The sequence below is a fragment of the Xiphophorus hellerii genome, chromosome 11 (assembly GCF_003331165.1).
Source record: "Xiphophorus hellerii strain 12219 chromosome 11, Xiphophorus_hellerii-4.1, whole genome shotgun sequence".
NCBI classification, from domain to species: Eukaryota; Metazoa; Chordata; class Actinopteri; order Cyprinodontiformes; family Poeciliidae; genus Xiphophorus; species Xiphophorus hellerii.
Window position 1 is genome coordinate 9,155,640 of NC_045682.1, and position 288,358 is coordinate 9,443,997.

General features: G+C 38.6%; 6 protein-coding genes and 1 long non-coding RNA gene across 16 annotated transcripts; 4 read left to right on the forward strand and 3 right to left on the reverse strand.

The window, feature by feature from the left end:
- The first annotated feature begins 18,427 nt into the window (after positions 1-18,427).
- LOC116728503 (vacuolar protein sorting-associated protein 26B-like) lies at positions 18,428-24,328 on the forward strand. The gene is made up of 6 exons (XM_032576662.1): positions 18,428-18,807; positions 20,147-20,303; positions 20,845-21,009; positions 21,115-21,290; positions 21,381-21,523; positions 22,438-24,328. The coding sequence occupies exons 1-6, from the start codon at positions 18,585-18,587 to the stop codon at positions 22,573-22,575; spliced, it is 1,002 nt and encodes a 333-aa protein (XP_032432553.1). The 5' UTR covers positions 18,428-18,584; the 3' UTR covers positions 22,576-24,328.
- A 3,881-nt stretch (positions 24,329-28,209) lies between these two features.
- On the forward strand, positions 28,210-119,053 carry arhgap32b (Rho GTPase activating protein 32b). 7 transcript variants are annotated; one of them, XM_032575798.1, is made up of 25 exons: positions 28,211-28,766; positions 53,526-53,843; positions 65,561-65,666; positions 70,013-70,107; positions 70,592-70,676; positions 85,493-85,579; positions 87,516-87,653; positions 88,602-88,694; positions 89,890-90,012; positions 90,619-90,696; positions 91,963-92,044; positions 93,827-93,877; positions 94,191-94,265; positions 104,858-105,007; positions 106,647-106,749; positions 108,078-108,222; positions 108,708-108,790; positions 109,099-109,206; positions 109,998-110,143; positions 110,230-110,431; positions 111,277-111,422; positions 111,507-111,581; positions 112,088-112,900; positions 113,711-114,360; positions 115,477-119,053. In XM_032575798.1, the coding sequence occupies exons 2-25, from the start codon at positions 53,749-53,751 to the stop codon at positions 117,643-117,645; spliced, it is 5,898 nt and encodes a 1,965-aa protein (XP_032431689.1). In that variant the 5' UTR covers positions 28,211-28,766; positions 53,526-53,748; the 3' UTR covers positions 117,646-119,053. The 7 variants fall into 7 exon arrangements, with proteins under 7 accessions (XP_032431693.1, XP_032431689.1, XP_032431691.1 ...); XM_032575800.1 differs by having other exon boundaries at positions 53,723-53,843; XM_032575799.1 differs by lacking the exon at positions 28,211-28,766 and adding an exon at positions 47,219-47,234.
- Positions 119,054-120,951: 1,898 nt separating this feature from the next.
- Positions 120,952-125,690, forward strand: LOC116728618 (histone H3.3A). The gene is made up of 4 exons (XM_032576861.1): positions 120,952-121,096; positions 123,302-123,445; positions 124,171-124,324; positions 124,405-125,690. Exons 2-4 carry the CDS (start codon positions 123,318-123,320, stop codon positions 124,531-124,533), a joined length of 411 nt encoding a protein of 136 aa, XP_032432752.1. The 5' UTR covers positions 120,952-121,096; positions 123,302-123,317; the 3' UTR covers positions 124,534-125,690.
- A 3,847-nt stretch (positions 125,691-129,537) lies between these two features.
- LOC116727975 (homeobox protein otx5-like) lies at positions 129,538-132,528 on the reverse strand. The gene is made up of 3 exons (XM_032575684.1): positions 131,922-132,528; positions 131,030-131,181; positions 129,538-130,903 (listed from the first exon to the last, which is right to left on the reverse strand). The coding sequence occupies exons 1-3, from the start codon at positions 132,016-132,018 to the stop codon at positions 130,265-130,267; spliced, it is 888 nt and encodes a 295-aa protein (XP_032431575.1). The 5' UTR covers positions 132,019-132,528; the 3' UTR covers positions 129,538-130,264.
- A 1,123-nt stretch (positions 132,529-133,651) lies between these two features.
- Positions 133,652-138,263, forward strand: LOC116728038 (uncharacterized). Its single transcript, XR_004340930.1, has 2 exons — positions 133,652-133,949; positions 137,852-138,263. It is a non-coding gene; the product is annotated as an uncharacterized LOC116728038 (long non-coding RNA).
- Positions 138,264-148,727: 10,464 nt separating this feature from the next.
- Positions 148,728-170,993, reverse strand: LOC116728451 (high affinity cationic amino acid transporter 1-like). Of its 4 annotated transcripts, none has more exons than XM_032576576.1 (13): positions 170,813-170,993; positions 163,727-163,987; positions 163,459-163,641; positions 162,790-162,948; positions 161,743-161,920; positions 161,514-161,647; positions 159,531-159,753; positions 157,085-157,221; positions 154,199-154,301; positions 153,234-153,439; positions 152,699-152,850; positions 151,828-151,936; positions 148,728-151,555 (listed from the first exon to the last, which is right to left on the reverse strand). In XM_032576576.1, exons 2-13 carry the CDS (start codon positions 163,911-163,913, stop codon positions 151,371-151,373), a joined length of 1,956 nt encoding a protein of 651 aa, XP_032432467.1. In that variant the 5' UTR covers positions 163,914-163,987; positions 170,813-170,993; the 3' UTR covers positions 148,728-151,370. The 4 variants fall into 4 exon arrangements, with proteins under 4 accessions (XP_032432467.1, XP_032432466.1, XP_032432468.1 ...); XM_032576575.1 differs by lacking the exon at positions 170,813-170,993 and adding an exon at positions 166,256-166,368; XM_032576577.1 differs by lacking the exon at positions 170,813-170,993 and adding an exon at positions 165,891-166,038.
- A 1,692-nt stretch (positions 170,994-172,685) lies between these two features.
- LOC116728349 (PAX3- and PAX7-binding protein 1-like) lies at positions 172,686-182,718 on the reverse strand. Its single transcript, XM_032576397.1, has 19 exons — positions 182,285-182,718; positions 181,998-182,120; positions 181,365-181,565; positions 180,909-181,130; positions 180,719-180,819; positions 179,580-179,803; positions 179,156-179,345; positions 177,601-177,724; positions 176,906-177,008; positions 176,112-176,227; positions 175,808-176,007; positions 175,570-175,717; positions 175,360-175,481; positions 175,171-175,247; positions 175,019-175,085; positions 174,298-174,444; positions 173,538-173,692; positions 173,167-173,385; positions 172,686-173,134 (listed from the first exon to the last, which is right to left on the reverse strand). The coding sequence occupies exons 1-18, from the start codon at positions 182,574-182,576 to the stop codon at positions 173,268-173,270; spliced, it is 2,730 nt and encodes a 909-aa protein (XP_032432288.1). The 5' UTR covers positions 182,577-182,718; the 3' UTR covers positions 172,686-173,134; positions 173,167-173,267.
- Between the last annotated feature and the right edge of the window lie 105,640 nt (positions 182,719-288,358).

Consider the following 288,358-nt stretch of genomic DNA (forward strand, 5'->3'; position numbering starts at 1 on the left):
TGTCAGTCATGGTAGAGACGATGTGCCCGACTATTTTACACCGTCACTTTGGTTCCTGCAGAGTCGAAAAACGTACGGCCAATTGCGCAACTTGAATTTATGAAAATAAAATGTCCCACTGTCACGTTTATTGCTACCAGACGAAGTTAAAAAATGCAGAAAATTTTTAAAAGTTGGCTCTGGGACTACTAGATTAAAAAAACATATGCAGGAACCCTGTGTCTAAGTGTACTCTTTTCCCAATAATAAGTGGGACAAATACGACGAATCAACGTTTTTCAGCATGTTGCTGAAATCCCCACTCTTCATTTCTAAAAAAAAAACAACAACAAAAAAACGCTCATTCCTCTTAAGTGCCTTCCGCCTTCAGACCCGTCCCGCGTCACCGGAGACGTCTCATGGCGCCGTCGGAGGTCCCCTCACCGTTTTACCCGCAAAAGCTTGAGAGGAATGATGCTACTGCAAACTCTGCTTTCCCTCTTTACATATCTGATCATTTGTAAATATTTTTTTTTCCATGGATTTGAAGATATAGACATGTTGAAGTAGAAATTAATAATTGTTAGTGCCTATATATATATATATATAACTATATATAGTGGGACAGATTTTCGGGGAGTGACGACTGCTACCCAAAGCACTCCGGCTTTACAACAGGTTTCCTTTCCACCCGCCGCCGCTGCGCTCACCCACATGATTTCATTTGCGAACCCGCCCCTGTTCTGCTGCTCGCCGAGGTAAACACCGCGCGCAGGGATAAAACCAGACTGTGTTCACTGATATGACAGGCAGGTGGAAATGAGGCAGAGTTCTTGCCTGCAGGTGGCTCTGAAGGAGTGTGTGTGGAGGCTGGGACGATGTGGGGTTTTTTATTTTCACGTCATGTACATGTGGAAGTGACGCCTGTCAAACACGACTCTGAGCCACCTGGGCAAAGAGGGGATCGTCTTTAAAGGAGCCTCTGGGTTGCTTTTGTTCATTTTAGAGCAAACTGTTTGTGATGAATAAAACTCACTCCTTGTTTTCCTGGAGAAACATATTTGTTTGGTTTTCTGTTCTTGTGCGTCAGTCCCCAAAGAGTCTGGTTGTTTCTGTTTAGAACTGCTTAATGTCTGTGAAAACCGTCAACTGGAGGTGTGCGATGCTGCGTTAAATTTAGGTAAAGCAGGCCCGTATCACCGATATCGATACGTTTACCGATATCAGTATCGAGACTTTTTATTATTTAGGCTTAGTATATCATCAAGCCTCTGACCCTCAGGTGTTTTTGTGGTTTTTCCTTTGAATTATTTTTTTTTTGAAACCTGGGACAGAATTAATATGACGAATAACAAACAATAGAAAAACTAACCAAATATGTGTGTGTGCATATTTTTCTAAAATTAGAGCAAAAATAAATGATCACTTGAGAGCTAATCGAAACAAAAATCATTTTTGAGCTAGATTTGAGGAACTAGAGTACAAAAAATGATCAAATTTCAAGACAGAATCAGAAACTAATGTGTCGACCTAACCCCAGTAGAATCGATCCAATACTGATACTGACTTGGTATCAATATTATCAATATTGGATTGGATTATCAAATTTGGATGAATCTGCTCATCCAAATCCAAGTGGCTCATCCGACAGCCACTTGTTGAACAAAGAAATCCATTCATAGAGAAAGCAAGCGAGTAAAGAGGCATTTAAAGTGCCTTGTATAAATATTGATTCCTGATATTTAGTCATGTTACAACAGCCAGTGTATCATTTAAATAGTGTAACAATAGGCACATAGTGCTATTTCATATCACAATCAAGTAACTATGTTTACGTCAGTGGTTATAAAAACGCTTTATACATCAAATATGAAAGAAATTTGACTTCATAATTTAACACCTTGAAATTGGGTGTTAATTGAGCTCAGCAGATGTACAAATACAGAAGAAGGATATTTTATTTGAGCCGAATCATGAGTGACGACCAAAGTGGGACATGGGAGCAAACAACAGAGAGGTGGCAGGAGGAAGAAATCTCGCTGCTATCGTTTCAAATATAAATATATATATGTATATTTATGCTGTTGCTTCCCACACAGTAGAATAACCTTGTTTGTTCCTCTTATTGCAGCCGTTCAGGCAGACAAAGTTCCACGTTTCTTATCCAGTTTTTGCTACATTTGCAAAGGTCTAAAAAAAAGCAATTCTATTCATTTCAGTCGTTTCTGTTGACGGGACGCATTTTTATTTGCAGAGAAGTTTTTATTATCTTGCAGACTGCATTGCGAAAACATTCATAACTCGGGAAGATTTTTTAACATTTAGCCTCGTTACAACAGCAAAACGTCAAAATTGATTTCAATTCTATTCAGACTTTATGTGACAGACCAACACAAAGTAGCGCACATGGTGAAGTGGAAGGAAAATATGTATTTGGTATTCAGCTTGCTTGTCTTTAATACTCCCAAATAAGTCCAGGTTATTGGCTTTCAAAGTATTCTCCTTCAATACGAAAATTCACAAAACATTTAAATGACAACGTAAAAAAAAAAAAAAGAAGAAGAATACACGTTGCTTTCCACAACTCCGTTTAAAAACGGCTCCTGTTGCTACACGCAGCAGCAGCTAGAGAAGCAATGTTTTATTGTTGAGTCCATTTTATGGATTCTCAGTCCTTTCACCAAACTTTACAATTAACTGCAACTGGATTACAGATCAGCTGTGTTTTTTTGTTGTTGTTTTTTTGTTTCACAGGCAGCCAAAACTTTTACTCAAGTAAGATTACCATTGCTATTCTTACTTAAGTAAAACTATCTGTCCAAGAAACCACTCAGATAAGTCTAAGACTGTAAAGCTTCGCAGCTACCGGCGAACTGATCAGGACATCTGATCTGATGTTTAGAAATTATGGAATCGGACGAAAACAATATGAAGTGTTTTGAAAACAAAATGGAAAAAGATACAAATAAATAACATATCTCCAAAATAACAAATTCAAACAGAAGAAATACTTTTCCCTACATGAAACTTATGAAATCAACAGAGTGGTTTTTTTAAACAAAAGTGAAACTTGAGTACAAACAGGAAGTTTCACTTTAGCACAAATCGTAGGAGTGAGTCTGCGTCTGGTGCATTTTTGGTTGAAACATGCTTGCTCTTCATCTAGAGAAGTTCTTCACAGAGGGAGGAGCAGCGCTTCATAATCATATCACTCAAAGTAAAAGTAAAAAGTGCAGTGCATTAAATCTACTTCTAAAAGTACATTGTTTCTGTAGGAGCCACTCACCCAGGATCCCAATCATGCAAAAAAAAAAAATCCCCATTGTTAAAATGTTTTTCTTAAAGTGACACTGAACAAAAGTAATTCAGCTGATTTGATACCTGAATAGTTTGTCTTTGTCACCGACAGAAGCGAGGCTAAAAAGTGAAGGTAGCTTGCAGAGAGCTGACTTTTCCATTTGTTGCTCTAAAGTTTTTTGGGGTTTTTTTTTTTTCCATGGAGTAATCCAAGACTGCTCCGTGTGTTTCATCCGTGTGTTTATAACATCTAAGGTACAGACACTCTGTACGTGTCTGGAAGTTTTCAGAGCAGAGAACTTGGAGCTGACATGCTTGCAGAACAGTCAAAGGAATGCAGATCGTGTCTGACGGTGAGATGTCTGTCGCCTGTTTCAAAACCATCACAGCACCACACGACAAACTGACGACAAAGATTTCAGCTGAAATAATTGTGTTTTTTTTAATTATTACTATTATCTGTTTTAGGACAGCTTAAAACTCCGCTTGGTCAAAGTCCTTCTGCCGCTGCCATAAATAGACCAGAGAGTCGAACAATTCCTGATGGGATTTCATTGAGGACTTTAATTTCTCTCCTGATTGTGTCTCACCGTCTGAGTCAGCTTGTATTAAAGAACGTCATTACGTCTGAGCTGCAGGGGAGCAATTTAACTGTTGTCAGGTTTGGATCACAAAGCTATTCACAGTAAGCGGATCATCGTAATCTTTTTTTCATAAGTCACCAGAACTAATTAGGTTGGTAAGAAAATCTGTTCCCGGCGGAGCGTCGTAATGAGATGAAGCAGCACAACGCCGTTTGGAACAACCGCTTCCTCACGTGTTCACACGCGACATGGGAAATACCGTCGCCAGCAGTGATGAGCCATGGCTCAGTTTTCATATTTAACTGCTTCCCGACTTAAAAGAACTGCACCGATTTTACAGTACCTGGCTAAACGCATCCAGTTTTCCACTTTCATTCACATCACGTTTAAATTTCTACCTATTTTGTTAGGATTTTTCGCAATGAAACACAAAGTTGTGCAGTAAATTGTTCTCTAAGAAACCTCAGAGGCCTTCGCACATTGCATCGTCTTTAAACATTGTCTTTAAGAATATTTTAGTTAATTAAATGCCGTTTTTAGTTAGACACAAATTATTTAGCTGTTTTGTTTTTGTTTTTTGTTTTTTTTGGAGCAGCAGGAAAACGATAAGTACCCTCCCAAATCCCCAAATCGTTGCTGGCTACGACCTCACCAGATTGGATGCACTATTTCTGAGCGTGGATAGTAAATATTTTACTACACTGGATGAAAACGGATGAGCAGGATGAAAGTGAGGCCTCCCAGTGAGGAGAAGTTTAGTCTTGGCTCAGCATTATGTGCTCTGGAAGGTCAGAGGTCGCAAAAGAAACTGTTTGGGTTGTTGTCAATTTCAAAGCACAAGTGCTGTGCTATCCTGTCTAAAATCAGAGTTAATTTGGAAAATTATTTTCATGCATATTCTACATTTTTTCCAGTGACAATCCGGGCTGAGTAATGTGATGATTTTTCAGTTTTAGCCAAATTCTTGCTTTCTAAAGACTCTAAACTCTTCCAAAATGGGGTCATTTACTTTTTTAAAAATTAAAATTTTTAGAAAAATCTTAAAAGTTTTAAAGGAAATTGCAACCAATGTGATTATCGACCACATCACTATTTTTAATCAGGTATTAGCCAGATTATAGGCTATAAGGATGTTCCATCATAAATAAAGAACATTTAGGTTTTTTCCCTTTCTTATGCGACAACATGGATGAACAGAGCTCAGGGTCTGCCTCTGAGCCTTTGGTCATACTTTACTAATGTGCTTAACATGTAAGCAAGGATTTATACAGCATGGATATTTTTATAGTGCAGAACGATGGTACAAAACATCCGGAGCTTAAATCCATAACCCATCTGAACTCAGTCAGAATGGAGGAGGGCACTCACGTCAATCCATGGACTCGTGTGGTGTCACTCTGCCCTCTGCTGGTCATTCTGACTGCTGCAGTCCCCGTAACCTGCTGTGAGCACAGTGCGGGTTTTGCTTAAATTATGCAAACATACAACCATTACTATCTTTTCACTTTCAATATAAAGACTTTTACATTTTGGGAAAGTCATTTTATAACTTCTTAAGGAACGTGTTAGACATAATGTCACTTCTGAACATTTCTAAAAGTCATCACTTGAATGCATCGAACATATTGTAGCACATGGAAAATGATCACATATTGTCACTTGGCGTTATTTTCTATTCACTAGCATCAGTTAAGCCACATATCAGTTACATATTGTATCATAATAAAACAAAAGATTTTTGTTGGAAAGTTAAAACAATTTACTCGATAGATGAATCCTGCACCTGAACTACAGCAAAAGAACTTTCTGTCAGAAAAAAAACAGCTAGACCCAAACAGGAAGTGCAGCATGTCACAAAACACACGAATAAGAAATATGCCTTTCTTCAAAATAAAAGCATACGTTGACTATTAAGTGTCACTATTGGACCAAGGAAAAAGCAGGAAAATACAGTAAAATACAGTATTCCTTTTCCGAATATCAATTTGGTAGCATAACTTATTTTATCACTCAATTTTAAACAGTTGTAGTAACCTAGGTTGCTACATGGGGGTAACTATGGCAACCAGTGACAGTTTAAAAGCCCACTGACTCTTTCTGCAGTCACGTTGCGCGCGCATCCGCCGTGTTAATAAAAAATCCATCAGACAAGCCCACTTTGAATATCGAAGGAAACTGTGACATCACAATGTGACATAACAATATAACTCCAAAGGCAGAATTCTGACATCACCAGCGATTATATAAACTCCTCACATCGATCTACTTTCATCACAGCCGTTTAGCAGCCGTTGTTGATACATTTCTCGTGAGAATTTATTTAGCAGTCCGCAGTAAGATTTCAGCTTTGTTTGGTTCACATTTCTTTGGAGATTGACAGCAAGTTTAACTTGAAATCTTTACTGAGTTTATAGACAAGTGATTTTAGCTTAGTACCTAAAACAACCAAAGGTTATAATGGAGTCCAGCCAAAGTAGAGTTGAAGAGGTTGCATTCAACAACATTGTTGACAGGGAAATACAGCCACCCAAGCGTAACAAGAAGAAGAAGGTGTCATTTGCAGTCTGGTTAGAGCAGTACGCACCTGAGGAGCTGAAGACTTCTGCTGAAAAGATCAAACAGCAGGACGCTTCAGTGGTGATCGAAAATGAATCCATCGCCAAAGCACAGGAGACAGTAGATCAAAAAGGGGACAGACCGACACCAGAGAGTGAGTCCAATGAGAAGAACCAGGTACCATTTAAAACCTGGTCGGAGGAACACGTCTCCGTTGACCAGGCGATTTCTGCAGGAAATATTGAAAAGCAGAACAATTCACTGGTCAGTGAAGAAGATTCCACCGCTGGAGTGCAGGAGAAAATAGATACAGCAGAGAAGGAACAGCCCTCTAAGTCTAAGGAACAGCCACCAAGGATAAGGCGCAAAAAGATTAAAATGATACCATTTCAAACCTGGTTAGAGAAACATGCCCCTGCTGATCTAAAGATTTCAGCTGAAAGTACTGGAATGGAAGATGTTTCACTGGATACCAAACAGGAATCGATCCCCGTACTGCAGGAGATTCCAGAGAAGGAACAGCCCTCTAAGTCTGGTGCTGAAAATGTTATAAAGCAGGACACTTCTCTGCCTAAAGAAGAAGGTGATCAGGAAGATTCCTTAAAGAAGGAGATGTGCGAAGAGGAACCTGTGATTTCTACAACACAGCTGGTCGGCGAAAACAAATCCATCTCCAAATCACAGGAGACAGTGGATCAAAAAGAGGACAGACCGACACCAGAGAGTGAGTCCAATGAGAAGAACCAGGTACCATTTAAAACCTGGGCAGAGGAACACGTCCCCGTTGACCAGGCGATTTCTGCAGGAAATATTGAAAAGCAGAACAATTCACTGGTCAGTGAAGAAGAGTCCACCGCTGGAGTGCAGGAGACAATAGATATAGCAGAGAAGGAACAGCCCTCTAAGTCTAAGGAACAGCCACCAAGGACAAGGCGCAACAGGAAGAAAATGATACCATTTCAAATCTGGTTAGAGAAACATGCCCCTGCTGATCTAAAGATTTCAGCTGAAAGTACTGGAATGGAAGATGTTTCACTGGATACCAAACAGGAATCAATCCCCGTACTGCAGGAGATTCCAGAGAAGGAACAGCCCTCTAAGTCTGGCGCTGAAAATGTTATAAAGCAGGACACTTCTCTGCCTAAAGAAGAAGATGATCAGGAAGATTCCTTAAAGAAGGAGATGTGCGAAGAGGAACCTGTGATTTCTACAACACAGCTGGTCGGCGAAAAGAAATCCATCTCCAAATCACAGGAGACAGTGGATCAAAAAGAGGACAGACCGACACCAGAAAGTGAGTCCAATGAGAAGAACCAGGTACCATTTAAAACCCGGTCGGAGGAACACGTCCCCGTTGACCAGGCGATTTCTGCAGAGAGTATTGAAAAGCAGAACAATTCACTGGTCAGTGAAGAAGAGTCCACCGCTGGAGTGCAGGAGACAATAGATATAGCAGAGAAGGAACAGCCCTCTAAGTCTAAGGAACAGCCACCAAGGACAAGGCGCAACAGGAAGAAAATGATACCGTTTCAAATCTGGTTAGAGAAACATGCCCCTGCTGATCTAAAGATTTCAGCTGAAAGTACTGGAATGGAAGATGTTTCACTGGATACCAAACAGGAATCGATCCCCGTACTGCAGGAGATTCCAGAGAAGGAACAGCCCTCTAAGTCTGGTGCTGAAAATGTTATAAAGCAGGACACTTCTCTGCCTAAAGAAGAAGGTGATCAGGAAGATTCCTTAAAGAAGGAGATTTGCGAAGAGGAACCTGTGATTTCTACAACACAGCTGGTCGGCGAAAAGAAATCCATCTCCAAATCCCAGAAGAAAGTGGATCAAAAAGAGAAGAAACAAACATCAAAGACGAAGCGCATCAAGAAGACTCCACTGTTATGGAAATCTTTCCCAGAGTCAGATGCTTGCATAGATCTTACATTTTTTACAGAAAACAATGACATCAATAATGGTCCTCTGCCGGAAAAACAAAATGATCAGGCAACTTTGCCCAGCACCGGAAATAAGACATTTTGGAAGATGCTCCCCAAGTCAGAACCTCTCATAGATGTAAGTTTTTTAGCTGAGAATATTGAAAAACAAAATGTTTCAATACCAGCACCAGAACATGATGAAGCAGCTTCCTTGAAAAAGGAAAGTTACTCCAAGAAGACAGTGATTTCTACAACACAGATAGCCACCAAAAAGGAATCCATCTTCACACCGCAGGAGACGCTCGATCAAAAAGGGGAGAAATATCCATCTACGGTTAAGCCCAAGGACAACATCCAAACAGAGAGTTTAACTGAGGTTCTTGATAATCTAACAGCAGAAAATCTTCAACTAGAGTGTTTACCTGAAATTCAGAATTTGACCCACTCTTCTGAAAACACAAGTCAGGCAAAGTGTACGTGTCTTGTCAAATCTAAGGAGTCTGAATTGGAATATATAGAAGTACAGAAATACTTAATGAATCAGCTTGAGGAGATGTTCAATATAAATCAGAAACTAAACGCTAAACTTAAACAGCAGAAAGATCTGATGAGGAAAAGACTCTCAGAAAGAAAACAAAGCAACAAATCAATGGTTTCTGTTCAAACTCAGACCGATTACCAAGACACCCCAAAGCAGAAAGCAGTCAGTTATCAATCTGCTTCACTTCAAACGGAGATGGATGTACAAGAAAACAGCTATCAATTAAAACCAGTCCGTCACACGATTTCAACTCAAACTGAGATGGATGTGTTGGAAACCAGATCTCAATTCAAACCAGATTATCAAACAATTTCAACGCAGACTGAGCTCTTTTTATTGCTAAGAAAACAGCCGTCTGAAACACAAATGAATGGGAATCAGGATCAGCAGACCAAGCTTTTCAAGAGATTTACAGGTAAGAACAGGAGAGAGTCACCAATGAAAGCTGCCTCTGAACAGGAGGCCCTCGGTAATGAAAAGGTTTCTGGAGCAAACAGTGAGAAACAAGACATTTCAGTACCAGAAGTAATTGGGGATCAGACAGCTACCAGCACAAATGATATTCACGCAAATGAAATTGGGAAACCACAGGAAGCGATCGAAGAAGAGACGGTCTCTAAAATTCAACAAAATGGGGACCATCAAGATGAGAAAAAGCCGTCAAAGAAATCTGACCGTAGGAACAAGAGAAAGTCAACAATGAGAGCAGCCTCTGAGCTGGAGACCCTCAATAATTATAAAGTATCTGGAGAAAACAATGAACAACTAGAAGTTTCTATACCAGAAACAGTTGAGGATCAGACAGGCACCATTAAAAACGAGATTCATACAGAAGAAACAGTGATCTCTAAAGTACAGCAGATCACTGAAAAAGAAATGGTCTCTGAGACCCAACAAAATGGGAACCAGCAAGATGAGAAAAAGAAGAAATCTAACCGTAAGAACAAGAGAAAGTCAGCAATGAGAGCAGCCTCTGATTTGAAAGCTATCACTAATGAAAACATTTCTGGAGAACAAAGGGAACAAGAAGTTTCGATACCAGAAATAGTTGGAGATCAGACAGCTACCATTGTAATAGAGATTGATAGAAATGAAGCAGTGACTGGTAAACCACAGCAAATCATTGAAGAAGAATCGGTCTCCACAGCACAAAAAAACTTTGACCAGCAAGATGAGAAAAAGCCATCAAAGCAACCTAAATGTAAGAACAAGAGAAAGTCAGCAATAAAAGCAGCCTCTGAGCCGGAGACCCTCAACACTGATAAAGAATCTGGAGAAAACAGTGAACAACTAGAAGTTTCCATACCAGGAACGGTTGCGGATCAGAAAGCTATACTCAAAAATGAGATTCATATGATTGAAACAGTCATTGCTAAACTTGAGCAGGCAATCAAAGAAGCAACGGTCTCTGAGACCCAACAAAATGGGGACCATCATGATGAGAAAAAGCCAATAAAGAAATCTAAACATAAGAACAAGAGAAAGGCTGCCTCTGAGCTGGAGACCCTCAATAAAGAAAACATTTCTGGAAAAAACATTGAACAAGAAGAAGTTTCTGTACCAGAAACTGTTGGGGATCAGACAGTTGCCATCATAAATGACATTGATATGATTGAAACAGTTATCTCTAGCCCCCAGCAAATCTCAGCAGAGCTAATCATCTCCGAAACACAGCAAAATGGGGATAATGAAGAGAAGAAAAGGTCATCAAAGAAATCAAAACGTAAGAACAAGAGAAAATTAGCAATGAAAGCTGATTCTGCATTGAAAGCTGTCAGTAATGAAAGAATTTCTGGAGAAAACACAGAACAAGTTTCAATACAGGAAGTAGTTGGGGATCAAACAGTTACCATCATAACTGAGATTCATACGAATGAAACAGTGATTGGTAAACAACAGCAGGTGACGGAAGACGAAACGGTCCCTGAAACTGAACTGGAAACCATTATAAAACCAACAGAGACAGTCCAAAACATTAAGACACCAAAAATTGATTTTGAAATAATACCAGAGATCCCCCAGACGGCTTTTGAGCAAATACAGACAAAACCTGGCAAGGTTTCAGGAGATGTAACAGGTAAGGTTCCCATAGTTTCCACAGAAGGGGAGAGTGGTCTAATGGAAAAACAGAGAACATCTAATCCACAGATAAAGGTTACAGTAAAAGAAGATGTAATCCAAGCAACATCTCAGGAATTAGACCCTCAAGTAGCAGAAGAGTCAGCTGAACAGAACGATATCGCTGAACAAGAAGAGAGCCCCAGAAAAAAGATTTCACTGTGGAAGCGTCTCAAAAAGGCTTTATCTCCAACATCTCTGCGCAAGTTCAAAGACAGATGTAAAGTCCATCCAGCATAGACATCACTTTACGTCTCTAGTATATTAGATTTGAAAGGGAGGTGGGGCCACGTGTGGGTTGGGTGATTGGCGATAATTGGAAAAAGAGCTACTGTTGTTATTAATTGGACATTTTAATATTAAAAAGCCAGGACTGCACGGGGGGAAACGTCTCCCCGTGTAGGTGTGGGTTCACTCCGGGTGCTCCGGCTTCCCCCACGTTCAACAACATCAGTACTCATGTTCATCCAGTGTAAGATTTTATTTCTAATTCTAAACAGAAAATAAGACAACCACATTTATTAATTAAAGGGAGATTTGGGAAAAAAAATGTAAACAATGTGCAACAGAAAGAGCCTATTAGAAGTCTAAACCTATACAAATTGGGAAAAATTTTAAAAACTATTTATCTTTCTGGGCAAGATATAAATATCTAAATCTAAATTTATCTATATAAATAGATAAAGATAGATAACTCTCTCTCTCTCTATATATATATATATATGTATATATATATATATATATATATATATATATATATATATATAAAGATAGATAGATATAGATATATATATATAGATAGATATAGATATATAGATATCTACATATGTAGATATATCTATATATATATATAGATATACATGTCTCTGTATAAAGAGTAGCGAGATATGTCTCTCTAAACATATATAAATCTCTCTCTCATATATACATATATATAGTATAGATATATATCTATATATAGTATAGATATATATCTATACTATATATATGTATATATATATATATATATGTCTCTCTGTCTATAAATATATATAAATCTATATATATCTACATATGATATCAATCTAAATATCTATAAATCTACCCCTCTCTATATTTATAGGGAGAGATGTAGATATATAGATGTTGATATGTAGACATGGATATAGATATCTCTCTCATATATATGGGCAAGATATAAATATCTAAATCTAAATTTATCTATATAAACAGATAAAGATAGATAAGATAGATATCTATATCTAAATTTATATATATATATATATATATATATATATATATATATATATATATATATATATATATATATATGGCTGGCTGGATAGCTCAATAGATAAGGCATCAGTATATCACCCGAGAGGGCAGGGTTCGAATCCAGTCTGGGTCCTTAGGCAAGACCCTTCAAGCTACTGCCTACCTCATACCATGAGAGACACAAAAATGCATAACATGCCGGCTCAGACGTCGCCCGGCCAAACAAGGTCTGCGTCAGGTGTTGGGGAACCAGAGCACCTTGATGACAAATGGGCTACTGGAACAAGACGGAAATGGGCGAGAGATGAAAATGTGGATCTGTTGGAATGCTACTACTCAAGTAACCCTAATCAGAGAGGTTACATGCAAAGACTGGTGAAGGGATGGTTACTTCGACATCCCCAGTCAACACTAAGCGCTAAACAACTAGTAGCTCAGTGTTCCAACATCCGCAAACGGCAACTGCTATCACAACTTGAGATTGACGAGATACAATACAAATGCTACGGCAAAAAGGAGGAACCTGGACTTAACTACAAGTCCCCACCCAGTCAGGGGATACACGGCCCCATTGAGCGAGACGGCTGCTGACCTGAGAGAGAAAATCATGACCCGAATGACAACCAGACCTCCTCGGCGCCAATTACAACGGCTGAGTGAAGTACCATCAGAGATCATTGAGAATGTGAATGCAGCATTGAGAACAATCCCTACCAACACCATAACAGAAACCAATGAGCTGATCTACAACTCAGCATCAGTGATCCTTGAGACACTTGGCTATAAGAGCAGCCATGACCCAATACCCACCATGGAAAAGACGGTTAGAGGCTAAAATCAAGGTATCAAGGAGGGAAGTGAGCCAACTGTCAGAGCTCCACAAGGGTACAATGAAAAGACCAGTACCCAGAAAGTACAGGCAGATGCCCATACCTGAAGCACTTGAAACTGCCAAACAGAGGCTCCAAGCCTTGGCCAGCCGCCTAAAGAGATACACAAGGGAGAATGAATCCAGAAGGATTAACCGGCTCTTCTCCACTCAACCAGCTAAGGTGTACTCTCAATGGCAGGGTAATAACAACAGAGTAGACCCACCAAGGCTGGAGACTGAACAATACTGGAAAGGCATATGGGAAAGGGAGGCGTCCCACAACAGCAATGCACAGTGGTTGATCTCTCTACGAGAGGACCATAATAACCTCCCTGAGCAAGCCTTGGTAACCATCACTGTGACAGATGTCCAAGAAAGAGTCTCAGGTATGAAAAACTGGACAGCACCAGGGCCTGACATGATCCATGCCTACTGGCTAAAGAAACTCACTGCCCTCCATGAGCGACTGGCAGACCAAATGAACCAGCTGCTACAAAGTGGGACTCACCCTGAATGGTTAACTGAAGGGCGGACAATCCTAATCCAGAAGGATCCATCAAAGGGTCCAGTCCCACCCAACTACCGACCAATAACCTGCCTCTCCACAACATGGAAGCTCATGTCAGGCATCATAGCGGCCAAGATAAGCAAACACATGGATAAACACATGAGCACGGCACAGAAAGGTATCGGTGTAAATAGCAGAGGAGCCAAACACCAACTCCTCGTAGACCGCACAGTTGCCCGAGACTGCAAAACCCGACACACCAACCTGTGCATGGCTTGGATTGATTACAAGAAAGCCTATGACTCAATGCCGCATACTTGGATCATTGAATGCTTAGAGATGTATAACATCAACAGGACTCTGAGAGCCTTCATTGCAAACTCGATGAAGCTGTGGAAAACCACCCTTGAAGCCAACTGCAAACCACTTGCACAAGTGTCCATCAAATGTGGCATATACCAAGGAGATGCTCTGTCCCCGCTACTGTTCTGCATAGGCCTGAACCCCCTCAGCCAAATTATCAACAAGACTGGCTACGGATACCGACTCAAAAATGGGGCCAACATCAGCCACCTTCTCTACATGGATGACATCAAGCTGTATGCCAAGAGTGAGCGAGACATCGACTCACTGATCCACACCACCAGGATCTACAGCACAGACATTGGGATGTCATTCGGACTAGAGAAGTGCGGTCGGCTGATCACAAAGAGGGGGAAGGTCATCCGCACAGAAGGGGTCTCACTCCCAGAAGGAACAATAGCAGACATAGAGGACAGTTACAAGTACCTAGGTATACCACAAGCAAATGGCAACCTCGATGAGGTCACAAGGAAAGGAGCCACAGCTAAATACCTCCAACGAATAAGGCAAGTCCTGAGAAGCCAGCTCAATGGCAAGAACAAAATCCGCGCAATAAACAGCTATGCCCTGCCAGTAATCAGATACCCTGCTGGAATAATTAGCTGGCCAAAGGAGGAGATAAAAGCCACTGATATTAAGACTAGAAAACTACTAACAATGCATGGAGGATTCCATCCCAAATCCAGCACCCTGAGACTGTACACGAGCCGCAAGGAAGGAGGCAGAGGACTAGTGAGTGTGAGAACCACAGTCCAGGACGAAACAACTAAGATCCATAAATACATCAGGGACAAAGCCTCAACAGACAATGTGCTCAGTGAATATCTCAGACAACAGGGAACGGAGGTTGAGGTGCCAGAGATACCATCATGGCAGGACAAGCCCCTACATGGGATGTACCACCAGCAAATAACCCAAGTGGCTGATATCAGTAAATCCTACCAATGGCTGGAAAAAGCTGGACTCAAGGACAGCACAGAGGCCCTCATCCTGGCCGCCCAGGAACAGGCCCTAAACACCAGAGCAATAGAGGCCCAGATATACCACACCAGACAAGACCCAAGGTGTAGGTTGTGCAAGGAGGCCCCTGAGACAGTCCAGCACATAACAGCAGGGTGCAAGATACTGGCAGGGAAAGCGTACATGGAACGACATAACCAAGTTGCAGGCATAGTGTACAGAAACATCTGTGCAGAATATGGACTGGAAACCCCGAGATCAAAGTGGGAAACACCCCCAAAGGTGGCGGAGAACGCCAGAGCTAAGATCCTGTGGGACTTCCAGATCCAGACAGACAAAATGGTAATGGCGAACCAACCAGACATTGTCGTAGTGGATAAACAACAGAGGAAAGCCGTTGTGATAGATGTAGCAATACCAAGCGACTGCAACATCAGGAAAAAGGAGCACGAGAAACTAGAGAAATACCAGGGCCTCAGAGAGGAACTGGAGAGGGCCTGGAAGGTGAAGACCACAGTGGTGCCTGTGGTCATCGGGGCCCTCGGGGCAGTCACCCCCAAACTGGACCAATGGCTACAACAGATCCCAGGAACAACATCAGACATCTCAGTCCAGAAGTGTGCAGTCCTTGGCACAGCCAAGATACTGCGCAGAACCCTCAAGCTCCCAGGCCTCTGGTAGAGGACCCGAGCTCAGAGGATAAGAACCACCCGCGGTGGGTGAGAAGGGAATTTTTTTTTTTTTTTTTTATATATATATATATATATATATATGTCTCTCTGTCTATAAATATATATAAATCTATATATATCTACATATGATATCAATCTAAATATCTATAAATCTACCCCTCTCTATATGTAGAGAGTTGTAGATATATACAGTAGATGTAGATATGTAGACATGTATATAGATATCTATATCTATCGATCGATCGATAGATAGATATGTATATATATATAGATATATAGATAAATATATGTCTATGTATAGAGAGTAGAGAGATATGTCTCTCTATACATATATAAATCTCTCATATATTTATACATATATAGTATAGATATATATCTATATAGATATATAGATCTCTCTATATATGTAAATAGATATAGATATCTATGTACATGTCTACATATCTACATCTATATATATATATATATATATATATATATATATATATATATATATATATATATATATATATATATATATATATAGACAGACAGACAGACAGACGGGTTTCCTGATTAAATCACATTTCATTGCTTAGAATCCTGTCATTTGACGCTTGTCCACTAGAGGTCATCAGTGACCTACTCTTAAAGTTTAATTGACCAGAGAAGAAGGTGAACGTCGCTGTTCACCTTCAGAATTAAGAAAGAAAACAAGGTCGGATTAAAAACATCTTTATTTTGCTGATGCGGGAGACATATTTACATGTTTAGAGTGAACAAAGTGTCTAAGCTTTTCACCTATATTCACTTGTTAAACTTTAAGAGTAGGTCACTGATGACCTCTCGTGGACAAGCTTCAAATGACAGGATTCTAAGCAATGAAATGTGATTTAATCAGGAAACCCATTTATATTATTAGTAACACCTTTAACAGATAATCAGTTTCAAATGAATAAAAAAAATAATAAACGCTCACAATAGCGTTTATCAACCAAATGGTTTCTGTCTTCCTGAAACTTACTAAGTTTCATTCTTGCATAATAGAAGCCATGTTGGTCTTTAGCAATGAACATTTAGCAATGGGTCATTTGAGATTTTTTGACAGCAAGATTTTCTTGAGGTAATTTATTCAAATATTGTTTAAATGTAATGCATTCTACTATCTTGTGCTAGCTAATTTACAAACCTCAGTATTCAGCATAATACAAAATAAGTGGACTATTTATTTATTTATTAAGTTAAGAAGCATTTTAGTACAACCTGTGAGTCAGTGTTTGAGGGTTGGGGTCCACCCACAAACAAAAAATAAATAAATGAAACAATTAAAGGAGATGATTTAATCATGGAATCAGAGGACAGACTCAAAGATCAATGAAAATGAGAGAGCTTAAATACAAAGGAGATGTGATCAGGGATATGGAAGCCAGGTAAGTCTAATCAGGAGAGTGTTGAGCAGCTGAGAGACAAATGAAGCTGAATCAAAGCACAGATTTAACATAAGAGAAAAACTAAGACGCACAACAGAACCCAAGAAATAAGTAAGAAGCTAAATATAAAGCAATAAATTAATGATAAGACATAAACAACAATTATGAACACAGAGAATAGCACTATATGTGGAATGGCATAAATAACAATAACTTAAACCCCAAAACGACTTGGAAACAAATGCAAACCAAAAACCCAGTCACCGAATGGATCATGACATTATGCAAATATACTGTGCAGAAGCTGGTCTCATATTAGTTATTATTGGAAAATGTATCCATGCTTCAACTGACCTTTTACACCTGAATTTCTTCAACGATAAAACAGGACATGGCACAAAAACATTTTTCTTATGTCTGCTATCTAAAAAATATCCTAACCACCAATATGACAAGATGGTAAGAAATCATAATTTCATTAGATTTCCAGTTTTATGTGACCATATGCATGTTGGTCGAATTTCAGACCAGGTTCTGAAATTGAGAACATTAGGATGCTTTGACAGCAGTGTGTATAGATGCAACGGCGCCCTCTAGAGTAAATATTTGGTGTAACATCTACAGTAATATGATGCTTTTAAACCTTATGGACTTTTAAAGTTCTCATTTAAAGCCCTCAGATATAATGCAAAACCTAAACGAAAGAAGCTGTGCTAAAAACCTAATGGTAGTCAATATACAGCATCAAAATAATAGGCAATGTCAGCTAAAGAGAGCGTGTTAAAAAGCAAATGGACCTAGAACTTATCCCGGGTTCATTAAAAAAGAGTGCTCTGTCTATTGTTAATAGCGATAGAGATAAATACTAGTTACCTCTATCAGGGTGGTTTGGAAATTTGGTTCGGTTTTTTTCCCCCCTTTCTTATTCTTCTTCTTTTTACTTGAAATAATTAAAACGTATCTTTGAGATCAATTTTAAACAACAGTACTAACAGTTGTCGGCTTTTAAGTATCAAAAAAGTTAAATGATGATATAAAACTGTCTTAAATAAATAAGGCCCCAAAACCGTCAAGGAGCCTGCAAGTCTTCACGGTGGGTAGAAATGAAGGATGCCTGAAAGTCTCTACTCTGGGTAACACTAGAGCCGCGCACCGACCACAGTTGATTCAGAGCGGAAACAAGCCGCGGATAGTTTTACTACAAACTGTACTTATTTTAACTCTTGTACTGGAATATACGTAATAAATTTCATTAGTTTAAGAAAGAGAATAAAGCCAAAGTCCAAAAGACGTTGAATAAAACACAGCAGAAAGAGTTTGATTTACAGCTTTCCTTCACATGACTTTCTACGCATGCGCACTCAGTCGGTAGTAACTAGGAATGTCCAATAATCTGGGAAGCTGCTCGCGCTCGACAGCTCACAGCAAAACGAGATCCGACCGTCGCGTGCTGTTCTTGACGGGAAGAAGCACGTCCATCTCCACGAGCCACGTTCAGGGAACTGAGGTAGCCCGCGAGCCGTAATGAACTTCTTCGGGTTCGGTCAGACTGCGGAGATCGATATAGTTCTGAATGACGCCGAGACGAGGAAGAAAGCAGAACACAACGGTGAAGACGGAAGGAAGGACAAATATTTCCGATTCTTCGACGGGGAGACGGTGTCGGGAAAAGTCAACGTCACGCTTAAGTACCCGGGGAAGAGGCTGGAGCACAATGGCATCAAAGTTGAGTTTGTCGGCCAGATAGGTGAGCAGCTAGTAGGCCTGCATTTCAGTGTCCACGGACAGAAGTCACCAAAGTATTGGGTGACACACAAAAAAAAAGGCTTTCAAACTGTCTAAACTCACAATGAATATATTCCGCGTACAGCAATGGACTAACTGTTTTCACTTCCTGTCAGCGCTCAACAAGTTAGTTATGAAAGTGGCAGTTAAAAAGTATCATGTCTCGTGATGTGACAACTAACTGTTATCAGCTGACGTTATCAGCCGTCGACGAGCTTCGTTTGCGACCTCTGCAGGCGTCAATCTGTTGTTGGAAACATTGTTCGGGTGCCATATGTTGGAGTAGCAAAGAATGCAGCTTTCATTTTGTAGTTAATTTCACAGTAGAGCCTCGGATTCAAATCAAATATGGTCAGCCGAGGTTTATCATAATCAACACGACTAAGGAATTTATGGATTTAGAGATACTTTTTCACACACCAGGCTTGGAATATTCTGTCCAAACTAGAAGCAAGTGTGGGTTGATTTATACTACAGTATTAGAGATGGCAGCTTCCTTCACTTATAGACACTTGAGCAGTTTTATGTGAATTAGGAAGCAGTAAACAGAATGAGGGAAATATTATTTCACAACTTCTCGTTTCCTGTTTTGTTTGTCCAAATTTGAAAGATATGAAAAAAAAAAACATGCATGCAGAAACGTCAAAAGTTGCCTTGTGGGAGGATAAACTTTACGCTTAACAACAAAATTGGGGTTTATTGAATAACATTAGGGACACTTTATAGGGCAGCATGGATGAGTAAGTCAGGAGAAACTGTTGAAAGTGGTTGCTTGGTAGTGTAACAAACCAGCGTATTACACAATAATTTTAAAGTTCTGTGGTAAGCCCAGGCAACAACTCATTTAAAACACCACAATTATGGGCACATCCAGGTTGATCCTGTTCTGAGCAGCATTGTTGGTCTGATATGCACTGGCAACATCTGTATCGCCAGAACAGCCAATATTATGTTAGCAAACCATGCATTGGTTATGCAGATATCACATTTTTACACATAACCAGCCTGTTTTACGTGAGAGGTTTCACTGTGCTAGCTGCCAAGCCAATTACTCTAAATTATCATATGCATGTGTGAGACAGCTTTTTCCAATTCTGGACAGCTTAAACTGAACCAGAAATTACTTAACTAAGACATAGTTCAAATAGTATGAGCCTTAAGTTTCCATACAAGTAAATATAGTCCTAAGCTAACAGTGAAACTGCATTTATTACACAGACCAAGGTCAGTTTTTTTTTTTTAACTCAAACAAAGGAAACGTCAATGATACTCTGTCCTCTCATATAAATATGTTTTTTCAGAGCTGTACTACGACAGAGGGAACCACCATGAGTTTGTGTCTTTAGTGAAAGACTTGGCTCGGCCAGGAGAGCTGACGCAGTCTCAGACATTTGACTTCGAGTTCACACATGTGGAAAAACCGTACGAGTCATACACTGGTCAGAACGTCAAGCTACGGTAAGTTATGTCCTCAGTCAGTTGTCCATCAACTGAACTAGTTGGTCATGGTAACAGTAGGAGTTATTGGAAGATGTTATCCTCAAACTGCTTGTTTGAATAATCCAGTGAAACCCGTGTGACCTCACAGATAGTAGTTGAGCAGAATCTGAAGCGGATAGAAGCGTGCAGAGGCTGACGGTGGTGACAAAACCATCCATCTTTCTGTTGATGGTTTTGTGTGTCAAAGCTATTTGACATGCTACAAGACTGTGATCATTTTCTCAACCTGTGCTTAAAACCTGAATAATCCAACTGTACTCTAAAAGAATCTTAGAAACGTCACCACTTTAAATATTTCTCCTTCCCCTCCATTACCTATGTGACCTGTGGTTTTCATGTCACATCAGCTCTTTTGCACTTTGAAGAGTTTATTCAGTCTGACATGCACAAACTGTTGAAGTAATAAGTTGCCTGTTTATTAGACTGCCTGTCAGTTGATTGTCTCCAAATCAATGGGGGGTTTTTTTCATCATGCTCTAAGGATTGTGTTTGCTTCCAGTTACTTCCTCAAGGTGACGATAAGCCGGAAGCTCAGCGACATCACCAAGGAGCTGGACATTGTGGTTCACACCCTGAGCACATACCCTGACCTCAACTCCTCCATCAAGATGGAAGTGGGGATCGAGGACTGTCTGCACATAGAATTTGAGTACAATAAATCCAAGTAGGAGTTTTATTTTTAAAAAGTTATTAAAATGCATGAGATAACTACACCTTCCAGTTAAGAGTAGCATGCTCACTGGAAGCTGAAGCTGTTTTCTGCTTGCAGGTATCACCTAAAAGATGTGATTGTTGGGAAGATTTACTTCCTCCTGGTGAGGATTAAGATCAGGCATATGGAGATCGACATCATCAGACGAGAGACCACCGGCACGGGACCCAGCGTTTACAACGAGAACGACACCATAGCCAAGTACGAGATTATGGACGGAGCTCCGGTCAGAGGTGATTTCTAAGTCCTGCCTTTCTCTTCCTGTCCAGACTATTATCGTTTCTGCAGACTCACTGCTCTGTTGTTGTTTTCTGGTGCAACAGGAGAATCCATCCCCATCCGGCTGTTTCTGGCAAGCTACGAGTTGACGCCCACCATGAAAGACGTCAACAAGAAGTTTTCAGTGCGATACTTCCTCAACTTGGTTCTCATAGACGAGGAGGACAGACGCTATTTCAAACAACAGGTGAGCAGAACGTTTTGGTCAGCAGTGTGCAAAGTAAGCGCGTTATATGACTGGAAAACATATTCAATTCCCTTTAGCTGTAGTAATTTGAAGTCGCTGTTTTCTACATCACCTTAACAGCCTACATATGAACTTTTGAAACTTCTACTTTTTCTTGTTCAGCTGGTTCGATTTAGATTTGCTGCTGTTACTGACAGAACTCAAATTTTACTAAGACTTGGGCAAAACAGGACAAATTATCAGATCAGATTTCACATTAAAATAACAACAAAATACGATTATTTAATAAATGAACATTTACTCAGTCAAGTATATTATTGTATTGATGGGTGGGAAAATGACTTGGTTTGTAAATTCCTTTGAATGGTAGGTAAAACTAGAGAACAGTTCTAAATGAGTATATACAGTAGATAAAAGTATGTTTTGATTTTAAAGAATTAACAATAACAGAAGTTGAGTAAAGTTTCCTCGAGCTTCATAACAGCTAATGAATGAAGTTGCAGGAAAATGAAGAAAATAAAGCTGATATTTTTGTTAGACAGTTATGTGTGGTTTTGGTTTCCCCCAAATTTAGTTTTGTTTTGAATGTTTTGCGACTACAATGAATCTTTGAAAAGATAAAATGATGAACTGGACTATGACGTGCAGCAACAGATCCTTATCTGAAGCAATTGTTGATGTCTTCTTCTCCTTGGCATTGCGTTAACACACACGTCAACGCTCCAGAGTGGCAAAGTGTCAGAGCCAGAGGTGGTCACATCCCTCCCAATCAGTTTGGTCAATTAAGTTGATCTGATGAGCACACCTTGGATGCTGCCTACTCTTTTTCATAGGAACACCTGTGAACATAATATTTTCAGCTTCAGGTAAAATTTCTCACTTTTAATGCGATTCCTGCCATCTCTTTGATGCAGGAAATCATTTTGTGGAGGAAAGGTGACATAGTGAAGAAGAGCATGTCTCACCAGGCCATCATGGCTGCACAGCGCTTCGAGGGCTCCTCCAATCCAGAGAAGTCCCACAGTCAGAGCGCTGAGGACGGCAAGAGCTAAACTCCAGCCAGTCGGGCACTTCCACTTCCTGCTGTGTCTGAGTGAACACAGCTCAGAGGTGTCAGTCCAAATGTTGAGTGAATGAGTGAGTGAGTGAGTGAATTCCAGTATGTGTGTGTGAAGGGAACAAACAGTGCCACTCTGGGCTGGAGTTGTGTTGATTTGGGTTTAAGCATCTCGAAGCACTATCTACATGGAGCAGGCCACACTCAGACTGATGAATTGGTACCAGCAAGTTTCTGTCTTAAACTGTTCCAAGTAATCAGTCTGGAAGTGGTCTGTCTGCTTTATCTCTGTGGCATCTACGACAGCAGTCGCTTAGGAGGACATCTTTCAAAGGTGCACTTCAACCTGTCACTCACAGGTGTGTTTGGGAGAGCGTTGAATGTTTATATGTGGCTAGAGTATTGCACTGTGAGGAAACTGTAGTCATACAGTAGCTTTCTAAAGAGTGGCTAAACAATAGCATTTATCACACATCTGTGTGACACTTCACAGGAACCTAACAGTGTGATAGGAACCCATTAATAGGATTATTTTGCTGCCATCTTCTGCTTTTTTCTGCAAACTTTGCCTGCATTTTGCAAACTTGGCTTGCTCCCAGAATCCCAAACAGGAAGTAGCACACTTCATTAACATGACAACCATTGATTATCATTTCTAAGAATATACATTTGGAAGATATTTTCATACATTCCAATGCTGTTGTGAGCATTAGGCATGATTGTAAGGTACTTTTTTTTAAACCAACCTCTTACTTGTAGTACACATTCACCAAACTGTTTTAATGGATTCTATAACAAATGGAGTTTTGGTATGTTTATAATTTGGTTGTTACAGTCACCAATGACTTGTTTCTGAGCCCAGCTTTCTTATTTTGCACTATCACATCCTTCTGTTTAGTTGTTTTCTGCTCTCTGTTCTGTTTGTGACAGATGCAGTGGCAGGAGTTTATGAGCACAATTAAAAATATAACTTCTAATTATCCTAACTAGAGATGCATCGATCAGATGTTTTCTGGCCATTAGTGGTTTTCTTTGAGGTCTGACCTGCTGTTTTCTTAAGGAGTATAACTTGGAATCTGACAGACATAAGAGTTTTAAAGTCAAATTGTCACTAACCTCCATCTGATTTTTATTCAGCTAAAAGTATGAAGTACAGGCGGTTGAGTTCTTAGTTTTGAAGTGTTTCATGAATTGAATTTGAACAGATTTTTTACGTCGACGCTCGTAAGCCAATCAAGGGAAAATTGTACTATTCCGAACAGGCGCCAATAGATTGGTGCATCTCTAATCAATGACATCTGGTCTCACTTCAATTTAATCACGCATAGACACTTGATTATGATACTTTTACTATAATATCAGCAGAGAATGAAAGTTAAACAAGTAACATTGGTCTCTCTTACTTAGGACTTCTGTTTTCTTGCTGTTTTTTAATCTCACAATGAACAGTTCACCAGTGGAACCTGAAGGTGAAATTTGCCTTCGGCGTTGATCCGTGTGTCTTGTGTGTGATGACTTTGAAGTGACCTCTGCCTGTTGATTGTTTGCAGGCTGAACTTTAGCCAGTTATGTCTCTGTGTAGTTTAGTGTCAATCATCCAGAACACTCCCCGAGGTTCTCCTGTACCTTTCTTGTACTTGTTAAGCTGCTTTGGATCATGGTTTTAAATGTAAAAGAGGGGTGGGGGAAAGGACAGCTCTATTTTAATGAGCTCTTAGATTCAATAAAAATTCCAAGAACTTTTTTCACTTTTTGTTTGTTGAACTTTTTTTCAGTGTTTGTTTGTTCTTACACACACACAAAGCGGAACTGTAAAATCTAGCAGACAGTAGGCACTACCCCTACTGGCCCTACTTCATGCTTACTTCATACAACAGGTAAGCCCAAAATTACTTACATCTTTAGCAGATTAGGGTTTAAATATCGATAAGTAATATTAATATTTCAGAGTTCCAGCTTGAATCTGATAGAAAGTCTGTTAAAGATCAGATGGATGGCAAAAAGGCCTTCTGATTTCAAATACTTGGAGCTCATCACCAAACAAAAGTTCCCAAAATGCCATTTTGAATATTCAATAAGCTGTGACTCCAATAAACAATTTTTTTACTGACTACTGAGATTATCTCTAATGTTTGGAAATATCTAAATGAAAAAAGGAAGTGGACATTTCAATAACAAGGCACACAAACAAGATGTGCCTAAAGGATGCTTCTGTAAATATTTAAAGATTACTAACTTTTTTGATAATATCTTATAGAAGAATAATGGCTTGTATGTTTTTCAGTTTATTTATAAAGTTCTAATTCATAAGGGTAATCTCAAGTCACTGTACAGGACAAAACAAGTCCAGTTCATAATATAGTATTATGTTACAGTCAAAACCTCCAAAGTGTATTATTTAAATGTTATATGAAAGATAAATACAAGGTGCTGTAGGTCATGATTGTGAAATGGAAGGAAAATTAAACTTCATTTTACATTTTATTACTAATAAAATAATTACACACATACCTGCCACAGTCTAAAAAGTGTGGCATGTATGTGTGTTGCTCCTCGCAGTCAATGTGTCACAAAACCACATTTTGCTGAAATCACTCCATATATCTACCATTCTTGGAAGATCTTCAAGATGAAAATGTTTGCATTTCCAAAATAACTCAAACTGGGATTAAATAAACGCATCTATGGAAAAATAGATGCGTAATTTCAAATCTTACCAAGTGTATTTCATAGTCGAACATTTCTTAAATTAAAATAACAGAGTCCATGAGACAAATCCTCAGATTTGTGTTAAACGAGCTGCTACTGATGATCCTGAAAGTGTTACACCATTTTCTTTATCTTAGTGTGATTTAAAACATGATGCATTTTTTTTCTGGACAGGTGCCGCCATCATTTTAGTGCAAAGCTAGTGTAGGTTGATTACTCTCAATAAACCTCATTAACGTAGAGTGTTGTACATGTTCCCACAAGAAGCACATACTACCCAAACCTTCTGCTCTACTTCTGTTAAGATTTGAAGAATGTGGGTGGGGAAACTTCTCTCAGGTCGTAAACCTGGTTAAATTCTGCTTAGCTGTGCTAAACTATCCACCTTTTGGGGTTCCATGTAACATCTGGGCTGCTCAGATTGGGTAAGAGCCGTCTCTTGGACCCTAATAAGCTTGTTAGAGCTCCAGCTTGTTACCAGCCCTTTGGAGCGGCCTGGGCTTCTCTAAGCCTCTGCCAAGCACTCAGAAAATTAAAAGAACTGATCCGAACGAACGAGGGGAGCAAAGCTTATTCCGGCAGCAGCTCCCTCAGCTCATAATGTCATTAAGAAGATGGCTGGTGAGGCTGTGGTCAAGCTTTCGGAGAGCTGCACTGCGATTGGTGCCTGAAGCAAGTCTGATGCAGTATGAATGGAACCTGTTGGACTGTTAAATTTTTTTAAAAAAAGTCCTAAATGGGAAGAAAAAACAATAAAAATATCTTATGTAGAGCAGTGATATATCTTCTAAAGAAAAAAATGATCATGTAATATTATAAACAAACTCTTTGCACACAGGTCAAGACAGCCCAAGATTCTTGTTTAACCAGAATTAAAGAAAAAAACAAAAAAACAAACAGAAGCTCAAAACCCCTCATAAAAACTGAGAACCCTGACTTTGACACATTTGCTGCTGTGTAAAGTGCTAACCCTCCATGACTCAGAGCTGACTGGGCAACTTTTCCAGAACCTGTGTGCCAGTGACGGAAGCAGGGAATTAGTTTGCCTTAAAACAATGTGCTTTTTTTTTTAATACTCTGCTATTTTATTTGGAAGCTACTCACTGAAGTCACTTCCTAATAATGACTTCAAATCAGCCGAATTCAATGTTTTAATTTAAACTGATCATGAAAGCTTTCACTGGACGGGACGAGCTGCATGGAAACCAAATCTGCCACTAGGGGGCAGGTTGGAATCAAATTCATTCGCCCTCTAACTTGAGGATTAAGAAATCTGCAGAGACCACATTGGTATTAATGGTACTGCCGTATGCTGTTTTATCTTTTGGCACTGTTTTTGACAGTTTCCCAACGCGATGACTGGAGCTCCTTCAGAGGAAACATTCACTGATCCAGATCCGAGTGTGTGAGGTGAACACTGAGAAACAGCGTGCAGGTGATTTAGAGCAGCAAGCAAGTCCAGAACCGCTGTCGCCAACAGGGACAATAGGAACCAAATATCACATGAAACTTCTCGCCTCATGGTATCCATTATAGTAGAATTCATGAAAAAGTGAAAACATAACCACTTTTTTTTGTGCTATGGGCCTGAAATACCAGGATGGATGGATATCAACAGAATAAATTAAATTCTTAACATTGTACACATTGAAATGACAGTCATAGGTTTTGCAGTGCAATACGGAACTTTCTCACTTGAACGGAATCTTCCATATCTGCAACATGTACGTATATGAATCATGCATTTCTTGCAACACAAACGCAGCATTTCATGCAGTACGGAAGTCGCACGTTGCCACGTTCAGAGGGTCACAGGCTCATCTGGGATTAAATATATTTTTAAAAATGGTTCAGTATTTCATATCCTAATTGCAACCATAACGTACAGATATAAACTGGCACTGTTAAACTCACGTTACAAAAGCAAACAACGCTCTCAGTGCCGTTTAGACTTAATTTTCAGTTTCCCCTCAAATAAGTAACGAAATGCAGGCGTGTATATAAAGAGGCTTTGTTTATTGTGATCAGGAATTTTCTTTTTTTTTTAAATGACAAAAACACCCTGCTTCTAAATGTAATGTCAGAGGGTTTGGTTACATGTTCTTTATTGATGCTTTTCTCTGCATATTTATCAAAGGAGCCATAGTGTGAACGATGGTCAAAATAGAAGATAAGAAAACTAAAGATGACTAAAAATTATAATAATAAATAATTTTTTCAGCATTAAATGACCTGCCTGCTTTGGAAACAGTGAAATATCAGCTTGGTGCTGATTGAAGAAGAAATTAAAAGGTGTCTTAACGAAGTAAAATCTATACTAGCCACAGTCATTGCTGATATTGATATTGGCTTTATGGACATTTTTTTTGCATTCCATCAGGGGAAGTAACAAAAGGTTGGTCGTAGATTTGCAGGTGAGGGAGACATTTTCCAGCATAACAAGGCTACTTGTGCCTGCGCAGAAATGTTAAAAATATCCATGGATGCTACTCAATCTGGATCTTAAACTGACAAATGGATTATGGCAGAACTCGTTTATAGCGGCTCACACAACAGAACCCCATCTTGAAAAAGCAACTTTTAAACTGAACTGGAATCTTGATTGAGCTCTGATTTCCTGTTCCAAAAGAACGGAATGGAATAAAGGGTTCCTAACTCGTTGAATTCAAGTGCAGTAGGTTTTGTGCCTACACAAATCTACTGTGTTTACCATCCAAGATGTATTTAATCTGTTTTTCCGCATATGTTATTCTGTTATGGAGTGCTTGTTTGTGTTCAGTGGCGCGTTCAATGAAACCTAGTTCATCTGAGCTACTTCAGCGATTTTCAGTTGAACGTCTGTGTGGTGGGTCGTTCCCCCCCCCATGTTTCAGACAGGCCGTGAACGCAGCGCAGAGATAGCGCCGCTGCTCCGGCTGCTCTGACTGTTCCAGTCCGTATCCACCCGGAGGTGTGCTCTCCCTTTCTCTCTCCGCTGGGCTGCACACGCCGGACTGGCTTTTTAACAAGTTTTAAACTGGAACAAGCTTCGGGAGGCACTGGGGAAAGGCAGGACATTGCTGCGAGTTAGTGAGTTTTGCTATGAATGGGATGAAACGAGGCGGAGGAGACGGCATTCCTGATTTCTTTCCTCCTCCGAACAGCGAGAGTAACTGACAGAAACCGCCGTTTGTCCGCCTTGTTGTCCCAGTTGAGCCTCTTCTCTCTTTTTTTTTTGTTGTTTAGGGTGAAACTAAACTCGCTGTGAATGCGAGCCGTGGCGCTCTTTTTTTTTTGCCCCCAGCCCGGAGACTTTCAGGGGAACATGCTCAGGCACTTTGCGCCTGTCGTGTTTGGACTGCGGCGGGCTAAGCCGTGATGAAGAGGGAATTAAACAGCGGCGAAACGCCAGACGGAGACAGCGAAAGCTAAAAAGCTCATCACCCCACCAGCAGCGGACGGTGGTGAGCGACCGCAGCCCGGAGCGGACAATTCAAGGTACTCTGACCACATTTCTCAACAGCAGCCTCCTGCCGTGTGTTTGTCGTTCCTCTGTGTGATAAAAATGATGGCGAATCAGAGAGGAATTAGCTAATAATACAGGGCACGTGCGTGTCAGGGAGGAACGACCGAAGCCAGACTGGCGCGAGGGCAGGGGGTGTGGGGGATCCCGTTTCCCCAGAAACCAGAGAGAACGGCACACCGGTCCTCCATTCAAAGGAGGATCGATTGAACGCTAATCGGCGCTTTTCTTTTAGCACAAGTTTATACATGTGATGGTTGCAGGCAATATTTAACCGTTTGACCAGCACAGAAAAGATTAGGTTGATATTTCACTCTAAAATCTTGACTAGTCGTTCCAAACTAGTGCCACTTACACAGGAGGTCGATTCTTGATGGGTTAATTATGTCTTCGATCGTTTTTCGTAACCGATTCTGATTAGGTTTTGAAGGCATTTAAAGAATGGGTGGGGTTGTTAATGTTTTAATATTTGACCTGGGAGAAAATCATGGGAAATCTGTGATTACCCACCTAGCCTAGCATCTCTAATCAACACTGCAGGAGTTCAGTGTGTCTACCTGTACAATCTCATTCAGTAAATTCGAATATTATCGAAAAGCACATTGATTTCAGGAACGTTTAATGAGTGAAACACAATCATATAGATTATACCCAGATGGATGTTTGAAGGCCTTAATGATTACAATTTTCTACTTTCAGCTAATAAGAACATAACACTTAAAATAATATATCAGACCAATAAAAAACACAACCTTGTGCTTAATGAAAAGTATGCTTAATACCCATTTAAAGGTTATTTTCAACATATACTTTTAATCTGACAAGACTCATCGGGGTGTATATTCAAATTTACTGTATGTGATTGTACACCTACCTAGAACAGCGGGGAATTTTGTAGTTTCCCAACCCTGGTCCTCAAGGCACACTGCCCCGCATGTTTTAGATGTTTTCCTGATCTCAACTGATGAGTGATTAACATGTTGAACTGCAATCAGGATCAGGTGTGTTACAGCAGGGAAATATCTGAAACATGCAGGGCGGTGTCCCTCAAGGACCAGTGTTGGGGAAACACGGGTGTGGAACTCACAGTGTTAATACAATACCAAGGAAGAAATGCAAAGGTTAAGATCTTAAAGGAGCAAGGTTTTCTAGTGAGGGATAATGGGCCATTTGTGAACTATTTGAAGGTCGTCATTCAAGGAGATTTCCTTTTCAGTTAAAAGAAAAATGGTGGCTAATCTTTCTAGAAGTGAACCTCGTAGCAAATTCATCCCAAGATCAAAGTGTGTAATGCTCCTAGAAATAATAATAATAGTAAAAAAAAACACCTCAGACTCTTCAGACCTCAGTTTGGATGTTAGATGTCAATTCATGTTGGGGCACTTACAGAAAGTCTGAAGGAGTTTGACTTATTACGGAGGGTTAAAAGGAAAGCATGTCCCCTTAAGAAGAGCCATTTTCAGCTGTTTCTGTCAAATGCGATGAATCATAGGATGTACTAAGTTCTTCTATTTTAGTTTCAAATTTCTTTACTAGATAATGACAGAGAATGTTTGGATATTTGAGGTTAGAATAACTGCAAAAGGGGTCAGACCATTTGCATAGCATCCACTTATAAAACCTATAAAGGGTGTACTTTCTTTCCTCCGTAGCTGTAAATAAAAACATTGTTTGGATTAACTGAGATTATTTACCTCCCGAGAGCTGGATCAGTCAGAAGTACCATGAGGCGCTGATCTACTGGATCAGTTTGTTGTTCTGTTTCAAATGATTGGCTGTAAAGTGTTGGATTCCAGATGAGGTTTCTGCCACATGGGCGTGTCTGAAACCTCTTCTCTTGTTATCTGAGCCACATTTCCCATGGTCTTTAAAAACCTACTCTCCCTATATTGGTTTACATTGTAACGACGCATGCATGGAAGGCTTAAATGCTTGTTTAACCACACAGTCCGGGAACTGACAGGAGAGAATATACACAACACAGGCTAGGTTTTAGGTCAATGAATGTTTATACTCAGGCTCAACTGAAAACACGTTAGGTCCAAAAAACACTTCTACTACTGTCATTTGTTTTACCAACTCTAAGCCAGAATGCTCCAAGTTTGACTGATTAATCAGCAGAGTTGTTGCAGGGTGGTCTAATGGCCCAGTCAAAGTCCAGTCCTCAACCTGGCAGGTGTTTTGGTGAATCTGAGGAGCTTTGGATAAGCATGTCAGCACTCAGCCCCAAGTTGCCTACTGAGCATCGGTTGCTGTGTTTCCATTTTGAGTGTGTGCAAATCTTTGTCTGTATTCTGCCAATGTTAAAAAAGACAATTTTGCATTTGTAGCGTTTCCATTAAATAAGAAACGCAATTAAAACCACACATGAATGAGCTTGCTCATGCGATAAGACACTAAACATGGCAGTGACTGATATAAACAGAACATATAATTCAGCCGTGGCGCTAGCACTTATTGTCTATCAGCCATCAGAGGAGTCTTATTCAGACGATTTAGTGACAAACTCCTTATACTTGGGAGCGGCTACGTATTCGCCGTTTTGGGGATTTTGTAGTCTGCAATTTTACAGAAGAGCTATGGATTCAACACTTTAGAATGACGCATTACTTTTTATGAACTGCAGTGCTGTGAGAGCTGAGGTGGAGACAGCTGCACATTGTCTGAAAAGAACAAAAACAAATCATCCTATTTACTAATTCTTCTTTGTTGTTCCTGCCAGTAGTAACGTTATCTAACTGTTGCCGTTGTGTGATGTGAAAAAAGTGTTTCTGTTGCAGTTCTGCGAAATACAACTATTTTTATGCCTCACCTGGTCCTAGCACAAAAACCCTTTATCAAAAAACTTGAGATTTTCTAAATTGAAGTGTTTCCATTAATACTGATTTTATTTTTGTCTGATAAGTCCCTATAAATTGTGAGAAAGTTGCAGCAGTGGTGTTGACTGATAACCGCGCAGGAGCAGACATGACCTGGTGAGCAGGCCTGTCAGTCAGCCCTCTCTCAGGGTAGAGATAAAGGGGACAGTGACTGATTCTCAGACCTTTGCAGAGGTAGATAAGATCGGTTTGTTGTGTATCGGCTGATCATCACCCATAAATCAGGGCCGATTAATCGGTGCACCCATAGAATGTTTACGTGTCTGTGAATGAGATTAGGTGAATGAGGCTCAAGTGTAAAGTGCCTTCAGTGCAAAGAATGACTATAAAAGTTCTATGCAGATTCAGTCCATTTGCCGTTCAGAACTCAATAAAATTTCAACAGAATTTCTTTGACCAGCCAAGAAATAGTTGTGGAAGAAACTCGTTTCTGAAGGCTGGATTACAAGTTAGAGTCCTACACTTCTTCTAATGTCATAACTACATGGTTTCCATCGGGGTCACAGTGGGAACCATGCACTTATTTCATCCGTCTTCCTGTAGTCGCTCAGAATGACTAGTTGGTTATTGTATAGACTCGTCTCTGGACCTGGAAACCTGACATTATAGGTTATCAGCTGTTCTTCCATCAGGGTCATAGGTCAGTTCTTGGTGGAACATCTGTCTGCATCAGGTTGTGTGTGTGTGTGCTTGTCTGGATTAGGAGAAACATCCCCAGCTTGCCTGCGTTTGTGCAACAGCCTCCACATTCCCAGCATGTTGTTGCTTGGTGTGTGTCTCTGATCCAGCACTCTGCTCTCCAGATGAAGAAATAATGCAGCTGTTTTCTGCTTTTATTCCTGCAACTTGTTCATTCATGATGCTCCACGGTAAACATTTACGGATCTCTGCAGGAACGCTGCAGGTTAAAGTGAAAAATAGTGCGGTGTGTATGGACTTATTCTCTGAAATGTGATTCTTTGTAGCATCACTCAAGAAATCTGATAATCCTGGGTAATTTGACCAGAGGGGCTTTGGAAATGCTGATTTTTCTGTTTTTATCTGATGACAGATTTGTCTGTGCTGTGGATTATTCCCTCTCTGTTCGCACACAGCAGAATAATCATGTCATGTAAATAGTTTTATTTGTGGACAGGTAAAGTTGCAGCACAGTGCATGGAGTTGACAGTGTCAGAAACATAATTGGCCTTCCTTGTTCTCGGATTATTCTGATTTGCGTCGGCTTGTTTATATTGGAGATAATCAAATGATACATCTTGAATTTTTTTGTCTCTAGGTGTCACATCATAACTACTTTGACATTTCAGTGTGTTTTAACATTGAAACTTGTGTTTTGACACTTGCTGGAGAGGTGGGGTGCACCGAAACATTGGCCCCGATTTCCTTCATTTTGGGGGCTTGACGATCGGTTGATACTTACATGAGAAACTGATGTTATCTGATGTAATCAGCCACTGGCCCTTTTACTGAGCTCAAAGTCAGAAACCGTGTTGTTAACATCTAGAGCTGAAAAAAAAAAATTGTTAGCTCGCAGGGTTTTTTTCTTGTTTTTCATTGAATAAAATAAAACCTAGTTTTTAGTTCCAGTGAGAGCTGAACAGGGAAGAGTCGACAGATTTGGATCTCTGCTGTGTCTCTGGAGTTTAGTTTGCCTAAAGTTAAACTTTATATAGATTTTATTAAATCCAAGGTATTTTTTTTCTCCCTACATTATATACATTTTTGGACTGTGGAAGGAATCTGGAGTGCCAGGAGAGAAAGCCACACATGCATGGAAAGAACATGCAGAGAGCTTACAGAAAAACCACTGGCTAGAAATGCACTGATCTGATACCAATATCTGTGTCTGTCTCAATATTGAAATTTTTTTAGACATCTGCATCGGAGGTGGAAAAAAGTGGATGTGTGCGTCTCGACACCTGGCTGGGGTTTGAACCCAGGACCTTCATGAACATATTTTCTCCTAAGAAAGGCAAAACTTCACCTCCACTTCCTCAAATGTTCAGTTCTTTTTTGTGGGTTAACTGAGAGAATAAAATGAGTCCTCTGCAGTACAACTAGCCTAATAACCACCCACAGTGTAAACAGAGAACAGTTGATCATGCAGTGTGACAGCTCACTTTGCCAGTCTAATTAATTTAGCATTCTGAATTTAAATCAGCGTATGGATACACCGTCTGTGTGCAGCCGTTTGCTCTCGTCTGTGCATAAAACATTGGTACACTCAACAGTCTTTTTGTCTGTGTGCGTTTGCCGGTGACAAAGCCAGACACGACCTCTGACCCCTGCATCAGAGACTGCCACATATATGTGAGGTTAACCAGCCATTGTTGTTTCTGCCTGTGTGTCCCTTAATTCTGCCTGACGGATATCCTGCTGCTGCCGACTCCAGAAGCGCCTCGCTCCAGTCCCACTGCGGAGTCGCGGAGATGCCGCCGCGGCATTCCCAGAAGAGATTCCATTCCTCCGTAAACAATCCTGGCATTGACACCGCCGCCGATTAGCTGGTTGCCAGGGTATTTCCACTCCAGTCTCAGATCAGATCTGAGAAACGGGAGTTCTGTTTCAGGGTTGGTCTGGTGGCGGCTTTGTGTGAAGTCATTCTGGCGGACGTCAGGGAAACCAACGCTGTTGAACGCTGAGCTTGCTGCGTGCCAAGACGAGTGGAAATTGAACTGGAGGTTTTCACCAGGCCGTGGAACTTCTGGAAACTGTCAGAATGGAGTGTAAATATTCCTCCCTCATGTTTTCATTCAGCAGTTTTACAGCGGTTGAAAAGTGTGTGTGCTGCCTCGGTTTTAGTTTTTCCCTTTTTATTAAATTGGATGAAAAATGTTAATGTCTCAATGCCTGGAGGGATCCTTCTTTCTTTGAATAATCAAGGGGGAAAAAATCAGAGCCAAGAAGAGCCATTTCTCAACTATTAGAATAAAAGACTTCAATAAAACCTAATGGATGGAAACGTTACGGACGGAGCGACGTTTAATCGGCTCATTTGCATTTTGCTAAAAGTTTTCAAAAGAAGAACTGAATGATTCTTCTGAATGCTGCCCCAGATTGAGTCGTCCGAACACACACGCCATGACACACAGTTCTGACCTGTGTGAATGTGTGAACACAGAAAATGGACCAGTGAAACCAGGTCACCATTTCTAATGATGCTGTGCCAGCACAGTGTCCTCCTTCTGATCAGCCGGTCTTCTACTCCCAACCTAAACCAGCCAGCTCCGTTCTTTGTTAGAGACACATTTCGTGTGTGTGTCCTCTGTGTCTACTGTATGTGCTGGCTTATTGAAAAACACATTGTTTGTGTCTAAAAGTAAAGAGATGCAATGGATTTAGTGGAACATGAACGCTGAAGAAGGTGTCACTTTTGTGCACTTCCTTTCTGAATAGTGACTGCACTGGGAACAGGGGTGTGCGTCATGGCGGGTGAAATATTTTTGTACTGCGACTTCATCTTGTTTCCTTTTTTAAACAAATATATTTTAAGAATCTGCTGATGGTGACATTTCAGCGATAAGTGCATAAAACATTCATATTTTGACGACAAAAAAATTCTGGGTTCTACTTAAGATAGAGGAAGAATGTGACAAATTATTTTTGATTGTTTTCTTGTCGATTCTAATGATTTTGTGATTAGCTGAAGTTGAAATACAAATTGTATTAAATACTTGAGAGTTCCCGATGAATCCAAGGTTTCCAAAGTGTGGCTGATTTTGTGCGGCCCCTGAATGATACCATTTTGTACCACCAATGCAGGTGGTCTACTCAGATGAAGACTTTTTTTATTTTGTTTATCACAAAAATATTACCCAAATGTTGTTTTTGTTTCATAAAAATATCAACTAATCAATCAAATATCAAAATAATTGAGGTTACTGGTTTCCTTTTAATTTCCAGGTACATAAGATCACAGCTCTCCACAGACAATAAATCAAAGCATGGTTCACCTGTATCTGCTTTGAATTACATTATTAAAACTTGGTAGCAAGTTTTGTTTTTTTTTTGTTCAGTGATCTAACTTATATTTTATTAAGAGAATAGACTTTTTTTTTTTCAGTTTTCTTCAAGCGAGCCCAAAGCAAATTAGTAAAGTAGCTGCCATTTTTGTCAAAGGAAATATGCAAAACCCTTTTGAAGTTTTCAAACTAAAAAGATTTGCATTCCTTTCCAGACTTTTTCATTTGTTTAGATTAAAATATTTCATGTCGAGTTTATTGTTGAACTGACCAAAAAAATAAGTAAAACTTTGTAATTGTTAATTGGTTTCTGGTTGTTTTGAAGAACTGGTTTGGGTTTCCACAGCTAGAAAAGCAGCTTGATGCCACATCTTCACTCTCATCCTGTAAATGTTTCAGATTCTGTTGGATTCTCCATTTTTTACAGGATCATAGTTCAGTAAAATGAATTAAACAGAGATAGCAGTAATTAGATGTTTATATCAGTAGGTTAGATTCTCCAGGCCTCAGCTATGTAACCAAAGGACAGAAACGATTGATCCGTCACCATCTCCTCTGTCTGGTGCAGGTACCGGTAACACGTTTCCCTCTCAACAAACATGTAGCCGTCTCAGTTTTAGAGGTCATCTAGTGATGACATCACTGCAGTCAATAATTGATACACTTGTAAAATGAGCATGTGTGCAGCTGGGATGTGCTGAACTCAGGCCGGCGCTGACCTTTGTTACACGATAGCCCCGCGGCCCTCCGTCCAGCAGACAGGAAGTAGGAGAGAAAATCGAAACACCAAAACGAGCTTTTTGGAGCTGGGATTTAAATTCTCACATGACACGCTTCACTAATCGCTGTTGCCTTTTTTTTTTTTTTTTTTTTTTAATCAGGTCTTCACCCAGCTGAAAAATGCTTTTTATCTTTAGCCAGTCATGGTGTGTTGTGCAGCCACGGTTTTAAATCCTAGCCATAACTCCCCTTAATAATACTTGGTACAGTTTTCAGTGCCATCATGGATTAGATATCAGTGCATGCAGCCTTGCTCCAGGGCCCAGGGGAGCCTGCTTAGTGGCCCTGTTTACAGCTGCAGGACTCTTAAGCCTCGGGGCTTTAAGCGGCCCCCAGCCTCAGGTTGTATGGCAGGGTCACACAAACCCACATTTCTTCACCTCCATGTTGTTAATTAGGTTGATGGATGCGATGTCTGTCTTCTTGCATTAAGGTCAGACATACCTGTCATGCCGTTGCTAAACTTCTGCCAGTCATTCTGTTTGTGCATAAAAAACTTTTTCTTGTTCTCACAGACCAATAGTCACAATCTTTAAGTCTCGTTGAGCACATTCGGACTGGAGGGACACCAGCCTATCAGTGACATGGCTTCATCAGTACAGCCAATCACAGATATGTTTAGCAGACTGACTCATCTGAGCAGCTGCTTAGCATTTATCTGCTCTATGTGCTCTTTGTGTGTTGATCTGAAGTAAATGTTTTCAACTTTAAGAGTATTTGAAGTGGTAAAGCATGTTTTTCTGATGCTGTAATCTTCAAGTTTGAAGTAGAAATCTTTCAGCCTCAGTAAAAATGCTATTACCTCGTGTTTAAAATCTTCCATACAGATTGCTTAGTTGAAGACAAATATACTATTTTAGTTATTTTTTTACTGGAGCACATTAGATTTGCAGCAAGTTTTTTTTTTTGGTAGATTTAATGTGTTCAGTTGTGCAGTTTTGTATAAACTGTGGACCGACTTTGTTTTCTGCTAAGGTATATTGGTAGTCGTGTCATGTTGTGGCTTAAAGGTGAGGGAAACGGCACTCATCACAATGACATTTTAAAAAATAGAAGTTGTTTTAAGAAGAGATGCACTCATGCGTCGGCGTGAGATTGAAATCAGAATGGTAATTAGCACGCCAAATGTTTTGTTTTTCCCTCATAATTAAATTAAATTAAATAATCCTATTAGCATTTTTCAGTTTTATAAAGATTAGGAACATGTACTTTGATGAGTTAATGGTGAGGGTCTTTAAATTTTTTTTTTTTTATGAATTCAATACTCCTGCTCTCATCAAATAAGCTCAAGTACATTTCTCTCTAATATGTTCGTATATATTTGAATATTCTAGTAGATGTATTGTCTATTGACACTGATCATGTGTATTGTGATATACTGTATATTGCTATTGATTTATTGTCAAGACCTTGGACTATTCCTTTGAAAGTTAATTCTCTCTAGAGAATAAAGTTCCACATCCTATAGTTTTGGCGCTGATACAATTTTATCATGTCGGCAGGATTTTTTCCAAAGTGCATGTTATCAATATAGTTGTTAAAACGCTTCAGTGAGCAACAAAGATTAAGTTACACTAAGAAACTCTCCAGTTTCTCAGTCAGAACTCGGTACCAAGAGCTTTCGCCTCTCACGCCTCTCACTGCTCTCTGGCCGGGCTGTATTCATATAATCAACAGAATTAACAAGGTCACTGCTGATGGCCGGTCCTCTGAGACTGGAGACAGGAGGCTTTGGAGAGGGCATCGAATGACTAGCATAATGAGGTAGATAAAAAACACAACACTGAAGGAGAATCATAATGCCTCTGTCTCACTTTGATTATAGTCTCGAGTGGAACCTGCGACATCTAAGTGGCTCCTACTGAAACCAGCCGGCATGGACAGACGTGAACTGGATTTAAACACGCCTTCTCCAATGACCTGGGACTTTTGTCCACTTGCGTTATGGTTGAGAAATTGCTAGTATGAGTAAAGTAGCCTTCAATTCAGTTGATGTCTAATAGTATATGACCTTTCCCTTGTACTCTGTTGGATTATACAACACAGCCCACATGATGTCAATGTCATTTAAAGGAGGCAGAACAAACTGCTTGGTCATGGCATAATTCTTTTTTTTTCTTCATCAGCTCCCAATGACTTTATTTTAAAAAAAGCCCAACTGAAGTTGCTGGGGGTAGTGATTGTACTTAAAGTCACTCCATGCAGGTTGGTTTACATTGGCAACAACTAGAAAGCTTCATGACATCATTAGAAGGTTTCCAGAATAAACACAGTAGGTGTTTGTAGGTTGTTCAGCAGGCAAAAAAGAAGACAAGTTGCTCTATCATTTTATTATTTGTTACAGGACATTTATGGAATAAATGGCAACAAGATGAAAACAAATATTGGTTGTTTATATCAACCTGGATTTATTTATTGAACCAAGGGCGTTATGTAAAATATGACTAATATCGGCCGCTGTCGATGTTGATTCATATATTTTGTGCATCAGTAGTCATGTTAGTTAAAGATGCATAGAAGAGACCCATCTCCAACGTCTCTCTGCCCGACTTTCTAACCATGTGGCCATACAGAGACTTAAAGACGAAACGTGGCAAATGAGGTGGATTATCAGGAAGATGCCATCCAGGTCATGTTCCAGTGGAATATCTCTGCTGCTCAGAAATTGAGTTGTTAGAATGACGTCATGGTCCTGAGAGCGTGATCCAGCAGCAATATTCAGTCAGAGGCTTCTTCAGGTTGATTGAAAGACTGACCTCTGTCAGAGATGCTTCTTGCCCACAGCATCACCATCCAACCTTGGCAAAAACCTTGACGGTTAGACATATTAAAGTAAAGTTACCCCATGGTGTTCTTTGAGCATCTGTCTGATTGAACGTACTGGGTGTGGAAATGATGGGAAACTTTTGGATATCTCAGAGATAGTGTTTCAGTTCTGTGGAGACTGATATTTAAAGTTGGTAGTGCTAATTCTGCTAAACCCTAAAGACGGTTAAAATTTCAAGTCTGTTTTAATTTTATTTTAAAAGGGTAAAACTGTGTTTCACATGGACTTTGCTCACACACATGGTGGGATGTTTCCTCTGCTCCGTATGAGTGGTCATAAGTAATGGCCACTCACAGCATGAAGACTTTAAAGAAATATTTTGCACAGTGTTAATTATAGTTCTAAAGAGAAACGTGAGTCAGCTTGGCAGGTCAAAGTTTTACTGCAGATTGTAACCGAGCCAAAAAATCTCTGGGTAAAATTAGAAATTTTGAGATCAGTTTCCTTAAGTTTAAGAATAAAATACAGTTAATTAGCTGTGTTACCTGAATGCAGTTAATCTCATTGAGGCTTCTCCTAAGGAGAAGTGTAATTGGCAACAACATGTAACTAGTAACTAGTTGACTGTTGGAAATTAAGCAACTGTTGACTGTTGGAAATTTGCTTAATTGCAAGCAGCAATTAAGCAAAATTAAGCATCAGTCATCATTTATTGGGCCTACAGCAGCACAAAGGTCTTTCTCTGGTCTTTCAAGTCTTGTGTGTCAAAACCTCTTTCTTGCTGTGCGTGACTTGGTAAGTGTTGAATGCATTCCACAGGAAAACATGTGGTTTTGGACAATGTTTCTGTAAAGGATAGTCATCAGTCTCAAAGTATTTCAGTGACAACGATCCAAGTTAAATCAAATTAATGAGTGCTGTGCCGAAAGAGAGCTTCACAAAGACCATCTTATGCCCAGCGTGGCAGACACAATAGCTTTTCAGTATCTATCCATCTGTTGTCCACAGTAAATGGAGTATAAAATGGATGGAAACCCACTTAAGTCATGGAATCTCAAAGATGGTTTGCTTGATTGATGAACAATCTTTTCTCTTGCTTTGCCTCCAGAAACTGAAGTTAACAAGCTAAAGGCCACAAGCCAGAGTTAAACTTTGGGGGCAAAAGTGGGTTAATAGGTATATCTCTTGGCCAGCATATCTCTTGTAGGATTGAGTCGATTCTCTGAGCATTTGGTCTGGCCAGTTTGAGATGATCTGAAAATGGAGAAACAGGGTTTACCTCAGAGCTAAAGCAGTTAAACGGGGGTCTTATCAACATCTGTGTTGTTTTTACATATACTATGTTCTATAGTTATAACATTCAGTGGTGTGAAAAGGTTTTTACCATTTTCCTGATTTCGTTTTTCTTTGCATGTTTATCACACTTAAGAGTTTCAGAACATCAAACCAATTTAGATATTACTCAAAAACAGCACAAGTTAACACAGAATACAAATTTTCAATGGTGTTTATGGCCCTGTGTTTTTTTTACTAAATGAAATCAATTGCTTACATGCCTCAAAACATAAATGAAGACAACTTTGTAAGTCCTCCATTTTCTGTTTGTATTCAAAGCTACTTAAAAGGAGAAGAGGAAAAAACAGAATCGGGTCAGATTTCAAAACTGGAGACCTACATTGGTCAGAAAAAGCTAGACTGAGAAATCTTTAGTTTTTACAGAAAAACGTTAAACTGAGGAACAATGTGCTTTTCCTCTGTCGAACTGGAACCTGTAGTTCATGAGAATAAAACACATTAACACCTAACGCAGGCCACCTTTCAGACTACAACATGTGCAATTTGAATAGCATGTTATTTATCTTGTTGAAGTAATTTTACAAAATGTGCTCCAGATTCATTCAGTCTATGTAGTTTCTTTTAGAACTTTGGGCAGGTTTGAACAAAACAATCAGGTTTTGCCAAACAAATACAGATGGATTAAGATTCACTTCATATTACGCAGAAGCTATAGTTGCGTGTTTAGAGGTATAAAGTGTTTGCTGTTTTCTACATAACAGTTGATTATCACAGTGTGTATTCAGTCTGGCTCTGTGTATGGAAGAGACTATTAAACTTTTAACACAACATCCATCTCATCTTGCCGATATTATTTACATCCGGACTGCACCACTAATAAATGTTTTTGTAATTGGCACTCCATTTCACTGTCGATGTGTGGTCAGCTTCATTTAAACTACAGGAAGTTGTGAAGGCTTGTGTAATGAGTTTCCTGTCGGGGTGACTCATGCTTTTGTTTGTTTAAACAGCTTTGGTGCACTCAATGATTTGCATGATGACCTAAGCTCTACCTGGATTTGTCCCGAAATCTTATTAAACAGATTAATACACGGTCGGCAGACGCTATATTTCTCTCAGTACTTATTTTTCAGGTTTTAAAAAGTTTGTGGAAATGAACCGCCTTAGGCTAACATACATATACATGGAAAATAGGCTATTTCCTTGTCCGTAGCTGACAGCCTGATGGTGTTGGACGTTTGCTGGCAGCATGCAGTCCTCGTCATTAATCAGAGCTGCAGGGGAAGTTAATGAAGCCGGTTTGTAGAGTGTCGGCATCCAGTCAGTGAACCATGAGTTGTTTCTTGCTTGTCTTTCAGTTTTAAATGCTGTCCAGGGTAACTGACAGGACAGATGCCTCATTTGGACAGAGGATTAGTTTCAGCTGAACCCACCCGCATTTTCAGCACAACTTTCTGGGAGATTTATGTCAAAGGTGCCCTGATAAATCACTTATTTATTAGTGTGTGTCAGTGTGAGTCAGCATGCTGTGCTGTGGGCCAGATGCAGTCGTGTCCTCTCCTCAGTGACACGGCGCTGGTGCCACGCCTCAGGAGAACACTTGTCACTCACCTGGAGTTATTCCCTGGCAGGCTGTTGCAGAAAGCGCCAACGGTCTTTTTTAGTGACAACTGAATGATTTAATTAAGGGAAAAATTCTCATTAAGAAAAATAAGTAGGTAAATATGTAGGAATAGCTTATAAGAATCAAGTTGTGCTGACAAAATTAACATTTTTAGTTCAATAAGATGGAGTTTTCTTTACATTTTTAGTAAAATGCATTTAATAAAGCTCAGTCTTTTTTCCTTTTTGTTGCTTATACATCACTGTGTGTTTAATTTTCAGGTGTCTGAACATGCTTTGCACAAAAACATACCTGGAGTTTTGCCTTGATTCTTGCATGTTTGAGAAATCCTGAATGCCCATCTGAATGGTATCCCAGGGCAACCATTCAGGTGGGCAAAACGCCTGGGTGGGCCGAGCGGCGCCTCAGAAGACAAAACTCCTCAGAGCTGGTAACTATAGAAAGTCTGCCTTTTATTTATTTTGGTTTCTGCTGTGAATATATGATATTTGTAATAAATTATTTTACCCTGCATGCTCGATTATCCATAAATCTGAAATGATTTTTCACTTGGTTCTTTTTTATATATATTTTACAGCATCTAGTTCAGTATTCATGAAACAGGAAAGCAGCTCTGCTCCTGGTAATGATGTCAACAACATGACTACTGCAGAGCCCTTTTCAGATCATACTTTGAACCTGTGATCCATATGTACACTGTAAACACTGCACTCTGTGATGTGTGCACTTCGTAGCATACAGAAATAAAAGTTCGGGTGTACAAGGACACAGTGGTTGAGTGTATAGAACATTCATCTGCGTCAGCTCATTGTTGACACTTTTTACCCGTCCTAAGCTTTGCCACAACTGAAGCAGCCAATACAGATTCATGTCTGACTTGACATTTCTCTTCTTTATTGATGGGTATTAGTTGTGCAGATTTGCTTTTCTTATAGGTTTGGGTCAGTATGAGATTCCACAATACCATAAGAGTAACAACAAATTTAAAGTAAAAGTTAATAACATGATATAAACAAATGGCTTGTCAAATCCAGTGTTCGAGCATCATTATCTAACTGAATGAATTAGTTCGCGTGTGAAACCTTTAGCCTTCAAACTGGAACTGTCTTTGCTGTTTGTGCTTCTTTCAACATTTCAAAGTGGCTAAATGGTTTCTACCTGCAAATATAAGAGAAAGTTAACAGGTTTGTAGCAGGAAGTGGACCAGCGGTGCAGTACTTCTAGATCCATACAGTAATAACTGAGTCGGGAGTCCATTCATGTGATGCTAGTCTATTTTAAAGGCAGGTTTTATTGTCCAGCATAACTCTTGTATCTTCATCAGCTCAGATAAAATGGCTTCACAGAAATGGTGTTTGTGCCCAGCAGTGATTTGGGGGTTTAGTGGTCACTGTTAATGCTTCACACAGTGGATTGCAGTTTTCTGGGCGATCAATAAAAAGCCTGGCCTGCCGTTTCTGATTATGGGTGGTACTGATTTTTTATTTATTTTTTTGTCTGAAATGTTGTTGGATATAGCAGGAAAGTCACTGAGTTGGGAACAGTGGAATGGCTATTAACTGCAAACATGCAGACATGATCTGGTGGGTGGGTTTGTCAGTCTGTCTCTCACGGCAGAGCAAAAGAGAGCAGTGGTTGATTTTTATTCACCTTGGCCGACCCCTGGGGGATTTGAATAAGATCTGCTTCAGCTGACCACCGATCTCCCAGAATTGAGGAGAGTTCTGTTTCAGTGGTCAAGCATGTGGTCGGTAGCTGGTAGCGTTAAATCATCATCATCTTGTTGAGGATATTCAGTCTTGTTCATAAAATTCTCAGCTTTATATTAAGAGACATGTACCAGCTCATAAAACCAGCTGTTGTGACTAAAGGGCCATTCACACCAAGAACAATGACTGTTACAATAAAATGATAATGATGGGAGCATTCAAACAGTTGAGTGCCAGCCTTTTGTAAGCAGTGATGGCAGCATCCTCTGCATGCTTCAGCTGTGCTGAGGCCTATAAAATGGGATTTAATGAGCATCTACGGCTGTTTGGTTGCACAGAGAAGGAGAAAAAAGTGGAGCAAGTCTCTTGAAAACTCATGCTGTGTAGGCTGACAGGAAATAGAAATTAAACCATTAGTGCCTCACATAGTACTTGGTGTTTTCACAAGCAGTAAATTGTTTTTAGGGTTTTACAAGAACTAGGATTATTATGCTCAAAAGTTTTTGTTATAGTCTTGCTATGGTGCAATAACTGATTGAAAAATTGGAGTGTTAGATTTGTCGTGTCCAGGGTTGGTAAGGCTGAAACTTGGTCAGTTTCAGTCACCAGCTGACTTTTCTATTCTGTGCATTTTTTCTATTCACATGTACAACTTCATCATCTTTGGCATTTTACTCTGTAAACCACTTCATTCTGATTCTCCAAAATCATTTTCTGCTGTTGGTGACACTGACTGGTTGGGTTGAGGTCACTGGGCCAGTCCACCAGCAGCCTGAGTTTTTGAGCAGACACAAAATGAATACATTTTGAGTGTGTGAGATGTAATTGCACATGAGGTTGGTTTCACTCCTCACCAGCCTCTAAAAGCGTGACTATAACTCAGCCTTTATAGTGGCGCTCTTAGAGGTTCGCATTGACTGCACACAAGCCCAGTTTTGTTAGGCAGTGAGAAACCCCATTTCTCTTTATGAGAACAAATCCCACATTTCTTTTTGTTTTATTTTTCTAGAATGACAGTTCTCATTGAATTGTTCACCTCTTCTTCTCTGGATGATTTAGTTTCCAGATGTCCCAGATAATTAGGAGGATTCATCAGGGAAAATAATTGTGCACCAGACTTCTGCTGTCCGTCCTCATACTTGATAACTTTTTTAATCTGTAGGCGAACTTTGTAATTTATGCGTTGCAAATTATGAGGGATTTGTGCATTTTGAAGAAGCATTCCAGTACAAGACTCATCTGCACAACAATGAAGCTGTTGGCAGATGAGTTCAAGGTTGCTACCAGTGTTGATGCTGTACAAAGTGGGGTTAGACATTACTAGAGGAATGTTGAGTAGCTCCAGCCTCATTAAACACAACTCAGGGTGTCATTGTAAATGTCAGGGTCTCACAGAGCCATGGTCGAGCTGCAAGTAAGAATAAATTCAGGTGATTCCCCCACAATAGCCACAGAGAACGGTTTCATCCAACTTAAACTGATAAATGTGCCTGCGAACATTTTTCTCAAAATGATTTATGAATAAGAATGAGGAGAAAATACTCTGACATGAGGAGCTATTACCAGCTATCCCTCCATTGTATTGCATACTGATCCAGGCAGGCTGCTCTCACAGCGCTCCAATAAAATATAATTGCCTGTCCGACTGGAATGATTGATGACTTAAAGGAGGGGATGGGAGGGTTGTTGGTCTATGGCAGATATTTAAAAAGTCTCTTTGGATTGCAAAGTATATCTAACTGCTCTGCACTGCCCATAAATGAATGAAAACAGAGATGAGATTGTAGTAGTATGAAAGCTGACACTAGAGGTACACCAATTGCAGTTTTCTAACCGATCTTAAAGAAGCCCGTCCTGCTGATTTTGATTTTGGCCAATACCGGCATTTTTGCCTGAAATGTTGAGAAATTTAGCATTAAAGTGACTAAGTTGGGAGCAGTGGGATGACTATTGCTGGTGTGACCCCTGGGGGATTTGACATTTAACTCAAAGTAGGATTTAACGTATTGATACTCGCGAATGAAAAATTGATACTTTATGAGGGAAAAAAAATATAGATAAATATCGTAGAATTGATAAAATTACACAGCCCTAGTATTTTTGCCATTTCACCAAAGAGCCTCTTTAAACTGTCATTGCTATTACTGGTACTGTTTATGTATAAAAAACCTATAATATATAAACAAACAATGCTGAGCCTGGAGGGGGCGCAAGCAAAGCCTGGTGGCCTGCCAGGCTTATGATGCACCGGGGAAACCCTGCATTTTTCAATATGTCATATAAGTTTTCTTTTCTAATGGCGTCTTAGATGTGTGCCTCCTCTGACTTTCTTGAAACACCTTGATAATAATAAAAATATTCAGTAAGAATATTTAATGCTTCTGATGCTTTGTTCATCTGATTTTTTTTTTTTTGCATTTCTAACCAGCCATTCACCAGCCAGGGCCAATCAGCATGAAATTGCCTACTAGCTATTTATCTTAAAGTTTCTACCAGCAGGAAAACTCAGAAACGAACCCAATGCTGATTGATTGTTTCTGCTCTCATTTTGTTCTCTGGGTTCAATTTCCAAAGTGAAAGAGTCATTATTGTAACATGCCATTAATTCTTATCTCTTTTATTATAGAGCCTCAACAGATGACTTTTAGGCAAGAATATCTTCATATTGACCGTTTTGATCCAAAACCAAGAATTCCCTAAACACACACACTCCCACCCTCTGTATCAAACCAATGGGAAGAGTCTGTTTCTGGTTATCAGTTTTGAGCTGGAATCCACTGTTCTGTTGCAATATGTTGCTTTATTTGCTGTAGAATGAACTTGTGCACAGAGTTGAGCTCACTGTCACATGTTGCCTCGTCATTATGAATCACTGACCTGGAAAATAAAGTTCAGCTTGTAGGCTTCTGTATGTCATTGTCAGGCTTTAGCCATAAAATCAACAAAACCCCTGCGTAGTTAGATCCTCACGACTTCACTTAAAGCTCTGGCTGCACATTTGAAAACAAGATAGCTTCATCAAATAAAGTGAATGTGGCAAAGAAAGCAACTGTATTTCGTTGAACACAGTGGGGAAGCGGCTATGTGGGTTAATGCCTTTCAGTTTGGGGTTCCGCTATCCATGGATACCCGAACTCTCGCTAAGACTTCCAGAAACAATGCAGAAAGAAGCGGGAGAGTGAATGCTGTTGCTAGGTCCTTCAGGAACTGCTTGACAAGTGCCCAGGTTGACGTCACCAGCTGATTTGCACATCAATATGTCGAGGCAGAGGCTGCTCTCAACACTTGTTTTTCAGTCGGATTGTTGGTGAGTTCAGTCCATAGATCTCTGACTTTGTTCCCACCAAGGATGAGTAGCAATGGCTGATCTAGCTGGTTAGATTACCCAAGTTGGACATGAGAGTTTGTGATGGATACATTCACGAGGTATTTGCTTGCTATGCCACACTGTGAGCAATGGATTGATAGGTTCTGTGTCTCTTTCTCCCATGCTATTTACAGAAAGCTGGAGTAACATTTTAAACAAACCTTAATTGGGTTTTCTGTGGGGGACAACCCCTAACTGCCACCCCCCTGGGCTTCAAGAACAGATTACTGTAATTATCACAATACAGGCGTGCTCCAAATTTAGCCACAGCTAACTTAACTAAGCAGATGTTGCATCTGATTACTCAGCTGCTGTCTATTCAATGAGTAGCAGGATAAACAAGGCATAGCCCTGGGATTGGGAGAGTTGCATCTAAGGCAGCCTGGTGTCTGATGTAATGACTGTAAGTGAAAATAGGTGTATAATTAAATAATGCAGTATTGTACAAAAGTCCTGCTCCTGTTGGTTTATATATTTTTTGCAAGGATATAAGTAACAGATGTTCTAAAAGTATAGAAATGGTACATATGGGTATCCATTCCTGCTTCAGTATTGCTGATTTTTCAAGAGGTTTTTATTATTCATGTAGTAGATTCAACCTATATATTTGGGTGGCATGTACAAAGACGCTAACTTTGGTTTTAGAGAATATACTTGTGACTCCTACTAAACAAAAATTCTTTAGGAAAGCCTGACTTTTATTGCTGTGTACTACTGCTGTTACTGTTGCGGCTGTAGACTGTACCAGCTTAGCTCTAAATCTGTCACTAGAATACTTCTGCTGTGTGCTTGTAGGGTTTTGAATTAATTGCTGAGCTTAAACATTCAACCATATGCTGTCATAGATTTAAAGAAAGTACTCGCTCAGTTCTGATGTTTTAATGGTCCGGTTCTCTGTGCCAGTTTCTGAACTTATTTTCTATCTAATCATGCATTCTTCAGGGTTCCCATCGAGGGGTTATGAGGAACCCCACCAGGCTAAAACTAGGTTTATAGTTTACGCATTGTACTGGGCGCGAATTCATATGCACCAGTAACACCATCCAGACCAGTGTGCATTGGCCTCTCACCTTCACATTTTTGCCAGTCAATTTTTTGGGGTGCACTGATTGCAGTTTTCTGGGGCTGATTACCAATCTTTAAAAAGCTTGACCTGCTGATTCAACTTTGGCCGATACCAACTTTTTTATTTATTTGTTTTTGTCTAAAAAGTCGCTAAATATAGTGATCAAGTCATAAAGTTCTCAACAGGGGGGAAACAATTATCGGTGCATGCTCTTTTTTTTTTTTACTGTGGTCCATCTTAAATGAACTCTGGGTCAAAGTATTACTATGCAATACAAGGGCTCAAGTTAATTAACTACATGCCCTCGTTGCTCTGTGCAATCATTGTTTATTAATCTATAATATCTTCCTTGACATGGCTGTTGTCCCCGATATGGCTAACTTGCTTGGAAATATTAAAACAAATCTCTTCCAGTGTTTTTTATTTCATTTTTTCGGCATCAATTATACAATTTTTTTCTCTCTCTGCTTTGCTCACATCAGAGCCCCAAAATTATTCTTAAACTCAGAGAATCATCTTAACTTTGAACAACTGTCACTTAAATGTGTGTTGTTGTTTTTTTAAAACTGACTGAAAATTAATGGGTTCTGTTAGCGTACATTTTACACCACTTACTTATTCAGAAATAAGCTTAGAACATAAAGTAGAAGAAACAGAGTTGTGTGCCGGCTTCTAGCAAACCCTAAAATTACAGCCTTGTCTCACTTAACACTGTTAAGTGAGACAAGGCTGTAAATATATCACCCCAGCGTCTCCTCCGCTGTACTGCCATTGTGATGACGGGGAGGATTTTTCCCTCGTGTGTCAAGACTTTTCAGTCCTGACTTTTAATCTCCTCTGAGATGAGCTGAGGCTGTGTCCTTTCACAAGGTCGGCCATTTTCTGTGTTTTCTGCTGCATCAGGTGATCGTGGGAAGCTCGGCCTGCTTTGTGCTGAGCACTTGACGCACGCGCAAACACACACCTTCTGTCCCGACTAATTCGCACACCTTATTCCCTGTTAACAAAAGGTGCGTGGATTTCCATGCGTCCTAATTATGCAGGCGGACACTGACTCGATAAAAACGTGGAGTTGTGTCAGTGTGAACTCGGTGTGTGTGTTGGTTTTCTCAGAATAGCAGTCCAGAGCTACTCTTAGCTCATGTTTCAAACCTTTATAAACAAATTAACTGTCATCTTGTGCAGGTTTGGTGGGACTGGAATTAATCACAGCAAAGATGATGCCTTCATTTGTGTAGAACTGCTTCCTGACTGCCCATATTTCTACAGTAAGTGAATGTGTTGGCTGCTTTTATAGCAGAGAACCCAGAGGATTATGTGTGCAGGAAGTCTGCCTCAGATGTAGAGGCAGCTGCTTTGGTGGGGCTTGTGAAGATCACCTCCCTTCTTTCTCTCCTTTTGGTGTCTCTCCTGTAGGATTACTTAATCTGCCTGGATGAACCCATTGTTGTTTTGGGTCATTTCTCCTGCGTTGCTGTTGACTATTTGACTTGGAGGAAGTCATGTTGTTTATGGTGTCGCAGCAAATATTCCAGGTAAGGTCTGAATCCAGGGATAAGGATGGTGAGAGAAAAGATGACTGCGTCCTCCTGTTTAAGCCAAGTGACTAGGACTTAATTGAGTTAATAATTGTGTGAAAATAGTGCTTACTTATGGTAAAAAAGAGTAAGGCTGCGGGTGAGCCCGAGTTTATTTGAGTTCCAGAAATGGACAGGTTTTTACAAGTTTTAAACACTTGAAGCATTGTAGTGTTTCTGACAAACAATATGCTACACATTAGAGTTCAGCGGTATACATTTTTTTTCTTGTTAGTTGCCGATATTTAAATTGGGGCTCCTATTGTTCCACACCAGATATATGTACTGAGTTCAACTGAAAAAAATTGTTCTCCTGCCTCCCAATTTCTTTAATAGCATATTTTTGTTTTTGTGAAGTTACAGTAAGTGCTTAATAATGGTTATAAAAATGCACTGATCACAGCATTTCGGGCAGATTTGTGGTGGATACTTAATTTGGGCAGTGTTTTAAGAAATATTGCTATATTATTTTTTCCCTTTGTTTTTAGCCTTCCTGTTTTGTTCTTAGTTATATGTCTAAGAATCAGATTGGATGTCTCAACCTAATTATGAGAACAAAATGTTTTACTAATATAAGAAAGGAAATTAACTCCTTTTCAGGCTTCTTGTCATCACTTCTAAATGCCTCTCACATACTGAAAATGTATATTTTTAGTATTCAACTTCCTTTTTTAAACACAGACATAAAGATACAGATACTACTGGTTCGATGCATCTCTACACATTTTTGAGCTGCTCTAAGAACTTAATGTGTCAACCAATAATATTTATTGTGGTTTAAAACTCTGGCAGGATGTTCCTGTCAGTTTTATAGGAGTGATTTTCAGCTCCTTTACTATGATTGCACCTGCTGTCAGAGTCAGTATTCGGATCCATGTGAACACTAAAGCAAATTTAGATCTGTTATCGCTTGTTACTGTTTAACAAACACCCTAAGCCTGGCAGTGCTTCTCTCATCTCCATCAGCCGGGAGCTAGCTAGGACAAACGTGGAACCTTCTTAATTGAAGAAAAGTCAGTCCAAACAGTGACTGCTTCATGGGATTGAATATGACATGGAATAAACTTCACATCTTTTGAAGCTCAAACAACTCTATTCTTTATTTTTTTTCAGAAAATCTGTCCGGCGATGACTCAGAAAGTTGCTGTGTGTCTTGTTTACAAAATTAAAACAATTTTGGGTCATTCATTCTTTCTTTCAGATAAATATCTGAAAACCTGGGGATCATCCTGGTCTGTTACTTTCTCAATGTTTGTAACAGCAAGTTGTCGAGCTCAACAACAAGCTCAACTTGATGTTGAGCTGAATCACTAAGTTGGACGTAACTTTGCTCCTTGAGCTGGGCGATGGTGTAGCAGAGAGTCCATTCGTTTATACTTCCAGTGACATTGTCACTACAAAAACTTTTACTCTGGGGTTTCTTTTTCTTTTCATGTGTAAAACCTTTGAAGTGTTCAGTTTTGGGAAACAAGTTTCATTGTGTCCTGAGAGGAAACTTGATCTTAAAGGTATAAATAAGTAAAGATGCACCGATACGGTTTCTCATTAGTGCTCATTAATTATTCACAGAAGAGAGGAGTAAACGCAGCATGTGTGAGGGCTTTTGCTATAAAACTATAAATGTCACTTCTACTAGTTTATAGCGAAGGCAAACTGATTTAAATTTGACTTTTTCTATAAAATATGTTTGAAATGAAAATTTTACATCCATAGGGCCATCCATAGTGTGAAAGACTATGAAGGATTTACTTCATGTTTTCCATGTTGGGGAGGATTTTTGACATTTTAACAGTTCTTTGGCTGACAGTGGCATGATCTGCTGTTTTTCTTGTGCCTCCAGGTGGAACAGTGTAATCATTTCTAGTGTCTGTCTTGTTTCAAAATATTTCAGCTCAGTTGTGTATGCTGCCTGTTTCTTGTCAGTCATTTTCTTTTTTAACGACTTTGTTTACCCTCATCTGTCCTGGTGCCCCAATTACAACCATCTGAGTTCTGCCTTCTGCATTCCTAAGAACAAGGTTATAAATAAACTCCAAGATAAGTTTTGACATTCATTAAACATTTAAAATCACTCATGTTGGCATTTCAAAGCCTCCAAAATTAGATTTAAAAGAATAAAGCCGAGCAACTTTGTTGGAATAGATTCTGACTTCCTGGTATCTGCTGAAAGTCTTGCTCTCGCTCTCTGTCTTGCAGTCAGAATTAAACATGTTGAAAATACTGTCCATTTAATAACTTCTCTGTGCTTCCTCCAACTTCATCTTTAAAAGCACCACACTGAAACTTAGAGTGGCCAACTCTGAGTATCAGTCTGTCTGTATCAACTTCGGCTCCAAAAACATTGTTGTCAGAGCAACCTGGCAGCCCTTAGTTATTTCACTGACAGGAAAAATATTGGATTTTCCTATTTTCTACCTTGTTTATCACCAGACATGGCCAGTCAAGCAGAAAATGTGCTTACCAAAGGATTCCCTCCTGCATCCCAAGTAATGTGTATTTCCTCCACAATTTTGCAATTGTTTGTGTGATTTTTTTTTTTTTCGCAACCAAAATCACTGATTTTGCGGTGGTGCTACTTTAGAAATTTTCACAAGGAAGTTTGCAATAATTTTTTCTCTTCAAGTCAGTTTATTGCAAGGCCTGTAAAATAATTTCCCCCTACTGTCATGGAGAACAGAGTGAAACCGCTTTTCTCGGTTCGGTTTTTTGTGCTTATTTATAACAGTGAATATGGCTTCACTCATCATATTGATCTGGAACTATAACTTCACATGAGGTAAGGCTGACGCAGAAAGAACAACTGCCACCTGCAGGTGTGAGTGGGCAGTCAGTTAAACCCAGGGGGTTTTGAGCAGTTTTATGGAAAATTTGCAGTAAACTCAATTAGTCATTGTACAGAAAAACTTTTCTGGGGATGTGGGTATCTTTGTGAATTTACGCAACTGCGGAAGGGCGAGAAACTCTTAACGGATGTGTCTAAGTATTGTATGTTTGACCTTAAACTTCAGTTTAATTCATATAAATTATTTTTGGGTGCAAGACTTATGATGCAACTTAAGTACATTTAAAAGCTTGTCGCAATAAGCAATTAATCACGTGATAAATTAAAATGAGCTCGATAATTTCTACTCTGATGATGAATAGTTTTCTAAGGGAAATTTTGTTTACACAGACTTAATCATCCATTTTATTTCCATTTTCTCTCTTGTTTTTGGTTGTTGTGTTTTAGTCTTGATATTTAAATTTCTTCCAGTTCCCGGGGAAATTTTCATTATTGTCCCATTATTTCACTTGAAAATGGTCTCAAAACGACAATATTATCGTTTATCACAATAACTTCTGGGACAATTTACCGTCCAGTAAAATTAGTTTTTGTGACAGGCTTCTGCATGTACGTAGATTCTGTAATTAATGCCAGCTGTCTGATGTAGTGCAGTTGTAGCTTTGTTGTTACCTTGATGGTGAAAAGCCTGATCATTCCAGTTTGGCCTGAGAAGGGAACTTGAGAGCAGAGGATGTCAGCGTGGCCCGTGTTGGTGTTCAACTGTTGATTCACACATGGTGTGTGTGCCAGAACCTCCATGTGTTTACACTGTGCCGAAATCCTGCTCATGATTTTCATGATTATTTCTCTCCCTTCTTCCCTCCCTTCCTCTCTCTTTTCATGTTCTCCTCATTTTTCTCTACAACACTCATCATTCCCTCAGCTCTGGGTCCCCTCTGATTCCTCCCACACTTTTCTCTCCTCTCCCCCACTCCTCAATCCCCTCGTCGTCATCTCTCTTGCCTCTACATGTGATTCCCTCTGTCTCATTTGTCTTTTGCCTTCCTGATCTACCTCTTCACATCTTCTCCCTCTCTCTCTCGCTCGTCCCTCACTCCCTCCCTCCCTCTCCTCTGGCAGGCTGCTCATTGCGGTGAGTCAGTATCATGGAGGCAGGCAGCGGGGCTGCCGCAGCGGTGGGGAGTGCAGCACTGGGACTGCTGGGAGCCACAGCTACGTCCAGCCATGACATCCTGGACAGGTAAGCAGCTGGCACACACCCCCACCCTCAACGTTAACTCTATGCATTGTGTGTGTGTGTGAGAGAGAGGTAAAGGACCACACCTCAGGTAGGGTTTTAGTGAGCATGCTAGTTTGTTTATAGTTATTGAAGAAGTGTGTGTTTGAGGATTTAATGTGTGTGTCCGTTTTTGTCATGATTCCATGTTCCTTGGGTAAATAGCCTGCTTTACGACAGTTAAAAGATTTGGTGTGTATGTTGGTGTGTGCGTGTGCGCACATGTATATGTTGATGGGTGAGTTCCTCAAGGAGAAATGACACCAAGGTATGCGCAAGCAGGGGAGAGAGAGGAAGGGGGGGAGGCATCGATGTTTAGCCGTGCCTCACTGCGAGAGCTGAGCTGATAGGGTGAGTTTGCACAGTCACCACCCCACCCTGTATAAAGTTTGCCCCCCCACCTCCCCACCCCATCCACGACTCTACTCCCAAACAGAGCCTATCAGCCCCCATAGCAACTGGAAGACGGCCGTCCCTAATGGTCTCTGCTGGAAGCCTCCATTCACATCTCCAGCAGCCCCAGTCATTCAGCACGACCGACACCATGCAGCTTTCAGCCAATTACGTCATCGTTCCAGCTGCACGCCCACACCAGCATGCTCGTGCAGTGTCATTACACATACGCACGCGCACACACACATCCTCAACCATGCGTTACACGCCAACAAACACACATATGGACCTGCATCTAAAAATCCCGCTTCTAATGCTGGAGGCTGTTTTACCATAAACACACACAACATTCCGGCGCATGGCGGCTTGTCTTAGCAGCCAGCAGGTGCTGCAGGGGATGTCACTTCTTTCCTCCACATCACAGTTGTTAATCTTTGTTGGGCTAATCTCAAGCACTTCCTGGGAATCTCTTCTGGCACGTTGGGCGATGAGACAGACATTAAGGCGATGACGTGTTCAGCTTCCTGTTTGCCTTTCTGCTGTGGTCACCGTCATTAAATGATTTGTATTCAAAAATATTCAAACCCTTGCACTTTAGCACATTGTGACATTACAGCCACAAACTACTGAGTATTTTTGTCTGATTTTATGTGACCAACTCAAAGTAGCACATAAATGTTAAGTTGAAGAAAAATTAGGCATGCTTTTCAGTTAAAGAAAAACAAATCTAATAACTGAGGATTTATTTGTTTTCAGCCCTGTTGAGTGAATATTTTGTAGAACCTTTTAGCTGTCTTCATAAAACACTGACATGTCAGTCAGATTGAATGGAAAGTATCTGTAAGCAGCAACTTTCAAGTTTGTCCACAGATCCTCAACTGTATTTAGGTCTGGACTTTGACTGGGCCGTTCCAATACACAAATTTGCTTTTAAGGGTGGTGGTCCTGCTGGAAGGTGAACCTCCGCCCCAGTCTCAAGCAGGGGTGCACTGATAAATCGGGCCCAATTTCCTTACTTTGGTCGGTACTTGAGTGAGAAACCGATCTTATCCACTGATCTTATCTGCCTCTGCAAAGATCTGAAAATCATCTACTGTCCCCTTTTGCTCTGCAGTGAGAGAGAGCTGATGGACAGACCCACCCACCAGCTCACGTCTACCAACTCAGCAACTTTGGACGATATGAACCTAAACTTTTACCAGGATATTTTGGGGTACTATTGTGATAATGAAAAAAGTGACAATCAGAACTATTTACTGCTCCTTTTTTAGGTGTGGCAATGACTGCATGACGCGGCAACCATAGCCCCACAAACACAAATAGTTGTATTTTAATCCATTTGTAATATGCTTCCTAAGGACACCGTTCACATAAAGTGTGATTTCTGACACTAAATTGCACACAATAAATGCATTTAGTCATGTTTTTTAATTGGCTGATGAGCATTGATGAACTTATTGAACGAACAGTGGAGAAAATACTAAAACTATCTATCCCAACAATAAAGGGTTTTCTTAAGCATTAATTGGAATTTATTGTGACAACGATAAAGCTATATTCATGATATCATGATTATCATAAGAATTTTATTTATTTATTTTTAAATGATAAATGGTATGATAAATGCCCACACATATTTGTCTCTTTAGGGACTTTTATGACCAAACAAAACTGTCAAAATCTGAATCGGCAGGTCAAACGGCACCTCTTTCTTGAAGTGCACCCAGTTTCCTATTGTAGCCTTTTCCTCCAGTCCTGCTAAGGGAGCTTAATGGTGTTTTTTTCTCTGCTGGATTAACATTATGTTACGCGTTTTTTTTTTTTTGTTTTGTTTTTTTTAGGGCTAGGGATAACCATTAAATCTACTCAGGCCCTCCACCTGCCCTCAGTCCATCTCCGCTCCTGAACTAGGTCTAAATCCTGCTCTGGGGTTACCATGGCAGCAGCAGCTTAGCATATATTAGACAGCGGTCCAACATGGCAACTGACAACAGTGTGGAGGGAAAAAAAAGAAAAAAAAGAATGAGAGGAAGAGAAAGGCAGGGCGTTTTGCCAAGGCTAGTGATTTATAAAATTTGTCTGAGAAATCCTGCTGGGTGAGGCTGGATCAGAGGATCAGCAGCTTGGGATCAGGAGGGGGGAGAGTAGAGGGGACGGGTTCCCCGAGATGACACCGAGAAATGGAGCTAAAAAGCTTTAGAGCTGCATTCTGTCTAGTGACTCTCTAATCCTGCTGGTTAGATGATTAATGCAGAAACAAATTCTGCATGAGGATATGTTAAAAACCACACTTTTCATTCCCTATTTATGTACATGCTCTGGCTGTTATATGTAATATGAGCATGTAATATTTTCAATGCGGTCTACATTAGCTATCCCCTTTTACACAGTGACGTACTCAAGTTCACGCACTGCAAACTTTAATGGACACAAAACGTACAAAGCAAATCGTTGCCTGATTCTTTGTTTCAAGGAAAGAAAAATGACTGTAGGCAAACACATTATTCATGTAGTGTAAATCTTCCCTGAACTTTGACTTTACTACAAAAAGTACAATTTACTCTTCCTAACTGTTGTCACAATACTGTCATAAAATATTTCATTAGTTGATCTCCTCTTCCGATGATCCCTAATCGAAATTTGATTAATCGGACATAAAGTTGAAATGGCAACCTTTTTTGTCTTCAAGCTACAGTACATAACTTTTACAAAATAAGTAATTCTACATATTTATTAAAACTGTCACCATGTCGTGTCAGTATAATATTAGACAGACAATCTGTGAAAAGGTTTATCTTCTCCATTAGCTACTACTGACATCTGAAAAAATACAGCGCTCTCGACCAACAGCAACCAGAGTCAAGAGGAGGGTCTTACTGCTCTCAATCATCCTCAGCTACTTGCTTGCTCAATGTGCTAATGGCGGAGAAACAGCTTGGCATTCCAGGTAAACAGTTTATCTGTCATCATTGGAGGCCATGTTAACTAGCCTGAGCATTGATGGCAGCCTCTGTTATGGTGAAAGCAGAGCTATGGGGAGGGTATGAGCAGTACATACACAAGCTGATTGACCGGGAGCGGCGCATTTGTTCAGATAACAGCAGGAACACAGGAAGAAGGCAGAGGAGTTCGACAGTTTTAATAAAATTGTGAAAAGCATATATTTTTTAATGAAAGTTATACATTGCTGCTTTAAAGCTAACGACTTAATTCTGTTGTAACAGGTATACCTTCACTTTCCTTCAACTAAACTTCACACGCACACCATCTATATACAGGCAGCGTAGAAGTTTATCAGTCATGAGAAGTGTTCCATCCGTGGATCAGAGTTCTCAGTTCTCAGGATGTTTGTAGCATCAGGTTGAAGACTTTTGTTTACTCTCTTAAGGTGTTGGAGTTTCTGCCAGGCCTGTGAGCAATGATGTCTGTTAATAATTCAGAACCATCGATCCAAAGGCAGGCGAAAGCACCTGAAAACAACCATCAATTCTGTGATTTCTATCAAAAGCATCTCATCCTAACTGGTTAACACAGGATCCCTAATGTCTCCTAAAGCTCCAGCATGCTGGTCACGCAGGGTGTGTTCCCACTAGACAATCCGGTACAATCCCAGTTTGAATGGGGACCAAATGCAACATTTCCTCCTTTGTCAGCTGGTGCAGTTTGCTTTCACACTCTGCTGTGTCAAACAAACCAAACCCAGTGAAAAACCGGTTTACTCACTCGCCTGTGGTGGCGCTGCACCAGGAATCACTGAAGAAAATTACATGAAAACCCCAAGAAGACATGAGCATAACTTCCTACTTTGAAAAATGTAAACAAAAATTGAGTTGTGTTAGATTTTAGCGGTTGTAGAATTTCTCCTTTGTCTTTGACAAAATACCACGAGCCATTTCGTTTTGGTTTTATTTACCCAGAATGCCCTGCGCTATATTCCGCTTCCTGCTTTTTGAGCAGACCAGGGTTCCCTTTTTTGTGTAAACATCAGAGTTTGATTGCGCATTCACACTTCCCCAAACAAACCGATCTTTCTGGGCAAATGTAATAGAAATTGATTAAAGCGGAGGGGAGGAAATAGACCAGAGGACAGACGAACAAAAGTAATGTTGTTGAGACCGGGATGATATGAAATTTATTGTGCGGTTCATCCGTAAAACTACACAAACACTAGCATCAACTACTCAGCCGCCCGCCGTGTTCAGTCTATCCACTTACCTGTATAAATAATCCCGCAGCGCTCTTCCCGCCGTTCGCTTTCAACCAGCAGCTCCGCATCGCCCCAGTCATTTTAAGGATTCTTACTGGTCCCCCGAAAACGATGAAAACCCGGGCATTATCATTAATCAATAAAATCCCCTCGGGCCGAACTTGAAAATTGGACGTTATGTTGCTATCACTTAGCTTTCGTCAACAACTCAGAGGCGGAAGTCAGAGCTCCGCGCAACGCAAGTAATGTCCCGGCCGGAGCACGGTGCGCTAAAGAACAAAACATAAATTAACGAAGCTTCGAGGCAGGTAAATCTTCCTCGAGGAATTTTAATAGTCGAGGTACTCAAATTATTCGACAAATCGTTTCAGCCCTAGTTGGCACACATTGAAACTGTGATCACAATTGTGATTCTAATGAAAATGTTTAATTACACACATGATGGGACTGTTTATGGTCTGAACCAGGATGGTTACTGAGCTGTAAAACACTCCAATGACTCAAACAGTACAGTGCGCCAGATCAGATGAGTTGGACAGAGTTTTTTTTTTCCCTCCTTCTTCTGGAGAGTTATGTGTATGGAGGTGTCGTCTGTGATGCCATATGTAGGACAGATAGTCCGCCTCAGTGGGATAGGAGCTAAACTCCTGGCCAACTGGAGCGATTTCCAGTCTGTGGAGAAGATCCAGATTGTGCATAAGGTGATAATTGCATGCGTTGCTCACTAATAGCTTCTGCTGATTCTTCCCTCTCTGTTCGTTGTTGGTTGTTTTGTTATTGTTTTTCTTTGGTACAGGAGAAGTTTTCTCTAGCTAGAACAAGGCGAATACTTCAAAGGTGCATCAGTGAGGATTTCTGACATGATTAAATGTGGAGGGAAAAAAACCAGCACAGATTTAAGAGCTTTTAAATGGATAGCGTACTTGGCACGGTTGAAATAAACGGATCCAAACGTCAGCTGTGACCTCAGGCTGGCCGTTCTGATGTGCGACTGTCTGAGCCAACCTGAACCTCTCACGCCGATGGGACAGACACGTTCTGAATCACATCCCTCAGTTCCAGCGAGAACACGGACACACTGATGTGTTGTGTATAAACTGGGAACATGGTGAGAATTCTCGGTGCCCAATGGAGCTGAAGCTGTCTTATTAATATCACAACCAACTGCTTTATTTTGAACAGAGAAATACACAGTGACAGGTCTGTTTTCATTCAGAGTTGAGGATAGTGCTTACTAAAACGTTTCTTTTCTGCAGCTAGTGGGAACTGCTGACTCTGTCTAAAAACTTGAAATGCAACTTTTGTGACAGTTGCTGGTGTAGATCTGTGAATCTTGGCTGAACTCAACAATGGGTTCAGTTACAATACTTTAGCTCGGTGTTTGATATGTGTTACATTACAGCAATGCTTATTGTATCTGGGGTTGGGACTTTAAAGTGTTGATGTCTATTAATTAATTACATAGATTTTCACACATTAAAGATTTTAACGCAGTTTTTACATTTTTTTAACATACAAAAGTCCTGAGCAAGAACCTTTGTATTCTCGTGTTTCTGTTTGCAGCAGTTATGCAATGAAAAGTAGGCTAACATCTGTGGGGGAAAACCAGGAGACGGAGTCGCTTCTTTCATTTTTGTCCCTTTTCTCAGACTCGCTGTGTTCTTTAATGTGCTGAATGTTTAAAGATGAAACTTGAACCCAGCATGATCAACTTCAGTATTAATATTAGAATGACATTGAGACAAACCTCATGGTATGTTACCATAGCAACATCACCTTTGGTTTTTAAACAGTCGTTGTATGTAGCTTTCCATGCTAACTGTTCAGCATGTATATATATTTTTTTGATGTAGTTTTCTGGTTTTGTTCTGCTGTGTGCTAGATCCGTACCTTTCAATTCAGAGAAACCTTTTCTTTTGCTTCTAAAAAAAAATTTGTCTAGAGCTGCGAAATAATATAGCTTATAAATATAAGCTAAATTAAATATTTGAAACCCGAGAAAATTAAATCTAATTGTATTTTTCTGATTTCGGAACAAAATGAATAATTTTACTTTTGCAAAAGGAATAAAGTGATTTATTTTGTATAATGAGGTCATTAGAAAATAAAGATGGGTTGCCCACATAACGATATAAAATGTATATATTAGAGCTAGAACTATTTACATTCTTTATATTTTAAAAGCCTTGTACCATTGGTGCCATTCTGTTGCAGATATTTTTTTGTAAATGTTGCATCAACATCATCCAGAAGTAGGACTGTCACCATAACACATATTCCTGGTTGATAAATTGTCCCGGACGTTATTGCGATAAACGTTAATATTGTTGTGTTGAGAGCATTTTCAAGTAATAATAATGTAAGAATAGTTTCTTACAGATCAATAAACTTTAAATTCTGATGAACATTTAATACTGGATCTGGAAGATATTTTAAATATCCCCAATAAAAAAGCAAAATGGAAGCAAAAAATAAAATGAATCATGACATCTCTGTAAACAACGGTCTCTTTCAAAATAAGGGCTACTTGAGACCAAATCACCAGACTGAAGACTTCTATCATCCAGTTTTTGGGAAAAAACTGGATGATACATTCAAGTGAAAATTATTGAGTTTGTTTTAATTTGTCATGTGATTAATTGATTTACGGATTATTGTGACAAGCCTGTCCAGAAGAACTGCTAACCCGCCTTTCTCCTACTGTAGTGTTTTCAGTTTTTGGCTGAATTTATTAAAATATGAATTAGAATCTTTGAGTGAAGTGGTTTATAATAAATTTTATAATTGCATAGCTCATAAAATTTTAATGCTCAGTTGCTGCGAATGTTATTTCGCCTATCAGTTTAAACCGACATGTGAAGCTGAGGCGCTCTATATTCGCTGTAGAGCTGAGCATGATGTCCAAGGAGCTCCCTGCAGCATTCCATCACCACTCATTGGCTTTCCTTTCATCAGCGCAGAACAGTAATGCTCTCTAGAGGGTTGTATTGGCAGTTCTAAAAGTGGCTTGTATCCACGTGTTTTCCGTTAAGGCTTCCGTTAAGAGTTGTGGATATAAACAGTGATCACATCCATCCAATCTGGCACACTTGTTGCTCCGACTCTACCGTGCTCGCGTTCCTCACGGGATCCCTTAACATATTTGTCATTGACAAATCAGATTTCATTCTGAGCCGTTTCTGACTTCTTCCTACGCAGATGCATATGAAGATATGATTACATGACGCCTTGAATCTTGTAGAATGTGATACAAACTAAGACGTTTTTTACACCAGTGGTCAAATGTTACTGAGATTCTTCTGTTTTGCTCAACATTTACTAGTGACATACATGATATCAGATTTACTCACACGCATCAGGACATTGCTCTCGAAGCTGCTTAAACTTTTACAATTTCAGGCTAGATGTTGAACGACACATCTCTAAGTTCACCTGGAAAAGTTATGCTGCATTTTGGGGCATCTTGAAATTTCACCCCAAAGCTGAATATCCCTAACTTTTTGAGGAGTTTATATTTAGGCTTATTTAGCCCTTTTGGTATTGTTAGACTTTTTTTTCCTTTGAATTGATTTTTGTTTATGCAGCTATCTACAGTATGTAGAGCTGGTTGATATATTAGATCATAGAATGTGTCGACAATCCGCCAAAGCAGAGAGATTGTGGGATCGTCTTTAGAGCACATTCCACGCATTGCAGTTCCCTGCTCTCCCCCAAACGCATCACTTTTGTTTTGTTCCTTTTCTTTAACCTTAATGAATAACTCTATGTTGCAGGGTTGATATGGTTGGTTGTCTTAATTACAATGGTATTGTATTTTGTTAGTATTCCTGTTAAAGGGGAGTTTTTCTCTCCACTGTCGCTGCATGCATGTTCAGTATCAGGGATTAGGAATGAACTGAACTTTGTCCTTGATTTTTTTTTTCTTCCTTCAAATGACTCTTTTTCATTCAAAACTATTATGTCAACGAATGACATGTTTGTTTTTAAATCGTAAATGATGGAAATAAACCAAAAATGTCTGAAATTTACTGAACTGTTAATAACAAGGATAAATTAGAATGTATGTCATTTACTGCACATCTGTTAAGTGCCTTAAGGTGATATTTGTTGTGAACTGACACTATTTAAACAAAATAAAATTGAAAAAATAAAAAAATTACATAATTTTTTAACATCTTTTAAAGTAGGTCTAGTTGACTGTATGTGTGAACATAACTTCCAGAAAAAATTTCCCTCCTGCTTTATGAATTTAGCGCCCAGTGCTCTAAGCAGCATTCTCTGCCTTTTTTGTCTTTCCCACACAGACAGCTGTTTGCTTTTTGAAAAAGAGCTGCAGCTGAACACATACACACACACACACACACACACAGGGGAAGCTGCAGCCTGCTGCCATCTGAATAGGGTTGTACTTTCACTAGTCTCTACTGTGAACGTCATTGTAAAACATCACAAATGCTTGATTGTTGGTGAAAACACAGACCTTTATATATATATATATATATAATAAATAATTGTTTCTTGAAGCTGTGAACATAAAAATAGGCCGCGATTTTTATATAACATGGCTGGCTGACTAACGGTATGATTCCAAGAAAAAGACGATGTTAGCAATATTGGTGAGAAGATTAATGAAAAACATATAATAGTATAAGCATTTTATATCAGTCTATCAAATTTAATTATTGATTAATTTTCGTTTTAAATATCCAATATACTGCCAAACTAATGAGCAGAACTTCATTTATCCGCCATTGGTAACTGAAGAGTGAGTGAGTTAGTTGATGCCACCAGCCTTTCTTAGCTCTGTCTTTCCTCTGCCTACATCCCCAGAATGCCATGCGGTTCTGGGTCAAAGTTCTGTGAAGTTATCAAAATTTTAAGCCATATTTTCTTTTGACATGGATCACGTGTCTAACACGATTGATATTATTGTTTTATCGCCCAGGTTAGAACAGATGTGTCGATGAGTATGACAACCTGACCAGTACACGTATTGCAGACAACAAGATTTAGCTTTTTTGAATCAGCTGTCTTTCTTCTTAATGTTGTTTTGTTCACAGCAGCTGCTCTCTCTCCAAGCTTGACTTTAAGTGATGATGGGAAAGTGCTGGATCAGCTCTAGCTTGAGCCAGAAAGATATCACTCGTAGAACTTCTCCCAGCAGACGGACTTCTACTTCTTAAAAAGTTAGAAAGAACAAGCTGCCTCTTGGTAGGAGATCTTTTTCAAACTCCAAGAGTTTTCTACATTAGGTCATTGAAAGAGGCAAATTGTCTGAGTGTTTCACATTTGCTGGCTAGCTTTCCCACTGGTTGATGATATAATGAAATGAAATGATTACCCCCTCCAACATATTTTCAGTCAGACATGCAGTGGCTCCAGTGGTGAGGAGCAGTGGTTGAACAGAAATGCTGGGAGAGATTCATGTCTTTCATTTCAGAGCAAAAATTGAGCCGTTGTTCTTGTTATTGACCAAAATTGAGGCAAATGGAAATGTGCAGTCAGGACTAAAACTTCTCACCATTTTAAATGTGTGATTTTGCTGGTTGTTTACTTACATAGTGGGATAGTGTACCAGTTTGAACTAAAGACTGTAGCATGAGAGACTCTAAGAGAAATCCTGTCACATTTTCCTCATGTTTGGCCTCAATGAATGTAGAAAGAGACGAGAAAAGGGGGATGGAAATGAGATTTTTGAGCCTTGCTGTGAAACTATGTGCTGCAGGGGCTGTAGGAGCACTTCCTGTTTGCTGACATGCCTCTTCATCAGGGAATGTTGAATTGTGGGACTGCAGTGCAGCTCTGAGCAGAGAGGCTGAGTAAGTTGTTGAAGCCGGTTCTCCTGCTAGGTGATCCTTAAAGCTTCTTGGTATTTTTGAGGTTTTTTTAAAAAGGGATACACAACTACTTGAACATGTTAACCTAAAGCTGTTGTGATTTTTCTATTAACTATATTAACACCTACAAAACGTCTGCATTGGGGCAAACTGCCTCAAAGTTTTCATGAACAACCCTGATCAGCTTGTGGCTTTCTGCTTGCTATATTAGCAGGAGCTAACGCCATTAGCAGGAATCAAATTATAACATATTTCTATGTAATGAATGGATGTTTAGTGAAAATTAAGCATCTTTAAATCTTTGTAACACAATATATTTGGGAAAATGATCCCGATGCTTACAGTAAGTAGCTAGAGTTAGAAACTGGAGCTCTTTGCTCTCCTTTCCAGTTAGCATTTCCAAGCACAGCTTTTTCAGCCAACTCTCTCCTCTTCATCCGTTTGGTTTCCCCTTCTTACTTCTACATTGCCTTCTTTTTCAACATGGTGCGGTTTAAAGTGAAGGGGCTCATCTTTCAATTTGCTAAAGTAGCTCTAAGTTACCTTAGCTAGCACCTCACATACTTCATCTACCCAGGATACTGCAGCATACACATGGCAATGACAATGTGACAATATTTTGTTTAAGTTTATATAAACTAAACAGCCGACAGTCTTTTTACTGTATTGTTTGTACATCTAAAGTAATTGTGTCTCACATAAAGTCTATTGTTACAACAAATTGTGGATCCCTTCAAAGGCTAAACATGACTCATTTACAGTTATATGAGCAGGATATTAGGGCAGAGGAGGCTTTATTTATGTTGGTGTTCTTTTTCAAACAGGGACAGGGAAAGTATAGATGGAAAATAACCCAACCAGCTTCTACATGGCGTGCAAAAACCGTGCAGCTTAATATTATTCCTCAACATACTTCTAGGGATTAAGTGCTGGAATTTCACATTTATATTAAAGACGGCTCAAAACATTTTTATAACTGACGGTGAACACTGTTGAAGCAAATGGGATGTTATGGTTCTGTTTAAATCAGACTGATGACAAATCACTAAAAGGGGGGAGAAATGAAACAAATTTTTTTATTTCATTTTAATTTTGTTTGGATTTTATCCCAAGTTTCAACATCAGAATGAAATGAAGACGTTTCATCTTTGCGACAAATATACAGTTATCAGTCTGACCTACCTTTCCGCTCTGTGTTGTCCAGTATATTTGACCATGCATGGTACTGTGTGTGTTGGCTGTAGGAGCCTGAGGCCGGGACGTCACATAGAACACGATAACATCGTGCCTGAACTCTCTCACATCCATCCCAGAGAGAGACCCGACTGGGAGGAGACCATCAGTGCCATGGTGAGACGCGCCATCATTCTCTACATACTCTCCTCCTCAAACAGCTCTGTTAATCAGTCATACACGCCTTACTTCATAAAAACCAAACAATAAAAAGTCATAAAACACATGTAAACATTGCAGTCCAAACATCATGTTTCAATGTTGAGCGTGGAAAAAAACCCAAGCTCAGTTCTAGAACACAAATAAAACTCTGTTATTTCACTGTTTTTAAAAATGCATCATTTCAACATCGATGTTCTCTAACAAGCCCCTGAGGCTTCACAGAACAGCTGGATTTATTCTCAGGTTAAATGGCACACAGCTGGACTCTAATTACTTATTAGGTGCCTGTGGTTGTTCTGGATTTTAATTTGGTGTGTCAGAATAAAAAGGGACAAATATGCCACACATATGCGTGAACCACAAATCAAGTCTCCTTTAATTTGCACGTCATATTTATGCACTTCTTTGCTTTGTCTGTCGAGTAAAATCTAAATTAATAGAAAATGGGGGAAAGTTTCAGCAGTTTGGAAATGTTGGCGAGGTATTGTAGTCATTAAAAGGTCAATTATTTCAAACCCATTTTTTATTCAGCTCAGTGCAGTTCATTGGGAATAGTTTTTCTATGTGAAACCCAAAATGAATCTCTGCCATTGTCTGGCTGTGTTTCCCTGTTCTGTCTCTGGCTCCCTTGCCGTCCCTTTTACTTGCTGCCAGTCATAACCTCCTCAGCATCTGTTTATAAAGCAGCAGGCCGACGAGTTTTAACTTCCATTCCTCTTCGTCTCCGCTCCTGAAACAGCGCCTTAGATTTCTGATCAACTCGACTCCGAACCGCTTCAGACTCTCTGCCATCTTCCTGCAGCCCAACTTCACCCCAACTCCGGTGCTGGTTTCATTCAGCACGCAGCATCATTCATTATTTCCTTTCCTCCCCTGGTTTTACTGCGGGCCTTGCATCTCGCATCAACAGCACAGTGAAAATGAGGCCGTCTCCATGGTAACACGCTGAGCCACCCGTGGTCGGCGCGTGGTAAGAGCTTTCTCGCAAGTGTTCGCTTCGATCCGGCAACAGACAGAGAGACCAACACCAACCTCACCAAGCTGATGAATATTGATCAGAGAGGCGGGGCTTTTAATTCTTCATGTTGGCTCATCTCTGGTCAACATTTGAGAGTAGAGCGGCTATGAATTGGGCTGGCATAAAATTCTGAATGTCTCCAGTGGCTCCAGGAGGTGATATTAAGCAACTTGGTGTAAGCTGTTACACCAACGCCCTGTTGCACTGGGGAGCAGAGAAATGGAGCAAAATGCTCCCAAGGCCCAGCGGGCTAATGGTGCAGAGCTTTACACCGAACATGGCACAGGATGTGGTACTTTGATCTGAGCTTCCTGACGGAACTGGAATCTGCAACTTTCAGGCAAGATGCAAATTTGAACTCTTGCTACTTGTTTTTATCAAAGAGGGAGCAGTTCAAAACTCAGACTGGCACAACTCGCACAGATGATTGATTAGAAACCCAAAACTAGATCATAATGACTCACTAGTGGAAGGGTGCCCAAAGTCGGTCCTCGAGGGCCGGCATCCTGCAGGGTTTAGTTCTCTCCCTGGAGGTAGTAACAACCTGTTCAGCATGTCAATGTTCTTCTTAGGCCTCTAACGATCCATCATTTGATCCAGGTGCATTAAACCAGGGAGAGAACTAAAGCATGCAGGATGCCGGCCCTCGAGTTCCTACTTTGGGCACCCCTGCACTAGTGTGAAGCTTAAAGGGGCAGTATTATGTATTTTCCAGGCACATTAAACAATCAAGTACTGTGTTTAGTTATTATACAAATGCTATGCATCAAACACAATTTAAAAAAAATTTGACTACATAACGTCTTGAAGTTGGGCCTCTGTTTCTTTGAGAACTCCTGGTCTTTCTGAAACTCGACCTTCAGGAAGTCATCACAACATCGCTCATTTTACCAACGTTTCCCTGAGAAGTAGCTCTTAAAAGCTCAGCAGACGCACAGTTCCACCAGTTGTTTGCGAATTGCTTCTTGCTAGTCTGAAGGAGCTGAGTGGGGGAGGAAGAGGGCGGGGTGCTTTGTGAGCTGGAGTTTAGAAGCTGCAGGTCCGAGGAGGATCTTTGTCTTAAGCTCAAATAAGCTCAAAAAAGTCAATTTTACACAAAAGTGTAAAATTGATCCACGTTTAAGGTAAAAGAGTGTCTAGCATGAGCTGATTAGCAAGATGGACAAAATTCTTAAATTAAGTAAATTTATAAATTTAGAAAGTAAATTTATTTTTTTAATAAATTTACAGAAAAATGAAGTACTTGGAGAAACAGATAGAAAAGAAACGATACTGCATGTGTTGTTTCATCATGTCACTGAACTGCAGCAGTTACTGTATTAGATCTGATAGATGTAAAAATCAACAGTACCCTTATTGTCATACGTTAGTATGACGTGTCACTGACTCGGCGCCAAATTTGACACCAAGTCCATCTCGAATACATCGTTGTTGCAATATCAGTGTTTACAATATTCATATCGCAAAGGGATGTTTGGATTACAATAATTGTATTCCAATATATATAGATTATACTTTGATGATGGAAAATGTTGAAAATGTACGTGGGCTTAGCTTATTGCTAAAGATTGTTTTGACCTTTTTAGGTCATTCTGATTACTGTTGTCGTAATCAGTAATGATTACTGATTACTGATTAGTAATCAGTAACTGATTACTTATCAGTAACTAATCAGTTACTGATTGGTGTCAGGCGCCTGGCACGCCTGACACCTGACGTGCCAGGCGTCAGGTGTTATTTTGTACCATCTAATATGGTCAAGAAAGAGAAATTAATAAGTGAATTGAGAAGAGTTTTCAGTTAAATGTTAAGGGAACTGCACAATTAACTCACAGATGTGAGAAACACCATGAAGGAGGACGCCAGGACAGATTACTGAACAGCAGGCTGGGATAATTTACAACAATTGGTTTGTTTGACAAAAACCTGATTGCACCGATGTCCATTGTCCTTAAAGGAACCTGGTTGTCCACTGAAGGACTTCAGCGTAATGTTATGTGTGGACAGAAGGACTAACTGCATGCTGAAAAGTTAACGCTGCAGTGCTTAAAACAGCCTGTTGGCTCTGTCAGCTTCATGCTGTGAAGACCTTGGGTAGAGGAGGTGCAGAAAGTTCCAGCTGACTTCATCTGCATACCACCTTCACTGTCACACCGTCTGGCTGTCGGGTCACAAGCTGCTTACAAGAAACTTTCCTAAATAACAATCTCTGCTTTCTTAAGAGCTCACATAACATCTACGGCTCAGTTTTCACTTTGTTTTTCAAAAACAAACCAAAAAAGAGAATTACTTCTGCTTTCATTTGTATTTCCTGTAGTTTTATTTTTGTCTGGCAATCAGCGACTAAAAATCAATCACTTTCACTTAAATTATAAAAATCTACGGCTATTTCTTGACTATGTATTTACAACACGTTATGAGAATCTGCTGCATAAATTGCACGCATTACACCCGATACAGCTAAGTATAAATCTGATTGGTATTGAATGAAGTTATTTAGGTTGAATTGGGCAGAATATTAATATCATGCAGTAGTTGATGTCTTTCTTTTTTCTATATCATTCATTCTGATTAGCCATGGTTTACGTATCTGTTTTTTGGACTAACTGGCAGATAAATTTGCTTCAGTGTCCTCATATGCAGCTTGTTTTACGTTTCAAATAGCAGTATGGACTGCAACAGAAGAGAGAGATGGTTCTACAAAGTACACTACAATTTTCAAATTTTATTTCTAAAACAATTATGTAAAGTTGTCGTACTAAAACATTTATATTAATAGACACTTAAAGCTAAATACCTAATGTTGTTTTGGGGGTATAAATACTTTTACAAGTCACTCTAAAACTTCCATGTTTTTTTTTTCTGGATGTGCTTCACTAAACACAGAAACAAGACATTCTGCAAAAAAAAAAAACAACTTTGTTCTTTCTCAGTCAGATGACATAACTGCTTATTCAAGCAGCTTTGACACAAGATCATGGGATGTATTTCTGCAGAGTTTACAGAAGTAACTTCCACAGCATCTACAACTGACCTCTTGACCTCCTCTGTTAACTGAGCGTACATATGGAGGTAGCGGGTGATCCGTACCAGCCGACTCCCTCACCAAATCATTGTTTCAATAATCTCATTTGATCTGAATCGGCAACTTGCACACAATTCACTAGAAAAGTGTTGACCGTGCCTCATAGCTGTAGTATGTCTGTACCAGATAAATGTTTATGCACACATATCGCTAATATTTGTGCTTCTGCTGGTTTGAATTTTTTATTTTCTTTTTCAGGCACGAAGTGCAGAGATTCCTGAGCTAAGGGCGGAGCCCCTCATTCGCTCCAGCAGCAGCAGTACGGCCAGCATGAAGGTCAAAAATGTCAAGAAGTGAGTAATCACACACCCCCACACACGGGCTGTATATTTTCCTGGATGTGTGCTCCATTATATCTTTGTCCACCATCTGGAAAGAACATATTTCTTACATTGCTTTTTCACAATAAATTAAAAGTATAACTCATTTTTAGAAAAGAACCAGTGTTTTAATTTGAGGGGTTTTTTTAAATCTCAAAGAAAAGTTGAGTTCTACCAAGTTATTTAAAGATAAAATCAAATCATCTTGTTTGGACATTATAGCATTTAAAACCACAAATTTCTTCCAGAGATTTCTGCCAGCTTAAAGTTGATAAAAATGGCTACTCTGGTTAAGTGATAGTAAATTTTGTCATCAACAGAGAGATGTAGAGCTGCACCAGTAACACTGACTTATAAAAGAACTAGTGCCCTGGTACAGAGGCTTGAGGAACACCTCATCCCTTGTTACCATGGCCGTTCTGTATCTAAACAATCTGTATTTCTGTTGTGTTTCCAGACTTTCCTTCACCAAGGGACATTTCCCAAAACTGGCCGAATGTGCCCACTTCCACTATGAAAATGTTGATTTTGGAACAATCCAGGTACAGTCCTGACACTTCCACTGGAATTTCTTCACCATGCTTGTGACTCTTCTGATTGCACACATCCTTACTGATGAATAGTGGGTGTGACACATGCCGGTTCTGTTTCGGTTTCTAGATTGTTGAGCGTTTCTGTCTGCTCTTTCATCTCAGATTCATTTGCTTCCTAAATCGGAAGTGAATCAAAAGGGATTTAAGTGTTTCTTATAACCTGGACATGAATGATATTGTGTCTGGAGGTATCTTTGTTTCTGGCCTTGGTTCTTCCAACAAATACGTTCATCTGTTTAGTTTAGATCATTCTTCAGCTTTTAATGTTTCCTTGTGTATTATGGGCTATTATTCCTTTTTATTTTCCTGTTGTTTTCCACTGTTTGTGCTCCTGCTCTGCTGTCATATTTAGTGCTGTAAGAGAACATCCGTGGTGCATTTGGAACGCTGCATGTAAAATAGGGCAGAATAGAATAACATCCGTTGTCGACTAATTCCATGTTAGCATTCAGGGGGTAAAAAAGGAACGGCTTAGTCTTTTAAAATTAGCTGTTGTTCTCCAGCCTTAACAAAATGCATCCTGGGATTGTTTCTTTTTCCAGCTTTGACGGAGAAAGCAAAAAAAATAAATAAAAAAACTGTGACGGAAATTGAGAGCATGTCCTATTTCTCTGTCCCAACACCGCTCCTCTCAGTGTGAAAGTGTTTTCTTTTTCTCCGAATCTATCAGCCATATACTGACTGATTACACCACTGAGATTCGTACCGTTTCCTGCTGTATTGTTATGATTTTAATGAACCAGTAGGGGTCAGCAGTGGGCTAGATTAATTGCAGTAAAGCAGGAGAGGTACAGTAAGTGGCTGCAGGTTATTCATTGCTGTCTCCTAACTGCACACATAGAGAAGATGTTAGAGCTGCAGGGTGCATCTAGGTGTTCCTGTTAGTGTCCCAGCTGTGGCTGCTGCTGGTGATTGGTCGCCTTCACACACTTTGGTGCAAAACTGCTGTCATGTATCTGTTCGTCTTTGCTTTACCACGTTGTCATTTTGCCTCCCTAATGAGCAAACAAAAGCTCGAAGTCTGTAAAAAGAGATTAAACACTCTGTCAAGTTGGTTAGTTTCTGTGTTTCATATTTAATATTTCTACAACCGAACACATTTGATTGGTAAAATGCCTGGTAACTGAAGCTGTGTATTTTTTGGAGTGATGACATGACACGAACAGCTCAACTCCTCTGCTGGCAAGAAACATGGCTGCTGATTAGCCTACATGACGCAGTGGTGAAGTTTGATTTTCAGGGTTCAGTTTCTCCCGCCAGTCATCAAATGCTGAACAACTAAAGGAAAATAAATCATCAGAAAAGGCCAGAGTGGACTTTGGATATACTTTCAACTGTAAAATCCACATTAGTATTTTCACTCTGAGTCAAGACTTTCAGACTTGATGTGAGATCTGTCCTGGACGGCGTTTAGACTTTACCTCAGCTTTGGGTTTTGGCCCCTTTGTTGGAAGATTTTTTTTTAATTATTATTTCTGTCTGAAAAAATAAGTAATCAGAAGAGCTATGAGTCAGAGCAATGCTTCCATGGAAAGCTCTTTTTACATTCAACTTAGAACTTTGTTTTGGTTGCAGTTAAAGTGGCTTCAAAAGTATTCAACTTTTCCACATTTGGTTTCAGGTTAAAACCAAAAACATTAATGTTGTTCATATTCTAGTACAAAATGGCTCATAACTGTGGAAGGAACAAGACAGTCGGGGTGAAGCGATTAATCAAATTGACTAAATTTGTAATTACTGGAGTATAAAGACTTTAAAAAAGTATATTTGCTGAAAAACAACACCCTCAAAGCAGTAATACAGCCAAAACTCAACAGAAATATATATATTTAGCATTTAAGATAATAAAAAAATATTGTCTGTAAATGTGTTCTACCCATATCTACTCATGGAACAGTTTTAACTTTGTCTGTTCTAATTGTGTAAAAAACATCTTAAGTACCTTTTGCTTTCCTATTATTAATTGGCTAATGCAAAAATTTATCTACAGATGACCAAGTGTACACTATGTCGTTGAATTTTTGGCAACAAAATCATCTTTTTGTTTAAAAAATGAACTGAATTATTATTCTTTTAACATATTTCTAATATTGTATAAAAAGGCTTAAATGGTTACATGAAAAATCTTCAATATGTTCCAATTTGTTTCTCCAATTAATCAATTAATCATCTGAATAATTGATGGATTGTTTATTGCAGATTTTTCAAAATCCAAATCTAAGGAAATCTGAGGTTTGTCTTTTAACAGAGTTTAATCCCCCTGAATCGATACGCCGTAAAACCTCCGCCTACTGCAGTTCCAGCTGCTGGTCTTGTTTTCTTGTTTCTGCAATACATGATGATTGCTTGTAGCTCATAATGCAGTTCTGTCATAAAATCCCAGTATAATAGAAAACGCCTGTGGTTGTAACATAAGCTAATGTGGAAAAGTTCAGAGTTGTGAATGCTTTTGCAGGTTTTTCTTGTATTACTAAATGCTAAGCAGTGTAGCATTTTGTGGTATTCCCTCCTTACCTGATCTACTGCTTTCAGCTTTGCTCAGTTTTTTCTAAAAATTCTATATTTTATTCTTCCTTTTGTGTAATCTTTTCTCCTGCTGCAGCAGTAATTGTGAAATCTTGAACTGATTGGAGCCGGTTTTCTCCAGTGTAATTTTTGCGTTTACCTGCAGCTGCACTCCTGGAGTAAATTGCACACTGCAGTCCTGTCATCTTGGCAGGGCCCGCTCCCAGTGTGGCCACCTTATTGAGTTGCAAACATGTTATTTCACATGTGGTTGGAGGTAAAGTGCACTCTCACTGTCAGTGCACATGTGCTTTGTATTGTGCAATTGTAAATGCTTATAGACCGACAGTACATTGATGCTGCAGCTTATTCTAGCAGCATGTCCGAGACCTAGTTAAAGTCTCCTAGCTTTTTTCTGAAAATAAATTGAACCCATTTATTTTCAGAATAATCTTTCATGGAGCTTCTTTGAAGAATCCTTCTTTAGAAATGCAGGTTGAATGCTAATATTAGTTAACGTTCAATCCAAATTAAACGTCTGTGCTGCTGCGTCGTGTTCAGCATCGAGACACTATTTTAGCTTTACTGATAGGCTAACTCCATTCAGCTTGACTTGAACACAGCAACAGTCTTTTCCAGCGTCCTATCAGATCATTTTTTTATCCCAAGAGAAGTAGCTTTGTGCAGCTTCTCTTAACAAGCAACTCTGTGTTGCATGTGCGTCAGATTCACGAGCGTACCACAAAGGTTCAGGCTGGAACATTTGGAGGTAAACAATAATAAAGGAGATTAATTGCGTTCAAACTTTTCATGCGGTAATATCTAAATCATTTACTACTGAAAAATTAACATGTTTAGCTGGAACACTAAATACAACAGTCATTTTCTCACTGGAAATTTTTTCTTCTTTAAGATTCTAAGAATATTATTCATAAACATGTCCTTTAGAGCTCCATAGGAATCCCTTCTCTTGTTCCTTCGACCTGGAGCAGTGACGGCACTCTGGCTAATCTCCTCCGCTTCCTGTCACTCTTCCAGGCCTGAGACTGCATTAAACCTGCTGATAGACCTCCTCACAATAACTTTATTGACTTCAGTAATATCTCTCCGTGCCAGTCGGCTTTGCTCTTCCACGCAGCAAATCTGCAGCCGGACATTTTCCCCGTCCTGTTGCCGATGGCACACAGAGCTCAAAGCTTTCAAACATTTTATTACTAATGGACACTATCATGTAAACTGGTGCTGTCATCCACTGTTTGCTCTGCCAAGCCAGCCTGTAGTCCTGACTTGTCCACAGATGAGAATATTGGGAGAATTTTGCTTTGCATCCTCATTTTTATAAGGTCCTTGGAGAAGAAACATGAACTACCTTACATTCACATTTTCTGAAATGAAATCAGTTCTGATAATTTGCAGTCCAACCCATCGGTCTTTTTCTGACTGATACTGATTACTGATTTTCTTCCTGGTCTTACTGGCCAATTTCAATTTTCTTAAGAGCCACAAAATATACCAACAAATTTGCTTAAAATTGCTTTAACTCCATAACTGAAGTTAACTGCAAAACAAAGGATAGGGTAAGTTCCTTGATGGAGCGAAATCCTGTTTAAATTCAATAGAAAATAAAGCAGATAAAAAACTTGCTTGACTCTCTAAAAAATGAACTAAGTTGTAAATAAAGACCCCAGTGTCATCAGAGGGAGATATTTTGACACTTATTTACATCCTCATGTGACTGCAAGAAAATAATTGGCTGAGATATTAAATCTGTAATGTGCGAGAACAAAAGGGTTGGAATTCGATCCGATAGAAAACAACAATCATGACTGAGCTAACAGCTGTGATGGAGTTTCCCCTCATGTTGACCGCAGTGCAGCAGTCAGAACGGGTGTCGGTCAGCCAGAGCAGCAGGTTGCGTGTATGAAAGCAGCCATCCATGTAATGAAGACTGGCACCCACAATCCCCTAACTCTCTTTTTAGTGTACAGCTAACATGTCTTCTACCTTCTGATTTGTTACATAACGTCCATTTTATACATCTTCAGCCATCATCTGCATTTGTGGAAGACCGTCCCACAGTGGGACCCCATTCATTATTTTTAATACCTCTTGATAGCGAACAGCTTTCAGCCTTCAGAAAAAGGGTCAAAAGCCAATAAAGAGAATCTGATTTTGTAACTCTAGATATTAATATCTGGAGTTATTGGTGAGATTTTGTCTCTTGAGAAGGTGAGAGCCTCGTTCTCTTATGTCAAACCCATGTGTCACATGTCCATCCAGAGGCCTGGGAGTGATGTAACTATTAGTCATTCTGCTCTCGGTGGGGGAAAACAAAAGCTTGGCCAGAGCTCGGTCTTTGTGCCTCGTGGTCATTGTTGAAAGGTTCTTAAAGCTCCACTGCGGACAAAGCAGCACAAAACCCAGCACTCATTAGGCACTGTTGTGGTCGATGAAAACGGGCTCAGCGTTGATGTTTTTCAGTTTATGACATTATCTGTTCTACGCAAACCTCCATTCCTGAGTTTTAGGAGTTTATTCCATGACAGAGCTTAGTCAATCAACAATAAGCATGACCTGCTCACACTGTCCCGTTTGCTCTGTCTTCTTGTAACGTTTGCAAACTGAGTAGACTGATTTATTACCACCAGCTCCGGTGGGAAACGTGCTTAAATGTTGGAATGTTTTAACTGCTGAGCCGGCTGCTTGGAGGAACTGCACTTCAGGGGGCTGATAAGTCATCTGGAAGACCGCTACTCTGCTTTACCTGACTCATCAACATTATTTGTGGGTCAAGAAAATTGCATTTTAAGTTGTTGTTTGGTTTTTTTTCATTGTGCTTTATCTGACACAACAGGATAATAATGGATGGTTGCCACCAGTGTGCAGAATGGCCTGAATTAGCACTATGCACATATCGACTGTATACTCTTTGCACTTAGCTTAGGTGGAAATCCATTTCAGCCCCACTTAGTTCCCTTTGCAACAAAGGTTAATCTGTGTTAGATTGTGCTCCAGCTATCCTTACGCAGAGCTGTGTATGCACACCTCAGTAATCAGATTTATTTGGTGTCCCTGCTCCAAGCTATGATCTCACCCCGCTTTCCAAAACCTCGCTCTGTTTAGATTCCATTGCACTCCTGAGCCCTATTCCCAATCCATTTTTATAGCTTAAGTAATGATTTTAGATATAGCCCCTTCACACTTCCTTCTGCAGCTCCCAGTCACTGCAGCAAAGGCCTGCAGGCGGCCTGATTCTACCTCCGCCTGCTCTGCTCCTCTGCAATCTGACAAACTGCCGCCGTTATTCTCCGTACTACAAACTGCCATCCACACGGCTTTAGACTCTAACCCCATGGTGTGTTCACGAGTCATTTTTCATAGAAAAGCTTTTCTAATTGACTTCTTCAAATCAAAGACAAACGTTTAATACACATGCAGAAAAGTAAGTTGCTTAAAGCTGACGTATGTAACATTTATAAAAAAATAATGTTTGACATATTTATTAAAACTGTCAGCATGTCGTAACAGTTTGCTATGAGACAGATGGTTTGTGACAAGATTGATTTTGTCTCTGAACTTCTACTGTTGTCTGAAGAAATGCACCACTGCTGAGTCGTCCCGGCCGAAATCAACCAATCAGAGCCAGGAGGACGGTCTTACCTCTCCCAATCATCCTCATGTACAGTACTTGCTGCTAAATGTGCCAATGATGGAGAAGCAACTTACTGTTGCAGAAAAGCAGTTTATCCACTGTCATCGGTGGCCATGCTAACTAGCCTGAGCAATTTGACAAGCTGTGCTAGCTACTGGTCCTGCTGTCTGCTGTTTGTCTGTGTCCAGTAACTTTACTTGTAGTGACTGCCAGACACTCCAGTAATTGTCTGTTAACCTGTTCCACTCGGAGAGCTACGGATGGAGAGAAGCTGATATAAAAATGCCCTTAATTGTTTTTTCTAGCCTTCCTGCTAAAAGGAGAGGTGACAACATATTTTTTGTGTGTGAGAAGCTGCTGTAGACTTAACTGTTTTAAAACAGAGAGAAGATTATGGATTTGAGACTTTACACTGCTTTTAGCATTTTAAATTAGCAGTATTTGGTGTTATAAACTGTAAAAATCCATCTCCCAGTGAATCTATTTGAGACTAGGTAGAACCTCTCCTTAACTGAGATCTCTAAAAAGATCTCCGGACTGCGTAGGAACCTTTTACTAAGAAAAAATGCATTCCAAATCCCAACTTGCACTGTACTCTTAAAGGGTTCTTGGCAAGTAAATTCCAAATCAGTACAAACATTTGAGTGTTTTTTTCTAGTAAAAGTTTAGACAATTAGATTTAGTTTTAAATGTGCATTCTTGTCTTTAGTTAAAACAGTTTTTGTACCCATAAGCAGCGTGGGTACACTTTATTAGGTTTCCTGGACATCATCAGAGCGATTCCTGTCCAACCTGTCTTTTGTGTTGCGCAGCAGTGGGCTGAGTAAACTGGGTCATCACTGGATTATCATTTGATTTTCATAAGCAGACGTATAGTAGTGAGATTCAAAGCTGTGCCGGGGCAGCTGGGGTGAGCAAAATCTCAGCTAATGGTAATGCACAGCTTGCTTTGGCCCGGCAGCGAGTGCTGTCACTACGCCTGTTTTCCACTGCACATGTTGAGTTGCAGGGGGAGATTTTGGGTTTCAGAGACTGAAGTTCAGGCCAGCTGGGATGGTGTGCTGGTTAAAATAAATTTTAGGAATAATGTATGGATCTTTTAAAATTCTTCTGGGGGGAGATGAACAGTTTTCTTAGCATTCAGGCAGTTTACACAACCCACTGTGCATAGATTGATGAGCATATAGCGAAAGGAATGTCAGGATTGGGGAAAAAGTGTAAAGCCTCTTGAGCTGCTGCCGTGGAGACAAGTTGGTGAGCGGTATGGTACTGTTAGGGTGGAGCAACTGGCGTCACACAATACAGTTTATGCATTGGAGGACAGTAAGCCATCACTGCTTGAAACAAGCATGAGACATACTACTGAGTCACTTTATCCTTGCTTTAGTATGATGCCACGTTAGGCGGTTGTGTTAAAAACCCGCCTGCCCAATGAGAGTCCAGCTGGCAGTGGAAAGGTTCTCCTGAATACACCGGACCATAAATTATGGTACAGAGATCAATGTTGTGCCATTCATTTTAAACAAGGCCAATATTGCTCACCTAACTTTTTTTTTTTTTTTTTTTGAAGAATGTTTTAAAAGTTTCTTATGACTAAGTTTTTACAAAATGTTTTATGAAGGTACAATTAATGGCACCAAGAATCAAAGCGAAAAGACATTTAAAAATGGTTTACCTGAAACTGTTTATTGGGAAATATGAACTAGATAAAAGCTCAGTTTATTTTTTTTCCGTTTCTTCCAAACAGTCATTAATCATCAGTTAAATGAACCTAATTCTCTATTAAACTCCAATGGAAACACTGGAGCACAAAAGTTTATGTGATCAACAACCAGATGTTACTACAGGTGGAAAAGATGAAGAGGGTGTCAGGAAGTTGTTGGAAGATGTATGTTGTACTGACTTGTTGCGTGAACAAAGATATTCATGTGTGATTTTAATCATAATCACATCCATTATTTAATGGAAACATCGCAATTGTGAAATTGTTTGTTTGGGGTTTTTTTTTTTTTACGAAATTGGAATATCAAATCTTTGCACACATTTGTCATGAAAACGCAGCATTTGTCCTGTATTGGACTTAAAACCTATTTGGTTGTCGAATCTCTCAACGTTCATCTTGATTAGTTGAATAATGAACTTTTGAATGAAGTCTTGTCTCAATGTTTCTCATTTTCCTGTTGGCTTTTAAATCGCTATCTGCAGAGTGAATGGCAGAAAGTGTTCTTCAAGACTTAGGATCACAAACTGTGTATGTATCCATATTAGTATACGGTTATGGTGATGGAGAAGAGTAGCCTCTGACAGTTTTAACATATAAACAGATTGTTTCTGAGAAATTAATTACATCTACAAGCTTAGATCCAAAAAATGGGAAACTGGTGGTGGGAATTTTTAGGCTCTTGGTGTGTTGGTTCGATTATGACTCAGAAGGTTAAGATGCGATTATAAATAAATTGTTGACACCTCCACCGTATGACTCAACATGCTTACTGAATATGTAAGGTTATGATGACATAAGAACTCGTGGGAATGGCTTTCCATGCATCCTATTTTAGAGCTATTTTATTTGCCTGTTACTTTGAGCTTTAGATTGGTTCTTTAATAACGTAGCTCTGAGGTGAAATGTTACATCTAGAGTTGGGATGCAACAATATGACAATTTGGGCCATTATCAATACCCGGTATTATCATCGCTGTTATGACTAACTGATATTTACCAATATTTTATATATATTTCACGAGCCTTTTGACATCTTGAAAAAGCTCCCCATAATTCTGTCCCGTATCACTGCCACATGCCACAAACAAATACCACATGACCAACCTCCTCCATTACCCCTCCAGAAACAAACAGCAACATGGAAATAAATATCGGTTGTTGATTTTGGTCCAGTTTTATCATTTTTTACTATGACCAATATCGGCTGATACCAATGTGTTATAATCGTGCATCCCTAATATGAGGAGCGCCATACAAAAGCCCTGATTCTCAACAACGTTTGGTGGCCATGTGTGACAGAATGGACACTGGAATTATTACACCCTCCCCTCCCTCTTTTTACTTTATTTAAAAGACTAGACTCTTAAGCTGCACGTCTCCTACTTGAACTGAGATGTATTAAACTGCAGTTACAGCAGTTCGCCACCAGTTGGCACATGGAGCACGGTGAGCGCTCCTGACTCAGCGGTAACGGCTGGTCAGCGGAGGCGCTCACTGTCGCTCTTGTCTGTGTTAACAGGTAATAATATCAATTAGCGCTGCTATTTATATAAATTGTCTTGTATAGGGGAAGTGAGCTAGAGTAAGGTAATTAGATATTTGTGTGTAAGTTTTGAATAAGCATTTTTTTAACCTATATTGTAAATATTTATTGACTAAGCGAGCCAACGGCAATTTAGTGCGGTAACGGCTGGTCAGCGGAGGCGCTCACTGTCGCTCTTGTCTGTGTTAACAGCGTTCAGGAAATAAAAGAACCTGCGAAAACCACACTGCTTAATCATTAAGTGTGCAACACGTGGATCCTTCACCGTAATTGCTGGCTGAACTTTGCAATCATCTTCACCTTTTCAGAGTTTGGTAGAATCTTTATCATCTAGCTTTACGTGCTTTCAATTCAAGATGGCCGATAACATCAGGTGTTTTATTCCTACCTCTTGTTTGCCCATGTCCCCATCTCTATGAATTACAAATAGATTTTATTCCCCCATCCTTGTATGAAACCTAATACTTTTAATGATGCATTATCTTTTTAACTATAGATATGCAATTTTGAACACTTTGTGCCTATTCTGTTGGCTCTTTGGTCCCAGACACCAGCTCTCAACTAGACTCATTGGGGCTAAACGGCAGCGCACTTTTATCATGTTTTACTATGACTAATATTGACTGATACCATAGAGCAAAAAGCACAGGTATCGTTTTGTATCATTTTGTCAAAACAAACCAACATAAACTTCCTTCAGTGGATGTATCTAACGATCCATTTAAGTAATCGTTTATTGTATCAATTACTCTGACAATCGATTAATCAAATCGGCCACTCAAGCCTCTCTTGTATTATACATTAAAAGATAAAAATAGACCAACAATTCAGTTCCTATTTTAAATAAGAAAAGGAACAATGTGTGAGTTTGATCCCAGCTCTCCTTCCTGTGTCCAGTAGTTCATGTTGTCCACAAATCTGCTGGTGAATGCTCGTCATTTTGCCTCGTTGCCCCTTGTGGCTTGAGTTGTTTTGTACTTTTATACCAGACAAAACATGCTATCCTGTGAACAATTAAAAATCCATATCAGCTCTGCAAAAATAGTTTTAGTAATCAATTATGCCATCTATTATTCTGATAATTAATTAGATAAAAACATTGGCACATTCTTCAGAACCTGGAGCTTTTTTAATACAATATTTGAAATACATTAAAAGATGCAAATAAACAAATAATCTGATTCCTTTTTTAGACAAGAACATAAACATTTATTGCTAAATGAAGTAACAGCTTTCCTTTAGTGAATGCTTCATCATTTGTAACAAAGGATGCGTGTGCAGCTAAAAAAATACTTTGACCGTTGGGAAAAGCTCAGGTCTTTCTGCTTGACTTAACGTCAGTACAACTGATCTGTTGATTATATTTTGTATTAATATTTGGAAAGCAAACGATCTGCTCAGAGTACCTTCTTTCTTTAAGCAAATGGCTTTTTTTTGAGTCTGTGTACTTCAGTTAATGACTAGTTGATTACTATATCAGTTGACGATTATTTCGATAATCAGTTATTGCGATTAATCGTTTCAGCCTTACTGTGTTTGTGCCGTTACTGCAAAGATTCAAGATGCTGGCTCAAATCCAACAATCTACTCCATATTACATCCAAGCAGTTCTTTGCTTACATTACATGCTCTGATATCATGATGCTGATTGTTCAGCTGCAGGTCTGGCAGTTGCTCTTTGTGATCTTGTTTGTAATTGGTTGAGATGTTGGGCTGTGACCGGAGCAAAGGGCTGCTGAGGTCATATATTCTGTGGATGTTTGTGGCCATGGTTATTTTTTGCAGTAGCCTGCTCTCTTGCAAAGGCAGCTGAAACTAAGGCTACGCAAAGTCTCAGTTATTAAAAAGGTAGTCCCTGGTCTGCACATGTGGAAGGACAGAAAGCACCCCCTCCCTTCATGTCCTCTTCTTCTTTTTGGAGTCTCTCTTTCTCTCTCCCTCCATCGTTCTTTGTCCTGCGAACACACAAACTGGAGAAGGGGTGAAGGGGGAGAAGTGGGAGGGGTTAGCCAGCATGTCAGAGACGTGGGGGGCGGGAGAAAAAGCGAGTGAATTGCATGTGGCAGAGGGACACAGAAAGCAGACGGTCAGGTCAGCCGGGAACAAAACTAAACAAAAACATCTTTTCTTTTTTTCTTCTTCTCTTGATTACGTGTAACCTCTTCTTCGCTGCTGCTGAGCAGATTGGGTGTCATACTGGTGCTGGGTGCGAGCCATCAGAGAGAGGACGCCAGCTAGAAGATGAACGTTTAAAGAAAAAAAATAAAAATGAGAATGGGATATCACAATGGTTGGATGGAGAAGAGGGAAAAATGGAGTAGATGAAAGCTGTACCCACTGAGGAGTCCAGCAAACATCTCCACCGCCGGTCGCCCTCCAACACCAGCTGCTGATGATATTATTGTCTCTGAATCGCACGCTAGGAGAGCTTGTGCTGTAACTGGAAAGAGAGCGCAGAGCTGACAGTCGGACCCTGCTGCGGGAAAACAAGGCCCCTTCATGTCCGTCCTCTCTGTAGAGAAAGACGCAGTGGGAATGGTGCTGGGGACAGGTGCTGGAGCGATTAGAGCGATGAAACAGAGTGTGAAAGTGTTGACTTTGAAGGGAATGAACACCCGCTAGGAGTGCAACCTGACTCGACCCGCAGTAAGTGTGGCAGATGTTTGTGTTTGTGGCTTTTGCCCTTTGGTACTTCACGCAGATTGCCGTCCTCCTGCAGAAAGTGGAGGAACCGCTTGCCTTTTTTTTTTTTTTTTTTTTTTTTGCTAAAGGTCACACCAGAAAAATCCAAATTCTTTTCTTATTACACATATCTGATGCAATTCAGTGGCCTCTCTCATTTGTGTGAATAAAAAAGTGTAAAATTGTGAGGTGGAGAAATATGGTGGCATTCTGCAGATCTTTGCTCAACAGAATAATAAACAAATATTTAGCTGTGTGTAGCTTTAAAACGACTTCATCAACACTTTGACCGGTCTGAGTTGTTCTTCATCACTATTTATGAACTTGGTTAAGATTTCTACCATACTTACCAATTTCTTCTAGAAATGTAAACATCGATGAAAAGATTTGAGGGTACTAGGCATTTTTTCTTTGTTACCAGAGAATATCCTGAGAAAGCAACAAGGATGTGACGTTTTTGTAAGTCCAAAGAGACTTGTGGTGATTTAATTCTGTTTCCAGATGTGCAACTTGAACTGCAGGAGTCCACAGAGGCCAACTCTGAGATGAGCTGAGCAAGCAATTAGCCTTTCTAAATGTTTCAGAAAGTGTATTAGTATAGTCGTTGGATATTCTAATTGTCTCTGAACAGTTATTTTTGAAAACCACATTTTCTATCTTTTATTTTGTATGCTGTTTTTCTTGTGCTAATTATGTTAGCATTCCGTAACTAAAGCTGCTCATTATTTATGTTCAGTTTTTGGAAACCTTTAACCTGCTGGTTTTCAGCTGATCCTTTAACAAATAAATAACATTGAAGTTATGTTTTTTACTTTACTTTCACTTATGTATGTAAAACCGAGATAATTGGCTCTTTGCTGTCATGCTATGTTGTCAGAAAGCAGAGAAACGACCACAGAAAGGACATTGTTGCTATGTGAAGGCTCTATTCACTGTATATCTACCATAGACAACTGCATCTGATTGAGGTTTGCTCAAATGGGAGCACAAACACACAGATGTCTTTTTCCTTCACTCGCTTTGGAACCCCTCCCGCTTCTACACCCAACACACACAAACACAGATTCACACAATGTTAATAGTAAATGGACTGCATTTAGTTGCAGCTCTTCCAGTCTTACTGACCACTCAGTGCTTTCATACTACCAGTCACATGTCGTTCACGCACACACACACGCAGACATGCAGAGGATCTGGGTCAGTTCAGCCCCTCACCAATATGTGCTTCCATTTTAAACATTCACATTTTTGTCCATTTCAGCCCCCCTGTACTTCAAGCACTTTGTGTTAATATCATGTAGTTTTCATATTTGAATAGATTTGTAATTAGTCACAGAAATTCTACAATTTCACAATTTTATTAAACTGTATTTTTTCTCTAAACTTTGTTTTAAACCCTATTTACATTCATTGTGAATGTGAGGTTGTTTTTTTTAAATACGACACCTTATGATGATACAGTTGCAGCTTAATTTACTCAATTTAAACGATCAGTTTTGTAAATCCTTGGAGTTGGTCTGAAACGTCCTGCAACAGATGGCTTTAGGATGTTTTGTCTGGTGTGAATGTACAAAATAATTCAAACTAGAAAGGGCAAAGAGGCAAAATGAGGAGCATCCACCAGCAGATTGGTGGACAACATGACGTTCAGTGTCCTGCCAATAAACTGCTGGACGCAGGACGGGTAAGTGGGATCAAACTCAGACTTGCTACTGACCGCACAGTTACCCTTCAAAGTTTTCTTGTTTAGAAAAATTGTCTGAAATTTGTGCTTCACTTACACATTACCAATTAGAATAGTTTAAAACATTATTTTAACATTTCCTACCCAACTCTTTTGGGCACAAAGTGGAGCCATCTGGCAGTATGATCTGTTACCACCATATCAACTGGTTTTAAGATTATTTTTATGTTTTGTCGTACCGATAAATCAACCCAGATTTTCTTAATTTGGGGAGATTGGCGTGGCTGAAATATTACAATATTTCATGTTTACATCCGTCGCTGCCATGGTTTTTAATGACTTAGCAAACTTATCATTCTTTGGTTTTAAGTGGATTTCTTATTTAATGGAAACACATCAATCAGGAAATTTAGTTTTTTCCACTTGGGCAGAATATTGAAAAAGTTTTGCCCACATTTCTGATAGAAACGCAGCTATTGTCCCTTTTTACCTGCAGTAAGAAAGAGCTGACCGACAGACGACCCCGATCAGATCTGAATGCGCGCGGTTAACAATAGTCACCCCACTGTTGCCACCTTACTGACTTTGTTTATATATTTAGCAACTTTTCAGACAAAAAAATCGGTATCAGCAAGAATCGGAAGGTCAGGCTTTTTAAAGATCAGAAAACTGATGACAAACTGAGACCAAACTGTTTAAGTACAGCCTAAAGATCAGTGTAGTCTTCAACCTGTAGTGGTGTATCCTGAGATCAGCAGGTACTTCTTACCAGATAAACTGAAATATTGTCACAGACACTGTAATAAGATCATTTACTGCATTCTGTACATCGGTTAAATCCGGGTTTGTAGTTTCAGATCTGTTGAACATTGTGTGGCTCTAAATGAAGCCAGTTCTTGTGATCTGAATCTTTATTGTTCAGATGGAGATGGAGACGTGTAACTGTTCCCACCTGTGTGCTTGTCTGATCTTTCAGCTGACCCTGGGAGATGAGCAGTGTGAAGTGACACGGAACAGTTATGAGTCCAAAGAGCTGGTGTACTTGGTTCATATCTACTGCCAGGTAAGACTGCAGACCTGACGCTAGCTGCGCTTCCATTGGATTGCACAATTTGACATTTCGAATAAATTCTCGGTCTTCGATAAAATGTTTTGCTGAAAACATTTTAGTGGCAAACTGTGAAGTAGTTTTACTTTGCAAAACTGCATCACACAAGTCGCATGATCAGCAACCGGATGTTGCCGCTGGTGAAAACCACAAAGAAGAAAACGACAGGAAGAAGTTGGAGGATTCTTTTTTTTTAAATGAACAAACTTATTAACTTGTAATTTTGATTGCGTTTCTTAAATGGAAGCACAGAAATGGCTAAGTAGTAATTTTGACAGCAGAATATTGGCCATGTTTTGCACACACATCCTACTAATTCAGACATACGCTGCTGTTTATTCAGCTACTGATTGTCATCACATTCTGTTCAGGTATCATACGTCGTTCCTTATTTATTCAACTCCTTGCAGCCGTTGGAAAACCTGTAAATCTGCCCCAGTTCTATTTGGAAAAGAGGAAAAATCCTCCTGCATAAACATTGCCTTGAGTCGAGCACTCTGAGCCCTCAATAGAGGAAGTAGCGCAGAGAGACGGGTCGAGTGCCACAAACCCAAAAAAGGAGGAGTAAGCAGGAGCGCCGTCTGAAAGTGGAGTAGAAAAGCCCACAGAGTCCTCCCTGTGGCGTCTCTCCCTGCCAACATTTTTAAAACAGCACCAGGATTAGTCGACTGAACTGCGTTCTGCAGCTCTAGTCCCACAAGTTCTGGCTTCACTTCAAATATATCCTTCTTTAGCAAATCAAAGTGGAGGACATTTTCTACCTCGAGTTTTCCTCCCTGGGGGCTTGGAGTTCTTTGACAGGATCAAACGGAACAAATCTCTGAAATCCTGGTTTTGTTTTGAATAGAAATAGGTTAAACTAAATGGAGGGGACCGGAGGAAGGAACTCTGGGTTTGCACTTGCTCTGAGCCACTGCTAATGTTCTTTATTTGTGAAGACAATTCCTGAATCCCAGTACAAACTTCCACTGGAGAGCCTGAGCTGTTTGAGATATGAAACCTCTGCAGCAGAAAAGGACTGAATGGTGACAACGGTGTGGCTCTGTGGAGAGCCTGCGTCATCTTCAGATCCTTCTGTGGCCAACTAGATCCTCCCAGATCCTCCACTCTAGGTGTTTTAGATCTACAGGGCCAAGTCCAACAGTTGTTTGACTAACTGTAGTAGAGGATGGATAGATAAACTATACACAGAAGATCAGCTGTTGCCGCATATTAACATCAACTTCGTGCTTTAATAAGTCATCCATTTGGCTACTTCCTGTATATTTTATAAAAATGGTTACCACTGCACAATGTAGATAAATTGTGTCTTCTCTGCAATATCAGTGTGAGCAGTATTGGTATCACAGGGTACTGCTTGGAATTTTAAAAAATTCTTTCTGTTTATTTAGGTAATTGTTATAGCTAATGAAAACCCACTTTTTGTTCAGTAAAAGTTCAATATTTCATAGGATCGAGTTAAAAATGTTTTTTTACAAGCATGTTAGTGGAAAATCAAGTGGAAGGAAAAAGTGTAGCGGCTAAAGGTGCACCAGCAACAACTATAACTGCAACCTTGACATGAGGTTGCAAAGTCGGTTCAAGAGTTTGGGGCAGAATCACAGCTGGAGTCAGGAGCCACTACACACACAGTGTGCAGCAATTTGAGACCAGAGGTCAAAGTTACAGTTATTGTGAACAGATTCTTTTTTATTTAGATCCTGAAACACAAAATATCGTTGAACCCAGGTTTTGCCTTGACTGTGTTTTTCCTGGCATCTTGTAATGGCAAGGATCATCGTCTTCATTAGCATAAGAACTGCAGGAGCAGTTAGCTCTGGAAGCAGCCAGTGGATCTGACTGCTGTGTGTGGGCGTGTGTGCGCGTGTGTGTGTGTGTTCTGTTCCTGAAGGGCCGGAGCTGGATTGTGAAGCGCAGCTATGAGGATTTCCGTGTTCTGGACAAACACCTGCATCTCTGCATCTACGACCGGCGCTTCTCCCAATTGCCTGAGCTGCCCCGATTGGACAGTCTGACTGACCAGTCAGAGGTGAGCTCGTCTGATCCATCTTTTTGTTTGGTGTTGTGATGTAGAAAAAGACAGGTGTTCAGGTTAGGAAATGAATGACTCGGAGCCCACTACCTCCAATTAAAATGAACCTTGAGGTGAAAGTTCAACTCTTAACTCTTTTATACCTGCATACTCTCACCAGTTCTTAATTTTTCTTCACGCATTTCAGCTCCACTTTGAGCCATATTAAAGCTTCATCGTTCGCTGACAATTATCTTTTAAGATTTAATTCAGCTGTAAAAACTGAAAAAGCTGCTCTGTACTATTTAAGATAACATAAAGCAGAAATATAAAAAGGTATTTATGCTCAAAGAAAAATAATAGAAAGATATTAATAGCTGTTAATGTTCTGAATTAATCAAAATTGGGTTTTTTTGTGATTATTACATCCCAAAATAACAGATTTTGCCACACCTTTTTCAAAAAGTTTTAAAGATCATTTTTTTACCATGATTTTGCAACAAGAGTTGAAATTGCTGCACCGTAATGTTGCCACTTAGCATCACACATGATTTAATCTCACAGGTTCGCCTTTCAATAGACGTCATAAAACAGAAAATTTAATTAACAAAGAGGTCCAAGGGGATTGGTCAATATTCAGCTGAGTTTCAGTGATTGGTCAGAGAAAAGGAAATACAGAAAACTTGTAGGTGGCTGGTCAGATTAGCAGAAAAGTGAAAATTGCAAGTTCGCGCAAAATTTGCAAATGAGTGAATCTGCATTAATAGTTGCGATCGCAACTTCACAACCTTCTGGTTATAGACCTGTAGGACCAACAGTTTGCTGCAGATGTAACCTCTTATTGAGAGGAAGCACCTTCTCACCTAGCTGTTCATCCATTTCAGTTAAAGCGTTTATCACACAGCAGTGGTAGTTACCTAGGTGACAGGGACGGTGGAGTAATGGGCTGTTATCTTCCATCTCCAGTCGGTTTCCCAGATGTTGTTGGCGTACCTCTCCCGACTCTCGGCCATTGCTGACAACAAGATTAACTGTGGCCCCGCCCTCACATGGATGGAGGTAACTCTGCTCTGTCTTAAAGGTTTACCTTAATATTGTTTATGAAATGTTATTCTAGTCATGGCCAAAACCTTTCTGTTTTGGTTTGTGTGGTGTCAATCAAACAGGGATTATACTCTTATTTATTCATTACAAAGAGAAAATTCGGTGTCCCTGTATATTGCTTTCATATAAGGGACAGTCCTGCGCCAACGTGAAGCTGAGGAAGTCTTTGAAATCACATGGAAGGGCTCGACCTCTACGAACGTGCCACTTCATAAAATAGTTTTTATCATGAGAGGTTTAATTCGCAGAAGGTTTCAGGATGCATCAGGAAACACCAGGAGCCCCTTAATGTCTGTTTACAACAGGGAAGATGGGCTGTAAATCTGTAAAAAGCACCAGAGGAAGTTAGTTATTCCAATAAATTTGCCTTCTGATTGTTTTGGAGATCTGGAAAATTGTTTTATCAACAGAAAAAAACAGATGGTGTAGTTTCCCTGCAGGGAAATTCTACTTAACAATTCTGCCAGGAAAAAAAGAGTGGGATCAAAACATTGTTCAATAGCTACTTTTTCCACAATTTCAAGCATAGGTGGGTGATCGAAGTATGTTGCAGCCTGATGCTGCTGCAGCCTGATGTTATGGGGTCTCATAACCTCATTGAGAAGCTGGGATCAGCTTTTAAAAAGTAGCTGGAGAAACAGAAACCATGGTCACTATCTGTTAGGATTTGGCCCAGTAGTTGATATCCCTGATGAACTAATGAGCTGTAAATGTTAAAGTGAGGATAAATTTTAATTTTGGCAGGCCATAAAAATATATTTAAAAAATCTGTAACTGTTGAACCTAAAACAACAAAACCTTTGTCCATGACTTTTGTTTGACTTTGAAATGCTTTATTTTTATATACAGTGAAACTATAAAGTATGCACTCGGTACATTTTCCCAAAGCAGCCTTTTTACGCAAGTGGAACCTTACAATGGTCTGAGTGTGGAAACCTTACACTTCTCTGGAGTAGGGAGTTGATTTTATTTAACAAGATGAAATAAAACTTAAACATGATTGCTGCTTTTGTAAATATGTCCAAACTAAAAACTATGGAGACATTTCATCCCCCTTGTAGTGATCTATTAGTTGTGCATTGATGCTGTTAATGATATTTATTGTGTGCGTGCGTGTGTGTGTCCGTCTGTGGGTGTGCATGTTGACCAGGTGGATAATAAGGGGAATCATCTGCTGGTTCATGAAGAATCCTCCATCAACGTGCCGGCCATCGCTGCAGCTCACGTCATTAAGCGCTACATCGCTCAGGCCTCAGATGAGCTGTCGTTTGAGGTGATGATCATAATCATTAGTAAACCAACAGGTTTTTTGTTTTTACCTTTGTAGATAAGCATTTCCCGTTTTGTGTTTAAAGATGTATCTGAATGGGTGGTCGGTTGATGTTTAGTTGTTTATGGTGCAGTGAATTGACTTTTGAGAGAAGTGGTAAAATTATTTTCTTCAAACTACTGCTTTTCATTCAAAATTTTTGTTTGCCAGTATGCAGCATGGATTACAAACTAAATGAATTAAATAAATAAGTAATAAATAAACAACAGTAACTGACAGCATTAGTAAACCAGTTCTACATCTGACCTCGTAGCTTCACATCCTCTTTGTTTGTCTGTCTTGGAGCTTTTCCTCTGGAAAAACCGAATAGTGTTCTGCTGATTTGATTAGATTGATTAAATATGTAAACAGACGACTTATCTTGAAGGTTCTGTTTATGTGGACCTCCAGAATCTCAAGAAGAAATACTTCCTGAATCCTTCAGGTTCCTGCAAAGGGATTTAGTAGCACATGAGAGCAGAGAGGGAAAGATGACAGCATTAATAGGAACTGAAAAGATGTTTATATCTTCACAGTGTTGATCCTCTTCTTATCTGTTGCTCTGTGCAGGTTGGGGACATCGTCTCTGTGATTGACATGCCCCCAAAAGAGGACACCACCTGGTGGAGGGGCAAGCATGGCTTTCAGGTACTCTCATACCACATGGCAGAAATCAAAAGAATTCACGTACACTTTCAGTCTGTGCCTCAGGCTTGAAAGCTTGAGGATTTTAGGAGACAAGAAAGAAGCATTGCGTTTCAAAGTAAAATTTTGATGGAAAAAAAAAAAGACAAAGCAAAGAAACAAATCTGCCTTGTGTGAGGCTTTGGAGAGATTACCGGTGCACCTGCTTCTCCTGTGACACTCGACGCATTATTACGAAGCTCTCTGTTCAGATGTGAAACGCACCGTAACAGGTGTTATTCAGGCCTGACTTACATGAACAATGACCTGCTGCATTATTGACTAGTTAGTCACACTTACAGTTTAACAAATCTAATGTAAACTGTGTTGCATGTTTTTGTGAACATAAACCTGGAGAACTAAAAAGAAACTGTCTAGATCTTACAAATCTTTGACTCGCACATATATCAGTTTGAGCACGTTCAGGTTCCCCAGATTATGAAAAAATAAATAAATATATAAGGATAAGGACTCAATATTTTGAGGTACTATTCTGAAAATGTTAAAAATGATGATAAGAACAATTTATTTGTTATTCACTTTGTTTTTTGCTCTTTTTTGTCATATTCTTCTTTAGGACACTAGTCGCATAAAGAAAATGTGATTTGTATCACAAAACTGCACACAGTAACTGCATTTAATCATATTTTCACATTTATTGACATTCAATGATGTTGTCATGGAACATGGATTTTAAACACTTGGAATTCATAGTGACGGCAATAAATCAAAATTCTTATGAAACAATGTTTTATCACGATAACTGATAAACGATGCAATAAATCCCTACCCCTATTAATAATACATAAGAGCAGCATTCAAAGTATTTTTTCTACCCTTCCTGCAGCTCACTGGTCAGAGCCGGTCAAGCTGAAATGTCTGTTATTTTGATCATCTCTACTCTTATGTAAAAATACATATTTAAAATATGGATCTAATGAAGTTTTTTTGAACTTCAGACCTGAATGAGGACAGATGGTTGAAGGGAAGCAACTTCCCTGTCCCACCTGTTAACAGTATGTCTTCTTTTGCACTGAATCATTATAAAGTTGTATGTTTACCGTGTAACACTCTGCACGTTAAACTTACAAACCTGCAGATTACCAGAGTAACGGCTGATGACTGAATGAGAACAGATTGAAACAGATGAGCTGCAGATGAAATGAGTTCTCGTGTTTCAAGTCCTCATGTTCTCTAATTCCAGCTCTCTCTTTGCTTCCCTCCCTTCAGGTTGGCTTCTTTCCCAGCGAGTGTGTGGAGCTCATAAACGATAAAGTGCCACAGTCCATGACCAACTCTGTTCCAAAACCAGGTACTGCCGCCGCTCTGCATCCATTCTGGACTGGGGGCTTCAGGGTGGGCTTGAGGTTTCCTTAATAATAATCGATCTCCATTGACAACATTATAGATCATAAACTTATCACATCAGACTGACTCAGATGTCGGAAATTTGTACAGATCGTTGTGTCGGGAACAAACGGACTCGCTGTCCTTGGCACCCCTCCCTCACCCTACCATCAGCTGCAGCTGTTTAGCATTAGATCGTCCTAGAATGGAAGAGAGCGCCATCAAAATGCCAAACCCATTCATGATCAAAGCGCAGTGTGTTTTATAAATCTGCCTCCTACCTTCCAAATCCATGACTGTGACTCACTGTCACAACCATCCACTGGGCTTAATGGTGGGTGACTGAATCCAAACCACCACAGGCCCTCTAAGACGTTAGGGAATGATGAAATGGAAATGAAAACACTCCAAGTTTCCCAGCTAATGAGGATCTAGAAATATCATCAGAGGTTAATGGGCCTTTTAGAGGTTAGGTTATCTGGTTTTACTAACCACATCCATTGTAACTAAACCAGACTGCTGCTTTGCTTTTTAGCTGTCGCCGTGCACACCCACATCTCCCCTCTGTCTCAAGTTGGGTTCCTGCTTGCCCACTTCTTGCTTTTAAATGTTTCAGGGCCTGTTTTGATTTTTGCATCTGTTTTGCCATAAAATAGTCACAGGTCAGTTGCATCATTTGCATACCTTAAACGTTTCTTTCATTTTTCTGTTCTTTTTTTATTTTTATTTGAGCCATAACCTTATGTCCTACATACAACAGAGTATTAGGCCCAGGCTAAGAAAAAAAATGATGAGAATGAAGTCATATTGCAAGAAATAAGTCATAATATTGGAACAAAAAAGCCTTACGAGAATTAAGTCATAATCATAACGGGAATAAAGTTATAGAAGTCGAAATGATATGAGAACAAAGTAATATTACGAGAATAAGCTCATTATGAGAGTAAAGCCATAAGAATATGAGAAAAATGTCGTAATAATACAAGAAAAATTTTGTAATACAAGAAAAATATAATACAAAAAAAATGTTGTAATAATGTTAGAAAAAAGTTGTAATACTGACAGAAAAGTCATGATACAATAATAGTCATAACATTACCAGAAGAGTGTTGATAATGAGAAAAAGTTGTAATACGAGTAAAAAAGTCATATTACCAGACTTGTCATAATTATACGAAAAAAAGTCAAATAGGAGAATAAAGTTGTAATAATATAAAAAATAAAGTCGTGTAAACAGTATAAAGTCGTAATCATACAAGAAAAAAGTCATATGACTTATATAAAGTTGTAATATTTGAACGAAGTAGTAATTTTAGAACTCCTGCACAAAAAATAATTAAAGATTAAAATAAGAAATGTTGAGCATCTTTAGTGTCGTTTTAGAACATAATCTTTTAACACGTCAGTATCAAATTATTAACAGTAGCAGAACTTTTTAAAACAACGGACCATTTCAAACGAAGAACCACGAACCAGACGAACTGGTCACCTCAGTTCTTGAAGCTTTGCTCTCATTAAAACAACTTTTTTCTGGTAATTTTATGAATCTCTTAGTCTTACCCTCCTACTCTGCTGTACCTACTGTAAATGAACAGCTTACTGCAGATTAAGTGTTAAAGCACCCTCTGATGTGCTGAATGTCGCACTGTTTGCTCGGCGCTGCTTCACTGCGTTGTTTATAATGTCTGCTGGTTTGTTTTGAGCATGTCTTAATTTGCTGCCTTTGACTGTGACTCCTCTGCCTCAGCCTCCCCCTCCTCTGGCCTGCAGCCTGCTTCATGGAGTCTCTTCCCCCCCTGTGCGTGTTGGTATACACACCTCACCTGCCTCTCTGAATATTCACCCTCACTCGCCTGCATATAAACACACAGTTGTTCAAAATGGCTTTATTTAAAAATGTAAATTAGATTCCAGTGCAGCTTCTTCACTCGTTAGATCCAGCTAGTTTTTCCTTCCTACACACGAAAACGTACACGGCTGGTTTGTTATCTGACTTAAAGTGCTTTTCTCCCTCTGATTCTCTCATGCCGCCATCATCCAACCATGCATCCATCCATCCATTCATCCATCCAAATGTCTGTTGGTCCATCCGTCCATGGGATTGCATGCAGACTTGGAGATGGAGAGTGTAATGCCGGACAGTGCATGGGTGGCCGACCCGCTAAACCACTACAACCTAAGTTCAGGTAGACCAAACCCCCCCTTCCAGTGTGTTGTCCCACCACCTCCTAACAGGAACACACACACACACAAAAGAACTAACTCCTTCCTCCTGAGTGATGTGTTTGCACTGTGTGTCTCTTAACATTCTTATTGGTTGCGGTACCTAAACTGGGTTTGGGCTCAACTCTTCACTTACGGGAAGGTTTTGTAGTCGTTTGATGTGTTTTATTTGAAGAGAACATGAAAATAAAGAGCAGCACACCCGCAACTTTGCCCTTTCTTTTCTTTTTCTTTCTTCCTGTGTTTTTTTCTTTCTTTCTCTTTCATCACCAAATTACTCTGGATTGTGGGAAGAAGTTGAACGTTTTTAAGCAGAAATGCGAGTCTGTCTTGGATGAGGAGCAACTATTAGGACTCTTGAACTGTTTGTACAATGCACGGCTCGTGGTAGCGCTCACCTTTCTGTTCCTTCTGATGAAGGAATGTCCTGACAGCCCAAGGAATGAGGAACTGAACTTGGTTTTGGTTTTCTTCTCTCAATCCTTTTTCATCCTGAAAGTGTCCGTTTATCGTAGATCTTCCTAAGTGTGCAATCCTTGGCTTTTACACACCTGCTCATATAGCAGGCTCTGCTATATCTGCAGATTAGCTCTGCACTGGTGTGTAGAGTGCATGCATAATATGATAAAAAAAGGTTTTTAATTCTTTGGTGTAACTCTTCAAAAGATGGGAGGAACATTTGTAAGCAGGGAACAGGACTGGAGTAAATAAGTGATAAGAGTGTGAATCCCGGAGAACCACACAGAGCTGCTGGTTGCGTGTGTGTGTGTGTGTGTGTGGTGGTGGGGGGTGATGAGGGCCATCTGTGTGTGTCTGATTGAAGGTGAAAGGCCGCTGCAGGAATGCCATGGTGCTAGCTCTCCACCAGTCTTGATTTATTTAATCCGTTCACAATGAAGGGCCCTGTAAACCCATCCAAGCGACGTTAAGGCTTTGTCCTGCAGGAGTTGGAGTCTCTGTCTCCCTCTCCATGGCGACTGAAAGAGCACATTCCTGCAGGGAACCACATGCTACTGGAAAAATCTCCTCGCTTTGCCTGGACCCACTCTCCCCCGCCACCAACCAATGCTGGATGGAAACTGTTAGCGTGCAACCGTCTCAGTTAAAAATCAAGACCATACAAGCTCAAGGCTGCTGATTCTTTACTCTGGATGCTGGGGTTGCTTTGCTCTGAAACCTGGGATTAGACTCTCCAGCCCCGAACAGTAGAAATAAAGCTTTTTCTCGTTTTGTTTTGTTTTACGTCAGTTCGAAACCAGAAAGTTGGGGAACTGTAGATGAAATAAATGTCCGTTAGACGTCTTTCCTCCGCACACAGAACAGTAGACCTGAAACAGACGCAGAGCCGGCTCTCGTCTGCTCCCCTCTTCATCATGTGTGGGGACCAACAATCTGGGCAGCTGTGAGCATGTTGGAGCCAAGACAGCTGGTTATGTGAGGCAGAGAGGAAGGGGAACAGGGAGAGAATGTGCGAGACAGGGTTTGATTTGTCCTCCCGTTCCCAAGGATTATGGATCATTTCCTGCTGCTGTGAAACTATGCAAGCTGCTTTGTGTACTATGCTAAGCCTCAGGAAGGTTTGTTTGCAGGAACTTCATGATCAAAAACAACTTTTTGTTGGTTTCCACTTCTATTTTATTGCAGTTATACACAAAACACAAACAGAGTTGTAAAACTGTGAATCAAAAATTTTTTAAATGCAAATCTGAATATTGATGAGTGGAAGGATTAGTGGTTTAGAGTTACAACTAAGTAGTTAGAGGCATTAAACCTCTGACCTTATCCAGAAATCAGAGTTGGACCATTAAACATTAAGTTTGAGAAGTCCTGATGTAAACCATTCCTGCATGTCTTAGTTTATAATTTAATTTATTCGATCTAAAACACTCAGACACACATATAGTAATAATAATAGCTGTTACTATACAAAACTTCAACTGCAAATTAAAGAAATTCAAAAGAAAGTCAAGTAAAAATAATTCACAAGTGTTGTAAAAATCGCTTATACAGACCTACACTTAAGATGTTTGCTGCAAACAAGCCATTTCAACTCTTCATAGCTTTACAATAAGAAAAAATTAATAGAAAACACAGAATCAACAATTAAATCCAGACAACAGGAGAAAAAAAGATTCAAAAGTAGGTAAATCGCCATCAAGAAGGTTTCGATCAGATTTCAGGTATTAAAACTGAATGAGCTTTCACTCAGCATCTTAACTCATATTCCTTCATCCATAAACAATTTTTGAATCTTTTTAGGGAGCATATTATTTTTTGTTTGGCATATTATTTGCGCAGACTTAAATTTTACTAGCTCGACAAACTTTAATACTCCCCACTGGCTTAGCAAAGCATTGGTGTGTTTGTTATATAATATGTGATTTACTCTCCGTATGGCTTTTTTTTGTTGTTGTTTTTGCAGAACATAAATAGGTTGGAAGTTATTTCCCCAAATCTTTACACAACATGACAAACAAGGTAGTACGGTCGACCTCTACGTCTGCCGTTTGATGGTTGATCCTGTCCTGCTTTGTTTTGCGTTATTGTGAAGAATTATGATGCATGGAGAAGGTTTAACTCAGTCATTCATGTGCAAACAGATTCCCTCATTATCACCAGCTTACATTGATCTGTGACAAAATGTAAAAGAAAGTAGCATAAAATATGATTGTGGGGTATGAATATTCCTGCCACGATAACAAATTTTGCTGGGCGATAAATTGTTCGAGAAGTTATTGCGATAAAAGATAATATTGTTGTTTTGAGACCATTGTTAAGGAACATAATGGTAATGGCAAAATAATAATAATATTATTATTATTATATAATAATGTATAATATTATTATAATAAAATAATAATTCAAGAACACATTCTAAAAGATCTGTAAACTTTAAATTCTAATGAACATTTAACACTGGAACTGGAAGACATTTTAAATATCCAAAATAAATAAAACAACTAAAATTAACTTTGAAGTCTTTGTAAACAAAACTGTCCTTCAAAATAAGAGCTAGTTGAGACCAAATCACCAAACTTAAGACTTTTATCACCCAGTTTTGGTAGAAAGAGAGAAAAAAAAGACATAAATGATAAATCACGCCAATGGAAACTATTGAGTTTGTTTGAATTTATCATGGGATTCATTGATTTATTGCTTATTGTGACAGGCCTAGGTATGAATACTTTTGCAAGCCACTCTACTAACAAGTCAGGCGTTGTTACGAACAAGTGACTGTTGAACTATTGCTTGTTTCACAGTGGGTGAATCATTTCAATTACTGCAGTCATGTAAAAAAGAAACAAAGCATGCATCAGTTTTAAGGTTTTATATATCAGGTCATAAAGTGTTGACACAATTTATTACGTCATAATATGCTGTGTGGTTTCGTTCATTTCACTCACATTTTAGGACCTTATTAGGTGAGTTTTATGTTCTAAAATGTAAAACTTTAGCACTGAAGGAAGCTGTTCTTAATTTGTATCCTGACTACGTTACACTAGATTGACCCTGAGCCTTCACATGCTCTGCTGCTCGTTATATAAACAACATTCTCACGGTTCCCCTGCAGTTGTAAAACATGCTGCTATGAATCCAGCAGGTAGGAATTCATATTTATGTTTTTAACAGCGTTGCCTCTGCTGCATCAAACTGAAACCATGTTTCCTGTCTTTTCCCTGGACTTCAATACATTAGCTATATGCAGGTTACTGCACTTAGCACACAGCACTTAGGCGTTAAGGAAAATATTAGGACAGCTAGGACACATTAAGTATTAGATTCAGTCTGCAGCTCTTACACCTTATGATAATATATACTTTTATTGTACTGCAGTTGCTACTTATTGCTGAGGTACTCATACTTTTTTCTTTAACTGCTAACAAGGCCACTGGTTAATTATTTAAAGACAATATAAAGCTAAATCTGAAGAAGTCATGAGACAAATGAGGCAGGTCAAAAAGAGACAAACTCTTAAACATCAACATAATGAAATGAAAATAATAATAATGATAATACAGACCTTTGGGAACTTAAATATCTTAAAACAACATAATATGTAGGAGAAATCATAAGATACAGAAACCCTTCAGCTGTGAGTTTGACAATGAGGAACAACAAAAACAGACATCAACTCAGACTGTTGAGGAAGAATCAGATTCTTATGTTTGGTTCCAGTTTTCAAATCAAAACCATAGATTGGTTGGTAGCCGGTATGAAGGTTTATCAAGGTTAGAAAAATTTACAGGTTGAAAAGCGATCAGTTTTTATTGTTCAAAGTTATTTTAATGGAATCCCAAAGAAACATGTCATTTTTTTCCCCTGCTGTATGGAGAGTAGGTGCTGCTCTGCTTGTCCTCTAACTGTTGCTGCACACTTCCAGTCTTCTGACTGAAGAAAGGCTAATACACTCTTTGGCTACTTTTTTTATATTTCTGTTGACAGCGATTAGTATATAAGCTTTCCTTTCTATGATTTTCCTTAAGTCAGAATATCAATATCAAAGTAATTAAAAATTGTAAGTGAACATTGCAACTAATCACAGTTAAATTATTTTTACAAGTCAAAATACTGTTGCTTTTCTGATTTAGATATAGTGATTAGATTATGTTACACTTTTAAAAAAATGTTAGTGGAAACACTGATACCATTAAGAATTATTGTTTTTACTCAAGGTCATTGTGAAAATCTTTTATGGCTATTAGTGACTTTTTAAAGCCAGGACTAGAGAACTTTACTTTTAACCACATTCTTTGGAGTTGTGCTGTTTGGCTTCTCCTAGCAGCCGCTGAGAGTTGATGTCAGGCCATGGGAAACTACACCCACTCAACAAAGAATTAACCACAATTCACAGGAACCTACCCTGCTGATGGTAGGCGTTTTATTCGAAACAAATAACACCTTAAATGTTGTCGCAAATGTTTTTAATTACAAGTAAACCGCAGAGCAGAACAGTGCAGACACTGGGGGAGGTATTCACAGTGACATTTCTCATTAAGTTCAATGATGCCTTCAATTGCACTTGTAAATATTTGCTGTAAGTGAATTCAGATGTGAGAAAGTGAACAAATGGAGCTTCGAGAAACGTTGTTGCAAAAATAATGCTGGGGTCTGTTTGTGCTAAATGAGAATATCTCCTTTTAAAATATAATGGTTGATTTTAGGTTCTTTAAGTTGTAAATAAAACGTTTTTTTATATTCAATTTTTTCTTCGTGTTACATTATATATGCTTAGTTTAAACGCCAGTTTTAAAGCAGCATTTTCCCGTACGTGGTGAGCCTTTTGAAACTTTAGTATTTCCGGGTGCCCTTGAACGTAGCATGCCGTGAAGCTTTTGAAGTCAGGGAGTGAACGAGTCTGCCGCGCGCGCTCTCTCCGACCTTTAAACCCTTCTTACCCTGCATTGGGGCAGCTCGCGCTACTCTGAGGAGGTCCAATTGGGATTTTATTCTGGCGCAGATTTAGCGGAACAAAAGCGAGTTGTTCTTTGGACTTGAGCTGCTTTCGTAGAAGCGTAAAGGAAAGCCCCGCGGTATGGTGAAGAGGTAGGAAACAGCGTTTGGATTCTGACAAGTTAGGATTTTTTTTTTTTTTTTACAATGGAACGTTGTGGATTCGTTTTGTAAGCATCTTGCGCTATTTTCCGAAGGGATTCATTGTTTAAAGAATATCCTTACTACCAAAACTTGTTCAGGTTATTTAATTAAATTTATAAAATTGCTTGGTATCTTGTATCGGTCATTGTCAGTCCTTCAGAAGGACATTTAAGCTACTGCTGACTCACTTTTCCTGAATAAGCTTTTGTTCTTAGTTTAGGAGGGTATAATAAAACCTGAGATAAGTCCCGATGAAAAGCACACAGCGCTTGTCGCTAAAATTTGAATGGTCAGACAGCACCTTGTAAGGAACGTGCAGGAAATGGTTTGCGATTTAAATATCTCTTCCACCTTAATAAAGTTTATCGTTTGAAGCCTCTCTAAGTAAGGAGATGGCTTCCATTTATGTTTAGTCACAGTAATAAAATTACAAGAGATAACAGGGCAGCCTTTGTTTTGCATTTGATTGTGCTGATGTTCCCTATAGTGTCCTGTTTTCCTGTGTTTCTTGGCCAGTTATTTTTGTTCTCCTTTACTATGGAGGGTTGGAGTTAACATATGGAGCACAGACAGGCCCTCTGGAACAGTTGCCTCTTTCTGGTGTCATCTCTCCACAGGGAGATGAAAGCATCAGACATTTAGCTGACCTCGTCATCAAACACTTTGAGCGTCTGTCTAAGCAGAGGTCACTGACAGTCATGATTGCCATTTTATTAGTAAGACGCTGCACTGCTGTTTACACACGTAGCAGTGTGCGGATGTCACCCTGTCAGCAGCTGTAAAGTTTAAACACTGCTTGATGTTAATTCTGTCAATACACATTATTTTTGCACAGAGATATACTGTTGTGTAATTTTCTAGAAGTTTTGTTGTATAGCTTTACTAAAAAAGAAAAAAAGCCAACTTTGACTCGCAGTCATCCACAACTGTTTGGGAAAATAAACGTTTTTAATTTTTCTGTTGAAGTTATGCTTATGCTGCCAGAAACCATATAAGGTAGACTTCCGAATTCCGGTATTTCCTAGAGGCAACAGTGAGAAGAGTCTAAATTTCCTGTTCAGCAGTCTTAGATGTACTGGAAGACTCACAGACTTGCTGTCAGCGCATCAGATATTCCAGTTTGAAGAGAAAAAATTTGCTGCAGCTTTTTTGGAAGAAGTAGTTTTGAATCAAACCGAATATGAAGAAGCATATTAGTTAACATTTTCTCATTCACTTCCTGATCAGAAGTAATAAAGAAAACTTTGTCCTATTCCAGGCTCCGTCCATTTCACTGGTGTATTCCTAGCCGAGCCGGCCCAAGCCAATGAGAGTTGAGTGGCTTTGTAGGACCTGCACACGTCCAAGGGGCTTCCAAGAGCACCAAGCTTACATGAAAAAAATATACATGTACATATTCATAGAATAATAAAAATAAATACAAACTACATAAAAATGGAACATGATTTCAATATTATTTTCATAGTAGTTACATAAATAATAGGTTACGATTTTCCTGCTGTTGAGATAACAAACTGTGTTTATCAGCTGGTGTTAATTTCAAACAGTTAGAATAATGTGACACACCTAAATACCATTCTGCATTTCAAAGTCCAAATTTTTTTTTTTTAAAGTTTGCTGCTCTTGTATGTTTAACATCAATAGCCATAATGACACTGGTATGACGCAAGCTAATTACCTATGACGTTAGCGATAGTTGGTATGCTACACACATAGATAAACATTCATCTTAGCAATATCTGGTGTTGCCATGCCTGTATGAGGGACCCCTAAATAAAAATCTGCTTAGGGCCCCAAAAAGCTTTGGACCAGCCCTGACCTCTACTCAGACTCTGCTGGCTTTGGTCTCGTCTCTGTTTTACAGCTGTTGAGCTGTCCTTTGGTCTGACTGCTGAAGACTTCCAGGTCGTATGACGTAGTGAAATTAGGTTAGGAAAGAACATTGTTTTCATTAAGTTTAGTTTCTTAAGAGATGCTGGTGATTCATCGTAAATGCTGATTCAGCATGCAGTCAGCTAAGAGCTTCATGTGTAATCTGCTCAACTTCTTCAGGTTTTATAATCAGCGCCTTGTGTTTGGCTTTGTCCTGCCTCGGTTTAGGAAAGAAATCGGTTCAGGCTGCTGGCTTCCATGTCTCTTTCTGTAAATAAGCGAGTCCCCCGGTACCTTCTGGAGTGTCACATTGCCAAAGTGATTTTATGATGTTTGCAAACAATAACCACTCTGTTCCACCGGTTTGTAATAAACCTGTTTTAGCAGGGGGGGAAAAATGCTGTACTTTTCAAAGACAATTTGGATTGTTGGGAGCCTTCAAACTCTTAAAAGTCCATTTTAGTATGTTAAAGGTCGGTCACTGGACTGCCAGGAGGTTTTAGAAATCAGTTGAAATTTTCCTAAAACACTTCGCTCCAGTTGACTTTGAAGAATCTTCTCTTGGTGCATACACTCAACCCAGCAGAAATTCTCTGTGTATGAACACTGTGCATGCTGTAATTAATTGTTGCTCCCAGCCTTTCACCCTGCTGCTGTCTTGGACCTTTATGACTGTCATCCTCTGTGACAACAAGCAGATGGGAGTCTCAGTCCAGCTTCTGAGGCATGTCTGTCACTGAACTCATCTCCGTGTTGTCCTCTCAGTCAGTGACTCGTCACTGTGAGCCCGTACAGTTGCACTATCAGCTTCTCCTCCTGCCATATGTGGCAATGTTTTTGTGTGTGTGCGTGTGACTGCGTGACTCTGCAGAGGCTGGCTGAAGAGTAGGAGCTGACTCTGCTGCTTTGCAACACAATCAGGAGTCCAGAGGTGTTTACAGATGTGACTTTTCTCATTGTGAGAAGGGAAGAAATTATAAAGTTTTTGGTCAATAGTAATTACTTTAATAATTTCAAATATTCAATAATTGTGAAGATTTGCAATCATTTCAGGAATTTTGTGTTTAAAAACATGTTTTTATTGTAATAATTGAGCATTTTCTTGTCAAGGCTGTGGGCTGTTATTTTCTTCCTGATTAATCACAGTCTTGACTGCAGTTTCCCCCCCAAATTTATAGACACATAGCAGATTTTATAAACTTCAAAACTGATTATCCTAATTTTAGCTGTTTCCAGTGTCTTTTTCAGTACTATGTTGAACTGCTGAAGACTTCAACAAGACAAATCAGAAACAAACAGAAAATGTTTGTTTCTGATTTTGATCAATTCAAAATTGAAGGGCTTGCCAATAGAATGTGGGTAAATAATACAATAGTTTCAGAAAAACCAGGCCAGAGTTTGCAGATGTTTTCTCTCCAAATCACTAAATATCCACAGATCCAGTACAATCATTGAATAGAACAAGTATCTAAAAGAAAAAAACACTACTAATATATGTATTCTTTTACATCCTTTTTAACATGCTAAAAAGGAAAAAGCTCAGATTTACTGAACCAGAAATCTCTGCAGTTAAAGAATTTGACAAACGTTTCAAAATGTAGAATGAAAATGATTTTAGCTCCTATATTAAGTTATCCTTAGTTTGCCATATGAAAAGGAGCAAAACTCTGTTTTGTTTTATCTTCACATTGACATAGAAGGCTAAACTAATGTCATTTCAGTTCTATTAGGATGACCAACATTTCCATTTGCTAACTGGCAGAACAAAGAAACTGAGTTTTATTTTAAATTCAGAATTTCCTTACTATTCATTAGCGTAGCCTTTCAAACGGCAAGACTTGGGTCAAATGTTGTGGCATTTGAATAGAATCCACTTTGGTAATCCTAACTGACCTGAAACAAGAGAAGTTTAGTCTGCAGACAGTGAAGAAATTAGCTTCGAATGTAACTTATCAGGTTTCAGCTAATCGTTGTGGCTGCCTGAGTAAACAGCGGGCACCTTCTTGTTCTCTTTGTGATTTCCACATACACCTCACTAATCCTCAAACTAGCAATAACCTCATTAGCAGCTTCCACACACTGTTGTTTTCTGTAGTTTACAGGGAAGTTGAGCTATCAGATTCCAGTTAAAAATAATTCAGATAACACTTGTGTTCTTACGCTAACTTAAAGCTTCCAGACTAAGATTAAGAGCAAATGCAAACTTTACTTACACAAAGTCCTGTTTATCTGAACTCAGTGAAGCTCCACATCGCCTTGCAGCAGACAGCAAGAGGAACTCCCACAATAGTCGACTTTTATGTGATTAGATTCCTCTTTGAAATGACAGCACAAGCAATTACTCAGGTTTTCGGTACCACAGCAGTTTTTCTATTAAGACAGGAAATGGTGGCCAAAACTTGTACAGCAGTTTCAGAATTACTTAGAATGAACATGTAAATTAATAACTTCCAGAATCCAGATGTTGTAATGCTTTAAAAGAATAGTGGAATAACAAGACGGGGTGATATCTGATATGAATGTCCTCTCTGAAGCAGTGGCCGTGATAGAGAGCAGAAACAGAGCCGGTGGCAAGTTACGCTGTGTAGAACGCTCAGCCCAAAATGACTCTGTAGTTCTGGGGTCAAACAAACAGAACCAGAGTTTGCTACTGTCCTCTTACTGGTGGCTAACTGGAAGATTTTGAAACTGTCTTGCGAAGTGGATGGCTTTTTTGTTTGCTTCTCCAATTGATGAACTTGATAGCCTTTCCCACATTTCTCCAGAGACGAAGACCGAGCTCATGACGTTCCTCCAACGGGCTATCTGGTTTTCAGGAAGGTGTTCTGTGTTGAAGGGGCGAGGACGATGCTGCTGTTGGATGTGGAAGATTCCTTTGTTGTTGCCTGGGAGGCGGGATCCGAGACCGCACACGCATAAAGAGCGACTTAGCATGAGAATGGAAACTCAAACACACAATAGGGCAGCTTTGACCAGTTTGGGGTTTCACTCTCCTGCATGGATTAATGTGAGAGTCTGTGTACAGCCCACAGTAAACAAGTATTCTGATCACCCAACGTGTCTTTTTCTGTCTTCCTTCCTGTCTCAGTATCTAAGAAGCACGGGAAACTGATCACCTTCTTGCGCTCCTTCATGAAGTCCAGGCCCACCAAGCAAAAGCTGAAGCAGCGAGGGATCCTCCGGGAAAGGGTGTTTGGTTGTGACCTGGGAGAACACCTCCTCAACTCAGGACATGACGGTAATGCGTTTTTAATTGAACACTTCTAGCTTTTGCATTTAAATGAGTATTTCTCTGCTTTGGTTAACACAGAGACACTGAGTGAATCAGCAGAGAGTATCCGTTCAGCTTTAAGCTAAGAGTTCGGGTTAAGGGAGGCTTAACTGCGCAAAAATGCTCCCTGGGCATGGAGTTGTTTACTTGCAGTTAATATAATACACATCATCAAAGTACACATCGGCTTCCCTGTCTCTTTTTGCTTCAGGAGAATCAATATTTACATTCATTGGGCACAGACTGTTTTCCTCAGGTGAGCCGAGGAGCAAAATGGAGTCCAGACTCTACTCCCATCATCAGAGTCTGGTTTAGGTTTACTTTAACCTAAATTTAGTTAGTTTTGTCTGTCCAAATTAGGGCTGAAACAAGTCCTCAAATTAATTGTGACTAATTCATTATTAAAATAATCGTCAACTAATTTAGTAATCAATTAATCGTTAGCTGGAGTAGACTCAAAAAAGGCCATTTGCTAAAAAAGCAACACACTCACAGAAATAATTAAGCCAAAACTGTACAAAAATGTATTTACTTTGCATGTAAGATTAAAAACAAACTTTCTTTGTAAATATGTTCTACCAAAAACTCATCAGTTGGCATAGTTTTAGCTTAATCTGGTTCAAGTTCTGTTAAATCATCTCATATTAAGCACCAATTATCAATTGGTTAATCTGAAACATAAACAGAGCAGTAATACGCTGTGTTGATAAGTCCAGAATAAAGAGCTGAGCTCTCACATGTTAGAAGTAATTATTTAGGAGCATGTTTGTGATTGTACTTCATTTTTGGCAGTAAAACCTGCTGTAAAAGCTGTGCAAGAGTAACGCAGCCCAAAGACCACAAAAGGAGTCTAAAGTGTTTCTCAAACGTCCCAAATTCCAAAACAAGTCTTGATTCACCTGAACCTTTCCCAACAACCCACCGCACCCAGAAGAACCTGCTTCTGCTGCCTTACTGCCAAACACCTCAGAGCTGTTGTGTTTTTGATTTTCTATATTTTGTTGTTGTCGTCGTCTTTGGGCAAATGAGCTGAGTCCATCCATTCTCTGAAGAAACTCTTCCTGGTTTCATGTTTGCTCTGCGGCTGTGTGGAGTTAATCAGAACAGCTGCTCCCCTCAACATCTCATTCTGTCTTCCTCTGACTGGTGTGTGTTGGTGGGAGGTCTGGAAACTCTGCTGCACACATACACACTCTTACTTTGTCTTCTATAAACAGTGAGCACATGTAAAACATGTCTGTATGATTCATAGTAGCTGAAGCAGAACGGAGGAACTTTGTTAAAGGTATTTTTGTTCCCAGTATGCAGTCACACACGCTTTAACGCTGTGTGTGTGTTGGATTGTCTCAGTCACAGGCGTCTTATCTTACCATGGAAACATGTAACATTACATTACATGAGGATATTTTTTATTTAAAAAGTGCTCTCCCCTTTTCTTTTCAAAGTGCGTTACGTTAAGAGAGCCTGCAGACGTTTTCCAGCAGCCTGACGATTCCCTACTCAACCTTCAACTGCAGGGCTCTCTGTTCATGGAACTGTAGTGCTCAAATCAGACAAAACTGATTGGAAATAGATGACATGCTGGTCTTCTATTCTGTGTTGGCAGTGCCCCAAGTCCTCAAGAGCTGCACAGAGTTCATCGAGAAGCACGGCGTGGTGGACGGCATTTACCGCCTCTCTGGGATCGCTTCAAATATCCAGAAATTGCGGTAAGGAGACATTTCCTGCTGAACGGAGTTTAAGCTCAAAAATTGTTGCTAAGACCTCCAGGCTGCTCCAGAAAAGTTGTCACTTTCTACTCGCTACATAGACGGTAGTGTAAAATCTGTCATGCTGATAGGAGGCAGAGTTTTATGTCATTAAGTTTCCAGGAGCAAAGCTCTGTGTGCTACCGTGCAGAATGGATTCCTGCTTTACGTTTGATGGTCCAGCTGCCAACTTTCAGTAAACTCACTTTATACTGGTTCTTTTCTTGGTGTTTCCTTCTTATTGGCGTCAACTCAAGAGTAACGATTGGACTGTAAACATGTCTGAACAGTGGCAAGTTTGCATATTCTGTGCTCTTGTTTAGATTTTCATTTCTAATGTTTGTTATTGGACTGCTAAAAGCATGAGCGAATCTCCTTTGATTTTGTTCATTTTGAGCAAATACTTGTGGTGTTTTTGTTTTAATTCATTGTCTCTTTTTCATTTCCTGATGCCATAAACCGGCACCCATAAGTGACAAGTAATTTTTCAGCTGTGAACTATTCACAGGGCTTCTACACATGAAGTTGTCATCATTTTCTGAGTCTGATTAAAACATTCCTACACGTTTTGTCTGAATCGTTGAGGCTTAATCTGAATTTTCATCAAACTTGTTGGTAACATCAGTTTATGAAATCTATTTATTTTAGGACACCATTTTTCCTCCCCAGAATTAGTTTTTTTCTTCTCTCTGCTTTAGGATTTAATTATATTTATTTAAAATTTATTGAAATTATAAAATAATATTTTAAGCAGAAAAGTCATATTCTAAAATAACATGACTTACTGAGTGAAAAACCCATAATAAACATCCATTCACAGGGCTGTTTCATTGCTTTTTAGGGATGTAGAGCTTCCTAAATCACAGTATAGTTCTTAACCCAGAAACCCAGTTTTAAAGCTAACTAACAAAAATATCAAGCATGTACAAACTGTGCTTTAAGGAGCTGCACCCAACAGATCTAAGTAGATAATTAAGGAGAGCTAATTTAGATAAAGAATGAACTACATTAATAAACAGTTATTTTTTTACCACATTCCTGGATTGGAAGATGAACTTTGTATCGTGTCTTTTCAGGCTCTGTAGAACAACTAGATACATTTCTTTGCTTTCAAACATCCTGAATATTTTTGAAATTTAAATTGGAAAAGCATGAAATTCTGAAATGGAAAGTGTGTTGCAGTTTTTTCTTTTGCAGATCCTCACAGACTCATAAATGATTCACAGTTGCATTTTTCTGTAGTATTAGCGTGTTGACTGTTGCTTTGTTCTTTCTGTCTTCTTCATCAGGCATGAGTTTGACTCGGAGCAGATACCTGACCTGACCAAAGATGTTTACATCCAGGACATCCACTGCGTCGGCTCGCTGTGCAAGCTGTACTTCAGAGAGCTGCCCAACCCGCTGCTCACCTACCAGCTCTACGAGAAATTCTCTGTAAGCAAACCCCCCCGCGTAGAGCACTTCTCCTTATGTGTGCTTAGAAAGTAATCACTTGGTGCAAAGTTTTCTTCCTCCAGGGTGTAACAGGACTGTCTTTGGCGCTCCCTCTTGTCAGACTAGCTGTTCTTGCTGTACAATTATTTGTAACTTTTGTTTTTAAAAAAAATTTTAAATTCTTCAAAAGTGATAACAATGTAAGTCACAGAAAACCCCAAAATATTAGCATTTCACCTGACACGCCCTGTCGTTAGAAATGCTGCCACACTTTGTGACTTGGAATAAAAAACCTCCTCCAAGCACAACAGAGCCGTCCCTGAGGCCGAGGTAAATGTTTTCTGGTTGCCATGGCTGCACAGGGAAAGATGGGGGCTTCACTGGTTGCTAACTCCACTCGGGGCTTTTATACCAGCAAAGAGTAACAATGTGTTTAATATTGTCCCCTCCTGCCATTCATCTGTGGCCTTGGTTTCATTGTGAAGGAGGCTGTATCAGCAGCAACGGACGAAGAGCGACTCATCAAAATTCATGATGTCATTCAGCAGCTTCCTCCACCTCATTACAGGTCAGTGTGGTAGCACACTGCCATCTGCTGGCAGTTTACGAAAGCTTGGTTAAAACTACATTGGACTTGTTCATGTTTGCTGATGTTAAAACTTAAAACACACTAAAAGGGAATAACTTAGCCCAGTACAGTTTATCCCTCCTGTTCTTTGTGTGACAAAAATGGAAGTTACTCAAAATACTCCAAAGGATTTATGAACTTAGTAGTCCCTAAATCTAGTAGGTACAGTGGTTAAGAAATGACTCTGCAAGGATCATTAGTTTTAACATTACCAGCTGAGTCTCTGGCGATTATTATTGGATTTCCAGGACCCTGGAGTTCCTCATGAGACACCTGTCCCGCCTGGCAGCATTCAGCTACATCACCAACATGCACACAAAGAACCTGGCCATTGTCTGGGCTCCCAACCTGCTACGGTAAGGGTCATCATGTTCAATACCTTCTTCAGGGTTTTTAACATTGTGCTAAATACGTGACAGTCTAAAGTTTTTTTTCAGTCATTCTTCAGTTTTCAAGTCACCAAATTGTTTCTTTTTGAGGATAATATTTACCAAGTGTTCATCCAGGAATCTTTTGGCTGCACATTCTGTAAAATAGAGGGGATGTGTGCTATATTTAACCATCTGTTGATTTTCTTTTCCATTGTGATACATGTAGACAGACAGTAGCAACTTACCACTAAACTGAGCTATTTTGTGTTGCAGATCTTTAATTAAATGTTGCAGCATCAACAACACAATCTCTTTTGATTGTGTATCCCGTGACATATTTGCAGAGTCAGCCAGGAGTTTCAACTAACAGTAATCAATCCAAACGAGACTCTAACAACACTACATCGGGTTTTATTAGTTGAAGCGCAGTTTAAAACATTTAATCATTTTATTACAGAATACAGTAATTATTTATTGATCTGTGGACAGTGAAAAAAAATGTTTTTTTGTGTTTGTGTAAGTGGGCATAGTAAAAATCTGTTTATTTTGGCTCATTAAATGTACAGGATAAATATTGATTGGATTGTGTTTTAGACGGTATGTTGATCATTTTTAAAAGTGGTACGCAGCCCTAACAGTGGACATACATCTGTACATTCTTCACATTTTGTTCATGGTTACTTTATGAGGCATTATTGTCTTTTAAAAGGTAATGCTCAGGCTTCTTTTACTGTAGTTCTTGATTAAAACAAGCCTATTCTGTACTGTTGATTCAGGTCAAAGCAGATTGAATCTGCCTGCTTCAGCGGCACAGCAGCCTTCATGGAAGTACGAATTCAGTCTGTAGTAGTGGAGTTCATCCTCAACCACGTTGATGTGCTCTTCAGCACCAAACTCAGCTCCCTGATCAGAGAGGGCACAGGTATACACAAAACATCTCACCGCTGCATGTACTGCAGGCTCCATGTCTACATTACTGCCATTCATTTCCTGTAACTGCATCACCAGGACACAACTCTCTATCTCGACCTAAATCCCTGCTGGTTTCATCACCTTCCACCAAACTTCTGAGCTTGGAGGAGGCCCAGGCCAGGACTCAGGCTCAGATCAACTCTCCTGTGACTGAAGACAGCAAGTACATCGAGGTGGGCGAGGGTCCAGCTGCCCTGCAGGGGAAGTTCCACACGGTCATCGAGTTTCCCACTGAGAGGTTTGTCATGTCAGTGCTTCATGAAACAGTCATAATTTGGAATGAAGTTATTAAAAACCTGTACTCTGTCTCCCTCTGCTGGAAGCTTTTTGAGTATTTAACTCCCATATTTCCATCTGTATAATCAGATTGTTTAGTTTTTTACCTTTATTTAAAGGGGTTGTATTATGTAAAATTGACTTTTTTGAGCTTTACATCATGTTATAATGTTAATTTCTAATCAAAAACATACCTGGAGTGTTTCCTTGATTCTGTCATGCCTGTTTGAGAAATCCTTTAATCCTTAACGGCAACCATTAGGCTGTGCAGAACGCCTGGGTGGACCGAGGGCCGCTTTCAAGTCACAGCTCCTTCTCAGACCTGTAATTTCCAAGCTTCCGAGCTTTCGCCTTACAGAGCCCTGCTCCCCTGCTAATTCCCCACCCAGCTCCTTCCGACTAGCCAAAAGCAATTAGCAAATACCTGGAGGAACTGCTCATCTGCTGAGCTCATTATACAAACTACTTCTCAGTGAAACACTGGTAAAAATGTTGTTCACGGATTAATGGAGGAGTGATGTTGTAATGACTTCCAGAAAGCGGAGTTTCAGAAAGAGCAAGCGTTGTTAAAGAGACATAGGCCTAATTTCAAGGCAAGTCAAATTTCTTTTAAGTCATATATAAAAAGCATTTTATAACAACTGAAAGTAACACATTTACTTAATTGTGGTATAAAACGGCACTATGTGTGTGGAAAATGCATAATCCTTCCCCTTTTAAAACAGCTCAGAATGGATTCTTTACAAATCTGTATGCAATATTTTAAGTAAATTTTGCACTATCGTAATGTTTGGTAATGCTCTACAGGAAAAGACCACCTATCAAATCCAAAAAGTCTCCTGTGGGAAGCTGGCGCTCTTTCTTCAACCTCGGCAAATCGTCTTCTCTATCCAAGCGTAAGCTGCAACGCAACCCCAGTGAACCCAGTGAGTTGAAAGCGATGGCTCTCCCCGGTGAGTCTGTATTGCTTTAACTGAACAGCAGCTGTCTGTGGGAACCCAGAACTGTGCATTTAGAAACACTGTGTGACGTTTCAGGAGGCCGAGGCGACACGGCCACATTAAGGTCAGCTAAAAGCGAGGAGTCACTGAGTTCACTGCACAATGTTGAAGGTAATAATTTCTAGGCCCTCTGGTGCATTTTGACTCAAAATCCTTGTGCTTGTCTAGAGATGCAGAAAAAATCGATTTTATACAGAATTACAATTCGTCATCGTGGGAATCCTGATTCAAAGTGCTCAAAAATCGACTTTAGTCTGCATAAATTTTATATTTTGAATAATTCTTTGATATAGTTTTAATTAAGAAAATCAAAGACAGGGAGCTAAACTAACACAATGCTGGTTGTGTTATTCATTCATTCAATTCAATTCATATTTATTTTAGTTTAAATATGAATAGGTGAAATTTGATACAGTATGGAACCTTAAAGAATTGTTTTAAATTAATTTTCTATTTGTCCTTGTTGGTTCATAATTTAAGCAGGATTTCTAGATCGTTTGAATCAAAAAATTGTTTCTGAATCAAATTATGACCCTAAAAATCGGAATCAAATCGCGAGACACTGAAAGACTGGCATCTCTAATGTTATCTCACTGTAACTTCTTGTCCTCCTCTAGGGGAGTCAAAGGTGTACCGTCCTCGCCGTCCTCGCTCCAGCAGCGACGCTCTATCGGCCTCCTTCAACGGAGAACTGCTGGACAGCCGACAGCAATGCAACTCCTACGATAACCTCGACGCCACGGAGGACAGCGACGGAGACGACGGGCCCATCTGCGTCCCCGCCCTGATCTCGCCGCCCCGCTCGGCGGGCGAAGATGTGGACCTGAGCCCACCAGACATCGGCATGGCCTCGTTAGACTTTGACCCCATGTCTTTTCAGTGCAGCGTGCCAGACACCACCTTTGCCTTCCCCTTGGGTGACTCCTCAACTGGCACCGAAGGCTCCACGTTAAAGAGAAGCCCCAAGAGCAATGGCTCCGACCTCATCACCGCCTCCTTCCCAGGCAGCGTGACCTCCCCGCTATTGTCTGCAGACCGCAGCATGGCAGAGAAGGCAGAAAGCAAAAAGCTGACCACATCTTACTCCTACACTGATAAGCCCATGCAGGCTGTATCACCTATTAAATGTGGGAAAGCCACCAGTTTGACTCCATTTGCTATGTTAGAGCTTTTCTCCCCAGAGATTCCTGACAGAAACGGAGCTGGACAGCCCATCTCTAAGCAACCTTTATCTCCTCCTCCAATGCCCAAGGAGTCTCCTCCTCTGATGGGCAGTGTACTGCTTAGGGGGGCCGAGCCATCACTCACTGAAGCTTTCCAGAAGGAGCTGCACTCTAAGCTGGCGACCTTTGACACGTTGGACAGTAAGGACCTTGTAGGAGAGGAAGCAGTGGAGCAGGAACCACTAACCACCAGCCAGGAGCATCAAGGTAAGAAGAAGAAAAAGGATCTCTGTAGTCTGATGCGTGCTTCTGTTTTTACCATTTCATGATGTGTTCAGACCGAACGCAATTTGAGCGTCAGGGGCGTCTGTTTACGTGCAACTTCTATCTGGATGCTTGTCTAAGGTGCGTTGAGAAGTCTCATCTGACGCTGCACGTTTTGAGTGTTCGACGTGCATCCAATGCTGGAGTTACAAAATCTGAACTTTTGCAGCTGGATGCAATAAGACATAGTGGCCTGCAGTTAATGTCCTGCCAGGAGAAGTAGGCAATAATGCGGGTCAACAGGTTGTCAAACTGGGCTCGGGTGAGACAAAAATAGTGCTGAAAGCGAGCAGCTAGGTCATGAAATTCACAACACCTCTGAATTATCTGGTGAAATTAAACATGGCCCAGAGGCGGCCGACGACAACATTCTCCTGCTTTCTCTAAATAAAGCCAAGACTCTCTCAATATTTCATCCGCCATTGTACAAAGAGACCGGGAGAGGGAAAAAAAGTTAAAAGTCTAGAGCCCCTCTCCAGCTTTGGTTCTAGAGCCATTTTGAGGCTCCATATCAAGCAACCAACTTGAGGTGTTGGGTATGTTTTTGACACGCGAAATACGTTCGGTCTGAACACAGTATTGGTGTTTTTTAGTGGTTTAACCTGAATCTCTTGCTACCTTACCAAAGCCCCATGCTCAACATCCCCCGCCTCTTTGTCTTGAACCTTCCTCCCTGCTGTCACCGTCATACTCTGTTCTCTTGCTTCTTGATGATTCAGCTGCACATTCCTTCTGTTCTTGTCTTCCTGGTAGGAGTCCCCACTCCAGACTCTTCAAAGGACCTCCCCCCTCGTTCCCTCAACTCTACTGCCCCCCCTCCTCCTCCACCCCCTAAAAACCCTGCCCGCATGTTGGCCCTGGCCCTGGCCGAATCGGCCCAGCAGGTCTCCGTTCAGTCTCAGCCCCAGTCCTCTGGGCCCCCCACGCTGGTGTCCTCTGTCCAACCGCAGGTCTCACACGTTCCAGAATCGTCCCGTTCACCAGCTCCACCAACCCACACTGCGTCTGAGGAAGGAGAGGGAGCAATAAGTTCTCCACCACCAAGCGTTACTTCTGCTGCTGTTATCACCAGCTCACATGATCGAACCACTTCCAGCCAACCAACCAGCCTGCCGCCATCACAGTTCACCAGCACCACCACTAAGCCATCAGACAGTTCTGCTACAGCCCAGTCCAGAACTCAGCCAGAGATTGAATCTACCCCACCAAGCACTCCGCTTTATATATGTGCCCAAGTTCCCACTTCAACCAGCCTGACCTCTCCAACCAGGAAGAGTCCTGAAAGACAGCAGCAGGTCACAAGACAGGCCCTCGGTCACAGCAGCTCGTCTGGTGCTGCTGCAGCCACGACCCCAAGATGCGTCAGCAAAGATGAAAGAGTTCTACAGCAATCTGGTTCTGAGGTAAATGTTAGTTCCCCATGGAGATCAGAGCTCTATCACTCTGTCATGATCCCAAACTACAGCATATATGATAAACTTTGTTGCATAATAGAGACTTGCTGACCAAAAAATGTTTAAGGTAAATTTGATGTCAGATTGCCTAAACAATAACTGAAAATAGGCTGGCAATTGACAGATGTTTACACTTGGTGTGTTCAAGGTACAGTGGAGACTTTTAGCTGATTTAAGTTTATTTGCGTAGCGCATCTCAGAAGCAAAGGAAGTTCAAAGTACTTTACATGGTAAAAGCATAACACAATAAACTGCTCAGACAAAATATCCAGTCAGCTTTTGTGTCCAAGTACAGCGGCAGCTTGAAGTGTTTGTACTCCAACAGCAAATAAGAAGGTAAGCCTCACATAGTGGACCCTGTTTTTGTGGTCTTAGCATGTCAGGGTCTGCTGAAGGGAAATAAATACTACAACAGGGAATACCTATTAAAAGTGATTATCCTCTCTCTTGCAAACTTCTCAGTTGAGCCATACATGTGGGACGTGTTAAGTATCTACCTTTTATAAATCAGTGTTCTCAGCAGAACATTCAAGGTGTCAATGCTTCTTACAAAATAAAATCTGAGAGGTATGGTATTCATTTCTGTTGAGCCCTCTCAGGTTTAATACTTTTGAGCCACCTTTCTCAACAATTACAGCTGTAGAAAAATTTGCTTATCAGCTCTGCTAACGGTTGAAGTTCAGTCAAATTAGATAAAGAACATCTGTGACCAGGGGTTTAGGTGCTATAATCTCAATTAAATTTACTTTGACCGCTGCCGTCTAACATCTGGATATATGACTTAATCTATTTTGTTGTACCTCTGGCTGCATGTTTAGAATCATTATCATGCTGGAAAGTTAATCTCTACCCCAGTCCCAGTTCATTTGCAGACTCTTAACAGGTTTTTCTCCAGGATTGCTCTCTAGTTAGCTTATGCTATCACCAAGTGTGGTGACTGTGTGTCAAGACTTTTTCAAGGCACTGCAGCACAGGACAGTACAGTATATAGATCAGGTTTGTTTGACTTTTCCCAACTGGAACAAATCCTAACTTGTCTTTATTTTCTGTTGTTTGAATCGTCAGATGAAAGCTGAGGATTGTGCGTCAGCTAAAATCCTTCCCAAACCATCAGAGCAACCCCCTCCAACAGCTCAGAAACCCATTAGGCAGCCAGTCTCGCTTCCTCAGAACCAGCCTCAGACTCTGCTGCACAACCAAGTTCACACACAGCCTCGTCTTCCACCTCAGCCTCACTCAGCTTCCCAGACCCACACCCATCCCCAGGCCCACCCGTCTAAAGCCAGTGCCAGAATAGCACCCACCTCAGCGGAGCCTGTTGAGAAGCCGTGGGAAGCCATTAAACCCGTACAGCCGTGTAAAGAACCTGCCAAACACAATGACTCTTATGGACCCACTCCTCCTGTTCCCCCAGTTCGCACCTTGGAGAGCAAACTGGCCACTGCAGCACTTAGTCAGAGTGAAGCTTCCTATGAGATGTTCAGGGAAGGCCCTTCGGCTAGCCACCTGACAGAGGGTCTTTCCCATCATCCTCTGTCTCCACGTAAACCCTCCTCTCACCAGCCAGCCTACATTTACCATGTTAAGGGAGAGCCCATCCTTATTGAAGCCCCAGGAGCGGCGTACTACCACCAGAGGCCTGTTCCTCATCATTACCGCCCGGACAGTGTCACCCCACACTCCTACGTGTCCAAGTCCGAGCCTCAGATAACCTACAGTGCCCGAGCAGACAATAGGTACAGCACTTTAGGTCCCAGGTCCTACCATCACTCCATAAAGCTGAGAGGAACCCCCCGGGGTGTGCATGTCTCCCCAGGGCCGGATCACCAGGGCTACAGCCATGACAGGACCCATGGCTATCCCACCATCCGCAGAGTCCACTCCTTCCACGTCCCGCCCACCATTCGCTCTGTCCCCATCCAGAGGACGGAAGTTCCGCCGGAAGACGACATGTTCTTCCATCACCGGCCCGTTTATCAGTGCAAGGCTTACCAGCAGCCTCCGCAGTCGTCATCCCAGACCGACTACCACGTCACCCAGCTGCAGCCGTACTTTGAGAACGGCCGGGTGCAGTACCGTTACAGCCCATACTCTGGCTCTGTCCCGTTGGAGTCACCTTTCTATGACATAGACCCTTACGGCACAATCCGAGTTAGGCACTTTCATTCCTACGGAGGTCGGGACGCCGGCGCTGTCGGAGGCCGGCCTGGTGGGAAGGCGGCTGGTTACCACTACGTCTCCCGCCATGGACTGCCCCCTGGCAAAGAGCATGGCTTTGTCAGCAGAGACATGCCTCCTGGTCACGGGAGCAAGGAAGCTGCCGTGTTCCTGCCATGGGACCCGGAGGAGGCAGAGAAGCTTCGCATGCACTCGATCCGCAGGGAGAGCAGGGCCAGGATGAAGCTGAGAGGCCCTGTCCTCTCGCAGTACGACAACGTTGGTCTCTTTACACCAGCAGATATATCTGGGTATGAAACCTTGCACCTGCGTAGTAAGTCTGACCCTGGTAAAGCTGTGCTGCTTCCAGTGGAGAGCAAAGATGGACGCTACCTTCCCAGACACATGGTGTCTGACCCTGATGGGCTCGTCTACATGGAGACAGACAAGCATGTCCACGGCAGCGGAGTGGGAGACAAGTCAGACCTTTCTAAGCAAGCCGTTTCCAAGAAATGCCAGTCATCTCACTCTCTTCCCGTGTCTCACCAGTCAGACAGCAATCGGCATGAGCTCAAATACGAGAGCGGAGAAGACAAGCTGGGTGGCGACAGTGGCAGGTCCAAACACCGGCAGGAGCATCCCACCAACAGGCCCTTCCAGCCACGGTACGAGTATCCTGATTCTGACCACCACCACCATGACAAGCTGAAGTCATCCGGTGGTTACCACGGTACTGACGAGCCTCCGACCCGGGACCAACTGGCACGTTGCAAACCGGAGAGTTCCCACAGCGTCCGAGAAGAGCAGCACCTCAACCAGAGCAAAGCAGACCTGGACAGGGACTACAGCTACCAGAAACACAGCAACAAACCCACCCAGTCCCACTACGACAACCTGGATGATTACCACCCGGTACCTCAGCCTCAGGCCCCGGTCCAAAAACACGCAGGGTCCGGCTCCAGCTCATACCCTGCCAACCCCAGCAGCAGGGCTTACTCCACGGCTCTGGGCCAGGGAGCCTTCATCCAGACTGAGCTGGGCCTGCAGAGGCCTGAGACAGAACTCCGTACCGAATAAAGCGTTTGGGTGGGAAGGGGAAAAAACTGTTGAAGTATGGGTGAGCAGACTCTGCAGGACAGTGGACTGCTAGAACCCTCATATTTTTGCTTTTTCTGTATTTTTTATGAATTGTAAAGAATATTGCAAGGCTTTTTACTGAGTCCTGAATGTACCTGAAATTATTGTCCATGAGGTCACAGTACTGTGACTGACTGAGACTGTAGCCAATTATAAATGTATATAAGAAAGACGTAAGGTACTTTTAGCAGGAACCCCAAAAATGTCAAATATATACTATATATAGATATATAGATATATAGATATATAAATATATGTTCTACAAATGAAATCACTAATAAAAGGGATTTTTAGTTGACTTTTTTAGGTGTGGAGCTGGGCATGAGAATCAACTGGAAGTAAGATTTGCATTTTAGTAATTCATGATCAGTTGTGTGTAGATCTCTTGTTGTGTTCTGTCTGGATGTTACAGCACAACGTAAAAGGACCCTCCCCTCCCGGTACCAACACAAGAACACGGTTCTGTGTGTCCATGTTGGCTTTGATGAGTGGAAGATGTGACATGGAGCTACTTGGGTTGTCGCAGTGGTTATCAATGTCTTACTCTTTCTGTTACTGTGCCATTTTTTAAGGTAACGTTACTCTAAACAGTTTTCAGTGGCTTTTTTTGGAATCTTTCAGTACTTGTGTGTTTTCTGTTGGAAGAGGGACCAAAGACTTGGCACAGTTGTTGCACATATGAGGTAAAGATGGGAAAGTGGATGAAAATTGTAGCTTCTGAAGTTTAAAATGGTGTTTGTTTGTTTTCATTCATTGTACTTTCAGGTACTAGACTAATTGATTAAAGCTGAAACAATGTCTTCTCATACAACATGATGAAAATGTTGCTGCTGCTTTGTGGGAAAACCAATTTGTTAATGAGCCTTAAAATTTTGTTCCTGGAGAATCGTACATTGTTTACTGATACTGTTAACGACAGAAATGATGTTCACCACTTTAAAGCAGGTTTAGTTTTAAGATATTTTAGTTGGTTTGAGATTTTAAATACTGAGGGAATGTTTTTCTTTTTACTTTTCTTTTCTTCAAATAGTGTGTTGGTCCATGGTTTTCAGGCTAGAGATAGATGTATAGTACATCCATCCATTAGTCTAATACAAGGCCCTCTGGGCCAGCATAATGGATGGCATACAGTATAAACCCAATACGTTTAAATCCAGGTGTACTCTGTAACAGTTCAACTTCTATATTGCTTGCAGGTTTTGCCCCTCTTGCCTTATCTAAAGCCTCTACCTTCTCAGATGGGCTGTTACAGTAAGGCACTGTGTACTTGAATGTGAAAAAACTCATTTCAAACTGGAGGAGCCTAAAGTCAGACATAAAATAAATAAAGGTGTTCAGGAATTGCTCAGCTTGATGGGTTTTTTATTATGATGTTTGTGTATTTTGTACTGCCATTCATTCAGAATGAGCAGCAAAAGGACAAAAAGCTTCATCAATGGTTCTGTTTTCCACTGTCTCTGGTTGGGTTGGGGAACTATTGGGTCCTGGTACCTAACACACACACCCTCTTAACTAAGAGTATCCCCAAGATGTTTCCAGACCAGATCAAATATGTACAGGTACATCTGAAAAAATTTTGATTAAAAGTCAAATAGTACTTCCCAGTCATCATAAAAATATCATATTATCTAGAATCATGACAAATAGAGCAATATATTCTAATCGTTTCTTGTAATTTTACTGATTATGGCCTGCAGATCTGTCCATCCATCCATTTCCTTACACCCTTATGCCATTGGGGTCAGGAGAGGTGCCAGTGCCTATCTCTAGAGGTCAACGGGATAGAGGCAGGGCACACCTTGGACAGGTTACCAGTTTATCGCAAGGCTTGCAGATAATAAACAAAATTCAGTACCTCAGAAAAATAGAATACAGCTGAAACTCAAGGTGTCACACCCTAATTAACTCAAAACACCTGCAAAGGTTTCCTGAACAGTTAAACGGTGAGTCAACTACAATGATGAGGAAGACTTCTGACTGGACAGGTGTCCAGGACACCCTTCACAAGCAGGGGAAGCCATAAAAAGTCACTGCTGTAGAAACTGGTTTTTCACAGAGTTCTGCATACAAGCATATTGACATAAAATTGAGTGGAAGACAGAAGAAGTGTGATGGGAAAAATGTGCATCCTTGAACTGCGGCCTGGAGAGGATCGTCAATTAATCAGTCAAATTCCAGAAGAGTCACCGCACGCACACCAATATGGGCTACACGTAGTAATGATCTGTGAATTAAAGGATCCTGTGATATGTCATAATTTGAGTTGACAAACAACGATGCAGTGAAAATATTTCCATACACATGTAACATTACAAAGTGCTGCAAATTAATCGGAACAGTTGTGTAATGCTAATCTGAGGCTGCATCAGAGCAACAGTTTAAAATCTAATGTTTAGTGTAGAGTTTGACATCTTCCCCACCTCCCCAGATCAACACCAGCCAGCAGTTTCATGAGGGTGGGGAGTTACAGAGCCTTGGGGTTCGCAGGAGACTACTTAGTCAGATTTGCCTCTCTTTCTGGACCAGAAAACCCAGATTTATCTTGATTTCAGGGTTATGCTCAAAATTTGTACATATACTGCCATCTGAAATAACCCCAAACTTCCCAGAATAAACCATCATGGCAATTTATGCCTGACTACTTCAGTAAAAACTCCAGAAAAATAGGTTAAAACAGATTAACCTGGAAATTCTGGCTTAAACCCTGGTTTTAGTTTCAACAGTCCCCGGAAAAGTACGAATTGACAGCAACTTCACAAGTAGACCATATAAAAAAGAAAAAAACAAAACCCTGGAGTTGAAGCCGAGTCATTATGAGCGGCTTGTTAATCTGTGCAAATGTTGATTTATGAATCATTCAGCTGCTTTAAATACCAACGCGATAAATATGGTGGTATCCACTATTTCCTGTTCTGTTTTACACGGGGCTATTAAACCTTAAAAATGCCCTTCCCATTTTTTTTACTACAGAGCTCATTTTACTCCACCCTTCACTCAAACGTTTACAATCTGCTTACATATCGTGATAGTGTTAATATTGTTGCTTTTAGGAGCCTTTTATGTACTTCGACACTTCCTGTTGTGACGACGTTTGAAATTGTGAAAAAAGTTAGTTATCAAAACACTATTAATTTATAAATTAAGCCTTCTCTATTGAATTGTGATTTTTTTTTTCCCCCCCCCCGACCCTCTCCGCCACGCTTTAGGTGAAAAAGTTTCAGTGTTTACAAATGTTGGCATTGCATTGTGGGAGTAAAGATGATTGACACCGGCGCCATTTTGCTCCTGCTCGCTCTGCTTCCATTGTGTGAGAGATAGTAAATATCTGACACTGCCACACAACCACAACACACTGAAACGCTGCGAAGCGAAAGCCGATAATTCAGCCCCGGTATGTAAACGTTTCCACATACTTCTTAGACGTTAGAATATAAATCATTGTTTTGTGTCATTATTGGACGGGAAGTGTGTTTTTTGGGAGCTTATAAAGCGTTTAAATTCGACGCCGAGGTGAGGCGAAAAGCAGCTGCCTCGATGCCCAGACTCGGAGAAAAACGGCTCGGTGCTTCTACCGCCGAGCTAGCTGCTCCACTTTCATCTTTCCTCTCTAATATAGCGCCGCGCCCCCGACTCTGTTGATGTTCTGATACCTATATGTACGTCCTGTAATTTGTTGGTAGTTTAATGCGCCCACGTTTGTAGTTTCGGTAGAAAATCATTCAAGTTTCCATCCTGTTCTTTGACTCTACATTGGTAGGCTGGTTCGTTTCAGTCTGCGGCCATAATCTTGCGGTATGAGGCGGGGCTATAACTGTTCGTCCCGCCTTGAAACCATTCAGTCTGACAGACTATTGGTCCACAAACACGGCTGCGCCTCACCGGATTGGTGTATATTCTTGCATTCGCCCGTTTCAAATTGTGATTGGTTGTAGGGGTTTGGGATTTAGTGTTTTGATTGGTTGGGTACGATGTTTTTGGGTAACTGCCAAAAATCTGTGCACCGAGGGTTCCTAGGAAACGTCGGAACTGAAAGGAGAAACAAACAAAACAGTGGAGGAAATAAAAACACTGATGAACATGATTTCACTCTGAGCTGTAGCTGCGTAGGTAAACGGGTGTTTGGGGAAAAACGAAACGCTTTACATTTAGGATCCAGCAGCGGTAAACAACCCAGAAACAAACAATTCTGAAAAGTGTCTCACTGAGCTTTTGTTGCCGGCATCCTCTCACAAAGGCCCATCATTTGCAATTACTTCTTAGAGTCTTGAGAAGATGTAACAAAATGGCGTAACACAGAGAAAAAAAGCTATTTTCATCCAGCAAGATGATGATTGTAAAACATGTTTTAGCTATGTGTGGTCTTTAAAAATAAAGAGGAAACTGGACAACAGAGGGCAATATGAAAGACCTGTGGTCCATATGTTTGGGGAAAATGGAGGGGGGAAAAAAAAATCGATACAGGATTTGAGGGATCTGTCTATATGGGGTTGTGTTGACAAAGTCCAGCCCAAAATGGCACCAACAAAGAAAAGGTGAGAAATGTCCTTCAATAAGCCTGGAGAATTTCCTGAATAAAGTTCAGACTAGACTTCAAGCTTTGTTCAAAAGTAAATGTTCCCACCAGATGTTAAATTTGCTAAGGATTTAAATTGTAGACCTTGTTACCCCCCTTATGGACTTGTGAAGCTAATTGACTTCATACGGCTTTCGTTATGAATACAACAGTGATGTGCGATGAGGTTCATAGCTGATGAGGCTCTGACTTAATCATAATCATATTTACAAATGTAGACACCCTGCATGTTATTGTTTACATAAGGAAATTTCGCGCATGGGGACAAGCTGGAGGGCAAAAAGACTATTCTTTTACATAATGTACAGACATTATATACATAAACTAAATTATAAAAATCAGTTCATACATTAAATGTTTTTTAGCCATTTCATTGGCGGCGTACAGACAGGAGGAACATGCTCCCATAAAATGGCAGTTAGCGAGAGGTTGCGCAATCCCAGGTGAGGCTCGGCTCGCTGCTGCCTCACCTGCTTCGCTTCCAAGCATTTGAATAGGAAAATGCGAAAATTCAGCGATTTTGAAGAAAAAAATAATCAGAATTGGTTAAGCTAAATGAAAAATAGGTACTTTATAGTACAAACCACAGGGTAAAAATAGCAATATAAATTATTTTATCATTCTATTTTATTTTTCTATGATGACATCCTGCCTTCCCTGACCACACGTTACTGGAATACAACCAGGGAGTGTGTGAATACTACAAATGTATGGATGGACATCAATGATTGCTCCTAACTATATGGTGAAATAAAATTTTGAACACTGATTTCAATCGAAAAGTCTGTTTCATTCCTTAAATGCCTTGTGGTGCTAATTAGCATCATACTTAAATTTCCACTAGCTGTTGATGCAGTGTTTAAATTAATCATTTCTAATTAACTGAACAACTGATCAACAGCAAAAAAAAAGTAATTTTTTTGGTACAATTGGACACAAATTCAGGCATTAAGAGTTAACGATCTTGGTATAGAACAATATATACCATGGATAATAATTGATTGATTCCATTTTCCTCTGCAGGTGAAACTTTGTCGTCATGGCCCGTACCAAGCAGACCGCTCGTAAGTCCACTGGAGGAAAAGCTCCTCGTAAGCAGCTGGCCACCAAGGCCGCCCGCAAGAGCGCCCCCTCTACTGGGGGTGTCAAGAAACCCCATCGTTACAGGTGTGTGTATTCACCTATAGGAAGAGGATGGCTCCCAAAACTGAACCAGCTTCACTTGGTCCTTTTAAATGAATGCTAATAAGTGTAGGTGATTTAATAAAACATGAAATATTTCTTTTAATTATTTGCTTAGTTATTATTGCCTACTAAAAGCTTTTGATTGTTGACTTGTTACTGAAATACAGGTTGTGTGCAGCTAATAGCAACCAGGTCAGAGTTCTGCGGCTGATTTTTCATCTGTAGTTTTGTGAAGAGTTTAGCTAACTTTGAGTCTTTATTAGTAACAACTTCCACACCGAAGAGTCGGACCTGACACCCAAATGCAGGGGTGTGGTCCATTTGCTGACCAAAAAAAAAAATCTGATTTTTTTTATCTTCAGCTATAGTGTCTTTGCTTGTCTGCCTTGCCTCCTTCATTAAGATGTATTTGTGTAGTTTATTATTTAGCAGGTAAAAATAATAGGTTCTTGCTATCAGAATTAAGAAGAAAAACAAAAACGTTTGGAGACCACCACTCTAATTAGCATTAAGCGCTTTGTCTGAGAGGTGGAGTAATGAGTAAAGTTACTGTTTATCAGTCATATTTAGCAGTGGGAAGTCCAGACCCAGGCTTGGTTCTGATGGAGAACCCAGCAGATCAAACTGAAAATAACAAAACCCAGAACAGACAACTGGTTCTGCCTTAGCTCCCCCAAGAACCTGACGAGCCTGTGTTGTCGTTTCAGGCCCGGTACTGTGGCTCTCAGGGAGATCCGTCGGTACCAGAAGTCCACAGAGCTGCTGATCCGTAAGCTGCCGTTCCAGCGCCTGGTGAGGGAGATCGCTCAGGACTTCAAGACCGACCTGCGCTTCCAGAGCGCTGCCATCGGAGCTCTACAGGTGAGTGAGGCAACAGCGACTAAACGCTGCGTGGTGGAAGTTGTGCCGCTAACCTGCGCTCTGGCTCTGTGTTCCCGCAGGAGGCCAGCGAGGCCTACCTGGTGGGTCTGTTCGAGGACACCAACCTGTGCGCCATCCACGCCAAGCGGGTCACCATCATGCCCAAAGACATCCAGCTGGCCCGCCGTATCCGCGGAGAGCGCGCTTAGACACTCCTCTGCACTCCTGTTTTTCTGTCCCTGTCCTCACTGCTTCCTCCCCCCCCAAACTGCCCCTCCACCCCCCCACCCTCCAGCCCTGCTCAACTTCTTAGTAGACTTTAGGCTGATCCTGATCATGAGCAGATAGAAACACGTCGAAGTCTGGTCTCTCGTAGAAGTTTTTCATCCTCATAAAATGTTTTAGGGTACCTTTCTTTTTTTTTTTGTGCATGTAAAAAGTTTTGTGGATCAGATGCGCATGTGCACACGCATACTCAAATGTGTATCACTGGATTTTCCTGGTGCTTCTCAACACGGAGCCCGCCTCTGAGCTCACCTGTTCTGTTGGAGGTCAGCTGGCGCAGCTTGTGGAGCAAACAGAGCTGGAGCGCAGGGACCTGGCCGAGGGGCTAGTCTGCTTAAGGGGAGCTGCAACTTCCACAGCAGGGTGCTATTAAAACTAGCCCTGAGGCCCCCTGAACACCCCCCCTCACACCGCCCCTGACCCCCAGCTGGGGGAGAGGCTGGACTGCTGCTCTGTTTGTGTGAACCCGCCAGCCCTGACCTTCCAAACCAACTGTACTCGACAAACGTCAATCTCTCAGTTCTTACATGAAAAGTTCATGGGTATGGTGTCGGTAGTTTTTCTTTTTTTTTTTTTTTCTTCTACACATAAAATTCATAATTTACAGAGTACATCTTATTTTACCACTTTCTAAATTATCAAAATTAAAACAGAATTGAGTTTTCTGCGGTGATTTTATTTGCTATAGGACTTTTTTGAGGAGCTTCTGTTTTCCCAGGAAACTATTATTCCCATCGCAACCACACGGGGGCGTTAGATCACCGTCACCTTTTCTTTTCAGTTCGTTACTGCAGGTCTGTAATCACACTTGATGCTACTGGCGCCCCCTGTCTCCACAGATCAGCATTAGATTTGACATAGTGAAAGTTCTCTGCATGTTTCAGGTCTTTGTCTTTCCTGCCAGCTCTGAGCGTATAAACTGTCCCTTTTCTTGAAATTTCTGATACAGAATATAACCTCATAATTGTTTTCTTTTATATTTTTCTTATTCCTTGAGATTTTCAGACGTATAAATAAGCTGATCTTTGTATTTTCCAAATTTCTCATATTATGGTGGTAATAAATAGATGTTAAAACAAGCTTCACAGAGTGTGTGTGTTGTGTTCTTTACAGTATTTCACAAATGCGCCTTCATACAGATAAAACATTGATGCTGATAGATCAGGGGTGTTCAGAGTGCAGCTTTGGGAGTAGTTTTGTGTGGCCCCTGAATAGTTTATTTGCAATTAAAATTAGATTTTCAATGACATGTCTTAAATAGAAAAAGTATGAAGCAGGTGTTAGCCTTTTATTAGCCACATTTTTCTTTTTGTTTTCATTTTAATGTCATACTAAGCATGACCACAAACCTCCAGAAACTTTTTATTCATAAGCATAACTTAATTAATCACGCTCAATAATTAAAACGGACTAAGGGTTTTCAAAGACGGTCCTCGTTTTTGTTGCTGGGAATAAACTCAAAATTATATTCTGACCAACAAGTTTGGAAACTACACCTTTGAGGCTCCTTTGCAATTAAAATGCTTTTTAATTTGTTGCTGGTAAAAGGATTGACAATAATTTTTTTTTTGCATTTTTAGCTAGTAATTTATTTTTATATAGAGCCAATTCACAGCTAATTTGTGAAACAAATCAGTTCAATTCAATCATCCAGACAGATTCGGTCATTTCCATGCATTCCAACTGATCCTAGTGATCAAACGATGCGGTCAAGTTCAATTTATTTTTAAAACTGACTCCAAGAGTTTTCTGTCAAAGGAAACCCAGTAGATTACATTTGAGTCATTGGAGAATTCGCTCCTTGATCAGCATGTGTTCTTTAGCTTAGTGTTGTTCAGTTTTCAGGAATCCCTCATACTGAGCATGCATGTAGCGACAGTGGAAAGGAAAAACTCCCCTTTAACAGGAAGAAGCCTCCAGCCTCTTCATGGCTAATGATGTGTCTGTCGCTGCCCCAAACGTCTGAGTGGCGGCCTTGTTATAGTTCAGTCTGCTTATGGAGATCACTTTACCTGGCTTGGATACCTCAACACTTCCTGTCTGAATGACATCCCACTGCTGTGTATCATCATGATGTGAAGCTAAAAAAAATTCATTTTACATAATACTTCCCCTTTAAAGGCAAGGAACGCTTGTAGAAACAATGCATCTAGACTTTGTCACAGTGTGTCCTGAAACATGTGCATAACAACTGTCATCCCAATAAAAATCTTGTCTTTATTGTTTCTCAGGGTTTATCTGATGGAAACGGCTCAGGAAGGTGATGATGGAGGTAAACGGCTACAACTTAGGATAGATTTGGAAGCCAGAAGTGTGTTGATTCCCATGGTGGAAGAATGTTTTGTAATATAAATGACTGTTTCTGATTTGTGCTGCTACCATCCTCATCCTTCGCCTCTGATTGGGCAGGAATCACCATAGTTACCGCTCAGCAGGTGTTGGTCTGATTGGAGGCCTTCTAGCATCCATGATGGCTGTGGACATGGCTGATGTATGATGTTGTCATTGCGTAATTTTAAACAGGGTGTAAACAGGACACACATTACACTTTAGGTGATTTATTTATTTTTTCAAATGCACCTCCTTTTTATTTCTACTCGTGTTTCATTTGGAGAGGAAACCTTCCCTCCGATGCTATTTAGGTTAAATCTAATCCCTAAAATCTAATGGAACAGGAATTCTACTTCTATCTGTTGACGTTTTTCACATTTCTCACATTACAACCCTAAATGTTGATGTTTTATGTAACAGACCAGCACAAAGTAGAGCATGGCAGGGAAGTGTGAGAAAATGTCTACATAGCTTTACATTTCTTTTGCCATTAAAAATCTGAAAAGGTGAATCTGTGAATCAGCTTCTGACTGGGTTTCTTCCAGGATCACCATGTCTTCAGCTCCATCCAGCTTCCCTAAACTATTTCCACAGTACAGCGCTGCCACCACCGTGTTTCAGGATGGGGTTAGTGCATTTAGAGGGATTTGCCACATTTATTGTTTGGCATGCAAGTTAAAAAGTTATATTTTGATCTGATATGTCCTGAAGGTCTTTATTTATTGCTTTCTGTCTGACGCTCTTTCATGAGCTAAACGGTCTAAATGCAGCAGCGTGCCACTCTTTCATCATTTACGTTGGTAAAACCTTAAGGAAACCATGCACAGAGCCTGGATATTGACACACAGTGTGAAAAGATTCTAAATTCTCATCTCCCTTCAGCGCTCCGTCTGGGATTTCTCCCATTGTGCTGGATTTCTCCAGTTGGATTTCAACCGGTCGAATAAGCAGACACAAGAAAATGTGAACGACGATGTCGAGTTTCTGCGCCGTTTTAAGATTAGAACAGTGGCAGGTTTTAAATCAGACTAATCACCTATTTTTGGTCAATTAGGGGTAGCAATTTTATTTTTCTTCCATGAGAACCTGAATATCAGGAGAAGGTATTTTTAGATCATTTTTAATTTATGTGTGTGTGTGTGTGGCCTTGTGATTTTGATATCGAAATCAAAATCACTTTATTGCCATTCCATAAGAGAAAGTGATATGTTTGGGTTACGTGCTAGGTTGACGACTAAGGTGTGAATTAATACATTTATCAGTTAAGATTAGGATTAGGGAAAATGTCTGGGTTAGGCATAACTTCAGTTCCTAAAATAAAAGGAAGTCAATACAAATTCCTTTTGTGGGTAGAAATACAAACTTGTGTGTGTGACTTTAGCAATTGTTCGTTAAAATTGCTCAGTCAAAACTTTTCCCTTCACCTGCTGGTAAAATACTCTCAACTCATAAGAATCTGACTTTGTGAAAGAATATGGAAACGTCTCTCGTAGCTGTTTTCCTTCACCGTCTGCATGTAACAAACAAATCACCTTCATCAAGGTCTGCTGGGCGCGCTCCATCCCCCATCACATCTGCTCCTCCCTGGGATTACAGTGCAAATGTTTGTCTGAAACACCCAGTGCTGAGAGGGGAGATTATGGCTGTACTGGCCTCTCCGAGAGGGGGAGGGGGGTTAACCAATCAGAACAGCCAGACGCAGGGATTAACCAATCGTGCCACAGAGAGGGAGGGCAGAGGGGATTAAGCAGAGCACAGAGTGGGATTAGGTCAGAAAAGTGCTTTGAAATGTACTTTGTTAAACACTCACTTCTACCACGCATCAGATTTCTGATAGTTCAGCAGAACTACAAGAAGCTGCATTTCTCCATGTGTAAGAAATAAATTAATTTCCGCCCTAGTCCTGATCTTCCACAGTCCCATTCAAATCCGTTGACTATTTTGTAAAATCTGGGAGATTAGCTTTAAATTTAAAAACACAAATCGATCCATGGCTATGGACTAAAACCATGTTTTGCACACACTGCTCTAAAATCCGTCGGCATATTTGATGTCATCATAGCTCTGTTTATGTAGTATTCAGGTCACCGGCGGATTAACAACTTGTCCAAAGAGCTGGGGAGCATCATGGAGGACGGAGGAGGGGGAGAGACGGGGAACCTCAGAGAACCCCGATGAAGACGGTCCGCATTTAACGCCGCCGCTGACCTTTCGCACATTTTCCACGGCGGAAAAGCCAAGAGTGCAGAATGGAAAAAGTTCAACAGAAGAAGTGGAGAGATAAAAGCGAGGGAGCCACGGGTGGAGGAGGTGGAAAAGGTTGAGGTGGGTGAGAGACAGAGGGGGATAGGGCAATAATCCCAACTAATTCACTTAGGGCATTGCTGAAGGGAGGCTAAGAGGATTGGGACACTCCCAGAATCAGATCACCTAAAATAACCAAGATGGAGCAGAGCGAGGTGGAGGCGTGTGGCGCCGAACTGCCAACCCGACGTCGTCTGCATACCGGACAGGACCACCTGCAGCTGACCCCCTGACCTGAGAAACAAGACTTCCAAACTGTACAACTCACCTCAAGGAGCTTCAGCACACACACGTAAAGAATAAACCACTTTAATACATCAACACAGCTAAAACAGGACATTTTTTTAATCCTATGGAACAGACTGAAACACTACACACTAACACTGATAAACATAAATGCCCCAAAAATAAATAAGAGCAAACGACAGAGCTAAACGTAGCATAAAATAATGATAATGGTAATAATAAATAGTTGAGAAAAACCTTACAGGAGGTGCAGCCTACAGTTCCTTCATCACAATGTGAGTTTAAAACACACAGCGAGTGTAATGTGTGTGTGACCTTTAACCCTGCAAGCCTGTCAAAGGCTGTAGGTTTTATATGAGCATGAGGAGGACAGACCGTTGGACTCAATTCAAAAACACTTAATTGATCCCAAAGGGAAATTAAATGCTGTAAATCATATTAATTCAAATTCTTCAGTTACTGCAGATGTTGATGGCTGTTGGCAGGAGAGATCTCCTGTAGCAGTCTGTGTTACAGTGACTTTGAAGAAGCCTCTGACTAAAGACACTCTGTTTTTCCCAGCAGGCCTTCCAGTTCGACTGTTCCTACAACACTCACAGTCAGACAAAAAAAAAATATATACAAACAGGCTAACAAACAGGAAACAGCAGAAACCTGCCCTCTCATGCTGGATGCTGGACTAAGTCATACACTTCCACACACCCAACACACACACACACGCACACGCCCACGCACCCACACACACACTCATGAAGGGACGCCCCTCCTCGCCTCCTAGAGGACCTGGAACTTCCAGGAGTTCTGGTCCTTGTGGTCCAGGCAGTCCATGGTAGTGAAGCCCAGTTTCCAGGCCTGCTGGTCCTTGTAGTCCAGGCAGTCCACGGAGGTGAAGCCCAGGGAGGAGGCGGTACTGTAGCCCTGCGAGGACAGCGAGGCCGGGGACTGGCTCAGAGAGCCCCCCATGGAGGGGACGGTGATGGGGCTGAGCGCGCCACCGGTGCCGGACAGCTGCGAGTGCATGGGGGACAGGTAGGCGCTGCAGTCCAGGCCCGTGAAGTAGGAGGTGGTGCTGGCGTAGCCCTGGGTGTAGGCCGAGGGCTGGCCGTAGCTCATGGGGTAGGGCGAGGGTCGCTGCATGCAGGGGGCGGAGGAGGCCAGCGGGTCGGGCAGGGGGGAGATGGCCGGGCTCCAGATGGACACGGCCGTGTTTCCTGTGCTGGAGCTGGGGGCCAGGCTGGGCCCGGCGGACTGAGCCGAGGAGGGGCTGTAGGAACCAGACGGGTTGGGGACTGGGTCGGGAGCACTGGGCTCCTGCGCTGGTGAGGCCTTTTTCTTTGGAGGCCGAGGCTTGGACTGGCCACTGCTCTGCTGCTGCTGCTGGCGGCATTTGGCACGGCGGTTCTTAAACCACACCTGGAGGCGCGGAGAGAGAGAGAGAGAGAGAGAGAGAAAGAAAGAAAGAGAGGCCCGGCGGGTTAGAAACAACGAGTTCTGACTGGAAACACCGAGCAGAAAGCGGAGCGGCGCTGCTACGTGTACCTGCACCCGGGACTCGGGCAGGTTGATCTTCAGGGCCACCTCCTCCCGCATGAAGATGTCCGGGTACCGGGTCTTGGAGAACAGCGCTTCCAGGATGTCCAGCTGTGTCCGAGTGAAGGTGGTGCGCTCCCGGCGCTGCTTCCGCGGAGTGGCTGCCGAAACGGGAGACACACACGTAAATATGTTGATAACATATGACAGAGATGTGGCATTGAATAGCATCATAACGCAACAAACTAAACCGCTGAATAAATAAATTTTAAAAAAAAAATCATAGAAAGTGAGTCAGGGTACCAACCAACCAACACATCGGGTTAGTTTGTGTTTGTCTCTCAGTACGACAAAGAAATTTAATCAAACTGACAAACTGCCATTTACCAGGAACAATTCAACAGAACAAACTCAAAGGGAATATTTCAAGTGTTTCCGCCACATTTTACTCGTCTGATGAGAGAAATACCTCAAAAGTCAGAGGATTTTGTTTTAATTATGTCCGATGCTGTTGTCAGCATGGAGACTAATTAAAAAAACAGCAGACAGAGTAAATTTATCTTAAAATCAGCCCGTTTTCCACACTGTGGACTCCTAAAGAATTCCGTTCCACCAAACTTACTGTGGAAAGAATGTTTTGTATTCCGGAAGTCTATGTTATACCAAATACACCCATCCGCAATAATAATAAACCTTCCGTCAACACAAACATCAAGCAACTGTTTCCTTTTTGTTTTTTATCCTCGTTTTGGCTGCAGCGTTACGCACCAACCTGCGCGCTTTTACGCATCACTTGTAGCGCGTGTAATACAAAGTAATACAAACAAAGACTCTTTTTTCTTTTTTCTTTTTAGACGTTATTAAATATTTTTAAAACATAAAACTTCCAGGTCGTACTCACGGGGATAAGCGACTGTGGTGTGGAGCACGTCCATCCCGGGACCGGGTAGGTTTAACCCGTTCATGGTGTAATGAGGTTGTTTTATGTAGGACATCATCCTTCCGGCAGCTTTTTGAAGTCCTGTCGCTGACTTGGAGGTCGGACGCGCAGCGCGGCAGCTGTGGGACCTTCGGAGCGCAGCGGGACCAACCCGGTCGGCGCGTCTGCCGGGATCCGCGCGCGGAACGACGCGGGGACGCGCAGGAGAAGCGTGAACAGGGAATTCTGTTTTTCCTTTTTTCTTTTAAAGCGCTCTTTGAGCCGAGAGTGGACTCAGCAGCGGTGGGCGCAGAGCATCCGGACTGACAGGCACCGCGCAGGTGAAGTGGCCCCCGGGATCCCTCTGCGCCTCGGACGCGTCGCGGCTCTGAGGTTCTTCTCCAGGACGCGCTGCTAATTAGAAGGAGCAAGTGACAGCAGCAGCAAACCCCTCCCACACTACGCGCACACAAGGTGGCACACAGGCTGCAGAACTGGATCAAGTGTTTTAAGTCCCGGACCCAGGAGTCAGATTCAGACTTAGAGTTGATATGAATAATCGATTCACCCCTTCGATACAGAGCTGCAGGGTTAAATTTGCTGGCATATTTGTTAATAAAGTTCAAAAAGTCTACAATTAGCATCATAGAATAGAAATTTTGATCTTTAATTTAATTCCCTTCATTCAGGAGTAGAAAAAAAAATCTGTTGATATTTCTTTTACACTAATTTATTAGTTTGTCTTTTTAAAATTGCTTCTAAAAACTTTTGATTAGCAAACTACAACTTCCTGTTTCCGTGGAATGTGACGTGATACTCATATTGACGCCATGGATAGTGAACAGGACGGCCAGAGTGGTAAAATAAAATCTCCAAAACCTTTAGAGATCTGCAGCAAAGGGTGGCACCTGGGGACCTCCAGGTCTCCATAGCAACCAGGAAAACTTTTTCTAGAAGCTCCAAACGTGTCAAACATTACAGGAGATGACAAAGTGCTGTCCTGTTCGCAAAAGAGGGTTGTACAAAGTATTAAAAGGATTACAGTAATTATAAAATCCAGAGATTCTGCTAATAATGTTTTGCTCCTGATAAGGGTGAGCATTTATCGTATCGTTTATCATTTATCATGATATGCTTCTTGTCGTAATAAGAATAAGTTCCACGATAATTTCCAAATCACGTTTAGAAAATACTCCAAAACGGTACATATTGTCGGCACTGTTATTTTTTTTCCACAGTTTTCTCCACTGGTTTGTTCAATGAAAGCATCAATACTTGATATTAAAAAATATTAAATGCAGTTACTGTGTGCAGTTTAGTGATACAAATCACACTTCTGGCTCGTGTCCTAAAGAACCGTATTTCAAATGGATATGTTTTTCAAGAACACTATTTGATTTTGTGGGAATAAATAGTTCTTATGGTCACATTTATCACTATCACAATAGTACCATAAAATACTATGATAAAACGTTCGACATGAATAATTTTATACGTATATCTGCATAAATAATGATCCAGTAAACCTTCACACACACACCTCACCACCAATATGGATCTCCAAAACAGCTGGACGTGCTAAATTTCCCCCCTCCACACGCTCACACACCCACACACACCCACCCACACACACACACACACCCACGCACACACACACACACACCCACACCCACCCACACACACACACACACACACACACACACAAACACCCAGATGCACCAAAGCGATAAAGCTCATTTGATTTATCATAATATGCTTTATCTGAAAACTAAGTATCTTATCTCCAGATAAAGAGAGGAAAGACAGAGCAATCCGTTCAGTTGGTGGAGCAGGAAAGAGGCTGAAAGGACGACGGCAGCTCCAGGAAAACGGACGGGCTGGAGTGGAGAACGAACGGGAAGAACCGGAGAGAAAACCAGACGAGAAGAAAAGGATGCGGGGATGGGAGGAGATGTGGAAAAACTGAACAGGATGGCGAACTGATGAAGAGTGAGAAAATATGACATTCATGTAAGTTTACTGTGTGTGTGTGTGTGTCTGTGTGTGTGAGATCCATGTATGTGCACAAACCAGATGTGTGCCATACCGCATGTTGTGGAAATGATCGGACACCAAGTAAATACATCGGTATCAGTATCGGTACTGATACCGATACTTTCTGTTAAAGTTTGACTCATCATCAAAGTTCTGACCTCCAGGTGTGTTTTCTCTGAATTACTTTGTTTCAACTTACAATGTTTAGATAACGTTTATAGGTAAAAAACTTTAGTAGCATATTAAGATGATTTGTGTGCAATTTTTCTAAATAAACAAAGTTCAAAATATTACTGCTTCAAAGCAAATCAATACAACAAAAATCGAGAGCGATTTGAGAAACTAAATACAAAAAAAATAAAAAAATTCCAGATGGAATCTAAAACTATATCAGCCTTATCATGCTTGTATCGATCTGATACTGATATCGACTTGGTATAAATATTATTCATATTTTGGAAGGATCTGCCCTCCTCTAGCATGAACTGTTTTAAGCTTAAATTTCTTTAAAATGTGAGAACTGGTTAACCTCAGCCTACCACAATGTGTGATTGTAAACACAAGGCCCAACAGTACCTGGAAACCTGTTGCAATGGGATTCAAAAAACTTAAACTATCTGACTCATTTCAGTGTGAAAAAAAAAGTTACCCTAAAGGTTTAAGAAACCCTGCGCGCTTTGACTATACCAGTGAAATCTGCTTGATAGATCCTAACAGCAAACGGGGAAGCAGTCGAGAGGACAGAGTGGGTTTAATCCCTTCCCCCCCATGAAGCTGGGCTCAAACGGACTCAATCAGGGTGATGCGACCGAACATTTCAGTTTTTCAGACCAAACTGTGCGATCGGCACCGAGGGGCTGAAAACGACCAGAACCAGGCTTCACCCGGAGAGGAGGGAGGGATGGAGGAAAAGCAGGTGAAGGGGCAGAGGCTGGTGGGGGTAGGGAGTGAGTGTGTGTGTGTGTGTGTGTGGGGGGGGTGCGTGCGTGTGTGTGTGTGTGTGTGTAGGGAGGGGGGACTCTGGTCCTTGTCCCCACTGACACACTGCTGCAGTTAATCCAGATTAGAGCGTCTAAAACAGGTCGGCTAAATCTGCAGGCCAGCCAGCAATACAGAGGCTGCTGTCAGCCCCAATCACTCACACACACCCACACACACACACGCACACACACTGTAATAATCTCTTCTGTACAAGCCAGGTGCCACCCACTGCCTGCCAGTACCCCCCTCCACCCCCCCATCCAGCCGCACCAGTCAGACCCGCTGCAGCAACCAGCGTTTAAACTAAGACAGAACTGAGAGTCAGTCCCAAAGTGAGATGAAGTGGATTATGATGATGATGATGATGATGATGATGAATATGTCCCATTGCATGTCTAATCTGATGAGTCATCAGAAATCTCCACATGACCTGTAGATTTCCCTCCGTCAATAAATTTGCTCCCACGAGGGGAGAAGCTGCAGCGGCAGCCGACATCGACGTGTTCCCGTTGTCTGCAAACGGCTCTGGTTGACTCCGTCCGGTCCGGTCCGGCCCGGTCCGGCCTGGTCCTCCTCAGAGGCAGGGTGATCCTCACTACATCAGCCCGGTTCACTGAGCTGTTCATTCAGGGCTCATCAGTCCAACTCACAACAAATGTTGTCTCGAGACAATGGGCAAAAAAATAAATAAAATCATTTCTTTTTTTTAAAATGTCACATTCTTTCCAATCGATTCTGAATCAGTGAAGTGATCTCAATTTGATATTCAAATTACTTTAAAAAGTTTTCTGTCTACGGAAGCCCAGCGGGCTGCGTGGAGTCAGTGACTTTCAGCATTCACTCCTCTTGGATGAACACGTAGCGCCAGTCGCTTGCATCGTGTCAATAATTTTATAGCAGTTCCTCACACCAAGCATGCATGCAGTGACAGTGGAGAGGAAAAACTCCCCTTTAACAGGAAGAAATCTCCAGCAGAACCAGAACCAGATGAGTTTTATTCTTTAGTTTATTAAAGCAAAACCAGAAAGCAGTACGAGAAACAAAATATGACAAGTTTATATAAGTCTGGGAGCGGTTCATTTTCTCCAACACATATGAACAAGGCTGAGGTCTGGAATCACTTCATTTAAATTACTCTGTTCTTTTCTGTTTAAGCCATGTTGTTTATTCAGAGTTCCCTTAAAACCCTAAATCGTCTCTACGGAAACTGAAAGGCGTTCAGTATCTGACGTGTGCAAAGTCTACAGGACTCTAAAGCATGAATGTCAAACTCGTTTTCATTTTGGGTCACATCAAGATCAAGACCATAAGTTCGGTCGTGGCAGTATATTTTGATAAAACCCATTGACAAACAGTTAAAATATCAATCAATAGCTGACACTGCATTCGATGACAACTTCTTAAAGTCAAATCATTTTGAGCATATTTTCACGCTGATGTATTTTGGCAGCATAGAGATTAAAATCGACTTTGATTTGACTGAAAATAATATTTAAGCACACAACTGTTATATTAGTGGTTCTATTTATTCGTCCCTCTTGAGTCTAACGCAGGGGTCTGCAACTGTTACAATCCAGTTATATCTCTGGAGGAATGCGTAGGAAATGTGGTCATTTTTAAATAACCGCTATTTTATTTCTAATTTGAGGCTCAACTTTTTGATCCAATTTGAATAACAAACTGAATTTTACTGAATTGTTTGGGAACTGGGACTGAGTTTACTTTTTTTTTTTTAAATTATTGTAAAGTGCTTTGAGTTGGTGCTGTATAAAGAAGCTGAACTGACTCACACAACGCTGCATGGCGGCACAGTTGTTGACATTTTTTAATTGCATGAAGGCATGGAGCTGGCATGTTATTCCCATCTGTGTTTCGGTTCCTCCCAAAGTCCAAAAACCTGAGAATGCTTTGGTGTTCAATAAATAAATTCATTTAAAAAAAGTTTTTTCAATACAAGGGTTAATGAAATTTTTGTTTGCACAACAGGAACTTCACGGCCAAAACGTTCCACCTCCGTTTGGGGAGGAAAAAAGCTGCTTTTTAAAATCAGTTCACTTAGTCCTTTATATGGCAGCAACAGCATCGATTAGAGAATCTGTACAACGACAACCTGGAGCTGTGAGAAGATCAGGTTGCAACCACAGAAGAAGTCAGCAGGTGAAGAGCAGATAGACTCTGCCAGGCGTAAACAAACAACACACTGATACAAAATAATATATTTAAGACATTAAAAACACACTAGTACTTATCAAAAATCCAAACTGAGGAGGCCGAAGAAGAGACAATAATCCAGCAGAGCACAGAGAGCCGCAGAACTACTGACCTTGAGTGACTTATGGTGCCAAAAAGTATTCACACCCCTTCATTTTTCACATCGTGTCAGATTATGTGCAGCGACAAACTTCAATATATTTTATTTCCATTGGGACTTTAGAGTGACATAATTACGTAATGCATAATTATGAAGCAGTGAAACATGGTGGTGGCAGCATCATGCTGAGAAGAGACTTTTCCTCAATAGAGATGTTGCAGCTATAAATCTGGCTCTAGATGAAGCCTGCAGCTGCAACTGCATGAGAATCGAGTTGTTCAAAGGAAGAACTCGAGGAGGTTGAATGGAAATAACATCTAAGTAAAACACAAAGAAAACTCGTTCAGCTGACTGTCAGATCAGGTTTTTAACACAATTTATGGAAAGGAGAGATTTTTCTTTCATTTTGCTGATTTTCTGTTAAAATAGTAGGTTTTTTTCTAGCCTACACCTAAACTCAGGTGTTTTTCCACCTGAGTTTGTCCTTTCAGTCTACTTGTCACGTGTCCCGGTTTTCCGACTCAGTTATATTTTCTGTTTTATTCTCCCTCCACTGCTTTCTTGTTAAATACGTTTTATAAGACAGATTCTTCAGGAACTTCTCCTGGTCAGAGCTTTAGCTGCCCTGAACATATGGCGACCGTGCTAACACCGAGGCAGACGCTCTTCTTCCCGCTGGTTGAGTTTTCCAAGGAACTCATGATGCCATTCCTCAGTCCAGATCGATCACTCCGACATATGCAGCAGATTGAATCCAGTCCAGGTTCCTCAGTGGTGCATCTATCATCAAATCATTCCATCTGGTTTTCCATGAACATCCGGTTCCTCTACTAACACTGTTTTTGATTCTCGCATTTCTTCTTTCATGTTTTTCTACCCTGAATATGTGCTTCATGTTCTGTAAGGGTTGGTAAAACTACCTGATACAGTCATTCAACTAAGAACTGTGATGGATTCCTTGTATGATCCAAAGCACAATAAACTTCTTATGCAAGATATTCTTGTGTATCAGTGTATGTGTGTGTAATGACTCAGGGGCTGCACCGCGAGGTGAGGTGTGTCAGTATGGAGGATGACTGATTACAGTAGACAGTAATCCTGCAGATGGATTAGCAGGTGGAATTAGGAGAAGTGGGGGTGTAGCACACCGCCACCTTTGAACTGTAACAATATGGAGCAGCAGCTCACAGGGCCCGGCCTCCGTCTGCATCACCCCCGGCCACACACGCACAGAGCGGGGTGACCCACAGCGACAGAGGCCCCCCGCGGAGACGGTACGCGGGTTCTGATGATGACATCACCCCAGGCTTGTGCCGTGAGAAGGTGAAGTCTGACGAGTCCACCCAACAAGTTCCCATGATTGAGTCTCGCGGAGATGAGAGTAAAAAGGAAAGAGAGAGAAAAACGTGTCCAATGGAGATGGAGAGAACTTTCCTAAAGTCTGACGTCAGACTCTGTTTCTTTGGTGTTTTTTTATTTTATTTATTTAAATAAACTCCTTTTTCACTTCCTCGTGCGTTTAGAATTCAGTTCAATTCGAAAATACTTTATTGATCAGCCTGAGAAAACGTCATCTCAGGCTGATGTTTTCATTGAGAGCAGCGCCAGAGCCCGGAGCTGCTGTCAGGATCCGGAAACATTGGGACTTTAGTCCAGAGGAGAAAGAACTCTGCTTTCAAATTGTACGTTTTATTTTAACTGGGCTGTTTTTGTTGTAAGGAATCTGGGTAAAGGATGAAAAACTAACTAATGTTTGTTTGTTGTACACCGGCTTTAAACAATCTCTCTGATGAAATCTTATGTTCAGTCAAAGTTCTCCACTCCTTAGCTTTTATGTTTCTCCTTTACTACGTCATAAAAAAGATTCATTTATTTTTTTTACAGTCATTAGCATCTACCTACATTTTCTACAGTTTTCAGATAAAAATAAATAAATAAACGTATACATTGGCGCCTCGCCAAAAGTTATATGAAACTTAAAATTTGTTTGTGTGATGAATTTTATTTAAGTTTGAAACTATATAAAATTTCTTTTCTCTTTTCTTCATGTGAAACTCTTGTTGTGATTGTGTTTATTTCTATATGCTACATATAATTAAATAAGATGGTGCTCATGACAAGGCTTGTGTTAGGTTGATAAGTACAGAATAATAAACAATATTTCATGTTGGAGTGACGCTTCCTTTAACAAGTGAATATAGGTGAAAAGCTTAGACACTTTGTTCACTCTAAACATGTAAATATGTCTCCCGCATCAGCGAAATAAAGATGTTTTTAATCCGACCTTGTTTTCTTTCTTAATTCTGAAGGTGAACAGCGACATTCACCTTCTTCTCTGGTCAATTAAACTTTAAGAGTAGGTCACTGATGACCTCTAGTGGACAAGCGTCAAATGACAGGATTCTAAGCAATGAAATGTGTTTTAATCAGGAAACCCGTCTGTCTGTCTGTCTATATATATATATATATATATATAGATGTAGATATGTAGACATGTACATAGATATCTATATCTATTTACATATAGAGAGAGATCTATATATCTATATAGATATATATCTATACTATATATGTATAAATATATGAGAGATTTATATATGTATAGAGAGACATATCTCTCTACTCTCTATACATAGACATATATTAATCTATATATCTATATATATAATATACATATATCTACATATCTATCTATCGATCGATCGATAGATATAGATATCTATATACATGTCTACATATCTACATCTACTGTATATATCTACAACTCTCTACATATAGAGAGGGGTAGATTTATAGATATTTAGATTGATATCATATGTAGATATATATAGATTTATATATATTTATAGACAGATATATATATATATATATATATATATATATATATATATATATATAGAAATTTAGATATAGATATCTATCTTATCTATCTTTATCTGTTTATATAGATAAATTTAGATTTAGATATTTATATCTTGCCCATATATATGAGAGAGATATCTATATCCATGTCTACATATCAACATCTATATATCTACATCTCTCCCTATAAATATAGAGAGGGGTAGATTTATAGATATTTAGATTGATATCATATGTAGATATATATAGATTTATATATATTTATAGACAGAGAGACATATATAAATATATATATATATATATATATATATATATATATATATATAGAGAGAGTAGAGAGGATAAATTTAGATATAGATATAGAGAGAGCAATTTAGATATATATATATATATACATATATATAGTATAGATATATCTATACTATATATGATATATCTATACTATATATATGTATATATGAGAGAGAGATTTATATATGTTTAGAGAGACATATCTCTCTACTCTTTATACAGAGACATGTATATCTATATATATATAGATATATCTACATATGTAGATATCTATATATCTATATCTATATCTATCTATATATATATATATATCTATATCTATCTATCTTTATATATATATATATATATATATATATATATACATATATATATATATATATAGAGAGAGTTATCTATCTTTATCTATTTATATAGATAAATTTAGATTTAGATATTTATATCTTGCCCAGAAAGATAAATAGTTTTTAAATTTTTTCCCAATTTGTATAGGTTTAGACTTCTAATAGGCTCTTTCTGTTGCACATTGTTTACATTTTTTTTCCCAAATCTCCCTTTAATTAATAAATGTGGTTGTCTTATTTTCTGTTTAGAATTAGAAATAAAATCTTACACTGGATGAACATGAGTACTGATGTTGTTGAACGTGGGGGAAGCCGGAGCACCCGGAGTGAACCCACACCTACACGGGGAGACGTTTCCCACCGTGCAGTCCTGGCTTTTTAATATTAAAATGTCCAATTAATAACAACAGTAGCTCTTTTTCCAATTACCGCCAATCACCCAACCCACACGTGGCCCCACCTCCCTTTCAAATCTAATATACTAGAGACGTAAAGTGATGTCTATGCTGGATGGACTTTACATCTGTCTTTGAACTTGCGCAGAGATGTCGGAGATAAAGCCTTTTTGAGACGCTTCCACAGTGAAATCTTTTTTCTGGGGCTCTCTTCTTGTTCAGCGATATCGTTCTGTTCAGCTGACTCTTCTGCTACTTGAGTGTCTAATTCCTGAGATGTTGCTTGGATTACATCTTCTTTTACTGTAACCTTTATCTGTGGATTGGATGTACTCTGATTTTTCATTAGACCACTCTCCCCTTCTGTGGAAACTATGGGAACCTTACCTGTTACATTTTCTGAAACCTTGCCAGGTTTTGTCTGTATTTGCTCAAAAGCCGTCTGGGGGATCTCTGGTATTATTTCAAAATCAATTTTTGGTGTCTTAATGTTTTGGACTGTCTCTGTTGGTTTTATAATGGTTTCCAGTTCAATTTTCATTGCCATCTTTCTGTTTTTCTCACATTTAGATTTAATCAATGGCCTTGTCTCATCTGGCTGGTCCAAAATTCGTTGTGTTTCAGGGACCGTTTCGTCTTCCGTCACCTGCTGTTGTTTACCAATCACCGTTTCATTCGTATGAATCTCTGTTATGATGGTAACTGTTTGATCCCCAACTACTTCCTGTATTGAAACTTGTTCTGTGTTTTCTCCAGAAATTATTTCATTACTGACAGCTTTCAATGCAGAATCAGCTTTCATTGCTAATTTTCTCTTGTTCTTACGTTTTGATTTCTTTGATGACCTTTTCTTCTCTTCATTATCCCCATTTTGCTGTGTTTCGGAGATGATTAGTTCTGCTGAGATTTGCTGGGGGCTAGAGATAACTGTTTCAATCATATCAATGTCATTTATGATGGCAGCTGTCTGATCCCCAACAGTTTCTGGTACAGAAACTTCTTCTTGTTCAATGTTTTTTCCAGAAATGTTTTCTTTATTGAGGGTCTCCAGCTCAGAGGCAGCCTTTCTCTTGTTCTTATGTTTAGATTTCTTTATTGGCTTTTTCTCATCATGATGGTCCCCATTTTGTTGGGTCTCAGAGACCGTTGCTTCTTTGATTGCCTGCTCAAGTTTAGCAATGACTGTTTCAATCATATGAATCTCATTTTTGAGTATAGCTTTCTGATCCTCAACCGTTCCTGGTATGGAAACTTCTAGTTGTTCACTGTTTTCTCCAGATACTTTATCAGTGTTGAGGGTCTCCGACTCAGAGGCTGCTTTTATTGCTGACTTTCTCTTGTTCTTACATTTAGGTTGCTTTGATGGCTTTTTCTCATCTTGCTGGTCAAAGTTTTTTTGTGCTGTGGAGACCGATTCTTCTTCAATGATCTGCTGTGGTTTACCAGTCACTGCTTCATTTCTATCAATCTCTATTACGATGGTAGCTGTCTGATCTCCAACTATTTCTGGTATCGAAACTTCTTGTTCACTTTGTTCTCCAGAAATGTTTTCATTAGTGATAGCTTTCAAATCAGAGGCTGCTCTCATTGCTGGCTTTCTCTTGTTCTTACGGTTAGATTTCTTCTTTTTCTCATCTTGCTGGTTCCCATTTTGTTGGGTCTCAGAGACCATTTCTTTTTCAGTGATCTGCTGTACTTTAGAGATCACTGTTTCTTCTGTATGAATCTCGTTTTTAATGGTGCCTGTCTGATCCTCAACTGTTTCTGGTATAGAAACTTCTAGTTGTTCATTGTTTTCTCCAGATACTTTATAATTATTGAGGGTCTCCAGCTCAGAGGCTGCTCTCATTGTTGACTTTCTCTTGTTCCTACGGTCAGATTTCTTTGACGGCTTTTTCTCATCTTGATGGTCCCCATTTTGTTGAATTTTAGAGACCGTCTCTTCTTCGATCGCTTCCTGTGGTTTCCCAATTTCATTTGCGTGAATATCATTTGTGCTGGTAGCTGTCTGATCCCCAATTACTTCTGGTACTGAAATGTCTTGTTTCTCACTGTTTGCTCCAGAAACCTTTTCATTACCGAGGGCCTCCTGTTCAGAGGCAGCTTTCATTGGTGACTCTCTCCTGTTCTTACCTGTAAATCTCTTGAAAAGCTTGGTCTGCTGATCCTGATTCCCATTCATTTGTATTTCAGACGGCTGTTTTCTTAGCAATAAAAAGAGCTCAGTCTGCGTTGAAATTGTTTGATAATCTGGTTTGAATTGAGATCTGGTTTCCAACACATCCATCTCAGTTTGAGTTGAAATCGTGTGACAGACTGGTTTAAATTGATAGCTGTTTTCTTGTACATCCATCTCCGTTTGTATTGAAGCAGATTGATAACTGACTGCTTTCTGCTTTGGGGTGTCTTGGTAATCGGTCTGAGTTTGAACAGAAACCATTGATTTGTTGCTTTGTTTTCTTTCTGAGAGTCTTTTCCTCATCAGATCTTTCTGCTGTTTAAGTTTAGCGTTTAGTTTCTGATTTATATTGAACATCTCCTCAAGCTGATTCATTAAGTATTTCTGTACTTCTATATATTCCAATTCAGACTCCTTAGATTTGACAAGACACGTACACTTTGCCTGACTTGTGTTTTCAGAAGAGTGGGTCAAATTCTGAATTTCAGGTAAACACTCTAGTTGAAGATTTTCTGCTGTTAGATTATCAAGAACCTCAGTTAAACTCTCTGTTTGGATGTTGTCCTTGGGCTTAACCGTAGATGGATATTTCTCCCCTTTTTGATCGAGCGTCTCCTGCGGTGTGAAGATGGATTCCTTTTTGGTGGCTATCTGTGTTGTAGAAATCACTGTCTTCTTGGAGTAACTTTCCTTTTTCAAGGAAGCTGCTTCATCATGTTCCGGTGCTGGTATTGAAACATTTTGTTTTTCAATATTCTCAGCTAAAAAACTTACATCTATGAGAGGTTCTGACTTGGGGAGCATCTTCCAAAATGTCTTATTTCCGGTGCTGGGCAAAGTTGCCTGATCATTTTGTTTTTCCGGCAGAGGACCATTATTGATGTCATTGTTTTCAGTAAAAAATGTAAGATCTATGCAAGCATCTGACTCTGGGAAAGATTTCCATAACAGTGGAGTCTTCTTGATGCGCTTCGTCTTCGATGTTTGTTTCTTCTCTTTTTGATCCACTTCCTTCTGGGATTTGGAGATGGATTTCTTTTCGCCGACCAGCTGTGTTGTAGAAATCACAGGTTCCTCTTCGCAAATCTCCTTCTTTAAGGAATCTTCCTGATCACCTTCTTCTTTAGGCAGAGAAGTGTCCTGCTTTATAACATTTTCAGCACCAGACTTACAGGGCTGTTCCTTCTCTGGAATCTCCTGCAGTATGGGGATCGATTCCTGTTTGGTATCCAGTGAAACATCTTCCATTCCAGTACTTTCATCTGAAATCTTTAGATCAGCAGGGGCATGTTTCTCTAACCAGATTTGAAATGGTATCATTTTCTTCCTGTTGCGCCTTGTCCTTGGTGGCTGTTCCTTAGACTTAGAGGGCTGTTCCTTCTCTGCTATATCTATTGTCTTCTGCACTCCAGCGGTGGAATCTTCTTCACTGACCAGTGAATTGTTCTGCTTTTCAATATTCTCTGCAGAAATCGCCTGGTCAACGGGGACGTGTTCCTCCGACCGGGTTTTAAATGGTACCTGGTTCTTCTCATTGGACTCACTCTCTGGTGTCGGTCTGTCCTCTTTTTGATCCACTGTCTCCTGTAATTTGAAGATGGATTTGTTTTCGCCGACCAGCTGTGCTGTAGAAATCACAGGTTCCTCTTCGCAAATCTCCTTCTTTAAGGAATCTTCCTGATCACCTTCTTCTTTAGGCAGAGAAGTGTCCTGCTTTATAACATCTTCAGCACCAGACTTAGAGGGCTGTTCCTTCTCTGGAATCTCCTGCAGCACGGATTCCTGTTTGGTATCCAGTGAAACATCTTCCATTCCAGTACTTTCAGCTGAAATCTTTAGATCAGCAGGGGCATGTTTCTCTAACCAGATTTGAAATGGTATCATTTTCTTCCTGTTGCGCCTTGTCCTTGGTGGCTGTTCCTTAGACTTAGAGGGCTGTTCCTTCTCTGCTATATCTATTGTCTCCTGCACTCCAGCGGTGGACTCTTCTTCACTGACCAGTGAATTGTTCTGCTTTTCAATACTCTCTGCAGAAATCGCCTGGTCAACGGGGACGTGTTCCTCCGACCGGGTTTTAAATGGTACCTGGTTCTTCTCATTGGACTCACTCTCTGGTGTCGGTCTGTCCTCTTTTTGATCCACTGTCTCCTGTGATTTGGAGATGGATTTATTTTCGCCGACCAGCTGTGTTGTAGAAATCACAGGTTCCTCTTTGCAAATCTCCTTCTTTAAGGAATCTTCCTGATCATCTTCTTCTTTAGGCAGAGAAGTGTCCTGCTTTATAACATTTTCAGCGCCAGACTTAGAGGGCTGTTCCTTCTCTGGAATCTCCTGCAGTACGGATTCCTGTTTGGTATCCAGTGAAACATCTTCCATTCCAGTACTTTCATCTGAAATCTTTAGATCAGCAGGGGCATGTTTCTCTAACCAGGTTTGAAATGGTATCATTTTAATCTTTTTGCGCCTTATCCTTGGTGGCTGTTCCTTAGACTTAGAGGGCCGTTCCTTCTCTGCTATATCTATTTTCTCCTGCACTCCAGCGGTGGACTCTTCTTCACTGATCAGTGAATTGTTCTGTTTTTCAATATTTCCTGCAGAAATCGCCTGGTCAACGGGGACGTGTTCCTCCGACCAGGTTTTAAATGGTACCTGGTTCTTCTCATTGGACTCACTCTCTGGTGTCGGTCTGTCCCCTTTTTGATCTACTGTCTCCTGTGATTTGGAGATGGATTCATTTTCGATCACCACTGAAGCGTCCTGCTGTTTGATATTTTCAGCAGAAGTCTTCAGCTCCTCAGGTGCGTACTGCTCTAACCAGACTGCAAAGGACACCTTCTTCTTCTTGTTACGCTTGGGTGGCTCTATTTCCCTGTCAACAATGTTGTTGGATGCAACCTCTTCAACTCTACTTTGGCTGGACTCCATTATAACCTTTGGTTGTTTCAGGTACTAAGCTAAAATTACTTCTCTATAAACTCAGTAAAGATTTCAAGTTAAACTTGCTGTCAATCTCCAAAGAAATGTGAACCAAACAAAGTTGAAATCTTACTGCGGACTGCTAAATAAATTCTCACGAGAAATGTATCAACAACGGCTGCTAAACGGCTGTGATGAAAGTAGATCGATGTGAGGAGTTTATATAATCGCTGGTGATGTCAGAATTCTGCCTTTGGAGTTATATTGTTATGTCACATTGTGATGTCACAGTTTCCTTCGATATTCAAAGTGGGCTTGTCTGATGGATTTTTTATTAACACGGCGGATGCGCGCGCAACGTGACTGCAGAAAGAGTCAGTGGGCTTTTAAACTGTCACTGGTTGCCATAGTTACCCCCCATGTAGCAACCTAGGTTACTACAACTGTTTAAAATTGAGTGATAAAATAAGTTATGCTACCAAATTGACATTAGAAAAAGGAATACTGTATTTTACTGTATTTTCCTGCTTTTTCCTTGGTCCAATAGTGACACTTAGTGGTCAACGTATGCTTTTATTTTGAAGAAAGGCATATTTCTTATTCGTGTGTTTTGTGACATGCTGCACTTCCTGTTTGGGTCTAGCTGTTTTTTTTCTGACAGAAAGTTCTTTTGCTGTAGTTCAGGTGCAGGATTCATCTATCGAGTAAATTGTTTTAACTTTCCAACAAGAATCTTTTGTTTTATTATGATACAATATGTAACTGATATGTGGCTTAACTGATGCTAGTGAATAGAAAATAGCGCCAAGTGACAATATGTGATCATTTTCCATGTGCTTCGATTTGTTGGATACATTCAAGTGAAGACTTTTAGAAATGTTCAGAAGTGACATTATGTCTAACACGTTCCTTAAAAGCGTCATATTACTGCAGATGTTACACCAAATATTTACTCTAGAGGGCGCCGTTGCATCTATACACACTGCTGTCAAAGCATCCTAATGTTCTCAATTTCAGAACCTGGTCTGAAATTCGACCAACATGCATATGGTCACATAAAACTGGAAATCTAATGAAATTATGATTTCTTACCATCTTGTCATATTGGTGGTTAGGATATTTTTTAGATAGCAGACATAAGAAAAATGTTTTTGTGCCATGTCCTGTTTTATCGTTGAAGAAATTCAGGTGTAAAAGGTCAGTTGAAGCATGGATACATTTTCCAATAATAACTAATATGAGACCAGCTTCTGCACAGTATATTTGCATAATGTCATGATCCATTCGGTGTCTGGGTTTTTGGTTTGCATTTGTTTCCAAGTCGTTTTGGGGTTTAAGTTATTGTTATTTATGCCATTCCACATATAGTGCTATTCTCTGTGTTCATAATTGTTGTTTATGTCTTATCATTAATGAATTGCTTTATATTTAGCTTCTTACTTATTTCTTGGGTTCTGTTGTGCGTCTTAGTTTTTCTCTTATGTTAAAGCTGTGCTTTGATTCAGCTTCATTTGTCTCTCAGCTGCTCAACACTCTCCTGATTAGACTTACCTGGCTTCCATGTCCCTGATCACATCTCCTTTGTATTTAAGCTCTCTCATTTTCATTGATCTTTTAGTCTGTCCTCTGATTCCATGATTAAATCATCACCTTTAATTGTTTCATTTATTTATTTTTTGTTTGTGGGTGGACCCCAACCCTCAAACACTGACTCACAGGTTGTACTAAAATGCTTCTTAACTTAATAAATAAATAAATAGTCCACTTATTTTGTATTATGCTGAATACTGAGGTTTGTAAATTAGCTAGCACATCACAAGATAGTAGAATGCATTACATTTAAACAATATTTGAATAAATTACCTCAAGAAAATCTTGCTGTCAAAAAATCTCAAATGACCCATTGCTAAATGTTCATTGCTAAAGACCAACATGGCTTCTATTATGCAAGAATGAAACTTAGTAAGTTTCAGGAAGACAGAAACCATTTGGTTGATAAACGCTATTGTGAGCGTTTATTATTTTTTTTATTCATTTGAAACTGATTATCTGTTAAAGGTGTTACTAACATATGAAATGATATAAATGGGTTTCCTGATTAAATCACATTTCATTGCTTAGAATCCTGTCATTTGACGCTTGTCCACTAGAGGTAATCAGTGACCTACTCTTAAAGTTTAATTGACCAGAGAAGAAGGTGAACGTCGCTGTTCACCTTCAGAAATAAGGAAGAAAACAAGGTCGGATTAAAAACATCTTTATTTCGCTGATGCGGGAGACATATTTACATGTTTAGAGTGAACAAAGTGTCTAAGCTTTGTGTCTATATATATACATATATATATATATATATATATATATATATATATATATATATATATATATATATATATATAAATATATATATATATATATATATATATATATATATATATATATATAGAGAGAGAGAGAGAGAGAGAGAGAGAGATCTAATTATTGACTGCCATCTTGTTTTCAAGTAGTCTGTATACAAGGGCTGGTATCCTGCATGTTTTAGTGTTTTTTTCACTGGTTCTTCACACCCGAACCAGTTCATTAGGTCTCTGCAGAACTTTGACATGTTGAGAATGTAGTTTAAATCTGTTCTATTTCAGCAAAAACTCCCATAAAACTGGCAGGGCACCAGCCCTCCACGACTGAAGCTGCACACAATGTCTTAAAGAATTATCCAAAACTATATTAATTGACAACGTACGTGATATTTATTTTAATGAATGTCTTGGGAAATAATCGTACAAGTGTGCCAATTACGTCACAATAACAAATTTCTCTGTCTTTGTTTCCTACATATTTTATTGCATTTTATCAAAAACTTCAACAGAAAAAAAGCAAATAGCAAAGGTTTTGAAAATGGGTGGTAACAGTAATATGCATATGGTCGAATGGCAAAGTCATTTAGCAAAGGCATACTAATAAAACCCATACTGGAAAATATTTGAGCGAAAAGTTAATTAACAAAGGCTGTAAATGCCGAGCTACAATGGTGTAAAAATTATTCCAGTACCTTTTCTGACTTCACCTTACCTTATTACATCAAGTGAATATGAAGTTTGAATTTTGATTTATGCCGACATAAAAGTCAATAACATAGCAATTTGTTATTGAAAACGATAGCAATTCAAATTCAAAAGAGTTCCCACAAGTTTTTAGATCAGAACACTTTTCCAGTTTCATCCCGTTACCACGGTGGCAACAGATTGCATGGGTAAAATTTATCAAGGAAAATGGCCCTGAATCTTTGAATGATTGAATTTTCTCAGCTTTTCGTGATAGTCATTGCTGCTTCATTTAATATTTTCTATATAGTTTACTTGTAAATAAATTTTGAATAATATGCACAGAAGAGACAACTCAAACAAAACATAGAAACATTTTATAGCCATAAACCCAATTCTATAACACTGTGTGATCCAATGCATAAATTAAAACCATAACATCACCCATGCAAAGTGTATTGTTAATCAATTTTTAATTTTATAAACAATAGACATGCTGCTGCTACATTGTTTTGGAATATGTTGCACCAGTTTAAATTGTTGCACTTCAATTGATTTAGCAATTGTTTCCAATGTGAAGTAAATGCAATTTTGTCTTAGAGTTTAGTTGTAAGAATTGGCCATAATGGCAGGGAATGTGGAAGTCTATGAAGTTCATCTAAAACCTGTAATAGTTGTACCTTTGCTCAGAGTTTGGTGAAACGTAAGAAAAGGTATAGAGCGAAGATTCTTTGAAATTATGGTCAAGAAAGATTTATTGCAAAAAATATGTCTATACTTGAAAGGGACTATTTTCCCCTTTCTCCCAAACACATTCAGTAACATTCAACAAGCAGTGCGATGAGAAGAAATCAGAGGACCAATCCCTTAAAGAGTTGAATATAATTAATATGAATAAATTCAAAACGGACACTACTAACAGACTGAGGAATCAGTGTAACAAAATGAAAAGTTTTAAAGGTTTGGGGTAACATAATGGAAGCATGTTAAGAAATATGCTTGATCTTTCACCAAGGTAACAAGATCGTAGAGACTAAAGGTTTGTGGTTAGTATAGTCTTCGCATTAAAACCAACGTTTTGTATGATTGACCCATCTCCTAAGCAAATTTTCGTTAAAAATTCAAAGACATCATTTTAGAATTTACCCAGACAACTTGAAAAATGTGGTGACAAATTTAAAGATGAGAAGATGTTGTCATGAGGACAACTAGTGATATAAGTGTAGAGGAAAAACTTATTATGACTTATCAAAATATACACCCAACTGATGTTGATTATCTTTTACAGGTAAAAGGTAGACAGGAAATACGGACTCTTTTCAATCAATTTCAGGAAAATAAAGAGAGGACAATGGCTGGTCAACTTGAAATAACTGTTATAAAAATTCCCCTTTCTACTGATATAACATCTCAAAATCTACTTTTTTCTATCTTCCTATGAACATTTTTTAGGTAAGTAAATAATGCTGCTGGCTACTTAAAATCATTGTTTCCCCCGAAGGTTACATCACTAAAGATCCACCGACCAGTTTCAAACAAAGCACACTGTGGTAACACATTTTATAAAGTACTGAGATGGCTGTATGTTCTTCAGATTTATGTAGACATTATGTTTTAATATATATATATAAAAAAATCAATCTATTTTTAGAAAATGTTCTGGCAGCACGACATCAACCACTCCACAGTCTTACTGCTAGTAATTTAACCTATAAACACTCCAACTCAACATGTAGAGGAACTTAACATGGCCGTACTCTACCTCTCCACTTCCATTATACATTAATGTCTCTAATGAAAGCCCTTCTTCCACAGTCAGTCAGGCAGTAATGAACAGCTGAATCTCGAGGCCATGCAAAAATACTGGCCTCCACTGAGTGTTTCTGTTTGATTTTCTGCAAGGGATTCATCACCACCTGGCTGCAATGCGATCAGGACCTAGATGGGGGTGTCACAGTTCGCATTTTTGTAGCATAGCTTTCCCCCAAAAGGAGAGGTGAAGTAGTGGACTGTCAAAAACCCTTCTAGAATGACAGCCTGGTGTCAGGGCAGGTGGACATGGAGCTGTGTGTTATAGTCCCTTCTATAACCCTCTGTCGTTTTCTTCCCTGACATCAAGGCCGTCATTGAGAAAAGCTTCTTTCTCTATTGACATGGCTTCCAATTCATGATCAAGATTAAAACCATTCATCTCTGTTACCAGAGACAGGCGAGCAGAGGTCGCCTCAGAGCTGTGACGAATGCCATAACAGAAGTAGATGACTAAACCTGCAAAGAAGGAAAAAGACAAACATATTGCTTGTATCATATACTCTCATGATGAAAAATCTGGAAAGGTCTTAACCAGGCTGTAGATAGAGTATGTTTTGATGTAAATGACATGTGATCAAGTCTTCCTAAAGACATGACTTTTAACAGTACCTACCTGTAATTGTGATATCACATTACATTGTGCAAAGTTCCAATCAGCTTTGCAAAGAAAAGAATTTTCTAATGTTCAGCATAAAAATAATGCATAATAACGAGAGATGTATGAGTACCTATAGCCATCCAGATGGAAAATCGGACCCATGTTCCTCTGTCCAGTTGCATCATCAGGTAGACATTGACAAACATGCTTATGACTGGAATGAAAGGCAGCAGGGGAACCTGGGAAACAGGACTGTATTACCACACACGAACACCCTGGAAAATGTGTGTATTTATTTGAAAACGTTTAAAACAAATACATTTTGGAAGCTTGGTGGCAATTCTCTAAAAGAACGATATTTTAATATACTTCTTTAACCACCCTCCCATAATATATAAACAATATATTGTCACTGCAATATCACTTTGAGCAGTGTTATTATTGCCTGTTTGGATATTTTAATTATTGCTCTGAACGTAGATATGAGGATGTTTAGGAGACCATGTGTTTTCTTGCATTCATTTTTTGACTTACAAAGGCCCACATGCACGACTGACAAGTTTTTGTGTTTTTTCAAGAGAGGCTATGAAACCAGGGCCTCTACGTTCCTGTTTTCCTGTTTTACCCATTTTTCATTGTATTTATGAAAAATGGGCCGCTGTATCTTGTCATGTGTAAATATGAACTGCTAATTAAGTTTTGCAGACACTGATGAAATGAAAAAAAGAATACATATCAAATTTTACAGAAATTTCTAAGGTTAATGCTTTACTATAAAGCTATTTCAGAAGTAAGGATTAGGCTTTACGTCACTGAATAAATGTACTCAAATTAAATGCAAGATTTTTTTTTTACTATGTTATTTGCAACTAAAATAAACAAGGAATTTATTTTAAGGTTTTGCACACTTTTTGTCCATCATAGCCAAAATTTAGCAGGATGGAGCTGGATGTTGAATTGAATTAGCATGCCATAGTACTGAAAAGGTCTTCAAACCTAACCTTGAAGGAGAGTTTAGTTTTACTCTCAGGCTGCCTCCAGATTATGAAAACCAGGACGAGACACACCATGAAGATCAGACTCAGGGCTACCATGTTCCATGAAGTGAGGCCTCCCTGCACGGCCAGTATACTGAAGGCCAGGATCAACATTCCTGCAGAGAGTTTGTAAATTCAGACATCATTTAATTGTAGACTTAGCAGTTCTATTTAATGTACATTAAATCAGCTGACTTTATGTTAAATAAAGACTTCTGTCTGTTTATCCCACGAACTCAAATACAAAACTGGCTCTTGAGAAGGTATAAAAACCAAGAAATACGATGTGCTCTGTTTACTTTTTCTTCAGCCAAATATGACTAGTAAATTACAGATCTTGTTGCTATTCTACAGAGACTACTTCATAAATAATTCATCATTTCCTAAAATAATTAATTGAGTGAGTAATAACAAAATTGATCCTTTGTTCTTGTCATGAAAAGACAAATGGGCTATTAAGACAAATTATTTTTCTGCTTTGTCTTGCATGACAACATACCTATGGCAGAGGTGCAGATGTTGACAGTGGAGCCTGACAGTGCGGACGGCTCAGGGTTGTTTGGAAACAGAAGAGTCTGGAAACTGAATCTCTCCTCCACACCAGGAAGAATGCCCATACTGGGCACACTGATCCCATCACTGGAGTCTGGATCATCATGGGTATTGGCTATCTGGTAGACTGGGCCGTGGATCTCTGGCTGGTATCTGAAAAAAAAAACCCACACATTAGGACATGTCTCAATTAGATCAATAGAAAATATAAACACCACATATTCACTGCTGTTGATCCAATTGTAACAATGTAAACCAAATGTAAGCAAATGTATAGCAGCAGTGTGACCCTTTGTAAAAGCAATGTCAATAAAAATGGGAGCTGTAGCCAACTTTCCAACAAGTTACTTCAGTTTGTGACAGCTCAACTACAGAGTATGAAACATATGAAAAGTGAGTCAAACGTTTAGTGTCAGAACATATTCACAGAGAACAACACAACACTTTGACTGGTTAAAAATCCAATCAAAGTTGAAGAAAATGCATAAATAAGACTGCATATTTGGATAAAACATTTCTATTGTGAAAGTTACAAAAGTAAAAGCCAGGACATTTAAATTTAGAATTAAAAAAAATTTGAGTACACAGATTCGGTTCTATAATGTGCAAATGTAAATGTTGAAACACATTTACTCCTGCTAATTTGGTAACTAATGTCATAAATTACCCCCAACTTATATGTGTTTTTTAATTTTAATTTTTTGCATCTCCATCAGTATTTGTTTTCCTTGTAACACAAAGTAAAAGAAAAAAAGACTTGAGTGACTAGATAGAAGATAGAAATCGAAACTCCAATTTTACATGTGTTCTGTTTTGTTCCAGTGAGACTTTTATCATCAATTAAGAGTCAACTAGGTAAATTTTCTCTTTGGTTCCCACCTAGAATTTTTTAATAAAACAGTCCAAACTGACCTTAGCACCAGCACACAGGCGGCCACTAACGTATAGGCCAACAGCGTTCCTATTGACATGAGGTCCACCAGGTCCTTCAGGTCAAACAGAAACGCCATGATTGCTAAAAATGTGTAAAAAAAAAAAAAAAAAGCAACAAAGGGCTCCTGTAAGAATGGTTGAAGCTTGAAGATATATATTCTTTAAAGAGCAAAATTTAAAAAGTACTGATATTTTAACATTCATGTACATCAAATCTAATAAAATTCCATTATGTTATTTCTTTCATAATATTATTCTGACTGAAGAATTTCTGTGCATACATGTCTCAGAAATTATTGATATACTATCTATTATGGAAGTGTTTCAACTGTTATACATAATACACAGGATAATGGTTAAATGAAAGTTCATGATCAAGTTAAGATCTATTATGTTAAGGTCTTTGGTTAAATTTATTTCCAAAGACATTTAAACCAAACTACTCTGTTTCTGCCCTGACAAAAAACATTCAGAGAACTAATCTTACTGTGGCAACACTAAGTCATGTTTTATTAAAGTCTGTTCACCATTGTCATTTATGATGAACTGTTATGTAAAACATAGTCCCAAAAATTTTCCCCGGAGAAGCAGGTTCTTAACTGCTCCAAAATTAGACTGTTACACTATTACAGTGTATCATGTCTCTATTTCATTAATAATAAATTGTCAGACCTGACAGAAGGACATGTAGGAGCCGTAAACATTAAATGTTTATTGTCTTTCATTCACATAAGAAGTTTTGGTAACACTTTATTTGACGGGTTGTGAATAAAACTGTCATGACGTCGTCATAAACACAACATAACGCCTGTCATGAACATGAGTAAGTCTTCATGAATATTTATGACTGTTGTCATAAAGTCTCATTCGGTAAATCATGACATTATTCAAAATGTCTTTGTTATGACAACTTGTCATTAACCAAGAATCATCATATGTCATAAATATGTAATAATAGTAGTCATAATAATGTCATTAAGATTACACCGTCAAACAAAACAGTAATTAATATTTCCCCTACCTGAAATAAAGCAAAACAAGTAGGACCAACAATAAAGATTTAATTAAGTTTTATTACACTGTGAAATAATTTAATAACAGCCATTAATAATTCCTTTTGCATCAAGTGGAACAAGTAGCACCAATTATAAAGATGTCATTAAGTGTTATTACAGTATCAAATGCTAAGCTAACAGAGTCATTGATATTAAGTCTTACCTCAAGTAAAGTGGAACTGAACTACATATAACTACCATCATAGCTGTAGAACGAACCCTCTGTACATTGGAATAAAACAAAAGATTACTTGTTCTTCAGAGGGTTTAACTTCTGGTCGGTATATTGTAACTCTGAAGTACTGATTGAAAAACTAAAACAGAACTACTTATTCTTTAACTTAAGAAAATAGGTTCTTTCAACAGTCAGCCATCTCCTTCGTTCTAGCCTTCCTGTAAAGCTCTGAAATCAGGGAGATCTTGTCTTCATTTCCTAGAAGCAGCTCTTTGGAAGTGTCTGGAAACGCTCAGACATTATCGCTGCTCTTGTAATAAACAATGATTAACATTGTGGTCAATGTTAATCATGGTGAAAGCCTTTTCATGAATTCATACTTGGTGAATCTCTTTTGGACAATCTCATAGTGGGAGATGACACAATTCAATGTGGTCACCTAAAAAAAAAGAACAAAAACAAATAAACAAAAAACAATGTGATCTTAATTCAGCATTTATTTAAATACCATTCACAAATGTGCCTTGCTGCACACTGTCAGAATGGTGGACTGGCAGACAAATGTCTAGTTAACATGACTGGTTGTTTTAAAGTGCAATACAATTATTTCTTAATACAAGTAGCATAATGACTAGAGCTGAACAAAATTATCCTGATCAAATGTTTGTTTGGCAGAAGTTCATACAGACTGCCACTGTTGTTATTCAGATTGCATCATTTGATGTATAGTTTTAGGCACATGAGTGGATCTTTTCTCTTAATGAGCATTCAAAGTTATTTCCAACCAGATACTCTGGCTTATGGCTGTTTGCAAGAAGTTTATTAATAAATAAATAAATAGAGTAAACACCAGTTTTACATTTGACAAGAATTAGTTGTCTAAAACGTAACATATTAACTCAGCGGGTGGATGTTGATTCCTGCTTCTCCTTCCCCACTTACCCATCCCCTCCCACCCGCTTCACCTGGAGAAAATAGTAACACAAAAATGACTTACGTAAATTTCTTGGGGAACATTTCATCTGCTTCTTTCTCTTTGGTCAAACAGGAACTTCTTTCTCTGGTGGCTGGTCCTCATTAAAGACCAGCCATCTCGATTAATGTCAAGTTGTCATAACAAAGACAATTTGAATAATGTCAACTTTGTATTAAAAGTCTCATGATTTACCGAATGACACTTTATGACAAGAGTCATAAATATTCATGAAGATTTACTCATGTTCATGACAGGCGTTATGTCATGAATATGATGGTGTCATGATGATCTTATTCACAACCCGTCAAAGTGTTACCGAAGTTTTTTTTATCCACTGACAATATGGCTAAAAAATAATTATAGCTATAGAAGAAGAGCATCTTGGTGGTAATGTACTAAAATGTTACACTGTGAATGTCACACTTTTTTTTACTTTTAAATTCTTCCTTATTTTATTTCTTAAATCATATAAAACCCTTAATCTGATCTTTCTTTGGTGCCATTTGAATCCATAGATGCTATTGCTAACTGCTCTCAGTAAACTTAATCATCTAAACGTTGCTCTCTTTTAGATCTCTGTTCATATTTCCCTTATTGTTTCGTTGCAGTTTTCATGACTGACTCTTTTCTTCCTGGTTTGCATTTCCTACTCCTCTTACCAGACATGACCCCAGCCGCAAAGGTGGAGTTTATGGGGGCCTTCCTTTCGCTGACATGGGCCAAAAAGGAGAAGAGAAGGCCATCTCGTGCCATGGCAAAGATGATACGGGGTAGGGGGAACATGGAACCCAAAAGACTGGGGTAGAGTGAGGACGAAAACATAAGATTTGGGAGATAGTTGTTGGTAAGTGGAGGGAAATATAGGGAAAGAAAAGAAAATGCCAGTTGAAAAAAAAAAAAAAAAGCCAGCAATGTATGGATTGGAAATGTGAGGCAGAAAAATGCGCAACAGGGTAGCAGGCTGGAGTCAGTATAGAAGCAATGGGACATGATGTTGTTTGTCAAACGTTCTTTGAATGACGCCATGTAATCATGCAAGGCTCCACATGCTATTATTCTTCATTGCAAATTGTATTTGTGTATTTGACACATGCAGCTTTGCTTGGTGGATTTGAACAAGATGCAGGTTCAAAATATAACAAAGTTTCAAAACTGAAAGATAGTGGAATATAATCTGTGATAGACTGATATTAGGACTGATAGGAGGAATAACACAGTTAGACTACAATAAGCTACACCAGTGGCAGTTCTTGCTTGGATAGCACCCAAGGCAAGAAAAGCCTACATATGGAAGCAAGCTTTTCTTTTTTTTTAAACAAAGCTGCACAGAAATGCTCACAGTTTGCAAAAACACGATTTCTTAAAATTTCAAGGTTTGTGTTTCTCAGTGTAGCATCAGGGTACTGTAGGGGTTTATCTACCCAACCCTCCCAGCCCATTTTCCAATGTCTCCCTGTGCATTTGTCAATTTTGTTTCTACTAAGAGAAGGAAACAGAACCCTGGCTATAAAACAGTTAACAAGACCCTTCAATGACCAGGGAGCTGATTTCTGCCAGGTGTTAACATCTCCAGCTGACCGTCTGGAACATTAAACCCAGCACAATTCAGTCCTTAAGCATGGAAAGAGGCTACAGGATGCAAAATTAAATACATGCATGTTAGTGTCTCACCTGCCCCTGTGCCAGAGGCAAAGGTTGCAGTTAGTGGGGTTTTGGTGCGGGGACTGATCTCAGCCATGAACTTGAAAAGCAGCCCATCATCAGCCATCGACCACAAAACACGAGGCATAGGAAACATTGCACCCAGCAGGCTGCCATAGGGGGGAGACCAGGATATATAGTATCCACACTTCACTTACATCCAAGAGAATGATATAAGACATACATGAACAGAGACAACAACTCAAACATCAAAGAAACACAGAACAGTGAGAATGTAGCAGAATAAGGAACAACGTACATACAGACAGTACTGTCAAAAAGTTCTGAGACCTCTTACTTTTTAATGTTGTGCTTCCAAAGTGCCAGACTTTCATGTTATTTGCCTTTGATCCCCAATATATCTGATATTTATAGATTCTGCAGTAACTGAGCATGGTACAAAAAGAAAAGTTATCTTTACTAAGAAATCAGCCACAGCTATTTTAGTCAGTCTTACAATTTGTCTTATGTGTTAGTTACATTTTTTGTGCATTACTGTTTATAGATCAAAGTTGCAAGCAACAGACAAAAAGGAGGAATAAAACAGCTTTTGTCCAATAAATAATAATAAAATGACTAAATTTACAACAACTTGCTTGACACCACTCTAAAATATTACAAAAATGTCTGACTCTTCAAAAGAGAGAGAAAAAAAACTGAGGTTGCGCAAAATTTTTTAACAGCACTGTAATATCTCGTGTTCTGAGTATCAATGCAGACACATGCAGGAAAATGTTAAATACACAGTCACTTAATAAAAAAATAAATACCTTAAGTGAAATTATGCTACACACTTCATTGTAAGAGTATAAATGATATATGTCATTCGCACTAATCATATAAAAATAATTAACAATTGAAACTTAACATAAGAAAAACTGCTGCTTAATAAGTCCTTGTTACATAATCAGTCACTTACTTATGTTACAAATTATTGGTCAGGGGAGCTTTTATTTTTAGATAAGGAATCAAATTCCGTTTAACGCTAAATATACCCACAGCACACATACAAACACACAAGCGTGTTTATATATGCCTGCACATGCACGTCTGCATGTTTCTCTGTAGCCTTTATCACATGTGAGCGTGGGTGTGCAGAAGACTGTATTCTTTACACAACGGCTTATCAGCACTTAGTCTGACATGACTTTGTCTGGAAGCGTTTACAATATCTGCTTTAGAAAAATTCAAGATGAGGCATGCAATAATCCTGTGAAATTTCTTTATAACAAATTGAACATAGCAGTTGAAGGAGGTGTTTTCATATCAATGACACATTAAAAGATCCAATCTTACATCGACATGTTAACTCTCCAGCTTAGATTGTAGATATTTACTTTAGGACATATCTGGAGAAAATGATCTAAAGTGCATATTTGAAAAAGGCTCAAGTGAAGTTCTTACCTGGTGGACAGAGCACAAAGAGAGCCTACAGCTACAGCATATTTGGCTCCTCCCCAGCCTACATATTTAAAAGCTACAGGCAGAGGGCTGTTGCTGTCCAGAAGATAGTACGGCATCATGAGGGTGAGGGCAGCGGAAACACCAAAGTAAGCAACGAAACAAATCAGCAGTGAGGACACGATCCCAATAGGAATGGCTCTTTGGGGGTTCTTCACCTCCTCGCCTGAAGTTTGCAAAAAATAATAAACACAGTTCAGTTTATCTTCAAACTCTGCGTTGGCCACTCTTACTGGCCTAGAGAAGAAAAATGTTAAGGAAATGCAAAAAGCAAACAAAAAAACAGATTGTAATATATATACTGTATATATATAATTAATGATAAATTCAAATGGAGCTTCACCTTGACAGTAGTGAAATGAGTTTTGCCCAGACAAAAAGGGCTTGGAAATGGCAAACTTTGCATTTTATAAAATGATACATTTATGTCACCTTCAAACATTCTGAACAAGACCAATATATTTTTATGCAAAAAAACAGCTTGTTTAGAAATAAATGAAAAAAATTTCTCAAATTTGCAACTCAGAGTAGTTGAGCCTGAAACCCCTCCAACAGCTGTTGCGCCACTGCTGGCAAGATATTTTTGTGTTGGCAGGAGTCCAGTGTAAAACTGTAAAACAGATGTATTTCAGACATACTGGAAGCAAGTGTTTATAAGAAATAAACAAACACGCTATATTCACTAAGAGATTATGGTACTAAAACCTCAGATAAAGACAATTGGGCAAACATTTGCAGAAAGACTCAGTTTAATGTTTTGCGGTGAGACTGGATCACAAAGCAGAGATTGAGAGGCTGAGATGTAAAGTATGTGCCACAAAATGCATCACTACTGATCAAGACATTGTATTATAATGCATTTATGACACTACAAAAACAACAAGCTTTCTTATAATATGTGCAATAGACATGCTTCTAAACTTCAGCAATGATTTTAAGGGTTTTCTCCATTTGAGCCAAAAAACTTTGGGAAAAAAAGAACTACTATGTCAGAGAGCATGTAAGCTAGTGTAAACCTTCCTTTCACCCCAACATAGAAGCCTTGGATCCATTACAGCAATCCACAAACATAATGCAGAAACACAGAGATCTATTCACACATGTAAAGGCGTTTCGAAAAAGTCTGGACAACATCTTCTTAAGCTGAATCTCTCCCCTTTTTTGCGTCACAGCCTTTGGCATCCTGCCATGTACAGAAGTGGGCTAAATGCATTAAAAGTGCAGCTTCTCTCTCTCCCTGGCTGCTCTTATGTAATGCTAGCAACTAATAGTGTTCCAACTGCAGATTCTGTTTCATGCCCTATACCCCAACTCCAGCCTATAAATGAAACCCAGTCAGAGAGTGAAATGGAGATAAGAGAAATGCTTAGATGGAAGCAGATCGATGGCAGAAAGTTAATTGAGAGCAAAGATATTCTGATTCGAAAGAAAGTTCTCACCATCATGTCAAAGTAGACTTTAAGGATAATATGCAAAGACTTGAGTTGAAGGACAGAATTTGTTGGGTGGCATGAAGGTATTTCTTATGCATCATTTCGCCAAGAAACACAATTTTAATTACTCTACTAAAATCACTATCTCTAAACCAATAATATAGCATAATGTAAAGTAAACAATTTTAGAGTAAACTGATACGGCATAACATGACCACTGACAGGCGAAGTAAATGTCACTGATTTTCTGCTGCCAGCATCTTGATGCCAGATCCCACAGCACTGCTTCAGGTGTCTACTGGGCTCCACCTCTATCTTTTGGCAGCAAATGTGGGATTCACTCACAATTAGACAGGCGATCATAATGTTCTGTCTGATCTGTGTAATTTGTTAATAAAATATTCACTGAAAAACACTTTTAAGACACATCTTAAAAAGGAAGGATCCCAAAAAGCAGAGAAAGTACTTTCAAAGTGTTCCGTCTATCACTGACCTGTGGTGGCGATGCAGTCAAAGCCTACAAAGGCATAGAAACATGTAGCAGCTCCTGAAAGTACTCCTGTGAAGCCAAATGGCATAAAGCCACCCTGTCCTATGCTCTCCTTGGATGGCAGGATGGCAGTCAAACTGCATACAAAAAGCACAAAAATATACATATTTTTAAGGATAAAATCTCTAAAACATGTTGGACACATAAAGGTAGTTTGTTGTCACGTTCTTACTTTTGGCTTGAGCTATTCGTATGATTGACATGTAGGATCTCCTCTGGAACAACCTGCCAGTTCTTCAAAGTGCCTTTGACCAGCCCAGAGATCACCATGAATAATAAGACTAAAACATTGACACAGGTAAACACCTTATTCACCATCGCTGACTCCTTCACTCCAAATGCCAAAAGACCTTGCAAATGAAAACAAAAAGAAAATTAAATGGAGAAACAAATTTGAAATGCATATTACATACATACATTTCAATTTATATAGAAATTTGCTTGTCAACCAATCAAATGACAAAAACTCAATACACGTAGCCAACTAGAAGTGGTGAAGATGACTTGCTAAAGTTGAAGCTGAACATCAGAAAGGGAAAGAAAAGGGATTAAAGTTGCTTTGAGAGTGGCATGGATATTGTTGCCAAAAGTAAGCTGAGCATTTCAAAAACAACTAATTTACTGGAATTATCATCTTGCAGGTTTATACTGAATAATCTAGACATAATTCAGAGCATGCAGTTGTGTGGACTAAAATGTGTTGAGGGCAGATTGAATAGGCAGATTGTTTAGAGATAAAAGAAAGGGCACAGTTGAGCTAATAAGCAAGAATGCTGGATATCATCACTGAATGCACAACACAGCTAATCTTTAAACGGATGGTCTACAGCAGCAGCAGAAAACCTAAGCAGTGGCCACTCCTGTCAGCGAAAACAGGAAACTGAGACTATGATATACACAGGCTCCCCATAATTGGACTGATTGAAAAACATTATCTGGTCTGGTAAATCTCAAAATGATCTCAAATCTCACATCACCTCAAACTGGTTTCCAGAAAACTTCTATGAGAACACTGGACTCTATGGTGGAAGGATTTGCAGCTGGCAAATCTGCAGCAGCAGTGTAATGTTATGTCATTATGAAACCCAAACCTCTATGTTAATCCAATGGAAACGTTATACAGCAACGTGGTTGTCCAGCCGTACACAATCAAGATCTACATAATAACATAGTCAGTAAGTGTTGAGACAAAAGAAGATGCAGACAGAGATGTTCCTACCTGTGAGAGTAAATATGATGAGAACTGCAAACATGTCAGGGTATTCTGCCAGCACACCTGGTGCATTCATAGACATGTGTTCTCTGCAGAACTCCTCAATGCGTTTCCCTACCAACTCGTCAAAGGTGGCGCTCCATGCACGGGCAACACTCGAGGTACCTGGAGCACAAAAAGTTCAGTCTTCATTCTCAAATCAGTTGTTCTCCCTTAACAAAACTGTTTAATCCCAAATTTTTTCCTGCAAAATAAGTGCATGCATTTCAATCTGTGAACCTCCCTGACACATGATATTTATGAATTATTACATTTTATGTTTGTTATGTTAGTGAAAATGTAGGTTTTATACTCGGCAACAATTGTTGCCGGTGGGAAACTGACTTCCTTTTGTGCAGGTTTGTGACTGACATTTACAGGAAGTAAAGAGGTCTGGTCATGTGACCTTTCACACTAGATACATGAAATTGATATTGCTTAGAGTAGATACACTATTATTTTATTTTAAATCTTCAAGTAGCTGCCAAAAGTCAAAACAATTGTTCTAGAGCTTCCAGAAGTTAGAAAAAAAATGTCTAGCAACAATTGTTGCCAGTGAGATTAAATTAAATGACCTAAAATATCTTGTGACCTAACCCTAAAAGGACGCTCACAGTGGAAATTATACTGATTTACCAATAATGTAAGAGAGAATGAGGTTCCATCCAGTAATGAAAGCCCAGAGTTCTCCGACTGTCACATATGAGTAAAGATAAGCAGAGCCCGTCTTCGGGACACGGGCTCCAAACTCAGCGTAGCAAAGACCTGCCAACACTGAGGCTGAGGCAGCTATCAAGAAAGACAGGACGATAGCAGGACCTAGAAAGATATGATACAATCAAAAATATGGAACTGTGCTCTTCAAAAGCTAAAACTTTTACATCAACAAGGCTGATTAACTTACCTGAATTGTCTCGTGCAACAGCACCAGCAAGCACGTAAACGCCAGCACCCAACGTGCTTCCCACACCCAGGGCTACCAGGTCGAAGGTGTTGAGACATCGAGACAGACGGGAGTCCTCGGAATTCGAGTTCACCACCTTCACCCTCAGCAACTGTTTTCCAAAACGCAGAAGTTTCTCCAGCACCATGGTTTGCAGACTGGCCTCAGGAGGGGAGAGTACTTCAGAGGTCGCAGGGGGGATAAGGGGCGGCTGCACACACCCTAAGGGGGAAAAGAGGATAAAAGATAATGTTCTGACTAGAGTATATCTGAGTGGATATGTAGGAAGTGCACTCTACATCCTGCCAGTAAATGCAGACTGAAGTTGCTGAAGTATTACAGCTTTGACAAAAAAGTCAACAAAACTCTGTTGGGAGGACAATGTGGTTTCGTGGGAGGTTACTTAATGGAAATCCACTACGTGTGGCTGTAAAGCAAAGAAACAGTTAGTGGAACAGCATGATGTCTGTGGGAAAACCTTGCTATTGGATATATTGCCAATATGTTATGTAAACACAACTCACAAAGGACAGGGGAATGCTCCTTAGCATAGTGTTCAACAGACACACCTCTGCATTACATGACCAAGTGTCATTCATACCTCTACATCCATAAAAGTTACCTATGGACCAACAACCCTAATAATAATAAGATTCTAAACTTGCTTTTATTAAAGGGGGGAAACTTAAAAAAAAAACTAAAGTAAAAGAATGGAACACATAAAAAATATTGGTTCAATGTGGACAATGTCAAGCAATGCAGGTTAAGGTCCAACAATCTGGTTGTTGGACTGTTGTTACACAGTGAAAATGGAGTAGAGTGAGTGACGTGCAGTGACGCTGTGACACTGTGACTCATGTCAACATAATGGCACCTTGTCAGGAGACTCTGATGTGATGACATAAACCCAGAAAGATTGCCATGTACACAATGTCCCCTTTCCTTTTTCCTTCCTGGAAACATTCTAGCTCAATTTTCCAACTTTGCAATTCGAAACACATATGGAAAAAATGGGGTGAGGTTTTGTGTTAGAAAATTGTTTTTGTTAGAAATGGAAATTAGATCTTCAGAAGGCAAAATATCTCTTCACAGAGGACAAAAGTTGGTAAGTCACTGAAAGACAAGCACGTCTTAATTTAAACTGTAACATGCTTATGGCAATAGATTGATGATGAAGCCGTAATTAAACTTTAAAATAACATCTTCCCATTGATATTTTCCACAAACAGCTTCTATAATTTCAAAGGTCTATGCTGTAAATTAGATACCAACTCCACCATCATTAGTCACACATAGGGAGGAAGTACTCTCTATACAAAACTCAGGAAAAAAACAAGTTCTTAATGCTAACTTTTTTCCTTGTCAAACGGTCATCCCACCCCTCAGGCTGTGCTTACCCATAATCATATTGCCCATATCAGACCCAACCAATGATTACAAAGCAATTTTAGAGGTCATTAGCATTAGTACTTTCAGATTGTAGATATGTATTTTGCAGATCATTGATGCTCACATGGTGTTACAGTTAGTAAACTTTGCTTAAACCAGCAGGGAAACAGGCTGGATGCTCATGAGAAATGTTTAGTAATTTAAAAAGAATGCAGGTTCTCTTCCATTAGGCAAATGAATACCTACACAGTCTCAAAATAAGCAACAGTTGACTGGTTGATTTGCAAAAATATGGTCATAATACTCTATCTGTTTGGAAAAGAAACTTTTAAAGGATTGTGTAGTGCAGAAACTCCAACCCAGCAAGTTACACTGCATAATTGTGAACGTTAAACATTTACTAAATACAGCTTGCGTTTAAATGTTTCTGGGGAAAGCAAAGGAAGCTGTAAAGCGTGTACTGAGACAACGTACAGTACATAGCCACATGCACAAACACAGCTAAGTCAAAGTAACTTACATGAACAAAGTGACCCCATGCGGACTTGAGTACACAAGTTACTCAATTGCTTAAGTTTTTATCAGTGCAAGTGACAAAGCAAAAATATGATGTATTAGACAGAGGGAATCATAACCCATCAAAACAATCTTTGGTGTCTGAGGCAAATAAAAATGGTAAAAGATAATCACTTGGAATGGATTGTGGTAAAAATCGAAAGCAAAGTTTTGAACTTACCGGAAAGCAGTGACAGCTTCACTTAAAACGTTGATCTATGTGGAAGATTTTAAATTAATGCTGACAGGTGTGGAACTTGAAAGCATATTTGCTAACTTTTCTTTCAACTGCTGTCAGAAGCTCACGCCGTTAGATGGGTAGGATTCTAAAATAGAATATGGAAGAATCACATGGCTTGGCTATTCCAAGCAGCCTGGAGTTGAGCACGAGCATGCACGGTCAAAAAGTTGCAGTCACTCTATCAACTTTTCTACATTTGGCAGAAATTTTCTGTTTCATTTCTTTTTTGCAAGTGTTGAAATACGTAACTCTTACACGCAAGCTTAAATACCATGCCCACCCACTCTGAACAATAAAATGCTTACGTTTACGGAGAACGCTCATAAATATTACAATTTCCAAGAGCAGGAATTCCTGTGACAACTACAATCTCTCTTTGTGGTGCACGGCCTCTTGTCCTACAGCACGCACACAGATGCATTCACCGAACCAGTGTATGTTTCAAAAAATACTTTGAAAACTATAAATCAAATGTCAGAAAAGTGGAAGCAATGCCCATCAGGGGGAGGGAGTAGTTGATCAGAAGAAGGGGTGTGATCCCTAGGAACCAATTAAAATTCACCCTGCATTTAGCACAGTTCCACACTGCAAAATGCTATGTCATGGCTAAAGTCATGTCCAATGCTACTTAGAAAGTGCTGCTTTAAGAGATGGAATTTCAATGAAAAAATGATTAAGACTCTATATTTTTATGTCATTTATGAAACTAGTCTAAAACAGTAATTTAATGTCATTAAAAAACATCTTTGTTTTACACTCTGTAAATATCTGGTTTCAACTCTGGGTCCTGCTCTAGTGTTACATTTAAAGGTCACGTCTTTCAGTCTTGCTCAAGAGATAAAATAACTGACCTAAAATGAAGGTGGCTAGGTGTGCTTTTCCATTTCCCTTTCAGTTTGCCATATTTGTGTATTCAACAATGCGTATCAGCCGCTCAAGCCAGAAAGGCTGGGAGGGCAGACAATGTCATTATTGGCAACACCTCCTTTGAAGAAATCTATGAGCAATGCAGGACCAATGACACTCAACAGGAGTGACCACAATGACGGGGTTTTTCTCTCAGCAGTACCCATACAATATATTCTTGGAATATCTTTGCTAAGTAAAACCATTACCCCGCAGGTCATTCAATTTGCTGACTGCCAAGTTTTAAACATACAGCAGAATGCTTTATAGTCAAACGAAAAAAGGACAGACAAGATTCCTTTGTCTGGCTAGATTAAAAGCCACGCTGTTTCAGAGGAATAATCGTGTGTTTTTGGGAAACAAAAGCTTGACTTTTACCTCCATTCACTCCAGCAACAGACATAGCAGAAACAGACAGAATGTTACTGCATTCAACAAAAGGCAGCATCACTGAGAAGAGCGGATACATATTTGTTGTGAGAGGAGACGGCGTCATCAACACATAAATGTTGTGAGTTGGCATCATGTTAGATTATACACTGAAAAAAATGAACTTAGGGGGTTATCACATTAACAAAAGAATATCATGTACTTCTAACTAAATGATTTCATGTTTCAAACAGAAACGTGATACAATCATGTTGGATAAACAAGAAATTCACGCGAGATTATGGAAGATCACGCTATATAACTGTTTTGCGCCTGGGAAAACTTCAAAGCGGTTTTAGTTACACATTAAACTATAGATATTTGTTTTTCTCTGCAGGGCACTATTGGCATTTAAGAACTGCACTGTAACAAACGGCTGTAAAAACTACAGCATGAAAATACAGTGAGGTGGCTGGGTTTTGAAAATACAGTTCTGTTGTACCTTTTCTAATTGATGAGTGTTCTTTCTACCCTTTCACCCAGTCCTGTCTTAAAACACTTAATGTAATGTAACTTAAAAAAATGTCTTTGAATTAATGTAATTAAATCATGGAAAGCATTTCCACACGATTAAATAGCTTTCTTTCAGCATGAAGCATGTTTGTTGAGCTAACTTAACTTTCATGAGTTGGAGCAACTTAATTAAGTAGTGTGTAGGTACCACTGGAACATAAGTTGGTTTCTCGGGCATGCTGTGGTGGCGCAGGGGGTTAGCACGCCCCAGTCCTCGATGTGGACCTCGCTGGTTCGACTCCCAGTCCCGGCGACCTTTGCCTTCTTCCTGTCTGCCTACTGTCTCAAACAATACGAGCCACTAGCGCTGCAAAAACTCTTCGGGTAAAAAAAAAAGAAGTTTGTTTCAACTAAATTTGCGTTAAAGTAAATTATTTGGCCCAAAGCATTGCAAATTAGTTGGGCTGGCTCTTTTAAATTACATTGGGTCCAACTATAGTACATGAGTTGAATCAACCTTAATAAATTAAATTGAGCCAACACACATTTGCTTTACATTGGAATAACCATAATAACATAAGTTGAGCTAACACATTTGCTTTAAATAGGAGTAACAGAATTACATGATTGCTGAAATAAAGCAAAGTAATCTGTTGGAAATCCTTTCCACAATTTATTTATGTTCATCCAAAGAGTTATTTTTTTCAGTGTATATGTACAACACAAAGATGGCAGAGGACGTCTTGGTTCACTGAAAGTAAAGTTCTTTCTCCGAATTTCTACCTGTTTACATTGCAGTGACTCAACAGAACAAATGCACAACACACGCCGGTGACCCAACATCCAGTTTACGCTGGTATTAACAAGCTCACACTGGACCAATGCAGCAGAGGCGACATATGAAGCTCTGAATTTCACTGAACCTGGAAAGCTTCCGCGTGAGGTCTGCAACTTTGCCCACTACTGACCTACTTTGGCACCCGCTAAAGTTAGACTGAGTGAAGCTGATCTGAACTGTTGCTTTTGGGATCTGAAAGGTCAGAACGTACCCGTATCTTTGAAAGGATGCACTTTTTTTGAAGACGGCGTGTGGTCAGCTTCTCCTGTCTTCCATCAGAAAATAGCCATACAACAGTCCAATGCTATCTGAGACATATACAGACAGTGATGGCATAGTTACTTTGAAAAAGTAACTTTAATTGGATTACTGATTACTTGATTTGAAAAGTAACTACGTTACATTAAATGTAACTTTTTTAGTTACTTTCAGCAGCTGCTAACAACAACCCTCTCTGCCAATATTTAATTGCAAGTTATTTTATAATTGGAACATCAACAATGTGTCTCCACCTATTGAACTGAAGGGGAGATTGTTTAATGGTTACAACAGTACAAAAAACGTTAGTAATGTGTGTGTGTGTGTGCCAGTGTTGTCTGGAAAACTATAAATAGGATTTTGGACCCCCGCCCCAGCGTCCAGGTTCTGCGTCATGGCTCTTTGCTGTCAGAGCGCCTCCTGCTGCTCAGATGTCCCGCTGCACAGATTTGTGACACTTACCTTAATATTAATAATTATAATGGCGTTTAGTTGCACAACTTGTTTTTACCTTTATTGCCCTGTTCATATTGGTCTCGATGTTTGCAGTTTTCTGGAGCGCAACGCGAAGCTCTACGTCATTCACAGGTAACATGTGAACTTGACATTAACAAAGACACAGCGGGACGGATCATGAGTCTGACTCAAACTAACTGGATGACAGACGAATTCTGGGGTTTATGTCTGCTTATTTCCAAGCCCAAACAGGACATCCCGGCACTCATTAAATCTGCAATCGACTTAAACCTAAAAAAAAAAAAAAACAAGCCCAAAGCTGCTTATAATAACCGGACTTGGCGAGCGAAACTCAAAATAGTTCCTGTTTTTCCAGCAACAAAATGCGCATCTCCCTCTTCCCTCCATTGTTTATGTTTCTGTCGCTGCTGATGCTGTCGCATAGAAACGGCGACAAGATGCATAGAGGAACTAAAATTAAATCACAAAAGAAAATAGTAACACACAGTGATTTCGATAAGTAACTGTAGTCTGACTACTGGATCTGAAATGGCAACGCGTTATTTTACTCGTTACTGAAAAAAGTGGTCCGACGTCAGTAACGCGTTACTAAGTAACGTCAGTAACGCGTTACTGACGTTACTGTATGCAGAGCACCAGTTTCTAGAATAAAACAATTTATACCTGATGACTTAGACTTTATGTAAAATATATAAGTAATTTGACATGACAGATACTTCTACTCCACATTGCATATTTACATAGGACAAGCCAATATGATGTTTAAAAATGCAGCTAAAATAAACTTATTTAGTCAGGGAGGTGGATTTTAAAGATTTGTGGGAGTTTGTGATAGCCTAACCTGATTAAATTGAGACTAAATCAAAATAACTGGTTCGATTTAAGGTTGTGTGAACGGCTCAGAAGCTAAACAAATGTGTATTTCTTTACGCATTTACTTGATGGTGACAGACCAACTCCATGCTTTGCGATGTCTGCTCAGACGGACCACATGTTGCTCTCACTCCGCGTTCATAGCCCACCCCCGGTTCAGATCATCTGGGTTCAAACCTCTCCCCACACCAGCACTCGGATCAGTTTTAAGAAACCCAGCACAGTAGCAGCCCTATTTAAATCTCATAATTCCTGTGATGTAAACGTCACCGCGCCTCTACTGCAGCTCCCCGTAGTCTCCAAATAATGTAGGTATTATATTATGGCCTTAAGGTATTCTGTTTGTGGAAAATGCAACAGTAAGTGTGAATGCAAGCCGCGTTTGAGGAATTAGTACATTATGTAACTCCGTGGAAGTCCCTCTCTCGTCGAACATCAGAAAAAAGAAAAAAAAAAAAAAAGAGTTAAAATCTGAAATAAAACTAAAGACACAAGCATGTGCTTTAAGAGAACTGTCAGCTCTAGAAAAGAAACTTAATTAAACCTATGTATGAAAACACTTTACATCTTTAAGTTAAGCGCACAACTTGAAAATCATCTAACAGGGAATACAAGTAGATTTATTTACACTTTAGTAGTGCCAAATCCCCGTCAGCCTGCAAGGAACAGCTTCAACATATGCGTTTCCAGAGGTCTGTAGATTCCACAAAAAGCGCCGCGACAAGCTCTTCAAAACATTAAAAATCTCCGTAAAGGCGGTTAGGAACCTTGTGATGTTTAGGTAGTACTTGCTCTGCAACAGCGTGTTCAGATGGAGGAGGGGATTCACGGACAGAACCAAATGCAGCTCCGCCCGTTCATTCGCATTCATATTGAGCAATTACTCTACTCAGTGTGGCTTGCTGTTGTGATTTAGATCAACTCCTGCAATGTTTTTTTTTGTTTACAGGCTCAGGAGAAATACATAAAAAAGTGCTTCAAAATTTTAATAGGCCTGTGTCTTCTCCTTAATTTGAATGCACTGTACAAGTAAAAGAGCACACCAAAAAATAAATAAATAAAATGAAAAAATAAAAATAAAATAAAATACATTTGTGGGGTATATTTGGTTCTCAATAAATTAGAATATCAGTGAAAAGTGTATTTCATTCATTCAGGTCAAAAATTGAAACTCGTATATAGGTTCATTGCAGATATATTTTGAGTTTATTTTGATATAAATAGTACATAAAAGATATCAACACATTGTAATGGAAAGTTGAGTGGAAGAGAAAAGTGCAGTAGAAGCACCAAGTATTGACAGCGGGAATAAGATAAATCTACAGAAGAGGAACAAAGCCGATTCAAGTATTTGTGCCAAATTCAAAAGTCACATTGACAAAATCTGTGCTTCAAGACCCATGGCTACCGCTGACACATTCCTTGTGTATTATGTCATTTCTGTGCCAGACAACATCAGAACCATCTTACCTGGGCTAAGGGGCAAACGGGCTGGACTGGTCAGAAATCCGAAGCAATCTAGCAGGCAAAAAAAAAGAATTATTAAACATCAATGTTTTCTAAGTTTAAATATGTCTAATGGGAGAAATGGAATAAAATAGACTCTATATTGGCAACAACACAAGCAAAAAATTAAAAAAATCTAAGCAAAGTAATTATAAAGGAAGTTATGGGTGAAAAACATGACTGATGACTGGAATAACACTTGGTGAAAAGGTGCAAAAAGGCATAGAAAGTCTAGAAAACAGTTGTAGACCATCAGTACTTGGAAAACTTTCTTTTTGCTATATGTTAATATCAAAAAGCAAACTCACTGCACAAGAATCCACTGCAGAAGAAAAATTACATTGAAGCCGTTTTAAAGTTTGCTGCAGAACATTTAGAAAGACCAGTTTAGTACTAGGGAAATGTCTGACCAAGTGAGGTTAACGCTGAAACAACGATCATGAAATGACAAATGATGTTCTTGATAAAAATCCAAAGGTGAAGCAGGTGTGGATTTCCAAGTAAGACAGTAGTCCAAAAAAAAAACATATCTTTACAAATTTTACAGAAAGGTAAACTTCTAGAACGACCAGACTGTTTTCTATGAACTTGAAAGTTTGTGGAAAAAAGTAAAGATCAGAGTCGTACACAAAAATCATTACAAAAATGTCATGATTTGAAGAGTGTGTGTGAAAGACGAGGTCAAAATCAAACCTGACCAATTTATGACTAGTTTCTTAAAACGGATGTTTTGAATTGCAAAAAAGTTTCTCTACAAGATGTTTCATACATACTCCAATTATTTTCCTTGTCATTGTAGGAGAAAGTTGCTTTATTAGGTATTGAAAACTCACAAAAAGGTTGGCAATAATAGCTGGAATGAGCAGAATTGTTTTTGATGTGTACTCAAATAAAAAATGAACCTGAGTAAGTCAGACGTTTTGAATTATTGGTATAAGTTTTGGTGCTGTTGTACCTTAGACTTATATTTTCCCTGTAGGGCAGGAAGACAGCAATCATTTACAATCTATATTTTATTCACAGGCAAAAACACAATAAAAATATAACTTACAAACTACCAGAGCATTTTGGATGTGATGGAGGTGCTTATGGTTTAGACTGGGGTCAAAAACAAAACGTTACAGAGTACTAGTAACTTTTACCTTTTAACACAATCAGAACAAATGGGTTCATAGAGTAAATGAGTCAAAAACTCAAATGGTGGGGTTAAGACTTCAGAGATAGAATATTTTCAAAATTGTACTCAAGATGACACATTTTTACTCCTAATAAATTATGGGTTTTAAATTTCTTTTCAAAGTATACTTTCTGAGTTTGCAAGACAGAATCACATTTCAGCTTCGTGCCCATGGGCGTTCAAGAACACTATACATTATTTACAATATTTACAAAAAAAGAGTCCTCTACTCCTGTAGGTGTAACAAGTGCTGAGTTACACCTACACTTGTGAATATGCAAATATGTATCTGCATATTCATGTATGCAAATACACATGTTCCTAGATTCCCCCGTCATTGGCGTTAAATGTTCAGAGCAGCACAAAATGTAGAGGAAAAATAGTCTCTGGTTGTTTTCTGTTATTTCACTTCCATGAGCTGCTTAATGTCTTTAACGCCGTGCTCTTCTGCCACGGCGATGATGTGGTCCAGGGCGTTCACGCGTCCCAACATCCTCACCACTTCCCTTACTTGCTCCCTGATGGTAGACATGGGATGTAAGAAATACATTATGACAACATGTAAAACACAATATAATAACTACATTTTAACAAGGCATTTAGACGAAACAACAATAGAAACTATTCCAATTGAGACAAACCGTCTTCAGTATTATTTAGAGCTACTTACCTAGCGGTGCGCCGCTCGGTATCAGGCGCCCCCACACTGCTGCGGTGCAGTGTGTTGGCCAGGTGTGTGAGGTAGCGGCACAGAGGCTCCAACTGGGGCAAGGTATGCTGGCCTTTCATCCCAGAGAACCACTGGGCTGGCAAACACTCCACCACCTGAGAGGAGAATAGCAAATCATAACGCCGCAAATTATGTCACTGAGTTAAAAATAAAAAAGCTCACTACCTAATTTGTCAAGAGCTTTTCAAATGTACCGTAACTAAATATCTTTAAAAAAATAATCAAATTTAAAATGAAAAATGCATTTGTACTCAATATGTAGTTTGTTTTGACATGCAATGCCTATCACATATCAATTAAGCTAAGAAAGACACACACTTTAAACTCTGCATGGCAGAAAAAGGATAATCCAAATACAAATTATTTTCTTTATGTCTTTAGAGCAATATTTAGAGAAGAGACTTGTACACCTATAAGTTGAAACAATAACTAATTCTACTTATTTGATAAAGTTAGTAACATCATATGTAATTTATTTATAAAGCACCTTAAAAACAGTCAACTTAATAAAAGTGCTTTATAACGAACAAAACATTTAGGCTATTGCACATGTACAGAATTTAGATTTTGTTCATGCATGTTTATACAACAATGAAAAAAACTCCACACCGCTTCACATAATTGGAGAGACAGAAGACAGACAGAGAAAGACAACAAGTTCCAAACTTTTTAAAAAAAAATTTCCATCTGAATTTCTCACCTTCTGGCACTTCTGCACATTCTCCTCTCCGACATCTGTGCTCTGCAGCGCGGACAAGATGTATCTGTTCAGAGTGCTGTCCAAAGCCAGATCCTTCAAACAGGAATAGGATAAGATGCCGTCCCACTGAATGATGTTGCCCAGCAGCTATGCAAAGAGAGAGCAAAAAAGTAAAACATTGTCCCAATGTTGTTCATAAAAAGTTCAGATTTTCTGAATGAAATCAATCCATCAAGTTTTTTGTATAGCACATTTCAGCAACATGGCAGTTCAAAGTGCTTTAAACCATGAAAACGTAAAGATAAAAAACGTCATAAACATATCAAACAATCAGCAGCTGTGAAAACCAATAACAGACATTACATTTTGTCAAATCAACAATACACATCAAATATGTTGGTCACTATTCCATTTATTATGGTTGAAAAGCAACTCAATTGATTAGTGAAAGTGCAAGTTACTCTGCAGTACAGTCCTACTGTCATTTGCTTTTGATGATAATTTTTCTTTAGACAAAAAAGAGATGGCTAGACAATGTTGTATTTTTTAGATAAAGTGCTTTTCAATACTAAAACTTTCTTTATGCTTAGTCAGACAAAAATGATAAAATTACATACCGTAATCACCCAGACCACATAGAAACTTACGAGTGAGTTAGTTTGTCTTAATCTGATTTAAGAAAATAAAAATAGCATAAAAATGCCAACAAATGCAAAGATACCTTTACACAGGACCAGAACTGTCGCTCATAGAACAAGTATGCACTGCTGTTCTTATTGTCCATCACGCTGCATAACAGAAAACAGAGTAGCTTATGATTAGATCACCAAGAATTAATACTAAGCTTCGAATTCGAACATTTCTCTGACATACTTTTTAGGGTAAAGTGGAAGGAAGACATCCTCATCCAGAGTCCGCCTGGTCCGTAAGACTACTGTTTTCAAAAGCTCCTAGCAGACAAAGATAAGTTAGTTAGAATAATTTTATAATACTAAGCACATGTAGCTTAAATATTTTAAATGGCTGAAATAATTTGCATGAATCCATAAACGCCTGCTCTACCTGTGTGTACTGGTTGTCTCCGTGCAGCACAGTTGGATAACCTTCAGCGAGTCTGTGAATGAAGCTCACCAGCCTCGTTGTCTCACTGCTTGACAGCGGGTCCCACACTTGCTCTGCCAGCACTGCCACAAACAACATGACACATGTGGTACTCGTTTGGCCTAGGCAAATCATTTTTAGTATCCCTTACTGCTGCACAGGATTCACTACCTGATAGTTTGGAGAGAAGAACCTTCTCCACGATAGCAGGCAGCAAGCCGATATCCCCGTCGTCTTTTTCGAGCGTTCTGTGCTCCTCAAATCCATAAAATAGAAGCGACTCAAACCATAGCATGTACTCGAAGTTTGCACACGGCTCCTACATGAAAATAAAATAAATTGAAACAGAGCTCAGAATTAAGGACCTGGTTTTCAATCAAAAAATTTGAATGAACGAATGTTTCTTTACCTCGAGAGGGTTCCACGTGATGAGCTGCAGACGAACTAAAGGGTTAAAGAGCTTCGGTAAGCAGAGGCCGATGTAAGCGTCTCTGTAGCAGTCCGGGTATTCCCTTCTCCAGACCTCAAAATGGGATTTGATGCAGTCAAGAGAATGAAAGTCCTCCACCACATCCTCAAATACCTTTTTACTGTCTGCCTTGATGCAATCTGGATGGGACAAGGTGTGAGGATTGTTCATTTCTCAAGCTTTTTGTTGGCATTTCAATATTCTCTTAAATAATTGGTATTTTTCACAGTTTTGCAGAAACTACCTCTCTCCATGTTGAAGCTGGTGATATCTGTAGAGGTTTCCTCGTCATCAGAGGACAGGCCTTCTTTATGCTCAGCCCTTTTTCCATTCTGCTCTCTTGCTTGTCGCCGACGAGTTCTGGATCCACACACACAGAAGTAAAAACTTTAAGAGAAGCACCATAGTGACCAATACTGCAACGTGAAATAAGTCAGTTTGACCTCCCAAGTATTTTAAAACCAATTTAACCTTCCTAAATAAATTTTCCATAGTTTACACTATTATATTTTCTAAAGTAAAAAAAGCTTGCTTTAATACGTCATCAGTTATGGGATATCTATAACGTAAAATATTGCAAACTCAGTTTTACAAAAGGAAAAAAATGTGTCTACAACATTCCTGAGCAAAATTTGGACAGGGTAGAATTAATCCAAATTTTCTTTAACCGTGAATGCTTTACTCCCATGTGGATTGCTCTAATTGATCAAATACTATATTCCCCCCCAAAATTCTGAAAGTTATAAAGTTGTTGTTTAGCATTTCGGAAGATAGCTACAATTTAAATTACTACACAAGAATTATGCATTAAATTTATTTTCCCTGTGGCTTATTATTTTTTTATTTTCGCAATTGAATTTTCATTCTACCTCATGCTTGAAAGAGTAGAAAAGAAAAAAAGGAAGGGAAATGCAAATTACTCCATTAGTATGATTCTTCCTCAACATAACCCTCTGAAAAATTACCCCCCCTGGTGGCTCGGGGAAGTATTGGAATCTCGGAGGTTTTTAAAGTTGAAAAAGAATGAAGTCGTCCTACCTTCTTGCTTCTCTTTCAGCTATCCTCCTCTGCCGACTGTTCTCTTGGTACGCAGCACGGTCTCGACCGAATGAGTCCAGACTGGGCGCCATGACGGCTTTATCTGAAATTAAACAGGGTGAATGTTAAAGCCTGAACTGAATAGTGGGAAAAAAACCCTTGAACTTTTTCCTATTTTGGGATCTAACCATAACAAGATAAGCTAAATGTGTAGAGAATAAAAAATGTTAATGCATGACAAAAGTATTGGTCTGGTCCTTTTAACTTACGAAGCAAAAATATGTGAACCTTCCAATTCTTTCAGTATATACAGCTCAATCTGTCAAAAACTTTGTGCAACATTTCTTAAAACTTACCGTGCTGTAACTGCAGACATTTTACAGTAAATTATGTTAACCTGTTAATCAGAAACCAATGTTGTTTGACATCTTTATTTTGCTGCTCATTACTTGAGGCAAGTTAAAACATCCAGCTGCAAAAGTCAGCAACTCAGAAAGGTCTTTTCCCATCGTCAGACATGCTCAATCACACAAGTCATCAATCATTTAACTTTAATCATATTCCCAAGAATACTGCAATGTGTGCAGAATGGAGCAGGAATGTGAAAACACACACACGCAAGCATACATTCAGATATAAGGGAAACTAACGAGGCCATTTCAAATAAATCATAAAAACCTTCAAGATGGACTGACTTGAAAGGCTTGCAAACTCCGACGATTCATCTTTAATATCATCCTGTCTTCTCTGGACAAGCCGTGCAGCCCGTTGCCTTAGTAACTGGTGCATGGCAGCCTCCAGCTCCAGGACAGCAGGCACCTGAAAGATATGATGCTTTCTGTGACCTCTGACCCAGCAAAGGTGGGACTCCAAGTCAGTGGACACACGATGGACAAAACACCGCACGGGAAAAAAAGATCCTTGGAGTAAAAAAAAAAAAGAAACTCAATTATTCTTAGTGCTGACTCCATCAAGTTAACCTTGAATGTTGTAGACTGAAGTTGAGACAAGAGTGAAATGCAGTAGATACAGAGAGCATACCATTCCATTACAAACATTATATACTAAATGAGAGGAACAGAACATGGTTTCAGATCCATTCAGCAAAATCTTCTGTGCACTATGAGCTGAAATCTGGTGCTGCAAGATCAAGATTAAATTATTCTGTCTGGACATGCATGTTGCTGTAAATATATTAGAGATGCACCAATCAGAAAGCTGTGGCAGATTTTTGTTCTCTGGTTTTTGTAAAGCAATTTGGCCAATTCTGACTTCTCCCTCAGCCTTCATACCATGAGCAGCCATCAAAATTTTACATTATGGGGTGAGACAACATCATGGCGCGTTAGAGAGCAGTTGCTGAAAAACAGCCTTTACTGTTATTTAAGAAAGGACTAAATGTTTAGAGTTGAAATGATTAATTTTTCATTAGCTTCTTAAATTAGACATTCATGTATTTAGATTTACTAAAGATGCAGTTACTATTTGAATTCCCTAGACAATATTGACTACTAACCTAAAATTCTCAAAAGATCGTCAAACTTACCAAATCAGGTACGTTTAGAAATAGAAAAAAGTTAATATCTCAAAAGGTTAAGTAAGACTGAGCAGTTTTGCTGTACTCCTTTCAGCCTTGCTGTTGTCTGCTGAAAATGCCACTCTCTTGAAACCTGAATAAACCAGATTTGTTTTGAAGAGTAGCAGAAGACATTCATTTTAAATGGATTCTTACACCATTGGGCATCCTCTGACAATTTTGAAACCCTCACATGTTTTGAACCAACTTCTCTCAGTACCAAGATCCAAAATGGAGAGAGTGTTGCTATCAATGCACCTGGCTCTTAAGCACATATACATGATGCAATAAATGGCAGGAAAAAGATTTGTGAGTTTCTAACTGGACAGTCACGGGTCAGGGACAGGTAAGCTGGAAACCATATAAATCCGGTCAACAGACAATTTCTCTGTGCATCTCTAAAATTTACAAAGATTTATTTTGAATGCATGAGATATTTTCATTTTATTCTACAAATCTGTACTCATCTTTTTGTCTCTGAAATGAATGAGCAGACGTTCCCCAATTCACTACATTCTATTGTATAAGAAAAATACTTTTTTCCCATGCTGCATGTGGATTACAATTCAATTTATTTTTAAGACTGCATCTGTTTAAAATTCACATAAAAGTTCCCAGATTACAGACACAAAACAGCAAACAGTTTATCAGATTGCAGATAAATTCTCCCTTACCTTTTCACTGAAACACTCAAGCAAGTCTCCAACATACCCTCGCATCTCTTGCAAGAATTTATATCGATCTGCATTATCATTGGATGAACCCTCAAGCTGCTGGATGGTGCTCTCAGAGGCCTCTAGCTCATCTCTGATCTGTTCGTAGCGTTTGACGTTCGCGTTGTGGCCTGCATGCATTTGGGCAAGCCTAAAGACACATGAAATACAGGGGAAAATAAGAGTTAAGGGCGACTGAGACAGGGAGAGAGAGAGACAGTCAAAAAGAGACCAATCTAAACTCATAGTGGAGACATATTTTGCCTCGTGGCCATGTCACGTGTAGACAGCTTGGCTGGGTCATCAGGACCAAGGAACATTGAGAGGGCAGCGGGTGAGGTGAGCACTGATATTAGACGTTGTGGCAAACTCCTGCAGAACCTACCTATCCTGCAGGCGCTTCTTTACCAGATCAATGGACACGGGGGTTAGATCACAAATGGGGGCCCCATAGCGAACAGAACCATTGTCAGAGAGGCTGGGTATCTTTCCAGGCTGTGGAGCCACTGAACTGTAGGTGAAAGGCATACTGTAGGAGGAGCCGTAGGGCTGAGTCTCATAGCTGTTTTGGTAGTAGGCTGTGCTGTCTTCTGGCTGACTGCTTTGAACCTGAGCAACAAAAATAAAACGTAAGCTTGATTAATATCACTGCTAAATTAAAAAGCAACAACAGATAAAAAAAAACAACAACATCACAATGGTTCATACACACTTTTCATGCCAAGATACTTTTCCACGAGTAAATTAGCTCGAAGTCCTCAGTTCACTTTTGGGTGATTTTTAAGGTGCAAACACAATTATTTCTATTGAGGTCAGGTTTTAAAAACAAAAACAGTAAAAACCAAGAAGGAAGCTTACAAGAAACATAAGAGAAGAAAGCACAAAAGTAAAAGGAGAGAGGGGGAAATAAGTTGAGAAGAAAGTTAGGGAAGAAAGCAAATGAAAAAGGGAAAAAAATGACAGAATGAAGCAAGTAAAGTATGGATGAAAGGAGGGTGTAAGGAAGAGAAAGGCAAAAAGAAATGAAAAACTGAAAGGAGAGAAGGGAGGAGAGAGAAAAAGAAAAAAGCTAGAAATTAATAGATGCAGTAAAATAAGGAAGGTAAAAAAGGAAGAACAAAATGACAAAAAGAAGAAAGAACAGAAAAAAAGTAGAGAGGGAAGGGAGACAGGAAGGATACGTTTTTTAAAAATAGAATTCTTTCCATACTTTTTAAAGCAGTATAGAAATATTTCTACCAAATTTTACAATCAAAAATTTCCAAAACCAGAAGTTTTGTCTTTTAATCGTATCTTCCTCAGATCAGAAATCTGATTTCAAAATAAGTATCTAACAAAGAAACAGACAAATTTTGTTGCTCTAATTGAGAACCATTTTACCTGTAAGTGGAGCTAAATAGCTCAAAAAAATTAAGATAACAACCTCCTACCGCTGCAACTCAAAATTTCAAAAACGATGCACATCATTTCAAAAACCCAACATGAAGTCAGAATATTTCACTGCCTGTGAGAGATGCTGCTCACCTGGGGAATGCTGATTCCTTTCCTAATCTGTTCTTGCTCCCAGCGGCTTACTTCCTCATCTTGACCTGTGTCCAGTGCTTCGTCATCACTACCCTCAATACCTGTGCACATTTGGAGAGGACATCCATCTCAGCTGATAGCAATAACACGGGCAAATGTATTTGCAAAATTCAACACTTCATGGCAGTACCTATCTCTTCAGCTATCTTCTGCCTCTGACTTTTGTTCTTGACACCACTAAAGCGGATCCTCTTCTCGTCTTCATCTTCGTCATCGCTGCAGTCCCTATCTTCTTGCGCCATACGTTTCTTAGAAGGCTCGGCCTCCACCAGAGGAGCTTCCCCTCCGAGCTCTCTCGCTAGCTGCCGACGCTTCCTAGCAGCGTGGATGAATGCTGCATCAGGGATCTCTCCTGAGGTAGAATCAGGTAGTCGTCAGCACTTACGCACTTTTAAATGCAAATATAAAAACATTTTTCGGGGTCTGAAGACATAACATTTTTATTTTTATTTTACAACTTGTTAAATTATTAGCTCCAAGGTTAGTGAGGGACTTAACTTCAAAAAATATGACTGCTAAACCAAAGAGTGCAGACCAAACTCTGGAAAATATTTTTGAAGAGAAGGTTTTGAAATAGGAAGAGTACCTGGCTTCAGGCTAGTGAGGGATGACAGTGTGTTGAATGACGATCCCACATTCCTGCCCCTGGACAATTGACCCCCTTGTGCTTTTGCCTCTACGTCCTGTTCGTTTCCACTCTCCACTTCCATCTCCTCCTCTCCTTGTTCACTGCTGCCTCTGCTGATAGGCTCCTCTTTCACAGTAAACACAGGCTGAGGGGGAGCGTCTGGGGAAATACATGAGTCAAATGGTAATCTTAAAGGAAAAGCATGTTTTGACTGCACCATATTTATTCCTACGGCAAATCTGTATATATTCCAACTTGCATTTGAACAATCTGTGAAAGCAGAGACAATCTAGAGCAGGGGTACACAAGTTCAGTCCTTGAGAGTCCTGCAATTTTTAGATCCAGTCCTTCTCCCTTACACTAGAATCAAATAGCTGGATTCCATCTCCATATATATTCTTATAGTCCCTTTAATAACTTTTTAAATATTAGTTTTCATTCTTCAAACTGGTCACAAAAATGGTAATATCTATGCTTTATTACTACTACTCGTGCCTTAGCCTTGATCCTACCATGCTGACGCGCTTTAATTTTTCTGCGGGTGGATATGATCTCATGATGTTGTTGCAAATTAATAACAGTGGATCTCACCTGATTTGGTTTCCTGTTTGACATTTCCCGACTTCTGCAAATCTTCTTTGTATTCTTTCTTCAGCTGCTTGACTATCTTCTTGCTGTGGTTGGGTTTCTTCACGCGGAACACCTCGGATCCCTCTGTTAACATAACCAGACAGACAAGGATGGCAACAGTTTACAGGAAGAAAATTCATTTAAAAAACGTGACTGCACAGTCTAGTTTGGTGTTGTAACTATATGAAAAAGGTTCAAAATCGCTTCTGTGGCTAAATTTGAGTGGTTAGCTACTTTAGCACTGTTACCTTCGTCATCGTCAAAACTCAGCAAACTGGCTTTAGTCGGAGGAACTACCACTGGGACTTCTTTGCACTTCTTTTCCTTCTTCACGGGTCTCATGATGTTCAGGTTTGACAGAAAGCCGTTACTGAAACAGTTCTCCTCGCTGCTTGGAGCCCTGCTGGTCTCAATGAACGGGATTTCAACCACAGGCCCGAAAGAGGTGGGCGCAAAAGACTGCGGCTGGCTCTCCTCCTGCTCATCCTCGTCGGAGTCGTTCCTCCGCCGCAGGTTAGCTCGTTTCGCCCTTTTGAACATTATGTGAATCCCTTAAGGAAAAAAGCGCATGACGCAACAGCCGAACAATACAAACAAAGCTTATAAAACAGATATATCAAATGAACGCTGCACGGCGGCCATTTTCTGTCTGGGTGCTCGCTCGTTTTTTCTTCGTTGACAATAAAAGTGGAACACAGCTGATCTTAGAGAGATGCTGCCACCAAGCGGCCACAATTGTAATAGGCGCTTGACGCAGACGCCCAACAAAAACCATGTTTCGATGTTTTTTTTTTTTACTTTGTAGAAAACCAACAGAAACAAATCAAAGGTATGACGCAAACTAATTTATGTAGCAGAACACATCGAGGTATAGTAAAGTGTACACTAGAAGACGATATTGCTCTGTTGAATTTTTCAGATCAAACAGAGTCTCAGTGTCAATTAATAAAAACAAAGAAACAGTGAACTTTGCCTTTCAAATTCAAATACCTGAGTAAAAACTCCATTAAAATGGTTTTTAAAAATTATTTTACATCTTCCATATATAACGGCTAGGCACATGTTTTTATATTTTCTGTGTTCTGAGATTTTTTTATCTAGATCTTTATTTAGTTTATTTATTTTGAATGGGATTTTATAACTATATTTGTATGATTCATTCAAAGGTGTAAATTATTCTGCCCTTGCAAGTGCTCTGAGACTTTAGGAAACTGTTAAACCTGGTTGAGTAATCTCATAGACGGTCCAGGTTTTATGGAAATCAAAAATATGTTCAAACAAACAAATTACTGTTTCTTGTAAATAAGTGAAAAGGTGTAGAAGCATTTTCAGATCAGCTGCCCAGCAGTGTTCAGCTGCCAGATGAATTGCAATACATGATGTTGTGGTTCGGGCACTGACAAAAAACCCATTCCCAGCACGGGCTTTGGCAATTTAAAGAAAGAAATTTAAACTGTAAGAGGAAGACATTGGATTTTTACTCAAAAGTTTTTTAAGTAAAATGCAAAGGCTTCTTAAAATTGTCTTCAGACTCTTTTTAATTTAAAGTTTTTGCCATCCATATCAAATGGCCTTCACTAAAGGTCCTAAGAAACCAACAAGGGTAAAAATTTGAAGTGAAAGTTAATAATAAATAAATAAATAAATTGATATATATATATATGTTAATATATTTTGCTCCTCTAGCACGGATCATTAATGGGTTGACATAGGGCTTAGTGGTGTTGATGCCTCAATAGTGAAAATAGCTTCGTAAATTAAAGCACCATCAAAGACATAGCTGGAGTAAAATTTTGATTAATTAACAAGAAGATGACCTTTTAGCCTTAATGATGATAATTGGTGATAAATAGCTTTCAATTAAAAATAGCATTTGAATTTCAATACCTCAGAGATCTTATTATTCTTTTCCATCTGCAAATCTAAAATATATTAATATTCTGTTGCAATGGAAGGACTGCAAAAGCAGAAGAATTTACTCTCTAAAAATAACTGGTGGAAATATAATGCAATTTATGTTAATATGCTTTCTCAGTGCTGTATCAAATATGGACAGATCCATGCCAGAATATCTTTAACCCAATTGTGTTTGTTTGCAGATTTTGCCAATAATACCTGTAGTTAGTGTTATAAAATTGATTGAAAATATTGACCCAGAACCTGGTGTTATTATACATGAAATAAAATGAATGATCCATCATCGAAGACAAGCACAAATGAGTAGCAAACAGAATGTCCTTGCTGAGGTAGTAACATTAACAAATACACCGATGTGCACCACCACATAGATGACGTTTGGCTCTCTCAGACAGTTACGATAAAAAATTACAAAATTAAAGACAAAGAAAGAACACGGTCATTATTTTAAATTTATTCGAAGTGTAAATGTTGAACATACCCAGCACATTAAGCACATTAGCAGCCTCTTAAGGAGAAGAGGTCCAGTGTCAAAAATGATTCCTGCCCACACTCACACTAAAGGGCAATTTAAAGAAACTTATTAAGCAGACATGCATATTTTTGGACTATGGGAAAAATCCAAAGCCATGCACATACACACAAGGCAAAGATGTAAGTCCTTGCAGAAAGGTTGCAGACCAGGTTTTGAAACTAGGATCTTTTTGTTGTATTGTAATATTGTTAATAACTGCACTGCATAGCTAAAATCTAGCTTGAACTAACCACTTAGCTGATCAAAGGCTAATGTCATCCCAAGTTAAATTGTTTATCCCTGTATTCTGAGCTAAGTCATAAGTACTATCAGGTTACATCATTTCTTATTTTATCTTGTGGGAGACGTTTAGTAAAGTCTGACCCAGTTGTTGTAGAGTTCAAATAGCTGATTTGTGTCTGATCTCAAACCCAACAAACTGGGTTACAATTTTTTTATCCAACATTTTGTGTACACAAACCAACATCAGTCCCAGAGGCACATGTTACCCAGCAATTTTTAAAATGTGCTTTTGATTAAATTAGGTGTGGGTGAACTATACTCTTGAGTCTTTTAGAAAAGTATAATGCAATGTGCTTACATCAATAATGTGTGTCTGAAACTGTTTGAAACAAAAGATGAAAGAAATGGAAATGCAATATATATATATTTATAAATATATTTGTTATTCTATAGCATTCAACTCTTGATTCTGGCAGTCTGGCGCCATTAACAGTGCCTTGGCCTTGGCCCCAAAGAAAAAAAAAAAAACATATGTGTAATGTGATGTTCTTTTGCATTTTAAACAAAACGTGCAGTTAATCTAAAAACCACTTGGAGGCGCTGGATCCCTTTGCAAGCAGAAAAAAAGTGTTTAATTTGTGACCAAGGTATGCTCATAGTTCACTAAGGTACACTGAGGTATAAATGCTAATGAAATACAATGACATTTCCTGATCCAGTGAATCTGAATCAAGAAAGGAATGAATACAGATGACATCAATATTGTCTCCTCAAATGTTCATCACATCGTTCTCCTTGTTTTTAACGAGGCTGCAGCTTTGTATCAGATGAGTATTTGCATATGAAGAAATACAGTTCAAGTTTGGTTAGTTATATATCACACTCTGCTTACCTGCTCCTGAGAGCACAGGGGAACATGATCAAAGAAAGAAAGAGCCTGCCTGTCTTCTTTAAGGAGTGACAGGAATCATGTTAAATTGCTCCCACTGGATGCAGTAATTGTAAAAGCAAAGCTATAGGAGCTGCACTTTCATTTGCAGCAACGGAACAAGCACCAGGGTTGAATAAACGTAATTATTAAATACCCTCTTGGTGTCACAGGGTAACAAAGATAGAAAAGAGAAGAAAATAGATGTTCTAATGGAAATACAAGAGGATCACAACGTTCACCTTTTACAGTGGGTCTCAATTAATGCAAGCCTATGAACATTAGTTTAAACAAAATGAAGGCATAATTGAACACTTTTCATCGTGTCAGCCGTGTGTATGTTAGCTTTTCTTTTTCTAATGGAGTCAACTATTTTGCATGTAGGTATTGACTCCCACTCACTGCAGCTATCACTATGCTTATGAAACCAACGAACAACGCAGCATCACAAATGCAAGGGCGAAGCTGCAGACATGCTGGGTAACTAATTATGCTTCCATCTAAAAAGGATCAAGATTCACTCAGGTAATTTTGGTTTAAGCTCTCTAAATCCCCTTTGCTTGCACAATGCATTATTTCTCCTTCTGTAGAAGAGAAATAATAAGGACACATGCAGGATATGCTTGGCTATTCTATGACATACTCATTACAGTATGAACTCAAGTAAGTACACTAATGCTTGGATGTTTTTGGCAATTGTTCAGGCAGAGGGACAGGTAGATAAAGGGACACGGAGCTAGTGTAAGGACTTTGGAACTGGGGTGATGTGCTCTATTTTCCTAGTTTTAGTGACAATGTGAGCTGCTGCTGATTGACTTTTTAGGGAGCCCTGTGAAGACACTGTTGCAGTAATCAATTCTACTAAAGACAAACAAATGGATGAGTTTCTCAAAGATCTTGCTGGGACATTAGTCCTTTAATCCTGGAAATTTACTTCAGATGATTGAAGGCTGACTTTGTAATTGTCTTTATGCGTCTCTGGATGTTCTGGCGTGTGAGCATCACAACACCCAGATTGTGGGCCGGGTTAGCGGGTTCTATCTGCAAAGGCTAAAGCTGTGTGCTGAATCTCATTCCTCTGTTGGTCTGTTTCTGTTCAGCTAAACAAAGTTTTGGCAATAAACAAACAAATAAATACATAAACATGGCAACTCCTTTCCTAACAGTATTAATTAACTTGCAAAATTAAGTGCAAGTTGCAAAAAAATGTCTCAGAACAGAAAGAATCAAATATGGCCAATGGACTTAAATTGGCCATATTTGATATGATATGTCAAAATTAATATTCTGCTCAAAGTCTCATAAAATGCTGGGCTTGTGGGCGTGTTTCATCTCTCCCATAAGCTGTGAATCTCTACAGCTCCCCCAGAGTTATGATGGGATGCTTCTCTCATTAATGCTCTCCTTGCAGTCTTTCTGCTTAGTCAGACAACATTTTGGTAAGTTTGCAACTTTGCCATGTTCTTTCCATTGTCAGATGATAAATCAATTGTCCTATGTGCAAAGCAACTCTCCAGGTGTGTTAACATTACAACATAATATAATGCTCAAAATAGTTGATTTTACGTAATATTAATTGAGCCTATATTTGAATCTGTGTTGATTGATAAATGCAGTTTTAGTTTTTTAAGACAATGACCATGTTTTGTTGTATTTCATGCCACCCCAAAGAACAGATCAAATGCATCATAACAAGTAGGCTTGTCATGATAACAAATTTTGCTGGACAATAAATTGTTCCAGAAATTATCATGATAAACAATAATATTGTTTATTGCCATCACAATCTCAAAGATCAGCAAACTTTAAATTCTAATGAAACCAAATTTCAGTGGATATTTTACCTATCCAAGAAATAGACAAAATAACAGAAACAACAAGTGAAATTAATAATGAAGTCACCATAAACAAATTTGTCCTTCAAGATTAAGGATTAGTTCAGAACACTGCACCAGACTGAAACCGTTTTTCTTCCAGTCTTTGGTAGAAATAGAGAGAGACACAAGAAAAGCATCAAATCATGCAAATGAAAATGATTAAGTTTGTTTCAATTTATCACGTGATAAATTGAAATATCTGGGCTACAGCGGCAGAAAACCGCACTGTTTGCAAGTCATGTCAACTAAAAACAAGAAATTGATGTTATATTTGCAAGGATTTTTCTAGATGATATTGGATTGGGAAAACATTGCATGGTTAGATGAGTCTTGATTTCAGCTGTAACATTCAGGTGGTGGTTCTGGGTTTGGCATGAACAACATTAAAAGTGTGTAGTAAGTGTGTTGATGATGGGTAGAATTATACTAATGTGGAAGATATTTTCTTAGCAAGTTTTTTTTTTTAAATGGGGGTCCATTAAATCCAAGCAAAGCATAGCTAATATATAATATAAATGTGTTTCTACATGTTTCCTTTCATATGCCTTTTATCTTATTTCATTTTAACAACTTTTAAGGTACCAAGAAAGTCTCCAAAGGTTTTAATATTTATGCAGAAACATCAAAACTCTACAGGCTACACACAAAACTCAACTGCAACTGTTTTGTTTGTTTGAACACAAGCTGTTAGATCACAAAGGAACCCAAGGGCTCAGACAAAGAAACACAGCATGCTACAGTGTGCACATGCTATCTCCAGAGCTATTTGTAGAGGTGTTTTGATCATCGAATAGTACATCTCATTTTCTCATGCTGCTTGGTGCATTTTCTGTACATATGACAGATGTTCTATTTGAGTGTGGCAGTGGGAGTATTTGCATATTCCTTCTTGGCCTTTCTTGGCTGCTCTTGTCACAGAGCAGAGCTTACTGTGTCTGACAGTGTGAGTTGATTACGGCAGAGTTTGTCTTAAATGCTAACCCGCTATCATGAATACGCAGTGACCTCCAACTGCCTCCGTCATGCATTAGAATACAAGTTGACATTATGCATTTTATGCTTCTTTGCCACGCTCTTCCGCCATTCTCTTCAGCTGTCGCCCTTTCTTACTAACTTTACCCATTTCCTAAGCAATACAGTTGTTTTTTTGTGCTGCTCCATAAAACTGCAGATAGAAGTGATAAGCATAAAATTTAAAAAGAAGTATGAGGGGGAAAGTACTGTGAAACTGCTGGGTAAGCAGCATCACCATTCCTGTTCTCAAACCCTTCTCCTTCTCTTAATTTCTTTCTTACCCATCACTTTAGATAAAATCAAAATGTGATCACATGGTAACTATCAGGACTTTTGCTCACATTCATGTTTGCCTGATTCCATTCACACACTCTAACTCCTTCATAGTTTCATCTTATCTGCATTTGTGTTTGATCTGGTAGAACTTTTCCTTTCCAGCAGCTTTTCTCCGCCCGGCACCAAATTTCTGCTTAGGTTTTAAGAAAGACGACGCATCCTAATCTGTAACCTTTGACAAGGGAGAAACAGCAGCCTCCTTAGAAGACTCCGCAATGAGAAGTTCCCCCACAGCACCTGTGAGGGATGCAGACTGAGACTTAAAGTGGAAAAACAGTCTGGAGGAGATAAGGTACCTGATTAAAGTGAACACAGGGAGGAAATGATGATGTTTAAACTCACTTTGAAGCCTCAAACTGGTAAATAAATGATGTGCTCAAGAAGACTCAAGAAACGGCTGTGGTTCGTACACCTGCGGCTCAATGCTTAAATATTCATTTCCTGTCAAAGTCACACACGCACACATTTTAGGAATGTGTATGTAGCTTCCAGCAGTGAGCTTAAATTTTACAGAGGCAATATTGAATTAAAAAAGCTTTGCTGCACACAAGCTGCAGATGAGAAATGAATAAAAGGAATAAGATGTGGGGTATATTTTACCTTCTAATTATCAATTCCATACACCTTTAAAATTCCCTCATCAGTGGACAGCATGCAGCAAAAGAAGCAAAAGCCCTCTGAGCTTTTATCAGCGCTCTTGCATTTCTTTCATCCGTGCTATACCAGTAATGGCCCTGAGATTAGTGCCGGATGTGTTACCTAAACTTCTCATTTGGCAGGAAAGGAGGGTGAGAAGACTCTTTTAATTTATTTATTTACTCATTTCAAAAAACGACTGCAGCTGAAAGTAAGACTAGACAAGAAATGCATTTCCTGTGAAAATGCAGTGTGAACGCTGTAAGCTGAATATTTTTGGTGAAAATTGTAGAATAACTTGAAGTCAATTGCAGCAAACATGCAGAAATGTAAGAAATGAGCAAAATGCATGCAGGAAAACTGTAAAATCCCACCCTAAGACCATTTGAAATCGCTGCAGTACATTGCTTTCAAACCTATACTGTAAGGTCACTGCGGAGACCTCTAGGGGACATGGGAAACATTTTTTCTTTTGCGTTACCTCGCAATATGCTTACTGCAATATTTGCTGGTCTATTTTGTATACTGTCACAAATGTCAATTTCAAATTTCAAATGCATACACATTTAAAGAGCCTCAGTGTTTATTCTTAACTCTTTGGTACAAAAAACTGATTGAAAATCGATTTATTCACTGCATGTCTGTTTGTGTAAGTTTGCGAAAGAACTGCACATGAAGACATCTCTTAAAACCATTCAGACCAACACAAAAGAGACCCAATCAAAACTGTCAGATGACTTATTACCCCACGATAATAACTCAGGAATAGTCCAAATAGTTTGGATATATTTTATCTTCTTTCCTACTTACGGAAAGTTTCTGTTTATATCATAGGTTTGTGGTGCATTTCTATCTTAAAGAAAAAGATATAAAACTTCAGATATTTTATAACGAGATAATAACACGTGGAACAGCCTTACGAAAATCTTATATAATAGCAGAAAGTACAATTGCCACCGTAAGAAAGGCTTACAGTATTCAATTATGGCACATGAACTAATCATTACATTATTGCAAGGTAACGCAAAAGAAAAAATAATTCCCCATGTCCCTAAAGGGCTCTTTAGATCACAGCAGTTTATAAGGTTGAAAAAAAAAGCTAAAGCTAACTGCAATACTAATGACAGCATGTAGGCTATCACTAGCAAGTTGACCTACAGTAAAATACCCCATACAGTGTGAAAAAAGTGGTGCAACCGAGGCCTTGAACGGATGTAATTTTATCCATATTAGCCATATGTAACAAAATGGCATCATTTTTACCATAGATGTTTTTAGAGTGTAGATTTGAATTCATTTTCTTTCCACTGACATGCAAATGTACTAAACCACCACAAATCATCCTTAAACAAGAGTGACTGCTTTCCATGTATTTAAAAAAAACTATTTTACTAGTTTGTTGTCTCAGTCTTTCTTTATACTTCACTGTGCTAATTGATAATTGCGTCAGACTGCTCATTAGACCATCTCCTTTAAAACTGCTTGACTTTGTATTTACTCCCGTTCCTTCTCATGTCTTCATTTCATGTTCCCTTCATCTATTTGGCTCCATCCTGAGACTTCTCTCTCTCCCTAGTCAGCATATGTTTCAGAAAGTCCTTCAGGGCTTTCTTTCTGTCAGCCTGAGTACAGATATTTCAGCACCTTGATTTCAGCGTAATTACATAAGGATAACTGATGACTCTCATTGAATGCATTTCTTTCTTCCTTCCTGTCAGCCCCATCAGGAAAAGGACCTGAGGCATAGCAATCACTCACTATCTCTCCTTTGCAGACGGGCACCAGAATCTTTGCAAAGTTTACGAGTAAAGACAAAAGGAGATTTTTTTTTCTTCTTTTCTTGATTGCATAGTTATTATACAAGAATAACTCTCCCTAAATGCATTCCACTTTCTTTCTGTCAAACTAAAAGGAAAACGACCTGGGGCACAGCAATCACCCGCTTCTGCTCTGCACCAGAGGGAGGTGCAACTATTTAAAAATTGTACAGATATTAGATATTTTTTTCAGCATTTAAGTTTCATAATCATGACAGGGACATTGGCCTAGTGTAAATGCTATTTTTGAGAACCCTACTTTGTAATAGTCGCACAATATATAGATACCCACCAGGGAGTTAACCAAGGGCAACTGTTTTACAATGCTTGACAGTGAACAGTTCCTCAGGGACAACTCTGAATTACTCACTGGTTCTTTAATAACAGCTACAAAGAGAAACCTCATTTACACCTGACCACAATTTTCTTAACAAAATCTCCTTTGTTTGGAGGTTTTGTTTTAAAAGCAAAGCTCCAAACAGGAAAACTGCCAGATTATTTGTTTGCACAAATTAATCTGAGCTTTGTTAGGAATTAAAAACCAAAAGTATTAGTACCCATCCTGAGCTTGCTGTCTACATATTACACACAGGTTTCTAAAAAAAAAACCAGCTTAATTTCTGAGACTTTTTAGTCTGTTCCGTTTTGTGTGAGGATGTTTTCCTGAATGTAAACATTGCATTTCATTTGGAAGTCAAGGTTACCACAATATGGAGGAAGTGTGGTGAGGCACAGAATCCAAGTTGCTTGAGGTCCACAGTGATAATTTGGGGTGCCAAGTTATTTGCTGGCAGTGGTCCCCTGCGTGTGTGTGTTATCATTTACACTCAGAACATTTTACAGCGCTTCATGCTTTCCTTTGCTTACAAGCTTTATGGAACTTGTGATTTTATTTTACAGCAGGAAATAGGACATGGCAACTCTGCTATTAGTACCAATTCCTACCTTAAAGACCAAGGTATCACTGTGTTTTCCTATCAGTAAACTGTTCTCACCTATATTCCATAGAGAATCTTTGAACTGTCTTCAAGAGAAGAATTTAGAAACTTAGCCACAATCCAAATAAACTAAAGGTCTCCATTAAATTAACATGTTCTTCCTCAATACGTCAGCAATCCAGAGACTGACCACCTTAATGTTACACAAATGATAATCAATTCTTACAAAAAAAACAAACAACATGATAAGTTAACATACTGTATGAGGCATACTTTTTAGTAGGCCAAAATATTTGCACAAAAAAATCTATTGGTGCATTGTATCATTTTGGGGTTTCATAAGATGTAAGCTAGAAATAAAAATAATTTTAAAACAAATGTATCAATATCTGGGTAATTATTACATTTCAAATGTTAGTTTAAGGACACATTATCATTTTCTAATTTATCAAGATGCACCTGTTTAGCTCTGCTGTTCACACTCCACAGCAGAGATCTTCTGCTAGAGATGTTTTCAAAGCAGTGAATAAATTGCAGAAAGTGGAGGAGAGTACCCAGCAGTTACAAGTTCGAAAACACACCGCGGAAATTGCTGTATTCATGTTGCATCACCTCAAGAATAGTGGATGAGGTATCCTGATGACTGTTTTTGTGTCGAAATCAAGACCACATTTATCTAAATCTAGGCCTACTGTTGATGGCAAGTGGAAGGCAGTGGATAAGAGTACAAAGCAGAAATCCTAGCCAGCATGCACACTTGTACACAATAGTATTGAATTGCTCTCATAATTTCTTATCTTTCAGACATTTTCCAAGTGTTCTGTGTCATTCCTTTATAATGTGTTTAAAACTATTACAAAATATATGGGGCATGTGCAAAAACCTTTATTTTTTTTTTGGAAAGCTGGAGTGGAACGTAAAATATATTTTAGGCCCATGATAGTCATAAAAGAGTCCTGTGGGAACATAGAATGAATTCAGAAAACAAACACTGACACTTTGTAATCGCTCTTCTTAGGCACACATCTAAGCTCAGCATGTGCAGAAACCCATTGCTGCACCAGCAGAGGGCCTCGCACCAGGGCCTTGATTTAATCATTGCCCAGCGAGGGGAGAGGCCAACCAGGCAACAAAGCTGCCCTCCAGCCTTCTATCCTCCTGTCATCAATGCACCCTATAGGTTGACCCAGGAGAGGCCAATCCCTCATCCTCCACCCTCCACCTGGGGTGTTTGAAGATGAGAGGAACTGTGTGTAGAGGGAAGGGAGGACCAGGAGGCGGAGAGGCAGATGAAACCGAGGTTGTTTTCTTTGAACTGCTAATCACTGCGTTTAAAGTTGACCCCGCTTCCTGTCCCTCTTTCAGTGTTTAGCTCATTAAAATACACACCCTGATAAAAGATTTGGGTGTGAGTTCACCACGAACCCTTATAGAATGCTTTCTCAATTCCGTGCTAAAAACTGAAACCTTAACTCAAGACAGCAAGAATTTTGTAGAATAATGAAATTAAAAATACTGAACACAGTTGCTGTTTTAATGTAGTTTTCTTAGTCCTGTCTATAATTTTTAAATCGACATCAAAAGGTTGTTTTGGAGTTAAACTATTATGAGCAGATATAATATTTATTGGCTAGTCCCACCTTGAAGGGTTCCAGAAATAAATCAACTTAATCTGAACTAATTTAAGATCTATTGGTCATTAATATGATCAATAAAGACCATAACTTGGAGCAACTACGTCATTGGCTTTACCAAAAGATTGTTCAATGTATTATTTTTAAAAATCCAAATTTTTTTTTTTTTAAATCCACATTATTTTTAAAAATCCACATTAATGAATAATCTGGTAAACAGTTCATTACAATAGCAACACAAATACACATGAGACAAAGCTGCATGCACAAACTCACTCATAAGGCTATTTGGATTCAGTCTACGATTACTCTGAACCATTGTACTGTAAATAATCTCTGTAATGTACGGCAAGTCTTTATTTGATGTATATGAACCTTTTTGGTCTAATATTGCTGGTACATTGAAACACTAATCTAAGGACTAATTTTAGGTGACAAAGGAACATTGGAAACTAAATCGTGTAGACTCAGTGTAAATGAAAGGTCCAAACAGAGCCACTTTGGTTTGGACCTACTCAGAGTTACATGCTCATGCTAGGTATGAATTGTGCTCCATCTCTGCTGGATCAGGCTCCAATTTAGAAGTGTTTGCATTGAAAACAGTGGGTCACAACAAGCCCAAGGAGACTCACATATGGAGGGAGAGCATGATAAGGCACAGCAAAGATGGAGAGTTGAGTAGCAAGGGATCAATCAATCATCGCTCCTGTTGGTTTATATTGACTCAGAGGTCCCACTGGGCTACCACGGTCAATGTGCTTTCAGGCATTTTGTGTGGGTCGATGACGGAGCATGCCTGACTTACCTCTCACCTTTTGTGTGCGTGTGTATCAGTGTAATAAATTAGATGGGGGTTTTTCAGGTGCACTGAAAGGTTTTTATAGATTCCCCCATTACAAAAAAGCAGCCATTAGTTATCTTAAAGTGAATGTGTGTTTGGAAATTACAGCCACTAAAAATTGCATATTGATAGTATAATATCCTTTAAGAATATTTCTAATGGTGTAATTTACAACACCTTGCAAAAAAATATAAATTTTCCACATTTTCTTTAATTCACAATCTTGAATGTGTCGTGTTGGCATTCTGTGTAGCAGAACAACATAACACATAATTATTGGCTATTTTATTTATATCTGTTACATAAAATCTGTTTTCCCACCATAAATGGAGTTTGTGGTGGTGAAATGACAAAATTTAAAAATAGTATAGATAGTTTTTTGAAAGGGTACATATCTGTGTTGATTAAACACAAAAAAGCTCAGATAACAGAGAAGCTATGCAACAATATTCATAATAAAAATCAAATTTAGATGCTGTACAGAGTGTGTCGAATCTGTTTAAAGAAAGTAGAACAAATTTCAATCAGAATTTTAATAGAATTTCAGTCGGACGGCTGATTTTTCGTAATTTAAGAACAGAAGAATTTGATTTTGTTGCGCTATTACCATAACTCTCACTGACGCTTTAAAAAGCGTTCAAACTACTAAGTTAGCAAATGCTGTAAATTGGCCCTTGGCCTTTTAAGTCCCTTTTAAAGTATTAATTACAATCAGAAATTCTTCATGACATCTCCTGAGATTGTTGTGGCAGACACTGGCTCTACATGAAGTTAAGCCATGCTATTTTTTTTTTTAACTTGCCATGTTATCTGACAATATCTTCCCTATCAAACTTTTTAAAAATCAAACAGAAGCCACAACAATGTATAAATCATATACTGTAAGTGAGCTTCAGATACACACAAGACACAAGAAGAGACAGTAAAGAAATACAGGGAGAACATGGGGTCACAAAGTGAATTAAAAACAAAAACAAAATGAGAGCACACAAAAAATAGTAATCTGTAGAGAAATGACAAAAAGTTTGGAAGATTGATGTGAAGACAGGGAGAAATGAAGATAGGGTGGCACTCAAAGAAAGCTGTTTCGATGATTGTCTGCTTGGAAGAACATTTTCTGGTGTTTTCTGATTTACGAAGACAAAAACAATATGCCCACCAGCTTAGTCTTTCCTGTAAATACTATATTTGGGTTCATTCTTCCACCCCTCTTCATAAATGAAGATCAATCTGTGAATGTGGAAAATCTAACTATGCTTTGTTGCAGGGTAGTAACAAGATATTGTATTTTGTTTGTCTGGACAGGCATGAATGTGCACATATGTAAATAAGCTTAAACATACTGTTGAAATGAAAATCTGCATAATTTTACCAAAACATTATGCAAGAGCTTTTTTTTTTTTTTTTTAACAAACTGCAAGGTCATCAATCATGTAGTGCGATGAAGGCTTGACTGCATGGGAATACACTGACAGGATCTGAGTGATGGATGATTGACAGCTGATGATTATCTGAGCTGAGGGTTGGTTAGTGTCTCCTGGGTGAACCTCGCTGAAGCTCTACCTCAAGTCAGGTGGACCAAGAAGAAAATAAATTTACAGAAAATAAACTGGGATCAACCGTTTATGTAAACTTTGAAAAGATTACAACAACGTTTCTTCATATAATTATTTGCGATCGTAAAAAGTGTCCAAAGCAAACATGGGATATTCAAAGATATCACAATATGAGAGTACTAAACTTTTGGATACTGAAAAGCAATAAACTTCATTTAAGGTTCTAGTTATCCTTTCCATGTAATATCAGAGCCATAAAACCTCAGAATTTTACATTTATTGGAAGTTATCTACCTTATTGCTGGGAGGCTTATTGGGGAAATGATTATGGGTCTTACATCCGGCGCCCACCGGAAGTAGCCATATTTCACTGTAATTTGTAGGGTTTTTTGCTATTCATGATAGAATTACATCGCTTTTTTTGGCTATAATACGATGATCAGTAAAACTTGTTTATCTTTCTTTTGAATTTAAAAAATAATAAAGTTCATGATCTGATTCTTTATCATTATGTTTGGGCCAACAATAAATTTTTATAAGACAAAGCAAAAGCGATAGTTTTCATCACCTACCAGCAGATAAGAAAACAAAAAGAATTTGGCTAAAAACTCTGAACTTGAACAGAGAACCCAAAATACTTTATGTGTGCTTATTTTATTGTGAGGACAAAAAGCCAACGGAAGAAAACACGCATCTGCATCCAAAGCAACGGAGTCAGCGAAGTAGCTACATATGCTAGTGCGGGTTAGTTGCGGCCATTTCTTCAAGTCGCCATCCCTCACCGCAACAGCTGTAGGTAGCGGTAAACTATATTGCCACATTTAAGATGCAATAGTTGGTGTTCCCATATATTTTATAGCCTAAAACCTCTGCAGAAAACCGGTTAGCGAGTTGCTAACATGTAAAGAAATGGCTAAAGTAATGTAAACAAATGTCGCACCCATAAATCACGCAAATCCTCATGGGGGCTTGGAATAAGGATAGTACCAATCAGGATTTTTCCTAATTGATTTCTCCAGTTTCCAGTTTTCCTTTTTGTCTAACCTACTCAGGTTGGACCCAACTTCAGTTGGTTTGCAGGTTACAGGTTATTTGAAACAGGTAGTGGGTTTGAATCCATAAGAATTACAAGACTACCCTTATGTGTTAAATCTTAACTTTAAAAGCTGTAAAATGCTGACTCACAAATAGTCTTTTCCAATTAATCTAAGTTAAATACATTTGTTGTCAGGACAAAATGTGCCACGTCTCTCATATGCATGAATAAAAGCAATCAATCAGTTGCATTTTGATGTGAAAATCATATCAGAAGAACCAAAATCTTCCTCTCTCACAATGATATAACAGATCAGACCATAAATGAACTCTTGAAAATAGTACAACAAAAGAACTACATATTAAAAAGGCTTACTGAATTATTTCTTTTCTAAAGGTTTTTATAGTTTATTTGCTCAGATTTCTTTCCATTTGTGAATTATAAATAACCTCAATGAATTCTGTTTCAAAGTCCATTAGAAATATTCAGTAATCTATTATTAAGATGTTTAAATGAAACTCAACAGTCAAAACTAACTAATAGAGAAGAGTTTTTTTCCCCCAAATAAATAACACTTTCCTCAGTGAAAGGATTTATGACTTGGCCTCATTTTTAGAAAAATATCTCTGCAAATTCCTTTTTTGGATTTCAGGTTGTCCACTTTGTAGAGTTCAGACTATCAAATATGGGATAGTAAAATGCTTTCAGTCCACTGAATCATGAGGCAGCAGCATGGAAAACCTCTGCTGGAAGTGAAATACTTGATAGTAGCTGAGTGGATTTTTGCTCTTCGCAAAAGAAACTTCTTGCTCTTTCATGTGTGTTTTTCTGCAACCATTCAGTTTGCCGAGCATCTCTGACACCCGCCCCTCGTTTTTAATCAAGAGTTTGATCCTAAATGTAAGTGGAGTTTTCTTTAGCTGAGAGAACCACTCAATACTGTCAAGACAATAAAACAAGTATGAGAGAGAGGTTGGAAAAAAAAAAAGAACAGTCAGACGGAACTGTTTTAAGAAGCAGTGGGTCAAATGGCAAAAAATGAAAAGGCTTCCTCACCGGCAGGTTATTGATCAGCTCACATTTTCCCAAATAATCCTGAAAGATTTCTACAGGGAGAAACAGATTCTACATCCTTACATCACTTGCCCTTGTCAAGTCTTTTCTCTTACTTCTTAACATTTCAAGCTGTTCAAAATCTTGATGGAACTATATATAAACAAAAATTATTTATATCGATGTAATAGACAACGACACAGAAGTGGTACTCAAATACAGCTGTGTTTTCCACTATCAGTATTAAACGCAGATTCAGATAAAACAACCTAAAACTTGTCCATAAAAGTAAACCTAGAAAAAAAATTATGTGAGATTAATATTTGTTTGAAATGGAAATTCTTTTATAAGATCTCACACTCCTGGTCTATGCTGAGGACTAATAGCCTATGCATATGCGGCGGCTGCTCTACCTCAACACCACACACCACCCCACTCCATCTGCTTCTTGTACAGGCGATGAAAGAGACCCATATGTTTTCAGAAAGCTGCTGAATAGTGCCCTTCGAAGACTAATGAGAATAACCATTGCTGACCTTTAAGATTGTGACAACCGCTGTGTCTTTGTGTAGCTTTTATAGACACGTTCTAGTTTCTATCCCATAATGGAGATTTAAAACTGTCAACAGGTATTGCTTGTCATGGACTGGCATGAGTTCCTTTTTTGGTATGAAGCACTCCCAACGTGTAAAAATGCCTCCATATTTGCTACAACCACATTCAGACCAAATGGAGAAAATTGAACACATTTTAACTATAAAGAGTAAATAAAAGCCTTTTTTAAATGATTGTACAAATACTCGTAATCCTGACCTACGTGACTTTACTAACATGCTTAACACACTCTACTGTAAGAACAGTCTTTGCCTCTGTTGAAGTCTTAGTGAATCTAAGGTTGCTTTAATATCCGTCTTCATCGGTTTTGTATTGCTAAGTCTGGTGTCTCTCATTTTCCTCTTGTAAAACTCCAAAGAGTCTCTGAGGCACTGTGTCTCCATTCCAGTCCTTAAGGACAACTGTCTTGCATGTTTTAGGTATTTCTCTTCTACCATACACCTGACTTAAATGGATGATTAATCGGCTTCTGCAGCACTCAATGGCATGCAGAGGAGATCATGCAATCATTTGCATCAGGTGTTTGTGAACAGAAGCATCTAAAATATGCAGGTGAGTGGTCCTTGAGGACTGTAAATGAGAGACTGCTCTATGGCCTTTAGATCAGGTCATATTGGCTGACCAATTAAGCACAGACACAGCCATGGTCATTAAAGCAGGTACTGCACTGGTACATTTAGTAGTTAGGTTGCAACTCCATAAACTTTGTAAGCAGAGGGAATATAATGTTCTAAAATTTCCTGATAGGTGATTTAGCTGACTTTGGACTTATTAAAACAAATTGGACCCCCAAGCAACTCAGAGTTTGTGTCTCATACTCTAGGACCTTGATTTCCAAATGGAATGCAGTTTTACTTCCACCTGAAGAGAGGATTTCAAACTACTGAGCAGTTGACCAGTTCTCTTTTTTTCCTTAGCTCAGGTAAGTTGCTTGTGACATTGTCCCTAGAGTTCCTGGAGTTCAGGAGAGGATTAATATCTGAAATGTGACAGTTGTAGCCCATGTCCTGAATACATCTGTGTGACTTTCGAATCACCCCACCTCCCGTGAATATCCCCTGAACTTTTGAAGAGGCTTTTCTTCACAATCTTCTCAACAGACTGCAGGTATCTCTGCTTTGTGGGCACCTTATCTACGGCTGCTTTCCCTTCCACTATGCTGTCCATTAAAACACATGGATACAGTAGTTGGTGAACAGCCAGGATATTATTTTATCAATCTTCTGTGGAATTATCCTCCTTTTAGGGGACATCCGTGACTGACTGCTGAGCAACTGTCAAGTCAGCAGTTTTCCCTTAAGCCATAACATTACTGTGTTTAACAAAAAATATTTGCATTACTTATATGTAATATTTTTGACATTCTGCAAACTTTTCCATTATCAACAAAAATAAAACAAAGGAAAGCTTTAAATGCATGTATAATATAATGTTTACAAGTTTCACTTTTTGACGAAAAAATAATTTCACATTTTAATTTACTGAGCTACATCTCCATCCATTAATTTTCCATGTGGGTTTGTTCTTGCTTGATCACAGGGAGTCTTGTGTTTGTCTCCTTGAAAAGCAACCAGCACAGGTTCATACCTTAGGGCAGTTCCAGAGCTATGTGACTTTATTTAAGGAGACCAAAATGTTAAGACTGTGGGAGGAAACTGCAAATTCTTTGCCTGCTGGTTGTGGTCAGAAGGCCTGGTGGCTGTGGTGCATAACATCCTCCATTCTGTTAGACTGCCCCAGGGCAGCTGTGGCTGCAATGTAGCTTACCACTGTCATCATGTGAATGTGTGCGTGACTTAGTGTGTAGCACTTTGAGGTCCTCTGGTTGTCAATACAAGTACAGATCATTTATCATTCCTGGAGAGAATCCAAGCACGCAGGGGGAAAACATGTGAATTCAATGTAGAAAGACACCAGGCCAGGATTCAAACCCCAGATGTTCTCAGTGCAAGGCACAGACTAACAACTGCCCCAACATGCAGATCTAAAAACCAACTGTATTAATTTTTTGGGAATTCTATCAAAAATGAAATTAGTTTTTTAGTTGCATATTCATATCTATCATATAGGTACTTTTCAAAACCTGCAAGAGGGTTAAGCAAATTGGGGGCCAGAGAATCGGAGTTTTCATGCACTTCACATGCCACCCTTCTTATCTACTCTTAGACAAATTGTGTAACCGCAGACAAGTTAATACATTTATCTTGAAGAACATGAGTTCCTTCTCTTGTTTTTCATTGCGCTGCAGCATAGGACTAAATTAACAATTTTTTGATGCAACTCACTTTCTGAGTTGCTGAATCAGATAGGTCAGCCTAGCCTGTAGCCTGTGATTAATGGTGGAGTGCTTTTTCTGGGCAACTACCAAAACAGAAAAGAAGAGCTGAGGTTATTGGGTAAAATGTTGTTGAAATAAGAACAAGATTAAACAGCAAAGAGAGGAAAACATTGGTTTTAGGGGTATATTAAAGCTCTCAATGACAACAAGCACTGATAAATAGTGGTTTGTTGCCGTATACCATTTGTGTCAATGTGATAAATTTAAAGCGTTTTTGTAAAATATCTATGTTTGCTTAGTAGAGGACAGAAATCAACAAAAATGCTCAAGTATCGGTAAATAAAACGTTGGCAATTGCTGCATTAATTTATGAGTATTTATTTAATTATTCAAAAGAACTTGCTCTTAAACATCATCTTCCCCACTTAGTAGAGCTTATGTGTGGGAGACATGCACGGATGACATGCGTGTACCCCCCCCCTCCCCCCACCCCCCAAACAATCTCAGCATATTAGCAGTCACACACGCTTCTTTGGACTCACACAATTCCTTTTGCCTCACAAAAACATGTCCTAACTCAGCTTATCTTGCAACTCATCCATAATCAAATATGACACTCCTTGCCTCTTCCTCCCCTCTATCACCCCCGTGATCCTAGCTTTCTTGGGTGGAGATGTTTGATAAATTTGAAGCCCACACTCTGTTCTGCATAAATATTAGCTGATTTTAGTACAATTACCCAATAATATAGTGGTAAAGCAATCTTATTTGACATAAAATAAAAGTAGAGGAAAACAGTGCATGGAAAGTGATGTGACGCAAATTCTTCTGACTACCTATAAACAGAGCAGTGCAGTACGCCGGAGTCCAAAAGCATCACTGTTAGTTTAATTGTTTTTTTCTAAATTTTCCTTAGGTCTGAGTGTGTGCATGGTTGTTTGTCCTGTCTGCCTCTGTGTTGCCCTGCGATGGACTGGCGACCTGTCCAGGGTGAACCCCTCCTCTCGCCTGTTGACATCTGGAGGTGGGCACCAGAGGAGTGCTCCAGACCCCATCAGATGGATGATATTTATATGTTGTAAATACTGATCTGTGGATCATGAATGAGTTGACGATGCTGAGGAACTTCAGACTTTCACACCTGATAGACTTCAAGGAAAAAGCTAGCAAAATGTCCCTCCCTGAAAGTTCAAAAAGAAATGTTTTGAATAGAAACCCTGTTTTAAAAGGATTAATGTAATCAGTTTAATACCATAGGGTTAATTAATGACTCTAAATTCTGTGCTGTGACCAATATGTTTTGTAGGAGATATGTGTCACCCCCCACAAAACTTGCCCATGTCACCCTGAAACCACCACTGAAACTGTAGATACTGTATTTAGCATTAAGGCTCTCAAGTAACTGAGATATTTAAAATGAGTATAATGGTAAATGTAACACCAACATTCTGCTTCCTGATATAACATTTACGTTTCAGTTTTATTTTGGTCAGATTAATAATTGCCTAAGGCTGTTGCAGCTGTCACTGGGTAGGGGCTCACACAGGCTCCCAGACTGAACAAACACAACAAAATGGCAAATTAGAATTAAACTATTGCTAACCTATGTAAGTGGCAATTTTTTAAAGCATAGATCTCTGTGAAAAGAGATACATACCAAGCCTCTACGATGTGTTTCTGGGTGAAAAAACCCTCTAAGTCCCAGTGGTCTCTGCTGAACTTTGATTTGTCAAGGACATTTATGGTGGGTAAAGTTTTCGGTTTACTTTAACTACATTTTAATGTTGGTACAGAGTGAGAGAATACTGTGGGTGTGTTAAGCTCACTGTGTTGGCAAGGTGAGTGTGTTAAGTTTCTGAAAGTTGTTTTTTTACTCACACACACAGAGTAAGAATAATTGGATTATACAATGATAAAACTAGCTGAAATTAATCAATGCTGTTGTTTAGGATTTTTTTTAGATAAAAAATAGAAATACTTTAATGCACCATAAAATCACGGGTGATGTGAAATCCTCTCTGCTAAGTCTGCTCTCTGTTAAGTTTTTTTTTTTCTAAATCATCCATTTTTTCCTTCTCTTCCCCCAATAGATAGAGAAAAATGTCTTGTGAGTACAGCACAAATCTGAGCTGCCACTCAAAGCAAACAGTTACAAGAAATGATTTTTCCAAGCAGACACATGCAGCAGGGTGCCTTTTATTAGCCATACTTCTTGCAATTATGGCTTTCTGTTTTTTGTATTTTAATGTATGCTGTCACACGAAGATGATGTTTGCATTGATCATTTATGATTATAGGGTACAGAACATTTTTCAAACTCATTTTTTAAGGAGAAGTTTGTTTGAAGCTCTATTTATCAATTACTGTACACTTTGTGCAAAACAAAATCCTAAAAAAGGTCAAATAACAAAATAAAGCTTGAATATTTATGTTTAGCTAACATGAAAATGATGCCAACTTATGCAAATTTTGTTAACTTTGCATTTACCTCAAGTAACATTTTATTTTAGCGCTGTGTATCTTATTATCTGCAAAACTGCAAAGGTACTTGGGGAAAGACAATTGAACTATAAAATATGTTTGAATTATTATTTATGCCAGGAATGGTTCATTTTGAGAATCAACAAAAAACTTCATTGGCATTATATCAATTAAATACTAATTGATCGTTTATCTTTGGTAATGAGCTTCAAGTCTTTCAGATTGGAAAGCTTCCTCAGCATTACTCAAATCTTCAGCTCCCTTCATAAGTTCTCTCTCAGGCTACGTTTACACAAGCAATAAACGCTTGTGTAAACTCCTAGAAACTATCAATATTTTCAGACGTTGATTGGGGAAACGTTCCATGTTTAGATCACACCACTAAGACACTGTAGTTGCTTTGGCTGTACCACAATATGGCGCTGTGATTTTAGCATGCTGTCTAACGTGCATGCTCTTTTTACCCTTAGCTTCTACCTCAATAGCTTCCACCTCATAGTAAAGAGTAACCAATCTCTGTTTTCCATGAATGAAGTTCTCATATAACACATATATTCCTTATCAAAAATTGTGCTACTTAGCCTTCACAGGTTAAGTAGCAACTTGAAATCCACCAATGCTATCAGCCATTCTTTTTGTTATCTGCCCACATATGCATAAAATAAACCCTGCATTCTGTGCAGAGTACTCCACACCTCTGTGGGGGGTATTACAGAAAAGTTTCAGTCTACGAACCTGGTTTTAAAAAGGGCCAGTTTCAGAGTCTCCGGTCACTGATGTTGTGTAAATGAGTGGCTGGATTGCAACAGAAATGCTACGTTTAAACTGAAGAGTGGCTCCATGTAAATGGGGTCTCAGATGCAATTTGGGACTCTGGAATCATCAGCTACTCCAAAACAATGATAGCAAAAGAAACACTTTTCTACTACTTCTCCCACAGCATAGCAGATGACATAAACCACAAACTGTTGGATTGTAATTCAAATTAAGACCTTTTGTTTTTGCTGAAACCCTGTTTTTATTTCTCAACTTAAAATGAACACTTTTTTTCTCAGCTGTCTTAAGATACTTACCCTGCTCAACATACTCAACAACTGCTGAACTGTAAGCAGGTTTTGGCACTCAAGTAACTTAGGGTGAGACTTATGGTTCTTGTTCTAGGATATGCAAACATTTTCCAGCGTTCATTTCAAATTTGATTTTATAGTAACATGGAAGCAAATTTGGAAATGTTTTCCAAGTATAAAATCGTCTTCTACATATGCTTGAGATGTGGAAGTATTCCCACAGGAAAAAAACATGCTTTTCACGTTACACATTTGATATAATTATTTTCCTCTCTGCTTTCATTTGTATGGACATTTGACGACATGTTTTACATGAATTTTTTTTTTTTTCTTCTGAGACAAGTTGAGTCCCATTTTTTTACTTTCATTTGTACATCAGATAATTTCCTCTAATATCCTCATCATGCCTTTTACACGTCTTAATTGACATCTAGTCAAATTCTTTTTTTTTTCTTTTTACAAGGAAGCTTTGTAGTTGAGAGGCACTTGCCTTAGTTTAAATGCCAGTGTGTCTTTGCTGTCACAGCAGTGCATTACAACCCTCTATTTCACCACCTCCGCTTATGTGAAGGGCCCATTAATGGTTCCATGGGAGGAGGACTCCGATTGGATTCAGTTCCTGTTGTCAGTTGCAATAAGGGGGAAAAAAAATATGTTTACTGTCAGCTTCTAGTACAATAGAGAGAGAACTGTTTCACTGCGTTACTTCTCCTTTTAGAAAAGTACACAAATCATTTCTGATCTGTTGTCCAGTAATGACTGTAGAATAAGCTATCACTCTAATTATTTTATTTGTCTACCTTTTCTGCTTAGCTAATTTTTAATACTTACTGAAATGCATCTGTTTTATTACAGATTTCAGGAAGATATATTTTTTTAAAATACAGATGTGAATGCATAGGGACCAAGACTGTAGTGGAGTTGCTCTTGACAGTTTTGTTTTATGCCTTATTCGACAAGACTAATGTGCTATAGAGAGATATTACATTGCAGCTCAGTCTATGACTGCATGGGAGTTCTCCCTTAAAGGAGGGACAGTTAACTGTCTTTAAAGCAAAGTAGGAAAATACCTATGAATGGTGTGAAGCCTCATTACTTGAGTAAATGGGTAAATGTCCCATGGCTTGTCCCACCCACAGTATGCCAGCTGCAAGAGCAAATTGGTCTCTAGATATTTGTATACATGACTATGTGAATGTCTGTGTGCATTTGTGTGTTGTACAGTATGAAAGTGGGAGAAAAATATGATTGAAGAGGACAAATATGCCAGAAATAACTTGATTAAATTCAGAGAATAAACAAAACACTGTTGAGTGTATGTCTTCCTCATATCAAGTTATCTATTAAAGTGTATTTGTTTAGGTAAATAAAACTGCACAGGAAAACAGATATGACACAATATAATTTCTATTTAAGCAAAAGTAAAATGCAGAGGCATTGTGTAAAAAGGAAAGCTTGTAGGACCACCTAGTAGTAATTGTGTCCTCAGAAACAGATTGGTCTGAGTGACACAAGAGGCTTTTGATACACGTGCTTCTGGTAAAATCGCAGTTGACGACAGGCTTAAGTGATACAAATTAAGAAATAATAAGATAAAAAAAGTATAAATGTAAAACAAACCCGCTCCAGAACATGATTTTAAATGTCAAAATTTAAAGTACTATTTAAAGATAACATATTTTTTCCCCACATTTTTCATTTTCAAGTAACAAGAGACATTTCTTCCTCATTTTTATGATTTCAAGGAATTACGCACCCTCTCACTATTTGACACCTGTATGTAATTTTACAAATGCATAATGACATACAATGCACCAAGAAAGTATTCACTTTTTCCAAATTTTATGTTATAGCCTTATTCCAAATTGTTTTGAATTAATATCTTTTCTCAAAATTCTACACACAAATACCCCATGGTAATATTATGGAAAAACATTTGAGTGTTTTGTAAATGTATTAAAAATAGAAAACCAAGAAATCACATAAAAAATACACAAGCAAAATGGACTCAGATACATCAGTTCTGTCAGGAGGAATTGGCCTGAACTGGCTTCTGATGTTTCTTTTGAAGTAAAGGTTTCTTCCTTGCTAAGCGGCTCTTCAGCCCATGTCAGTACAGTTCTTGTTTCACTGTCGATAAAGATACTTTACTACCAGCTTCAGACAGCATCTATTTTAGGTTGTTGGGCATTGTTCTGTGGTCAATGCGCACACTTTGGACCATTTGGGACACAGAACTTATCTCCTTCTTGAGCATCATAATAGACTTCCCTATCATGTCTCTACTTGCAAATAACTGCTTGATTAGATGAACATGGCATCTTCAAGCACCTGTAAACAGTTCCTAAGGATTAATCAGACTTGCGCAGCTGCATAATTCTCTTCCTGATAACTTGGTTGATTCTTTTGACCTTCCCATCATGTCAAAATGGAAAGCAGTGGATATAAGTTATGGCTTTAAAATACATCCACAGGTGTGTCTATAATTAACTATCAGGGGTTTGTGGAAGGAAGCCTAAAAGGTTTAACCCAAGTCAGTCGTTTTAAAAGACAGTTATCTCTGATACCAACCAAATATATGAACATTTTTGAATTTGAAAAATCTTACAAAACTATTTCTAAAAAATGTTTTTACCACGTTTTCTGGCATTTAGCAAACATAAATAATTTTGGTAATTCTAGCTAAACTAAAACAAGAAAAGTTTGATGTGATTTAACTTCAGACAGTGAGTAAAAAATTGTGTTTGTGTCTTTTCATGCAAAACATGAACCTGGTTTCAACTGCAGGTAACATTCTTCAGAATTTGCTCTGCACCCAGGTATCATTCTTTATGTATAAATGGCTTCACCAGGCACACACACCTGACCTCAAATGAGACCCAGATATTCACTCACTGAACTGTTTTATCTTTTTTAATACATTTTCTCTGTCTGTGTGACTGGATTCAAACTTACTTCCAAAAGTTTAAATATGGACCCCACGTTTTGTAAAAATTTGGATTTTGTTAACCTAACACTTTTGTTTTAAAACTTTCTGAATAGCTGCAAGAGCAGTTTGGGGAAATCAACCTGACAGCTTGGGAAACTCAGCATTGCTACATTAATGCAGCAACATTGGGTTTGTCACATTTCCAGTAAGTTGGTCTCCCAAACCTTCTGCTCACACTGAAGTCACCGGAGTCAAAAATGAAAATTTTCTGTTATTCATTTAAACCAAATGAAAAACTGTGATTCCTTATTTAAAAGTGGCAATAAATATTTTCTAAAGCTGAACTAATACTCCCAGGAAGTACTCTCCACCAAAACTAAAAGATTTAATGCTCAGGGGCACAATTTAATTTTAATACTAATAACATGGCAAGCCATAAGATTTGATCTACAATCAACGCAAAATTTTGCGGCAGTAGAATATCAAGGTTTGATTGTTACACAAAACCGTCACATCTGATTCTTAAAGACCAAAGCCGTTGATATGCAATTACTGTGAAATACTTTAATTTAACACAGAAGAATACACAAGGAAAAAACTGTCAGCTACTATTATATACGCATAAGCATGAAACAACACATAAGCTAGAAATCTTCCGTTCCACTTATATGTCAGTAATACTATTTCAAAAAAGTTCTCAAAGAGAAATGATTTGTCAGAACTGCTATGTGAACCATTGGGTGTACCCTGCCTCTTGCCCAATTTGTTTTTATCTTGTAACCAGGTTGTTATGTATTGCAAATTTTTTGCTCAGGTCCCTCTTGAAAATGAGATCTAGATCTCAACGGGGTTTACCTGATTAAATAAAGGAATATATAATATATAAAAGATGGATGGATGTTATCTTTTCCCATCTCCAGTAGTCATTGGGAGATGGGAAATCCATGAGTGGATGGATGTGTAAAAAAATTGTGGTGACAGGAGAAACTAAAGACCGTTTACTGGGTATGTAATCTAAGTTTGTTTTTTTTTGATCATGGTGAAACTTACATAAAATGGGGATGCCTCCTTAAGAAACAGGTCAGAGAAGCTAGGTAGTCTACCTAGCCAATAGGAAGTTTAGATTCCAGTGTGTTTCAACCAATCAGAATGCAGACTGCCGCTGTAGGACCCGCCCTTCTTCCCCGTGTCTGCAGCATTGTTTGTGTGTGGAAGAGATCCGACATGAGGAAGACACTGCTGAGCTGTTCAGCGTGAGACTCTATGTTAAGACGGAAAAAGTACTAGATACGAACTTGCAACGAACTTTTGCAAATAGATTTGCCGTTTATCATCCAATTTCTGAGCTGAAAGTAGCTGAAGGGAGTCAACAGACCGAGCTTTAGTTTTTCTGCCGAGTACTGTTAGACCTACCTCGTTAGCCTCGTTAGCCTGTTAGCTCTTATTGGCTATTGGGTTCCTGGAAGTTCGTCTCATTCTCCGTTCAGCTGAAGGTAAAAACTACTATATAGAATATGCTTACTTTATACATAATGAAAGTTCATATTACTGAGGTTAAAATATGAAAAATATGTCTTGTTACATTATCTAGTGCCCAATGTGTTCGGACTAAGAGCCACCATATTGTTGTCCCCATCGTGTGGCATTGAGGTAAGAGATGCCTTTCATTTGAGTTTTTGTTCTGTGTAGCACACACCTGAATTGGAACTGAATTTGTTTACCCAGCATGCACCCAAAATATTTAAAACTGAAAATTAGCACTTGGCCAATTATTACTGCTATTTTATGTATTTTATTGTGTGTAATTTTATTTTCATAATTGTGAGTCTTGTACAGCTGTTTGTCAATTTTATGGTGTAGTTCACTAAAGCCGGTTTGGTTCTTTAAATTCATTTAACTTCCTTTGTGTCTCATTTAAACGCCCCACAATGGGCCAATAGCCAAATTTATTGGCCCATTGATTGAATATATTCAATAATCTTCACTGCTCTGTTACAATTGTATGTATATTTTATTTGACTGAATGTTTCATTGTTTATCAAGTATCATTTTTTTCCCATGTTCCGTGAAGGCACTACTTAGCTGCGCACGGTACCTCTAGTCTACAGAGGTAGAAAATGTTTTCCCACGGTCAGGAGAGCAGTTCGGCTTTGAAACGTAGAAATTTGAGCAATTCATTTGTCATTTCATAAGCACAGAAGCAATACAGTTGACCCGGTGAGGTCTAAATACCATTGAGGCTGGACTAAGTTGTGACAAATGTCCTGGCAAATGCACATTGCGTACATTTGTACGCAATGTGCTTTTCTTTTCTGTGTGAAAATGGTGAAGGTTTATTAGTAAGAAAAATAAAAACAATAAAAAAACTGTCAAGATTTGTGGAGGCTATGAGCTGCTAGTGGGTTGTGAGTTATGTTAGCCCTTTGCAGTGTAAGCTAACTCAGCATCATGGTTTAGTTTTTTTGTTTTTTTTTTGCATGCTGCTGTGAACCGATTAGTAGTTTAACATGAACTTCAATGAGTGATTTGATTGTGCCCTGGGTATTAATATTATGTTTGTTTTTTGATTTAAGAAAATTATATTGGTAACTGGCTAGTAAAATTAATATGTGAAAGAAAATAATTGTTCTCAGAGATGGTTAATTTATTGAATAATTTCATTTTGAAATAATTATTTAATCTAAGGGTAAGGATAGTTAAATTAAGTGGACTGATAATTTTAGGAATTAAGAGTTGCTTGTACATGGTGTTAAGGCTGTTTTTTTGTTTTTGATAGAATCAAAAGCTGAGATGCATGAGACCTGGATGCTGGAGGTATACCAGGACATTCCATACCGCGGCCACATGATCCCAGGAGGGCGGTAAGATCTCAAAGACTTCTTTTCTTTTTCTTCACAACGGATTTTTTATTTATTTATTTTAACTTGAGATTACAAAGCATTTTATTTGCTACTTTTCTTTGGGTCACATCTGATTCTATAAAATAACTGATTCCCTAAAAGAAATAAGAGTAATATAACTCGAAATACCCCAGGACAAGTGAACCTTGACTGTAGAAATTGATGTAGACAGTACGTTCAATGGACTGCACTGAATTGAGCTCAATGGGTGAGGGAAGCTGAGAGTTGAATGTTTTATTTATTGTGTCGATGTGTTTTGGGGTGGGGGATGAAAAGTGTGTTCACTGATGTCCCTCATTAAAGTCATTCAGGTTAAATTCTTACAGTCCGCTGTGTTCTTTACCAAAAATGCTTTGGGTGTGTTTTATTGTGGTGATAGGTTTGTTTTCCTTTTCAACTTATACAGTTGCCATCGCCAAACCTCCCACGGACCTAAGAGAAGTGACCCTAATTGTGTAAACTTTAGTTGTTTCAACAAATCACAGCAGCAGATAGATATTTAGGCATTCTGGAATACTCAATTCACAAAGGGTTACAGGTTCAAGAAGGTAGCTGGGTAAAACAGGAAAGTAAGAGGAGGATCAAGGAAGGAGTGAGAGCAGGAACCGAGGTGAAATACTGAGTGTTCTTTATCCTAAAGTGAATAAAGAAGTGAAACATTTCACCAGCTTTTACAATCTAGATCTGTGTATTAAAACAGCGACATTGGCCACTGATTTAAAAATGACTCTCTTTAAACTCCTTTCACACTGTTTCCTATCTTCCCATGTTTGTTGGGATATTGGAAAACTCATGTAACATGAGTCCAAATTAACGGGATTTTGTAGAAGATCAAATTCTGCCAAATCTGTGAAGAATATGTCAGTTTGATGTGTTCATTAGTTGTAGTGGAAAAATTGACACAGGTAAATGAAAAAGTCATTTGTAATTTAATACAACTTCACATTCATAGCTTGTTTGTCTGGAATTGTTTCGCAGGAGGTGACACTTTTACTCACAATCTCAAATTGATTATACATCCATGTGACTATTTGTACAAGTTTGGATTTTGTGCTCTGCAACTTCTCACATCGTCATCCACAAATCTTCTGATCTTAAATATACTGTAAGTGTGAATGTTTTGAAACTTATTTACCTGCATAGACAACCAGCATCTCTATGTGGTATGTCTTAAATACTGACAGGACACATTACTTAAACTGTCTTTTGAACTGCTGCTAAGAGTGTAGCCACTTTAGGACTGTAGGAAGCAGCTATAAACACTGTCTTAAAAAAAAAAATCGTTTTAAATGAAGCTGGTTAAGTTGGCTCTCTGCCTGTGGAAAGTTTTGCTTGTTGAATTTTTTCTAGCCTCTATTAAAACCTGTCTCTAGCTAGAATTCCACTCTAGAGTTGGTTTGCACAAATACTAATCATTATTCTATACCTATCTTCAAATAGACCTCACAATATTTAAATACCTTTTAAATAATAATAGAAATATATGCATCAAAAAACAGTATGTTATCACATAGGAACGTCTGCCCTTCACAAACAGTAAATCTGCCATTTCTATTGTTCATAACACCTCAAGTCCCTGGGGTCTTTCTGTCTTAGTCACTTTTTTTGGTTATACGTTTGTGTGTTCTTTATGTGCTTATTTTATTTTTTGCAAAGAGAAAAATGGGTGGAAAAATCTTGCAAAAACGTTCACAGGTTAGTGTTCCATTTTTGTTGACCATAACTGTATTAAAAAGTAAACTCAGTAAAAGCAGATTTAAGGGAGCAATAAAAGAATGTGGCAGACACTAAAAGTTTCATGTCTAAAAGTGAAAGGCAACTTCAGTATTGTCAGTATTTCAAAGAAAAATATTTCACTCAGCTATATTAAAAAGCATTAGTCACACACAGAATCACACAAATAAATATTCACCAAATGAACTTCAGACATAAAAAGACTTGCACACTGAGTTGTCCATAAAGCTAATAGAGTCTTCTGCTCCCTGGAGAGTAAGTGACAAGTTGAATCAGCTTGAGGAGTTGAAGACTTGTTCGTCCCTCTGGTATTTGCTTCCATGTAGAAACATCAAAATAAACACCACTGTAGAAACAGACTTAAGCCAAGTGAGTGGCTATATTTCTCTGGCTAAGCACTTATATCACAATTCTAAAAATTATGTGGTAAATCAAATGTATAAATAAAATAAAACAAAGAATAAAAAAAAACAATAAAATATGCATGTGATTAGTGTACAAATTGAGCTTATTTCAAATTAGCAGTGTGATATTTATGTTTTGAAAAAAAAAAATCAATTTTTTATGTTTTGTATCATGTTATGTTATTCCATATAAAACCACTCAGCCCTGCTGTTAAAGTTTGAAGTCCGATAAAACAAATAAAAATGTTAATAAATAATTAATCTGAAAGCAAATATCTGAAAAGTTTTGCTTTTTAGTAAATATGGAGCTCTACAAAATGCAGAATACCTGCAATGAACCAGCTATTACCATAGCTTACTCACTGGTCCCTTTTGTTGCTGAATATAAGCTCATACTTTTCTGATTTTACTGCTCTCTATGCCTAAAGGTAAATGTGCCATTATTTGCAATCCAAAGGATTTAACTGGCATGTTTCAGCTGGTGTGTGCATTTAAACAAACGGACAAACAACATAAAAAAAAATCTGCTTCATTTAGCAGTAGCCCACATTTTGAGTCAGTCACTGCCGACCGACAGAGAAAATTAGGGGAAAAAAAACTTTTAACAGAAACCCCAAAGCTACTTATTAAGTTCCTGCCAACATTTTGTTTTCCAAATAAGATTAGTCGCTAACCTTTACATGGCACTGTAAATAAATAATCATATTTTTTGTTTTAGAGAGTTATAAATAACATAAAATAACTTCACAATGTTATGGTCTGGTGTGAACTCAAAAGGCTTTTTGATGCAGTTTGCCAGCTGACAAGCTATGCCCAATTTGTCAGGCCACACGGGAGACATCCTAACCAACAAAAATTCCCACACATCCTACTTGTAATTAGCACCAGGAGGCTGACATGCCCATTTTTCTCCCAGCTGGCTGCTCGTATTTGTGGCAAATTCAATATGACATGAATGCGGTATTAACATCGGTGGGGAGATGTCAGCAAAGAGTCCCGCGGCATATTCCTCCAACTCTATACAGTTTGGCTCTTAATGAGATTTTTCGATGTAATACGCCTCAGAATTCCACAGTGCTGACAGACCTCTATCAATAATTTTATCCACATACTTAATTCTTCCATATATTGGGTAAAAATACACAAAATCTTAAGAAAACCTTTTAGTGTATATTCTATTCGAGAGGTGCATCTGAATAAATTATAGTATCAAAAGATTAATTTACTTCGGGAAAATTCAGTTAAAAACAGTAATGCTCATATAATTTAAAGATTCTTTCCACCCAGTGATATGTCTCAAGTATGTATTTCTGTGAATTTAACACTCCGTTTCTAAGAAAACATTTTATTAGTACATAAGATCACAATACAGATTTAGTTTTGAGAAAACACATAGTAGGTCCAACAGAAACAGATGGTAAGACTCAAGTCATCGCTGTCTGTCAAAACCTCATGCTGAACCACGAGCAACTTGAATTCTGTGCCCTTTCACTCTTCCTCTTGACCAGTGGTGCCCAAACTCGGTCCTCGAGGCCCGGCATCCTGCATGTTTTAGTTCTCATCCTGGTTTAACGCACCTGGATCAAATGATGGCTCGTTAGAAGGCCTAAGAAGAACATTGACATGCTGAAAAGGTTGTTGGTACTACCAGGGAGAGAACTAAAACGTGCAGGATGCCGGCCTTCGAGGACCGACTTTGGGCACCCCTGCTCTAGACACTGGAAACTTGATTTTCAAATAAAATGGCAATTTAATTTTTATTTGAAAAGAGGAATTTGGACCAGTCCTCTTTTAGTCCATCTTAGACAAGATACTTCTGATGCTGTCTCTGTTTCAAGAGTGGCTTAATCTTAGAGGATGCTGTTGAAACACCTATTCCAGGTTTTTCCAAGGATTTGGGTCATTTTACACAACGTGAACGACACCAGCTGAAAATGAAGTGAGTGTTGCCATTTCAACCCCCAATCGAACCTCGTCTACTGGGCTATCAGGTGTGAAAGCACCCTAAAATGACAAGAGGTCCTAAAATAGCTCATTCTGAAAGGAGTTCAAAATAATCAAAACTAAGCTGGTGAAATCGCATTATTTGAGAATGACTTTGTGGAAAAAAAATGTAATTAACATATTTTATCTTGCTCACATCCTTACTTGTGCAAAGAAGCGGAAGGTTTTCATCATGCAAGGTGTGTTCAGGTTAATGAATTTAACGCAATAACAACAGAGTGTCATGTGGAAAGCATAGAAGATTTTAAGAGTTTATGAGGCATTGGATTTAATCCTGTAAAGTTTATTAAAAGGGCAAATGTTTGAAAAATTTCAATCAAAATGCAGAAGCAAAGTCATGGCAGCATGACTCTGCCAATGTCTGAAGAACTCTTAAGTGTTTATAAGTGTTCTGCCAGGTGATTTAACAGGAGTAGCTGAGGTTCCAAGGTATGGGGACTTTTCTTTCTTTCTTCCTCTCTTTGCTTTACTTGCTCACTTAAACCTGCGCACACACATATTCACAAGCATGCTTTACTACCTAGTTGTCCTTGCTGTGCCTCATAAAGGCAGACTAAGGAGGCCAGGATGGTTTCAGGCAATAAAATGGGGGGACTATGAAATAGCATTATACGCAAAGACACAACAGATGGCTACTGCTGCTACTCACTAAATATGACACCAGAAAGGACAATGTGAAGAGGAGTAGTACTTTCTGCATATACATCCTACTGAATGAGGACACAAGATCTTGTTATAGACAAGGTTGCATATTTAAAACTGTACTCAACAGATGCTTATTGTGTTGTAAAGTGAAAAAAGAATAACATTAAAAAAATAAGATGATGAGCCCCAGTAGGGGGCAGAATTAGTCCAGAAACAAACTGATTAAAGAGTAGAAGTTAGAAAAATATATCTGGCTATCTAACAAGGTGTTTTTAACTAAGATAAAAATGTCGCATGGTATATTGCATCACACTGTCAGAATATGACATCTGGTTGCTATGGATGCAGCTTGTGTATCTTTTATCTTCATGGCAACTTAGTTTGCATTTCCTTTAGTTGCTTAAAAAAGCATTTAAAACATAAATTTCCTCTAGTGAAGAGGTTGGAAGTAGTGGGGGCAGACTCTGTCTGTGTTGTTCAATGGATCACTGGCCTAATTGTTACTCTAGAGAGTTGTGCCCAATAAAAAAAAAAAAAAAAGAGGGAGCGATAGAGAAGAGAAAGCAGGTGTTTCAGAAGTCTAGGGATAAATGAAATGACACAAGAAACCTGTTTCGACAAACTATCTTAAGAGAATTAGCCTAGTCAACGCTGTTGGACAAATAATGGTTGTTGAGACGATGAAAGCACCTTAATCGCTGTGTCTGTTTTCAAGTCGTAGTCCCTTTCAGCCACATCTTAATGACATAGAAGGATGACAGTACTTAAATCCCCTTAAGCCAGAATTTTAGAATGAGATTTTTAATGCAGCACAAATAGTTTATTTTTTTTGTTTTGTTTTTTAGACACAAATAAAAGCAAACTATATCTTAAAGAAAATGTTAATAAAGGTACAAATATGCAGTTTTCCTAGAAATATTTCCTATGGTTTAATGTGGTAGTTTGTAGCAAGTAAATAGGAATTTAGTGCAAAGCTTAATCTTGTTTTTCAATGAGCACTTAATATATCCACTTCCAATGTGTGAAAAGTACTTCAAACATTTTACCTCCCCAAGACTGTTGGAGAATTAACCTGGTCTTTCTCAGCATTTACTTCTTGCGTGGTGTGGATGTTTGTAAATGTAGGTCAAAAAAAAGTTACATTTGTTTTATTCAAAAAACATAAAAAAATCTGTGACCTGTCTCAACGGTCATTGGGTTTCCTGTGCACTGGCGATTGCCTTCATATGAAATTCTGCTTGATTTTAATCTCCCTTCAGTGCTCTGTCTGGGTTTTCTCCCAATGAGTTGGATTTCTCCAGTTGAGTTTCAACTGGGTCAATCAGCGAACAGATGAAGGACTGATGTAATTTTCTGCACTGTTTTAGAATTGCAGTCTGCCTATGTTTGTGGTTTGGCAATGAACAAAGACATTCAGCTCATCTTCGTCACACTTTCAAATATTGAGCAATTGCAGTTGGAGCAAGAGGAATACACACAATGTGTATATAAACATATATATATATGTAATTTTCATATGTTTGAGGAAAGAACAGTTTCAAATGGTAATAGTAGTCATGGATGATGTTTTGTAGCATAAATGGTTACTACATCCTGCTTCTGCATACATGCATCACCAAAGAGAAGTCAAAGAACCATTCCCGTTAAGATATTTTCTTTCAACAGGACAATCTGTTTTATGAATACTGAGTTTGCTAGATGATGTTTATACATAGAACACATAATCCGCATAAAGATTTGCTTTTCTGATCTCAAAGGACTTTTTATGACAGAAATTTGTTTTAAAAATGCCTGTTTGCTTGAACAGAAACTAAAATGTTATGATTTATTAATATTTCATTCTTTTAGATCTGTACAATGTAATAATTTTCTCTTTAAGCTTTAGGCACATATTTTACTTCTTTTCTTCTTTAAATTGTGACAAAACAATAATAGTACATAAGGAATATTTTAGTACTAAACTTTCTTGAAACGGATTACTATTTTTCTGAAATTACAAGTGATGCCATGATTATACAGAGAATGTGTTCTAAGATACAACTCACAGGAGACGCCCGTCTAACTGAAAGGTAAGACTTCAGTTTTTATGTGCGAGTTGCTTAGAATACCTTACATTCCTTATTAATTTATATTTTGCTTTAAAAGCACCAGAGTAAATCTTTATTTTCTTTACTTCATTGTGTCATGTTTCCCCAAGCTATTTCAGTCTTAAATTTTTTATTTGGCCACTAGCTGTTTCTTTGTCTCTCCACTTGTCTCTTATTTTCAGTACAGTGTGTTCTTAAGGTCATTTTTGGGGGGATTTAAGATTTTTATCTCTGGCAGGCTATTGCAAAAACACCATTTGTTCCCAGTTTTGTTAGCAACATCAATGAAAAATTCACAAAATACCAGAGTTTGACAGACAGCTGAGTGCTACGATGCTACAAGCCAAAACTTTGTGTGCATGCTTTTTTCCTTGAATTAGAAAAATCCTCAAAGAAAACTGAAACATTTTCAAAAGGCCTGGAAAACTAAAACAACCTTGAAAAATATAAGAATATCAGGTTCATTTGAAGCAAAACTGTGACTTGGCTCTGCAATAAATAACTGTCAAAGTATATTGACTGAAATTTACTGTGACATTTGTGGACTAATGCTGAGTGCAGAATTTTTTTAAATAATTTATCCATTGTTGATTTCATAACTACTAATTCTCTGACGTCAAGTTACAGTGATCTCAGTGATCTATTAACACTTACGGTCAATTACTACCTACTTTGCTACATCATTCTCTGTCAAACTCCAGAAAATGTTTAAAGATAAAAGATAAGTTAATTTTTCTGTGAAATGTGTAAAATTTGTTGCATGAAAACATTTATCAGAGGTAAATTGTGGCAAACGTTTTTTCTTTTTTTGATTTCTTTTGTCTTGTCTCAGGCCATTGGTGTGAGACAAGGTCAAGTCACACCAATGTGACTTGACCTTGGTGTCAATGTATCAAATTAACATTTATATTCATTTGATATTTATGCCTAATTTTTTCAACCCTTGGTTTTATTTCCATCCATTTCAAGGCCAGAGTTGTGAGATTTTCCCCTTCATTTATGTCCCTTATGTATTTAAATGCCTTCTAACTCCGCTAACCAATTAAGAAAGCTACAGATATATTTAACATGCACACAAAAAGATATGTGCAGTGCAGATCCAACACAACTTTCAAAGTAATGTGTACTCTTTGGAGGTTGATTCGCTGCGACAAGTCTTGTGTCATTTGCTGTTAGGATGTGTCACATCAGTAGTCTGGAAAATGGAGGTTGAAAATGGATTGATGTGGTGAGGTGGTGAGAAGGTCAGCATGTTAGAAAGTGATATTTATTTGACCATATAATTTGGATCATATTTATCAAAGGGTGAAACTAAGCTTTGATCATTACTTATTAATGCAGACTTGGGGATTTTATTCATTGATTTGAAAAGTTATTTGCTTTTACAGTTTTCTGACAAATGGTATGTTTTTATTTGTGAGAGATATAGGCATGCTTACACTTCACAAGGTCCCTTTCACTTCTTCATGCTTAATCCCAGGTGTTTTTCAAAACATCAGCATTCATGTGTCATGTCACTACAACACAGCAGCTTAAGAACTACTGTTTTTTTTTTCATGCAATGACTACTACAAAAGGCTCAGCCTGGGAGACTTTCACTGGCTTAATTTTTTGGTTATCTGTAATGTTCAAAAAAACGTACGGCTGACCTGAAAAAAGTTGTTCTGTTGAAGATGACCAAATGTAGGATATTTATGAGAAGAAATGCATACACAAGAAAATCTGTCTATACTAGAATATTTAAGTGTAAATATTTCGATACCTGAGCAAAACATTTTTTTTTCATGATCAGTAATAATGTCAGAGCTTGCTCTCTGTGATTTGTGGAAAGGAAATCCAATTTCAAACTAACTCTTAAGATCTGAGCTTCATATATACAGTTTAATTCCAATTAATAGTTTACACCACCTGCTACTTTGAAGATAAAAAATACTCAATTACTATAATATAAGTGTGAACCTGTGTTATTAAAAAAAAAGTACTCTGGACTATTTTTTAGTTGGCCTGATTCCACTTTACATCACCATTCAACCTCTTTTACTTTTTGTTGCAAAGCCATAAACCCCAAAAGATAAGAATCTGGGTAAGTGAGTGTGATGACAGTTTCACTGCCTTGGGGACAAAGTGTCTTCAAGTCCCTTGTTTTCAAAACTTTTTTTTTGTTTTCAGTAAAAAAAAAAAAAAAAAATCAGCATGGGAAGGATGTGACACTGACTTACAAGACAAACACTTATATGGTTGCCCCGAAATAGTATGTATGCCCTCACTCCACACATGTACTTCCACAGACCACACGCTGACTTCACAGAGCAGTTTCTGCCTGTTGGGATTCAATTAGTGAAACTTAAATCATATTGAGATGAAAACAGCATGGCCTAATGGGCTTAGCTTTACATATGTCCTCCTCTTCCCTATTATATTTCATTAATAACAAGTTGACTTGAGAGAGAGGGGCTTTGGTTGGGAAGAAAGCACCGAGCAGAAAATGGTACCACAACCCTGCTGAACAGCAATATTTAAGAAAATAAAAAATATTACATATAAAAACATAACCCAGTACTTAAGTCTCGAATTTACAATATCGCATTGTTTTCTTGGGGTGATATGTTTTCTTCCTACTTAATTGAGGATAGCAAAAGTCCATACACATTGAAACATCATATACACAATTGCACTCATTTAAAATTTTCCAGTTATTTTGTTGATTCATATTTAAATTATTTTCATGTCCAATTGATGGTGGCTGAGTTTAGGTACTTAGGCCTCCAGGTTTTAATAAACTAGTTTTATGGAGGAGAACTTTTGCCTCGAACGTAGCTGTGATTGGCTTGTAAAGTACCCACAGTACCCTTGCTGTCCCCTCAGATGTTGGGGCCAATTGTCTGTCAGGGACATCTGGACGGTTGGTGCGCATCTGTCACTCTTGTCTTTTTGATGCACAACGCACCATTTGGTTCTGTCAGACCCCTGTCAATGTTTTTCAGCTCATTTTACTTGTTGAACAGTTGTCAGGTCAGTCAGTCAGTAGAAAAAAAGATCTCATTGGCCAGTTGGCATATTGAATAAACCCTGTTCCATATGAAAGTCTGTCACATTTTGTGTCTATAATATAAATGTGTGTTGTTAAGAGGTGTTATGTGGATCTAAATACGGGTAAAAGTACATGGCCCAATACGAGAAGAATATTTTGCGTGTGATACATCCCCATTTTTTACATCGCATGTGTTTAAGAATGAAATATGTAAAATTCATAGTGTGCACCTAAGTCAAGATTGGTCTTACTTTCGACCTGATGCCACCGTCTTATTTTTTTTATATTGCACATGTTATTGTTGTGAGATTTTGGATTTTTGCTTCAAACAGATGGCATCTCATGGCTGTTTTGATGTTGATGTGGAGGATGAATCCATGCTCTGGTACCACACTGCAGTTTTGCAGGGGAACATTTCTCCAATTGAAGTGATTAGAAGTTGGAAAGACTCTCTGAACTAAGGTTTCTCTGATCTCAAAAGCCCTCACTTCAGTGTGAGGAATTTTGTAGCATGTGGTCTTTCAGAACCAGTAGTTTAGCTGCATCGCTCTGTGATTTAAAGTGGTCAGTTTGGTGTGTAAGAACCGAAAGTTCTTTACACCTTCACAGCATTATTCTTCTTTAGTAACTGCATATGCCACTAACCAGTCAGCAGACCAACAATGATTTAAAACAGGATGATATCACATTAATGTACTATTATCACAACATATCTGCAATACCCATTAAGCTGAACAAAGACTTTCTTTGTTGCAGTACTCTAGAGAAGGTGTCTCTTAAATTTACGCCTTTCTATATCTGTTAGTGAAAGACAAGTACAAAGATGAAGGCATAAAAGGATGAGAGGCTCATAACAACATTACTACTTATCTCCCTCATCTTGCTGTTTCCGCTCTGTTATCTCTTTCAACTTCTCTCAATTTCCCCAGTTACTTTGTAATGATTCTGTCCCACAGCAGAGTTCTCAGCCCAAGCAATCATTAGATGGAGGAAGGATAGAGTGAGCAGCAGAATCGCAGGAAAAAAAAAAATCAAATTTAATGTTGAGGGTAAAAAAATAAAGAGGACCGAAAACAGGGGAGGAAACAGAGACATGACAATGGGAAGGAATTTAAAAGATGCCCCCAAGTGTGTAAGATGCAATGACAATTTTAACACCTAATTATATAGTTGGCTAATGTTAAACAGGGCTTTGCAATGGAATTGCACAAGTTTATGGCTTTGAGCTGGCCTGCCTATGAATCAAGTTGTTTAGATGTTTGTTTAGAATTTCTTATAGAATTTTTTTGTTTTGCAATGACAGCTTATTTATTATGCTTTTTCACATAGTTAATTGGTAAAGTTATTTTTCATGGTTGTAAAATAATAATAAAATAATAATTCAATTTATTTGGCATCGGTAATATGCTTAAGTTAGCACAAAAAAGGACCAATCCTGCTATAATTAAGAATAAATACAAAAATGAATAAATTACTCATTAAAAATAATTACAGGGCCTAAAAGCAGTTTGGAAAATTTCTATACCATTAAATGCAACAAGATAATGAAAAGAACAGATTTATTTAATAAATCATCTATTACTTAAGGTTTAAATGTACATTTCAGTTTTTCAGTTTTGTAATGTAGTTTTGTGTTTTAGTGCATATTGTTTATTAAAACCGATAGTTTTTGGTAAGTTTTTTTCTTGAATGCTATATTTTTTCAGTTTATTTACTATAAGGCCTTTTTCTTTTCCAAATTTATTACCACCTGCATATACGTAAAACATGTGTTTTCCTCTAAGAATATATTATTTCAAGTGATTTTACTGTCTATTTTTTAAACACTGACATATTTTCTCCTATAGTTAAGCCAATTTATTTCCGTTTTTTTTAGTGTTTTTTTTTTAGGGGTTCTACTAACGTTTTGTGTTTTCTGTCAGCACGACACAGATGGAAAAGTAAAAACATAGTGGTCAGTCGTTGGGACATTGTCACCACCTCTGCTTCTCCTCTTGGCCAAAGCCTTATCAGTAGGAAGTAGGTGCAGAGCCAAAGACCTGGTTTTGCATGCTTGGTATGAAAGTATCCATCTGTAAGATATGCATACTGTGAAGTGAAATGCAAATAGAGATTTTTAAAAACAAATGAAAATCTGATAAGTGTGGCATACATTTGTATGTACCCCCGTAAACTGCTTTGCTACTTCACAAGTCATTGCAAACAACTGCACTCAAGTTTCCAGAATAGCAATTTATAGTTCACTTTTATTTAATTAAGCTTAAAAACAGCAATTTTGTGTGGTTCTTGGAAGTATAAATACATAGTAAAGGGACTTTAACTGTTTTAATGAGCTATTTGGATGATTGGGGTTTAAATGACTAAGTCAAAAATCTCTAGACATTCTTGATCATTCAGGGTAAATACAAAAAAAATACTTTTTATTGGGCTAGGAAAGGATTTATAGATATAAATTACCCTCTAGTCTCTCACAGTAGTTGTGTTCTTACAACAAACATTAAAAAGTAAGCTGTTATAAAGAATGAAATGGGCAACAACTTTGAATTGGTACGAATGATGTGCTCTCATTGCTTTTAAGCTGTTTTTATTGCCCTGTGGCCAGTCAGCATTCTTTTTCACTCTTGCTATAAGTAATGGTAGCAAATCCATCAAATGAAATAATCATTTAGGCTTGATAACTAAGCATTGGATCATGTACGTTCTGGCTTCTGCTGGTGGAAACTTCTCAGTAACTTTGGCTGATAGGTGCATTGCCATCACTATTTGTCTCTGTGCTGATGTAGGTATCAACACAATGGCTCGGGAGGAGATTTTAATCTAAAAAGAACCTGGCCCTATTGAACAGTGCATTCCAGAGACTCTCCGAAGATATCGCAGTGCCAAAATCTATAATAGCTTGATATATCTGCTAGTTCTTTAGCTGTGTGTGGTGGCATTTTTCCAGCTGTCTTATTTTGCTCCCTATTTTCTGAGGAAAAAGTGAGCTTGTTGTTAGGTAAGGCATTAGACAAGGTAGAAAACCTACAAGAGTCCCGAAAAACCTGTTGTGTGATGTGTGGCTTTTTTCCCCATCATCACTTGGCAGAAAAGCTCCAACTACTCCATTAGAATTACTCATTTATAATCTAAAACCGGTGAGAATGAAATATAAAACACCATTTAGTCTGTTGGTATATGAGCTTTGCAGTGTTTGTTCTTATATACACTTGTCTCTCCTCACATCTAAAATTTATGTCCAAAGATTGAAATGGTTAAAGAAACGGTTGAACTGTTTCAGTTTTCCTCTACCAGAATTGAATATAAAATGTCCTGGTACCTAAAACAGGTAATTATTAAGTTTTTCATGGTTTTTAGTGAAGAAACAAGCCCACAATTTCCACCTCATAAATCTCCAGCCAGAATAAAAGGCTGAAGATGGGGATATTCATGACAACTTTGAGCTTTCAGAAATTAAGCTAGCTGTGCAGGATGACAAGAACTATGTTGTGGCATTAACATAATAATTATGCATTATACATACCATTCATCAGGCATCTGTGACTTCTATTCTACCAGCATTACTAGGAAATCTATTGAGTGATTCTGTTAGACAAAACTATTTCTCATTATGAGAATTTTTACCACCCCCAAACACATATATTTTTCAAAAAACTCTTTAGAGTCAGATTTTGCTACTGATGTGAAAGGTGGTCTTCTAAGGCTTTTTCACCCCACCACAGGTAATGTATGCAGTAAGTGTGAAAAGAACTGTTTTACTGCAGAAGGTGATTCAATGACAGGGATATAACCTGCTTTTCCTGCTGGTGCTGACCAGGGTGTTCAGCATATCCACCCTGTGATAGACTGATTATACTGTGTGAACTCTGCAAACTTAGCATGTTGCCTCTCCACACGCTTCCTGTCCTAGTTTACCAATAGCAACACCTGGTGGTTCAGATATAACTCTTTAATGTACAGTATATGTATAGTATCAAGTTTTCTGTTAGGTGTGTTGTTCATAATTCTATGTATTTGATCCCCTTGGTTATTGTTTAATTGTTCTACCATTTTATAAGGTAACTTGTCTTATAAATCCAAATTTGAGGTTTGGATTGTTTGGTTTAATTAATGTTTTTGTCCTTCCTATTGTTACCTTCTTTGTCTTAAGTGTTCAGGTTCTTTTCACTACTGTCCACAAATCTGTATTGAATTAGATTTATGTATGTTTGCACGCTACCATACAATATGAAAATCAGACATGACAGAATAAAAGGCTGTTTGGTTTTGTTTTTTAAAAAAGGAGAAAAGCATACACGTGGAAATGGAAACTTTGTGAGCAGTTGTATGCGATTAAGGCCTCCCTAATTGCGCTCTAAAAATAGTGCTTATTTTGCTGAGAACTCCTTTTCATTGTTATTGCTGAAGAAGCCAGTTGTGCCTGAAGGTGTTTGATTGCCTTTTTTCAGCTTGCCATTAAAGAGAATAAAACACACATTTTTTACAAAGAGACTATATTTAAGGCAACTCCATACTGCTACAATTTTAACAGAGCTGTAAACAACAACGCAGTGAGAGCTTATCAAACACAAGCCTTAATGTGCAGAAATCTAAAACATTACACATGTAATATTACACATTTTTTTGACAAAACAGTGACTGCATCTACTATAAGTCATGCTAAAAAAACAACAAAAAAATGCATCATTTATTTCCTCCTTATTGCATATAACATTAATAAATTATGTATTACAACATAGTAGAGTTCTATGTTGAACATAGAATCTGTCAACATTAATAAACGGTGCAGTGATCTGGACATGCTTGACTGATATCAGTTTCAGCAGATTAAATCAAACATACTAAGGATTTGGTCTTGTGGTTGTCATCACAGCATAAAAAGGAAAAGGAGTTCACGTAATTTATAAACAGGAATTTACAGGTCATTGACCAGTATCTCCTGCTGGGTAATCATTACTGAAATGTTACACTTTGTGCTTTGACTACCAGAATGCTGAGGAGGAACATCCTTTGTGCACTCACTTAGCAATGAGGTGTCAATCCCCTATGAAGGCACTGCACATATAGTAGTTAAATGCATCTGTGCTCAGACTTTAAATTGATGCTTCATATGCAGGCCATGTAAAGAATCGTTCCTCACTCTTCCATATAAAACAAATCCAACAGTCTAGTGCAAAAATGTCTGACTAGCAGAATTTCCTTTTTGAAGTTCTGAGGTCCTATTGTTGAAGCTACCACAATAGTGTTACTAAGAGTTTAATGATCCAAATGACTGTTTAAAACTGGTTAATAAGTCAAAAGAGACATATCAACCTTAATTTTTCACTCACGACTGACAAGGAGACATGAGATATGTACATATAAAGTATTGTGACTGTAATTAGTAATATGCAATGTCTCCTATGTGTTCAAAACAATATATTCATAATCAATATCGACTGAAGTCCTTCACTGTCCGTCAGTCTGTTTTAATGAATTTATAAAGTTTTTAAAAGATAGAAGTTGTCACTTATTGATTTTTACTGACATTTTTTAATCAACTGTCAAAATTGCTTTTACACAATTGCCACATACAAAACAAACCAAAAAATCTCTTATTGTGTAACTGTTTATCTGAATTTTAGGCAAGATAGAAGATGAGTACATTGTCTATTCACCCATGCATAATTAGTGCTTGCTTTGTATTGCACAATTTCTGCTGTTTTCTGAAAGACCTGAGGGCACTGCCAATTACAAGCGTAGATAAATGTTGCCTCGGGGTAATTTTTCAGTGCCTAATCTGACAGAAAATCCTAGCAAAATGTAATAAACTACACAAGATGTATTGATAAAATGTATTCTAAAATAAAAGTACCATGGTTTGAAAATGAGATAACCCTTTGTAATCTGGATAAAAAACCCCATAAAGTTTCCCTCAAAGAATGTCCATCCATTGTCTATATCCACTTATCCCTGCAGGCTCACAGGAGAAATGATGCCTGACTCAAACGGTTATCTGGCAAGAGGTGGGTTTGAATTCAATCCAAAATTACTTTATTTTTCCCAAAGGAAACATAAATGTAATTCATATCATCCATCCAAAATGTTCAAAAAAGTCCCTCTGGATGATGAAACTGTGGGAAGGAAGAATCTCCAGGAGCAGTCAGTCTTGCAACAAATCTGAAGAGTCCTCTGACTGAAGACTTTGCTTTATGACAGTGTCATCACTGTCATGACATGGTAAAAGCTCAATTTCCAGGCACCTGAGACAATATTCCACAGCAACATGTCCTGGATGATACCGTCAGTTGTTGCCAAGCACAGCTAATCCACCTCATTTGCTTTTGCTGCTCCTCTTTAAATCTCTGTCTGATCATTTGGTTAGAAAGCCGGGCACAGATTATACAGATCATTCTGAGTACCCAAAACTTCAGCCAAAGAGAGTGTAGTTTAAAAGATTTATTAAAAAGCTCTAAAATGAAGAACAAGGAACTTCTGGAGGCACACTGAGGTCAAATTGTAAAGGAGACTGATTAGTGGCTACTGAGAATCCAATGACAAGCAGAAAACTCAGAAGCTAAGTCACTAACTATTTCAGAGACCAGGCGAGGGTTGGAATAATAAGCAACAGCTTTTGGTTCTTAGATAAAGTAGAGTATGGCATCACAACAAGCAAAGTCTTGTCTGAAGTAAACTCAGAGCTTGGTGATGATGTCACAGCAGGCAAAGCCTTGCATGGAAAGGACAGCTTTAATATCAGCGTTGGACCTCATTGAGATGAGACGTAGATCTCTGAAATAGACAAAGGTCAAACACAGGAAGGCAGTCTCAGGCAGACAGATCTGTGAGCTTGACATGGAACACCACCACATTAACAAGGCCAGTGTCCAGAAAACAGAAACTAATGAGGTATCTGACGAGACAAGAAAGGAAAATCCAGAAACGGGTAACTGAGTTGTTGTCAGGCAGGCTGGCCACAACTCAGTTACTCAACAACGGTGAATAAAAGGGAAGGCAGACAAGCCAGAATTATAGCAAGAGAGATGTTGGTGTTAGGGATATGATTTTGCCCATTGTGATCAGTGGAAGAAATGGTTTGAATTTCTTCCTCTCTTTGCACTTTAGTCCCTCTATGCATCCATGACGGCACCTTTTCAACTCTTCTGAAAATTGAAGTTGTATTTCAGATATTTGAGATTTCAATCAGTTGCTCCCAGTTGTAAAAACAATACCTTGATGCCCTGGTTATGCATCATAGCAAGCAAAAAGTTAACAGCAGAATGGTCACCAATCCATTACAGGACAACACAGAGACAACGACCTTGAACACACTCATACCTAAGGACAATTTTGGGAGACCAGTCAACCAAGCAGTCATGTTTTTGGACTGTGGTACAAAACCAAAGTACTTGGAGACAACTTACTCCTGCAGAGGGAGAACATATGTTGAAAGACCCCAGGCCTGGATTCAAACTAGGGCTGAAACGATTCCTCGAATGATTCGAGTACCTCGATTATTAAAATTCCTTGAGGAAAATTTACCTGCTTCAAAGCTTCGTTAATTTGTTTTATTATTTAGTGCACCGTGTTCCTGCCAGAACATTATTTGCGTTGCGTGGAGCTCTGACTTCCGCCTCTGAGTTGTTGATGAATGCTAAGTGATAGCAACATAACGTCCAATTTTCAAGTTCGGCCCGGGGGGATTTTATTGATTGATGATAATGCCCGGGTTTTCACCATATTTGGGGGACCAATAAGCATCCTTAAAATGACTGGCGCGATGCCTGGAGTACGGCAGCCTTTCTCCTCCGGGAGCTGCTGGTTGAAAGCGAACGGCGGGAAGAGCGCTGCGGGATTATTTATACAGGTAAACGGATAGACTGAACACGGCGGGCGGCTGAGTAGCTGATGCTTATAGTGTAAGTGTAGTTTTACGGACAAACCGCACAATAAATTTCAGTCTCAACAAACGAGTGGCGGAAATCATCGTGGTGGTACATGGCTGGTAGATGAGTTTCTGAGTGTGACGAACGAAGGTGCCATAAATATCCTGTATTGCTCCCCTGTTCTTACTTTCGTCTCCTGGTCTACCGGTCCCCGGACTTAAGTTTGTCTTTCACCTGGTCTATTTCCCGTATTCTCAAACGCGAAGCTTGACAGGTATGGGGTAAGGTGTGAATTCATCTATTAAACTCACTGAAGATGAATACATAAACTAAAAGCTGGAGCATAGACATTTTTTATAAGCGTATTTGTGAGCCTGCCTCTTTATTATTGAATTGAATATAATTTCATATCTTTGTATAACATTTCTTCAGGTCATCTTAGAAAGTGAGCTATTATTGTTACAGGTTAGTCTTCTAAACTACAGAAAAGTAACTGTTAGAGATGCTCAAAAGTGAAAAATTGGACTGAGATTGATATCCGATAGAAACACCGGTGTTATGCCAGATTTATCAATATTTTATTTTATTAAATTCTTTTATCCGATTACTTGATTAATCGTAAGAATAATCGATAGATTACTCGATTACTAAAATATTTGTTTGCAGCAGCCCTAATTCAAACCCAGGACTGCCTTGCTGCAGGGTAATTGTGCTACACTGTGCAGCCCCCAACCCATCCCTTAAGAACTTTGCTTTGAAATTCCTTGATGCAAAGAAATGCAGATTTTCTCTCTCCATGAAGAAAATTATAAATACATAGTGTTCTCATTGCATTATTGCCAGCTTTGAGGATTTTTCATCAGGCTGTGTATGAGAGACCACATAATGAGGAATTATAGTGGATTCTTTTACAAGCCCAAAACCTTTAATCAATGCCAATTGAAAGTGAAAGAGTTTCCATCTCATGATGCACCAAATAGTTTCTATTTTCATTGATCTTTTTCTCTCACAGCCAACTATATTTCTATTTGGCATTCATAATTAACACTATGAAACAGACAATGAAAGGAAAAAAAAGTGCAGCGCTGTATAGACAAAAAATGATTATGAAAGTAAAAGACTCAAAATGGATGATGGTAAATAAAAGTGGACAAAAATGGAAATCATAAATGAACGAGTAGACCGGCAAAGATCAGCAGACAAAGCTAGAAGGTTCACATACTAAATATAGCAGCCAGTGGGATATAAAGCTGCAGTATGACTCAAATGTGTCAGGGAAATATAATGACAGGATCCAATGAGCATATGTGAGGAAACCAACAAAGGGAGAGGAAGGAAATAGAGAAGCAACAAACACGCGAGCAAGGTGTCTGCCCTCCCTTGTCGGGTGAGGAGACTAGTGTAAATGAGATTGACTCATTTCCCACACAGACACAAGCACCCACTCCCATCTGTCTTTGACAAACGTGCCCTCGTGCACACACAAACAAATTTGCACGCACACACCCACACGTGTGCACTTGCGCACAGACCAGCAACCAGAGATGAAAGGAATCAATACATTACAGCAGACATCTGAGGAGTCCGATCCACTCCCTGGAGGATCATCTGTAATTGGTCCAGACAAACAACCAAAGGACAACAACAATAACAAACCCTCTGTGCGCAACAAATGCAGCAATTAATAAATCAGAACTGGAATAGCAAATGAAATCTATGAACAAATATCGACAAGGCTTTGAACACATTTCCATTATTCGCAGACTATTGTGGTCTGTAGGTTTCAAGGACCATGTTTGCACAAGCATTTGCATATTTAAATGAGTTACTATTTTATTTACATGTTACCAGTCTGGCTAGTTTTTGGAGTTTGATGTTAATTTGCTACTGCTAGTTTTCTAGCTTATTAGATGATGAATAATTTAAGATTTAGATTTTTAAGAGGCAGTGTACTTAATGGGGCTGAAAAACAAGTTGACCTCAAAATTCTTAAACATGGATTAAACTCACTAGAGCTGTTAACGTTTTTTGTGTACATAACAGTAAATGTACTTTATTTCAGCACACTATATTCAACATAAATTTTTTCTATCAGACTCATGAAGAAATCTTGAAACGTTAACTTGCCGTGTATCTGTATTACAGTCTGTGCTGTTACTGATAAACCAGGTAAACCAGGAGCTGAAATGTGCAGCAGGTTTTTTTTTCCTCACAGATCAGAACCACTCTTCAAACCTATTTTTTAACTTAGTATATTTGTTTGAAGGTGTACAAAAGCAATACTACATTGAAAAAAGCAACATTTGTCAAAATGTATTAAGAAAATGTATAAATTACACATAAATAAGACAATTCATCTTGAAAATACAACATAACTGGATTGTTTTATTTTTATTTAAACATGGAATTGAAATAGGAAGCATTTCAGGTAACAATCACCCACCACCACAAATATTTTTTTATATAGTTTTTTTTATTCATTTGTCCTAGATTAACATTTTGTTTTTTGGTCTGTACTTTGTTCAACACTTTGTCACTATGGAAAATTTATATGCACCATTGAGTGGGGCTGAGATGAGTTTTTTTCCAAGTTATATTGAGGTTAGCTAAATCATTCTGAGACATAACATGACTCCACAAAATTAACCCTGCATTAGTTTTGAATGATGTTGATTTTTATTACATGACAAACCAGATTAGGATGTTATTTTTGCACTTGTAAGGAAAATGTCTAAGTGCACGTACAACCTATTAAAATAACATAACTGACGTACATATGTTTACCTAACATTTAGAATAACCTGTTTTACCACACAAATATTCACATTGCATTTGCATAAGCTACATGCTAGACTGGCAGGATTTTATTCCTAAAGAAAAAAATAATCCTGTTTACTCACTGGATGCAGATTATATTTTGAGTCTGTAGAGTTGGAATGAGGTTACATAAGAACAGCAGTTAGCAATACATTATAAGCTTAGCTGTCTTGTGGAAGGTTTTTTTTTATCTATATGCCGCTACATTTTTGCTTCTAACTTGTTTCAGGTTGGCTTAGTTTTGAACTCTGTATAACAGAGTTTGTTTGTGTGTATGCGAGTCACTGACCAAATAAACTATAAGTGCAGCTCACAACAGGTCCTCTCATGTACAATGAGACAGGAGAGGGGCAGCAGGCAGATAAGGAAATGTGACGGTTATATGAATTTTCACAAATCCTTGAATTCTAATTAAGGCAAAGTTCACGACAACTGTTTTCAATCTTAAAGGGATTAATAAATCATAAAAACTCATAAAACAGTGAATAATCGACTCTATCAAGACAGTAGAACAGAATTTGTTTCACAAAAAAAGCTATTAAGTGCTATAAAGATGACCAAGCTGTAGCTACTACTGTCTTGGCTTTATACATACTGTAACTCCACATTGTAAATTGTGTGATGTTTTTCCAGTAGAGGCTACACTACTGTAAAACAAGACAGTTGTTTCTGTAAGAAAATATGTATTACTTACAGCCGTGCTCCAAGCCATGGCACTAGCAGAGGTGCAACTATGGGCATTATGAATTATATGCAGACACATTGAAGTGCAAATCTTCTGGGATGTGTGACTGATATGAGCAGAGCTATGTGTATTCAGTGAGCTGTGCTTGTTACAGTCTTAACTTTTACACCTTATTTTCTTACCACAACATTGTGCATTTTTGTTTATTTTCCTTTATGCTGTGTATTGTAAGTTAATTAAAAATGTGCCACAGAAGTCTGACCAACCAGGCACCATATAATTTTGGGTCAAACCAGCCCAAATTTCAGGTCAGGCTCTGGCTATACATCTCATCTCTACTTCAGAACAACCATGTTATTGTAATTTTTTAAATACTTTTTTTAAAATCCAGCTCAATCTGAGTGACAGTATCTCCTAAAACTGGTCCTTAAGGCACACTGCCTTCCCTGCTTCAGCACACCTGATTTCAATTGATGTCTAATTAATAGGCTTTAACTGAACTGCAATTATCTGAATCAGGTTTGTTAAAACAGAGATGCATCTAAAACATGCAGGGCAGTGTCTTGAAGACCGGGGTTGGAAAACACCCTGCACTGAGAATGAGGTGTTTACGTACAGGTTGCAATCTCTTGCAACCTGTACGTTGCAATAACACAAATCCATAAATTAACATCACAGCAATAAGTTAGACTTACAAACTTTGTAAGTCTAATCTTTGAAAAATTGTGGACTTAAATTTATCTGGGACATTTTCATACATGTATATATCTTTTTTTTTTGTTAAGTTTATTTTGGTTATTTGGTAGTGTTCTCTTAATCCTCAAATGGCTTTTAAAATTAACAGGTTTAATTGAATTTATTATCTGAGATAACCTTTTAAAAGTGTCAACTTTTCATGAGGCTGAATACTGAACAAAAAACCTGGGTAACGTGTTGCAGAAGGCAGGCTGGGAGAGAGAGAAAGAGGAACTGGCATAGGGGGAAAGGGAGAGTACACTGAGGACTGGGAAATGAATCTAACACAAGACATAATAAACCTAATAAAAACTAGAGTAAGTAAGAAAACATCTAAACACAAAAAATAAACATAACTGGAATCTCTAAGAAGGGACACAAAAAAATAACAAAATGCAAGTTAAACTCGAACAACCCAAGATCCTGACACAGCTTGTGTGATGGGGATTAGGTTTCTTTTAAATAAAATTTTGTTGCAGAATCCATGAACTAAATGGAAAACTAGAGAGGAACATAGTGGGATAAACATTCTGTTTAAACATAATGAAGACATTAACCCTCAAATTGTTTGAAAAGCAAACACACAAGCTACTTTCTTTCCCCATACCTGATATATCAACTTGCCAGGCACAGAAAACGTAAAGCTGGACAAAAGATAGCTCTTCCACAGCTTTACAACCTTAGCTGTGTACCAAATATATTTTGCAGTGTGAAACAATATAGTTGTTGTAGATCACTGCTTGTTATGAGAAGGGTCTGCTGCAGTGGAAGAACAGTTTAAAGATCCAAACAGTGCCTCAGTGGGTATCCAATTCGGAATCTCATAAGATGAACTTGTTTGACCCAGTGGTTAATTTTCTGACTTTTTAAGTCCTTTTCTTTGAAAATATGGACACAGTGTGCATTTAATAACAAACTGTAAACTCTGAATTTAATGTGTGGGGAAGAGGTCTTTCATGGCTGTTTGGTATTTTCTCATTAGTCTACTTTTATATGTGTCAACGTGGACTTCTTCAAATAGATTACAAGAGAAACATAAAAAGGAGCTTGGCTTCTAGTCAGATCTGTGTGTGAAGAAAAAAAAATGTAGGAACATTTTGAGAAAGTTAAAAGAGATGCTAAGCTCTGTGTATGCAAGAACCTTAAAAGGCATGGCCTGCTTTGAATTGCTGACCTTCATGATTTCCTGAGAGCAATCTTTCGCAACCTGTTACCTGATTAGTAAGTCTAATCTTTGAAAAATTGTGGACTTAAATTTATCTGGGACATTTTCATACATGTATATATCTTTTTTTTGTTAAGTTTATTTTGGTTATTTGGTAGTGTTCTCTTAATCCTTAAATGGGTTTTAAAATTAACAGGTTTAATTGAATTTATTATCTGAGATAACCTTTTAAAAGTATTAACTTTTCATGAAGGACATGGACAGAGTTTAATACCTTGTTTTCTGTCTGCAGAGGCTTCTTCTCTACTTGAATAGATACACAGATGCTCAAATGAAACGTTTGACCTTTTGTTTTAATTCACTCTATGTCAGAAACAGAAAGGCAAATCACAGAGAATAACTAAAGCAATTTTAGTGATCCGGAAATATTACTTTGACACAATCCACTCTGGGGGTCTCATAAACTTTCTCATTACAGCTTTTAAATCCTGTTTGATTCATCTCATCATGTCGATAGTGAATACAAGCAATGCATTTGGGGACAAGAGGTGAGCTGTGAAATCACTGATCCCTTTAACCTTTCCTATCTCTTTTAAATGATTTTTTTATCGAAGGAAAATACCATTTGCCTGTCCATTTAAACAGGAACAGGTTGAGGGAAATGAACACAGACAGGGCTGTTTACTCATTGTTTCTGTGTGCGACAACATTTTATCATAAATTCACCCCTAATTTCACTCTTTTTGTTTCACTGTCTGGTTTAATTCTGCACACTTTACCTCTGCAGTCACTCTAAATTTTTCCATTTCTCCCATCAGCTGCCTGCTCTGCCTTTTCTCAGGAACATTTTCCAATAACTCACTTCCAACAGTAAATACTCAAAAAAAGAAAAACTTTTTTTTCAACATATCCCAAAATATTCTGCCTTAGAGAATGTTGTTCACTTTAATTATGACCTGAATTCTTTTTTATTTTATTTTAGTACTATACTAAACGTTTGGAATTGTTCATGGGTTGTAAATTTGATTCATCTTTCTGTGTGTTTAAACTTTCTCTTTGCAGTTTAGCAGGTTTGCATGAGTTAGAACAGTTTTAAAGGTAAGACTCAGTACAACAAATTGTGAAAATTCTGACATCCAAACATCACTTTATTCTAAGATGTTATTGGAAGTGTTTTTATTGATTTATCAAATCTTTTGGTTTATAGTCGGAGTTAAACATATTGGTGGACACTTTCTGTTAAAACACAACCTCTCACCATAATCTCTCTTTATGTTTGACACCGGTATCAAATGGATCAGGAGGAACATGACACAAACATTGCTGCATATTTCTGAGTATTTATTTAGTTCATCCTCCTCTATACATTTTGTTATCTTTAAACCAGGAATGTCAAATGTGGGGTTTAATTGCAATACTGGTAAACAGAGTAGTAAAAGTAGTAAATTCCTATTTTAACTGTATGTCATCTTCATCCCAGAATACTTTATCAATATAAAGTAATAGTGGTGAATTTGAAATACAATATATTTCCAAAAGCATTGGGTCACTTCCCTTTACACACATTATTTTTATATTCCATTCCTAACACAAAGGCCTTAATATGATGGTATAATAACTCACATTAAGATTATAATATCATAAAATTATAAATGAATGCTAAATCAGAGAAGCTAAAGAAGTTATAAATGTGATTTTGATATTGAACTTGAAGTGGTGTAAAACATGTAACTGCAATTAAAGATCACTGATGTGTTGGAGGTAGATGGTAGGTGAAAGGTTAGGAGAAAAGGGGGAACTAACAGGAGAGCAGAGATGATCAATGTTTTACTTGGAAACAAATTGTTGAACAACTTAAACTTTTCAAAGAAAAGGTTGTGCAGGTAACAGATGTAGGACTGTTGAGCAACCCTGAGACATTAGCACAGACATCAGGACATAATGTCTCTAAGACAAAGATCAAAGATGGATATGAGATCATCTATCCAACCAGACAGCCAATGAAACAAGCACACCATCAGTTCTAGCCAATGCAAACGCACCAAAAGGGTGGATAAACCCTATAAAAGGTGAGTGCAAAAGAGGAACCTTTGGTTGGATCCTCCAGGCAGCTTTGAGCCAAGATCGAGATGGACAAAGAACTCTGCAGCTGAAGAAGAGCCCGGGCCACAGAGCCGAAGACTGTCCGGCGCATGGGGACCAACCCGTAAGCCCTGCAATATGTGGCTTCAAATCGCACTTCTCTCATCAGCTGGGTACAGACCCCAAAGACAAAGATGAAGACTAAGGCAAAGATGAAGATAAAGTCAAAGACCAAGGCAAAGAAGAAAAACTGGTGCCTTCCTTTCATGAGGTCAGCTCGTCTACATCTCAACGGACCAGAAAGATCGTGAGACAAGATGAAGGGAGCTTCAGAGCCGCAAGACAAGAAGGTGTTCATGGGGTGGGACATCTGAATGGAGGTTGTCAGAAACCAGGCGAGTCTTTCTCGACACCAGCTTTAAACTGAGTTTACTTCAGTTCTGGACAGGGTAAATCCCAGCAGATTTATTCACCCGTTAGATGGAGAGCTGATAGCACATCTTCCCTCTCAGAAGAGGAAGCGGAGAGAGAGAGAAGGGGGGAGGGAGTGTTGCGCAACAACAACAGTTTCCTTCATCCATGTTTTTATGGTGTTGCTCAGTAAACTTGTGCACAGTAATATTGGAACAAGAAGGATCAATCTCCAAACTGAACCTACAAAGTTGAGAGCATGAAATGCTGAAGAAGTGAAAGTTCCTTTCACTGACCAGTAAAATAAATTCTGCACCTGCCTCAGTGCAGCCAGACAAGTGGTGTTCTGAAAGCCATTGCAAAACCCAGACTTGTCCATTGACTGGCCAAAGAGTGAGGCATTATTTATCAGCCAAGAGAACAAGTCTGCTGCTGTACAGTTTAGTGGAGGGATGCTTTACATCACTGAATAAGATGCTTTGCATTGCACTTGGTTGATATAAGGCTTGGAAGCAGCTGCTGGGCCTATGATACCAATTTCATGAAGCTCTACACACAACTAATCTGAAGACTTCATTAAGTCTTGAGGTCCTACTATGGTAATGGTTTAATTGTTTCTTTTTGCTTTCATTATGATGCTGCTAGCAGTTGACTGGAGAAATTAGCTGTGAAGAAATTGAATACATACATAGATATTCTATCATACTAGAATTTGGTGAGCTTCTGAGAGAAACCCCTTCTTTCAAACCTGTATAAGCAGTCTGCATTCCCCAAGGTGTAAAATTTTAAACATCTCTGGCCACAGGAGTGATTAAGACACCTGAATTCAAGTAAAGTATTAACCTGACCCAATATTTTTTATCAAGGTTGTGTATATTACAGACATATGGATTTTTAAAACAGAATAATTTATTCTGTATGGTGCATGTTCAAACTCTAGAAAGACTAAACAAAATTCTGGTTCACCTTTCCTTTACCATAATTACCCACATAAAACATTTTTTTATATATACTCACCAACAATTTTGAGAAGTATGCCTTGCAAATACCAGGTGGAACAACATTTGTTCCATAGATTCACCAAGATGTTTAAAGTATTCCTCCTACATTGTGGTCCATTTTGACAAGGTAGCATCACACATTAGACGCAAATTTGTTGGCAGCATCTTCATAATACAAATTCCCCATTTCATCACATTTCAGATTTGCTCTTTTGGATTGGGATTTAGTGGATGTGGAAATAATTGGCGTACAGTGAAATCATTGTCATCTTTAAAGAATCAACTTGAGATGATGTATGCTTTGTGACATGGTGCATTATCCTGGTGCATTAAGGTTGCTACATGTGACAATCCAAGTATCAGCCATTAATGAAATACTCAGACGAGCTCTTTTGGCACCAAAAACTATAGATGTTCCAAGTGATTTAACTCTTCTTTCTTGATGCTCAGCTTAATAAGCAGCAGCAAATTGTCACCACATCCAGAAGCATGGCTGCATTGATGTTCTGTAATGTGATTGAATGATTGACTAGTTGCACTCACATCAACCTCAGATGTGACCTGTTAAGGGTAGAGAGTATATGTTTGGCTTTACCAGTTCTCTAGAATTTTTTCTTTAAAAAAAAAATGTACTGGGTGATACTGTGCTGTCCAGTTAGTTGAGCTGCTACAGGTGTGGACTACTGAGTGGCGTACCTTGACATAAATACTCACATTCATAATGTGGAATTGTCAGTTTTGTGCTCGACATGATGGCTGCTCTTCATAAGCGTAGTTTTATGGGAGTATTTTATTTTGTTTTGTCATACTCTGCATGCTCGAGGAATTAACCTCAAATCATAGGTCCCCCTTGGTTGGATTTTATGTTACCAAGTTGTATTTTAATTGGGGCTGTATCTGCTAAATTGAACTCTCTGTGTTTTAATTTAACTACAATGACAATGGACCTCAAATACAGAAACTAAAATAAATGAAATGCTTGGTTTTGTGAACTGAATAAAAAACAATCTTCTCTAACTCTGTTTGTTTTTCCTTTTATTATCACTTTTTCCAAGGGCATTTTCTCAGGATTAACAGCAAATGTGTTTACAGTTAGATTAGGTATATTGTCACATTTATTTTCAGTGATTTAGTGGCTTAACCTGTGAGTGCACACGTCTGCAAATAATGGGATGCTGTGTGTGTTTGTTCTTGGAAGAGGGTTAAGATGGTTTGGTGGCAGCAGAGCAGAGTGCAGACCAGCCAGCGTAAACAGTTCTGCAGTGGCAACTCTAAATGAGAACTATTTTGTTACTGTCATGTTCACTGGTTTTGCAAAATTACTAAACAACAAATTAAGTACTTGAGTTTTTTTGTCTGCAAGAAAGGGGGGATGAGAGAGGTATTGCAGATGAACTTCAAACATCAAATGTTGAAAGCAAAGCAACTTGATTAAAGGATAACTGCAGTAACTCTGAGTTAATTGCATATTTAAGAGCTGCCAAAATTATTGTTTAAGACATAATTAAAATTCTCTCGTATTATGTGTGTGGCTGTGTGTGTGAATGTGTCTTGGTCTATGCCCATTAGATTTTTATGTGTCAAAACATTTGTCACTTTCAAATGAGTGTGTTTGTCTGTCACCTCTGTTCTCAGCTGGTTTTCTGTCCCTTTTTTTTTTTTTTTTTGCCAGATCCATTTTCTCTGCCATGGCAACAGCTACCAGTGTGAGTTTTACCTGGATCAGACTGGTCTTCTTAACGATCGCCATAAACAACAGAACAGTGCCCGAGAGGTTAGACAAAGTAATTGCTACATGTATTTTTCTAATTGTAAATTGAAGCAGGTGATGTTTTTAACCACACAAAAATAATGAAGAGAAAAGGAAAGAAGAGTTAAAGAGATAAAAAAAAAGTGGGAGATAGAAAGGTGATTCCACTTTGAAATCCATCTCTCAAATGATGGATCTCCTACTGGGAGCCTCAGGCTTTGTCCTTATTTCAACTTCTTTGTGTGTGTGTGTGTGTCTCAGGTAGAAAGTCAGTGGTTTTAGTCCAGCTATCAGCCCCGGGTGTCAGGCCAGTCTGCTATCAACCGCCATACAGAGTGCCTACATTCCACCCTTACTGTCAGAAGCCCCCTCAGGACAGTCCATGAACTTCTGAGCATCCTATTTAAGAGTCAGAAAATGAAAGCAAACCTGTCACAGTGGATTTTAAAAGCTACATTTTTCAATGTAGTCTGAAATCAAAACATTTCAGACTACATTGTCTGAAATGAACAGAAATAGTACTCATCTCTGGATTACCTAGTGGATAAGCACATAATTTAGTATAGATTTTTAAGAACACATCCAAATATTATTCATATTACCCATGACATTAGAATATAACCTTATGGTTAGTGATCTAAAACCCCAGTTTTCCTTTGTTTGCTTGTTTAATGTCCACAGAAAAAGAGTTTTTATGTGCTTGACACTTCCAGTACCTTTATGGCAACTGCTACTGGAATTGCTGGGAGGTTTTCTCAGAAAGACATTGAGCAGGCAGGCAGTCATCTGAGCAGAGTCAGATTAGCTTTGTTTCCTATTTAATCAATTAATCGGCTTTGTTTGTAGCACATTTCAGCAGCATGGCAGTTCAAAGTTCTTTAAAAAAAACAAAAAAAACCCAGAAAATTGCAAAATCTTGAGGAAAACCAAACGCACAATAAAGTCAACAATTGAACAGACATATTTTGATGAGCGCCATCACCAAAATCACACACATCAAATATGTTGGTCAATGTTTAATTTACTATGGTTCAAAAGCATCTCTGAACAGCTGGATTTTTAGTCTTGATTTAAAGGAGCTCAGTGCTTTGGCTGTTTTGCAGTTTTCTGGAGGTTTGTTCCTGATTTCTGGTGCATAGAAGCTGAACGCTGCTTCTCCATGTCTTGTTCTGGTTATGGGGAAGCAGAGAAGACCAGAACCAGAAGACCTGAGAGGTCTGGAAGGTTGATACTGATCTTTAATATACACTGCCTGGCCAAAAAAAAAAGTCGCCACCTGGATTTAACTAAGCAAATAGGTACAAGCCTCCAAGTTCTTCAAAATAAAACAACAGTTTCTCTCAGAAACCCCCCCCAGCTAGACCCAAACAGGAAGTGCAGCATGTCACAAAACACACGAATAAGAAATATGCCGTTCTTCAAAATAAAAGCATACGTTGACCACTAAGTGTGACTATTGGACCAAGGAAAAAGCAGGAAAATACAGTAAAATACAGTATTCCTTTTCCTAATGTCAATTTGGTAGCATAACTTATTTTATCACTCAATTTTAAACAGTTGTAGTAACCTAGGTTGCTACATGGGGGGTAACTATGGCAACCAGTGACAGTTTAAAAGACCACTGTCTCTTTCTGCAGTCACGTTGCGCGCGCATCCGCCGTGTTAATAAAAAATCCATCAGACAAGCCCACTTTGAATATCGAAGGAAACTGTGACATCACAATGTGACATCACAATATAACTCCAAAGGCAGAATTCTGACATCACCAGTGATTATATAAACTCCTCACATCGATCTACTTTCATCACAGCCGTTTAGCAGCCGTTGTTGATACATTTCTCGTGAGAATTTATTTAGCAGTCCGCAGTAAGATTTCAGCTTTGTTTGGTTCACATTTCTTTGGAGATTGACAGCAAGTTTAACTTGAAATCTTTACTGAGTTTATAGACAAGTGATTTTAGCTTAGTACCTAAAACAACCAAAGGTTATAATGGAGTCCAGCCAAAGTAGAGTCGAGGAGGTTGCATTCAACAACATTGTTGAAAGGGAAATAGAGCCACCCAAGCCACCCAAGCGTAACAAGAAGAAGAAGGTGTCCTTTGCAGTCTGGTTAGAGCAGTACGCACCTGAGGAGCTGAAGACTTCTGCTGAAAAGATCAAACAGCAGGATGCTTCAGTGGTGATCGAAAATGAATCCATCGCCAAAGCACAGGAGACAGTAGATCAAAAAGGGGACAGACCGACACCAGAGAGTGAGTCCAATGAGAAGAACCAGGTACCATTTAAAACCTGGTCGGAGGAACACGTCCCCGTTGACCAGGCGATTTCTGCAGGAAATATTGAAAAGCAGAACAATTCACTGGTCAGTGAAGAAGATTCCACCGCTGGAGTGCAGGAGAAAATAGATATAGCAGAGAAGGAACAGCCCTCTAAGTCTAAGGAACAGCCACCAAGGATAAGGCGCAAAAAGATTAAAATGATACCATTTCAAATCTGGTTAGAGAAACATCCCCCTGCTGATCTAAAGATTTCAGCTGAAAGTACTGGAATGGAAGATGTTTCACTGGATACCAAACAGGAATCCGTACTGCAGGAGATTCCAGAGAAGGAACAGCCCTCTAAGTCTGGTGCTGAAAATGTTATAAAGCAGGACACTTCTCTGCCTAAAGAAGAAGATGATCAGGAACATTCCTTAAAGAAGGATATTTGCGAAGAGGAACCTGTGATTTCTACAGCACAGCTGGTCGGCGAAAACAAATCCATCTCCAAATCACAGGAGACAGTGGATCAAAAAGAGGACAAACCGACACCAGAGAGTGAGTCCAATGAGAAGAACCAGGTACCATTTAAAACCCGGTCGGAGGAACACGTCCCCGTTGACCAAGCGATTTCTGCAGAGAGTATTGAAAAGCAGAACAATTCACAGGTCAGTGAAGAAGAGTCCACCGCTGGAGTGCAGGAGACAATAGATATAGCAGAGAAGGAACAGCCCTCTAAGTCTAAGGAACAGCCACCAAGGACAAGGCGCAACAGGAAGAAAATGATACCATTTCAAATCTGGTTAGAGAAACATGCCCCTGCTGATCTAAAGATTTCAGCTGAAAGTACTGGAATGGAAGATGTTTCACTGGATACCAAACAGGAATTGATCCCCGTACTGCAGGAGATTCCAGAGAAGGAACAGCCCTCTAAGTCTGGTGCTGAAAATGTTATAAAGCAGGACACTTCTCTGCCTAAAGAAGAAGGTGATCAGGAAGATTCCTTAAAGAAGGATATTTGCGAAGAGGAACCTGTGATTTCTACAACACAGCTGGTCGGTGAAAAGAAATCCATCTTCAAATCACAGGAGACAGTAGATCAAAAAGAGGACAGACCGACACCAGAAAGTGAGTCCAATGAGAAGAACCAGGTACCATTTAAAACCCGGTCGGAGGAACACGTCCCCGTTGACCAGGCGATTTCTGCAGGAAATATTGAAAAGCAGAACAATTCACTGGTCAGTGAAGAAGAGTCCACCGCTGGAGTGCAGAAGACAATAGATATAGCAGAGAAGGAACAGCCCTCTAAGTCTAAGGAACAGCCACCAAGGACAAGACGCAACAGGAAGAAAATGATACCATTTCAAATCTGGTTAGAGAAACATGCCCCTGCTGATCTAAAGATTTCAGCTGAAAGTACTGGAATGGAAGATGTTTCACTGGATACCAAACAGGAATCCGTGCTGCAGGAGATTCCAGAGAAGGAACAGCCCTCTAAGTCTGGTGCTGAAAATGTTATAAAGCAGGACACTTCTCTGCCTAAAGAAGAAGGTGATCAGGAAGATTCCTTAAAGAAGGAGATTTGCGAAGAGGAACCTGTGATTTCTACAACACAGCTGGTCGGCGAAAACAAATCCATCTTCAAATCACAGGAGACAGTGGATCAAAAAGAGGACAGACCGACACCAGAGAGTGAGTCCAATGAGAAGAACCAGGTACCATTTAAAACCCGGTCGGAGGAACACGTCCCCCTTGACCAAGCGATTTCTGCAGAGAATATTGAAAAGCAGAACAATTCACTGGTCAGTGAAGAAGAGTCCACCGCTGGAGTGCAGGAGACAATAGATATAGCAGAGAAGGAACAGCCCTCTAAGTCTAAGGAACAGCCACCAAGGACAAGGCGCAACAGGAAGAAAATGATACCATTTGAAATCTGGTTAGAGAAACATGCCCCTGCTGATCTAAAGATTTCAGCTGAAAGTACTGGAATGGAAGATGTTTCACTGGATACCAAACAGGAATCGATCCCCGTACTGCAGGAGATTCCAGAGAAGGAGCAGCCCTCTAAGTCTGGTGCTGAAAATGTTATAAAGCAGGACACTTCTCTGCCTAAAGAAGAAGGTGATCAGGAAGATTCCTTAAAGAAGGAGACTTGCGAAGAGGAACCTATGATTTCTACAACACAGCTGGTCGGCGAAAAGAAATCCATCTCCAAATCCCAGAAGGAAGTGGATCAAAAAGAGAAGAAACAAACATCGAAGACGAAGCGCATCAAGAAGACTCCACTGTTATGGAAATCTTTCCCAGAGTCAGATGCTTGCATAGATCTTACATTTTTTACTGAAAACAATGACATCAATAATGGTCCTCTGCCGGAAAAACAAAATGATCAGGCAACTTTGCCCAGCACCGGAAATAAGACATTTTGGAAGATGCTCCCCAAGTCAGAACCTCTCATAGATGTAAGTTTTTTAGCTGAGAATATTGAAAAACAAAATGTTTCAATACCAGCACCAGAACATGATGAAGCAGCTTCCTTGAAAAAGGAAAGTTACTCCAAGAAGACAGTGATTTCTACAACGCAGATAGCCACCAAAAAGGAATCCATCTTCACACCGCAGGAGACGCTCGATCAAAAAGGGGAGAAATATCCATCTACGGTTAAGCCCAAGGACAACATCCAAACAGAGAGTTTAACTGAGGTTCTTGATAATCTAACAGCAGAAAATCTTCAACTAGAGTGTTTACCTGAAATTCAGAATTTGCCCCACTCTTCTGAAGACACAAGTCAGGCAAAGTGTACGTGTCTTGTCAAATCTAAGGAGTCTGAATTGGAATATATAGAAGTACAGAAATACTTAATGAATCAGCTTGAGGAGATGTTCAATATAAATCAGAAACTAAACGCTAAACTTAAACAGCAGAAAGATCTGATGAGGAAAAGACTCTCAGAAAGAAAACAAAGCAACAAATCAATGGTTTCTGTTCAAACTCAGACCGATTACCAAGACACCCCAAAGCAGAAAGCAGTCAGTTATCAATCTGCTTCAATACAAACGGAGATGGATGTACAAGAAAACAGCTATCAATTAAAACCAGTCCGTCACACGATTTCAACTCAAACTGAGATGGATGTGTTGGAAACCAGATCTCAATTCAAACCAGATTATCAAACAATTTCAACGCAGACTGAGCTCTTTTTATTGCTAAGAAAACAGCCGTCTGAAATACAAATGAATGGGGATCAGCAGACCAAGCTTTTCAAGGGATTTACAGGTAAGAACAGCAGAGAGTCACCAATGAAAGCTGCCTCTGAACAGGAGGCCCTCGGTAATGAAAAGGTTTCTGGAGCAAACAGTGAGAAACAAGACATTTCAGTACCAGAAGTAATTGGGGATCAGACAGCTACCAGCACAAATTATATTCACGCAAATGAAATTGGGAAACCACAGGAAGCGATCGAAGAAGAGACGGTCTTTAAAATTCAACAAAATGGGGACCATCAAGATGAGAAAAAGCCGTCAAAGAAATCTGACCGTAGGAACAAGAGAAAGTCAACAATGAGAGCTGCCTCTGAGCTGGAGACCCTCAATAATTATAAAGTATCTGGAGAAAACAATGAACAACTAGAAGTTTCTATACCAGAAACAGTTGAGGATCAGACAGGCACCATTAAAAACGAGATTCATACAGAAGAAACAGTGATCTCTAAAGTACAGCAGATCACTGAAAAAGAAATGGTCTCTGAGACCCAACAAAATGGGAACCAGCAAGATGAGAAAAAGCCATTAAAGAAATCTAACCGTAAGAACAAGAGAAAGCCAGCAATGAGAGCAGCCTCTGATTTGAAAGCTATCACTAATGAAAACATTTCTGGAGAACAAAGGGAACAAGAAGTTTCGATACCAGAAATAGTTGGAGATCAGACAGCTACCATCGTAATAGAGATTGATAGAAATGAAGCAGTGACTGGTAAACCACAGCAGATCATTGAAGAAGAATCGGTCTCCACAGCACAAAAAAACTTTGACCAGCAAGATGAGAAAAAGCCATCAAAGCAACCTAAATGTAAGAACAAGAGAAAGTCAGCAATAAAAGCAGCCTCTGAGTCGGAGACCCTCAACACTGATAAAGTATCTGGAGAAAACAGTGAACAACTAGAAGTTTCCATACCAGGAACGGTTGAGGATCAGAAAGCTATACTCAAAAATGAGATTCATATGATTGAAACAGTCATTGCTAAACTTGAGCAGGCAATCAAAGAAGCAACGGTCTCTGAGACCCAACAAAATGGGGACCATCATGATGAGAAAAAGCCAATAAAGAAATCTAAACATAAGAACAAGAGAAAGGCTGCCTCTGAGTTGGAGACCCTCAATAAAGAAAACATTTCTGGAAAAAACATTGAACAAGAAGAAGTTTCTGTACCAGAAACTGTTGGGGATCAGACAGTTGCCATCATAAATGACATTGATATGATTGAAACAGTTATCTCTAGCCCCCAGCAAATCTCAGCAGAGCTAATCATCTCCGAAACACAGCAAAATGGGGATAATGAAGAGAAGAAAAGGTCATCAAAGAAATCAAAACGTAAGAACAAGAGAAAATTAGCAATGAAAACTGATTCTGCATTGAAAGCTGTCAGTAATGAAATAATTTCTGGAGAAAACACAGAACAAGTTTCAATACAGGAAGTAGTTGGGGATCAAACAGTTACCATCATAACAGAGATTCATACGAATGAAACGGTGATTGGTAAACAACAGCAGGTGACTGAAGACGAAACGGTCCCTGAAACACAACGAATTTTGGACCAGCCAGATGAGACAAGGCCATTGATTAAATCTAAATGTGAGAAAAACAGAAAGATGGCAATGAAAACTGAACTGGAAACCATTATAAACCCAACAGAGACAGTCCAAAACATTAAGACACCAAAAATTGATTTTGAAATAATACCAGAGATCCCCCAGACGGCTTTTGAGCAAATACAGACAAAACCTGGCAAGGTTTCAGAAAATGTAACAGGTAAGGTTCCCATAGTTTCCACAGAAGGGGAGAGTGGTCTAATGAAAAATCAGAGTACATCCAATCCACAGATAAAGGTTACAGTAAAAGAAGATGTAATCCAAGCAACATCTCAGGAATTAGACACTCAAGTAGCAGAAGAGTCAGCTCAGCAGAACGATATCGCTGAACAAGAAGAGAGCCCCAGAAAAAAGATTTCACTGTGGAAGCGTCTCAAAAAGGCTTTATCTCCGACATCTCTGCGCAAGTTCAAAGACAGATGTAAAGTCCATCCAGCATAGACATCACTTTACGTCTCTAGTATATTAGATTTGAAAGGGAGGTGGGGCCACGTGTGGGTTGGGTGATTGGCGGTAATTGGAAAAAGAGCTACTGTTGTTATTAATTGGACATTTTAATATTAAAAAGCCAGGACTGCACGGTGGGAAACGTCTCCCCGTGTAGGTGTGGGTTCACTCCGGGTGCTCCGGCTTCCCCCACGTTCAACAACATCAGTACTCATGTTCATCCAGTGTAAGATTTTATTTCTAATTCTAAACAGAAAATAAAACAACCACATTTATTAATTAAAGGGAGATTTGGGAAAAAAAAATGTAAACAATGTGCAACAGAAAGAGCCTATTAGAAGTCTAAACCTATACAAATTGGGAAAAATGTTAAAAACTATTTATCTTTCTGGGCAAGATATAAATATCTAAATCTAAATTTATCTATATAAATAGATAAAGATAGATAACTCTCTCTCTCTCTCTCTCTCCATCTCTCTCTCTCTATATATCTATCTATCTATCTATCTATCTATCTATCTATCTATCTATCGATATATATATATCTACATATGTAGATATATGTATATATATATGAGATATATATATATATACATGTCTCTGTATAAAGAGTAGAGAGATATGTCTCTCTAAACATATATAAATCTCTCTCTCATATATACATATATATAGTATAGATATATATCTATATAAAGTATAGATATATATCTATACTATATATGTATATATATATGTCTCTCTGTCTATAAATATATATAAATCTATATATATCTACATAGGATATCAGTCTAAATATCTATAAATCTACCCCTCTTTATATTTATAGGGAGAGATGTAGATATATAGATGTTGATATGTAGACATGGATATAGATATCTCTCTCATATATATGGGCAAGATATAAATATCTAAATCTAAATTTATCTATATAAACAGATAAAGATAGATAAGATAGATATCTATATCTAAATTTCTCTCTCTATATATACACTGCTCAAAAAAATAAAGGGAACACTTAAACAGGTGTTTAACACTTAAAGTGTTCCCTTTATTTTTTTGAGCAGTATATATATATACAATATATATATATATATATATATATACAATATATATATATATATCTGTCTGTCTATAAATATATATAAATCTATATATATCTACATATATCAATCTAAATATCTATAAATCTACCCCTCTCTCTATATATAGAGAGATGTAGATATATAGATGTAGATATGTAGATATATGTATATTATATATATAGATATATAGATAAATATATGTCTATGTATAGAGAGTAGAGAGATATGTCTCTCTATACATACAGTTCAGACCAAAAGTTTGGACATACCTTCTCATTGAATTCAATGAGAAAGTGTGTCCAAACTTTTGGTCTGTACTGTATATAAATCTCTCATATATTTATACATATATAGTATAGATATATATCTATATAGATATATAGATCTCTCTATATGTAAATAGATATAGATATCTATGTACATTTCTACATATCTACATCTGTATACGTATGTTGGTGCTTTGTATAAGTCATCATGTTGGACTCTGACGAAGTGTTTGACATTATGACCAGTCTGATGGTTGGCCATCTTGTTGGAATTATCTTACTAATTTCTTCTTTCACTAAGAAAAACTGAAAAACTATTTTGGACTATTTCTGAGTTATTATCGCGGGTAATAAGTCATCTGACAGTTTTAATTGTGTCTCTGTTGTGTTCGTAGTCTGAATGGTTTAAAGAGCTGCTTTCAGCTGCTCCATCTTAGCCTTAACAGACATAAACATGCAGTAAATAAATTGATTTTCAATCAGTGTTTTGGACCAAACAGTTAATAATAATAAACATGTTTTCACTGAGGCTCTGTAAGAGCCATATGAATGAAATAAGTAATTATTGATATGACAGGAGCAGGAAGCTTTGACACCTGGGTGTTGGGTGTGTCGATGTGGGTGTCGCTGTCATCAAGTATGAATGGGATGGTTACTGACCTGCTGGCTTTGTGTGTATGAGGAAGCAGTGAGCGGGGCGGTCAGTCCTTGCAAAGTTTGGAGCATGATAATCAAAATGGAATAAATCGATAATTGTGACAGAACAAAGAAGAGGTTTGAAGTTGATTGATACACGGACAGATGAGATTCCCCGAGTTAACCCAGTGCGGCCCTTTACCATCATTAGTTTGTCGTGTTTTTAATAATAAAAACTTGTTAATAGTAAAAACTGTTTGGTGCAAAACACTGATTGAAAATCGATTTATTTTTTACTGTATGTTTATGACTGTTAAGGCTAAGATGGAGCGGCACTGAAAGCAGCTCTTTAAACCATTCAGACTACGAACACAACAGAGACACAATCAAAACTGTCAGATGACTCATTACCTGCGATAATAACTCAGAAATAGTCCAAATTAGGATGTGTTTTTATTTCTTTCCTACTTACGGAAAGTTTCTGTTTATATCGTAGGCTTGTGGTGCCTTTCTACCTAAAGAAAGATATAAAACTTCAGATATTTCACAAAAAGATATTAACATTCATGGAAAAACCTCACATAACCTTATATTAAAGCAGAAAGTACGGCGCCCACCGTAAGAAAGGCTTACAGTATTCAATTATGCTGCATAACTGACCAGTACAGTATTGCGAGGGAACGCAAAAGTTTTGCGAGGGAATGCAAAAGTATTGCGAGGTAACGCAAAAGAAAAAAAATTCCCCATGTCCCCTAGAGGTCTCCGTACCTGTGCAATATCCTCCCATGGAAACTTTTTTATTTTTTACCTTTAAGGCAATTATGTTTTAAAGTATTAGGGATTTTACACTTACCATCACAATGCTCTCCACAACAACCCAGATGAAATGATAGCAATTAAACTGAGACATCAAATCCACTTTTGTTCTGTTAGGGTACTAGAAGATTTTTTTTCCCACCACATTTAATTTCCACTGGGACCCCAAAAGGCTTATTGCTGACACATAATATTCAGTTATTTATTTTTTTTTTGTTGAAAATTTGGATAACACTTGGATTGTAAAAGTGCTCTATTCTTAACTTGAACCTGAACTAACTGTATTTGTCTACTCAAAAAAAGTATTTTGTCAGCTGTATTGAGGAAAGGTTTTTTTGGAATTCAACACACTTGTACCACCACCATCCTCCCTCACTCTTCCACAAACTTTGTGTAACTTCACAGATTATGCTTCTCTCACTGCTGTCTCTCCAGGCAATTTTTTAAACTGGTGTCCTCCATCTAACCTTACGAGAAACTTGACTGCACTATGCATAACTCCTGTTTCAAATCCATGTCTCTTCCCTGCTCTGTTGCAGTGTTTTATGCTTGGTTCGGCCCTCCCAATTCTCTCTTCTACTCCGTATCTGATCAAAAACCACCCCTTGTCTTTCATGTTCACCCTCCCGCCTGCTGGCCCCCCCAAAAATGTCCATATTTATTGCAATGTGAAGACAAGGTGAACCCTTATTGATCTTGTATAAAGCACAAAGAGGTCAGAGTCCAATGCACAAGCATATATGAGAAGGATCGTGTTAAGATGATTTGAGTGAAACAGAAACCTGTGGTGTAACATAGAGGTCTTCATGTCTTGTAGCTGATCCAGATTTTTATATATGTCTCACTTGGTCTATAAGTAATCTCCCAGTCCACAGGCTAAAACCACAGCTCCATATTGTGCAAACCAAATTACTAATTTAGATTGAGGTGAGACACAAAAGTATTTTTTTTTCCTTCCAAGCAATAAAAAGAAAGGGATCATTTATTAATTACACTTTCCATTTACATTATTTACACAATAAATTGTAATTCCTTTGCGCTAACTGTCTTTTTTGGGTAACACCTGCCAGTCCCAATTAAGGATTCTCAGCACATCCTCTAACCCAGTGGTTCCCAAAGATTTTCTGGGGCCTCCTATGGATTACAATAAAATCCCCCCCTCCCCCCAAAAAGAAAATAAAATCAACTGGGCACACACATCGTAGACATAAACCTATACACATATTTTGTTTTCAAACTACACTGAAGTTTATTTCACACTTCAGGTTGCAACAAAACACACTACAAATCATGTTTACAGTGGAACACTTTTGTGTTTTTTTTTCATCCATACCGCTTCCTGTGCCCCCCCACACTTTGGGAAGCACTGCTCTAACCTGAGCTTTGGATCTCTGTAGCTCTTCCAGAGTTGCTGCTTCTCTCAACAATGCTCTTTTAGACTGGCCTGCCAGTTAAAGCGGATGACCATTTCTTGATTAAGTTCGTTTTCTTAACTTTTTGAATGATGGATTGAGCAGTGATATTCAAAGCCCTGGATATTGTTTTTTTAAACATGTCCATCCTTTTATGCCTGACCTGTTTGCTGTGTCTCTGAGTCATCAATACTCTAAATGAGTCATTTTTAATTTCTTATGTCTGAGTCACTCTCTGCAGGAATAGCAAGTGACAGTCTGAATTCTACATGTCCATGGCCAGCAACATAACATCCATAAGAAAAATAAAAGTTCCTTCTTATTTTTCAGATATTTCAAAGGAAAAGTTTCATATTTGTTTCAGACTCTCAGAATGTATGACTCAACATTTTGTAGAGCAAAGTAGACCAAGGTCAGGTCTTTTAAACCATTATGGAAAAAAATAGAACAGCCTCGATAAACAAGTACAAATTACCATGCACAACACAGCGAAAATATATGTTTGATTTGTTTATCTGTCTCAGAGCTCCTGAAGACGTCTTTCATACCTACAGCAATTTTATGTTGTCTGAACAACGTCATCAGTCAATCTGGAGAGAATTGAGCAAGAACGTAAAATGTAGATGGACTCAGAATAATTGAAAACAGAGCTGAAGTTTGCTTTATGGAACAAATAAAGTAAAAGGAAGTCTGAGTAAAAGTTTTGTGGTAAGAGTGAAAAACGACACAAAATTTACTACTGCTAAACTGGAGAAAGCATAAATGTGACAGACCTTGTTCTGAGTAGTGGATATTTCAGTGGTGGATGGTAAATGGGGTTCTTATTGTCAACCTTGCAGTCTCATTGGCCAAATTAGATTAGATAGGTAGTTTGTCATGTTAATCACCACAATAACCAATGAAAAAACAACAGCTCAGTTGATTATCTGATGCAGGGGTAGTTGGCAGTTGCACCAAAAGGTTAGAAAGTGCTGAAAGTTTGAATAGGAAGTGTGCTGACAGGAGGATCTTCTTTTGGTTTTGTTTTATTAAGCTTACACAAAGAACATAACTGATCAATTGCTGTGCTTTGCCGCATTTGTTTACACCTCCAGCAAATGAACGAGTTTGCTTCAAGTTGCAGGTTCCCAGATGAATGGTTTGATCCAATCTTCAAGGCCATAAAGTAATAATTTCTGTCTGTCATACAAACAAATGGCCAGAAAGTTGGATTTGTTTTCTGCTTGCAGTGCAATTGCATTTATTTTTTCGGTTCTGTTAAGCTGAAACGGAGAATGTAAATGCTCAACTGCTGTCTACAATGTTTTTTTCATATCCAACAAACCAGAAATACTGGTTTACACATACTCCAATGTGTAAATTCCCAGATGAATATTTTTATTTCTACTCGGTGCCTATGTTGTCCAACCACCAACTTTGAATCTAGCTAGACTGTCACAACATGTTTGTAGGACTTATCTCTGTACTTTTTCTTCAATGTTTTATTTATTCCTGTCCTAAGAATGTGACGTTGACACACAGGGTTTGAGACAAAAAAGAAAAGTGGAAATGGCCAAGCATTCACCTAATGTTGCTAGTGAGGGGAAGTGTATTGCGAGGAAACATGGAAAAATAATTGCTTTCCGTGAAAAGCTACCAACAGCGAGCAAAAATGTTGCAAGGATTTCTTTGAACACATAAGAATTAAAAGAATATTCATGCTGTTGTCTAGACATAAGAGGGGGTGCAGCTGTACTTGTATGAGCCTCAGCAGGAAGAATGAACTGACTCATTCTTCACAAACCAGGTGACCAAGATTGACATTTTGTGTCTTTTGTAGCATTAAGACACTGATGCATTAAAACAAAGACATTAAAGCTGAAGGAAGACTTTGCTTAGATACATTTGTAAAAAAGAAAAAATGGCAAGTTTGATCTAAAATTAATGACTTCGTAGGTTTGAACCATAACTCCAGGAGAGTTTTTTGTAGGTTCTGAGAAATTACATATTTGTATCAAATTCCAAGATTCTTGGTAAAAGCATGGCTTGGGGCTGATGTTTTTAATTGATTGTAGTGCGCACTGTGGAGGAATTAGACTACACTCACCAAATATTGGACTGCATCCCTGTTGGGGGGTTGATTATGATCAGTCATAGCGAATATGGTACAAATTGTCCGAAATGTGTGGAATTTACAGCCAAACTTATGACAACACTACGTCTGCTGCTAAGACCTATTTGTTAAATCTCATCTAGCATCATTTCATGTTGGAAAGTGATAGGTTTATTAAGCATCAGAGATGGAACTTTTCTTGGAAAAAAAAAAAATCGACTTCCTGAAACCAGAATAGCGGTGCAATTTTGTTTTAGTTATGATAAGAAGACTCTGGTAAGGAGAAAATTATCATTGTCCAAATGTATACTGAAGTCAAGCTCATTTTATCATGCAACTATTGATTAAATGCTTATTGCAACAGGGCCAGTAGACTGCAGAAATTGATGGTGGGAGTGGATCCATGGAGTTTATAGACTACACATTCCATTGAAAGGAACATGGGCACAGATACAATCAGGAAGAACTGTCCAGTTTTCGTGGTGAATTATTTTGAGCCCCCCCCCCACACAACCTGACCTCTGTGGCTGACATATCAAAAACTCTGATGGAGTGGAGTCATGGAGCTGAGAGCAGTTATCGAGTTGTAGTCACGTTTCATTCAAACAAAGAAAATTTGTGAACTTGAAATGGTTAATTTTGTTATAGACACGACTATGGCATTGCTATTCTTTGAGAATCACCATGCAATTGAATCTCTGATTGTAAAGTGTTAAAACCACTGAACAAAACACAAAACTTAACTTTTCTCTCCTTTGCTTGGTTCAAATCAAGACCACTATGCACTTAACTCAACCAAATATTGGACTGATGCCAGAAAATGGTTTGGAGATGTTCCCAGATTGTTGGAGTTGACTGCAGTGTTAACATATTAGGACTTGGTCAAGAAATAGAGCACTTCTTCCCTCTGGTCAACATAAAGATATCTTGGATTGAATGTCTTAAAGCAGCAGCTCCTCTAAAGAAAAAAGCAGAAGATTTTTTTTTTCTTTTTCTTTTTTTTTTTTGTTGTTGTAGCAAACAAGGTGTGCAAGAATGTATTCTGGTGTTCTGGCTTGATCAGGAAAGAAAACCAGAGAGATTCAGCAAGTGTTTCTTCTGTCAGGAAATGCAATACAACTTTTTGAGATAAGGGGCTTTTTCTACAAAGCTGTACTTATGTTCTTCAGCAGAAAAGCATTGACAATGCAGTTAAGTATATATAATAATAATAAAAAAAACAAAAGGGAAGTTCAGTAAATTGAAAGATCTGTTATATACCCACATGCATCTGTTTGTCTAAGCTGTGAATGGAACATCCTGGAACATCACATTATTTGCTCCCTCCATTCAGTCATTTTGAATGTTGCTCGCTGTTAATGCAAGTATTAGACACTTGTGGTCTTGTCTGGTGTATTTGAACATTGGCTCAGTGAATTTGTCCTAGCTGGAAATTGCTAAAGAATTTTGCAAGCAGCATGAGGATGATTCATCATTTCTTTCCCAAGGCTTTTGCAATAAAAGAAATGGCATTTTTTCTGTTCACTTTATGACTTGAAGTGACAGTCACTATGTTCCCTCAGCATGTCTCCCTGAGTTTCTGGCTAACACTGAAGTGAATGCCTCTAATAGGCTGGGTGAAGTATTAAAGAGCACCAGCGACCAGACAAGGAAACACAAATGGTGCTCTTATTGCCAGGTGAGACCTATTGTTTTGACTTCAAATTAACTTATTTACGGAAGTCTTGAAAGCACTGACACACACATCCTGAGTGTCTGTTTCAAATTTAAAATGTATTACATTATTAAACTATTTGAATGTGCCTTAGTTTGGGTTGAAAGTACATTCGAAAAGATGTCAAAATTGTCTCAGTTTCAAAGTTTCAAAGGAAGCAAATATGAGCCATTTTTGTTTCAGTCTCTATTAATACTAGAAAAATAGGGACTACATAAGGATATTATTCTTCCTTGGTTATTGACATTACTTAAAACACTTTCACGTTGCATTAAGGGGGACCCAATGCAAGCAGAAAAGCTAACTAAGCACAAATGAGCTATATCTTGCCATAATTTGTGCATATACAAGTGAAGGTGTAATCATGGAACCAAAGGAGATGCAGCATTTAACTCTATGCATCTGTAACAATATGCACAAAATATGAGTTAAGCTTTTTCCTTATATCAGGTCCTTCAAAGCAAAGCTGTGGTCACTTGTCAACATGTTGTGGATGATATTTTAATTCAGTTCTGTTCGGTTTATCTATCCAGCCTCACACAAGAAATACCGTCTCACAGCACATTTGGAGTTTAAGACCTGCAGACCAAATCCAGCCCACTGGCAACCTTTGGTCACCCTGTACTTGTAGTTTGAAGTTGAAGTGTAAGTCTCATCACTTTGTTATGGTTGTATAATAGATATGGCTTTTGCTTTCTAAGGTCATTATAGATAGTTTCCACATGACATCACACCTCTTACGTCCGGGTGCTCTGTTGCCATCTTGATAAGCATCTTTCCACTGAAAGAACAAGAGAATGTCGGTGTATGTTGTGTCTTCCTTAGATCAAGTGCTCAGTTGAACAACTGAGTTGTGTTTTGTGATGTCTTCTGGTTTTCTCTGATAAACTTCAAGTGTAAGCCTTTAAACATTTTTATGGCCAATTTCTCTGTCGATACTTTGTTTTGCTGTATCAAGAAGCCTGATGCATGACAAAGGGAAGCATTAAATAGCTGAAGCATTAAAAGAGCATCTTATGTGAGACTACAAAAGTAGCCAGAAGGGCTTCTAAATTCAGTATTTAAATAATAATAATAATACCTTCCTGAAAAGAAGGGAGACTAAACATATATATCGAATTCACCAGTGTTTGGGGATACAGTAGTCAGTGGAAGGCACAATTTAATGTCACAGTAACTAAAAATTGTTACTCTTGACATCTTTTAGGTATTTTTTGAAAAATATTAGCCTCACTGAGCAGGTTTATTGCTAAATTAGCACTGACACATTTATTTATTCCAATAAAAAAAGTCTTCCAAAGAAAAAAGGTTGAAAAATGTCTCGCAGTGATCTGAGTATTTCAGAGTGGAAAATTAAAAACATTGTCAAAACAAGAAGAACGATTTTTCATTTTAACACTGAATTGTTAAAAGTTCATTGACTGTTCAGTGAAGAGAAAAATACATTAAAACAAGAAGTGTCTCTAAATCTATATATTAAAACTAATCACAATTCATTCTGTTTTAATCTACATAGTATAAAATACTTGATGAAATGACCTACTTTCTTAACTGCAGATATTCAGGGAGTTTTCCTTCAGTTATGCTCTTCTCGCAACCAATAACAAAGACAAATTAGAATGAGATTTCATTCTTCTTTTTTATTTGATGGGAACAGCACACATCAAATTTTAAAACAACTTGGAACATTCTGCCTTTTGATATTTTTCAAAACATTTAATAATTTACTTCATTCCTTCAGGCAAGCCCAAATTCTTGACCCCCATGAGAGATGTTAAGCTGTTGCTGCAACTTCCGATGGTGCAACAGGATGGTTTTACCCTCAGGTACTGAAAGTCTCGAGGGAACAACCTGATGAGCTCAATAAATGCAATGGTTTTACAAGTGCCTTGAGCATCAGCTAGTTTGTGTCAGTCATGGAAGAAGAAACAGTTTGACAAGATAAACCTTAGTTAATCAAAAGGAAAAGACTTAAATCAGGAAAACTGTTATTTCCTTCTGTGGTAGTCAGCCAAATACTGGTTTCATATCGACAACTTCAAGTATGTTGATATGACACCATACAGACTAAGATCATTGTGTGATATAATAAAACGCACCAAGGCCTTGGGAAGAATTTTTACATTAGCTGACGCATCAAATGCCAGTGTTTTATTCATTTGTTTTTGTATTAATTACAACTTAAAAGTTTAAAAATATTACACAAAAGTAAGAATGTCTGCTTACATAACAGAAGAAATACATAAAATAAGGCAAGTTGTCAGGATCTGTATTTTTCTGTGTTTATTTCGAGTTTTCTGTGTCTCCGTGTTGTCCTGTCTCCCTTTGATTAGTGCCCAGGTGTTTCTCGTTCCCTGATTACCTCCTGTGTATTCAGTGTCACCTGTGTCTCTGTGTCTTTGTCAGGTCGTCGTCTCATTTTGGCGTCTGTCCTGTGTCTGCGCGTTTGTTTCCGTCTTCTATGTACCAGTTGCTACCGATGTTGAGCCCTGGCTTCCGCTCTGTCGTGCTGCCTGGTTTTGTGGACTAATTTTGGACTGTTCATCATTAAACACCATCATTCACACGTCTACCTGGATTCTCAGTGTCTGCCTCACCACTTCACTCCACCACCTCATGACACAAGTATCAGATTTCTCATAAAAACCCTAAAAGCTAAATTATTTATTAATGTACAATCATTCATATTTGCCAAGTTAAGTTAGAATATGAGGCTTGTTAGGCTCCAAAACCCCCAAAACTGAAGAATGCCCATTTTTACACATGCTAAAATGCATTATTTTTTATTTTAATTTTTGTCTCCTTGGAACTTTGTCATAGAATAGTAATTATTTTTAATCCACACAGTATGTTGCGTGTTTTAGATTCATTTTTAAAATTTCCGGAACCCTCTCACAGCTAAGTAAAATCTCTCCACATACAGTTTAAATTACATAAAATAAATGCATAGCAGCATGAATAAAACACCAGCATATGCTGATTTATTAGTTCATAAAATCAATGGTGCAGTTCAGTGCTTGATCTACTGAAGATTTGTGTATCCCGCAGGGCCTCATGCGGTCAAACTATATTGCATGGACAGAAATGCTTTCTTAATAGCTGTTACCTCGTCATAAGGAGAACTTGTGCCCGACATTTGCTTAATGCCGTTTTCCTCTGATCCTTTTCTCAAGTCTTTTTCCGCTTTTTTTTTTTTAACGCTTTATATCCTGACCGAGATTTCATGTTTATCTTTTTACATCATAGGGGACAAAAGCAGAAATATTGGACAGGAAAAAGAAAAAGAGGAATAGAAAAGTACCGTTCAAATCACAAAATAGGAATTTGGGATCAAGATTTTTTTTTAACATTCTTTCATTGTATTCTCAAGTATTTCTTTGCAGTTCCGTTAAGGATATTGTTACATTTAATTTTCACTCAGGTAGGTGAGCAGCTGCTCCTAACCCCCTCGACGTTCACCCAGGGCGAGTGCTGTAGAGGATGTTCTTGCTGGAAGATGAGAAAAGAAGAAGAATTTATGCTCATCCATGAGGGAGGCAAAATTCCTTGGAGCCGTGGTGCTTGTGAGCTCACAGCTGTATATTAGCTGCTCTGCTTCGGTGAAGTCTCCTGACACCCTCACTCTGACACTCGCTCACAGAATGATCTTCTAAAGCTAACACCTTCACATTCCTCCTATTAATTACTAACCTGTGAGCCTTATTTATTTCTGAGTTTTTCTTCATTGTTTAATCTCCTTGCCGAACCAATTTGCACACAAATGCAGCACTTAGTTTGTTGAAAAAATAGTCTGCCTTCGATGTAGATGCAAATTTTTCAGCACTCGCCTGTCTTTGCATAGTGGGGGTGTGTGTGTGTGTGTGCTATTGTGTATTCATTTAAACACTATATAAGATTATTCTGTGTATTCACATCCAATTACACAAAGAGATCATCTCTGGATCACAGACCCTCACAGTACCAGAGCAAACCTTCCAAGTCATTTTTTTCTGTTCTGTCCCTCACTCTTGCACCTTCATTTCTCTAACTCCCCATCCCTCAGTTGGATTTTTTTTCTCTCTTTCATCCTTTCTCTATTCACTCCTTCTTTCTCTCTGGGTACACCTGTGCCTCTGAGCATCTTCCTTTTTTTGCAAATGGTAAATATGATTTGCATGCTTACCAACACAATGCCCTGTGCTGATTTGTAGGGAAAGTGAAACTGACGGTTGTGAAAACACACGGCCATCTGCAACAGAGAACTCACTGCGGAGGACTTGCATCAGGCTGCCTTGTGCTCCGAACACTGTGCTACTCTGTGCATTTGGGTGCATTCATGTTTCCAAAGTGCCTCAGGCTGAAGGATTCCCATATTGACAGGTCTACTGCTGGCTCGTCGGGTGTTATCAAACCAGTTCAAGTTCCTCGCTTTCATCTAGCCATATAAAGGGTCTTTGCTTGATCACAGAAAGGAATGTGCTCTTGCTGTGGCGTTAAGAACAGAATGTAGCTCAACATCTAAGACAAATGCAATTGAATTTGAAAAAAAAATAAGGCAGCTAATGTAACAGCTTGGTTAAAGCTATAATTAGAGAAAATGGATGAAAGTGTGAAAATTGACATTATAATAATAAGTCAGCATTAACACTGAAAAAAACACATATATAAGGTGAAAAAACACATAAAAACCCGAAGCATAGTCTTCACTTTATCTCCATGTAGTACCATCTACTTGCAGCAGATTTATCTTCCAGATTTTATTTTTTAGTTCATTTGTTTGTTTGGCTGACTAGAAAATGTAACCCCAGATGGTCTTTGTAACCGCTTTCACAGTCACCTTTGCCAAAAGTAAAAGTGAATTTATCAGGACGTTATCAAGATTTCACATCAAAAGGCTCCTCAGCAGAGAGTAAATTGGGAAAGCTGCCAGTTTATTCTCCCCGGAACAGCCTGATTTATTTAGAGGATAAAGTTTTAGAACCTTTTGTTCTGACTTTGGGAAAAAGCTTAAATTTTAACACTGTCCTAAAGAATTTATAAAACCTTGGTGAAACTTAATCTGTGTTAAACCTATTTTTTTGTCTGTTTATGTGGACCAGATAAAATGAACGAATGGGACAATAACTTCCTATCTAATCATGACTGTGTGTGGTGGTGACTTAAAAGGATAGCAGCGTTCATTCAGCAGAATTTACTGCTTATAAAATAAGTATTAAAGTTTTAAGTATTAAAGTACACCTAAATAGAACATATAGGGCTGATAGTATTACCGGATACCTGAGAAAAAAAAAATCTGGTGCAACCAGAGATTTATCAGACATTCCTCTGAATCTGACAAAGGCACAGCTTTCACTACCAGTCGAACTGGACAGGCCTACTGGCCAATCAGAAATAGGATGGAGGTCGGACTTTGGTCAAACTTTAATTCAGAACCAGCAGTCGCTCTTTCTTGTCGTTGAGTGTCTCTACTTCTCATTCTAGGAATGGGCACAGAGCGTGGAATGCAAGTTAAAGAAGCCAGGTGAAGACACTAAAGATGTTGATAAGGGAACTAGCGGTGGAAAAAGTAAAAAGGTTTTGCCACAGCCCATTGAACACGCATCACGTTTGCTTTAACGCAACTGCCATCAATTCTGATTATTTCTATATATTGATAAGATACTCAGTGGAACCTCAGAAAGTAAGCACGAATCACAAACTACTCCTTGAATGATAAACTAATAGATCATTCTTCATTGCTTCATCTTTTGCTACTAGGTAAAGTGCTTAAAAAGAATAACGTGTATCATTTAGAAATTGTTTATGCTACAATTGCTGTCATTTGGTCATTTCACTAACTACATCAGCTATTATTACTAAAAAGCTTAAATATTAAAAATCTAACACCCTACAGTCTTGTTTTTGTCAAATGTTTCTGGAAGATCGTGGGCCAAATCATACACTATTTTAGATTTTTCTCTCACCATCTTTTTTGGAACAATCATTAATCACCTTTTGACTTCAGCCATGAAACCTTATTTTTTAATGCCCTGAAGCGGAAGATAACCTCTCAGAATGGACACCTAAGCTGTGTGGGAAAGTGATTTTGTCCTCATCCTGTGTGGATACAAAGGTGTGACAAAAAGCAGAAGCGTTTTTTTTTACCACAACAAAATTCCAACACAACAGAATGAGCAGAGCTGCGTGAAATCCAATCAAAAGTAGTAGCAGCTGGCATCTTGTTGTCTGTGAAAGTCACAGAACTCTGTTGGATCTGGAAGTGATCTCTCAGTACCAGAATTTGACTGGTGGGAAATCAGATGTGTAATGCTCTTTTAATTTAGAGAAGATTTAATGTTTATTATCACAGGTGAATGTTGTTTTAAAATCTGTGACTCACACACAAAAAAAAGAACAACTTTTCTTTTGAGGCTACTTTTTTTCTAAATATCTAGCTTTAGTTTCTTGCAGAAATGGTAGCATTTCATGTAGTGCAGTGCAACAATTAAAAGTGCATACTACTAACAAGGAGGACCTATTTCAGATCACTTCATCAGTATTATTATTTCTTTATATTAATAATGGAGCCAATGACTCTAAGGACCTTTTACATTAATTGGATTAAAAGACAAGGTGACATATAAACCAACTGTTAAACTAACTATTATTCATAGTTAGCTAAACATATTCTTGTCTTTTTATACTTCAGTTGGTTTGAACGCCCTATGTATAAATAAGCAAAGGAAATTGTGTTTTATGCTAACCCTAACCTAACTTGCTTTGATTAATGACAGCAAATCATAATAGGCACATGAGAAATGTTGACCTAAACTTGACCAGCTTAATTGCTTTTCATGGCTCCACAAATAAAGCTTGTTTCTTTACACAAAACAATAAAGAAAAGAAATACTGAACTTATAAAGCAACAATACACGGTGCAACATAAAACATGTAAAGATAATCAGGGACAGTGATAGTACTAAGTATTCCAGTAATGAAAATGGCTCTGTTTGACCTTAATGACCTGCCTATAGTCCAAGGTCACAGGCTCCTACTCACTTCTTTCTCCAGCAACCTTAGGACCAGAAATCAATTATTTATCCTTGTAAAATGAGTCTTACAATTTTTACTTGTCTCCTGATAGTGTTTGTTCATGTGAGTCAAGAAGCGTAATACAACCATGACAGTTATCATGTTGCAATGGCATTTCAACCAAGACACTGGTAGCTTAATCTCTATTTCGAATGTATATCTGTTTGTGTTGAGTTAGGTCAGCACAAACGACTGCAACAAGTAAATGCATTCCTGAGCATCTTTGCATATGGAGATCTTTAAATTCCCCCAAACCTAAAGATGAAAAAACGGAATAATACCGATTTAAATGAAAACTAAAACAGAGCTGAAAATATTGGCTAATTTAAATGCTGATATTTGTCAAATATCAACCGAGTCACAAGAAGAAGAAGAAAAATACAGAGAGACAACCAAAGTAAGATATTTCCAAGTAGTAGATCAGTGAAGGGTTTCAATTGAAAAAAAGACAGGTAAAGACGCAGATAAGTGGGAGCTGAACAGCGAGTTCTGGTAAGAGGTTAAGCACACACTTATACCTGCAGTTAAAGCCTTCACCCTGCCATAACATCCCCGGCCTTGCCCTCAGTGCTCATGGATGCCAAGAAATCCGATTTGCCAACTTTGGGAAGCTGTGTGTGACAGCCAATTACTGGGGAGAGGACTCCCAGTGGACTCACCTACTCACCTTGCAGCCCAAACATCTGCCCGTCAGAGTCAGGGGAGATAGGCAGACTGAGCAGCAGAAGCAGTATAGCTGGCTGGGAATACCAGAGTGGTCAGAAACTGATTCAAACACCGGCCATTTGACTGTTGCCTGTCAGGCATTTGAAGTGCAATCATCAAATGTAATTGTTACTGTCACTTTACAAGAAAAAGGTGGAACTACCTTAGATAATGAATTAAGTCTATGTTTTTTTATGGAGGGAAAAAGTTTGATCAGCAGTTCTTGCACTGAGCAAGGAACATACACAAATGTTTGCATTTCTTTCCTTTTACATCTACATTCTTTAAATGTAGATTATTTTTTTTGCTCAAAAAAATAAAGGGAACACTTAAACAGGTGTTTAACACTTAAAGTGTTCCCTTTATTTTTTTGAGCAGTATATATATATTTAATGATAGAAAAATGGTGGTGTTTCTTTACTCTGGAGCTCTGAAACCAAATTTATGAAAATGTTGAGTTAAATCCATTTACTGAAGCTTAAAGCTTACCCCTAAAAGCTCAAGATTGGCCCAGTTATTTACTTTTATTATATCTTACTGAGTTATTTGCTTAAATTTAGTCATTTTGAATTTCCTGTTGTCTTTCATGTTGTGTTCGTTCATTTTTTTGATGTCTCAGAGTTTTTATCTTCTTCCTGTTACCTTTTTTTGCAAAGCACTTTCAGTTATTTTGTGCTTCTTATGTCAAAGGTACATTTCATTGGGATCAGCAAGCTCACAATGCTCAAGAGCTTTCATCAGCCCTTACATCAAAAACACACAAAATCTTTCAGGAAACAAAATAATACAAACAATTTCTGGTACTTTCACAAATAGCATTTTTTTGTATGGGTAATATTCAGTATATGCACATAAATTAAAAAAGTTCTTTACTGGCTACAGAACTAAAAATACTTACAAGCGAGGATCACTTGCCAAAGGGGTTGTCACTGAGCAGCTTTCCAGTTTTGTCATAGATACTTTTGTGAATAAAATTTTAAAAAAGGATAGTGATAATTATGATAATTAATCCAGTCACCAGCAAATACGTCAGCTACAGTTTGATTTCAGTTTGCAATAGAGTTTTTCACATAGTTGTTTGCAGCAAATTTCACAAAAAAGTCTCAGTTCCACCTCCAGTGATAAACCCAGAACTTAGATGATGTTTTCTTTTATTTTATTTTATGGAAAACAATTCGATATTTGCACCCTACACTTCAGATTTAATTTCTCAACCACTCCAGTTCCCTTCTTTGTAGACCTTTTTGAAAAACGTCTCAGTCATCTCCTGAAATAACTACATTAAAAGAAATGTCAGTCAAAGCAATTGTTGTTGAATTGTTTTAAACTTCAGGACAATTTGTTCTGGGTTTACTTTAGAACCTATAATAAAACCAGAATCAGTAGGGATTTTTTAGCTCTAAAACACCAACTTTTAAATGTGCCTCCACTCTGGGCAAAACCCAATCAATACCCTGTAAATTCATTTGAAGATGAGGGCAAAGCAGGGGTGAGGTAAAGTTTAGCTTGGAAAATTAGATCACTTGATTCTTTTCTTGCTTTGGCCACGACATGCAACATAAGTTTGTCATGAGCAATCTCCCACTGTCTTCCCACTTTTTTGGCCTTGTCCCTTTCTGCTGTTGCAGCTCAATTTTATTGTACCTAGGACAGTCAATAAATGAATAAAGCATGGAAATTGGAAAGTGCAGCGCAATATGTCCTGCTGCTATGCCCTCCAACCTTGAAAACATTATGACAGGAAGATAAGGACAAAGGGTGAGACGAGGAAATTCATGGAGAAAGAAAAATCTGGCGTCCCCAGCCAAAGCGGCAAAATTGAAGGTGAAATAATATGAAGCATGTCAAAATGCAATAACACCCTATGTAGCTTGACGTTTAAGTGGTTTCCTGACTGGTGCTTCCCAAGAGAAGCAGAGAATTACAGGCGATGTGTTCTGAAAGGGGATTGCATATGAATCCAAATGGTGGATGAGCAGATGAAAATGAATATGAGGTAGAGGAATAGGCAGGGAAAGTGGAAGCAGCTGGTAATGGGGAAATAAAGTCTGTAAGTTTAGACTCCAGCAATAACATTTAGCTATAGTACATTGTGTGGAGGATGTGCAGCCCCCTCACACACACACACACATTTAAGGTAGCTCAACAAATAGCTCTGACCTGGACAATTTTAGAGCAATGAACAGAACTCGTTCACATTTAGCTAGACACACACAATCAGTCACACATATACATTTCTTAGCTCTTCAGTGGAGGTTCACATCCATCCTCAAGCCTTCACTTGTATTTGTGCTGCAAACTTGTTAACAAAGCTTTAGGCGCCCAGAAAGTGCTTGATGTGCCAGCAGCATTCTGGCACACAATGACCGCATAGCAGAAAAAACTTAGATAAAGGAGAGTTATCACCGCTTGCTTGCCTAAAACATTTCACAGATCTAAGCAAGCTCTGAGGTGAGGTATGATAAGAAAAAGTTTTGCCCCTCTTGATAAGGACAAATACACCCTGAGACCAAAGATGTGATATGCCAGAGAATATTTTGTGTAACCACAACCAGATTTTTTGTTCTTTTATGTGCAGTTTCCTTCTCTTCTTTCTTTTGCCCCGGCATATAGGGAGCTGTCCTATTGAAGACATACACAAATGAAATGACAAACGGTTGCCTCTGTTCTTAAGCACACACCAACTTCCGTGCACACAAACAGTCCCATGGCTCCATTAGGAGACTGTAAAGGCCTTACTGTGGCCCCCGGGCTCAGGGATGGCTGTTTTATAAGTCGCCTGGGGCACAAACCTGACAACACCAGGTACTAAACCCACAGATGTGCATACACAAAAATACATATATAAACATCGAGCTGAAGCAGTGCATGTACCTCACTGTCAGTCACTTCGTGAATCTCTCTAACCTTTTTTTTTTTGCACACTTCAAGAAAGATATTTCTTTGTCCTTGGAATAGAAGCCAAGACACAAAGAAAGGCATTGACTGTGTCTATTAAATATTTAAAAAGGAGGTCCATTAGAAAGAGAACCGATGCTATTTCAGAGTTCATTGTTCCTTCAGTCAAGACATGTCTGCAACAGCTGCCAACAAGCAGAACAATGGAAATGTGCTTGAGCAGAGACTGAGGTGCATCTTGCTAGAGCTTGGATGTTTTCCTGTTTGCCTTCAGAACTGCCTTTATTCTTCACGACACTGATTTCACCAGATGTCTGAAACCCTTTGAATTTTTTGTCCATATTGACATGATAACATCGCACTGTTACTCCATGTTTGTTTACTGCACATCAGTGATGAATCTGTTGTTCCACTTCCTCAAAAAGGATATACATTGGATTAAGCTTTAGCGACTGTGGAGGACAATGTAGTAGGGTTATCTTTAAATTTGACATCTTTTGTATGTGACATGGTTTACTTTCATCCTCTGAGAAATTGGTTACGTTGTGGTAATAAATGGGGATGAACATTGTCGGCAATGATACTTAAGCAGGCTGTGTTGTTTCAATAATGCTATGGATACTGCGAAACCAGTATGCAGTAAAAGTGTACCAGTAAAATATCTCCCGCACCATTACTATAGCATCACCAGAAGCCTGAATTGTTGATACAAGGTGTGATGAATTTGTCTTTTCATTTTGTTTATGATAAATTCTGACCGTAGCATCTGAACGCTGCAGCTAAACTCATTATGCATCAACCAGGCAACTTCAGCAAGAAATTTTCATCATGTCCATATGCCTAAATGCACCGAGTTTCCAAAATATAATTGGCTTATCTTCTGTTTGTGTTAACAAGCAACATAACAAGTGCACCAGATAAACTATTCAGTGTACCACCATTGACATATTGTACTTACTAGACCCACTCACAAACCCTAACCATTATCTGCATTCAACTTTGCTTTAAAGTCAACTTTTCACCTAAAAAAAAAAACAAACAAAAAAAACAAAACACTTAAATTGGACAAGCAATTGCTGTTCCCACAAAAGCTTATGGGCCGAGCAATTATTTTTTGCTTTCCTGCTTTTGGAGCAGATTGACAGAGAAATGATAACATACACACATTGTCATGCATAGCATTACTTTTTAAATATTCCCAGACTGAAATTGATTTTTCACATTTTACAATAGCACAATGTACCTAATTTTTGTTGTGTATGTTGTATATGTCAATAGCTATTTCAGCAAAAAGCAAAGCCACCCACATGAAACATTTTGTATTTGTCTGTTCAATGACACAAGGCCATTTTCATGGTTTATATAAGATTTAAGTGTTCCAGAAAAAAAGCTTCGACATTCAACTCCAGCGTCTTAGAACAGACATTTTTTTCAGACTGGCTGACTTTAAAGTAAACATTTAAACAAATTTCCTTTTGAAGCTGCAAGCTAAATCATTCAATGCCTGTTTCAATCTGTTGTGTAATACTTTATAATAAAAAGACAAAACCATAGCATAAAACTATCGGAGAAATAAGGAATAGTGTTAGTCAAGATTAATGCCGAAGACTACATATTGTAAATTCATATAGTGAATGCTTTTTGAATTTCACTACAATCTTATATACCCATTATGGATATAAAGTCTGCATCATCTATAAATATATAATATGTATATTAATTCATCATCCACACCACAGTTGTGCAGTTATTAAATTCAACTACTTGCTTCCCTTTTTTGATGAATGGTCATTTAAATATTTTTAATCTATGAAATGGTACATACAATGTGGTCTGTGAACCTTGAGGAAATACAATCTTACCCTGGTGTGGAGATCTGTTCTTATTTCAAAACATTAATGATGGACATTACTTGAAAAATCTAGTTCTGCCATTAAACTACCCTGGAATGTAGATGAGAAATTCTGTTATTACAGGAATCCACTCAAACTCGCCTTCAATAAATAGGTCTCCATCTGCCAGCCTTTTCTGAACCTAAATGTAGTAAACTCAATTAAGCTAGAGGGGGGGAAATGAACAAAATTATACTTGAATAATGAAGAACCAGATTAAAAAAAAAAATTTAATTCCAAACAAAATTGGGAAAATATACTGTTCCAATCAGAAATGTGACTTGCCTTAAATACCTTAAATAGAAAATATGAAAGCCAAAGCTCTTCATTTCTCTTCAGCTTTATCGTGTTGGAAAATGGGCAACAAACTATTATCCATGTCAACATATTTTAAATCTATATAAAGATCTTCTTCTGCCAGAATACAAGGTTCTTTTTATGAGATGTGATGAATATGTGTTTGTTTAAAGTAAATGATATTTGATTTTCCTCAGATGTATTTTTACATCTAATGTACCGTATTTTCGGCACTATAAGGTGCACCACATTATAAGGCGCATAGAACAGACACTACAGTAGAGGCTGGGGTTACGTTATGCATCCATTAGATGGAACTGCGCTAAAGGGAATGTCAGATAGCTCAGTCAAACTTTATTAATAAATTACAAACCAGCTTTCTGAAAACTCCTTTCATTCCCAAAATGAATAAACAGCTGTTTTATTATTTTCCCCGAGGTAAAGTAAGTGACGTGGTATTTTCGTGACACAGTTTATCTTTTAACAATCAGCAAGGTATAACATATAGTGGAGGGGAACTTTTCCTCGATTCAATAAACACGTAAAAAACAGTCTGGTTCTGTTACGGTAAATCAAACGTTAGTGCAATCACAATATATATCCATTTCCGCACCATTGATTCGTTCATGTTAAATTCTCTCGCTGCTGCTCTAGTCCCCTGTTCTACTGCGTGACTGATCGCCTTGAGCTTAAACTCTGCGTCGTAAGCGTGTCTCTTAATAGGAGCCATTTTGGGGTCGTTACACAAAACCCAGCGTGCACCGCACACTTCTTCTTCTACGGGGGAAAATGAAGTCGGCGGCTGCTTACCGTAGTTGCGAGACCTGTTGTGGCTCAATATTGGTCCATATACAAGGCCGAGTTTCCAAAAACTCTGCCTTATATTATACCGGATTATAAGGCGCAAGCTCGGCTTTTGAGAAAATTGAAGGCTTTTAGGTGCGCCTGATAGTGCGGAAAATACGGTATATAAAATGTTAGATGTGTGCCCCTTGAAAAAGTAGCTGTAGCATAGACATGGATTTGTACATGTATATTTGCTTCAAACAAAAGCCACAGTGAGGTTTTAGAGCAGAGTACAAAAGAACTGCACACACAGTCCCAAGATATTATGAAAAAATGAAAGTCAGCTCTCCATTTTACCTTTGATACCAGGTAAGTTTGTTGAAATATGTTGAGCCAACTTTTCTAAGTGCTGGAAGCAAAGCAAAAAAAAAAAAAGAAAGAAAAACTTCACTTTATAAGCTAAAGCCAGTGAACTTGTCACATGAGGATAAACTAAAAAGTACATAGAACATAGTTTTTTTTTTTTCTTTCTTTAGGTGAACAGAATCAAATACCGGTTCATTTGTACAGTGGAAGTTCTTTGAAACATGTTCAGTTGTTCCAAAGTGATATAAAATTCATGAATTGCTGCAAGCTGCATGTACTGAAGCAAGTGTTCACTGAAGGTTAGCAGTGAGATAATCAACACAGATTCACCTTCAACTTTTTCCATGTTGGAAAATATTGTTTTTCCTTCTTCTTTTAATACACACGTTTGTGGGGAAAATTCTCCTGAACTCATGTCAAAGTAGGTATTGTCTATTCTTTTCCAAGAGAAACTCCATCCACGAGTCATTCCCATCCACTCCTCCCTAATGTCCTGAACTAGTTGCTGTTGAAAGGTCAATAGTTTTTGGCAAAACCAAATGGGGTTTGTCACACTCATTATTTGCCTGCATTTTGTTTCAAAGGACAAGAGGTCAAAAAGACAGTAAGGATAATATCTATATCTTTCAAATATGTTAGGGGAGCCAAGCCATTGTTATTCGCTTCCTGTAGTGCTTCTGGGGTAGATGCATAATCTTAGGTGATGCTGATATGGAGAAGCAGCAGCAGATCTTATACTTGATGCTGGGAACAAAAACTGTCTAATGAATATTTAAAACTAGCAGTGGGAGTACAGGTGAAGTAAGTGGTCAGACATACATCTTTCTGGGCTCCAGCAGTCATTGGGGAAAAAGGAAAACTTATGAAGTGGACAGGTTGGAGTCATAGTCGCTCCCTGAACATTATGGCTCAGATAAATAGGGCTGCAGCCCTTCATTAGAACCAGCTTCCTCTTCTTCATCACTCAATCTAGCAGATAAATTGCTCAAATCTTTGCTGAAATCACTCACAATTTCCTTTTCTTATGTGTATTCAGTCACAATTGTTACGTTTTGGTTTACTCTTATTACATCGGCATTTGACCCAATTACAAAAGATGAAAACTGCAACATTCTGCTCTGCGATTGATTTTATAGTAGTCTGTGAGAAATATTTATTTCTAAGTACTTTTTGTGCACAAAATGAAAGTCCAATACTTAATCTTTATAATGTGTCACAAACTCTTTAAGGAAACAATATCTGATTTCAGTATGTCTTAGAATATCCTGATTTGTTGAAAGACAGGAAGTTCAAGTGTTCACATTAAAAACACTAACTTAAAAGAAAAAAAAGAAACAAATAAAAGATACTCCTACATGTTGGAAAGCATATTACTTGTGCAGTTTTAAAGTTCATTTAAATCATAATGTTATGACCACAGTTTTTTTTTTTAATAAAACAGGTTTATTTCATTACCTCTCTAGTTGTACCATTATCATTAAAAAGTCTAATAATTATGTTTCAGCATAATTATTAGACTCTGAATGACCTCTGAGCTTGTGTTGCTTGGTTGGTCAGCTTAGTATGGAAAACGTCCCTTTATAACATGTTATACACTTTCAAATAACTGGAGTTTATATTTATGTTTTTAGGGGCCAAGTGCTTTAGTAGGTACTTGCTTTAATAATGGTTAAAATGTTGTTTTGCATGGAAATAGTGGATGATTTCTTTTTTTAAAGATAAGAAACTGATGTTTTCTTCTTTCCAAAACTTTCTCATTGCTTCCACATCAATAATGTTTTTGCTTGTTTTTTTTGTTGTTTTTTTTTCAAATTTATATTTATGTTTTGGAAACTATTTACCACAAAATAAGAGCACAGCATCAGTGAGCACATCTGCAGAAGGTATACCAGACTTAGGTGTGATTTTTTAAAACTTTTGCTGAGAGATTTTTTAAAATTGTTCTTGTCAAAGTGTAAAGAAGTCAGACTTTCAATCAGGAGTGCCTTTCTTTAGTCTACTCTGGTCAGAAGGAAATTGTCATGCAGAGTACAAAGACATCTCTTGGAGTGTCACTCTGAACACAATCTGGCACAATCTTTTATACTTTTACATGTGTCTGGTGAGAAGGGAATCAAAATCACTCACTGTCCAGTCACAACAAAATGCTACCAGCTGCTTTTCCAGAACATCCTAGTAGGCATATGGGTTACAGTTTACTTTAGTGACACACGCCTGTCAATACAAGTTTTTCTAACCACAAGGTTATGAGTGCCAACACTGTAAAAGGACAGATTGCTTCTAAGACACACATGTAAATAAACTTTTATTATGTTATCTGGCACATAACTGTCATCTTCAAGCAATATGTTCTTGGTTTTGCCGTTTGAGGAACTAAAAGTCAAAAGCAAAAAGAAATTATAGGATGGTAGTTACAGTGAATTTTCCTTTACTCCTTTCAGAGAAGGAAAGAAACTGTTCCTTTCCTTAACAGTTGCATTGCAGTGTGAAATTCCAAGAGCCAAGTGTTTTACTTTTAGCAAACTGCTTAAAGTAAAACAGGAGCAAAGTAATCTGAAGATTGAGCCTCACATTGTAGCTCCAATTGAAAAAGCCTCTTGATACACATTATTAACGATGACTACAATCTGAAAATATGATACTTTGCCTTTTTATTGATCCATCAGTTGTCTTCCAGTTACCTGGAATGAAGTTGCTTACACAAGTTCAAGTGTAAAACCCAGACATCATTGGCTACAAACAACGCTCTTCCAGCTCTTACCTTCTTCTTGGGGATTCCAACAAGAAAGCACCCGATTAGATGCATAAACCACCTTACATTATGTGAAACTTGATTGTGCTATAAAATGGTACTATATGCTTGGAAAATACATAACACCCCCTTTATCTAACTTCTACAGATGTGGTTAGCGTTGATGATCAAACTCCTCACCATATTTCTATGGCTGATTCCTCATTTTGGGTGCTTGGACGCACAATCTTGTTCTTTCATTTAATGACCCCAGACTATTTCACTTTTAACAAGACACTTACAAATGATGTCTTGCTTATAAGTTAGTTTTTTTGTTTTGTTGTTGTTTTTTCCAGGTAGAAATTTGCACTAGAAACTGGACAAAAAAATACTTGGTCAGATCTTGTATTTTTGCACTGCACCTTCTCATCCTGTTTGTCATTGTCTCATTTTCTAAAAACACAAACATAAAAAGCAATTCATGGTCCAAAAAAATTCTAATTACAGTAGCACAAAATAAAATTTGTGGTGCTGTTTCACCAACAATGAGATATTGCCTCATCAGATTGAGGCTAGTATAAAACATTTTAAGGTGAATACCTTAAAAACAGAATAGCTTCTGTTTCTCATAAACAGAATCTATTGCTTCTTGATGGTGCTCAATTCCTTTGCTGCATTTCTGCCCTTTTTCTTGAGTAATTGCTGCACGTAAAGGCCAACATCCCTTCAAATGATAAAAGAAGGGGAAAAAAGCATGTTGGTCAATTTATTAGCAGATATTTCATTCCATTAAATTACCAGGTATTTTAAAGTAATTGCTGATTATAACCAAATGCTTTCATAAAATGCACTGTGGCGGTGCAATTATGTTTGGTAGAACAAAAAGTCAAAATTCCCAACCATCTGATTATAATTCTTATTACTATCATACTAATGAAAGAGTTTAAATGATTGCCTAATCTGCTTTTGAATTTTTCTCACGCTTTTCAACATAACAATAAATGTTTTTATCAGAAAGTGAGAGAAGTATCTCACTGCTGGAAGCTGGTTTCAAGCTGTGCATACATAAATCCAACTGTTGTGTGTTGATATCTGTTGCGCAGAAGGTTTGCATTGTCTTACACATTAGGAGGAAATGCACAGATCAAAAACAGTGTGTGCTCACTTTGGTCGATGTTTGGAGTTCATCTGCATGTGTTAAAATGGTAAATTTTGATTTCTAGTCGTAAATGTTCATATCGCAATGTCACTGTCATTTCTTTTCATACCACACTCCTGTGTTCTTTAACGTGAGAAAATTCTGGACTCCACTTTCAAATGAGAGTTTGTTCTCTGTAGTGTAAGACTTGGAAATAAAACTTAAATGAAATTAACGTCTCTTTTTGCAGTGGGTGATGATTGTTCGCAGTCCACGCAGTTTCCCAGGGCTTCATAGCGCCGAATCCGTTCACTACATACGTCACGGCCAAATGTTAGCAACTGGGTAAAATTTAAAACTTCAACAAAGTCCAGCAAGCAATCGTTTCTCAACAGCCGAGGATCCAGACCCTGTGCATGAAGCCAATCATTGAACAAGAGGCTGTTTTTTTACTAAGCTAACACAGAGACAAAACTTTACTGACTCTTCATGGTAAAATTTCTCATTGCTACGAATGCTAAACAATATGATTCAATGCAAATTTCACATGTTTATAAATTATATAAATTAGAAATACTATGTTTTCTTATAGCGTGCAAATGATTTTTAAACCAACAGAACCAGAAAATGAAAACTCATTCATTATTATTTGCTAAATGATTCTGGATGGTATAAAGACCGACTCTATAGGAGGGAGCCTCTGTGCTCTTTGAGCTGTTGTGCGGCATGTACCTTTTTTTTTGTGAGCCCACACACATAAATGTATACACATATATAAAAGCATAAACATAACAGCACACACTCACTCTGGACACACACAGACACACACACAGTGAACATATTCACGAGTGGCAGTTTTAAAAACCCATTTTCCCCTTGGTTAAGCAAGCGTCAACAGTACTTGACTAATGGAAAACCCTGCTTCTAAATGAGGTCGTAGGAATTTCTATCTCACATTCTCTGGTTGTCGTGAATTCTAATAAAGTTGCTTTTTAATCTTTTGCAGCCATGAGTTATTTGAGTACCAACTTTCTTTGGCCAATGTGCACACACCTTTCTCAGAAATATATGAGCTTGTGAATTAAGTTCTTCCAGCATGAATGTGACGTTTGAGTAACGGGGAGTTCAGGTCAGTGTTTCTCACATATCCGGTTCAATGTCACGTCTGTAAGAAACCAGGAGGAGTTGAGAACTGAAGGTGGATTTTGACGCCACAGAACCAGAAAAAGAATCCAAACAGCCAAGCATATGCAGCACAAGCTGCTCTGTTTATCAATATTATCAGACAACTGATTCTACATTGTCAGCTTGTTGTGTGGACACCTGGATCACACAAAGGGGGATTATTTTGTCTACATGGGTATAACAAAATTTTGTTTCCCAAGATCTCATAATGCTCTACTCTGTAGGGCAGGCAGCGGATCACCATTTATCATCTATCTTCATGCAGATTGTTCTATGGATTATTTCATGTTTTTTCATTACATATTTCTAGTGTTGTTGAGGAGAATAAAGCATTTTCTGGTGCAAACCAAGCAGAATTAGTTAGAACTAACTTGACCTCGTTTCCAAATTCCTCATTAAATAAACCTGGTTTCTTAATACAAACAATTTGTACTGAATTCTGATATCATGGCATCATTTCAATGGATCTATTTTTCCTTTTATATTTCTACTGTTTTAAGTTTTAGTAGTTAACTCATTTTTTCAATCTTTCATCTTTTCTCAGTAGTTAAGTGTTTATAGCTTTGTGAGTTTGCTGATTAAAGTATTAAACTGATGAATTCTCTTTGTCAATATACTTTTGTATATTGAATAGAAGTTGTCTTTGTTTATTGACTTGCTATTTGAAGAAAGCCAATGCTGGACTTATATCTTCATCTATTATATTTTACAATCTAAGCCTTATCAAAGATGTATTTATAGACAGTAACTGAGGCTGAACTAATTGGCTATAATTTTTCTCATGAAGGTGCTAATTTTGATCGAAATGACTAGTTTTAGTAGTAATTGCTCTAAGTACTTTTTTATAGTTAGTCATAGCCAAACCAGACTTGCTGTTGCACATCACCCAGATACATAAAATGAGTTTTTTCATCTCATGACTATTTATTTTAAATGTTTTGTATTCAAACAATTGCAGAATTTATTCAGTATTACTCAGATATTTGTTACCTTAATAATGTAACTTTTTTTTTTCCCATTTGTAATGATTTTTTTCTTGATCCTGCCCAAAGTCATCCGTTATTGACAGTGACGGTTGAATAAATAACTTTGATTACAATCCGCAGGGACTTCCTCGTCCTCAGAGGAACAATTCATCTTTTCATTTCTAAGGGAACATATTTTCCCAGACCTATGGACACGATGCAACGGACCTGATGGAGAAATGCAGGATGAAGCACATTTCTGAGAGTCCTTTTTTTAATGTATAAATCTTTCAGGTTCTTTTGTGATCTTTATCTGACAACCATTCCCTTAGAGCCAGAGATAGTGGGTGTGCAAAATGTGTGTTCTTCCTTCCTCTTACTTCTTTCACACCGTCTTTTAACCCTCTATGGCATGGCGTTGCCCTCAGGCAACAAACCACATATCTGTACCTCACATTGCTCCTTTATTTTATTTTTTGGGGGGCATGATTTTTGACATATTTTTGTCCAAAAAAAAGTTTTTTCATGAATATAGTTTTTGTTTGATTTGTATTTCATTTCTCATAATCAGTGTAGCAAATCTTGGTGTTCTAGACCAATGTTACCCTGAGGCAACAAACCCAAATCTGGTTCCAGGAGGTGTCAGAGTCCGATTTTATGATTGACATGTAATTAGGGACCACCAAGCTCCCAAAGAATGCAGGAAAATATTTTTTCCCCCCAAAAATAAAAAGTCATGCCATAGAGGGTTAACTTGACTTTTTTTAACGCTCCCACCGGTCATATGGACAACTGCTGCTGCTGTCGGTGTCGTCCAGTCTCTCGTGTCAGTCGACGTTTGGGCTCTTGTTCTATCGGGTGTGTCTTGTCCACGCTAAAGGTGTCTCGGCGGAGTTCCCCACAATTTTGCTCACAGTTTGAAACAGTCATCTGTTTATTGAGCTACTGAACATCAAACAGTCGGAGCACTGACCTGACACTAACCCAACAGACAGGTATTATATTTGTGCCCAAATTGATAAGCCTGTCCTGCACAGCACAGACTGAGGTTTCGAGTTACAGAGGAGAGAAAAACACTTTGCTCTGAGCTCTGATGCAGGTATTGGCAACAAGTAAAATTAAATATGTTGACCGCATAGTGAAAGCGATTCAGAGTGCCCAGTTTTTAGGATTTTACTACAGGCTAAAACTCTGGACATATCATTTTAGCTAGAAAAAACACTTTTAAATAATTTGTATGGCAGTTTTTTGGTCAGCTAGTAAAATAAAAATGGTATGCTGTTGAAATACACCATAAATGTTAGATGCTAATGGTGCTAAGGTTGACATCTGTTTTGACACCTCTTATTTGCACTCATCTGTGTAAAGGACTGTTACACAGAATAGATATGTATTGGATTTAATAACTGCAGTACATAATGTAGAGTACTTAAGATCAATGCACTGGACGCTTCAGATGAAAGCAAAACTCCGCCCCTGGCAAAATTTGAAAAATTTCAGTAAAGTGGGTGGAGTGGCCAAGTGTGGGGAGAGAGGGTAAGAGAAGCTGTGTGACAAAGCGAATATGTTTGTCTATTTATATCAAAACCTATTTAAGTTGCCCCAAAAGTATTGCAGAAGTCTTGCCCCATATCTATCTATCTATCTATCTATCTATCTATCTATCTATCTATCTATCTATCTATCTATCTATCTATCTATCTAAATTGTGCATAGATAGATAGATATGTATATAAAGGTACCCTAAAAAATTCCTTATAGGCCAAACTACAGTTTAATGAACTAGTTAGGGAAGCTAAGGACCAGAAGAATGAGAAGACAGGTTTTTTTTTTTTTTTTGACAGCTTTTCATTATTCATGGTGTTATCCTTCACCAGCCAGTTCTTTCCTCTCTCACCTTTTCAGGGTCTGTCTGTCAGTGTAGGGATAAAATCCCTCTTTCCTGAAAGCTTAGCAAAGATTATCCCAGTGTCATAGGGGAAGGTGGAAAGGGTGCTGAGATGCCACATTACAGATGTAGTTGACGCTAAAGTGAATTTAATGGGCCCAGGGTTGAGGAGGAGGGGCAGGGGGAAAAAAAAAAGAAAAGCCAACATCAGCTCCGACATCCTTCTTTTTATTCTCTCCCTTGCTGTTAGACTTCTCCTTTCCGAATCTAAACGTTATTTTCTGTTTATTCCTAAGAGCTTACTTATGTTTTCAGCTTCTCAGCCTAACCGACAACCTCTTATGTGTTTGACTGCCTGATTTCCCCTGATTCCTCCAGACTTGTTCCTTTCTTTTTAGGAACATGATAATACATTTAATGAAAAGAAAATATCTCCCTAACTCGCTTCTTTACATCACTTCTTGTCATCACAACACTGAGTTCATCTCACACACCATCAATCCTGGTAAATACCAATTAGAATCCAATTTTTCTCCTTTGCTTCATGTTTCCTTTTGAATATGTAACAACAGAAAATCAAATTCACATCCACCCACAACTTCCTTCAGTCTATGAACAATCTTTTTTTTTTTTTTTTTTAAATCTGTGATCACTATCCTTTCCTTCACATTGTATTATACGTTTTAACCAAGTGGAGACAGGTTAAATCTTTCAATAAACATACTTAGCCTCAAAATAGTTATGGTTACTTGAATTGGTTGTTGGTTCACTAGAATCACATATGTGACATCGTCCATCTTAAAAGAAGAGTTATAAATGAAAACTTGAATTGTGATTGTATGTATGAATCAGTGAATGACTGAATAGTCCTCTGAACTTGAGCAGGCGCTACACAAGCGCAGGCCATTTGCCATCATTTATATCAGACAGACATATTGCAGAACAACCAAGTTTTGAGCAAATTTGATTTACATAGATGCAAAGTGTTTGTGTAATGCACATCATGGTGTGTTTTACCACTGTTAAGCAACATGCAAGGAGAATTTCCTTAAACCACAGTTTAAGTTCCACGACCATCCATCATAGTATATATATATATATATATATAAAATGTAGAAAAGCGTTTCAAAAATGAGCCGGTGTTTTTTGCATTATCAGTAAATGAGATAAATCTATTAAGTGTGTTTAGGACAAGCCATGATCCAGTCATTTTTATTGGTGAAATCAAGGCAAATGCTGTGAAGAAGCAGAGGAAACAAAGGGAGCAACAAACACATTAATACGCAAATTTCAAATTAATAGAGCACAATCAGCTTCAGGAGATACAAAGAAATGGCTGTTGAGCAGAAACGGTGACTAGACTTTTTCAATCAATGAAACCACTGTAGTAATTGTTGTCAAGTTGTGAATTATCTTCCTTACGGATGCTTTCCACAGAGATGTAGAAAGCATTTTGAAGGAAACTATTTTCTTTCTTTCACATGTCCTGATGTTTTGGGCAAAGAGTACGATGACTCTGGTTGTGTTTACAGTCACTGTGTCAGACAGAGGATAAGGAAACTATTCTCTATGACATGTGAAAAGGGGGATGTATTTTGTAAAATTGTCTTTTTTAAGCTTTATATTTTTATGTATATATGCTATGTAATATGGTAGCGTAAAATGAATAAAAAATGTGTTGGCATCTGCATTCTCAGTCTGCTTCATGAACCATGCTAATTGCTGATGCAACATTCCTGAGTTAGTTATAAATTATAACCCTATTGGCTAAAAATATTTCCAGTCAGGTCATATTTAGTCACACATTATAGCTCTCATGATCAGCAAAACTAGATTTCAACAAACTTTTACAAAAACTGGAGGTCAGAATTCAGTGCAACCTTAATAGTAAGGCCGAGTCAAAGTTTATTTTTATTGTACATGTTGAAAATAAATATATTTCCAAGCCTCTACACAAAGTATAAATCATCAGTAGTGGAGACAGTAAAAAAAAAAAAAGTAAGATTGTATTGCACAGTATGCATTCCAGCTATTCACAAAGCTGTTTGAAGCATACAAATTGTGCAATTAGTATTAAAAATAGTTCTTGAGATTCCTGCTGTCACAATACTTTTTCCTGTTTAAATAACAGGAAAAAATAGTTGGAAAACCTTGTTGTTTTAATCAAATGGTACTTAGATGGCAACTTAATGAGGTATGATGTGTTTTCTTTTGCCATCTGCACAGTAAAAAGATAACCCCCCAAAAAAACTTCTGTAGTAACATGTGCACATCAGAGCCTTTCTTCTCTTTTTTACTGCCAATGTCTGCTGTGCTGCCGTGGCCACAGATGGTTCGAAACACCAGAAAACAGATGAGAGAATAAATCACCCAAACATAGCCGCATGCACACAAGATAATAACCAGAAACACCCAGGTATGAAGCTCGCATGTGCTCACACGTTCACATAGTTGTGCAGCCGCTCACATCATGGACCCGAAATGATTAAAATTTCAGGATTTGTTTGGCTTAGATGGGGGTCTACCTTGAAGCTGGAAGATCCATTCTCTCAGAGCAGTAACCAGAGTTTGCACCGGCAGCTTCCTCCCTCAACCACAGGGTGTGTTGAAGATGAATAGAGTTAAACTCATAACAGATTCAGGAAATAGGTGAAAACTGAATTTAATATGACAGTGCTATGGGGTAGAGGTGAAAGAAGAGTGATCATACGGTTCGGGAGTAACGGCTTATGCATTAATTCAGCACCATCCTTTACTGTGGTGGTGTGGAAGAAAGTGGCCCAACTCTGTTCTGCCACTTAGCAGCAACTGGCTCTCTGCTTGGCATTCTGTTGCACAGATATTCTATTCAGACACATCTGGGATGATGGGAATATTTTAGCCTATGGATTTGCAATAAATTTATGCAGAAGAACAAAAAGATCAATAAAATAAAATGCATATACCTATATATATATTGAAATACTAATGTTAAAATTCATGCTAAAGGCTCCAGAGAGAACCTGCCCTGACAGGAGCCAGTTGCTCAGTTTCCCGTCTACATTTTGCACGCCATAAAGAGGGTTTTAAAGTGTTGCTAAGATACTTAAACAAGGTTTTGTAATTTTGCCATAAATTACAAACATTTCAAAGTTAAAAAGTCTTGGTCTCATTATGTCTGGAAAAAAACAATGTTCAGGCAATAGTTCAGCACAATTTCTCTAGATGCTGTTAGTGTCCATCAAAGCTATTAAAAAAGAAACCCATTTAAAAAAAAATACACAGAAGGCAAAAGATGTAAAAATCAAATGATTAGGTTTAAATGAGCTTGAAAGTGTGAATATTCTGCTCGCTCTCTATTATTTTAAAATTCTTCATGTCACTTAAAACCCCCCACACAGACTTGCTTGACGATGGGGAACTTTCTTTAAAAGTTAGGAATGCATAAATTTCATATTCATGAGGGACCGTGTTGAAGTAGAGCTGAAGAAAAGCATAGCATCAGCTCCCCAATGGCAGGTAGTGTAGGCTTCTGCTGACAACGCTTGACTAAAACACACAAACACAGCAGCACACACACCCACCCACACATTTCTTTGCAGTGGTGTCACAGGACTATGTGGACTTTAGGTGCCAGTTGTTGTCTCTTAACAAGGTTGAAATAACAGATATGTTCACATGTTGTTGCAGAGTCACTGGACCTCCCAGAGACACATGCTGTCCAGTTACACTGCAAGTCATAAGCTACCATATGGTCACCAGGTTATTAATTCTATGCACCATAAATAAACCAACAGAAGAAATAAATGGTGCTGATATGCTTGGAACTTTGCCACATTGTGTCACATAATATCTATAATCCTCAATGTATTTTTTTAGGATTTAATAACATAAAGTAGCACATAATTGTGAGACTGAAATGTTAGTCTGTTTCTCTTTGCCAACTCAGTCACTATACATTTTGGGTGCATTTAAAGGAGCTCCAGTATGTTTCCCTCATCAGTATACTTGTCTCTGCTAAAGAAAACTGAAACTTTGTGTGGCTTTTTTTGTGTCAATCTTCCATAAATATGATACATATTAAAAATGGTGAAAATAATAATAATAATAATAATAAATGATAGTCTGGGAGATTTGTATGCATGCTGACTTTGTTTTGTTGTTTTTTTTTTTCTCCAAATTTCTCATATTGTAACAGAATTTGAGGTCGAGTGTCGTTATCTAAAATTAGACATTTCTCATCCAAACATATGGCAATAAAAGAATAACCCAGAGCATGGAGAATGAACATAGTAAAGCATGGCATCAAAATGCTTTATTGCTTGCTTTCCTAATTAGGCCTGACCACTTTGATTGGTTAGGTGATTAGATTTGAATGTGACAATGCATATTAATGAACATACAATATTGCTGTAAATACATCAGATTTGCCAAAATGCTAATCGCCATCTGTAGCTGCAGTCTTGAAACACATAATAGATTGAAATCAGATGAATTCAAGAAATGTGGTGGTTTAGATCAAAAACTGAAGAGACCAGAATAACATAAATTAACTGTGATCTACTGTGGGTTTTGTTTGACATGTATTGATATGTTAAATCCTAAGAAATTAGATAAAAGTTAATGGTTGGGGCATAACAAAATGTGACAAAGTGAAAGGTGTTAGAAAACTTTACAAAGGCACTGAAAAAGTTGATAGTTTAGATTCTATACTTAGATAAAGGTAAATGATTGTAATATATATATATATATATATATGCGCACCTGCATATGAGATTTATTGCAATAAATTATGTGCACAGCATGAAACCTTATTTATAGGCATAAAAAGGAGACCAAAATCCCTTAATCTGTATCAAAGCAGTGAAAAACAATCTGCTAAAAATGTGCCCGGATCCAAATTACCACCACCATTTAATAATCAGCCATGACATGAAGATATTAGGCCTGTGACAAGACCATTTCTGTCAAAACCTTTGTCTAACCCCAATTACAAGCTAAATTATTGTTCATTTACTCAGATCAAGACTTTCCACATGATGGGTGCTTTTTATTTTTTACCAGTTTTACAGCTAAATATGGAATACAGATTCAATCCTGTACAGTATATCTATAACTCATCATGACTTAAATACTTCAAGATCATGATTTTTGTTTCAATAAAAAAAATAAGAAAGATGTATTTTTTACTTGAATGTTCATTGTTGGCAAGGGTTTGAATTAGACTAAATTAGGGTTCAGCTAAGTGATCAGTTTAGTTTGCTTCTCTCACATATGTTATCTTGTGATAGACATACTGCTTCTTTTCTAAACCCTTTCAACAAGAGGTTAGAAGCGTTTAGAGTAGCTTTATATGGCTACTCATATGTCTAGGTTCAGTGTAATTTATTTTTTCTTTAATTTTAGGTTTGGATGGTTACGTAACATCCAGGCTGACAGTGGCATTTTATAGCAAAACCAAGTAACTATGTTGCCTTGAGTTTTGATCACTTGATATGACATCCTGTCTATATTAAAAACAACTTAAATGTAATTTGGCTTCACAATTTGATACCTTAAAATTGGTATCTGTCTCTTTAACATTCCCATGGTCTTAAGAGAAAGGGGCATTTGGACCCAACTTTGACTCCACGTACGCTTTTACAAGTATTTTTTATGTCCGTTTTGGTAACTGATGGTCTGACGGTACAACCCCCAGATCCCAATTCCCCACTGTGAGACCATGACATTTGCCCCGTTGCTCATGAGTGATGCACTAAGACTGCAGGAAAGTTAAGAAGTGTCTACTGTTTGTAACACTCCCCCTTCAGCACATCATCACAACAATGGACAGTTGGACTGAGAAGTAGTTTGTATGATAAGCTTAGCTGCAGATTACAGAGTAGGGCCACAGGGGGAAGGCAGAGGAGATAACATTTTTTCTCATATTATACTGTCATGACATAGTGACCATTACTAACTGCAGCTTTAAAAATAAAATCATTTCACTCCAATATACTGAAAATCTTTATGTTTAGAACATCAGAAATTGAGAAGTAAATACACGTATTGACACCCCTACTGATAAAGCACAACCCACATGATGACCAAACCCCTTTGGTCAATAGGACAGTCATTATTCTGCTCTGATATTTCACAAAGCTAGACCATACTGAGTGAGGAATCCATCCATCTTCTGTAGTGGGGTCGGGAGGTGCTGGTGTCTATCTCCAGCTAACGTTCCGGGTGAGAGGCGGGTTCACCCTGGACAGGTCGCCAGTCTGTCGCAGGGCAACACAGAGACAGACATGACACACAACCATGCACACACACACTCACACCTAGGGAGAATTTAGAGAGACCAATCAACCTGACAGTCATGTTTTTGGACTGTGGGAGGAAGCCGGAGTACCCGGAGAGAACCCACCATGCACAGGGAGAACATGCAAACTCCGTGCAGAAAGACCCCGGGCCGGAAATCGAACCCAGGACCTTCTTGCTAGGAACTCAACAGTGCTACCAACTGCGCCACTGTGCAGCCCGAGTGAGGAATCATTGTTCTTAACACAATCTGTCTAAACTCCTTGCTCCATGTGCTTACTTCTATCCTGGCCCATTTTCTCATTTCAGCCAAGTTAACAGTAAAACTTTACTTTGTAAACATTTAATTTGTAACAAAGATTTTTCCATCTTGTCACTGGTTTTCTTAATCAGTATGTTCACCGGTAAAATTGAAATGTATTACATAAAAATGTAAAATAAATAAAAGTAAAGAAAATATGCAATACTTTAATTAGGTATTTTAAAAAGGTATTTTACATGATGGTAAAAAGTCACATGTAGACAGAAGACAGATCCTCACATTCCCAGAGATTTGAAGATATTTAAACACAGCTGAAGCTTAATTTGTTGTATAATCATCATATTCATAGCATATCATAAATTTAGATATACATATGTTCATATCGCATAAATAAGTTCAGCACTCCACAGATGTGAACTTGTGCATGCTGATCGTATTTGTAAGTTTTCTTGCTATGAGGCTAAATTTTCAGACCTCCTGCTGTGATCGAGTGGGAGCACAGTCTCAACAAACATCTCCAGCTGTCCCTATTGCTTTTCATCTCACTAAAGACGCACACATGCACACACTAATACAACTTGCATAAACAAGATGACAGACCGAATGAATTTATGCAGCTATATTTCTCCAGTCTCTGGTCCAGGGTGGTAAGCAAGACTGTTTATCTGGATTCTGACCTCAAGATTGGGGACAGTTTTTGAAAACAGAAGTGTTGCTTAATTAAGCCTGAATCTAAAAATGTTGACCAGACACAACAATTTCGGTGTTAACGAATGGAATCAGGGGAAAACAAAAAAGTGTTTTTGCTCTGACGTTATGGGTCACATTGTGAGGTCCCCAGTAGATGCACCTATCAAAAATATTAAGCTCTGGGGACTGTTTATTATGTTTGTTTATTATGTGAAAGTACAATTTACCTTTCCTTCCTGTTTTTTTTTTGTTTTGTTTTTTTTGCAATTTAGCATTTTTACGGTCCGACCAGTCAGGCACAAGAACAAAGGCATGTATAAAATAATATTTTCAATTTATTTTTCCAAAAAATCTTAACAAAAGGCTTTCAACAACAAATCTCAAAAAATATAGCAAAATGGGCCCAAAAGAAATCAACTAAGGCATACCTAACTCAGGATAGCAAACCAAAACTGACCTCACACAATGAACACACATGGGAATTTATACACAAACGCTATAAAGAGGGATAGGAGAGAAGACAAAGACAAACAAGGCATAAACATGAACAACTAATTCAAACCAACACATTTTGACTGCAACACAACTGTAAAAAACAAAACAACCTAACACCTAAAATGTTTTAGTAGTTATGCTATTAGTAGACAGAGGCAGATTCTTTAACATCGAGTCCCCTGCTTCCAGCAGCCTGATGGATTGTTCCACTTCCTGGTTTGCCTTTCAACCAGTCCTCTCCCCCAGCCAGTCCTTCAAACCCAGCAAAACAAATTAATTAACGATCCAAATAAACAAAAGGTGTTTACTAAATGTGTGCACCCATAATAGCAAACAACCCAATGCAATAAACCCCACAGAAAAAAGTGAAATTATAAATATATTGTGTGACAAAATTCTAAATATATTATGCGAAAACTTTTAAAGAAATACTAACACTGGGGAAAAGATGGAGGAACCCCCACAAGTATAATAAGCTGTAAATTGATCATTAATCATGCCATCTGTTGTGTGGGTATGCAAAGTAAGGCATCACAGCATGCATTACATTTGAACTTTCACCTACTATCACTTTAATGCTAACACTCCCCTTGAAATGTCTTTGCTGAAATTCAGTAATAATAATCTCCTATTCCACGCAGGCCATGTTCCAAAATCTCAGAAATGCTTATGTTTTTCAGGCTTTTATTAGATGCTTTGTCTGAATGCCTTTCAAAAGTTTAATGTTTAACTAACTGCCATGTGAAAGCATAACTCTGCCCCTGACAAATTTTGAAAAATTCCAGCAAAATGGACAGAGGTAAGAAATACTGAAAGGCATGGCCAAGTGTGGGGATGAGTGGTCAGGACTTAAGGAGCACTGGTGCTAACTTATAAACTTTTGTCACTATAATTAGCGACTTTTCAGACTCCTCTAGTGAGCTTCTGTCACAAACAGACAAGTGACAAACTTGGGGACTTCTGTGTTGTCAGGGACTGTAGGACGACAATGATATGTAGTGTCGCTGCAGCCCTGCTGTGTCCTGTTCATCAGCATACAGCGAGTGTTCCTGTAAGACACGCCCACATCCCGCGGGAGACGCACGAGAGTCAAGTGGACGTTTTAGTGTTAGTGTTTTTATTCATGCTTGGACAATAAGCAAGCCTACAGTGACTAGGTGGCAGCAGTGCTCACACTAATCAAGAGGTCGCCTGCTCAACCCTGTAGAAGAAGTAGCCTGAGTGCAGAGCTGACCCAAAATGAGAGGTTTGTGGCAATGAAAAGAAGAACGGAAGACCAACAAATGCTATGAAACTTACATAGGCCTTGTGTTTCCTGTGAGTATGGTCAGAAATAAGAAATGAGCTACTTGTATTTTCTGCCTAAAATCTGTGGTAGCAGACAGCATAAAACCAAACAAGTTAAAATGGCACCTAGGAATCTCTGTCAACGAGCACCTGGACTTTTTTCAACAAAAACTCAGCGAGTATTGCCAACAGTTGATGATCAGTAAATAAATAAAAACATGACAGCCACATACAAAGTTGCCCACCACGTCACAAAATCCAATGATTGATAAAAATTACTAATAATTAAATATCAATATTAATTAAATATGATCAAATGTGTAATTATTTGATAACTAAAAAAAATGTATGATATTCAGGGGATTTATGAAAAAATGTATGTTCCCCAAGGGCAGCCTTACAGAAAATAATTGAGAACCCACTGGTATAGGGTAACTTTGTTAAAATGACCTTTAAATTTCTGATTTAAGATGTTTTGTAGATGTTCTGCTACAAAAGACGTGCAGAGACAGTGAGAAAGGCTCTCAAAAAGGCTAATCTGAACTTCTGTAAAAGGTAAAAGTCGACCGTGTTTAGCTTTCTTAAGTACTTCACACTCCATGTGCTCTTGTCTGGCCCCAGAAAATTGTAAGGACTTAGCTTTCTTCTTGTCAATGGCTTTCTAAAAGCTCTGGCCATGATTTAGTTCAACTGTCACTGCAGATTTAATGGGATATCATTCATGCAGCAAGACATGGTCAAGGGCAAAAAAAGTTGCATTTTAAGAAAAAACATTTGTGTGACAAAAAAGCTGCTGATATATACTTAAAGTGAAGAAATATAAAATCATGTCCTCATTTCAGCTTTTTGAAGTTCAGTGATTTTAGAGAAGATTGGAGCTGACAGCCTTGCCTGTTTGTCTTGCCACATGCTGTCTGCTCAGCAGGAGTTGCAGAGAGGACACCTCATCACCCTTTAGCTGGTTGGCTTGTCCTTTCTACTTCTTTCTTCTATAGCACCATTTTGTTTTTAGATTTTTCTACTATGCATGCCCATTAAACATATTTTATTTTAAAAGCCATTGTTTCAATTAACTTAAAGCTGTGCAGCAAGTCTTCTTCTACAAAACACAGATAAAATCAGTATAAATTTCAAAATGTTTCAAACCTTTTCTAACTTTAAACAGCAGCTATTGAATGAGGAGTTATTTTCCGCAAACTGATAGAGATATTATTATAATTTGATTAACATAATTTTTCTGATCAACGAAGCTTGTTTATTTTATTTTTTTCAATCCTCATCATTTCCCATGTCTACAATTCCCTTGTTGTGCTTTGCTCTCCATGCTGTGGATTGATGTTTGATCAATCCACAGAGCTCTTTAATTTGTGATGGGTTTTTGGTGACACTCAAATTTCACTATGACATAGCCGAGTGAGTGGAAAATAATTTTGATTAAATTCTACAACCATAAGATTTTTGGTTGCGGTTCAACATGCTCACACAGTTAAAAGCGTTGACTTGCAGGTTGATCAGCTGCAGTAGTTGCACATAATTTATACTGCTTCAATCTTTCTATTCTTTACTACACTTGCTCTTCTTCTTTTATTCAAATATTCTTCCAGCTGCGCATGGTGTATTTTATCATGTTAATTTTTTGAAATCATATTTTAGACACTATTGGTTTTCTCTTTTTTGCTTTAGCCATAATTTCTCTTGCTGCTTGGGTGATTGAATAACTGACTGAATGGATTTGCAAGTGCCAGGTGAAATGTGTGTTTTTTATGTCTGCAATTGTCTGTCATGATTGTTAAACGAATGGCAAAATATCTAACTTCATATAGTGACAGTTGTGCGTTCTTTCTGTAAGGTAAATACAAAATGGATGAAGAGAATCTTCTGCAGACCTTACAAGATAAAACTGGAGCTCAAAATATTTGCTCAAAGACCAAAGTAGGTCTTTGTTGTATATCAGGCTTGTTCCAAAAACCAGGCACAAGGATGGTAGCAGCAAAGACCTCCAGAAAAATTTTAATTGGATGATGTCACTTAAACTTCAATTAATACTGTCAATTGAGAACCAGAAATGGTGGAGGAACAAAACACAAAACTACAGATTAAACTACAGCTGTTTCTGAAGTTTTGGAAATGTCTTTTTTTTTCTTTTTTTGCAAATGGAAACTTTACAAAAGAGGGAGTTGAAGATTTTATCTTTGAGGTCTGTGACTTTCAAAGAAACCAGATTCCTTTACATCAAACTGTCTGCCACCTTTATGAAGAAAACAAATTGAATCTGCTGTTTTTGCACAAGGGAAGAAACACTTTCAACAGTTTTGTCGTCATCTGAAGTGGATGAATGCGTAAAAAAAAAAAAATCATTTCTGAGGATATTTTTGTCAGCATAACTGAAAAAACACATTCACAATGAATCTCGTGAGTCGGATGGCTTAATACCAGATCTAGCTGACTTTGGGGAGTCATCTGACAGAGACATTATTGAACAGGTTTGCTTCAATACATATTTGGAGAAGAGGAAAACAACACTCCATGCCTCTGGTAAAATGCTCTTCTTTAATAAAGTGATATCAATGTGGTATTAACTTTTTATAATTTGTATTGGAATATTCCTTTGTTTTATTGTGGGTAGTAAAAACATAAATGGCTGCCACTTGAAACCAATAACTGACTTCCGTTTGTTTTTCTTTTGCAGAATCCTAATACTTAGATGTAACTAGGAAAGCAGTATGGGAGCCAAAGATTACAGAAAGTCCAGAACAATCAAATTTCATGCAGTCTGCCCAATTCCTATTAAAG

Excerpts from the sequence above, each read along its gene's own strand:
- LOC116728503 (XM_032576662.1), top strand. The coding sequence starts at position 18,585 with ATGAACTTCTTCGGGTTCGGTCAGACTGCGGAGATCGATATAGTTCTG. Across the intron at positions 18,808-20,146 it reads TGAGTTTGTCGGCCAGATAG|AGCTGTACTACGACAGAGGG; the intron begins GTGAGCAGCTAG and ends ATGTTTTTTCAG. Across the intron at positions 21,291-21,380 it reads GGACGGAGCTCCGGTCAGAG|GAGAATCCATCCCCATCCGG; the intron begins GTGATTTCTAAG and ends CTGGTGCAACAG.
- arhgap32b (XM_032575798.1), top strand. The coding sequence starts at position 53,749 with ATGGAGGCAGGCAGCGGGGCTGCCGCAGCGGTGGGGAGTGCAGCACTG. Across the intron at positions 108,791-109,098 it reads CTTCCTCCACCTCATTACAG|GACCCTGGAGTTCCTCATGA; the intron begins GTCAGTGTGGTA and ends TTGGATTTCCAG. Across the intron at positions 110,144-110,229 it reads CCTGATCAGAGAGGGCACAG|GACACAACTCTCTATCTCGA; the intron begins GTATACACAAAA and ends CTGCATCACCAG.
- LOC116728618 (XM_032576861.1), top strand. The coding sequence starts at position 123,318 with ATGGCCCGTACCAAGCAGACCGCTCGTAAGTCCACTGGAGGAAAAGCT. Across the intron at positions 123,446-124,170 it reads AAGAAACCCCATCGTTACAG|GCCCGGTACTGTGGCTCTCA; the intron begins GTGTGTGTATTC and ends TTGTCGTTTCAG. Across the intron at positions 124,325-124,404 it reads CTGCCATCGGAGCTCTACAG|GAGGCCAGCGAGGCCTACCT; the intron begins GTGAGTGAGGCA and ends GTGTTCCCGCAG.
- LOC116727975 (XM_032575684.1), bottom strand. The coding sequence starts at position 132,018 with ATGATGTCCTACATAAAACAACCTCATTACACCATGAACGGGTTAAAC. Across the intron at positions 131,182-131,921 it reads CACCACAGTCGCTTATCCCC|CCACTCCGCGGAAGCAGCGC; the intron begins GTGAGTACGACC and ends CCGTTTCGGCAG. Across the intron at positions 130,904-131,029 it reads TGCCCGAGTCCCGGGTGCAG|GTGTGGTTTAAGAACCGCCG; the intron begins GTACACGTAGCA and ends CCGCGCCTCCAG.
- LOC116728451 (XM_032576575.1), bottom strand. Across the intron at positions 161,921-162,789 it reads CATCATATTTACTCTCACAG|GTCTTTTGGCATTTGGAGTG; the intron begins GTAGGAACATCT and ends TTCATTTGCAAG. Across the intron at positions 154,302-157,084 it reads TGCGGCTGGGGTCATGTCTG|CAATCATGGCGTTTCTGTTT; the intron begins GTAAGAGGAGTA and ends ACACATTTTTAG.
- LOC116728349 (XM_032576397.1), bottom strand. The coding sequence starts at position 182,576 with ATGTTCAAAAGGGCGAAACGAGCTAACCTGCGGCGGAGGAACGACTCC. Across the intron at positions 177,725-179,155 it reads TTGAGTGTTTCAGTGAAAAG|GTGCCTGCTGTCCTGGAGCT; the intron begins GTAAGGGAGAAT and ends CATATCTTTCAG. Across the intron at positions 175,248-175,359 it reads GAGACAACCAGTACACACAG|GAGCTTTTGAAAACAGTAGT; the intron begins GTAGAGCAGGCG and ends TTTGTCTGCTAG.